The following is a 288,358-nucleotide window of genomic DNA, read 5'->3' as shown; positions in this document are numbered from 1 at the left end:
ATGTTGGGAGAGATCTTAGACCATTCCTCCATACAGATCTTTCCAGGTCCTTGATGACCTTCATCTGCGCTTATGGACTGCCCGAAAGAACAATGCATATGCTGAAAATACCCTCATCGCTACTGTAAAATATGATGGTGGATCTTTGATGTTATGGGGCTATTTTGCTTCCACTGATCCTGGGGGCCTTGTTAAGGTCAATGGCATTGTGAACTTTACTCAGTACCAGGACATTTTAGCCAAAAACCTGGTTTCCTCTGCTAGGAGGCTGAAACTTGGCCGAGTGTGGATCATCCAGCAAGACAATAACCCCAAGCACACAAAAAAATCCACAAAGAAATGGTTAATTGACCACAAAATCAACATTTTGCAATGGCCACCTCAGTCTCCGGAATTGAACCCCATTGAAAACCTGTGGTTTGAATTGAAGAGGGCAGTCCATAAGCGCAGGCGAAGGATATCAAGGATCTGGAAAGATTCTGTATGGAGGAATGGTCTAAGATCCCTCCCAAAGTGTTCTCCAATCTCATAATTCTTTTTTGAAAAAGGCTCAGTGTCATTATCCTGGTAAGGGCAGGGTGTTGGAGTACTGAAAACAGGGGATTAATAATTTTAACCCCTATATTTTTGTGATTTTTTTTATTACTTGTTAAACAGAATCTCTTTCTCTGAGCAACTGTATTAGTCTAAAATATTTTTTACAAAATGTCATATAGGTGAGTATTTTTTTTACATTTATTTATACAGTATTTTTTGCTCATCTTTATCAAGGTGTACAATAATTCCGGACCCCACTGTAATTGGGTTGGGAACATGTAATGCAGCAAGCACGTTTAAAATGCATGCTATCATTCACAATGGCTGCTTGTCCTGTTCCATTGGTGGCTGGATTGGATTGTTTAGTCACTATATTGAATGATTTATGTCCCTTAAGCATGTTTTACTGATGTTGAGCAGATGGGATGCAATGATGAGTTTAATGTTTTCAAAAGTTCATTCAATGGTTCATGTTCTCCCACCGACACAACACCTTCAGGTCCTTGCGCAAATTAAATAAATAATGTATTTCAAGTCTGATGTATTTTTATGTATTTTGCTGTGAAGAGACAGAATCATTAGATCATTTGTTTTGGTTCTGTCCATTTGTAGCTTGTTTTTGGACACAGGTCCAGGAATGGCTAAAGGATTGCAATATTTACCTGGAACTAACCTTGCAGATAGCATTACTGGGTGATCTGAAAAGTCATAGTCAATCAATCAATAATATAATAATACTTTTAGCAAAAATGTTTATTTTTAATTCACAATCTGTAGAAGCAATGAGAATAGAAAGGTTCAGAATTTTTGTAAAAAATCACAGTACGGTAGAAATATATATGGCAAATAGAAATCCTATATGGATGGTGTTAAGAGATAGATGGGAGATATTGAATAGAGTTGAAAGATGGGACTAATAACAAATAACAACAAATAATAACAAAGATAGCTAATAATGTAAGCATACTGTGTCCATAATTAGTATATAGGTTGTATGTTCGGAGCTTTTGGGAAGGAGCACAGTTAGAAAGATATGGCATATAGAAGCAAACCGGATGGACACCATGAAAATGATCGGAGAGGTTGAGAGTAGAAGAAGTTCAGGAGCAAAAAAAATAAATAATAATATATATATATAATAGAATTATTGTAAAATGAACTCTGTCCATAAGGTGTAGATAGTAAGTATAGACCGGAAGTAGAGGCCTGGGCATTGTTGTTCACTAATTTACTCCAAGTAGGGAAAGGATGGTGGGGTTGAAAAGTAATAAAGGGGAGTATATATATAAAAAATAAAAATAAACATGGGGGATTGGAAGTGATGCAGACAATTACATTGATAGAAGATACAATCTATCTGCAATATTAAGCTGATCCATTCCCCCCAAAAAAAAAAAAAAAAAAAAGTCTGATGTATTTTCATGATATATTTCGATTTTGTATTTCAGTTTCTGGGAATCACTCTTGATTCCCTGAATAAATGTGAATTATGTAACTTTTCCATGTGTAATTAATGAGGGAACACAATTACTTCAGTAAAATGTGTTATTCACTGTAAGACAAAATAAAAGTTTGTTTCAACCATTGAAACGTCTGTCACAACTGCTAGCATCCTTCTCCCACTTTGGGAGTACTAGGTCCTGGCACTCCAGGCAGGATTTTAAGAATCAGAGGGCCCTTAATTGGGAATGCCCAGCCAAGGTAATTAGAGCGTCAACTCCGACAGCATCCGAAAAAAAGAGAGAGATGACCACTGCTTGGCACTGTCAGTCAGTCAGTATTGGGTGAGGTTGTGATGGTGTAATGGTAAACCTCAACAATGAATCATATGTCTGATTTAAATCCAAAATCTTGCACAATCTTTCATTCTTAGCTCTCTATTCATAAAACTCTGTTCTCGGCCTAACATATATTGCTAGTCAAGTACTGTAGCTACTGGTGTAAGACAAGGTATTAGTTAAAGTAGCAACTTGCATGCCCCACCCAATTGAGCAAGGCACTTAACCCTAATTGCTCCTGTAAGTCGCTCTGGATAAGAGCGTCTGCTAAATAACTAAAATGTACACTACCAGTCAAAAGTTTGGACACACCTACTCATTCAAGGATTTTTCTTCATTTTTACTATTTTTTACATTGTAGAATAATAGTGAAGACATCAAAACTATGAAATAACACATATGGAATCATGTAGTAACCAAAAAAGTGTTAAACAAACACAGTCATCCGATCCGGTCCAGCTGATGCACTCATGCATGTTTCAGTGTTATTTGCCTCGAAGCGAGCATAGAAGTAATTTAGCTCGTCTGGTAGGCTCGTGTCACTGGGCAGCTCGCGGCTGTGCTTCCCTTTGTAGTCTGTAATAGTTTGCAAGCCCTGCCACATCCGACGAGCGTTGGAGCCAGTGTTGTACGATTTGATCTTAGTCCTGTATTGACGCTTTGCCTGTTTGATGATTTGTCGGAGGGCATAGCAGGATTTCTTATAAGCTTCAGGGTTAGAGTCCCGCTCCTTGAAAGCGGCAGCTCTACCCTTTAGCTCAGTGCGGATGTTGCCTGTAATCCATGGCTTCTGGTTGGGGTATGTACAGTTGAAGTCGGAAGTTTACATACACCTTAGCCAAATACATTTAAACTCAGTTTTTCACAATTCCTGACATTTACTCCTAGTAAAAATTCCCTGTTTTAGGTCAGTTAGGATCACCACTTTATTTTAAGAATGTGAAATGTCAGAATAATAGTAGAGAGAATTATTTATTTCAGTTTTTATTTCTTTCATCACATTCTCAGTAGGTCAGAAGTTTACATACACTCAATTAATATTTGGTAGCATTGCCTTTAAATTGTTTAACTTGGATAAAACGTTTCGGGTAGCCTTCCACAAGCTTCCCACAATAAGTTTGGTGAATTTTGGCCCATTCCTCCAGACAGAGCTGGTGTAACTGAGTCAGGTTTGTAGGCCTCCTTGCTCGCATACACTTTTTCAGTTCTGCCCACACATTTTCTATAGGATTGAGGTCAGGGCTTTGTGATGGCCACTCCGATACCTTGACTTTGTTGTCCTTAAGCCATTTTGCCACAACTTTGGAAGTATGTTTGGGGTCATTGTCCATTTGGAAGACCCATTTGCGACCAAGCTTTAACTTCCTGACTGATGTCTTGAGATGTTGCTTCAATATATCTACATCATTTTCCTTCCTCATGATGCCATCTATTTGTGAAGTGCACCAGTCCCTCCTGCAGCAAAGCACCCCCACACCATGATGTTACCACCCCCGTGCTTCATGGTTGGGATGGTGTTCTTCGGCTTGCAAGTTTCCCCCTTTTTCCTCCAAACATAACAATGGTCATTATGGCCAAACAGTTCTATTTTTGTTTCATCAGACCAGAGGACATTTCTCCAAAAAGTACAATCTTTGTCCCCATGTGAAGTTGTAAACCGTAGTCTGGCTTTTTTATGGCGGTTTTGGAGCAGTGGCTTCTTCCTTGCTGAGTGGCCTTTCAGGTTATGTCGATATAGGACTCGTTTTTACTGTGGATATTGATACTTTTCTACCTGTTTCCTCCAGCATCTTCACAAGGTCCTTTGCTGTTGTTCTGGGATTGATTTGCACTTTTCGCACCAAAGTACGTTCCTCTCTAGGAACAGAACGCGTCTCCTTCCTGAGCGGTATGACGGCTGCGTGGTCCCTTGGTGTTTATACTTGCGTACTATTGTTTGTACAGATGAACGTGGTACCTTCAGGCGTTTGGAAATTGCTCCCAAGGATGAACCAGACTTGTGGAGGTCTACAATCTTTTTTCTGAGGTCTTGGCTGATTTCTTTGGATTTTCCCATGATGTCAAGCAAAGAGGCACTGAGTTTTAAGGTAGGCCTTGAAATACATCCACAGGTACACCTCCAATTGACTCAAATGATGTCAATTAGCCCATCAGAAGCTTCTAAAGCCGTGACATCATTTTCTGGAATTTTCCAAGCTGTTTAAAGGTAGAGTCAACTTAGTGTATGTAAACTTCTGACCCACTGGAATTGTGATACAGTGAATTATAAGTGAAATAATCTGTATGTAAACAATTGTTGGAAAAATTACTTGTGTCATGCACAAAGTAGATGTCCTAACTGACTTGCCAAAACTATAGTTTGTTAACAAGAAATTTGTGGAGGTGTTGAAAAACAAGTTTTAATGACTCCAACCTAAGCGTATGTAAACTTCCGACTTCAACTGTACGTACAGTCACTGTGGGGACGACGTCATCGATGCACTTATTGATGAAGCCAGTGACTGATGTGGGGTACTCCTCAATGCCATCGGAAGAATCCCAGAACATATTCCAGTCTGTGCTAGCAAAACAGTCCTGTAGCTTAGCATCTGCTTCATCTGACCACTTTTTTATTGACCGAGTCACTGGTGCTTCCTGCTTTAGTTTTTGCTTGTAAGCAGGAATCAGGAGGATAGAATTATGGTCAGATTTGCCAAATGGAGGGCGAGGGAGAGCTTTGTATGCGTCTCTGTGTGTGGAGCAAAGGTGGTCTAGAGTTTTTTTTCCCTCTGGTTGCACATTTAACATGCTGGTAGAAATGAGGTAAAACTGATTTAAGTTTCCCTACATTAAAGTCCCTGGCCACTAGGAGCGCCGCCTCTGGATGGGCGTTTTCCTGTTTGCTTATGGCCGTATACAGTTCATTGAGTGCGGTCTTAGTGCCAGCATCGGTTTGTGGTGGTAAATAGACAGCTATAAAAAATATAGATGAAAACTACTCTTTACTCTTGGTAGATATTGTGGTCTACAGCTTATCATGAGATACTCTACCTCAGGCGAGCAAAACCTTGAGTCTTCCTTACATATTGTGCACCAGCTGTTGTTTACAAATATACATAGACCGCCACCCCTTGTCTTACCAGAGGCTGCCGTTCTATCCTGCCGATACAGTGTATAACCCGCCAGCTGTATGTTATTCATGTCATCGCTCAGCCACGACTCGGTGAAACATAAGATATTACCGTTTTTAATGTCCCGTTGATAGGGTATTTGTGCCTGTAGTTCGCCCATTTTATTATCAAGCGATTGTAAATTGGCCAATAGTATCGATGGCAAAGGCAGATTAGCCACTCGTCACCGGCTCCTTACCAAGCACCCCGATCTCCTTCCGCGATATCTCCTTTTCTTTCTACTGTGAATGACGGGGATGAGGGACCTTATCGGGTGTCTGGAGCAAATCCCTCTCGTCCGAGTCATAAAATAAAGATTATTTGTCAAGTTCAAGGTGAGTAATCGCTGTTCTGATGTCCAGAAGCTCTTTTCGGTCATAAGAGACGGTAGCAGCAACATTATTTACAAAATAAGTTAAAAACAATGCGAGAAAACACACAAAATAGCACAGTTGTTTAAGAGTCCATAAAACGGCAGCCATCCCCTCCGGCCCCATTTCAACATTGCTGCAAAGAAACCACTACTAAAGGACACCAATAAGAAGAAGAGACCTGCTTGGGCCAAGAAACACAAGCAATGGACATTAGACCAGTGGAAATTTGTCCTTTGGTCTGGAGTCCAAATTGGAGAGTTTTGGTTCCAACCTCCGTGTCTTTGTGAGATGCGGTGTGGGTGAGCGGATGATCTCCGCATGTGTAGTTCCCACCGTAATGCATGGAGGAGGAGGTGTTATGGTGTGGGGGTGCTTTGCTGGTGACACTGTCTGTGATTTATTTAGAATTCAAGGCACACTTCACCAGCATGGCTACCACAGCATTCTGCAGCGATACGCCATCCGATCTGGTTTGGGCTTAGTGGGACTATCATTTGTTTTTCAATAGGACAACGACCCAACACACCTCCAGGCTGTGTAAGGGCTATTTTACCAAGAAGGAGAGTGATGGAGTGCTGCATCAGATGACCTGGCCTCTACAATCCCCCAACCTCAACCCAATTGAGATGGTTTGGGATGAGTCAGATGGCAGAGTGAAGGAAAAGCAGCCAACAAGTGCTAAACATATGTGGGAACTCCTTCAAGACTGTTGGAAAAGCATTTCAGGTGAAGCTGGTTGATAGAATGCCAATAGTGTGCAAAGCTGTCATCAAGGCAAAGGGTGGCTATTTGAAGAATCTCAAATATAAAACATATTGTAAGGCAACGAAATAGGAAAAATGCCAAGGGGGGTAAATACTTTCGCCAAGCCACTGTATAAATAGCGCTTTTACTGTTGGGCAATTCCACAGTATCGGAGTTACGCTTTGACTCAGATTTGTCACTTTAAAATGTACTGTATGCCAAACAGAAAACATTTATTTCAAAGTTTAACAAATCATACAACTCTATGCATAAGGACTACTTTGAACTATTTACACAGAGAATTTCACAAAATAACATTTACTGCAAGAACTGTGCAGATGCAAAGTTTGGTAACAGTTTTTTATGCGACAACGTTTTCCAAAAACTCTGTTAAAGAATGGGTGTCAGCTATGAGTATGAAAAAATATATTTTGGTTATTGAATTACAGTAGGTGAAGTGGATTTACATCCTGTAACGGAATTACGGTAACAGAATTACATCATGGTCCCTGATCTGTACTATACAGAAATGTATAATCATTCTCTTCATGGCTATGTATCCTGAATAGATACATAACGGTAGAAATATGCAATATCATCCTTTGTATAAATGGGTATTATTCCCGAGTGGCGCAGTGGTCTAAGGCACTGCATCGCAGTGCTAGCTTTGCCACTAGAGATCCTGGTTCATATCCAGTCTCTGTCGTAGCCGGCCGCGACCGGAGACCCATGGGGTGGCGCACAATTGGCCCAGCGTCGTCCAGGCTATGGGAGGGAATGGGCGGAAGAGATGTAGCTCAGTTGGTAGAGCATGGCGTTTGCAACGCCAGGGTTGTGGGTTCGATTCCCACTGGGGGCCAGTATGAAAAAATAAAAATATTATAACGTATGCACTCACTAACTGTAAGTCACTCTGGATAAGAGCGTCTGCTAAATGACTAAAATGTAAATTCCACAGACTGGCTATTATTGTGATGACCTCCATCCCCAAACAAAACATTTGGTTGGTCCGGACCAGACCCAATCTGAAACAATCATAGACAATTTATGATTTTATTAGGATCCCCATTTGCCGACGCCAATGGCGACAACTAGTCTTCCTGGGGTCCGACACATAGTGCAAAAGACATTACAGACTTACTGTATGTATAAAACATTTAATTAAAAAAAAAGACAACTAAAGACACAAAAATTTACAAAACATAGACGTTTCAGAAAGTATTTAGACCCCTTGACTTTTTTCACATTTTGTTCCGTCACAGCCTTAAATTGTTTTTTTTTCCCCTCATCAATCTACAAACAATACCCCATAATGACGAAGCAAAAACAGGTTTTTAGACATTTTTACAAATGTACATATATATATAAAAAAAAATGAAATATCACATTTACATAAGTATTCAGACCCTTTACTCAGTACTTTGTTGAAGTACCTTTTGCAGCGATTACAGCCTTGAGTCTTCTTGGGTATCACGCTACAAGCTTGGCACACCTGTATTTGGGGAGTTTCTCCCATTCTTCTCTTCAGATCCTCTCAAGCTCTGTCAGGTTGGATGGGGAGCGTCGCTGCACAGCTATTTTCAGGTCTCTCCAGAGATGTTCGATCAGGTTCAAGTCCGGGCTTTGCCTGGGCTACTCAAGGACATTCAGAGACTTGTGCCGAAGCCACTCCTGCGTTGACTTGGCTGTGTGCTTAGGGTTGTTGTCCTATTGGAAGGTGAACCTTTGCCCCAGTCTGAGGTCCTGAGCGGTCTGGAGCAGGTTTTCATCAAGGATCTCTCTGTACTTTGCTCCATTCATCTCTCCCTCGATCCTGACTAAAGTCTCCCAGTCCCTGCCACTGAAAAACATCCCCACAGCATTATGCTTCACCGTAGGGATGGTGCCAGGTTTTTTACAGATGTGATGCTTGGCATTCAGGCCAAAGAGTTCAATCTTGGTTTCATCAGACCAGATCATCTTGTTTCTCATCCTTTAGGTGCCTTTTGGCAAGCTCCAAGCGGGCTGTCATGTGCCTTTTACTGAGGAGTGGCTTCCATCTGGTGACTCTACCATAAAGGCCTGATTGGTGGAGTGCTGCTGAGATGGTTGTCCTTCTGGAAGGTTCTCCCATCTCCACAGAGGAAAATCTGGAGCTCTGTCAGAGTGACCATCGGGTTCTTGGTCACCTCCCTGACCAAGGCCCTTCTCCCCTGATTGCTCAGTTTGGCAGGGCAGCCAGCTCTATGAAGAGTCCTGGTGGTTCCAAACTTCTTCCATGTATGAATGATGGAGGCCACTGTGTTCTTGGGGACCTTCAATGCTGCAGAAGGTACCCTTCCCCAGATCTGTGTCTCGACACAATCCTGTCTCGGAGCTCTACGGACAATTCCTTTGACCTCATGGCTTGGTTCTTGCTCTGACATGCACTGTCAACTGTGGGACCTTATATAGACAGGTGAGTGCCTTTCCAAATCATGTCCAATTAATTGAATTTACCACAGGCAGAGACTCCAATCAAGTTGTAGAAACATCTCAAGGATGATCAATGGAAACAGGATGCACCTGAGCTCAATTTCGAGTCTCATAGTAAAGCGTCTGAATACTTATTTAAATAAGGTATTTCTGTTTTTATTTTTAATACAATTGCAATAATTTATAAAAACCTGTTTTCGCATTGTCATTATGGGGTATTGTGTGTAGCTCGATGAGGATATATATTTTTTTCATCCATTTTAGAATAAGGCTGTAACGTAACCGAATGTGGAAAAAGTGAAGGGGTCTGAATACTTTCCAAATGCACAGTATGTTTCACAAGTTTGGATATCACAGTACAGCACAGTAGAGTAGACTACAGTACAGCACAGCAGAGTAGAGTTCAGTACTGTACAGTAGATTATAGTAAAGTAGAATAGTATGTTCTCTACAGTAGAGTACAGTGCAACACAGTACATTATACTGTACTCTACTTTAGTGTGCTGAATTCTAGTACTGTACTGTACTTTTCTTGACTGTACTGTTCTTTACTGTTCTCGGCTGTGCTTTACTGTACTGTACTGTGCTGTCCAAACTTGTGAAACATAGACGTCTATGATTGGTTTAGATTTGGTCCGGCCTGGGCGGACTGACCAAATTTAAACTAATTTTCAATGTCCAAGGACGTCCGGTGTCAGTCGGTGCTCAGTGGGTGAGGATGCTTGTTACAGTAAATGGAAAGAGGGTCGGTAGTAGGTGTCATGGTACAGTGGGGAAAAAAAGTATTTAGTCAGCCACCAATTGTGCAAGTTCTCCCACTTAAAAGATGAGAGAGGCCTGTAATTTTCATCATAGGTACACGTCAACTATGACAGACAAATTGAGAAAAAAAATCCAGAAAATCACATTGTAGGATTTTTAATGAATTTATTTGCAAATTATGGTGGAAAATAAGTATTTGGTCACCTACAAACACCAGAAACAAAATTGTAGACCTGCACCAGGCTGGGAAGACTGAATCTGCAATAGGTAAGCAGCTTGGTTTGAAGAAATCAACTGTGGGAGCAATTATTAGGAAATGGAAGACATACAAGACCACTGATAATCTCCCTCGATCTGGGGCTCCACGCAAGATCTCACCCCGTGGGGTCAAAATGATCACAAGAACGGTGAGCAAAAATCCCAGAACCACACGGGGGGACCTAGTGAATGACCTGCAGAGAGCTGGGACCAAAGTAACAAAGCCTACCATCAGTAACACACTACGCCGCCAGGGACTCAAATCCTGCAGTGCCAGACGTGTCCCCCTGCTTAAGCCAGTACATGTCCAGGCCTGTCTGAAGTTTGCTAGAGTGCATTTGGATGATCCAGAAGAGGATTGGGAGAATGTCATATGGTCAGATGAAACCAAAATATAACTTTTTTGGTAAAAACTCAACTCGTTGTGTTTGGAGGACAAAGAATGCTGAGTTGCATCCAAAGAACACCATACCTACTGTGAAGCATGGGGGTGGAAACATCATGCTTTGGGGCTGTTTTTCTGCAAAGGGACCAGGACGACTGATCCGTGTAAAGGAAAGAATGAATGGGGCCATGTATCGTGAGATTTTGAGTGAAAACCTCCTTCCATCAGCAAGGGCATTGAAGATGAAACGTGGCTGGGTCTTTCAGCATGACAATGATCCCAAACACACCGCCCGGGCAACGAAGGAGCGGCTTCGTAAGAAGCATTTCAAGGTCCTGGAGTGGCCTAGCCAGTCTCCAGATCTCAACCCCATAGAAAATCTTTGGAGGGAGTTGAAAGTCCGTGTTGCCCAGTGACAGCCCCAAAACATCACTGCTCTAGAGGAGATCTGCATGGAGGAATGGGCCAAAATACCAGCAACAGTGTGTGAAAACCTGCCAACAAAGGGTATATAACAAAGTATTGAGAAACTTTTGTTATTGACCAAATACTTATTTTCCACCATCATTTGCAAATAAATTCATAAAAAATCCTACAATGTGATTTTCTGGAAAAAAAATTCTCAATTTGTCTGTCATAGTTGACGTGTACCTATGAAGAAAATTACAGGCCTCTCTCATCTTTTTAAGTGGGAGAACTTGCACAATTGGTGGCTGACTAAATACTTTTTTTCCCCACTGTAGGCCTGCCTTAACAAAGAGGTTGAATACTTATTGACTCAAGCCATTTCAGCTTTTCATTTTTTTGTAATTTCAAAAATGTTCTACAAACAATATTCCACTTGGACTTTATGGGATATTGTGTAGATCAGTGACACAAAATCTCAACTTAATCTATTATAAATTCAGGCTGTAACACAACAAAATGTGGAAAAAAGTAAAGTGGTATGAATACTTTCTGAAGGCACTGTATATTATGTTATCAATAATATACATTTTGCCATGTTAGTAGGATGGATCAGAATGACCTCTGTCCCCCTCTTGATCTGGTGACTCTCCTTCAGTGAATGGAAGAGGACACCCCGGAACAAATGTCAATGGGGTTGTGGGACGTGCCACCGTGGGGAATTCTTCGCGCACTCCACCCCATTGGCGTAATCAGCCCAGAGAAAAAATAGTTGCTTTGGCCAGTGGTAGCAGATTGTATTTCTCCAGGGCCAAAAGGCACAGCCTAAACAGAGGCCTCTTTGTTGTCCCTAAGAATGGCTTTCACTTTGCAATTGTGGAGGTAATTCCAGAGCAGTGCCCCATGGGTTTTTCCTACGAATCGTGACCTGCAATCAGAAAGACCTCTCGGCCACACTTCCCTGAAGCGTCAGTCTGTGAGCACACTGCAATAATGGGTTTACATTACTGAAGAGTAAGATTTTAGATTCTAACGCAGGAAGCAAAGGGAATGAAGATTCCATGGCAAACCTGGACATTATTTATTAGCCAAGCAAATCGTAAAAACCTGTTTTTAAGAAAATATTTTTTTATCAGCAAACAAGTGTCCACAAGAAGTACAGTAACAATGCTGAAGCACTATCGAAATATAAATACCATCATGTTTTCCCATCATAATCATTGTGATGGTTACTTGACATTGAGTCAACTTCTTGTTGATTGTGGTAATTCAATGTACAAAATCATAAGTGGTAGTACAGGGATGGCTTTTGACAGTACCTTGGTGCACTGTGCACTGCAGGATAGAGTAGTGCAGGGGAGGAGATGGCTTTTTAGGAACATGTCTGAGCGTGACTGCGTAAGAGGGGAGGGATGTAGATAGGGAACGAGAGAAGGTACAGAGCTGAAACTCCCACCTTTACTTTGCTACGGTGTGCTCCCCTCCATTCAGGATACATTCCTGGCGCACCACACCCAAGATCATTGTAATGAAAATTCCTGTGCCCGTGCCAAAAGGATCCAGTTGCTGCTAATCCTTTTGCAGAGCATCACTCGATCCCAGGGGCCTGCAGAGGTTATGACTGTGGTTGGAGCTGGGGGGTTGGGGGGGGGGGGTTGGTGAGACATCTGGGTTCATGTCACTCTTCTTCACTTCTTCTTCCTTCTCTCTTCTCTCTCTGGTCCCTTGCTCAGACTTGCATTGATTGAGTGCTTTTTCTTTGAGGCATTTCCTTTCTCACCTGAAAGGCTAATGATTTGATGGCTAACACAAAACATAGAAGTGTAAACACGTCATTGGGTTTACTTATAGCCTGTAGTAATTTTTCTACGCACTCTAAATGTTATAAGTTACATGTTTTTAACCATATCTGCAACACTATGCAGCTCCAGTTACAAACCTCTTTTTTGTGTGGGAACCTTGATATAGGGAATTTGATCTGCTATTGCAGCCCAAACACTGGAGAGCTTCTAATGATTCAGTCTGACTGGGAACCTCTCTTATGATCTCTGTGTCCTCAGGAGGCGGCGATATGTGTTTCACCAAGCCACCCCAAGCCTGCTGTCATATGACAAGAGGTTGTTTGCCAATTGGTCCAAAGCTTTGGGCAGCAAGGAAGTGGCACGAGAACTGAACTGACAGGTGAGGGGGACAAGACACATGGACCTGCATCCACCATTACAACCTCCCCCACTACTAACTACTAGATCAAGAGAAACTGCCATTACTACAACTCTGGGCTTTTACCAGTTTGAGTTGGTGCCATTCGGCCTATGCATGGTTCCTGCCACCTTCCAGGACCTTGTGTTGCCTCGAGGGGAAACAAAGGATTACATTTTTGTTTATTCTCCCTGTTTTGACAGCAACCTGCAACACCTGGAGAAGGTCCTTGCTGAAGTAGTGATGGACCAGATTAGAATATTTAAACCTTAAAGAGCAAACAACTGATTCATCCATGGAGAAAGGAACTAAACCATGATAATAGCCAGTCTGTTGTATTTGGTGTATTTTATTAGTATCATGTCTGAAGGAACGCCCTTGAAAACTTGCAGAACCAGATTCACAATCTCTAATTCAAGTAAATGCATGACAGATAAGCTCCCAGATGGATGTGAAACGAGGAAATTAAAAACTGCTGCGACTTTATTTATCTTTCCATATCCGATAGCCCCGGTTGCAATGGGTTGTGTCCCAGCCCCTTTGGCACACACTCTTATCTCTGTTTAAATATCCTGTTACTTCCCCTCTTGCCGAGGCACATAGATACATGTCATTAACAGCCGTATACTATCTCCCCTCCTGGCTTCCTTCCTGTGTGCGTGGTGATGGATTGATTTTCTCCAGCAGGAGTCTCCAGTCTAGGGTCCCATCTCCGTGCTAGCCCTTGGTGCCCAGGGTCAAATCTCTCATATACCTCAGTACAACACGCCACGGCCAAGAGTCAGCAATGGTGGGTGTCAGGACCAATCAATTCCAACACTTCTTTTTTGTTGCCATCTAGACTGGCAAAAGGGGGTTATTTTTGTTTTCTAGGTTCAATGTGGTAAAACTAGTGAAGTGAACAATAAACTAGGGAACCTTGTCAATAGTGTATTGAAACAGTTAGCTAATGTCACACCTTCAATTGATCATTGTTGAAATATACAATCATTATCCGTACGTTATCCATATCACAAATGGTATGGATGGCGATAGCCAGTTTCTGAATAAATCATAAAGGGATCATAGTCCTGCGATACAGCTGTGGGGAAGGGGGCATTCTAAAATGACACATTTATCTTGAAGTATAACCTTTCCTCTCAACACCCTACTCTCCCTCGGCTTTGCATTACGATCCTATTACATTCCGACCCCATAGGAGTTTTGCTGCTTGTCTCTATTGGAGATGTTTCTCCATTGTACAGATGCCCTGGAGTTGAACTCTGGGAGAAAGTAAACAGTAGAGAATGGGCTATGCAGGCCTTTCCTTCTCTTTCAGCTGCTCTAATGATGTTGTGCTGTCCACAGCTGTTTCACAGTGACAGGTGTACAAGCGGGAGCAGACTGCAGTCCTTTCGGACCAGGGGAATGCTAAAAACAAGATGGAAAGAGAGGAGACGGGTGCACAGCAAGGGGAGAAATTAATATCTGCACGAGATATGTCTGCCCCTTAGCAATGGCCCCCAGAAGTTGCAGGATATTCCATAGAAGGTTTCCAGACACCTGGCCATCAGCGTAAATATGATATTGACGTGGTTCCCAGCCAGCCCCTCGGCTCAAATCATTTGGAATCCTTTAAACAATTTCATGTAGTATTATAGCCAAGATGCTTGGACAGAACTTGTCTGGATTGAGACAGTGACATAGCCAGCATGTCTTAGATACACACAACTGGTCAGACTCAAACTGATGGAAATGCCATAGGATAATTTCCTGTTGGGACTTCACCGTAAGCCAAAATGAAACAAATATCCTCCAAAAGCTCCAGTAGAAGGTTTTGAACATTAAAAGCATGTTGGTTTCAAACTTATTTGTATCACTTTATAACCAACATTAAAAAGCAAGTGTTGGAACCGGTTCAAGGAACAGAACCAAAATAACCAAAATTATTTGAGGAACAGAACCCGAACCGAAAACCTTGACAGAACCGTTATTTTAAAAGCATGGGAACCGGTTAATAACGTTCTTTCACGTTAAGTCATTTTTCGCAACAAAGTGCCTATGCCAAGCCCTCTGTCACTCAGAAACTTATTCCAGCTTCTGTCTGCCAGTTGGAAATATTTGCCAGTGGGTGTGCGTGTGTGTGTAGGTTACCTGCCCCTCCCCTCTGAAACATAGGTTACTGTAGCCTACTGACGACGTTACAAGCGTAATTCAGAAATTAGGCAGAGATGTTTAATTAGAGAAGAATGGATTTACTTTTTCAATGCTAGTTAAGGATACTATAGTTATCACGTTTCACAATGGTAAGACGTGTTTTTAATTATAGTGCTGCTCTGGACACACAAGCTTGTTAGCTAGCTAGCTAACGTTTGTTCTGGTCCAACGTTAAACAAACTCAGAAGTTCAAAGACATTCAAAGTTCCTCCATAGAAGCCGCTCCTCCGTAGGTATAATTCTGTGGGCCTAATTCAGATAATGCATGTCATAACAAGATGCCCAGCGCTTCAATGCAAGCTTCCTCCATACTCTCTCGCTCTGTCGTCACCCTTAAAATTTCAGGTGCATCTTGCACCCTACTGACTGGCAACACAGTGTGTGTGTTTGCCTTGCATTATGATTAAACCATGCTGTTATGGCAAAATACAATTAGCTCTTAACAACTTTCCTAAACAGATTAAACCTGCTCTATCTGCATTGATTGGTGAAGTAATTTAATGTTAAATGTAAAAATAATTATATATTTCAAAAGTAATAAAAGGGAGCAGGAAGAAACGATATAAACTGCTACTTTTTTGGGGTTCGAACAGGTTCAGAACTTTATTTATCTGTTCGGAACAGTGGAACCGAACAAAAAAAAAATAGTTCGAAACGATTGGAAAATGATTTAGGCTCCAAACCCTGTTAAAAAGGGAGTTCATTCATTTTACCCAAGAGCTGCTAGTGCTGCAAGAGCTGTGGTGTTTCTAAATTACAGGCACATTTCTTAGCCGCTCTGCCTAGCCTGGCTTGGTTTATAGAAAAGCAACCAAACACAAATGTCACATCTTTGATTCATAAAAAGATTAAACGACGGGGGAAATATGGTAGAAGTTGTACTGCAGTCATAGACTAAGCCCCAAAGTGAGGCATCTGTTCTACTGCACCCGGCACCCCTGGCTAATATTAAAGCCGGTCTGTATGTGGTAAATATTAGCTTTCCTCTGATGTTGACAGTTTGTGTTTTTCCACACAGACGGAACAAAGGTCTGTGATATCACACTCCCACCTTTTCTTCTCTCAGCTGGGATGGGGCAGACGTTCATCACCGGACTGAATAGAAGCAGATCATTCTGCTGTGTGGGACAATGATACTAAACGCCCTACAAGAAAAATCGGTAGCACTTTATTTGAAGCCAACGGGTTTAATGCATACAGTATAAGGTTTTCATAAACACATATGATCAAATAGTGCAACAGGAGGATCTGCAAACCACAATGACTATATGTTTACTTTGGTAGGCTTAACTCTTTTCACTGTAGGAATTGGCCTATAGTGCATTCGGAAAATATTCAGACACCTTGACCTTTTCCGCGTTGTTACGTAACAGGCTTATTCTAAAATGGATTAAATTAATGTTTTTCCTCATCAATCTGCACACAATACCCCATAATGACAACTCAAAATCAGGTTTTTATAAATTTTTGCAAATGTATTAAAAATAAAAACAGAAATACCTTATTTACATAAATATTCAGACCCTTTGCTATGAGACTCGAAATTGAGCTCAGGTGCATCCTGTTTCCATTGATCATCCTTGAGATGTTTCTACAACTTGATTGGAATCCACCTGTGGTAAATCCAAATGATTGGACATGATTTGGAAAGGCACACACCTGTCTATATAAGGTCCCACAGTTGACAGTGCATGTCAGGGCAAAAACCAAGTCATGAGGTCGAAGGAATTGTCCGTAGAGCTCTGAGATAGGATTGTGTCAAAGCAAAGATCTGGGGAAGGGTACCAAAAATTTCTGCAGGATTAAAGGTCCCCAAAAACACAGTGGCCACCATCATTCATAAATGGAAAAAGTTTGGAACCCCCAACACTCTTCCTAGAGCTGGCCGCCCAGCCAAACTGAGCAATCGGGGTAGAAGGACCTTGGTCAGGGAGGTGACCAAGAACCCGATGGTCACTCTGACAGAGCTCCAGAGTTCCTCTGTGGAGATGGAAGACCCTTCCAGAAGGACAACCATCTCAGCAGCACTCCACCAATCAGGCCTTTATGGTAGAGTGGCCAGACGGAAGCCACTCCTCAGTAAAATACATATGACAGCCCACTTGGAGTTTTCCAAAAGGCACCTAAAGGGCTCTCAGACAATGAGAAACAAGATTCTCTGGTCTGATGAAACCAAGATTGAACTCTTTGGCCTGAATGAAGCATGGTGGTGGCAGCATCATGCTGTGGGGATGTTTTTCAGCTGCAGGGACTGGAAGACTAGTCAGGATCGAGGGAAAGATGAACGGAGCAAAGTACAGAGAGATCCTTGATCGCCGCATTTGTTGATAACGAAATCTGAAAATACTCTGGATACATTCAGCAACATGATAAGAATATACCTGGAAAATGTGTGAGGGTGCAACATCAGATTTTTTTTTACAAAGGTTTGAGTGAGAGGACTGACTGGTGTCGCTAAGTGGCCACACACCACTCCAAAGTGGGAAAGATGGGAAAGATGAACGGACCAAAGTACAGAGACATCCTTGATGAAAACCTGCTCCAGAGCACTCAAGACCTCAGACTGGGGTGAAGGTTTACCTTCCAACAGGACAATAAGCCTAAGCACACAGCCAAGACAATGCAGGAGTGGTTTCGGGACAAGCCTCTGAATGTCCTTGAGTGGCCCAGCCAGAGCCCGGACTTGAACCTGATCAAACATCTCTGGAGAGACCTGAAAATAGTTGTGCAATGACACTCCCCATCCAACCTGACAGAGCTTGAGAGGATCTGCAGGGAAGAATGGGAGAAACTCCACAAATACAGGTGTGCCAAGCTTGTAGCGTCATACCCAAGAAGACTCGAGGCTGTAATCGCTGCCAAAGTTGCTTCAACAAAGTACAGAGTAAAGGGTCTGAATACTAATGTAAATGTAATATTTCATTTTTTTATTTGTTATAATTTAGTTTTTGCTTTGTCATTATGGGGTATTGTTTGTAGATTGATGAGGGGAAAAAACAATTTAATCCATTTTAGAATAAGGCTGTGACGTAACAAAATATGGAAGAAGTCAAGGGGTCTGAATACTTTCTGATTGCACTGTATAACCTACATGATGAGATCATTATGGACAAAAGAGCGAGATTATTTTGTCAAACAGCAGCCAAGCATCGTTGATCATGTCACCAGAATAAGACCCTCGATATTTATTGGAAAGGAGCATCAAGCTCTTCACCTTGTACTTTCACCACCCTGTGAAGTTCATCATAATATATTTCATCTGTAGCCTAATGAACTGCATGCTTTCGTGACGAGTCGTAGTGGGAGGACCACACATGTCATCGCCTGACTCCAAGTTTACTTAGATGTAATGGTTATTATATCAATATTTGTGCCTAAAAGCGTTTCCACCGACATTTCTCACGTAATTCAACACAAAAAGATCCCACCTTGTCTAACGTATTTTGTTTTGTCGACATTTGGAAAGTTTACCGAAAAATTATCTGTTTCCATCAGGCCTGTCATTAAATTTTTTATCCGACATGTACTTTACTCAAATAATTGAACACTTATGGGAGATTATGGACCGGCACCTGGGACAGCGTTTTCCATCACCATGAACAAAACACCAAATTATAGAATTTCTGGTGGAAGAAGGGTGTTGCATCCCTCCAATAGAGTTCCAGACACTTGTAGAATCTATGCCAAGGTGCATTGAAACTATTCTGGAGGCTCGTTGTGGCCCAACACCCTATTAAGGCTCTTTATGTTGGTGTTTCCTTTATTTTGGCAGTTACCTGTATATGTGAAGAATATATCACTCAGGTGTAAACATGTGACCCCTTCTGTTTGCGTTAGTTTATGGCAGGGGGAAAGGAAGGGGGAACGTTTTGTTCCTTAAAAGGCTACATAACATACTTTACAAGGGCCTAATGATAATGGCCACCGCATCTTTTAGAACAAACCAGCAGCCGTATAAATAATAAGAGCTCTCTGGCTTCTCCAATTGTCCGAGTGGCCGTGTGGTTTCTCTTGGCTGACTGATAATAACAGACACAAAAATCCTCGTATCCGTTTCTTTTTCCAATGAAATGAGTCACTTCCTTGCCAGGCCCGGTAGCTGGAATGCGGCCAAGAGATACCCTGCTATTTATTGCCCGTTTCCACCCAGAGGGAGCTTGGTAAGTATTTTAAAGGAGCCCTATACTTCTTGCTTGGCTTAGCATCCGACAGGACACAGCCAAGTTTGGATTGGACGATTGATGTTTGCAATGCCCTCGCTGCCGTTAGGTCTAGTTTTTCCATCTATCCCACAGCGGCCTGATGAGATTTATGTCCATCTCGAGCGGTTCAGATGTAAACTGCGTCGCTTTTGGCCACACGTACGTTCTCGCATACAAACACGGTCTTGTGAAACACACACAAACACGCTCTTATGGTAAAAACAGATATGCATAAACTAACAAACGAAAACACACACAGCCGTGCGATTGGGTAGGCCTACATGCTTTCATGCTGTAGGGGTAACTTGTATCATTTTAATTAGGGGATATTTTACTAACACAACTCACTAAATCCAGTTTTACTAACCCAAGTTAAGGGGAAGTTGCTTTTCACATTGTCTCAATTGACAAGAGTTTCAAACTTACTGTTTAACCTTATTAATCAGGATGTGAATGTTGCATAAGATTTATTGAGTCCTTTTTTCCCTAATCTTGACTTGGGGGTCACTGTTATCTAGCATATTCAGTAGGGATCACATCAGAAACTACACACACACAAGACCCCTTTGAATCCAAAACATTCCAGTTCAAGTTCAGGCACATCCCTCTAATAGTGGGTTTTGTACATTTATTCATGGCCCTGCATTGGAATATGGCCGCTTTATCATTCCAGGGAGCCAAATACTTGTTAGGTTTTTTGCTGCTGTGCATTGTACTTTCCGCGTCCGCTTGGAACTTCAAAATTGTAATTTAAATGGCTTTTGACTACTTCTAATCCTCTGGAGGCACATAAGTCATACAAAGGGAGCTCCAAAAGTCTCCAGGAATTCCACCGAGCAAAGAGGAAGTTTTAAATCCCAGGCTCCCCCTAAATACAGCTGAGGTGACTTATTAATGGAATGATTTTGACTTTCTATGGAGCGACCTTGATCCCCTGTGATGGACTCAGGTGGCTGGAAACAGCAATTATGCAGCACGACAAAGGGCTAAGCTTATTCTAGTAGCCATTCTATAGAGCTTTCTTATTGTTACAGAGGTAATACAGCTGCAGAAGTATTTCCAAGAAACCAGCTGGGAAAGACTGTTGAATGGCAGACTTTGCCATTACGGTATCCATATAGCATCTACCACAGTAAAGTCCGATTTGGAATGATTTCACATCCCTCTGCCATTATGCAACATGAGCTACCATGAAGATATGCATAAACATGTTGCTTCTGTTTACGACCTAATATGGGTGGTCCCTTCACCTGCAGACATGGACTCCTCTCACTTTGCATCTGCCAGGATATCAATATGATAGAGCAAATTACTTGCCAAGCAAATTAATCTCCATATCACCATAAAACTCATGTTTGAAGGCACAATCCATAATTTATTTGTCCCCTGTGGCTGTGCAATGAATTGCGCAAACAGTCAAGTCTCAAACTAAAACATGCACACATACACTAAAACAAACTTAGTTTCATGCAAGCCAATCAGTGCACAGTACATTCACAAAGATACCTCTCCCTTACTTCTGCCGGATCAAAGGACAAACTGCACTTTTAAAACAAACAATATCCACAAAAACATTACGAAAACTTCGCTCAGCCATCCAGCCACACAATAAAGACTGACATTTTGACCGGCGCGGGGTCTTCGTTATACATTTGGCTTATTGTGCGTTTCATGTGCTGAGGCAGGCCCTCCTAAGTGCCTGTGAGGACGTCTGAGTCATGGCAGAGTCTAAAGCCTTCTCCTGCACGCCAGCCTCATTAGGCCGTCATCACAGGTCTATTTGCCCTGTCAGATGTAATACCTGCTGTTGACTGCGGCGCCAATAAAACTATGGAGGTAGAGGGAGAAAGAATATCAACTTTATCTGGCATCTTCTTTCAGTTTTGGAAGTCATCAAGGCCAATTTCCTCTTGGTAGAGATAACATCGGCCAAATTAAAGCTTTCGTGGTTTGTATTATGTCAGGTTGAATGACAGTAACTCCGGCAGGCAATAACAGCCGGTCTCCACGGAAACAGAATGACGCTAAGACCGATTTCTCACTTTAAAAGTATGCCAAACAAAAACCATTGATTGCAAAGTTACAACAAATCATACAACTCTATGCACAATGACTACTTTTAACAATTTCCACGGAACATTTTACAAAAACACATTTACTCGAAGAACAGTGCAGATGTAAAGTTTGGTAACAGAATGACTGTAAAATCTTCCTCGGTTTTTTATGTGACCAAGTTTTCCAAAACCGCAGAAAGAATAGTGTGTCAGCTATGATATGACACCTTGAGTTTGAAAAACTCTATTTTGGTTATTGAACTACAGTAAGTGAAGTGGATTACAGTTTGTTTTTTGTTTTTTAGTACTATTTTCACCAGTATGTGGTGAATTTGAAAACCTTTTAGAACAAAACTCAAAACTGGTAACACGCAGCCAGTCTTGCATTCAAAATCTTTCATTGTGCATTCACTTTGTTTGTAGACATCTTTCGCCACACAACCATTGATCCAAAATATACGTTTACTGTGAAATATAATGAGAACATTGGTTTAATCACCAAAACACAACATAATGATATCTTTTCAATGTAGTTATTTTAGCAACCAGTTAATCCAATAGCAAAAAATGTAAGATACATGTTTCAAAATTATTGCCCTTTGAATGTATACTGAACAGAAATATAAACGCAACATGCAGCAATTTCTATAATAAAAAAGTGGTCAGATGACGCAGATGCTAAGCTACAGGACTGTTTTGCTAGCACAGACTGGAATATGTTCGGGGTTCTTCAGATAGAATTGAGGAGTACGCCACATCAGTCACTGGCTTCATCAATAAGTGCATCGATGACGTCGTCCCCACAGTGACCGTACGTAGATACCCCAGGCAACATCCGCACTGAGCTAAAGGCTAGAGCTGCCGCTTTCAAGGAGCGGGACTCTAACCCGGACGCTTATAAGAAATCCCGCTATGCCCTCCGACGAACCATCAAACAGGCAAAGAGTCAATACAGGACTAAGATTGAATCGTACTACACTGGCTCTGACGCTCATCGGATGTGGCAGAACTTGAAAACTATAACAGACTACAAAGGGAAGCACAGCCGCGAGCTGCCCAGTGACACAAGCCTACCAGACGAGCTAAATCACTTCTATGCTCGCTTCGAGGCAAGCAACACTGAAGCATGCATGAGAGCACCAGCTGTTCCGGATAACTATGTGATCACGCTCTCCGTAGCCGATGTAAGTAAGACTTTTAAGCAGGTCAATATTCACAAGGCCGCAGGGCCAGACGGATTACCGGGACGTGTACTCCGAGCATGTGCTGACCAACTGGCAAGTGTCTTCACTGACATTTTCAACATGTCCTTGACTGAGTCTGTAATACCAACATGTTTCAAGCAGACCACCATAGTCCCTGTGCCCAAGGACACTAAGATAACCGGCGTAAATGACTACCGACCCGGTAGTCTGTAGCCATGAAGTGCTTTGAAAGGCTGGTCATTGCTCACATCAACACCATTATCCCAGAAACCCTAGACCCACTTCAATTTGCATTCCGCCCCAACAGATCCACAGATGATGCAATCTTTATTGCACTCCACACTGCCCTTTCCCACATGGACAAGAGGAACGCCTATGTGAGAACGCTATTCATTGACTACAGCTCAGCATTCAACACCATAGTGCCCTCAAAGCTCATCACTAAGCTAAGGATCCTGGGACTAAACACCTCCCTCTGCAACTGGATCCTGGACTTCCTGACGGGCCGCCCCCAGGTGGTAAGGGTAGGTAACAACACATCTGCCACGCTGATCCTCAACACGGGGGCCCCTCAGGGGTGCGTGCTCAGTCCCCTCCTGTACTCCCTTTTCACCCATGACTGCATGGCCAGGTACGACTCCAACACCTTCATTAAGTTTGCCGACGACACAACAGTGGTAGGCCTGATCACCGACAACAATGAGACAGCCTATAGGGAGGAGGTCAGAGACCTGGCCGTGTGGTGCCAGGATAACAACCTCTCCCTCAATGTGATCAAGACAAAGGAGATGATTGTGGACTACAGGAAAAAAATGAGGACTGAGCACGCCCCCATTCTCATCGACGGGGCTGTAGTGGAACAGGTTGAGAGCTTCAAGTTCCTTGGTGTCCACATCACCAACGAACTATCATGGTCCAAACACACCAAGACAGTCGTGAAGAGGGCATGACAAAGCCTATTCCCCCTCAGGAGACTGAAAACGTTTGGCATGGGTCCTCAGATCCTCAAAAAGTTCTACAGCTGCACCATCGAGAGCATCCTGACTGGTTGCATCACCGCTTGGTATGGCAATTGCTCGGCCTCCGACCGCAAGGCATTACAGAGGGTAGTGCGTACGGCCCAGTACATCACTGGGGCCAAGCTTCCTGCCATCCAGGACCTCTATACCAGGCGGTGTCAGAGGAAGGCCCTCAAAATTGTCAAAGACTCCAGCTACCCTAGTCATAGACTGTTCTCTCTGCTACCGCACGGCAAGCGATACCGAAGCACCAGGTCTAGGTCCAAAAGGCTTCTCAACAGCTTCTACCTCCAAGCCATAAGACTCCTGAACAGCTAAACATGGCTACCCGGACAATTTGCACTGCCCCCCCCACCCCCACCCCGTCCCTCTTTCTTACTCTGCTGCTACTCTGTTTATTATTTATGCATAGTCACTTTAACTCTACCCACATGTATTACCTCAATTACCTCGACTAGCCGGTGCCCCCGCACATTGACTCTGCACTGGTACCCCCCTGTACTAGCCTTTTTTTTGCTTAACACTTTTTTTATTTGTTTTACTTTGCATTGTTGGTTAAGGGCTTGTAAGTAAGCATTTCACTGTAATGTCTACACCTGTTGTATTCGGCGCATGTGGCAAATACAATTTGATTTGATTTGATTTGAATTGAATTTCAAAAGTTTTACTGAGTTACAGTTCATAAAAGGAAATCAGTCAATTTAAATAAAGTCATATATGGATTTCACATGACTGGGCAGGGGCGCAGCCATAGGTGGGCCTGGGAGGGCATAGGCCCACCCACTTGGGAGCCAGGCCCAGCCAATTAGAATATGTTTTTCCCCACAAAAGGGCTTTATTACAGACAGAAATACTCCTCAGTTTCATCAGCTGTCCGGGTGGCTGGTCTCAGACGATCCCACAGGTGAAGAAGCCGGATGTGGAGGTCCTGGGCTGGCGCGGTTACACGTGGTCTGCGGTTGTGAGGCCGGTTGGACGTTCTGCCAAATTCTCTAAAACGATGGTAGAGAAATTAACATTCAATTATTTGGCAACAGCTCTGGTGGACATTCCTGCAGTCAGCATGCCAATTGCACGCTCCCTCAAAACTTGAGGCATCTGTGGCATTGTGTTGTGTGACAAAACGGCACATTTTAGAGTGGCCTTTTATTGGCCCCAGCACAAGATGCCCTGGGTAATGATCATGCTGTTTAATCAGCTTATTGATATGCCACACCTGTCAGGTGGATGGATTGTCTTGGCAAAGGAGAAATGCTCACTAACAGGGATGCAAACAAATTTGTGCACAACATTTGAGAGAAATAAGCTTTTTGTGCATATGGAACATTTCTGGGACCAACACTTTACATGTTGCATTTATATTTTTGTTCAGTATAGTATGCTACAGTACTGTAAATTACACTGTTTTCACGTCTCAGCCTCCAGTATCTATGCTGCAATAGTCTATGTACTGTGGGGCTAGGGCCAGTCTGTTATATCTGGTGTAATTATCCTGTCTTATCTGGTGTCCTGTGTGAATTTATGTATACTCCCTCTAATTCTCTCTCTCTCTCTCCCTCTCTCCCTACCCTCCCGGAGGACCTGAGCCCTAGGACCATGCCTCAGGACTACCTGGCCTGATGACTCCTGGCTGTCCCCAGTCCACCTGGTAGTGCTGAAATGAAATCATTGCATGCCTCATCCATGGCCTCAAGGAGGGTGGTACGCTCGTAGGGATGGCAATCATACATCTTCCGGCTGTATTGTAATTGTGTGTTGTATTTTACAGTATTGTATTGCACTTCTTTATTGTAGTAGTCCTGTACGTGGCTTACTTCATAAGAGCATGTCCCTGTACTGTTGTTTAGCCTCTTTGATTGCCTTATGGAGGTCATAGCTGGTATGTTTGTACACGTCCGTGTTCCCAGTCACCTTGCCATGGTTAAATGCTGTGTTTTGCGCGAATGCTGCCATCTATCCACGTTTTTGGTTTGGATAAGTTCTAATCGTCACAGTGGGAACAACATTCTCTATGCACATTCTGATGAACCCAGTCACAGAGTCAGTGTATTCGTCAATACTATTCTCAGAGGCGACCCGGAACATTTCCCAGTCCGCGTGATCAAAACAATCTTAAAGCATAGATTCCGATTGGTCAGACCAATGTTGAACAGTCCTTATCACAGGAGCTTCCTGCTTAAGTGTCTGCCTATAAATGGGGAGGAGCAGAATAGAGGTGTGATCTGATTTGCCAAATGGAGGGAAGGGGAGGGCCTTGTAGCCATTCCAGAAGAGAGAGTAGCAATGGTCCAGGGTCCGTGTTGCACGTGAACCACAGGAGATGTGCTTACATTTAGCAGACGCTCTTATCCAGAGCGACTTACAGGAGCAATAAGGGTTAAGTGCCTTGCTTAAGGGCACATCGACAGATTTTTCACCTAGTCGGCTCGGGGATTAGAACCAGCGACCTTTCGGTTACTGGCACAATGCTCTTACCCACTAAGCTACCTGCCGCAGATTTGCTTTATTAAAGTCCCCAGCTACAATAAATGCGGCCTCAGGATATGCGTTTTCCAGTTTGCACATAGTCCGGTGTAGTTCCTTGAGAGCCGTCACGGTGTCTGCTTGGGGGGGAATATACACTACCAGTCAAAAGTTTTAGAACATTCAAGGGTTTTTCTTTATTTTGACTATTTTCTACATTGTAGAATAATAGTAAAGACATCAAAACTATGAAATAACATATATGGAATCATGTAGTAACCAAAAAAGTGTTAAATGGCATATTATTTAAACAAATCAAAATATATTAGATTCTTCAAATAGCCACCCTTTGCCTTGATGACAGCTTTGCACACTCTTGGCATTCTTTCAACCAGCTTCACCTGGAATGCTTTTCCAACAGTCTTGAAGGAGTTCCCACATATGCTGAGCACTTGTAGTTTTGGTTACTACATGATTCCATATGTGTTATTTAAGAAAAACCCTTGAATGTGTAGGTTCTCTAAAACTTTTGACCGGTAGTGTACACAGCAGTGACAATGACCGAAGTAAATTATCTCGGGAGGTAATGCGGTCGGCATTTGATGGTGAGGTATTCCAGATCAGGAGAACAAATAAGTTTAGTTCCTGTACGTTACCACAATCATACCATGAGTTGTTAATCATGAAACAAACCCCTCCGTCTTTCTTTTTCCTGGAGAGTTCTTTATTCCTGTCCGTGCAATGGGTGGAGAACCCCGCTGGCTGAATGGAACTGGGACAATATATCCGGAGAGAACCATGATTCCGTAAAACAGAGTATGTTACAGTCCCTGATGTCTCTCTGGAAGGAGATCCTCACCCTGAGCTCGTCTACATTATTGTCCAGGGACTGAACGTTAGCGAGTAATATACTCTGAAGCTGTGGATGATATGCACACTGCCTGAGTCTGACTATGGCCCCACTTCTTCTTCCTCATCTCCGACGTCTGTTTTTTGGTGCAGTCCCCGGGATGAATAGAGTTGCCTGTGAAGTAAAATCATAGTAGTTATCATCATAGTAGTACATTCGAGTATATATCATACTTTTTAAGTTTCTACTTTAAAGACATACATTTTCATTATGTAGTTCTCAAAATCTGTAGCAAACAAACCAGTTTACAAGTCAAATCCATAGGTTTACCAAACTTTTAAGTGATCATCAATTAAGAGCAGTCGGATTAAGTAATAGTAAAATGTATTACAAAAAAGGAGAAGAGAATCATATCAAAAGTAATGTGAGCATTGCCTTTGTCACAAACGTTGAGAGACGGGTCAGACCAAGGTGCAGCGTGAAAAGCGTACATGTTTATTTACTCAATAAACATTCAACAAAACAAGAAACAACGTAACGTGAAGTCCAAAGGGCTATACACATACCAGCCTAACAGGAACAAGATCCCACAACTAAGGTAGGCAAACAGGCTACTTAAGTATGATCCCCAATCAGAGACAACGAGCGACAGCTGTCTCTGATTGGGAATCACACCCGGCCAAACATAGACACACAACCTAGAACTGCAACATAGAAATAGACTAACTAGAATGTAAACATAGAATATATAACGTAGAAACTCACGCCCTGACCAAACCAACTTAAGACAACAGGCCTTTCACGGCCAGGGCGTGACAGTACCCCCCCAAAGGTGTGTACTCTGGCCGCACCAACCTGACTCATTAGGGGAGGGTCCGGGTGGGCTTTCAGCCTCGGAGGCGGATCCGGCTCCGGGCGTGACGACCTCTTCCTCTCTGCCTCCCCGTTGCGCTCCTGGTCTGGTCTGGACCTCGGCGCGATGCTTCCCCTCTCCTTCCTCCCACGATGCACCAAGCCCTGTCTGGACCCTGGTGTGGGAGACCCCGAACCTGGAGAGGGGCTGACATCTGGGCCTGGATCGGCAATCCTCCCACGATGCACCAAGCCCTGTCTGGACCCTGGTGTGGGAGACCCCGAACCTGGAGAAAGGCTGACGTCTGGGCCTGGATCGGCAATCCCCCCACGATGTTAAAATGTTATGGGATGCATTTTCTCCATTGTTTTTGATGGTAGGCCACTTTGATAGGCCTACATTATGATCAAATAGCCACAGTAGCCTACTTGGCCACTGTTATAACTGTAACTTAAAGCGGGTACAGCCTCAGTGTTCACAGTAAACGCACGGCAGAAGTTCTACAGAATTTTCACAACATTCAAGTTTGTGCTCAGCAGATCTGATATTTGCTCAGTTGCGAAAAAGAGAACATTGCTCACAAGTGCTGTCTTGTTTGCCTGGAGTGGAAACATGCTCAGGTTGCCTTGGCTCTGACCAGTTTATGTGACCGGTGTCACCGGTTGAGTCCAGATTATTTTACAGCTGACTTCTTAGGAAGATTGGAGTTGATGGAGAAGGCCCTTTCTTTGGCTGTCAAAGGTGACATTGTGCATTTTGGTCATTTGGTGGAAGCTCTTATTAAGAGCGACTTGCATTAGTGCAGTGCTTCTACCCAAGGGCCTATGGTGTCCAAGGGTATCGAAAGTATGGCATATGTGAGCATAAATCAGTCTCTTCCACGCAGTCGGACACAAGGTTGTCGGGAGTGACGGGTGTGAGAGGAGATGACAAACTGACCACATTATCCCAGTCCTCAAGGTATTGTTCTGCCCCTTCAGATGACAATGCATGGGAGGTTCCCGTGTGCTTCACCCAGTGGCGGGCATGCGAGGTGTCACCGTGGGTGTGTCCTAGCAGCTGTTTTAAGAGAGGAGATTTCCGTTCTTCTTTGGAAGCAGGTTATTTGGGTGGTTCCCGTGTCGGAAGTACGAAGTGGTTGGTATAGCCGGTATTCCCTAGTTCCTAAGAGCAATGGAACGCCGCGTCCCTTCCTGGACTTGCGTGGTTTGGACAAGCACCTCAAAATGCTCATGCTTTGGCAGCTAACACAGTCAGTCGGTGATTGGTTCACGTCCACCGATCTGATGATGCCTATTTTCATGTGGCTATACATCCTCACCACAGAAGGTTTCTGAGATTTCATTTGGAGGGTGGGGCTTATGTGTTCCTGGTCCTGCCTTCGGGTTCTCCCTGTTGCCCTCACACCTTTTCTATGGTGCCAGGGGATCAGATTATTGGCCCATCTCGACGATTGGCTGGTGGAGCTCCACACTGCTATGCTGGTTTCTCATATTCAGTCTCTGGCGTTCATAATGAATCACAAGAATAGTTGTTTTACTCCAGCTCAGCACATTCAGTTTCTGGGTTTTGTTCTGGCCTTGGTTCTAAATCATGCGTTTTTGTCCCAACAGAGGAGGGTCGCATTCCGGCTTTGTCGGTTTCAGCTGGGGCACTTGGTGCCTTTTCGCTTGTGCCTGTGGTTATTGGGTATGATGGCTTCTATGATAGCTGTGGTGCCTCTGGGACTACTGTTCATGTGTCTGCCTCAGCGCTGGGTCTCTCTCTCTCCTAAACCTGACCAATTATCTGTTTGTATGCGCATTTCCTGTCACTCAGGGCGATGTATCTTCCCAGATCTCTCGACGTGGGTGCAGATCTACTTTCCAGGGGGGTCCTATCTCTACGGAGTGGAGACTGCACCCCTCGTTGGTGGCCTAGATATGGGACCGGTTCGGCAGGGCCAATGTAGATCGCGAGAAAACACACATTGTCTTCTGTCCGTCTCAATTGGAGATCTGGGAATGGATGCTTTGGCGTATCAGTGGCCTCGAACCCTGCTCTATGCGTTCCTCTGGTTGATCTGATTCAGGCCACCATGGAGAGGCTCCGTCAGGAGGGTCTGTTGTTGATTGTGGTGATTCCCAGTTGGCCCAGATAACCCTGGTTCCCGGAGATCATCCGCCTGTTATACAGTGAGCTCCAAAGGTATTGGGACAGTGATTTTTTGTTGTTGTTGTTTTCGCTCTGTCCTCCAGCACTTTGGATTTGAAATGATACAATGATCATGAGGTGCAGACTGTCAGCTTTAATTTTATGGTATTTTCATCCATATCAGGTGAACCGTTTAGAAATTACAGCACTTTTTGTACATAGTCCCCCCATTTTAGGGACCAAAAGTATTTGGACAAATTCACTTATGTGTATTAAAGTAGTAAACAGTTAAGTATTTGGTCCCATATTCATAGCACGCAATGACTGCAGTACATGAAGTTTGTGACTATAAATTTGTTGGAAGCATTTGCTGTTTGTTTTGGTTGTGTTTCAGATTATTTTGTGCCAATAGCAATGAATAGTAAATAATGTATTGTGTCAATTTTATTGTAAATATGAATAGAATGTGTTTCTAAACACTTCTACATTAATGTGGATGCTATCATGATTACGGATAATCCTGAATGAATCGTGAATAATGATGAGTAAGAAAGTTACAGTCGCACAAATATTAGTATAGTAGTGTTTAGATACATATTCTATTCATATTTACAATAAAAGTTACTCAAAAATGACACAATACATTATTTACCATTCATTTCTATTGGGCACAAAATAATCTGAAATGCAACCAAAACAAACAGCTAATGCATCCAACAAATTTGTAAAGTCACAAACTTGATGTAGCCTTTGCGTGCTATTAATATGGGACCAAATACTTAATTTAATACACATACACTGGATGATCAAAAGTATGTGGACACCTGCTCGTCGAACATCTCATTCCAAAATCATGGGCATTAATATGTAGTTGGTCCTTTGCTGCTATAACAGCCTCCACTCTTCTGGGAAGGCTTTCCACTAGATGTTGGAACATTGCTGAGGGGACTTGCTTCCATTCAGCCACATGAGCATTAGTGAGGTCGGGCACTGATATTGGTCGATTAGGCCTGGTTCCAATTTATCCCAAAGGTGTTTGATGTGGTTGAGGTCAGGGCTCTGTGAAGGCCAGTCAAGTTCATCCACACCAATCTCGACAAACAATTTCTGTATGGACTTCGCTTTGTGCCCAGGGGCATGGTCATGCTGAAACAGGAAAGAGCCTTCCCCAAACTGCTGCCACAAAGTTGGAAGCACAGAATCGTCTAGAATGTCATTCCCTTCACTGGAACTATGAGGCCTAGCCTGAACCATGAAAAACTGCCCCAGACTATTATGCCTCCTCCATCAAACTTTACAGTTGGCACTATGCATTGGGGCACGTAGCGTTCTCCTGGCATCTGCCAAACAGATTCATCTGTCAGACTGCCAGATGGTGAAGCGTGATTCATCACTCCAGAGAACGCGTTTCCACTGCGGCAAGCTTTACACCACTCCAGCTGACGCTTGGCATTGCGCATGGTGATTTTAGACTTGTTTGTGGCTGCTCGGCCATGGAAACCCATTTCATGAAGCTCCCGACGAACAGTTATTGTGCTGACGTTGCTTCCAGAGGCAGTTTGCAACCGAGGACAGAACATTTTTACGCGCTACGCGCTTCAGCACTCGCCGTTCCCGTTCAGAGAGCTTGTATGGCCTACCACTTCACAGCTGAGCCGTTGTTGCTCCCAGACGTTTCCACTTCACAATAATAGCACTTACAGTTGACCGGGGAAGCTCTAGCAGGGCAGAAATTTGACGAACTGACTTGTTGGAAAGGTGGCATCCTATGACGGTACCACGTTGAAAGTCACTGAGCTCTTCAGTAAGGCCATTCTACTACCATTGTTTATCTATGGAGATTACATGGCTGTGTGCTCCATTTTATACACCTGTCAGCAACGGGTGTGGCTGAAATAGCCGAATCCAATTATTTGAAGGGGTGTCCACATACTCTTGTATATATAGTGTATAAGTGAATTTGTCCCAATACTTTTGTTCCCCTAAAATGTGGGTACTAACTACAAAAAACTGTCAGTCTGCACTTTAACCTCATTGTATCATTTCAAATCCAAAGTGCTGGATTACAGAGCCAAAACAACAAAAAATGTGTCACTGTCCCAATACTTTTGGAGCTCACTGTACCTCATTCCCTCATTCAGGGAACAGTAGTTATATTCATAACTGTACGTATTAATCACTTAATAATTCAGAAACATACATTGATATCAGGAAACGGAATGCAAGGCAATGTTTCTTAAACTTACAGAGAGCAAATCATTTCTCCAAAACATAATGTAAGTGTTGATATTAGTTGACAGGGGTCTTTACTTCAAAATTGTGTTTTGATGTATTTCTAATGCCTTTTAATATTTTTTCTCCTATTTGTTTTCTAAGAACTGCCTTTGACCAAATTTGATGTGCTCTTATGAACTTCATGTTAGTGCTTATAGGGCCTTTTACATGGAAATGCCCAGGCCCAGTGTTCAGGTTGGAAGGATACACACAGGGCAACCATGGTAACGGGCCATGGTAACGGGTGTGAGACAGGGGGAGAGAATGCATGCAAATACCATTTTGCATTTAATTGGCAACTATTGCAGTTTAAAAAAAAATATATGTGTATTTCAACATACACCAACCCAACAAGATGAGGAATTTGACATCTCCAACACAACATAAGGTGAATGTTCTGGTCGAGTGTGCCCTATACAGCCAGAGAGACAGGAAATGGAACATAAACATTCATTAGTCTTCTGTGATGTTTTAAAGTGCTTAAATGCTCAATCTCTTTTAAAGTAATTATACCTGAAAGGCAGAGATCCATCATGGCTGCCTGGGCTGAAAATTGCCCTCAGATGGGCACATGGCGAGAGCCACATTTGCTAACTATTACCAGTATAGTTTTTTTCTCTGTTCCCTGCTCTCTTAATGGTAATGCAGGATGTGGCGACACCAAATAGCCCATGCATCTGTGCTGTTAAGCATCTAAAAGCACCTTGGGGAAGAACGAGAACATGCAAAAAAAGTTTGTTTGAGCTCGTGTGTTCTAATGATATGTTCAGCTGGGTGACTTCCTGTTTATAGACGTCAACATAAACAGAATTCAAATCTGCCGAAACTGTCATTACTGGTTCTCCCTCCCTTCAGGCGAGCCATTCCATCTCAGATCTGTTGCAATGTACTAGTTCAGCTTGTCATTCAGGGCAAGTTTTATTCTGGCCTATGGTCTTTGGCCTTTGTATTTAACTTTTCAATTAAAGGGTTAGTGTGAGATTCTGACAATTGTGTTTTTCTACTTACCCAGAGTCAGATGAACTCATGGATACCATTTTTATGTCTCTGCATGCAGATTGAAGGAAGTTGAAGGTAGTTTTGTGAGCCAATGCTAACTAGCGTTAGCGCAATGACTGAAAGTCATTAGTTACCACTGAGTGAAAACTCTCCATACACCATTTTGTCACCCAGTGGTTTCCTAGACCTAGTTTTCTCAACGGAAGGCAAGATCGCTAACCTGTATTTTCTCGAGGCCCACACGATACAGTGGTAGTTAATGTTTACCCAGAAATATGTAATTGCGGACTTCCCCCTAATAAACTGTTCCAGAACGCAGGCGGCCCTGGTCTCCAATGTTGTTGTTATCTAAGAGCCTGTGGGACTGATTCTAGAGTCCTCTCTCCCACACATCCTGTTCACCCTAGGCCTGGAGCACACAGAGCCACTCTCTGGAAAATGGAACACTTAACCACATGATTATCTAATAAAGTGCAGAGATTCCGAACTGAAGCTAGTTTCTGATGGTGGTTTATCTTGAGACTAGTTTGTTGTTGACCCTTGAAATGCTGAAGCTGCTGTAGACAAATGTATACCATAACATTTAAAGAACTAAACTTTACTCTAAGCTACTATTCTAAGCCCCCAAAAAAAGGTTGCTAGTGCGCTGAAAAGTAAGTAACATACAGTATCTGATAAGGAGTAAGGTTCTTGTACAATATGTCATGTTTCTTTTCTGAGCTGATTGAGCGTGGTTGCATGCTAGCTAATCAAAAGGTATTTATTGTGTTGCTGCCAATTTACAGATGGCTGAAATATAACCTCAAACCTTTCATAAATTAGCTAAAAAGTTTGTTTTACTCTTTGAAGTCAATATGAAATATGAATCTAGCCCAGCATTAGGCCCTTAATCATTGTATAATCTGTAAGAAAGTATTCTCTGGTTATCATTTTCAGATGTTCAAATACTGAGTACAAAACTTGTACCTGCATGCAACCGTGCCTTCAAAAAGGCTTCAACAGCCATGGAGAATTTCAGACATATCAGGCAAGCCACAAAAGGGGAGCAGTGGCTAAAACGGTTGCCAAGGTCAACAAGAGCCCAACTCATGTGAAGAGGTATAAATCACAAACCTGCCTCTGTAGCCTTGGAACATATGTGTTAAAAAATAGGCTTAATGTTTATGCCAAAAGCCCCGGATACATTTTTATATTTACACTACCGTTCAAAAGTTTGGGGTCACTTAGAAATGTCCTTGTTTTCAAAAGAAAAGCAATTATTTTGTCCATTAAAATAACATCAAATTGATCAGAAATACAGTGTAGACATTGTTAATGTTGTAAACGGCTATTGTAGCTGGAAACGGCTGATTTTTTATGGAATATCTACATAGGCGTACAGAGGCCCATTATCAGCAACCATCAGTCCTGTGGTCCAATGGCACTTTGTGTTTGCTAATCCAAGTTTTTCATTTTAAAAGGCTAATTGATCATTAGAAAACCCTTTTGCAATTATGTTAGCACAGCTGAAAACTGTTGTGCTGATTAAAGAAGCAATAAAACTGGCCTTCTTGAGACTAGTTGAGTATCTGGAGCATCAGCAATTGTGGGTTCGATTACAGGCTCAAAATGGCCAGAAACAAATAACTTTCTTCTGAAACTCGTCAGTCTATTCTTGTTCTGAGAAATTAAGGCTATTATATGCGAGAAATTGCCAAGAAACTGAAGATCTCGTACAACGCTGTGTACTACTCCCTTCACAGAACAGCGCAAACTGGCTCTAACCAGAATAGAAAGAGGAGTGGGTGTCACGAGTTACAAAGCCAGAACCCAGAAGCAGACCAGGACAAGGTAAGTTGAAACGAAGGTGAGTGTTTATTTACAAATTCAAGAGTGATGCTGAATAATCCAGGGAACAGAGCGGGCGGCGTTGATTAGTTGTTGGGGGTGCAGTGGTTGATCCCATCATGGCTCGGCAGCCGCCGACCACCAGGCAGAGGTTGGATGAAGGTCCCGGATGGGTGACTGCAGATGGAACAAAACGGAGGTAAGTAAACAACAAACCAACAAGGTGCAAAACAACAAAACTAACGCTAGACGCTCTAAGACTGATACTCTGATAAACCTACTGTTCATGGCTAACGATCCGGCAGGGAATGGATGTTAGGCCAGAGCCTAAGAAGGGTGATGATCAGGACCAGGTGTGCAGATTGCTGATGGGATGCAGGTGCGGAAATCAAGAGAGCTCCCCGGAGCGTTCCAGAACCCTCGGGAAACTGGAGATCACGAGCAGAAAAACTAGTCCACCGACAGGACCCGACTCAGACTGCCGGGATCGTTACAGTACCCCCCCTCCGACGAACGCCACCGGGCGGACTCCCCGGAGCGCCAGGATGGAGGCGGTAGAAGTCACGGATGAGGTCAGCATCTAGGATCTGTCGCCGCGGAATCCAACTCCTCTCTTCAGGACCATACCCCTCCCAGTCCACGAGATACTGGAAACCCCGGCCCCGCCGTCTGGAATCCATGATGCGCCGCACCGTGTAGGCAGGACCGCCTCCGATCATCCGAGGAGGAGGAGGAGGAGGCGGAGGAGGCAACAGAGGACTGAGGAAAACAGGCTTGAGGCAGGAGACATGAAAGGTGGGATGGACTCTGAGCGTCCTCGGGAGTTTGAGTCGAACTGCCACCGGATTGATCACCTTCTCCACCACAAACGGACCAATGAACTTCGGTAACAACTTCCTAGACTCAGTCCGTAGAGGAAGATCCCGTGTGGCCAACCAGACCCTATCTCCGATGGTGTAGGTGGGAGCGGGGATCCGGCGACGATTCGCCTGGAGCTGATACCGGTCCGAAACTCTAAGGAGTGCCCTTCTGGCCCGATGCCAGGTCCGGTGGCAACGACGAATATGGGCCTGAACAGAAGGCACTGAGAGCTCCTTCTCCTGAGAAGGGAACAAGGGAGGTTGGTAGCCATACAGGCACTGGAAGGGAGACATCCCAGTGGCAGATGTAGGGAGAGTATTGTGGGCATACTCAACCCAAGGCAACTGAGAGACCCAGGAGGTGGGGTTGGAAGAGGCCAGGCAGCGTAGCGTGGATTCCATCTTCTGGTTGGCTCTCTCCGCCTGACCATTAGATTGGGGGTGAAACCCAGATGTGAGACTGACTGTAGCTCCAATGGCCAAACAGAAGGACTTCCAGACAGCAGAGGTAAACTGAGGGCCACGGTCGGAAACGATATCACTGGGCAACCCATGGACCCTGAAAACCTCCCTAACCAGGATCTCGGACGTCTCCGAGGCAGAGGGAAGCTTGGCAATTGGCACAAAGTGGGCGAACTTGCTGAATCTGTCCACGATAGTCAGAACGACCGTGTTCCCCTCAGAAGCGGGCAACCCAGTGACAAAGTCCAGGGCCAGATGCGACCATGGTCGTCGGGGAATAGGAAGGGGGTGAAGTAGTCCAGAGCTGGGCCGATTGGTACTCTTATTCTGCGCACACACTGGACAGGCAGCAACATAACCCCGAGTATCCTCGGCCATGGCAGGCCACCAAAAAGCGTCTGCGAAGAAACGCCATCGTCCGAGCCACGCCAGGGTGACAAGCCATCTTGCTGGCGTGGGACCATTTGAGGACCGCAGGACGAACCGACTCAGGCACAAACAACCGACCGGGTGGACCGTTACGGGACCGGGCTGCGTCCGAAGAGCCGCCATCACCTCCTCCTCAATCTTCCACCTAACAGCTCCCACGACGCAGTTCCGGGGGAGAATTGTCTCGGTCTTGGACCCACTCTCCTCCGTCTTGGAGAACATCCGAGACAAGGCGTCCGCCTTGCCGTTCTTAGATCCAGGTCGGAACGTCAGGGAAAAATTGAATCGTCCGAAAAACAACGACCACCTGGCCTGACGGGAGTTGAGACGTCTAGCCGATTGCACGTAAGCAAGGTTCTTGTGGTCAGTCCAGACAATAAACGGCTGCTCCGCCCCTCCAACCAGTGGCGCCACTCCTCCAAGGCAAGTTTCACCGCGAGAAGCTCCCGGTTACCCACATCGTAATTCCTCTCCGCAGGCGAAAGGCGACGAGAGTAGTAGGCGCAGGGATGGAGTTTACTGTCCGTGGAGCATCGCTGCGACAGGATGGCGCCAACTCCCACATCAGACGCGTCCCACTTCAACGACGAACTGACGGGCCGTGTCCGGTTGAGAGAGAATCGGTGCGTTGGTGAATCGCCTCTTCAAATCCAGAAACGCTCGATCCGCCTCCGGATTCCACTTGAAGCTCCTGATACTGGAAGTCAAGGCCGTCAACGGAGCGGCCACACGGCTGTAATCCCGGATGAATCTGCGGTAGAAATTCGCAAACCCCCAAAAATCTCTGGAGCTGCAATCTCGTGCCGGGCTGGGCCCATTCCAGAACCGCTCTAACCTTCTCCTGGTCCATCCTAATCTCTCCCCTGGAGATGATGTACCCGAGAAAGGATGTCGTGTGGGCGTGAAACTCGCACTTCTCGGCCTTCACGAACAGGCGATTCTCCAACAATCGCTGCAGAACCTGCCGGACATGCTGGACGTGGTCGGAAGGTTCCTTCGAGAAGATCAGAATGTCATCCAGGTAAACAAACACAAAGAGACCGATCATATCTCTCAGGACGTCGTTCACCATACTCTGGAATACCGCTGGAGCATTGGTCAGTCCAAACGGCATCACCTGATACTCGAAGTGACCCATCGGTGTATTGAAACCCGTCAACCACTCGTCTCCCTCTCTGATCCGGACCATGTGATACGCATTGCGTAGGTCTAGCTTGGTGAACACCGTAGCACCCTGTAAGGAGTCGAAGGCAGAACTCATCAAGGGCAGGGGATACTATTTCTTGATCGTGATGTCATTCAAACCCCGATAATCAATACACGGTCGAAGAGAGCCATCCTTCTTACCCACAAAGAAGAATCCTGCCCCCAGGGGTGATGACGAGGGACGAACGAGACCAGCAGCTAGGGACTCCTTGATGTAGGTCTCCAAAGCCTCACGTTCAGGGCGGGAGATACTGTATAACCTTCCCTTGGGGTAGACAGCTCCAGGGAACAGGTTGATGGCACAATCATATGGTCGGTGGGGAGGGAGTGACAGAGCCTTCTGCTTACTGAACACTTCCCCCAAATCGTGATATGTCTCGGGAACCAGGGACAAATCTGGGGGTTTAGCCTCAATCACCTGACTGGGAACCGAATGGGGACAGGCAGTCTTGAGACAGTTAGCATGACAATCAAGGCTCCAACTCGTTACCTTGCCCGTCACCCAATCGAACGTGGGATTGTGTTCCTTCAGCCAGGGGTATCCAAGGACCAGAGGAACATGGGAAGACGGCAGAATGAAGAATGAAATCATCTCCGAATGATTCCCCGACAACAGCATCTTAACCGGTTCAGTCCTCATCGTGATACGTGCCAGACTACTGCCGTTCAGAGTGGTCGCTTCAATGGCTTCCGGCAATTGCTCCTTGGAAAGCCCCAGCTGTTCCACCAACTCGGCATCAAGAAAGCTTCCATCGGCACCTGAATCGATAAAAGCGTTAATCGCTAAGCTCTGATTCCTGTTCACAAGGGTAGCCGGGAAACGGGGTCTGACAGAGGTACTGAGAGGTTGAAACTGGCTCGCTAAAAGTCCTCCCAATTTTAGCGAGCCGGGCAGTTTGACGACCGCCGGGAACAAGTGGAGATGTAATGTCCCGAGCTACCACAGTAGAGGCAGCAGTTGGTCTTACGTCTATGTTGACGCTCCTCCTTGGTTAACCCGTGCCGCCCCACTTGCATGGGTTCAGAATCGGGAGAGAGGACCTCTCCACTAATCCTTTGTGGTGGAGAATGATCGACGTGTTCTGGTCCACCACCCGACCCGACTGGGAACTGAGAAGCTGATCGATTGGACGGACCCCATTGCTTCTCCCTCCTTCGCTCTCGGACTCGATTATCCACCCGAATAGACAAGGCTACCAAGCTGTCCAGGTCACTAGGCTCCGGATAGGAGATCAACTCATCCTTGAGCTGCTCCGACAGACCCTGGTAAAAGGCCGCTTGCAGAGACTCCTCATTCCACCCACTCTCCACAGCCAACGTCTTGAACTCGATCACGAAGTCGGCCACGCTAGCGAGTTCCTTGGCGAAGCGAAACAGGCGCCTAGCTGCGTCCCTCCCTCGGACGGAATGGTCGAAGAGCTTCCTCAGCTCGGCCGTGAACCCCTGGTATGAAGCCATGCAGGGATCCTGTCGTTCCCAAACGGCTGAAGCCCACTCCAGCGCTCGACCACGCAGCAACTCAATCACAAAGGCTATCCTAGCCTTGTCTGTGGCATAAGAGTAGGGCTGTAGATCGAACACTAATCCACACTGCATAAGGAAGGAACGGCATCTTCCCAGCTCCCCCTCATATTTATCCGGCGTCGGAACCTTGGGCTCACGGAAGGACACAGCTCCAGAAGCGGCAGGCGAGATGGGTGAAACCGGTAGTGGATCCTCCACCGAAACTTGCGTTGGTTCTGGACCTCCGTCAGACCGGTAGAAAGGTTCCGAACTGACAACGCGATCTCCTGTAGTACCGTGCTATGATGGCCCAACATCTTCTCCTGATGGGTAATGGCATGGCGAACAGAGTCCAGGTCCGCTGGGTTCATTACTGGCCGGATCGTTCTGTCACGAGTTACAAAGCCAGAACCCAGAAGCAGACCAGGACAAGGTAAGTTGAAACGAAGGTGAGTGTTTATTTACAAATTCAAGAGTGATGCTGAATAATCCAGGGAACAGAGCGGGCGGCGTTGATTAGTTGTTGGGGGTGCAGTGGTTGATCCCATCATGGCTCGGCAGCCGCCGACCACCAGGCAGAGGTTGGATGAAGGTCCCGGATGGGTGACTGCAGATGGAACAAAACGGAGGTAAGTAAACAACAAACCAACAAGGTGCAAAACAACAAAACTAACGCTAGACGCTCTAAGACTGATACTCTGATAAACCTACTGTTCATGGCTAACGATCCGGCAGGGAATGGATGTTAGGCCAGAGCCTAAGAAGGGTGATGATCAGGACCAGGTGTGCAGATTGCTGATGGGATGCAGGTGCGGAAATCAAGAGAGCTCCCCGGAGCGTTCCAGAACCCTCGGGAAACTGGAGATCACGAGCAGAAAAACTAGTCCACCGACAGGACCCGACTCAGACTGCCGGGATCGTTACAGTGGGAGGGCCCGGTGCACAACTGAGCAAGAGGACAAATACAATAGAGTGTCTAGTTTGAGAAACAGATGCCTCACAGGTCCTCAACTGGCAGCTTCATTAAATAGTACCTGCAAAACACCAGTCTTAACGTCAACAGTGAAGAGGCGACTCCGGGATGCTGACCTTCTAGGCAGAGTTGCAAAGAAAAAGCCATATCTCAGACTGGCCAATAAAAATGAAAGATTAATATGGGCAGTCTGAGATATGGCTTTTTCTTTGCAACTCTGCCTAGAAGGTCAGCATCCCGGAGTCGCCTCTTCACTGTCACTCCAGAGAACGCATTTCCACTGCGGCAAGCTTTACACCACTCCAGCTGACGCTTGGCATCTTAGGCTTGTGTGCAGCTGCTCGGCCATGGAAACCCATTTCATGAAGCTCCCGACAAACAGTTATTGTGCTGACGTTGCTTCCAGAGGCAGTTTGGAACTCGGTAGTGAGTGTTGCAACCGAGGACAGACAATTTTTACGCACTACGCGTTTCAGCACTCGCCGTTCCCGTTCAGAGAGCTTGTATGGCCTACCATTTCACAGCTGAGCCGTTGTTGCTCCCAGACGTTTCCACTTCACAATAATAGCACTTACAGTTGACCGGGGCAGCTCTAGCAGGGCAGAAATTTGATGAACTGACTTGTTGGAAAGGTGGCATCCTATGACGGTACCACATTGAAAGTCACTGAGCTCTTCAGTAAGGCCATTCTACTACCATTGTTTGTCTATGGAGATTGCATGGCTGTGTGCTCCATTTTATACACCTGTCAGCAACGGGTGTGGCTGAAATAGCCAAATCCAATTATTTGAAGGGGTGTCCACATACTCTTGTATATATAGTGAATTTGTCCCAATACTTTTGTTCCCCTAAAATGTGGGTACCAACTACAAAAAGCTGGCAGTCTGCACTTTAACCTCATTGTATAATTTCAAATCCAAAGTGCTGGATTAACGAGCCAAAACAACAAAAAATGTCTCACTTTCCCAATACTTTTGGAGCTCACTGTACCTCATTCCCTCATTCAGGGAACAATAGTTATATTCATAACTGTACGTATTAATCACTTAATAATTCAGAAACATAAATTGATATCAGGAAACAGAATGACAAGGCAATGTTTCTTAAACTTACAGAAGGCAAATAATTTCTCCAAAACGTAATGTAAGTGTTGATATTAGTTGACAGGGGTCTTTACTTCAAAATTGTGTTTTGATGTATTTCTAATGCCTTTTAATATTTTTTCTCCTATTTGTTTTCTAAGAACTGCTTTTGACCAAATTTGATGTGCTCTTATGAACTTCATGTTAGTGCTTATAGGGCCTTTACATGGAAATGCCCAGGCCCAGTGTTCAGGTTGGAAGGATACACACAGGGCAACCATGGTAACGGGCCATGGTAACGGGTGTGAGACAGGGGGAGAGAATGCATGCAAATACCATTTTGCATTTAATTGGCAACTATTGAAGTTTAAAAAAATATATGTTGATTTCAACATACACCAACCCAAAAAGATGAGGAATTTGACATCTCCAACACAACATGAGGTGAATGTTCTGGTCGAGTGTGCCCTATACAGCCAGAGAGACAGGAAAGGGAATATAAACATTCATTAGTCCTCTGTGATGTTTTAGAGTGCTTAAATGCTCAATCTCAGTCTGAGATGTGGCTTTTTCTTTGCAACTCTGCCTAGAAGGTCAGCATCCCGGAGTCGCCTCTTCACTGTTGACGTTGAGACTGGTGTTTAGCGGGTACTATTTAATGAAGCTGCCAGTTGAGGACCTGTGAGGTGTCTGTTTCTCAAACTAGACACTCCAATGTATTTGTCCTCTTGCTCAGTTGTGCACCGGGGCCTCTCACTCCTCTTTCTATTCTGGTTAGAGCCTGTTTGCGCTGTTCTGTGAAGGGAGTAGTACACAGCGTTGTATGAGATCTTCAGTTTCTTGGCAATTTCTCGCATATAATAGCCTTAATTTCTCCTAACAAGAATAGACTGATGAGTTTCAGAAGAAAGTTATTTGTTTCTGGCCATTTTGAGCCTGTAATCGAACCCACAATTGCTGATGCTCCAGACACTCAACTAGTCTCAAGAAGGCCAGTTTTATTGCTTCTTTAATCAGCACAACAGTTTTCAGCTGTGCTAACATAATTGCAAAAGGGTTTTCTAATGATCAATTAGCCTTTTAAAATGAAAAACTTGGATTAGCAAACACAAAGTGCCATTGGACCACAGGACTGATGGTTGCTGATAATGGGCCTCTGTACGCCTATGTAGATATTCCATTAAAAATCAGCCGTTTCCAGCTACAATAGCCATTTACAACATTAACAATGTCTACACTGTATTTCTGATCAATTTGATGTTATTTTAGTAGACAAATTTTTTTATTTTCTTTCGAAAACAAGGACATTTCTAAGTGACCCCAAACTTTTGAACAGTAGTGTATGTCAGATAAAAATGTGACCCTCAGTTTCCGACCACAACTGTAATTTTGCACCACAAAACTGGGGTAAGCAACTATGGATATCTCCGTAGAAGTAAGGCTCAGCGTACCACTAGTGTTCATGATTACTGCTTTCACAATGTCTTTAAAAGTCAATTTAGAGGAGATCAGTTAATGTTTTACTATTTTCATAGTCCGGTTGAGGATCTGGTAATTTCGGAGTACTAACACAGTATTAAGATTGTCCATTTTATTCCTATGATTTAGTGAGGAGAATTATACAATACGAATCCATCCCGTGTCACAAAGCAACGCTAAACAATGCTTGGACACACTACTGGTATCACCTCAGTACAGCAAGTAAATGACCATTGAGAGGGGACAGTGGCGAATTTTGCCCCTATTACTCAAATCAAAAGCTTTGATGGCAAAGTCAATTTCAGTCAATGAAGGAAGGGGAAGGAGGAGGTTTAGGGGACGGGGCGGTGGTGGGTTTGGGGGGAGGGTTATTTTTCTTCCTGTGGGAAAAAAGGCTTGGGATACTTTGGCATCCCACAGAACAGAAGAGGAGGGGATATTTTTTTCTTAGTCCTCTCACTTCACAGCACTTCACTGCTGGCTGGCCGGCCCTCTGACTCGGCTCCGCCCCTTCCGTGCGCGGTGAGGCAGTCGGGGGGTGGCCAGCGCTTATTGAAAGTGAACGGAGTGGAACCTCTCGTATTGTCTCCCCCCTCTTTCTCCGGGACAAAGAATGTCCTGAATGCCCGGCGTCTCCTGCAGTGTCAAATGACTGAAGGATAGGTGGAGCGCTGCCTGTGCCAAAAATCCAGTAGGCTGGAACCCCCCTGAACATAGACCTAGAAGAGGAGAGGAGGGCCGCCACACTCACAGTGGATGTTGTTGATGTTAAACTGATAGTTATCATTAAACTTAAAGGAGGTTTAAATTCTTATTATGATGGATTATTATGAGGTTTCAATAGAAATAATCTCTTTCAAACATGTCGTTTATTCGATTATCTGACGTGGCACAAACACAGACATGTTAGCCATCAGCTATTTTAATTATTTTCTTTTAGTTGTCATGTAGGTTGAATACATCTGATGTAGTCTTGCCAAACTGTCTGAGTGTGGTCATGAAAACAAAACATTTCCTGAGGTTCACCACACACAGACAGACACACACACACACACACACACACACACACACAGCTAGAGAGGCTCTATGACATGGTGCATGTAATCAATGATTGTTCTAATTAGTGTGAAGCTGTGAGAACACTGTGGTCTCCCGATCACATTCAATCATCCTGTTCCACAAGCCGCCTGTACACAACAGGCAATCCATCATTCTATCAGGATAACATCAGCCCCTCTCCAAGGTACGAGGAGATACTGTGGAAATACTGTGGCTGAAATACTGGTCTGAAAGCCATGGAGGTCAAACTGTTGCTTGTATAGTTGTACAGTTTGTGCAACACACCAATATCAAGTCAGGATTTGGCCTATAAGAGTTGTGAATCAACTGCATGACTATACTGACCATTGTCTAATTCACCAATAAATGGCCATGGATGGCACTATTTACACTGCAAACCTTGTGGAGACATTTGTCTCCAGATGGGCCTAGTTGTACAGTAGTTTAATTAATGCAACAAAACCAAAAGGTTTACATTGATTTCCTCTGCAGCCTTATAACAATCAACCTGTCCTTTCCTGAACAAGAGGTGCTTTATAAAAAAAGAATTGGGAACCATTTTGAAAGCTTTGATTAGCAATGAAATGGCAGCAATAGTGCAGCAGCAACAGAAACAGAATCCAAACAAAAAATGTAAATGATTTGCAGTAAGGCTTTCTGTAATGGTTATAGCCAGCAATCAAAGCAACGCAATAGTAAATTAAATCAGTAGTTCATCAATAGTCCACAAAAGCTCAATTAAATGCAGTCCAACCCCAAAATATTAAACATCCTTAAGTGGCAATCAGCAGTTGAAACAATAACAAAGCGTCCTCCCTGCCCGTTTCGCTAAAAAGCTCAGGGATGGGGCTGGAGAAATGTAACCATTCTCAAATTCATAGACAGAGCTATGGATGCAAGTACTGACCATCCAGGATATCAAAATGATAGTTTTAACCATGTTAGGCTATACAGTGTTTGTTTACGTTTATGTTGTTTACAAACACTGGAGTAAAACAAACTTATATTTGGTGTTTTGACAGTTGAAATAAGCTCATGAGGCATTTATAAGTTAAATTCTTCAAGAATCTTTGGGTATATATAATTCATTTATAAGTCAAAAAATGAATGTAGCAAATGTTGATTGGCCCTTTAATTTGGAGATCACCCTATGTTTCACATCTACAGGTAAATTAAATCCACAGGTGTTTTTCAGGTCCCCAACCTGCACCAAACCAGGCAGGAACCACCAGGTGGCGATCAACCGGTTCAATCACTACCTTAGGGCCATTTGACCTGGTCATCACTTGCTTCCATAGCCACAAAGTCATGAACCCCAACCATTTCTACATTTTCTCTTCTTAAAATTGTATTTTAAATCTGAACCTAACCTTAACCACACCGCTAACCCTAATGCCTAACCCTAACCTTAAATGTAGACCAAAAAGCTTTGTATTTTTATTTTTTGACTTTGTGTCTGTGGAATCTGACTTTGTGGCTATGGAAGTTAGTGGAAACCATTTGACCTGTCAACATCTACAGTGATTCACCAAAGAGGTGAGAGGGAAGAACTTGGATCACAATGATTCAGTCTGGACTGTCAAAAAATGAGGTTTTAAGGAACGGTATGTGCAAATCCAGAACAAAACTGATCCCATGTGTGGGATTTAAGAAAACAATAGTGGGTAACAATATATACAGTAGAGTAGGATTTGAGTTACATTTTGTGCAATCCATAGATCCAACAACATAACAATAATATCTTAGCAGGTGAGTTTCTGCTATAATGTCAATGAAGTATGCCTGCAATTAGCCTAATGAGGTGTGTTAAAAGTTGATGTAGGGGCTGATGGTTTGTGTGTATACTACTAAATATTTGGAAGAAAACAGGGGAAAGGGCAGATAAGTTCCTTACGCTCCTGCAGATACATAGCATTTGTACTGAGAAATAATTGGCATGCATTTTTTCAGCTCTCAGTGACATGAGATATGATCTGCAGAATGGAGAAGAAAACCAGAGGGTTTGAGTGCCAAAACATTTAATGTGTGTGCGCTCAGTGAATTTGTGTGTGAGTGTGTGGGTGAGAGAGTGTGTGAGAGAGTGTGTGTGTGAGAGAGTGTGTGAGAGAGTGAAAAATAGGAGTAGTTCGGGGGGGTTCTTGCTGATTTGTCCCGCGCTCCCCCTTTGGTGCAAGCCTCAGAGATATTATCTAAATATTACTTCAGGTCATTTGTTCTACCTTGGCCTATCAAATACACAAAGTAGTTAAATCAAGTGACTGGAAACTGCACTTTGAACTCAGCCACTGGCAGATCTCCCATTCAAACAGAAATGTAAAAAGTTCCTCTATCCTCCATGGGGCCCCCTGTTCGGGGGTGTCCCTATAAAAAGACTAGTTACAGCAGCTTGGAATGAAGCCCGTAGAACAAACAAGCCTCAACCAGTATTATTTCCTACTGGCCTCTGTTTGGTAAATGTTTTTTTTGGCAGAGTTCCTATTGTAGGCTGAACTCACCATTGAGAAAACATGCAGGCTCCTCCGTCGTCAAGCATGGCACTCATCTTTCTGCTCGACTAGCAATGAGTCCTAAGATGCCTCGGTTGCCTTGGTTTTTAGGCCCTGTTTTTCCTCAGGAAACTAGTCACAACTATTTTTCCGGCCCTAGTAATTTCTCTTGGTGTTCAAAATTAAACCTGTTGTACGTAGAGTACACACACAAATCAATCCACATTGAGGTTCCTTTAGGGCTTCCCCTCAGGTTGATAGAGGCTGTAAAATAAGTTGTAACAGCTGTTTATGACACTTGTTAATGGTTACATCACTGTTTTTGCTTATTGTTTCTGTTTTGTGATTGCTCTGTATAAGTAAAGTTCACAATTGTTTTATTGTGGGTAAATGAATGCCGGTCTGAATGTTAGGGGTGTATCACTTCCTATTTGAAATGTTGTGTAGTATTTGTTATTTTATTTCAGATTTGCCAACTATTTGAGTGTAAACAGAAGAGATCCATGGCTGACTGGAGATGCATTCGATTAACACACAGACTTCTCAGAGTGTTTGTTGTTGTCTTGACAATGTACTGTTTCAGACCCAATAATTACGTTATGCACTTAGACCCAGATGCAAGTTAGTTAGCATGACTAGTCACAGTCCAGGGACACAACACTTTGGCACCTTTTGACATTAGCCGCCTCAGTCAGCAGTGGCAAGATTACACATTACAAAGTTCTGAGCCACCCGACCGGCAGCCTTAGCTAGCACACATCCGCTCCACAATACATGCCATAATTATCCCCATCATACTCATCTCCCCTGGCAACTACACTCATACAGCCAAATAGCTCCAGCTAATTCCTTACTCGCAGAGGAAGTTGGCTGCAAGTAATGACGCCAATTGCCGACCTAAATGCTGTAATAAGACCTCTCAGTACAATGGCAAGGAAATGGCTGCAATTTAAGCTCTTCCACTTCCTAGCAACCGGGGCTTGGGCCTACAATTTTGGGGGAAATGCTTTACATTACCTGTACCCTGCAGCCTGAAACCTAGCCTAATGAAGGCAAAATTGTACGAATTAAGCGAACAAGAGCGAGAAAGCATGGAAAGTGGAACCATGTGTCAAATGGGTTTCTCGTTAATTTGGGGCCGTCTTGAAATGGGCTAGATTAGAACGAGGACGGAATTTGCATGGTCGTGCAATCAGGAATGATCAGGGGGAAACAAATGCAAACTATCCATTCAGTCAACTAGCAAGAGACACGTTTCTGCTTTTGCTCCATTAGAGACTATAGTATAGTTCATATATATACAGTTGAAGTCAGAAGTTTACATACACCTTGGCCAAATACATTTAAACTCAGTTTTTCACAATTCCTGACATTTAATCCTAGTAAAAATTCTCTGTTTTAGGTCAGTTAGGATCACCACTTTATTTTAAGAATGTGAAATGTCAGAATAATAGTCAAGATAATTATTTATTTCAGCTTTTATTTCTTTCATCACATTCCCAGTGGGTCAGAAGTTTACATACACTCAATTAGTATTTGGTAGCATTGCCTTTATGTCATGAGCACTCTCTCTCCCTGGTAGCAACATTAATTGCATTCAATTATCTTCCACTCTGCTCACCTCCCTCTCTCTACTCAGCCTAACTAGCTCCACCTGCCCTGCTCTGTTCTAATTACTCTGCCAGCTGAACTGCATTTCCCCACTACCTCTCCCAGTATATCAAGCCCTGGTTTTCAGCCAAGCCCTGTCAGATCGTCTTCAAACCCGGACCAGTAACCTGCCTGTCTGCGCTCTGACTCCTGTTTGTGATACCGATCCTTTCTTGACTGCCTCCTTGTTCTACTGCCCCGTCTATCCCAACCTGCCTTCTGGACCTCGACTACTCTCCGATCTTCAGCCCCTCCGGTAACTCGTTTCTGCCTTCTGTCTCTCACCACGATATTTGCCCAGCCCTGATCTGTACTTCTGCCTGCCATTCATATTGCTGTTGTGTGTGTGTGTTCCCCCAGGTCTCCGACCACCAGATGAGCGTGCCCAGACGTTTCACCACCCTCAGCCCGATACGCCGCTCCATCACTGGGGAACACACACACTAAGCACTTGGACTGGACACCCCCGGACATTTGGTGACCCCCGGAGCACAGGTACCCACAGGAGGACCCTGAAAGACCCCTGACACCCCTGGGACTCCTCTTCCCGCCTGTAACCTTGAATAAAGAACTCTGAATTTGAACTTGCGCTCTTGGGTCCTCTTCTGTTCGTGACAGAACGATCTGACCATCATGGACCCAGCGCACTCCCTGACCACGATGGAGGAAGAGCCAGAGAGGACTGCCCTACAGCGACTGGAACGCTCTGAGGGAGACATAAATCGGATGGCTGGCGACATCGCTTCCCTTCTCCAGCTATTCAACCAGCAGCAACAACAGTTCCAACTGCAGCAACAACAGCTAGCCCAAGCCCTGCAACTACTCTCAAGCCCGGCTACTCCACCTGCACCCCCCTGGTCCTTTTGTTCCTGTACCACCGATACTCCTTCATCCCTCCGCTGGAGGTCCCAATGCTGCAGGCCCGGCAGTGCTGCCACCAGATCCCCACGCTCCTGAACCAAGGATTGGGAACCCGGAACGTTTTGATGGCAACCAGAAGCAAGTAAGACCATTCTTGAGCAGCTGCCGAATCCAGTTTGCACTACAGCCCAGGACTTTCTCAACAGAGGGAGCCAAGGTGGGGTATGTCATCACACATCTCACCGGTCGAGCTCGGTTGTGGGGAACGGCGAATTCGACCGGCAAACCCCAGCCTGTGCCTCCTTCAGTGCCTTTGAGGAGGAGATGTTAAAGGTCTTTGACCTAGGCTCGCCAACAGCCGAAGCGTCACAAGCTCTGCTCACCATCCGTCAGGGCAATCGGACAGTGGCAGACTTCTCCATTGACTTTCGTACCCTGGCCAGTCAAAGCTCGTTTAACCCAGAGGCACTGGTGCAAGCCTTCCTCCATAGCCTGGCGGACTATATCAAGGACGAGCTTGTTTCCCATGACCCGCCCTCAACGCTTGATGCCGCCATTGACCTTGCCGTTCGCATTGACCGCCGTATACAGACCCGGAGGAGGGAGAAGGGCCGTCTCAGTCAACCTGCCATCCGTACTCGGGTCGATACCGCTTCTGTCCAGCCCCTGCCTGTCAAGTCCCATAGCCAACTCAATCAGCCTGAGCCCATGGAGATTGGCCGTGCCTCTCTGACTCCCGAGGAGCGTCGGCGCCGTCTAAGCTCCAACCTTTGCCTCTACTGTGGTGGCGAGAATCACCGTGTCGCTACTTGTCCGGCAAAAGCCGCAGCTCACCAGGTGTAGGGGAGATCCGGGTGAGCTCAACAAGCCTTCAGTCTCCCTCCATCCGAAAGACCCTGCTTCATCTCCGCCTTCAGCTTTCTGACAAGACTCATACATTGGCCGCCCTTGTGGATTCCGGAGCCGAAGCAAACATCATGGACCCTGAGCTTGCACAGCAACTGGGCGTGAACCATCATCAACTGACACAACCCATTCCTGCACGAGCCCTGGATGGGCATCATCTTGGCACTGTCACTCATATCTCCGCCCCTGTGACAATCCTGCTGTCAGGAAACCACCAGAGTCCATCCAGTTTCACCTCCTACACTCACCTGGCCAACCACTCATTCTTGGATACCCGTGGCTCCGTCAGCACAACCCCCACATCGACTGGGAGACAGGAACAGTCCGTGAGTGGGGAAGGAGTTGTCACCAGACCTGTTTAAGGGGGCCACCCTGCCCGTTCACCGGGAAGGATCTAGCGCTACCTCCGACATATCCAATGTTCCGGCCTGTTACCACAGCCTGAAAGAGGTGTTCAACAAATCCAAGGCGACATCTCTACCCCCACACAGACCCTATGACTGCGCGATTGATCTCCTGCCTGGCACAGCACCTCCCAAGGGTCGTCTGTATTCACTGTCAGCCCCGGAAAGAAAGGCCATGGAGGACTACATTAATGACTCTCTTGCCTCCGGGATAATTAGACCGTCGTCTTCCCCCGCAGGAGCGGGATTCTTCTTTGTCGGCAAGAAGGACGGTTCTCTTCGTCCATGCATAGATTACCGGGGTCTGAACGACATCACGGTTAAGAATCGCTACCCACTGCCCTTACTTTCGTCTGCCTTCGAACTGCTGCAGGGAGCCACTGTATTCACTAAGCTGGACCTTCGCAATGCCTACCATCTGGTGCGGATGAGGGAGGGAGACGAATGGAAGACAGCGTTCAACACACCAACCGGCCACTATGAATATCTCGTCATGCCCTTCGGCCTCACCAATGCCCCAGCAGTTTTTCAAGCCCTAGTGAATGATATCCTCAGGGACATGCTAAATACGTTCGTATTTGTGTACCTTGACGATATTTTAATATTCTCAAAGACTCTGTCAGAACACACGCACCACGTCCGGTTGGTCCTGCGCCGCCTGCTGGAGAACTCTCTTTTCGTGAAGGCAGAGAAGTGCGAGTTCCATGCCAAGACCGTTTCATTCCTGGGGTATGTGGTGACCGAGGGCAGCATTCAGATGGATCTCACGAAGGTGTCGGCTGTCACTTCCTGGCCAGTTCCTGAGTCTCGGAAGAAGTTGCAACAGTTCCTGGGCTTTGCCAACTTTTATAGGAGATTCATCAGAAACTATAGCACAGTGGCTGCACCCCTCACGGCGCTAACCAGCACTAAACAACCGTACCAATGGACATCAGCTGCTGATAAGGCCTTCAATATCCTCAAGACATGTTTCACTTCTGCTCCCATCCTCCAGATGCCAGATGCAGCAAGGCAGTTTGTGGTGGAGGTAGATGCTTCGGACGTGGGAGTGGGTGCAGTGCTTTCTCAAAGAGCAGCTGAGGATGGCAAGATGCACCCCTGTGCCTTCTACTCCCGTCGGCTAACCCCTGCCGAATGCAACTACGACATTGGGAACCGCGAGCTGTTGGCTGTCAAGCTCGCCCTTGAAGAATGGCGGCACTGGTTAGAGGGGTCAAAGGAACCATTCGTAGTGTGGACAGACCACAAGAACCTGGAGTATATCCAAACAGCCAGGAGGCTGAACTCCCGTCAACAGCGGTGGTCTCTGTTCTTTACGCGCTTCAATTTCACGCTCTCCTACCGCCCGGGATCTCGCAACATCAAACCTGATGCTCTTTCCCGGATGTTTCAGAAGGACGAGACCACCGCCATGACAGCTCCCATTCTTCCCAGCCACTTGGTCGTAGCGGCCCTCACCTGGGAGATCGAGAAGCAGGTCATGGAGGCTCTTCGGGACCAGCCAGGTCCAAGCACCAGCGCCCCCCAACCGTCTGTTTGTTCCAGCAAATCTCAGGTCACCTGTGATTCAGTGGGGGCACGAATCCCGTCTGGCCTGTCATCCCGGCATCACTCGCACCCTTCATCTGGTCCGCCAGCGGTTCTGGTGGCGGGGGATGAGACGGGATGTCCGAGAATTCATCCGAGCTTGTCCCACTTGTAACCGAAACAAGACTCCCAACCAGCCTCCTGCTGGGTTGCTGCAACCCCTACTCATACCCAAGAGGCCCTGGTCCCACGTTTCACTGGACTTTGTTACGGGCCTTCCGCCCTCTGACGGACACACAGTCATCCTTACCATTGTTGACCGCTTTAGTAAGATGACCCACTTCGTGCCCCTTCCCAAACTACCCTCTGCTAAAGAGACCTCCCCAGGTGGTCCTGGAACATGTGTTTCGTATCCATGGCCTACCCCAGGATATAGTGTCAGACCGGGGCCCGCAATTCTCAGCAACCTTTTGGAAGGAGTTCTGTCATCTCCTTGGGGCCACCGCCAGCCTATCGTCTGGATTCCACCCGCAGTCAAACGGCCAGACTGAACGCATGAACCAGGAGCTGGAGAAGGCACTGAGGTGTGTGGCTTCCCAAAATCCCCGGGCCTGGGCTCAACACCTGCTCTGGGTGGAATATGCCCATAATTCACTCACCAGTTCCTCCACCGGGCTCTCCCCCCTTTCAGTGTGTCTACGGGTATCAACCTCCACTGTTTGCCAGCCAGGAGGCGGATGCCACCTGTCCGTCTGCTCTTGCGTATGCCCGCCGCTGCCGCCGCACTTGGGCCCAGGCTCGCACTGTGCTCCTGAAGTCTGGAACCAGCTACGCCGTCGGTGCCAACCGACGGAGGACCCCAGCACCTACTTACCGGGTTGGTCAGAAGGTCTGGCTGTCTGCCCGGGATCTGCCGCTGCGGGTTGTATCACGAAAGCTGGCCCCTCGCTTCATTGGTCCTTTTCCTGTGCAGAAAGTCATCAGTCCAACGGCGGTCCGACTTCAGTTGCCCGCTTCCATGCGGGTCCACCCCACCTTCCACGTCTCCAAGGTCAAGCCGGTCCATGAAAGTCCCCTGGTCCCTGCAGCTCCGGCGCCACCTCCTCCGCGCCTCGTAGATGGCGGTCCTGTCTTCACCGTCCGGCGGCTGCTCCGCTCTAGGCGAAGGGGTAGGGGTCTCCAGTACCTCGTTGATTGGGAGGGATATGGTCCAGAGGAGAGGACCTGGATCCCGGCCAGGAGGATAGTGGACCGGACCCTTATCACTGACTTCCACCGACTACATCCTGATCAGCCTGCAATCCGTAGGGGGCCGTCCAAGAGGGGTTCCTAGCCGTCCGGCCCGCCCTGCTCCTGTCTCAGTGCCTGTCCTGTCTCCCGACCGTGACCCTCCAGCTCCTTCTGAGGATGAGGAGATTCACTCGGACCGCTCGGAGGAGTTCTGACCCGCCGCCTGCTCCCCTCCACCCTCCCGGCATGATGTTGTTCTTGGGACTTCTGGGGCCGTCCCTTGGAGGGGGGGTCCTGTCATGAGCACTCTCTCTCCCTGGTAGCAACATTAATTGCATTCAATTATCTTCCACTCTGCTCACCTCCCTCTCTCTACTCAGCCTAACTAGCTCCACCTGCCCTGCTCTGTTCTAATTACTCTGCCAGCTGAACTGCATTTCCCCACTACCTCTCCCAGTATATCAAGCCCTGGTTTTCAGCCAAGCCCTGTCAGATCGTCTTCAAACCCGGACCAGTAACCTGCCTGTCTGCGCTCTGACTCCTGTTTGTGATACCGATCCTTTCTTGACTGCCTCCTTGTTCTACTGCCCCGTCTATCCCAACCTGCCTTCTGGACCTCGACTACTCTCCGATCTTCAGCCCCTCCGGTAACTCGTTTCTGCCTTCTGTCTCTCACCACGATATTTGCCCAGCCCTGATCTGTACTTCTGCCTGCCATTCATATTGCTGTTGTGTGTGTGTGTTCCCCCAGGTCTCCGACCACCAGATGAGCGTGCCCAGACGTTTCACCACCCTCAGCCCGATACGCCGCTCCATCACTGGGGAACACACACACTAAGCACTTGGACTGGACACCCCCGGACATTTGGTGACCCCCGGAGCACAGGTACCCACAGGAGGACCCTGAAAGACCCCTGACACCCCTGGGACTCCTCTTCCCGCCTGTAACCTTGAATAAAGAACTCTGAATTTGAACTTGCGCTCTTGGGTCCTCTTCTGTTCGTGACACTTTAAATTGTTTAACTTGGGTCAAACGTTTTCGGGGAGCCTTCCACAAGCTTCCCACAATAAGTTGAGTGAATTTTGGCCCATTCCTCCTGACAGAGCTGGTGTAACTGAGTCAGGTTTGTAGGCCTCCTTGCTCGCACACGCTTTTTCAGTTCTGCCCACACATTTTCTATAGGATTGAGGTCAGGGCTTTGTGATGGCCACTCCAATACCTTGACTTTGTTGTCCTTAAGCCATTTTGCCACAACATTGGAAGTATGCGTGTGGTCATTGTCCATTTGGAAGACCCATTTGCAACCAAGCTTTAACTTCCTGACTGATGTCTTGAGATGTTGCTTCAATATATCCACATAATGTTCCTTCCTCATGATGCCATCTATTTTGTGAAGTGCACTAGTCCCTCCTGCAGCAAAGCACCCCCACAGCATGATGCTGCCACCCCCATGCTTTACGGTTGGGATGGTGTTCTTCGGCTTGCGAGCCTACCCCTTTTTCCTCCAAACATAACGATTGTCATTATGGCCAAACAGTTCTATTTTTGTTTCATCAGACCAGAAGATATTTCTCCAAAAAGTACGATCTTTGTCCCCATGTGCAGTTGCAAACCGTAGTCTGGCTTTTTTATGGCGATTTTGGAGCAGTGGCTTCTTCCTTGCTGAGTGGCCTTTCAGGTTATGTCGATATAGGACAAGATTTACTGTGGATATAGATACTTTTGTACCTGTTTCCTCCAGCATCTTCACAAGGTCCTTTGCTGTTGTTCTGGGATTTATTTGCACTTTTCGCACCAAAGTACGTTCATCTCTAGGAGACAGAAAGTGTCTCCTTCCTGAGCGGTATGACGGCTGTGTGGTCCCATGGTGTTTATGGTCACATGGTACCTTTAGGCGTTTGGAAATTGCTCCCAAGGATGATCCAGACTTGTGGAGGTCTACAATTTTTTTTCTGAGGTCTTGGCTGATTTATTTTGATTTTCCCATTATGTCAAGTAAAGACACACTGAGTTTGAAGGTATGCCTTGAAATACATCCACAGGTACCCCACCAATTGACTCAAATGATGTCAATTAGTCTATCAGAAGCTTCTAATGCCATGACATCATTTTCTGGAATTTTCCAAGCTGTTTAAAGGCACAGTCAACTTAGTGTATGTAAACTTCTGACCCACTGGAATTGTGATATAGTGAATTATAAGTGAAATAATCTGTCTGTAAACAGTTGTTGGAAAAATTACTTGTGTCATGCACAAAGTAGTTGTCCTAACCGACTTGCCAAAACTATAGTTTGTTAACAAGAAATTTGTGGAGTGGTTGAAAAACGAGTTTTAATGACTCCAACCTAAGTGTATGTAGACTTCCGACTTCAACTGTAACTAATACACTAACTATATAGTTAATATACATAACTAATACACTAACTATATAGTTAATATATATAACTAATACACTAGCTATATAGTTAATATATATAACTAATACACTAACTATATATATGCACCTCTATGTAACTATAGTATAATTAGTATGTACTTCATGTCAAAATGATCATACAGAACAATGTATTGGCAATGGTAGTAATAGCAACAGTGGCATTGTTAGGCCTGGGCTTAGGCCTGGGCCCCTGAAGTTTTTGGTCCAGCCTCAAACCTTTTGATAGTACGGAGAGAAAAAAAATGTTTTACACCACCATGACCCGCATAAGATTTAGTGTGTATTGACTTATTAATGAACTGCTGTTACTGTAAATGTTTAGCTGACTGATATATCCTCGTTACCTAACAATGGGATGAAACATCCAACCAATGTCTCAAGTCGTGCTGTAGGTCCACCACACACCCGGAGGGTTGTGGGGTCCTGTCCAGAAGCAACTCCAAACCCCTAGACCAGGGTTCTTCAATTCCGGTCCTGGAGGGCCGAAACACTTCTGCAGCAAGGGGGCAACTGGTAGGGAAGACGATGATTTAGGTGACCCAGACACAGGCCCAAAATAAGTTAAGCTATCCCAGTATACCCTTGACCGTTTTGGATTGCAAAAGAGTGCCTTTCAACACAAGTGGTTTAATCACCTAGCAGTTCTGTCCATTGAAAAATAATGCTGTGGTTGGCATGGAGCATGGTGCAGTGTTCAACAGATTTGCCAAACTCAAATCAAGAAGATTTAGTCTGATGCTCAGACACACCAGACAAGACACAGAGACAGCAACAGAAGAGTAGGATATGATGGAGAGAGACACACCAGACAAGACACAGAGACAGCAACAGAAGAATAGGATATGATTGAGAGAGACACCAGACAAGACACAGAGACAGCAACAGAAGAGTAGGATATGATGGAGAGAGAACCAGACAAGACATAGAGACAGCAACAGAAGAATATGATATGATGGAGAGAGACACCAGACAAGACACAGAGACAGCAACAGAAGAATAGGATATGATGGAGAGAGACACCAGACAAGACACAGAGACAGCAACAGAAGAGTAGGATATGATGGAGAGAGACACCAGACAAGACACAGAGACAGCAACAGAAGAATATGATATGATGGAGAGACACACCAGACAAGACACAGAGACAGCAGCAGAAGAGTAGGATATCATGGAGAGAGACACCAGACAAGACACAGAGACAGCAACAGAAGAATAGGATATGATGGAGAGAGAACCAGACAAGACACAGAGACAGCAACAGAAGAGTAGGATATCATGGAGAGAGACACCAGACAAGACACAGAGACAGCAACAGAAGAATAGGATATGATGGAGAGAGAACCAGACAAGACACAGAGACAGCAACAGAATAATAGGATATGATGGAGAGAGAACCAGACAAGACACAGAGACAGCAACAGAAGAGTAGGATATGATGGAGAGAGACACCAGACAAGACAGAGAGACAGCAACATAAGAATATGATATGATGGAGAGAGACACCAGACAAGACACAGAGATAGCAACAGAATAATAAGATATGATGGAGAGAGACACCAGACAAGACACAGAGAGAGCAACAGAAGAGTAGGATATGATGGAGAGAGAACCAGACAAGACATAGAGACAGCAACAGAAGAGTAGGATATGATGGAGAGAGACACCAGGCAAGACACAGAGACGGCAACAGAAAAGTAGGATATGATGGAGAGAGACTCCAGAAGAACAGAACAGAGATCTAAACTCTTCAAAACCAAGTGGGAAGGTAGTATTTACCACATATGACTGGGAAAAATCCAGTTGAACGGCCCTCCAATTTGTGAGTACTAGTGGGAAATTTAAAGCAATCTATTAATATGGTTTTTGATAGCTGTACTTTTAGTTTATGGTTGACGCAGCTTGTTTGCCATTAGCCAATTAAGTTCAAAGCACGTGAATGCATTCAACTCATTGATTACGTCATCACAACTGGTAATTACCACCTTTCCACTTGGTTCGGAATGCAGCATCTATAACCAGAGTTGAATCAAAACCACGCCCATCATGATCATATTTCTCAGTATGCTCTATTGCAGGTTGATTTTTTTGAATTGTTTGTTTCAATATTTATGTTTTTGAATGTACATTGATTAATTAATCTTATGCTACTCAAATATAAATAAATACAAATTCTAAACTAATCCAATCTGTGACTTGGATTTATTGCACCCGTTACTGAAATGGTTGTTCCAGTTTAGATGCTTTAGGAAGTCTCATATCATAGTCCTCCCAACCCTAGCAGTCATTCTGAACACAGGGTGTGGGCGAATAAACAGAAAAATAATTGCATATCCCCACTCTGGCTGCATTCCGATAGGAATTACACATCACTTTACAAACCATCATAATGTGACTTGCAGGCCTGATGTGGCCTGTAAACCATGCGTTTCAGGCCACTGTATTAGGGTAAAACTAGTCCCTCAAAATAAAGCCTTTTGAAATGTGTATTTATTGTCTTAAATAATTGTATTTTAATTATAACATATTCACTTAGGATCTCACTTGTTGAAGCCCACATGACTGAAAATGAATGAATGCAACAACCATGTCTCTGTCACTAGCAAACAGAGTCTTGAATGGTACTGGTAACTAAAACATTTACTCAAATGGCACACTGGGAAATATGCAAATAAGGCTCAACGCCCTACAGTGTTAAAGGAAAACTCCACCCAAAAACTATATTTTGGTATTTGTTTCATTAGTCCATTGTTTATATAGTCCCAAAATGTTTTGCATGTCAGCAATCAAGTCAAACTTTATTTGTCACATGCGCCGAATACAACAGGTGTAGATCTTACCATGAAATGCTTACTTACAAGCCCTTAACCAACAATGCAGTTCAAGAAAGAGTTGGCAAAATATTTACCAAATAAACTAAAGTAAAAATTAATAAAAAAAAGTAACACAATAAAATAACAATAATGAGGCTATATACAGGGGGTACCGGTACCGGGTCAATGTACAGGTTAGTCGAGGTCATTTGTACATGTAGGTAGGGGTAAAGTGACTATGCATAGACAATAGACAGCGGGTAGCAGCAGTGTAAAAACAAATGGAGGGGGGAGGGGGTCAATGTAAATAGTCCGGGTGGCCATTTGACTAATTGTTCAGCAGTCTTATGGCTTGGAGGTAGAAGCTGTTAAGGAGCCTTTTGGTCCTAGACTTGGCGCGCCGGTACCTCTTGCCGTGCGGTAGCAGAGAGAACAGTCTATGACTTGGGTGACTTGAGTCTTTGACAATTTTTTGGGCTTTCCTCTGACAACGCCTAATATATAGGTCCTGGATGGCAGGAAGCTTGGCCCCAGTGATGTACTGGGCCATACGCACTACCCTCTGTAGCGCCTTACGGTCAGATGCCGAGCAGTTGCCATACCAGGCGGTGATGCAACCGGTCACGATGCTCTTGATGGTGCAACTGTAAAACGTTTTGAGGATCTGGGGACCCATTCCAAATCTTTTCAGTCTCCTGAGGGGGAAAAGGTGTTGTCGTGCCCTCTTCACGACTGTCTTGGTGTGTTTGGACCATGATAGTTTGTTGGTGATGTGGACACCAAGGAACTTGAAACTCTCAACCCGCTCCACTACAGCCCCGTCGATGTTAATGGGGGCCTGTTCGGCCCGCCTTTTCCTGTAGTCCACGATCAGCTCCTTTGTCTTGCTCACATTGAGGGAGAGGTTGTTGTCTTGGCACCACACTGCCAGGTCTCTGACATCCTCCCTATAGCCTGTCTCATCGTTGTCGGTGATCAGGCCTACCACTGTTGTGTCGTCAGCAAACTTAATGATGGTGTTGGAGTCGTATTAGGCTACACAGTCATGGGTGAACAGGGAGCACAGGAGGGGACTAAGCACGCACCCCTGAGGGGCCCCAGATTTGCCAAATGGAGGGAGAGGGAGAGCTTTGTATGCGTCTCTGTGTGTGGAGTAAAGGTGGTCTAGAATGTTTTTTCCTCTGGTTGGACATGTGACATGCTGGTAGAAATGAGGTAAAACGGATTTAAGTTTGCCTGCATTAAAGTCCCTGGCCACTAGGTCGCCGCTTCTGGATGAGAATTTCTTGTTTGCTTATGGCCTTATACAGCTCGTAGAGTGTGGTCTTAGTGCCCGCATCGGTTTGTGGTGGTAAATTGATGGCTACGAATAATATAGATGAGAACTCTCTTGGTAGATAGTGTGGTCTACAGCTTATCATGAGGTACTCTACCTCAGGCGAGCAATACCTCAAGACTTCTTTAATATTAGACATCGCACACCAGCTGTTATTGACAAATAGACACACACCCCCGCCCCTCGTCTTACCAGACGTAGCTTCTCTGTCCTGCCGATGCATGGAAAATCCCGCCAGCTCTATATCCCGCCAGCTCTGTAGCTCAGCTGGTAGAGCATGGCGCTTGTAACGCCAAGGTAGTGGGTTCGATCCCCGGGACCACCCATACACAAAAATGTATGCACGCACGACTGTAAGTCGCTTTGGATAAAAGCGTCTGCTAAATGGCATATTATTATTATATTATCCGTGTCGTCGTTCAGACACAACTCAGTGAAACATAAGATATTACAGTTTTTAATGTCCCGTTGGTAGGATATTCTTGATCGTAGATCATCCATTTTGTTTTCCAATGATTGCATGTTGGCCAATAGAACGGATGGTAGTGGAGGTTTACTCACTCGCCTATGAATTCTCAGAAGGCAGCCCGACCTCCGACCTCCACCCCCTTTTTCTCCGTCTTTTCTTCACGCAAATGACGGGGATTTGGGCCCGTTCCCGAGAAGGCAGTATATCCTTCGCGTCGGACTCGTTAAAGAAAAAGTATTCGTCCAGTGCGAGGTGAGTAATCGCTGTTATGATGTCCAGAACTTATTTTCGGTCATAAGAGATGGTAGAACCAACATTATGTACACAATAAGTTAAAAAATATGTTACAAACAACGTGAAAAAACTAACAAAATAGCACAGTTGGTTAGGAGCCTGTAAAATGGCAGCCATCCATTCCGGCGCCATTATATATATATATAAATTGGGGGGTGTTTGTTTCATTAGTCCATTGTTGATATAGTCCCAAAATGTTTTGCATGTCAGCAATCAAGTTATCAAGCTATATAACTTTCGAAATACACAAATACAGCTGGTATGATGCATTTTGCTCTATTTCTGTATTTTGAAAGTTATGTATCTTGAGAACATGTTTGCTGACATGCAAAACGTTTTGGCACTATATCAACAATGGACTAATATATATTTTTGGGTGGAATTCTCATTTAAAACAACACCCAATTGCATTTATCAATGCAGTTCCATAACCTTATGTGATTTTTGTATGGTTCTTCAAAGAACCATCCCATTTAAAGTTCTTCAGAGAACCTAAAATGGTTCTCCAATGGCATTGTTCTGAAGAACCTTATTTGGTTCCAATAGTGTAGTCGGAATATTTTGATGGTAGAACAGTTTGTGAACTGTATAAAATGTATATTTTGACAATCTTTGTGAAGGTTATGTGAATGTCAGGCCGTCCAGGGACAGTAGAAGTAATAATGGCAATATCCCCCTCCAAGCAACCCCTCAAACACCACAGCTGTAGGTTGGCCCACTGTAGGATTGGATCATCTCTGTGACTTTTGATTGGTTGGCTTTTAATAAAAGCACTCTCTCCAGCAGCCTGTTGGAAGGCCAACCTGTGGGATGATGTAGGGATCCCAGCCTTTGATTGGTCAGCAGATATTGTTATCTGGCTGATCTTCAATCATGGAGGACACGGCCAAAAGCGTGCTGGGGGCCAGAAATGTTTTCCATAAGTGGACTGGTGTGCAGATGTAGCCTAGCTGCAGAAGTCTACAGCCTCTGTCCAGTGTTAGGGAGAAGTGAAACTACATGAAGGTGAACTAGTAATTGAACTACATTTTGCAGTAGCTTGGTGGTAGCTGAACTAATTTCAAATCTAGGTATGGGTGAAGTAGGCAATACTTTCCTTTCTTTATCAGCATCAGACCTGCCTAATTCTCACTTGAAACATAGTTTTTGTGTTTAATAGGCTAAATTACACATGCGGGTAGCATTTGATCCCAAGTGATCTGTTCTTGCAAATTGTAGTCTATGGCATTTCAGATTTACATTTGATAATTTTTCACAAAGTAGTTTGGATGTAGTGAACTACTTTTTCAAAGTAACTTTAGTTAAGTAAACTATATTTTTCTTAAGGGAAGCTTTAGTGTAGCTTAACTTATTCCAGTGTGAAGTAATTGGTAGCTTGGTAAACTTTATTTTCTAAGTAACTTCCCTAACACAAGTCAACACGGACTCTCTAAACCAGGGCTCTCCAACCCCGTTCCTGGAGAGCTACTGTCCTGTAGGTTTTTGCTCCAAACCCAATCTAGCACACCTGATTCTAATAATTAGCTGGTTGATAAGCTGAATCAGGTTAGTTACAACTGGGGTTGGAGTGAAAACCTACAGGAGGGTAGCTCTCCAGGAACAAGGTTGGAGAGCCCTGCTCTAAACAAAGCACGCCAAACCAGATCACTGAGAATATGTTGGAAATTGTAGACTAATTCAAACTGTAATAATGTTCTTCTTTTCTTATCATCTGCACTTATAAAGAGTTGCATTTTCCCCAGTGAAATGCTTGCATCTATTATTAACCTGTTATTTTCCAGAGAGCTTAAAACCTAGGAGTCTACCTAATAAACAAAATGTGAGGCATTTTGAATTCTAAACGGCATTATGAAAGAATCACAGAGACCACATCCCTCTCCAGCCTGAGAATGTTTTTTTGCCTTTATCCGCCTCTGAGGAGTGGGTCACTCCTGAAGAGGACTCCACCCATCTGAAACTGTCATGTTGTCTGCTCAAGCCATGTCACCTAAACAATGGCACTTAGGAAAGTGTTTCTTCTTCCTTCCTTCCTTCCTTCCTTCCTTCCTTCCTTCCTTCCTTCCTTCCTTCCTTCCTTCCTTCCTTCCTTCCTTCCTTCCTTCCTTCCTTCCTGACTTAGAAAACTCAATGTATCCCAGTCAATCCCCTCCTTCCCCTTCTCCTCTCATCCCCCCGACCAAGGGGCCCCCTCCTGAAAGAGCCCAGCCAACTTGATCAGAACTGAGGAGGGAAAAAGGGAAAAACAAATGAAAACAAAAAAGCTTACACTCTTATACCCAGGGGCCTCCACGGTGGTGGAGTATACCAAGTCAACGAGCAGGTTTCATTCACATGTAGATGGTGGGGGTGGGGGGGAAGTACTCATCAGCACCTACAGTGCTCTAAACTTTCAACCACACCCACGACCTCCAGGCTTTTCACCAGATTGACGATTGCTGTGCACTTCCTTTGCAAGAGCATGAACTTTGGCGAAATGAAAGTTGATTTATGTAGTTCAATTTGACTCATTAACACATAGGGATCACCCACAGTTGAGATTTTGTTTCCAGATATGCAAAGACTACTTATATAAGCATGTAAGCAGGAAATGACCTTTAGCATGAATGTAAATCATTTTCCATAATTAGGAAGCCGATTTATTGCCATTTTACAGGTCTTGACAGCTTTCTTATCTCTATGAGTATATATTGTTTCCTTTGGAAGGTAGTCAGAAAGTCCAAAGAATTTGTCCCCCATGTGTACCTAAGTTTGGCAACTTTTACATCACAGTTATACATTTCTCCACACAGTATATCTTCAAGGAGCTGTAACACAAAGTCACCTTTTAGCAGTGCAACAGTACTTTCTGAGCCCCATGATCACTCAAAGCTCAGTGCAAAGGAAAGTAAAGGAAGTAAAGGAAAAGTCTGTGGTAAAATATCACCTTTTTCTTTTAACATATAGCCAGAATTTGAACCTCCCAATCCCAAAGCCCATCCATTCAAGCACCACTGGTGATGATGTGGGGGCTGTTTTAAGTACGGGCCGGGCTCTGGGCTCGCCCACCAAAGGTCTTTTAAGTGTGCACCTGGTAGCATGGCATAGCGGAGCAGACTGGAGGATTGATGTGGGTCCAGTGTGTACTATTCCCTCAGGCAGGAAAACATTAGAGAACCCTTTGTTGTCTACAGCTATGCTACAGTACGTACATGCCATATCACGTATATATATTGGAGGGTGTAAATACACGAGAACCCCCCCGAAAAAGACCACCGCATAACTTCTGTAATATTCCGGTAAAGGCAAATGGAGCGTTTGATTGTGGCAAAACTTGGACTCAGTTATGAGCCCGCGTTGCTGCAATGTCGTAAAGACGAGGCACTTCCAAACAGCTGGTTTCACTTTTTTTCCTCACATTCTATCCCTCTCTCTTCTCCAAAGCATTGCCGTTCGATTCATCCTGAGTGATGGTGTGAGATTTGCAGGCGAGGGTGGCTGGAGTTTCCTTTCAACTTCTCACCCACACAAAACCCACCCAGCTATTCCTCAAGAGCACCCTGAAACAGATGCAGAGAAAAGGGCCTGTCTGGGAAGGCGTTTTGCTCTCCGCCATATTTGAAGCTTTCTAGATTTGAAGCCTGTTAGATTTGAAGCCTATTAGATTTGAAGCCTGTTAGATTTGAAGCCTGGCCATAAGAGCCATAGAAGACATACTGTGTTGAACTCAGATATAAAGTTATTGAAGTAAGAATTGTCCCCCCCTACATAAGAGCATGAATAATAAACTAGGAGACCTACTGGCATCTATAATCCTGTTATAACTCTGTCCTAAGTTATAACTGAAATACTGTCATAAGCATGAAGACAAACTGACTCTTCCTAAAAAAATAATATATATCTATCTTGACACAACAAAGGAAATCAGGATCAGGAGTTAGTTATTCAACGTGTCACACGTTTGTTCTACCTGCAATTTTCAGCATCTCCAACGGAGATAAACAAAACTCACAGGTTTAAAAGAATGTGTCCTGCTGGTGGGCTAACAACAGGCTGTATAGAGTCCACACACATAGTCTGAGGTGTCAATCATCCGACAGTGTACTTTGACCAAGTGGAGCCCCGGCTTTGATTGACATGACTGTTTCTATGAAGGGGATGTGATCTCTACAAGTCAAGCTGGGGCGTATTATAGAGGGGACGTAGTTAATAAGAACTTACAGCTGGAAGAAAGGCTGCCCTCCAGCTTCTGTTACCCCTCCAGCATAATGCCACTATTGAACACAATGGAGATCAAATCGAGCCTCTAGCAGAGTTCGAAATTGAAATGTTTAATGCAACTTTTACAGAAAGGGGAGCGATATGGAACTGGACCCTGGTGCATGTAGCCTACACACCAGCCACCGTATGAACTGTGCTCAATATTAAGGAATTCCAGAAGAAAAAGTTTAAAGAAACCCGGCTTCATCGAAATGTCTCTAGGTTGTGATTTTTATTTCCACTTTTTATATAGTCTGGACATTTGTTTTTGGTTAAGTCACTTCCTCGTCGCCTAGAAGAAAGGCTTTTTACTTATCGTCTCTCTGTCATTTTTTACGTACACTTTAAGGCACCGAATAGTGAACGGATCCCCCCATTTCAAAGCCCTTGAAGAACAAAAGCATAAGAAGATGAAAAGAAGGATTGTATGATCTGGCCCTGTAATTCCCAGACACATTTCTAGAACCCTGTGCTTCACTATAAGCCCAAAATCAACAACAGATAAGCCTTTTCTGTGTGCCTCGCCTTTGATCTGGGGGTCCCCTCAAGCACATAGAGAAGAGGGGGATTCAATGCTTCCTGTTCGGGGACCCCCCTCCTCCAGAAGCCCTGTAGGGGGTTAGAGGGGCTCCCCACTAGGCAAAACAATCTCTAACTTACCAGTAGGTAGATTCACATAGCAACATTTTGTCTACATTGCATTTTAAGAGATAGCTAGCTAGTTAGCCTAGCAAATGTCTATCAGTAGTTTACATTTTATATTAGGTAGGGATTTTTTGGGGGGGAGGAAACAACAACATGAGCTCAGTTCCTCCATGGAAGTAGGAGTGCTGTTTTCAGAGTGCTGTTTCTGTATTCTCACCTATTCAAATGGCTGGCCTTCATTAACAGGGTTAAACAGGAGACCAGGGGTTTTGTTATAGGTTTATAGTACCATAAGAGAAGGAGACTAACAAGGGCGTAAAATTGAATCCTGTCTGCTTGACTCATACCTCCTATGTTAAACTACCAAGTAATACTTTTCTGTCCTTGGAGTTGGTCATTTTAGGGGATTTGAATCTGGATTGGCTATCCCCGGCCTCAGATCAATTTAAGAGCACATATTTTAATCTGACTCAATTAATCTCCAAAACACACAGGGCTAAATGTGAAAAACCCTGTTAACACTTAATTGATTGATTTAATTCTTACCCCTTTAAACCCCTGTAAATATTTGTCTATTGGAGTATTTGCATATGATCTCAGTGATCATTGTCCCATAGTATGTATTAGAGATACAAAACAGCAAAGCACTAATCCTCGTTTAATTAAGAAGATACATTTTTTAAAGTTTTCTGCTCAAGGGTTTTTACATGACATGTTCTACTCTGATTTAGCCACTGTCTCCTGTATTCCTGACCCTGAGTTGGCTCTAGAAAATGTCTCCTCCATATTTATTCCTCTGGCAGATAAACATGTCCCTTTTAAACAATTCAGAGTCAAAGATAGATCGTACCCTTGGTTTTGTTCTACGTTATCTGAGCTTCTTCAGATGAGAAATCAGGCCTGGGCCAAAGCAAGGAAAACTGACCCTGTAGTGGACTGGCAATCTTTCAGACAACTGAGAAATAGATGTACTATTTTGATTAAGAAAGCTAAATCAAGCTACTTTTTAAGCTCTATCCCTGACTCTGCTAGTCCTTCAACATTTTTGAGAAGCGTACAAATTTTCGTACGAATCTTCTTCCCTGCATAAGCTCTATGTCTGACTCTAGCATCATAACAGAAGAATGGGATAAGTGATGCTTTTAATCATCATTTTATTTGAGAGAAATGGTGGTGTAGTTGACTCTGGTCAGTCAATCGACTGCTCTTCCCTCTGCCAGCCTCTAGCTGACTCAATGGTTAACCTGTCAACATTTGTTTTCATTTCAACAATTTACTATCTGTGATGTGATAGATGCCTTGCTTAAAATGTATGTAAAAACATCCACTGGAGCTGATATGCTTGTTCTATTTTTGCTGCAGCTCTCTGCCCCCCTGATGGCTGAATCATTAACCCATATTTTTAACCTGACAATTATATCTGGTACTATCCCCAAGGTTTGGAAGGTGGCCCATGTACTCCCCCTTCACAAAGGTGGTGACCGTTGTGACCTAAATAATTGTCGGGCCTATTTCTAAACTTTCTTGCCTAGCTAAAATATTAGAATCCTTGATGAATTCTCAGCTAAGATCTTTATTATCTTTGAAATGTATTCCAAATGTACATCAGTCAGGTTTTAGACCAGGTCATATAACTATCTATCTCTGCTGCATCCCTAGTTATAGATGTGGCTAACTGTATAGATAAAAGGCAACATTGAGCTGCCCTCTTCATTGACCTGTCAAAAGCTTTTGATACTGTTGATCACTCACTGCTAATTCAGAGGCTTTCTTCAATTGGCCTAGACCAGGCTGCATGTAACTGGTTTAAAAATTACTTGACAGATATAACTCAATGTATATCTACTGATGGTGTTAAATCAGGTTTCCTGGATATTTTACGAAAGGTGTGCCGCAGGGGTCGATTCTGGGTCCTGTACTTTTTACTGCTTACATTAACAATATTGACTATCCTGTAAAATATTGTAACCTGCACTTCTATGCCAATGATACTGTTGTGTATGCTATTGCCCCCTCGGTTGACCAGGCTCTATCTGAACTACAGTCTGCCTTCATTGTATTACAGAAAACTTTATTGACCTGAAATTATTACTGAATGCAGGTAAAACTAAGTATATGTTGTTCTCTAGAGCGCATCAAAATAAGTCTGATAATTTATGAATGCCGCTGCCACTTCATTAAAGCCTTTAGATGCAGTTTATCATGCCTCTAGGGCAATTCAGAAAGCTGATTGAGGACCTTATTACTGACGAATTATTACTGAATGCAGGTAAAACGAAGTATATGTTGTTCTCTAGAGCGCATCAAAATAAGTTTTTCTTTCTGCTGATAAAATAAGGGTTAAATAAAATATATGCTTTCTAACTGCCAAATACTATGTTTTGTGTCCAACTAACAGAACGAGAATACACAAAATTCCTCCAAACCTATTTTGTAGATTTTGTCAGTGTTCCTACCACTGTTGTTGTTGTTTTTTGCAATGCTACGCTGTGGTTCGGTACACATCTAGTTGCAGAGTCTCAGGTTTCATATGGTGGTTATCCATAATATTAGATATCTTTGTCATTTGAGAAACTATTGCTGTGATCTGGTTTTAGAAGGAACCTAATAAACTAATTGGTCATTTTGAACAATCAAGTGACTGACTCACTGTTTAAACCTCCATCTTGATCCTCTAAAGAAGTGCTTTGGTATTTGGAATTCCACTTCTGACAGAGCAGGGAAATGGAATTCCTGTGATCAATGCTGAAGTTTTCTGAAATGTGAGTTCTTAACAAGGCGCAAACGCAGATCAATTAAAGTAAGTAACCAAATAGGGACCCATCAAAGGCCAAATATCTGAGCAGCCATCACTGAACTGTTGCTCACCTGTTGACCACTCACAGTTGACTCAAGGGTCCTCTAATAGTTCAGATTAAAAGGGAACCTTTGAGGCCCCTATTGAGGGTCATCAAGAAGGCGGGAGGAAAGCAAGGGAGGAAGGGCAAACCAGCAACGGAGAGAGGATAACATCTCCCTCCCGACACATTTTTATTTTATTTTTATGACATTACCCCCACCCGATCCCCCCAGCCGAGAGCCGGATGGACTAAAGCCCCCCCATTGTTGTCCCTTACACAGGATCACCAAGCCTGCCAGTGAAAAGGGGGGAGGAGAGGTAGGTTGGATGGGGGGTGGGGGGGGGGACTGCCAGCTCAAATAGGACTTGGCCCTATCTAATCAAGGGCAGGAGGTCACTTCCGAACAACTGGGCAATAAAATATTATTTCCAGCCGCATAGCAGAGGAGCCATTGGGGAGGGAGGGAAGGGGGTGAGGAAGGAGAGAGAGAGAGATAGAGAGAGAGGGGGAGCAGGAGAGGGGCACAGGCTGTCTGTGAGGAGAGGAAGTGAATTGAAAAAAGTCAGCAGACGGGAACCATCTGGCTGGATGCATAGTCTAATCTTTACAAAATAGGGTGAAAACACAAACACACACACACACACACTCCGAAAGGGGCCAATGCCTCCAAAGAATGATTTAAGCTCTTTTATTTTTTGAAGTTTTGGGAGGCATTTTTTTCTTTGGTTGAGATATCAAGGAAAAAAAGAAAGGAGAGGGAGGGGGATTGAACATAGCTCTGGGGGCTGTTAAGAAAGGAGCAAGGACATGATCTTATCAGTGTGGGCCCATCCGGCCAGAAGGAAGAGCAGTATACATAGCTAATATACTGCAGGTCATCAAGTACACTGTACTGTAACTCTGTAGCCTACAAAGTTTGAGAAAATAGGTGGAGATTTTGTTGGTGTACTTTTTCAGAACACAGCCATCCAAATGTTGTTTTAAAATATCTAGATGTAATTCTCTTTTCTACACCTTCCCAGACCCAGACGAGCAATTCTTGACATAATTCTGATCAAACCGTCTTCACCTCTAGTTACATTTGTTAGATAAACGCATCGGCCACTTCACTTTGATTGAATTTGGTGATAGTAGAACACATATTTACCTTAGGTTAGGAGGCATTAGCCGTGACTTTGTGATCAGTCTGGGAAGAAGTGGCCTTCTGCATGCTGATCAATCAATCCCGGTGATGAAATAAAATTGATCTATTGATCTAGCGCAAAGCTCATCTCTCAAACGCGCCTGCCCATTAATTACAATAGGATCCCTCTGAATGATTGCCTCCTTATCCCGTACTGGGACAGACAGGAAGAGGAGCTTGGGAATAATGTGTGGTATCAGATGGCAGTAACACTGCATAGACAAATGGCACTTCGGGACAATGTGTGAAGGGTTTACACCCTGGCCCTGTGTGTGAAACCAAGGAGCAAATGCAAAGAGGCATGGTTCCAATGGAACACCTCTGCAAAAGTAGTCATAGCACCTGATAAAACATTGATTATTACTCATGTGAATTATAAAAAAGGTCACTAAAGGAAATGTGTTTTCGTTGTAACCAACCAGCCTCACAATAGAAACCAGGTGGTGAGGGTAGGCAACAACACATCCGCCACACTGACCATCAACACAGGGGCCCCTCAGGGATGTGTGCTTAGTCCCTCCTGTACTCCCTGTTCACCCACAACTGCATGGCTGCACACGACTCCAACTCCATCATCAAGTTTGCTGAGGACACAACGGTGGTAAGACTGATCACCGACGACGAGGCAGCCTATAGGGAGAAGGTCAGAGATCTGGCAGTGTGGTGCCAGGACAACAACCTCTCCCTCAATGTAAGCAAAACAAAGGAGCTGTTCGTGGACTACAGGAAACGGAGGGGCGAGCACGCCCCCATCCACATTGATGGGGCTGTAGTGGAGCGGGTCGAGAGCTTCAAGTTCCTAGGTGTTCACATCACTAAGGAATTAACATAGTCCACACACACCCACACAGTTGTGAAGAGGGCACGTCAGTGCCTCTTCCCCTCAGGAGGCTGAACAAATTTGGCATGGGCCCTCAGATCCTCAAAAAGTTATACAGCTGCACCATTGAGAGCATCTTGACTGGCTGCATCACCACTTGGTACGGCTAATGCGAGGTACCCGACCACACGGCGCTACAGAAGATAGTGAGTACGGCCCAGTACATCACTGGGGCCGAGCTCCCTGCCATTCAGGACCTCTACACAAAAAATGGTGAAAGACTCCAGCCACCCAAGCCATAGTCTGTTCTCTCTGCTACCGCACATCAAGCGGTATTAGAGCACCAAGTCTGGAACCAACAGGACCCTGAACAGCTACTACCCAAAAGCCATAAGACTGCTAAAAAAAGACTTAATGAAATGGCTACCCGGACTAGCTGCGTTTACCCTTTTTTGCACTAACTCTCTTGCACTGACTCCACCCACACACTTGCATACCAACACACACTACATACGCCCACACATAGCACGTGCACACATGCATACTGACGCCACACACACTCACCCCATATGCTGCTGCTACTGTCTACCCTGTTGCCTAGTCACTTTAACCCTACCTGTAGGTATGTTGCTACCTTACTGACCTCGTACTTCCTGTATATAGCCATGTTATTTTTACTCGCTATTATTATTATTATTATTATTATCCACTGTGTATTTATTCCTTGTGTCACTATTTTATCTTAACTCTGCATTGTTGGAAAAGGACCCGTAAGTAAGCATTTCACTGTTAGTCTACACCTGTTGTTTACAAAGCATGTGACAAATAAATGTTGATTTGATTGTAGGAGGAGTTATATGTTAGCTGTTATCTTTCACTTTTACTCCATTTAGATGATTTTCCAATGTTTTGGGAAAAATATTTCCAAAAACATTGAACCAGAAACTTATCTACATTCACCACCATATGGTTCCCTCCATCTCTCAGAAACAGTTTCACCCAACAAAGTGCAAAAACATTTCATAACTTCAGCAAACAAAACCAACAACAGGCATAAAAAAAAACATCCTGTCCAAAACCATCCCTGCAGTCAATTAATGCTAATTTCCATTTACAGTGGGGAGAACAAGTATTTGATACACTGCCAATTTTGCAGGTTTTCCTACTTACAAAGCATGTAGAGGTCTGTAATTTTTATCATAGGTACACTTCAACTGTGAGAGACGGAATCTAAAACAAAAATCCAGAAAATCACATTGTATGATTTTTAAGTAATTAATTTGCATTTTATTGCATGACATAAGTATTTGGTCAACTACCAACCAGTAAGAATTCCGTCTCTCACAGACCTGTTAGTTTTTCTTTAAGAAGACCTCCTGTTCTCCACTCATTACCTGTATTAACTGCACCTGTTTGAACTCGTTACCTGTATAAAAGACACCTGTCCACACACTCAATCAAACAGACTCCAACCTCTCCACAATGGCCAAGACCAGAGAGCTGTGTAAGGACATCAGGGATAAAATTGTAGAACTGCACAAGGCTGGGATGGGCTACAGGACAATAGGCAAGCAGCTTGGTGAGAAGGCAACAACTGTTGGTGCAATTATTAGAAAATGGAAGAAGTTCAAGATGACAGTCAATCACCCTCGGTCTGGGGCTCCATGCAAGATCTCACCTCGTGGGGCATCAATGATCATGAGGAAGGTGAGGGATCAGCCCAGAACTACATGGCAGGACCTGGTCAATGACCTGAAGAGAGCTGGGACCACAGTCTCAAAGAAAACCATTAGTAACACACTACGCCGTCATGGATTAAAATCCTGCAGCACACGCAAGGTCCCCCTGCTCAAGCCAGCGCATGTCCAGGCCCATCTGAAGTTTTCCAATGACCATCTGGATGATCCAGAGGAGGAATGGGAGAAGGTAATGTGGTCTGATGAGACAAAAATAGAGCTTTTTGGTCTAAACTCCACTCGCCGTGTTTGGAGGAAGAAGAAGGATGAGTACAACCCCAAGAACACCATCCCAACCGTGAAGCATGGAGGTGGAAACATCATTCTTTGGGGATGCTTTTCTGCAAAGGGGACAGGACGACTGCACCGTATTGAGGGGAGGATTGATGGGGCCATGTATCGCGAGATCTTGGCCAACAACCTCCTTCCCTCAGTAAGAGCATTGAAGATGGGTCGTGGCTGGGTCTTCCAGCATGACAACGACCCGAAACACACAGCCAGGGCAACTAAGGAGTGGCTCCGTAAGAAGCATCTCAAGGTCCTGGAGTGGCCTAGCCAGTCTCCAGACCTGAACCCAATAGAAAATCTTTGGAGGGAGCTGAAAGTCCATATTGCCCAGCGACAGCCCCCGAAACCTGAAGGATCTGGAGAAGGTCTGTATGGAGGAGTGGGCCAAAATCCCTGCTGCAGTGTGTGCAAACCTGGTCAAGAGCTACAGGAAACGTATGATCTCTGTAATTGCAAACAAAGGTTTCTGTACCAAATATTAAGTTCTGCTTTTCTGATGTATCAAATACTTATGTCATGCAATAAAATGCAAATTAATTACTTAAAAATCATACAATGTGATTTTCTGGATTTTTGTTTTAGATTCCGTCTCTCACAGTTGAAGTGTACCTATGATAAAAATTACAGACCTCTACATGCTTTGTAAGTAGGAAAACCTGCAAAATCGGCAGTGTATCAAATACTTGTTCTCCCCACTGTAGATGGTATTAAGAAAATAATGGAAAGGCACCGAGGTTAGGCAAACTGAAAGCTGAGCTTTGCCTTTGGTGACGAATGCTCCGGGGAGTGTTTATAGAAGACCTTCAGCGTCAGCAGCAGTGCCCTGGCTAAGGACAGCCCCGGAAGGCAGCAGAGCTTGTGGGTTGGAGGTTCCACCGTGGTGACTCACACGGTAGTCATGCATGTTTGCACTCTCAAGGCCCCAATGCTGTCAGAGGGCCCCGGGAGTAGGGCCGCCAAGCTTTACACACTCAAAAATAGCACCCAGTGGGCGTGTGGTGCTGCTAAATTTACTCTGCATCAAGTGCGAGGGAGCCAGTTCGCTTTGTGGCAACTTGTGCCATGGAATTACTTAACTGACTCAGATTGACTTTCACCCCAGCGTGGGACTTGACACGAGGATGATGAATAATAATATGGAAGCTTGTAGGGGCGATGATGACAAATAATTTCTTGGAGTGGGATCCTTGAAAAGGGAAACATATATTAAGACCCTTACATTATTTTGGCATTTACATTTTAGTCACTCTTCTCCAGAACAACTTAGGGTTAAGTACCTTGCTCAAGGGCACATTGGCAGATTTGTCACCTAGTCAGCTCAAGGATTAGAACCAGCGACCTTTTGGTTACTGGCCCAACACTCTTAACCGCTAGGCATTTCTTCTGATTGAAAAAAGGAAGGCTTTTAAGGGTCTCTTGTTAAAATCTGAGACCTGGAAATGGGGAGCGAAGATGTTTCCTTATTTGGATCAGGCTGGAAAATATCAAGTAAACATTAGCTTCCTGTTGGCCACCTCCTGAATACAGTTTTAGCTCTGTCCTCTGTCTCAGGGATCTAAAGTGAAACCTGAAAAAATATATAAGAGTTGATTGCAAATGTCCAGGAGCCATGAGAAAATGGGGCTTGAATTCCAGCTCTAAAGGGTAACAGGCAATTGACAAATCACTAATCCACTCTTAATTCAGTGTAAAAAAAAAAGGTAAATTCCAGCCACAAAATGTGAAAAGGCACATTAAATAAAAGGAGCCATTTGGAAGGGTTATTCTGTTCATGCAAACTGTTGAACCATAGTGACAGGGAATCCTACAGGTTGGGCCCAGCAAGAGCCTAGTTAGCTAAATCACAAAATGCCACTTGGTTTGACATAAATACCCCCTTCTCAATGTTTAACACACAACCTAGTTATATTACACATTTTACCTACCTGAACAACTGTGCTTGTTTTACTCAAGGTCAAGGGTTTCCTGCTCCAGCTAAACTGAAACATAGTATTTCAGACTAACCTCAAAGTTAAACCCTAATATTTCACTACATTTCCTGTTGCCGGTCTGCCATTTCAGGCCCACCAACTTTAGAAGTGATGAGCTCATCCCCTGGGGGTCAGAAAACTTCCAGAGTGATAAATTCAATGACAAAAAGGGGTGGCCAAATGGGGGCTGTATCGGCCCCATCTTTGCCTTTAGTGCAGGAACCATGCCATAAAAGCTCAGCATTGATAGCTGGTTTATTATCTTTGAACAGGTGGACTTGGGTAGTCGTAATGGTGGCTCTCATTTCTTAGACACACACTGTGGCCTCACAATATGGAGACCATTTGGGAGTTGGGAACATCCTGATCTAGCAACTTTTTAAACAAATGAATGAAGCTATGGCTTAGTTTAGTGGTGACCTCTTGGCTGAAATGGAATTTCTTAAAAGCATACCACTGAACTACTACTTTGGTATTTGTTTCATTAGTCCACTGTTGATACAGTCCCAAAATGTTTTGCATGTCAACAATCAAGTTAAGATATAGAACATTTAAAATACAGAAAGTATGATGCGTTTTGCACTTTCTACAGTTGAAGTCGGAAGTTTACATACAACTTAGCCAAATACTTTTAAACTCAGTTTTTCACAATTCCAGACATTTAATCCTAGTAAAAATTCCCTGTATTAGGTCAGTTAGGATCACCACTTTATTTTAAGAATGTGAAATGTCAGAATAATAGTAGAGAATGATTTATTTCAGCTTTTATTTATTTCATCACATTCCCAGTGGGTCAGAAGTTTACATACACTCAATTAGTATTTGATAGCATTGCCTTTAAATGGTTTAACTTGGTTCAAACGTTTCGGGTAGCCTTCCACAAGCTTCCCACAATAAGTTGGGTGAATTTTGGCCCATTCCTCCTACAGAGCTGGTGTAACTGAGTCAGGTTTGTAGGCCTCCTTGCTCGCACACACTTTTTCAGTTCTGCCCACACATTTTCTATAGGATTGAGGTCAGGGCTTTGTGATGGCCACTCCAATACCTTGACTTTGTTGTCCTTAAGCCATTTTGCCACAACTTTGGAAGTATGCTTGGGGTCATTGTCCATTTGGAAGACCCATTTGCGACCAAGCTTTAACTTCCTGACTGATGTCTTGAGATGTTGCTTCAATATATCCACATCATGTTCCTTCCTCATGATGCTATCTATTTTGTGAAGTGCACCAGTCCCTCCTGCAGCAAAGCACCCCCACAGCATGATGCTGTCACCCCCGTGCTTCAGTTGGGATGGTGTTCTTCGGCTTGCAAGCCTACCCCTTTTTCCTCCAAACATAACGATGGTCATTATGGCCAAATAGTTATATTTTAGTTTCATCAGACCAGAGGACATTTCTCCAAAAAGTACAATCTTTGTGCCCATGTGCAGTTGCAAACCATAGTCTGGCTTTGTTATGGAGGTTTTGGAGCAGTGGCTTCTTCCTTGATGAGCGGCCTTTCAGGTTATGTCGATATAGGACTTGTTTTACTGTCGATATAGATACTTTTGTACCGGTTTCCTCCAGCATCTTCACAAGGTCCTTTGCTGTTGTTCTGGGATTGATTTGCACTTTTCGCACCAAAATACGTTCATCTCTAGGAGTCAGAACGCATCTCCTTCCTGCGCGGTATGACGGCTGCGTGGTCCCATGGTGTTTATACTTACGTACTACTGTTTGTACAGATGAACGTGGTACCTTTAGGCGTTTGGAAATTGCTCCCAAGGATGAACCAGACTTGTGGAGGTCTACCTTTTTTTTTCTGAGGTCTTGGCTGATTTCTTTTGATTTTCCCATTATGTCAAGCAAAGAGGCACTGAGTTTGAAGGTAGGCCTTGAAATACATCCACAGGTACACCTCCAATTGACTCAAATGATGTCAATTAGCCTATCAGAAGCTTCTAAAGCCATGACATCATTTTCTGGAATTTTCCTAGCTGTTTAAAGGCACAGTCAAATTAGTGTATGTAAACTTCTGACCCACTGGAATTGTGATACAGTGAATTATAAGTGAAATAATCTGTCTGTAAACAACTGTTGGAAAAATTACTTGTGTCATGCACAAAGTAGATGTCCTAACCGACTTGCCAAAACTCTAGTTTGTTAACAAGACATTTGTGGAGTGGTTGAAAAACGGGTTTAAATGACTCCAACCTAAGTGTATGCAAACTTCCGACTTCAACTGTATATTTTGAAAGTTCTATATCTTGAAAACTTTTACTCACTAAGTCATTTTCCGCAGAATTCCACACGTCAACAAATGAGTAAATATCAACTTGCTGTTAACCAAAGTATTCCAAGTTATGCAAAGAAAAGCACCACTTGCTTGAAATAACTCATCAACCAAAGTTCGTTCTCAGTTTCAGAATTGTACTCTATGGATTATGCAAGAACCAAACTTGGACCCATTCACTGCTTATGAAACATCTCAATACCCTGAAAGCATTAAAACCAGTGCTAATCACTCCCAAGGGTCAATGTAATGAGGATAATCAAGACAACATTTTTTTTCCCATTATTAATATATTTTCTGCATTAAAGTTAACAGTTTTCTATTTTGTGCCACCCTTTAATTTTTCAGTAAGTATTGATATTTTGTTATATTCAGACATGAGTAAATTTAAGACTGTCTTTTGCAATAAATATCATAAAATAGAGCTTCACATAATAAATATTTTTACAACAAAAAAAATGTTTTAACAGACATTTTCTTTAAAAAAATAGCCAGAATTTCTCTTATGGATTTGAGCATACAGTTTACAAAATGGAAACAAAAACTGGGAAGAATGCCACAGAATGTGTGTGAATGATGAGTGGGGGAGAGGGACAAACATATCCAACAGAATACTATGAGATGGATGTGCTTTCCAGAATGCAACTTGAGCACAGAAAACCATGGTCTTAGTGTGGTAGCAACTGGGAATTCAAACAATCCTCATTTGCTATGAACACGTGGTAACAGCTACATATTGCCTGGCTAGATAGTCCTTCACAGATTTGGTAAGAGGCTGCTCTCACTTGAAGCTTAAAGCACCAGGGAAACTGCCTAGCTAACAGAAAATTATTAATGAGTAGCTGAAGAGAGAAAGAAACAGTTAAGACAAACACTGGTCTGTAAAAACATGGTCTTGTCGAAAAAAAGGAAATATAAAAATAGTTGAGTGGTTTTCATATTCCATGCTTTACTCCTAGCGGGATTCCCCGTTGGAGAAAGGGAAGCGGGTGGGAGGTGCTTAAAATGTTTGATTAACATCAATAGTGAATATTATTATCATCGTCAGAACCCCACGGGGGATCTTCCCACACACACACGGGATCAGGAAGGCTTTTCCAGGGCCTGTTGGGACCAGCTCTCCATTTTGCAATAGACAGTGTTGGAGTTCTTGCAGCGGCATCCGGGCCTGTTGACTTGGTCGTAGCAGCCCTGGCACGCCTTCAGGCACCCCTTGACGGGCGGGTAGCACAGCAAACAGGGGAACAGTACCGACAGTAATCCCATGCAGAGGAAGCGTGAGCAGCAGTGGGAGCGCGACAGCGAGCAGGGGTGGTCGGCACACGAGTCTCCTTCGTCATCGTTGGAACAGTGGTAGAAGATGCCCTTGACCAGGCACATGCATGTGCCATGCTCCAGGGCGCTCTCCACCGAGCACAGGCACTGGCCGTTGCAGGCCAGGCACGAGGGCAGGGTCCTTGGGGCTGTGCATTCCCCGCACTTGCACTTCCCGCAGCGTTCGCAGATGAACTGGTGGCCAGACGCCACGTCCCCTTTCCCTGAGGGCTTGAGCGGTGCCTCCAGTGGTGGCAGCGGGTGAGAGCCCTGCTGGGGGGCTAGCAGCGCTTTGGGCTGAGTCCGAACAGGCTGAGTCCTCTCGGCTCTGTGGTGGTGCTGGTGGAGGGCCACCAACCCCGGTCTAGAAGGAGGCGAGCGGGCCAGGAGTCCATGCTCAGAGGATGCACTGCTGTTGCTCCCTGAGCTGGCCGCGCTGCCCGTACTGGTGGAGCGATTAAGGCCCGGGGCCCTGGTGCTACACTGCTGGCCCCCGGCTACTACCACCACACCGCCATGGTGGCCCTGCCCTACCGGCCGGCGCTCGTAGTTGTTGTTCACATTAACGAGGATCACCTCGTGAGTCCTCTCCTGCTGCTTGTCGGGTCTGGGTGCCATGCGGGGCGCGGGGGGCCTCCGGACCACCGAGGGCCCCTCTGTGTACTCGTTGTTGGAGCGGATGGCCTTGATTTGGTCCAGGGAGAGGATGGCGGCATGCTGGAGCTCCCGCTCGTAATCCGACCTCTGCCAGCCCTCCAGGGAAGGTTGCTGGATCACCACTAATGAACCGCCAGGGCCATGTTGACTTTGGAGCGCCATCTGGGGTGATCACCACTTCCGACATTCACCGTGGACTTGGCATGCATCAGAAAACCTGCGAGGGAGCGGCAAGGGAGACACAGAGAAGGGCCATCAGTAAAGACAAGGATGTCGTTTGTAAATGTGAACTAGGATGGTGGAGGTTTTGAATACTGTTCCCATAGCATTTTAGATTCAACTCATGATGGGAAAGGCTAAAGAGCTGACAATAGATCCCTGGATGGTCTCCATATAATTCAAACATTTTTGATCAATGATCATCTGTTATAATACAGTGTAAGAGCAACGTCTATTGAGGAGATGATTAGGTTACGCTATTTTGTGCTTTTAAAACATATTTTAACACTTCAGCAGGCCTACCTTCAACATTTTCAACAATGTTAAGAACATGTTCACTTAGCCCAACTATTTTATTTGATCAACATCGCCTTTACAATGGCACATTTTAACCCTCTGGGCGAAGCAAGCCGTGGAAAAGTAGACTTAACTAGTTTTGTAGCTTCCTCAATATCCACACATCCAAACACTTCCCGGTCTAATTTACATATGTATGACTAGTTAACATTATAAAGCGCCACGGCGACGGAACGAAGCCACGATCCAAGAGGACAAAATGAGCTGCCTCACTTATTATTCTATTACTAAACGGAAGACTGAAGGAAATGTGAAGACAATAGGGTAAAAAAAAAACTAAGGTCACGACAAAATCCCACAATATCAGTGTCGACTTTATGTCCATGTAATTTCAAGCAAATGTTTAAGTTATTGTGCTTCTCAAGAATTAAACCCAATACCGTTACTCGTAGGCCTATTGGATATAAACATCTTCTGGAATTAGCCGAGGTATCAGGCCTACCTATAAACGCGTATCCGTTGAAACAGGAATGCAAATGAAATAAACACATATTGGCGCGGTCTAAAAACTGATACAATTTACAGATAGTATTCTCTACCTGAAGACAGCTTGCTTATGATCAGAGCTCTATAATTTATTGACTTCGCTTCATGAAAATCCACAGTAGCACAACAACTATGTTTAGCCACTATATAGATGGGTAGCCTAATTATTGTATTTTAAAAAAGGACATAAATACGCCGTTTATAGCCATATCATACATCAAATGTCTATGCCATCGGGTTTAGCGGTCCGAGCGACGCCCCATGTGATAGAGACGAATCGAAATAAGGGGGGAAACCTTATGAATGAAAACAACTAGGCTACCGTGGGGGAGGGGTGTTTGCGCGTGAGCTCCTCTCCTCTGACAACCATACTATGACCGTTTTGATTCCTTTCTAAATTCTAATGGCCTGTGTTAAATAGACACACCGAGTAGAGGACACAAGCATGTAGAATATTAAGCCAACTCTACAGATTGAAGCACCAGATGAGTGTTCCCAAGGACACCCATCTCGACATAAGTATGAAAAAAGTATGACAAAAGTATGCACTCACTAACTGTAAGTCGCTCTGGATAAGAGCGTCTGCTAAATGACTAAAATGTAAATGTAATAACGACACAAGCCTATTCCATGCAACTATAGTGGCAACAATTTCTAAAGCTGGAGTTCTGAACAAACACTATGCGCATAGCCTACTTGCATCCGAGGAAGGTTTGCTGTGAAATATTTTATGTATCCAGTCTACATTTTAGCAACAAAGAATCTATGAGCAAACCCGACATTTCAAATGTGTTTCACGCATTGAGGGAGAGATACGCACCCATCTGCAACCATCCATAACGTCGATTCCATCAACCAGTATACCAAAACTCCATCCAAGGAAATTGTCCAAGCGTATTTTAATTAGCTCTTAACATTCGTAACGATTGCGTTAAATCCAAATACGGATGTTGTAGCTTATCTTCTTTCGTTATTCCTTCTCAAAATCTGGTGCATTACACATCGTGTTCCAGAAAATGTAAATCCACGCTTCTTGATGCACCCAATAAACGTTGCGCACTTGAGGCCGATCTATCAGACAACCCAGTTTAGTCCTAAAGCGGAGTAACAATTGCAGGAAAAAGCTTCTTTAGGATTCTTAAAAGCACATTAATTCACAATATGAAAACAAATAATTATATATCCAATGGCTTCCGTCTTCGAATTCTAATTAGTAAATAGTAGTCAAAGTAGGTTTTTGTTGTGCGGAATGCTCAAAAGCAAGCGCTAATCGAGGACGTGCTCTTCAACACTGCATGCCTGTCTAACTCTGAATGAATGAGAATGTAGAGCTCAGTGTTTGCTCGACAAGCCAACTCCCATTGGCCATTCACTCCACTGAAAAAGGATACATCGCATCCGCTCTTAATTCATTGGGCAGATGTGAAAGGCCGGGCGATAGAGATGTGTGCAGCAGTTAAGGTGGAGCGGTTTAAAATAGCAGAGAAAGCTCATTTCTGTTCTTGTGGTTACAAACTATGGAACAGTGGCAACAAAAGTATCACTTTTTATATGAAATCAAACTCAAAACAGAAAATAATTTTAGAATGGAATACTGTTGGCGTAAGGCCTAAATCTAAAATACCATAATTAAATGGGATATATAGAAAATGAAATGACAACGCCTCCATTACTCCGTTGTTTTATAACGCCAGTGAAACAGTAGGCCTAAACATAACTTCGGAGCCACCTTAAGAAAAAGGCACCCCGCAAGCTAGGGGAAAGATTCCTCCACCCGCCGCCTCCCCCCCTCTGTTCTTGACTGTCTGGTTTGATTGGTGTCGCGGATGCGCTACATCCGGATCCATGAGAAAAGGAAGTTCAATACAAAGTCAATTTATTCTCTTCAAACGGAAAAATCAATAGATGAATGACCTCAATACCATCTCGGGTCAGACATTTCCACAATACTTCTACATTAACGGACTGATAAATGCATCTGTAGGCCTATGCCTCTGATGTTTGGGCTGGATAGGCAATATAAAAAAGTAGTTTGTAAGCTTCATGCTTGATGATAAAGCAACTGCTGCTGGATTCCCAAACGACAGATGGGAACCTCTTCATAGTGGTCGGATGTGCGGAGAGCGGTTGGAAATTTTAGGATTACAGTAATTAACAGATTTTCCATGGATGCAATGATTAATATACCATCCGTGCTTCTTTTTCTCCCCCAGGATACAGCCAATACGCAAATGCAAACCAAATGTAAAGCACATTATTAAAGGTGAATGCAAACGTTTCCTTCAAACTTTTCACCCAATGCAAAAATCAAAGGGGCAGATCCAAATGTAATGGTGGAGGGGTGGTCCAAAATAGGGAAGAGTTGTCAAACTTTTTTTATTTGCTTAGGTGGAGGTTCATGTGTTAATAGAAAATTAACGAATTACCCTCCTGTATGTTGTCTATATCTGTATAGCAGACGCAGTAGCCATCTGACATAAATAAATGCATGTAGGTGTAGTAGCATGCCACCGGTATATCTCTATCTCTACGGGGTTAGGACTAAGCTTCTCTTCCTTTATATAGGCTATATATATATATTTATATATATTAAAATATTAATTTCATGCATGCAATGACCTGATACATTTAGTGCTCAAATCTCTGACAGCTGAACCATGAGGTGGACAATTATTAGGAAAGTAGTCTAACTCTATTTGTTTTAAGGACATGTAAATGTGGCTCATTTGGCCAATATCCCTTGTTTATTGGTTGTGCTGGCTGTGCCAGGTTGGATCTGAATGCATATGGCTGTCCATTACATTTCTCAAAGGTCCGGTTCATTAAAATCTTCCCTGTCATGTTGTCTGCCGCCAAATTTTCTTCAAGGAAACTCTCAAATGGCATATTGTTTTTATGAAGATTTTACATTACTCGCATGAAAATCTGTCGCCAATTGGATGGAAACCTAGCTATAGACACCCTAAAGACTCTGGCAAGTGCGCTAGTCCAGTGGCACTTTGATTATGCCTGCACATCATGGTTCACCAGCAGCCCCAAACATCTAAAGAATAAGCTACCAGCCAAACAACCTTGTAAGAATTGAACTTAAACCCCCCTCATACTCATCTGGAGGTTGAGCATTTTTTTGTCTGTATCTCTGTAATGTGTCTGTATCTCTGTAATTGTATATGTATTTATGTAAAAACTAGAGACCACAATGGAAATAAGTCCCCAACTTTATTGTGCAATCCCGGTCACTTAAAAAAATATTTGTGTATAAACTCAGCAAAAAAAGAAACGTCCTCTCACTGTCAACTGCGTTTATTTTCATGTGTAAATATTTGTGTGAACATAACAAGATTCAACAACTGAGACAAGTTCCACAGACGTGACAAACAGAAATGGAATAATGTGTCCATGAACAAAGGGGGGGGGGTCAAAATCAAAAGTAACAGTCAGTATCTGGTGTGGCCACCAGCTGCATTAAGTACTGCAGTGCATCTCCTCCTCATGGACTGCACCAGATTTGCCAGTTCTTGCTGTGAGATGTTACCCCACTCTTCCACCAAGGCACCTGCAAGTTCCCAGACATTTCTGGGGGGAATGGCCCTAGTCCTCACCCTCCGATCCAACAGGTCCCAGATGTGCTCAATGGGATTGCGATCCGGGCTCTTCGCTGGCCATGGCAGAACATGGACATTCCTGTCTTGCAGGAAATCATGCACAGAACGAGCAGTATGGCTGGTGGCATTGTCATACTGGAGGGTCATGTCAGGATGAGCCTGCAGGAAGGGTACCACATGAGGGAGGAGGATGTCTTCCCTGTAACACACAGCGTTGAGATTGCCTGCAATGACAACAAGCTCAGTCCGATGATGCTATGACACACCGCCCCAGACCATGACGGACCCTCCACCTCCAAATCGATCCCGCTCTAGAGTACAGGCCTCGGTGTAACGCTCATTCCTTCGACGATAAACGCGAATCCAACCATCACCCCTGGTGAGACAAAACTGCGACTCGTCAGTGAAGAGCACTTTTTGCGACGGTCGGTTTGTGCCCATAGTCAACGTTGTTGCCGGTGATATCTGGTGAGGACCTGCCTTACAACAGGCCTACAAGCCCTCAGTCCAGCCTCTCTCTGGCTATTGCGGACAGTCTGAGCACTGATGGAGGGATTGTGCGTTCCTGGTGTAACTCGGGCAGTTGTTGTTGCCATCCTGTACCTGTCCCGCAGGTGTGATGTTCAGATGTACCGATCCTGTGCAGGTGTTGTTACACATGGTCTGCCACTGCGAGGACGATCAGCTGTCCGTCCTGTCTCCGTGTAGTGCTGTCTTAGGCGTCTCACAGTACGGACATTGCAATTTATTGCCCTGGCCACATCTGTAGTCCTCATGCCTCCTTGCAGCATGCCTAAGGCACGTTCACGCAGATGAGCAGGGACCCTGGGCATCTTTCTTTTGGTGTTTTTCAGAGTTAGTAGAAAGGCCTCTTTAGTGTCCTAAGTTTTCATAACTGTGACCTTAATTGCCTACCGCCTGTAAGCTGTTAGTGTCTTAATGACTGTTCCTCAGGTGCATGTTCATTCATTGTTTATGGTTAATTGAACAAGCATGGGAAACTTTTAAACCCTTTACAATGAAGATCTGTGAAGTTATTTTGATTTTTACTAATTATCTTTGAAAGACAGGGTCCTGAAAAAGGGCCGTTTCTTTTTTTGCTGAGTTATATGTATGATTTTTAACTGACAAATAAAATCAATAAAATCAATCAATCCAAACTGTGCAGCGGCCAATTCATGAATTTAAAGAGACATGTTACAAAACACCAAAACGTTTAATAACATTTGTAGATTATCAAGCCAAGCCTTTGATACTGGGTAAGCCTACACGGTAGGGAGGGATGCATTTTCTGTTTGTCCAGATTGACATAGTCTATTTATTGTGGTGTTGAAAACGCAAACCATGATATTGAAGTGCCCGTAGTCGGTATGCTTTGTTTATTGGTTGTGGGTGCAATGGCACAGAAACCTGTTGGTGGAAAATTTGTTGCATATATTTTATATAATTATAAATATGGTGTCAAAATGTTGAAAATCTGATTTCCCCTTAGCTGATAATTGTCTGCAGGGAGAGTGAGCTCGTCTGTGGTGGTCGGCGAACCCTCAACCTTCTGGCCCGTAGCCCTGCGTGGCATCAACTGTGAAACAAAAGCATGCTGAAGTGGCAAAGTCGATATCCACGTTTATAAACACATGATTTCCTAAGAGCACATTAGAGGCTGCTGCTGCCTATTGAAATCACTGGCCACTTTAAGAAATGGAACACTAGTCACTTTAATAATGTTTACAGTCACTTTAATAATGTTTACATATCTTGCACTACTCATCTCATATGTATATACTGTATTCTATTCTATAATATTCTACTGTATCTTAGTCCATGCCGCTCTGTCATTGCTTGTCCATATATGTATATTTTCTTAAATTCCATTCCTTACTAGTTTTGTGTGTATTAAGTATATGTTGTGAAATTGTTAGATATTACTCGTTAGATATTACTGCACTGTCGGAGCTAGAAGCACAAGCATTTCGCTACACCCGCTATAACATCTGCTAAACACGTGTATGTGACAAATCAAATGTTATTTTATTTTATTTAAACACAGGATTTCTACAGTTGTTATTTGCGGTCGTAAACATTATTTTGAGTTAATTCTATGAGGGGGGAGGGTGTTCAATTTATTTTACAGTACAAGGGGAGGGTCATGTGAAAATATTTGTAACTTTGGGGGGCATTTTTTTATGACACCTTGAGTTGGACCAGCCCCCCCCCCCCACCCACCCCCTAATCCAGTGTTTCCTAAACTCGGTCCTGGGGACCCCAAGTGTGCACATATTGGTTTTTGCCCTAGCACTACACAGCTGAATCAAATAATCAAAGCTTGATGATGAGTTGATTATTTGAATCAGCTGTGTAGTGCTATGGAGAAAAAAAAAAAGTGCAACCCTTGGGGTCCCCAGGACCGAGTTTGGGAAACGCTGCGGCCTATTCACTGATGTAATGTCCATTTGGAAACCCTTGCGACTCCAGTGGATAACTGCATTTATGGTAACCATATGCAGTCGGTCCGGAACTGTTTCGGTGACTGTAGGCCTAGTGCTTATTTTTTCACGCCGACGTCAGAAGAAGCGCAGGCCGCGTTGCTGTTGATAGTTGATATACAACTGGATGAGAGAGTCTGGAACTCTAGGCTTCACGGCGTTCAGGGCGCTTTCAAAGTGTCTCGCCATGATGAGCTGTGCTTTGATGTCCTCTTGCAGGGCCAGCAAGGCAGCTTCTCTGCATACTGCTGTTATCTGTGACAGGAAACAGATACAGGGCTGTCAGACGGCCAGATCTCGACTACTTAACATCATGTTAGCATCCACAGCCACTAGGCCAGTGTTTCCCAACTCCAGTCCTCGAGTATCCCCAACAGCACACATTTTTGTTGTAGCCGGGAAAACAAACCTCATTCAACTAATTTAGGGCTTGATGAGTAGTTGACAAGTTGAATCAGGCGTGCTTGTCCAGGGCTACAATACAAATGAGTACTGTTGGGGATACTTGAGGACTGGAGTTGGGAAACACCGCACTAGGCTGCGGTGAGCAGGTCAATAATGAATCTCTACAAAACGAGGTTGACCAAATCATGACCATCAGAATAAAAAATAGAGTTGAATTTACACATTTGTAACAGTTTGTATTAAGCCGTGTGTAATATTACACAACAGCTACAATGTTTTAATGCTTAGCCTACATCCTACGGTTATTACAGGGTTAAACACACACACACACACACACACACACACACACACACACACACACACACACACACACACAAACAGTAGAACAAAGTATCTGATATGCAGAACACACACACACACCAGATCATAATTTTGATTGTATTCAGGTTGCACATTTGATTGCAAGGGAAATAAATTACACCATTTGACTTGTGAGGGCCATTCATTCTGTTTAATTGCAAACAACATATAGATTCCCAATCCTGCACCTCCCTCCCTTGCAGTCACAGCAGTTTACATTCTTTACATTGCTCAGGATTCGGGTCGTTCCGTGGAGCGAACTGACGGTGCATATCCTGCAAATCTCAACACAGTGCTATCAGTCACTGGAAAAGACAGATTGGTTTCCGTTAGAGCTTTAAGGGGGGCGGATAGCATAAGCCGGCGTTGGCAGGTTGTGCCGTAGAACAGAGCGCTAGTTTTGGAAGAGAGGGTGGCATGGGTGGCAAGAACGTATCTGGCATTCATCAGCCATCGCTGGACTTTCAGAAATGACTCACTCCCATGGTGTGCAGTCTCCTCCAAAAGTCGCCAGGCCGTAGTCTTGTCACCGTTAATTCAGGGGGAAATGATAAAACAGGGTGTGGGGGATGGGGGGGGTCTGCTGACACCGCCACCTCCACCTCCCTCCAATCCAGGGGAACCCACAAAGGCCTCAATGTGTTTGGAAAACAAGACCTATATAGGGAAATCTCACTGTAGGTGAGTTAGTGCTGGGCTGGAACAAAAGCCTGCGTGCACCGTGGCCCTCCAGGACCGGAGATGCCCATCTCGATTCTAAAAACGGAGGCCCACACGGTGTCCTGGTCTCCTCCACAAACCATCTGGGTCCAGATTCATAAAGCCCACCAGTGTATGCGTGGTGAGCTAGGGTCAGTTCTGCCTTTTAGATCATAATCACACCTGCGAGGGCTGCGAATGTATTCAATCTATTTCAAGCGGAGGCAACTGAACCATTTGGAAGGTGACCTCACAAATTCCCGTGGCATATTTTCCCCATTCCAAGAAGGGCACAGCACAAATGTGTACCCTACAATGAAGGAGCGAAGAAAAGCATTCCTGAAAGGAATAACCCCCTTATTGCAATGGGAAGGGCGAAGAGGGGAGAAAATAAAAATAGTGGTTCCCCTTGAGCTCATCCATGGGACAGAGGCTGGCAACAAGATGGCAGACTGTTGACATTGACAGACATTGCCGGGTAGATGTCGGCGAAAGGTACAGATCTCAGATCCCAAATCCTAATCTTAACCATTATGGGGAAAACCACAAAACTGACCTCAGATCAGAAAAACAACATTGGAGGATGGTAGCAGCGGCCAATGAGAACATTTATTTATTTATTTATATTGTAGTTAAAGTGAATTCGTAGCAAAATAGCTCCATAGCTGCTTAAAGACATGCTCTGGAACTTTGGTGACTGTTAAGTCTTTTTTAAAACTCCCGCTTTGGGCTGAATGTGTCAATGTGTAGTTCACACATGCATAATCTATGAGCAGAATTACTGTCTTACCTCAATTAGCCAAGAAATCCCAAAACGTTTTTTTTGGGGAAGATGTGCTGCACCATTTCCCCTACATTTTCCCCCATGTGGGCCAGCCCCCTAGCAATTAGAGTTCTAGCCAATGAGCTTCAGCGCCTCACCATTTGAGTGACAGCTAGCAAGATGCATACACAGCAGAGCGAGAGAGAGAGAGCAATGATGTGGTGCATATATCTGCACAATTATGACATTGTACGCAATTTTCGGGGACCACTTTTGGCCCGTGAGCGCAACTTTCAGAACTACTGGCTAAAAAGTATACAAAAGTACCGGAGAATCTCTTTAGCCACTTTGCCTGTGTGTGTGTTGGGCCAGTAACTGAAAGGTCGCTGGTTTGAATCCCAGAGCCGACTAGGTGAAAAATATGTCGATGTGCCCTTGAACAAAGCACTTAACCCTAATTGCTACTTTAAGTCGCTCTGGATAAGAGCGTCTGCTAAATTACAAAAATATAATGTAATACATGTGTGTGTGTGTAAGAGAGAGTACTGTAAGAGTGTTTCTACTTGATTTGACAGATTAGTTGTGGTACCAGCATCCACCACGGTCACATATTAACTCAGGTATGGTAATAACCCATCAGTATCCACTTTGGCTCCCAGCCATCCTCTCCGACGACTCAATAAAGATCTGTGTGTGCACTGTTTGCCTGTTTTTGCTAGTTCAACTTCATAGTTGAGTAGAAAGAGAAGTCAAGTCTTAAGTCGCACATAGAGATACATTTAAATATCTCCTGAGAGGTTTAACAGAATTAACAAAAATGTTAAGAGTAGCTAGTACTTTCAAGTATCATACAGAAGTGATACTTGATGGGGATGGGATAGTTTGGAATCTTAAGACAGGAAGGGGTTTTTGAGATGAGTATGTACAAGGAAGTATGTCGGTTGTGTAAGGCAGGTGCTAGGCAGATGTCAGGAAGTTTGCGATTTCTTTGTTCAGGGCCAGCCGAACAACATGATTCAGACACTGTAAACAGAGTCCAGGGCTAAATGTCTTTGAGGGCTTCCCATCATTCAAATAATTTTGCTTGCTGTCAATGGTGATGTGAAACAATGAAGGTATGCAACACAGGCCTCAATTCCATTTTAGTCATTTAGCAGACGCTCTTATCCAGAGCGACTTACAGGAGCAATTAGGGTTAAGTGCCTTGCTCAAGGGCACATGGACAGATTTTTCACCTAGTCAGCTCGGGGATTAGAACCAGCGACCTTTCGGTTACTGGCACAACGCTCTTAACCACTAAGCTACCTGCTTAGTTAAAGAGGGAGAACGTTGAAAGAGGGAGAACGTTGAAACAGAGAGGGGAAAGATGGGGGGTGCAAGTGACTTCAACAACATGATTGAAGGACGTTTCCATGCAACACGTACAAACACATGGACCCAAAAACACAAACGCAATTGTCTTCAATTTATTTTTTTACTTTGTGCCGACATAAGGGCCCTGTTAAGGGCCTCTTCTCTCAATCCCATGACTCAACAACAAATCATTTGGCTATTTACGCCGGTTGCCCCCCTAGTTTGACAAACCAACAGAGCTGCTCACAAGTATATACTGTAGCAATAGCAGCACACACTGACATATTCATCTTTCTCATTTAGGAGGGGTCTCTATACGCTGCTGAACGCAGCATTTGTTTTTGCATGTGTGTTTACCATGCGCAATTTGAAAAGCCACAAAGGCAAACAGGGTGAGCAAAAAGCAGTTTGTTTGTAAACATGAAGAAATTCCAGGCTCCGAGCCAACACAACCCCTTAAAGCTGGGCCCCCCGCTCGAGAGAGTGCCCAAAAAACTGCAAACGCACAGCAATGAAATTAAGGGGGCCGTGGCAGCCCAGGCAAAATTATGGATCGGAGGGTTTTATTGCAATGCAGACTTTATTTTTCATTCCCTTCATAAATTATGTCAGCAATCACTTAAATATATGGAGGGACTAAAGTGATGCATTGCAGCAGCCATTAGTATTTTGGATACCTGGTTGGCTGGCGGTGCAGTAACAGCCATCAAAGTCAAACCAAATGAAGAAAACGGCAGTGTGTTTCACTTTGCAGTAGTGTAAAGCATAGATTTAAGACCACCTAGGACCAGGTCTATTTAGTAGCATTTTCCAAAAACAGGTTTTGACTCCAAAAACATAGACTGTAAAGAGTACTTGATACAGAGTAAGCCAAGGCATTCGTTTTAATTGTAGCCTATATACTGTATATTTCCAATCACAAGTTCTTGTTCTTCTATTAGATCACAACCTAAATATACACTTTCTGTAACAATGACGTTAATAAACCTTCGTTAAAATCACTTTCATGGAATCTGTGTTCCACACACAGATATTCATTTCTGATGAAAGATCGTTTTTTTGAGTAGTCGTGGCCTCACAACACACACCTTATGAGTGCACTCATGCACATACAATCTTAGCAGCCATGTTTGAATACCAACCATATCACACTTCTACTCGTGGAGAGTTCCAGAGTCTCCCTGTCAGTCAAAGTGGTGAAATAAGATGTCATTCGAGTGGCCTAGACCACAGTGATCTAGACAGGACACTGGAAAAGTGAAAGACACACAATTGCCTGATTGAACTCCGACCACATCCTTGTTTCCACTCGTTCAACTGCTTTTTTCGCTGCTCCCAAAACCCCTCTTGCGAACGATGCATGTCGCACGCGAAAAGAAGGAAAATGCGATCCGAAGAAGTGATTATGCAGACGATTTACCATCTGTCATCATATTTCCCGACCGTAAGAGGAGAGGGGGGGAAAAAGCCCTCTGGTAGACCATAATGATACGTTGCTGCAGGTTGGTAGTCACATTTAGTTCTGTTCTATGTTGGTCATTTCATTGGAAGGGGCAGGCAAAGCAATTTGGATCTCCAGCTTAAATGGCAGAGGGCTAAGCTTGGTCTTTTCAGCTCAGTGCAGGGAGGGAGGCTGGCCCTCAGTGCCGTTTAACACCATGACATCAGCTTTGGCATGTGCACTGGCATTTTTCCTTCAGGCTTGAGGCTTTTCTCATTTCCCTTGCTTGGAGTCAGACCGCCACAACACGAGCCCCAGATACTTCAGTGGCCTCTGGACATGCTCCTGCAACCGCGTCTCTCCTCCACTGGCTGTTGGCTGTGTGTGTTATGCCCATCCGATTCCCTGCCTTGTAATGGAAGTAACACCTGCCTAACACTCAATGCACACTTACAGACATTCAGACACACCCATATGTACACACACTACAGAGTGTATTCATTGGGATTCTGTCTGTGTTCCTTTACATAGAAAATGTAGCCTCACAGATTCTCATATTTGTCACGTGTCAGTTGTACGAAAAACTCTCTCCATTTCTCTTCATAACATTCAACAACATTTTAGTTTCTATTCTAGTGTCAGTAAAACAACTGTGCACAGAAATGTTTTCAGGATTGGATGAAGAAGCTAACCGGCAGCGCATACCAACGGGCTCAGGTCAAAAACACCTAGTATGCCGTCGCTTCCTACCTCAACAAAGCCGCTCAGTCCCGGTATCAAAAAGCCTTAATGAGGGGCTGGTTTGGTGGCTATCTGCTCCTGCAGCAGATCAACGAGGCCAGGCGGCGTGGTAACTATCGAGCCGTCCTTGTGTCCTTAGCAGCCTGCATCCAGTCCCCCCACACAACGGCTATAATAATAATAATAATAATAATAATAATATGCCATTTAGCAGACGCTTTTATCCAAAGCGACTTAAAGTCATGTGTGCATACATTTTTACGTATGGGTGGTCCCGGGGATCGAACCCACTACCCTGGCGTTACAAGCGCCATGCTCTACCAATTGAGCTACAGAGGACCACAGGCTACAGGAGCAGCGCTGGGGCTAAACCCCCTGTCACTCTGCATTACGCCAACACCTGCCCCAGCTCTCTTGCGAGCGAACACACACACACAGGGGCACGCATAGACACGCATAGCCAGTGATGATATTGGCTCATGAAGACGTTCTTAGGCCAACGGCAAAAATATTGACTCCCCCTTTTAAGAAAAATAGGCCCCACTGAATCCGACGTTCGGAGAGGAAATTAAATACTATAGAAATCAAACAGCGTCGAGCTCCGACCAGAAATAAAATGTTTAATTCTCCAAGAAGGCAAAGAGGAAGTGTCTGCAGTGACAGCAGGCTGCCAGGAGAAATATGGCCTGACCACGACCCATGTGAAACCTACAGTATTTAAAAATTAAGGCAGGGGGGGGCTGGTTAAGTTGAGGATAGGGGGGAGGAGAGCGGTGGGGAGTGTGTGTGTTGGGGGGTTATGGAGTCACGTGGGGGGGAAGGAGACGTGAATGGAAACATGCCACACGACCATAAGGGGAAGGAGAAGGGGTAGGGCCTCTTGGCATGCAGTGATTGTGTCAAGGGAATCAGATTCCATCGAAAAATGGGACGTGCGCTCGTTTCACTGGCGCTCGCTAACGTTGCCAAGACAACACAGTGTTAGTTTCTCTCTATCGCCCCCCCCCAGAATAACTTTCAAAGCAGGGGTGACTTGGCTGTTATGAAGTCCATCCCTAGTGCGTTACTACCATCATAACAACAATCGCTCTAATCCAGAACCTATAGAACTGCTGTCATAGCTAACCCATGATGCGGACCAATCAGTTGAGATGATGAAACTCTTTTAGAAGGGTCGACCCCCTCCTCACCTCTCCCCTGTTTTGGAAAGGCCCGTGTGGAATAGCACCTGTGTTCGAGGCTCTGCGACGAGGCGGCCGTGGCGTGTAAGGGGGAAAACAGGGCCTCACTTTTAAGGGCATATATGTCCTCGCCGGTTAATCAGGCGAATGAATGCGGCACATTCTCCCCAGCCCTGGGAAGGAAGAGATGGAATATTTACTAAACATGCCCACACTGAAGCGACCCGGAGATCGCTCTCTATGGCTCTGTGTGTATTCTCGTGTACTACTCTGCCCCCAAGTGTGTGTGTGTTTGTGTGTGTGCTCACGTTTGCACAGTCCTGCTCACATGATAAGCAAAATTCAGGACGTCCGTGCCCATCCTCTATTCTAAAATTGCTTTAAGTCATATGGGTAACATGGTAGCCTCACGAGCCACCTAATCCCGGGAGATTCCATTAAACGCTGCACAGATATCAGTCTGGTAGGGCTGCGAAGGCATGATTCTTAGCCCCGCCTTGTCCCATCACCGTTGCTTCCTCTGATGAACTATGGGCGTGGTTTAGTTGATGACGAACGCGAAGCTCCGTTGTTGACAGGCAGTAGACAGCAGGACAACAACACATGTAAAGTCATACTTATGAGGTGATAGCTAAATATAAAGCTTTACGTGGCAGTTTGAAAGTTGCCAAAATAAACTATGCTCCCTATCATACCTGCTCCATTCTATGCGATAGCATATAACATCAATTACAAGAAGGTTCAATAAACTGTAGGCAATCAGAGGTTCCTGTATCAAGACAATCTCTGTATTGAATCCGATGCGGTAGACTAATCTCTATCATCACTACGGTTTGGCAAAAACATTAGTACGCTACTTTATTTCTGTTAAGTCTCACGTTGACATACGTATATATATATATATATCTTTCTTGCTGCCTTTTTTGGCTCATATAGCCTATTATCCTGGCGTTCGATATACCGTTCTCTGGAAAGACGACAAGCAACGCCCATTGGCCAAAACGGCTTCAATGGTATCGCTTCCAGACTGATAGCACAGAGCTAATCAGTCTGGTAATTACAAGGCTAAACATGGGTAACATCTACTGTGGCACCAACCTCTGGATGCTGCACTGGAGTCATGGAAACCTTCATGTTGACAGATGTTTGATATTGGTTGTGTCTAGGAGTAGGGGGAATGGGGCTATTCGGCCCTTGAGAAAGACATTTGATTGTTCTGGCCAGTACAGCTGAATAAGAGTAAGGCTAAAAGGCCAAGACATAAGGGTAGACATAATGGTACAAGGACATTTTGAATGGGAACATATTGGCACACAGAGACCGAGACACAAAAATGTTCAAAGCAATGGCTAAGTGGAACACCCTCCATTTTGATTGGGCAAAAAGTAAGAGGGCTAAAGAATCAACAGTATCACCAATATTATCACAATGACACAATCTCAATAGAGTAATTCCTCACGAAACCAGGACAAAGAAAATACCATGATTTTAGGGAATTTCATGAAATGTAATGGTCCTTTGGCGGAAGGACTGTTGACATACACTGAGTGTACAAAACATGAAGGACACCTGCTCTTTCCATGACATAGACTGACCAGGTGAATCCAGGTGAAAGCTATATCAAAGCTTATTGATGTCACTTGTTAAATCCACTTCAAATCAGTGTAGATGAAGTGGATGAGACAGGTTAAAGAAGGATTTTTAAGGCAAGGCAAAGGTGTGGCCAATCCACAGTCGTTTGCGAGGTGTTAAACGAGAGACTGGCCTTCCTGTTGGGCTACTCAGTGCAGCGTTTAACTACAGACCCCTGACCTGTCGGCCCCTGTGGGCCCCTGAAACAGGCACACCTCCTCCTGACAGTGGCCTATGGGGCCTAAGGCCAGGGAAGGAGAGGAAGAGCCGGGGGCCAACTCTATAAACCTTTTTTTACTGGTTCCTGGAGTTCCTATTGCGCTGGTCTTCCCCTTGCATTCTTTTTGCTCTCTTTCTCAATCTCTCTCTCAATCTCTCTCTCAATCTCTCTCTCTCACTGTAGTTTGCCTCCTCTCGCTGCCAAAAGGCCCTAGGACTTTTTTTTTTACTGGTTTCTTAATGCTGGAGGGGTAAACATCCCTCTCTATCCTTCCTGCTCTCTCTCTCGGCCCTCTCCCTCCCTCCTGCCTCTACTCCAAGCCAAGAGAAACATTACATTGAGTACACTTGAGTGGTTCATATTTCCCAGGAAAAATTCAATTTGCGCCACGCGTGTACTTGGACCTAGACCAAAGCAAGGTCTTTATATATAAATGCTAAAAGTCTGTCCGTTTCATACTTCTAGCATTTTGACAGCCAGGACTCTGAAAGGCTGCTCACTTGAAAAGGAAAAAGATTACTTTATGATCAAAATTAGAGAGGTAAATAGCTATTAGTTCCAGAGACAATCTGACATACTTGCCGGGGTAGTAAACTGAATATTATATATACATATTTCTGGGCAATCTCCTCCCGTTTCCTATGGTTGGAAAATGTCAAAACAATAGTGGTTCACTTTGGCAAAATTATACTGTGCATTTAAAACTCATAAAAAAGCTCACCAATTTATAACACTCACCTATGTTTTGGCCTCGAACAACCGCAAAAACTGCATATTTTCTTGATCAACATTGTGTTTTTATCTATCAATCTCTGATCTGCAGAGGCCAGACGTACACTTGCGTCATTGAGTCTTTACATTGAATGTTACTGTTATTAAAATAGCAACAGCTTTGTTGATGCATTCTTCTGCGTGTCCTTGATAATAAAAAATCTTTGCAACAACAAATATGGGGTCATAAATCTTTGGCGGGGAACAGGGCCAGAGGAACAACCACAACCACAACAGGTGTTAAGAGGAAGCCATTTATCTTCCTGCTTGGAAAACAAAATATATACAGTGGGGAAAAAAAGTATTTAGTCAGCCACCAATTGTGCAAGTTCTCCCACTTAAAAAGATGAGAGAGGCCTGTAATTTTCATCATAGGTACACGTCAACTATGACAGACAAATAGAGCATTTTTTTCTCCAGAAAATCACATTGTAGGATTTTTTATGAATTTATTTGCAAATTATGGTGGAAAATAAGTATTTGGTCACCTACAAACAAGCAAGATTTCTGGCTCTCACAGACCTGTAACTTCTTCTTTAAGAGGCTCCTCTGTCCTCCACTTGTTACCTGTATTAATGGCACCTGTTTGAACTTGTTATCAGTATAAAAGACACCTGTCCACAACCTCAAACAGTCACACTCCAAACTCCACTATGGCCAAGACCAAAGAGCTGTCAAAGGACACCAGAAACAAAATTGTAGACCTGCACCAGGCTGGGAAGACTGAATCTGCAATAGGTAAGCAGCTTGGTTTGAAGAAATCAACTGTGGGAGCAATTATTAGGAAATGGAAGACATACAAGACCACTGATAATCTCCCTCGATCTGGGGCTCCACGCAAGATCTCACCCCGTGGGGTCAAAATGATCACAAGAACGGTGAGCAAAAATCCCAGAACCACACGGGGGGCCTAGTGAATGACCTGCAGAGAGCTGGGACCAAAGTAACAAAGCCTACCATCAGTAACACACTACGCCGCCAGGGACTCAAATCCTGCAGTGCCAGACGTGTCCCCCTGCTTAAGCCAGTACATGTCCAGGCCCGTCTGAAGTTTGCTAGAGTGCATTTGGATGATCCAGAAGAGGATTGGGAGAATGTCATATGGTCAGATGAAACCAAAATAGAACTTTTTGGTAAAAACTCAACTTGTCGTGTTTGGAGGACAAAGAATGCTGAGTTGCATCCAAATAACACCATACCTACTGTGAAGCATGGGGGTGGAAACATCATGCTTTGGGGCTGTTTTTCTGCAAAGGGACCAGGACGACTGATCCGTGTAAAGGAAAGAATGAATGGGGCCATGTATCGTGAGATTTTGAGTGAAAACCTCCTTCCATCAGCAAGGGCAATGAAGATGAAACGTGGCTGGGTCTTTCAGCATGACAATGATCCCAAACACACCACCCGGGCAACGAAGGAGTGGCTTCGTAAGAAGCATTTCAAGGTCCTGGAGTGGCCTAGCCAGTCTCCAGATCTCAACCCCATAGAAAATCTTTGGAGGGAGTTGAAAGTCCGTGTTGCCCAGCGACAGCCCCAAAACATCACTGCTCTAGAGGAGATCTGCATGGAGGAATGGGCCAAAATACCAGCAACAGTGTGTGAAAACCTTGTGAAGACTTACAGAAAACGTTTGACAACAAAGGGTATATAACAAAGTATTGAGAAACTTTTGTTATTGACCAAATACTTATTTTCCACCATAATTTGCAAATAAATTCATAAAAAATCCTACAATGTGATTTTCTGGATTTTTTTCCCTCATTTTGTCTGTCATAGTTGACGTGTACCTATGATGAAAATTACAGGCCTCTCTCATCTTTTTAAGTGGGAGAACTTGCACAATTGGTGGCTGACTAAATACTTTTTTTCCTCACTGTATGATGGTGTTTTCTGTGTTTTTCTTTCTCCCCCTTCATAACATCAATGTTATTTCAAAGTCTTTCCACCTACAGATTATACGAGGCCTTTTGATATTTCAGAGCCATACATTGGTTTTGGATGGCTGGTAATGTTAAGCAATCTTTACCTTTTCCTCAAATACAACACATGGTGGATATTTTGACAGCAGGGGATTTCGTGGAGAAATGACCTTCCGTAAACATGAAAACTATGAAATATGGATCCACTTAATCAACCACAATGTCCCCACAGTAGGCCTAAATGATGTTCCCACAATGTCCCCATTCTGGGCCTATATGATGTTCCCACAATGTACCTCTCCCCATTTATGAGTAAACCAAGTTCGCAGAGTCCTCTGGAAAACTGAGAGCCCTTTACTGACGTGCGTCCTCTCCGTGACACCCTGTGCAACCTTCCGCAGGCTAACAGGGGAAACAATGTTGACTCCTAGTAAAGAAGCCTCCTCTATCAAAGCTAACGGGCCAACAGGTCTCCACCAGGCTGAAGGAGCTGGCCTCTCTCTGACTCGGAACATGTGATGGGGTACATAAATCCTTGGGTTCTTCCTGTCAGGGCTTGATCATAAAAAAGAAACGCGTCACCCTTCCCTCCGGACTAGCAGCAATCCCTCTTTATGACAACACAATGCAATTACAGTATCGAATGTTACTTTGTTGGACAGCTGAATGCGGATGGTGGGGGCAGGAGCAGTGCTGATGGACGGGTGTGGTGGTGGGGGGTAGGGGGTGTAAACTTGGGGAAAACAGATGTCACTCGGGGCAGGAACCTGCCAGGTGGAAGACGTGATTCTAACAAGGCTTCTGGCTCGGAGCTGACATGACAACAACTGCCAGTCTGTCACTCTACCAGTCCATTCAACCTAACCCTATCAAGACTAGGGATGCAACAGGGTCTTTACATGAATGACACTGTTGCAACTTTATGTGAAGTGTAAGCCAAAATCATTTTCTCTCCTCACAAAGTCTGATTACTAACGCAAGACTCAATGATTAGTAATGTCCATGCTCATTTTCTTAAGAGTTCCTAGTACTTCAGTTGGCAGAGAGAGGAGAGAGAGAGAGAGAGAGAGAGAGAGAAGGCTGTGTGTGAGCAAGAGAAATCTGACTCGGCAGACCGGCCTCCAATTTCAATAAGAGCCTGGACGATTTAAGAGGGCCCCTCATCGAACTTGTTCCCCTGAAGTGTGGGCTTGATACACAACCGATGCCCATCCGCCATGGCACGCCTCACCGCCCTCTGTAGAAACGCTGCCGTGCCAAGACAAATACCCCCGCTCAGTAGCATTTCAAACAGACGCATAACACTCCGGCAGACTTTTATGACCGGGCCATGCCAGGAGTATTCACGTTCACATACCCTCAGGAGAGCTATAGTATATTTAGTATAGAGAAGATGCCTTTAAGCACTCCATTCCACCTATACATCCCACCAAGAAACACTGGACCACAAGATCTAACTATTTATTACTACATCTAACTGTTTGTTAGATTACAGTTTGTTAGTGTTCTTTATCTTAGTAAGTTAGAGCCTTGAGGGGCATGAAAATGGCTTCCAAATGTCCCCTGACATACAAAGGTACTACAAAAGCGCTGGCAACGAAAAAGCACTGGAAACAACAAAGTGTGTAACAGCTCACAGACCATTGACTTCAAGCTTGTGCATGTTGTGAGAAGCAGCACATACTTCTGGAGGGTTTCGTGGGTTACCGAGAGTGAACGGCAAACAGAGAAAGCAAACGTTCCACTGGGAGGTGGAAGCTCTATCCCAAACACCCCGATGTAGAACGCAACACCTGATACCAAGGGATCGGTTTTCAGCGCATACCTTCTCCAGGTGCCTTCTCGAAGCTGCTTTTGGTTGGGGGGAACTATGGCGGGAAGGAGGGAGGGGAAAGGAGGGTGGGGGTACATGTTTTCAACGGATCTCTTCAAATCCCAAAAGTTAAATGTAGAGAAGCAAATTCCTCGACACCTCTGTTCCTCAGATCAGATCTCCAGGAGAATAGCCAGAGAAAAATGTGTGGCTAAAAGGTCCTAGATACGGTATTGACAAATCCTCTTCATAATATCCATGTGGCCTTCCAACCACATTTTGATCGACTGTAACATTTTGGACTGGAGTTGATTTTCTAGCCACTGAAGGCTGTGTCATCATTAAACCACCAAAAACATGAAAAACATCTTGACAGCTAGGGCTTGTCAGGGCTTCAACGGCCCGCGCTGTTTCTCTGTCAAGACAACGTGATTCACACCCCAGCCCAACGTCAAGAGACGAGTCTGTCACACAATGGAGTGTTTGTGCGCTCGCTGCGAGTCCGCCAACTGTGAGATCACGAGGGCCTTGACACAGCACAGACATAAAACAGACAGTGGAAGGCGAATAACATCTCCTTGCGAACGCTGGCCACCTCTCTCTTATTTCCTGTAATCGTTAAAAGGTAGGCTTAAGACAATAACAATGAGGAGAGAGAGAGACCTTCACCTCAATATTTTATTTTCCATGTTGAACTTGACTTTCCGGGTCTCTGCGTTGAGTGTGCCATTCAATCTTTCTTTGACAGTCCGGCTTTTGCCAGGGTGGCCAACCATGATTCCGGTAGCATGCTTTCGATCAATCTCACTTGAAGGAATTGATTCAAATCCTGGACTCAATTCCTCGATCATTTGTCCAATAAAAACCAAATTGAAGCCATCCATGACTAAATGGTAGAGTTGTTCCTGGACCTTTTGATTTGATATAAAAACACATACGGGCACTAGTGCTGACATTCTTACATTCAATATCACATTCTCAATACTAATCACAATGGGTGAAATCCTAACTTGAGATCTGCATGTGCGTACCTCAGATTTTCGCGTGAACTATGCATTGATGTCAATGGGAGATTAGCCCCAAAATTCTATTACACTGGGATCTCACATTAGGGTTCGGCCCGAAATATGTATTACATCCCATATCTTCTATGTATTCTACCATAAAATGACTATTATAGTGTACGTGTTGTTTATTTGCAAACCATAATCAGTACTGCTTTCTCACCTCTGCTCCGGAGTACTTTTCCGTTCGGGTCACCAGGTCATCCAGACACATGTCCTGATCCACTGGCATGTTGCGGAGCTGCAGCATGAAGATCTCCCGTCGCGTGGGGCCGTCCGGTAGAGGGACGTACACTATCCGGTCCAGTCGACCCGGACGCATCAGGGCCTAGGCAACAGAAGAGAAGGAAATAAGCTGTTAGTCATGTCTGTGTGTTTGTCTCTGTTGCTGGGTGACAAACATCCCTTTGAGGCTGGAGTCTTCATCAATGAATCAATAAATCTTTCCATCTATCCTTCTCTCTTACTCCCTCCATCCATCTCTCTTGTTAGGAACCTTAGACTAGAAGAATTCCATGCACTGATTGCAGGTGTGGTAAACTTGCCCTGAAGCAAGGCCTGATTTGCACAATTCACCTCAGTTCATATCAAGCGTGAAGATTATTATTCCAAATGGAGGCCATGTGCAGTCTCAGGAGGACCATATTCAATCAAAGTCAACACCATACGCTGGTTTCCAAGGTACAGCAAAACAACACTGGATGAAAGAATGCACATTTGATCTATTGATTACCATGTGAAACAGAAAAAAAATCGCAACTTAATATCCGTTCTAACACGTTGTCTTGCAGTAGAGGTAAGAATACTGTTTTGGTTTATCTCTGAGAAAGAAACGGTGAAGGGAACTATTCTGAACTAGTTAGTTAGGAAGGCATTTAGTCCTTCAATATTGACTGAAGGCCAACATTGCTCTTGGACAGGATGTTAACATGGCTAAACACAGCAGGATCATCAGTCGCAGGGTCAAAAATAATAACTTCCCTCCCCACAACCTAGTGCAGGGGTAGGCAACTAGATTTAGCCGCAGGTCGATTTTTGTTGGAGCGAATGGTCGGGGGCTGGAAAATAATTATAATAATTTGTACACTGCAAATTGATCACAACTAATCCCAAACAGAGATTGTATTTGAAAATAACAAACATTTCATATCTTGATTACATTGAGACACGATCACGTCTCTTTTTTATTTGTGGGAATACTTGGGAACAGATTTTCTAAATTAAACTCAAAGCGAAATTGAAATTTTTGGACCCAAAACTAAAATCCTAAGAAAATATATATATGTATATATACAGTGGGGAAAAAAAGTATTTAGTCAGCCACCAATTGTGCAAGTTCTCCCACTTAAAAAGATGAGAGAGGCCTGTAATTTTCATCATAGGTACACGTCAACTATGACAGACAAATTGAGAAAAAAAAATCCAGAAAATCACATTGTAGGATTTTTAATGAATTTATTTGCAAATTATGGTGGAAAATAAGTATTTGGTCACCTACAAACAAGCAAGATTTCTGGCTCTCACAGACCTGTAACTTCTTCTTTAAGAGGCTCCTCTGTCCTCCACTCGTTACCTGTATTAATGGCACCTGTTTGAACTTGTTATCAGTATAAAAGACACCTGTCCACAACCTCAAACAGTCACACTCCAAACTCCACTATGGCCAAGACCAAAGAGCTGTCAAAGGACACCAGAAACAAAATTGTAGACCTGCACCAGGCTGGGAAGACTGAATCTGCAATAGGTAAGCAGCTTGGTTTGAAGAAATCAACTGTGGGAGCAATTATTAGGAAATGGAAGACATATAAGACCACTGATAATCTCCCTCGATCTGGGACTCCACACAAGATCTCACCTCGTGGGGTCAAAATGATCACAAGAACGGTGAGCAAAAATCCCAGAACCACACGGGGGGACCTAGTGAATGACCTGCAGAGAGCTGGGACCAAAGTAACAAAGTCTACCATCAGTAACACACTACGCCGCCAGGGACTCAAATCCTGCAGTGCCAGACGTGTCCCCCTGCTTAAGCCAGTACATGTCCAGGCCCGTCTGAAGTTTGCTAGAGTGCATTTGGATGATCCAAAAGAGGATTGGGAGAATGTCATATGGTCAGATGAAACCAAAATAGAACTTTTTGGTAAAAACTCAACTCGTCGTGTTTGGAGGACAAAGAATGCTGAGTTGCATCCAAAGAACACCATACCTACTGTGAAGCATGGGGGTGGAAACATCATGCTTTGGGGCTGTTTTTCTGCAAAGGGACCAGGACGACTGATCCGTGTAAAGGAAAGAATGAATGGGGCCATGTATCGTGAGATTTTGAGTGAAAACCTCCTTCCATCAGCAAGGGCATTGAAGATGAAACGTGGCTGGGTCTTTCAGCATGACAATGATCCCAAACACACCGCCCGGGCAACGAAGGAGTGGCTTCGTAAGAAGCATTTCAAGGTCCTGGAGTGGCCTAGCCAGTCTCCAGATCTCAACCCCATAGAAAATCTTTGGAGGGAGTTGAAAGTCCGTGTTGCCCAGCGACAGCCCCAAAACATCACTGCTCTAGAGGAGATCTGCATGGAGGAATGGGCCAAAATACCAGCAACAGTGTGTGAAAACCTTGTGAAGACTTACAGAAAACGTTTGACCTGTGTCATTGCCAACAAAGGGTATATAACAAAGTATTGAGAAACTTTTGTTATTGACCAAATACTTATTTTCCACCATAATTTGCAAATAAATTCATAAAAAATCCTACAATGTGATTTTCTGGATTTTTTTTCCTCATTTTGTCTATCATAGTTAATGTGTACCTATGATGAAAATTACAGGCCTCTCTCATCTTTTTAAGTGGGAGAACTTGCACAATTGGTGGCTGACTAAATACTTTTTTTCCCCACTGTATATAAAATATTTTGCAGGATGGTTTTGGCCTGCGGCCCGCCTGTTGCCGACCCCTGGCCTAGTGCATCCCAACGACCCAAAATATCCCTCCAACCACTGCGGTCTCTCTTCCCTGATGTCATAGAGGGACAGTTGGCTGCCCAGCACAGACAGACAGACGGGCCTGCAGAGGTGGAAGTCATCTCTGAGCCTCTGGTGAGCAGTGCCCTAGCCCACCGCCTTTCAACTTTTTCTTTACATCCTCGTCACATCCCCTGCTATAACCCTCTGGATATACAAAGGACTTTCAAGCCCAGAGACTTCCTTCCTATATGTACATATTTTAAATCTGTCTGCGCTTCCCTGTGCGGAACATTTGCAAATGGAAAAACAATCGACGTAACCACAACAGTCTGGCTAACAAATGAACGATGTATCACCAGAGGAAATGTTATTTTTTGGCGGTTGTCCAGATTCCTCCACTTGGATCCGCCCTGCTATGCGCTAACAACATGAATAGGAGGACAACAATGTCACCGTGATTAGGATGGGGGAGAAGAATAGGCCCAAGGGCCACTGCCAAAGGAAAATAATAAAGGTCCATGCTGGCAAGGGGACAGAGTAGCTTGACAACGTGTGTCTGGAACAAAAACACATTTGTCTCTTCTTTGTCATCGCTCTTCCCATGAGGGGGACAGAGGAGGGGGGCCTGTGGTTGTTTGTCGCCGGAGTGCGTACCTCGCTCCACTGTGGACGTGCCAGGGACACTTCCTGAGTTGCTCTCCCTGGAAGTATGTGGCGGCCGCATGCCAGCGCAAACTTGCCGACCCCTCACACACACAGGCAGGCAGACAGACACACAAACACACACACACACAACCTACAGGGCCTCCACAATACAACTACACTAACAGGACACACCGGGAAGAACCGAGAGCGTTAAGGTGATCTAGCTCAACATGCTAAATCCATTTACGTTTGTTAACCCTAGATGTTGCTCACGACAGATTATCTGGGTATGTCCTACAAGCAAAGTTGCACACTTTCTCTACCATAAAAACACACACACATTCACACGTGTACAAAACGCTACACATACACACTCCCAACTATCCAGGTGCTCACACAAACAGACCAACTCTGGGCTTTGAGACTGCTAAACTCATCTGACTTCCCTGGAGGCAAATATATTTTTTTCTGGTCCTTTCAGCGAGGGCAGGGGCCCATCCATCACTTAACAAGATACACTTCCTGTTTTCAAGGATCCGGGGGTAGGCAGGACCCCAAAAGAAAAATACTTGGCATGTTGGGCAAGCGTTGACGGGCTCTTTCGTTACGCCATCCTTCCACCTGAAGCCTTGGCTTGACGGCAGAAAGACGGGGATGGAGGGGGAGGGAGGGGGAGAGACAAAGGGAGGGAGGTATGAAAACAGCTGGAGCAGAGGACACTGACAAAACCCACTATAACCTCATGCTAACAACTCTCAAACGTTTATAAAACTTCACAGAGAAGAAACACTGCAGTTATTGGTGAATAAGGCTCCTATATTCAAAGTATGAGGTTATCACAGTAGCCCATATTCTTCTCTGAGTTAACTGTTAAGAGAAATGCTCACACTGATCATGAACCTCTGCATCTCAACATAGTGACATCAAATGGGAACTTTGCACCAAATACTTCAAAATGCGTTCCAAACTTAGAAAAAAAGTACTTCAAAATACTTTCCACCAAACATAGAAAAGAAGTCAGGATACAGTATAGTGCCTTCAGTCCGCCTGATCAAAACAGGGGGAAGAAAAAAAGCCTCGCCTGCTCTCTGCCAGCCAAGTTTCACTGCCGATAACAACAGTAATTATTCCAGGCATTGCGATCCTCCTCGAAAAGTGATTACAGACGACTTCCTATCTCCGAAGGCCAGTACCTCTCTGTAACCGGTGAAAAATGCTGGGAATCCAAGCCTCTGAACATTTCTTTAGACATACTTGGACACAACCAATCAAACCTGCTTTCAGCTATGTCTATTCACTGTCTTTGTTTACAAAATACTGCCCCCGCACAGTCACACAAGGGTCTTATTCATAGGACTGGAAGTGTATCAATGTGAGTGAGGAGTCTACATTCTGCCAATTCATTTGATTAAAAGTTACTGTGTAAATACTACAAAGCGAGTTAGAAGGAATAGAGTCCAGTACATATCAAAATCGTAGTCATTATAGCAGACTATACAAAAGACTTCACACATAATTCAGTAGGCCTATATGTGGTTCAGTAGGCCTTTATGTGGTTCAGTAGGCCTATATGTGGTTCAGTAGGCCTATATGTGGTTCAGTAGGCCTATATGTGGTTCAGTAGGCCTATATGTGGTTCAGTAGGCCTATATGTGGTTCAGTAGGCCTTTATGTGGTTCAGTAGGCCTATATGTGGTTCAGTAGGCCTATATGTGGTTCAGTAGGCCTATATGTGGTTCAGTAGGCCTATATGTTGTTCAGTAGGACTTTATGTGGTTCAGTAGGCCTTTATGTGGTTCAGTAGGCCTATATGTGGTTCAGTAGGCCTATATGTGGTTCAGTAGGCCTATATGTGGTTCAGTAGGCCTATATGTTGTTCAGTAGGACTTTATGTGGTTCAGTAGGCCTTTATGTGGTTCAGTAGGCCTATATGTGGTTCAGTAGGCCTATATGTGGTTTAGTAGGCCTATATGTGGTTCAGTAGGCCTATATGTGGTTCAGTAGGCCTATATGTGGTTCAGTAGGCCTATATGTGGTTCAGTAGGCCTATATGTGGTCCAATGCAAGAATCAAACTCACAATTCTGGTGTTACCATGCATCATGCTCCAATCAACTGAGCCATCTAATCCACATACAGGATCTTTTTTTTCATGCCACATCCTTTTTTATGCTCAATTGTTATCTTCTTTGAAAGGGACATTTCCCCATGCTGGTTGGCTGAGACATTAGTTGAGTCTGTTCCTTGCCCCAAAGGCATCCGCTCTATGTGGTTTCCTAAACCTGTCAGTCTGCAATCCGCAGAGGCCCCAGTGACTCACTCACTCACTTCACGGTGGAGATACATGGGCCTCCCTGCAACCATGCTGGCTGGGGACACTACCGAGATAGAGTGGGACCACAAGAAGGCACACTGTGCAGGGGTCCACGCCATCAGACCAGGGGGGTGCATAGGAGATGGTGTCTTCAGGGAGGGTAGAGGACAGGAGTGGGGGCAGGCAGTAGGAGTTGGTGCCACCCAATAACATTGTGGAGAGGGATACAGAGAGGCAGAGGCAGAGAGAGGCATCCGAGAATTGCCATCAGATCAAAATATGAGAGGCTTTCAGTCTGATTTTGCCCTTGAGTCAAACTTGCTTGGGACAGTCGAGGCCACGATGTCCAAGAAGCGATTGCTCTGGTCCCTGTTAACCCCTTACTGGCATCTGCTGCCCCAATAACAATCTGTTGCAGAATGTTTACATCCAGCCATTGTGATTAGATCTTGCAGGACCACAGGACCAGAACCACAGGACGCATTGGTTCACAGCTGACCACAAACATGTGATGTTCCTTGGTCTGTTTTTATTAAAGAGTGTTTGGGAATTAACGGAAGCACTACATAAACATTGCCCCTCTTTTAGGAGGTGTGTGTGTTTATGCATGTGACAGGTGGGGTTCACTGTCACATACCGGGTGCGGACAAGGTGAGCTGGTAGGATGGTAGCAGCTGCACCCCACTGTTATGGGGATGCCTCATAGGGGGGGACGGGGGAGGTCCGAGCTAACACAGCCACAGCTGCTGGGTGTGTAATTAAATTGCCAGCCTCAAAACAACCCCCTAAGCACCTCACACCCCTTGCAACCCTCACACAAAATGGCCGCTTTGGGGGTGTCTACATCTATTTGGATAGGACACAAAAGTAGCCAAAACAAACGTTAAACACACAAATAAAGGGATATGTGGGTTAAGTGGGAGTTGGGGAGTGAGCCACCCAAAAAAAAGGTGAGGAAAAGGAGAGGAAATTAGGCTGAGCCACGTTGAAATGTCAGGTCACTGGAGCCCGGAATAAAATAGCAGTAAAGCGGCTGCCATTAAAAACATGTATGTTTGCTTTACAGAGAGGTGTATCCTGTGAGCTGTCCTGTCCACAGTTCACAGTTTAATTATACGGGGCTTGCGTTAGGTGCAAACTATCAATGTCTGGTTTCCATAATCCATTCAGAGCCCATAAGTGGCCGGGCTTGACGTGGTGGCTCTTGCACCGGCCAAGTCGTTACCAGCGCCTACCGGTCTCCACTCTCAAAATGTCCGAAATATTTATCTTGTCTTTCACTACTCTGCCTTGCTTCTTTCTCTTTTCACCCGCCTCTCCCTCTATCTCTCTTGGTCTTGTCTTGGCGAACATAAAAAATGCTTTCAGTGCTCTCCCCCCTCGAAACGGTCCCCCTTTTTACAGTACCAGCATTCTTCTGGGGGGTATGGGGGATGACGGACGACAGCAAGGGCTTCCGAATTTCATTTAACAAGCGGAAGTCCAGCGACAACAAACAGAGCGGATCTGAGGGTGCTGGGTACTTGGGGTGGAGTAAATGTCTTCACAGCTGTGAATAGTTACAGCCTCCTCCCCCCTTCTCCCACTCCCTCCCTACATGTTGAGTAAGCATGCCCTTGGCCCTCTCCCTGTGGCTCTCCCCTCATGATAACCAAATGTAGAAATGTAGTACAAGTGCTGCAGGTTGCACTTCACCCTCTACTCAGCCACGGACCCCCTCATGGAAACGTACCCCCGCCTCCCCCTTACAAGTTCTAATTAGAGGGTTGACAGGCCCCTATGGTGAGTGCAGAACTGCCACTCCAGACAGACCTGTCACATAACCCTGCAGACAGACGGACAAAACCACAGATTTATTTTCCTCCGCCACCCTCCATCTCCCCCTTTTGGTACATTCAAGTTCCTCATAACTTCTGTCACACTGTGATGTCCCGTTGTATGCCTCAGCTTGTGGCCTAGTGTGTGTGTGTGTGTGTGTGTGTGGAGGGGTGTAAGTGGGGGAGTCTTCAGGGAGAAATGAACTATTAATTAAACCGACTGCTGAATAAATTAATTAAGACTGTTTTTGAGATATGCTAATAACGTGGGAAAGCTCTCAAACCAATCAACTACAGAAAATCTGACTGTCAAGATTTCAAGTTTTACGTTTTTTTCGTCATGTGCACAGCTACAGTGAAATGCCTTTCTTGCTGGCTCTTTCCCAACAATGCAGTAATCAGTAGTACTATTAAAAAAATATATATAAACACACGAGAAATAAAAATAAGAATACGAGAAAGTAAGTAAGCTAAATACATGGTCAGTTCCAGGGTCAGTGCCAGGGTCAGTGCCAATACCATATTTATAATGTGCATGGATACTGGAGTGGGAGGGTTAGATATAATTTGGCATGACAAACTGAACAAAATATAACTACGTACCTGAGGGCCCAACTGCCAAGTCAAAAGCTGCATGAGGGGCCGAGATCTAACGAGGGGGAGAGGCGAGAGTTGCTGTTCTCCGGGGTGGCCACCCCGCCAGGACTGCTAATGGGGCATGGGAAGAAGGAGGAAGTGCTGCTGTGGGGGACAAGGGGGACGGGGACCGGGCCTGGGTACAGGGGGGGGTGGCCCAGCCCCCCCAGCCCTCCCTGCTCCCCCTTCCCCTCCAGCCAGACTGCAGGTGCCAGCCCACCTCAGGGTCCCTGCCGGGCTCTCATTAAGCCTGGTGCCATTCAGCTGGCTCCTAACACGCAACCCTGAGCGCATTGTGTTTGTCTGGCGGCCCTTGTCCCCCTCCTCCTTCTCTCAGTCACGTAGGAGTGATGGAAAAAGAGGACTTTTAAGAGTAGGAGTTCAAGGGGTTTCTTTTTCTTCAGTTGGTGTTTTAATATGAAGGCTTCAGGTGTGCTGTTGTCTTGGTGGCTATCACCTTGGTTTGCATTTGGTTTTGTCTTTCACACCAGCACTCCCTCGTGCTCCCAAACACCACTATCATCACAGTCATTACCGGCATCAGACACAGGTCAGCCTGCTGGCAGGGTGCTGAAAGATTCACCTCGGCTTCCTGAATACACACACTCAAATGCGCGCGCACACACACACACAAACGTATACATGCACATTCGCGCACACACACACACACACACACGCACTCAATAGTTTCAAAAACATATGTGTAAAACACACACACAGACACGCACTTGCAGCGTCTCACCCTCTTACGTGCATACACACAGAGAGACAAACATAAACACACACATCGCTGAGTGACGAGGTTGACTCGGTCGGATCAGTTTCCACTTCCTTGAAATATAAACATTAGCTTGTTTACCCTTTACCCCATTCAAACTTTTTCAGCGGGTACTCCATTTTTTTCTGCACTAATTTCTGGGGTCCCCATTTTTTAAAGCAAGACTTTCTGGTGACCCCACCCAACACAACCTTAAAATCGGTTAATTTAGATTTGTACATTAACATATAACCTTCAATTCATTACATTTTCATCTCTTATCAAAATGAAAAGAAACCAATAAATATATTTACTGCATAAATCTTATCTTTGTTCCACTTTTTTTTTAAATACATGTATTTTATTTTGGTGACCCCACTGCAGTTCCCCCATGACCCCACCAGGGGTCGTGACCCTGACTTTGAATAACACTGCTTTATCCCAAGCTGAGACTATGGTGGGGAGGGAGGCCTGGGTGTGTGTGTGTGTTTGTGTGTGTGTGAGATTGAGAGTGCGAGAGAGAGAGAGAGAGAAATTTGAAATGTCTTTATTCTTTTGAAACTTCTGAGTGTAATGTTTACTGTTAATATTTATTGTTTATTTCACTTTTGTTTACTATCTACTTCACTTGCTTTGGCAATGTTAACACACGTTTCCCATGCCAATAAAGCCCTTAAATTGAATTGAATTGAAATTGAATTGAGAGAGAGAGAGAGAGAGAGAGAGGGAGAAGGATACAAGAGGGAGAGAGAGCACTCTTTCTCCCTGTCCATAATCTTTCCATCCTGTCCCCTTCCTTTGGTCTGGCAGGAGCCCAGGAGCACCAATTGAGTCTGCCAGGCAAGGAGTGGGGTGGAGGGGTGGACAGGGGGAGCATCCAAAGGGGTGGGTAGCTGTGGATGTGGGAGGCAGAAGGGGGTGGGTGGGGGCAACTAGACCGGGAAACCCTGTCAACAGGCTTAATTAAGAAAAAAAATATCTGGGCTATATCTGGCTCTAAACATAGCAATTAGCTGCCCCAGTGTTTGAACATCCAGAAAAAGAGAGAGAGAGAGAGAGAGAGAGAGAGAGAGAGAGAGAGAGAGAGAGAGAGAGAGAGAGAGAGAGAGAGAGAGAGAGAGAGAGAGAGAGAGAGAGAGAGAGAGAGAGAGAGAGAGAGAGAGAGAGAGAGAGAGAGAGAGAGAGAGAGAGAGAGAGAGAGAGAGAGAGAGAGAGAGAGAGAGAGAGAGAGAGAGAGAGAGAGAGAGAGAGAGAGAGAGAGAGAATGAAAGAGAGAAAAAAATCCCCCTGCATGTGAAGACCTGTGTCGGATTTCGAGGTAGACAAGGTCACCCTCTCCCAGCCCTGTTTTCGATGGATCGGCCCCGTAATCAGACCCTGCGCGGGACGGCGACAAAACTGTTTTTGTCACAACGGAGTGCCCACTTGGTTTACATGCCCATTGTGTACACAACACCTCCGCCCTTCTCCTGCACCCCCCATGCTTCTCCCAAACACACCCCACCCCCAACCGCCATCTTCCACCTGACGCCACCCTGTACCGCCCACTTACCTGTCTAGCTATTCCTCCACCACAAACCATCTCACCCCATGCCACCAACCAGAGAACCTGCCCCACTTCCCAAAGCCGAGCGTTATCATTGGGACAGCGTTGCTCCGTACATCCGTACAACACTCAGTATGTTTGTAATTGTGTACCCTATCATTCCGGCTGGTAATCCCTACCAGCTGCCTCCCTCCAGCCCATACTCCCTCCCTCCCCATTTTTTCCTGGCCCACTCCATCCTTCCCTCCCCCCGTACTGCAGAAACACTGTAGCTCCACTCCAAGTGTGTTGCACGGGCCCCGGTGGATACACCCTGTTGACAGTTCCAAGCCTTTTATGCACTGAAAACACAGTATTCCCTTTCAGACGCAGAGAGGATGGAGGGGGGTGGAGGGGGTGGAGAGTATTGTGGGGTGGGATCAAGGACAGCACCTTGACAGACTCGAAACTTCAAAATCTCTTTCCTCATCTCTTCAAGTATAGAGCAAGAAGGAGAGAGTGAAGAGAGAAAGAGAGGGAAAAAGAGAAGCATAAAAAAAATTAAAAAATAAACGCACAAAAGAGTGCGTAATTAAGACAGGATATGGTAGGAGAGGGAGCTCTGGGGTTTAAAAAAAACCCCAAACAGGCTGGCTGGGGTCGCCTTTCCAGAAAGCGAAGCTGCGATACCCGACCCGTTTGAATGGAAACCAGATAATCTGTTAACACAAGGAATGGCCCAGATCCTGCCTGCAGACTGACATAGATAGGTTAGTTCCTGTTCCAATCCGCAGCGGTAGCAGTGTGTGCTTGCAGTGTTGCCGAGGCAACCTGGTGTTTCCGCCAAACTCTTCTCCCCACAGATGGAGGGCAGGAGGCGTAAAACAACAGGTGGAACTTCCAGACAGGCACCTCGCAAACCCAACACCGTGGTGGTGAAGCAAAACATACAGCAGGCGGTATGAGTTGAAGTCCCCATCCAGCACAGTGCCTTGCTATACTAGCCATGTTACTCCTGTACTCATTTCAAGTATGGAGTACCCAAATTGATATCAATATTGGTAGAATGTGGAACTGAATCTATTTCCTCAATTTTTCACTGTGCTAAGTTCCATTGCTATTATTTTGTACAAAATAATGTTGGTTAAAGTTGTTCAAGCCTGCGATCGACTGTTCATGCATTCAGCTCCCCAACCCTTCCACATACTGACACGTTAACTGAAAAGACAACACCGATCGTAGAGTAGTAGGTTTGTCGATTTTCCTCCAGTGTGGGTGGGGTAGCATCCAAATGTCATGTCACTGTAAGGATCAAGCTTGGTTGGCCTCCATCGAGCAGCCCATGGTACCATAAAGCTGCTATTTACAATGGCCTTAACAACTTTATAGGTTCCCCCGGAGGTTAACAGGAGGCCATGCCACTAAATCAAGCCTTGCAAAGGTAGCTATTTCAGCCTCTCTCTCCCAACCACATTCATATTTTAAGAGCTGTGACTCAGAGCCGGCCTGCCCATTAGGCAGGATTAGGCGGCCGCCTAGAGCTAAACTGACAGAGAAGCACCTCCAACAACACTTCACATAAGTCTGCCCCAAAACAATGAAAACTTATCTCACCCAGTGGCATATGGGCTATTAAGGTGATCGCTGATGCCGCCCCATGATAAGAAGTGCCCAATTTGCCAAAGGCAGGAGCGCAAAATATGTTCCTTGTCTATGCCCAGCGCGCCTCTCCATGGTGCGGTTGCAGTAATGCAGGGCTGCGGCGCTCCACCAAGGCTCCGTCAAAGTCATCTAACATAAATAATGTAGCATATACGTTAGAAAGAGTATATAAACTTACTGTACAAAACATTAAGAACACCTGCTCTTTCCATGACATATGAATCCAGGTGAAAGCTATGATCCCTTTTGATGTCACTTGTTAAAGTCACTTCAATCAGTGCTGATGAAGGGGAGGAGACAGGATAAAGAAGGATTTTTAAGCCTTGAGACAATTAAGACAAGGATTGTGTATGTGTGCCATTCAGAGGGTGAATGGGCAAGACAAAAGATTTAAGTGCCTTTGAACGGAGTATGGTAGTAGGTGCCAGGCACACCGGTGTGTGTCAAGAACTGCAACAATGCTGGGCTTTTCCACGCTCAACAGTTTCCCGTGTGTATCATGAATGGTCCACCACCCAAAGGACATCCAGCCAACTTGACACAACTGTTGGAAGCATTGGAGTCAAAATGGGCCAGCATCCCTGTGGAACGCTTTCGACACCTTGTAGAGTCCATGCCCCGATGAATTGAGGCTGTTTTGAGGGCAAAAGGGGGTGCAACTCAATATTAGGAAGGTGTTCCTAATTTTTTGGTACAGTCAGTGTATAGCGTCTGTGGCCTTTTCTGTAGCCTACCGAATTTATGACAATGTCAGACACTTTTTACATCATACGTGTTTCCGATCAAATAGCCTAAAATGGTTCCATTTATATTTTTTCTCTCGCTTTGATGTGAATATGAATTAACATGTTAACAAACACACCATATCATAAAAACAGGACAGGTCAAAGTAAAATGAACAATAGCCTATGGAATTAAATTAGGCTACTCATGACTGATGTCCGGGAGTTGTACTCAGTGGGCTAAATTGTCATGATAATTAGCAATTTCAAGTTTGTAGGCCTTTTCATCCATTTCTGAGCTGATCATGGCGAAAAAGAAAATATGAACAGCATTTTCCAAGATAACGCAACACCTGATAAACTTGGGTAGGCCTATAGCTAACATAGGCGGCGCGACGTGTGAGTTTTCAAGTTTGGGGAAGCTGCGAATCTATCCAACCATTTCTACCAATCTGCATCCAGTTATGATTTTCATATTCACATTTTTGTGGAACAGTTTAATTTCAATAATAATGTTTTAGTTTCTCAAAATCACTGTCACATGGTTAATAATACAAATCTGAATTAAAATGATACAAATCTAAAAGTTACAGTGCCTTGCAAAAGTATTCATACCCCTTGGGTTTCTTAATATTTTATTGTGTTACAAAGTGGGATTGAAATGGATTTAATTGTACTTTTTTTCAACAATCTACAAAAAACACTCTGTAATGTCAAAGTAGAAGATTTTCTTAAAATTTTTTTTTAAAGAGCCTTGTGTTGTGTTGTGAATTTCTCTCCCAGTGTCTGGTGTAAAACAGACTGAAGCAGGTTTTGCTCTAGAATTTTGCCTGTGTTTAGCTCCATCCTGTTTCTTTTTATCCTGAAAAACTCCCCAGTCCTTGCCGATGTCAAGCCTACCCATAACATGATCCAGTCACCACCATGCTTGACAATATGGAAACAATTACTTAGTGATGTGTTGTGTTGGAATTGCCCCAAACATAAGGCTTTGCATTCAGGCAAAAAAGTGTATTCCTTTGCCGTGTTCTTTTTTTTTGCAGTTTTACTCTAGTGCCTTGTTGCATACAAGATGCATATTTTGGAATAGTTGTATTCTATATATACACTACCAGTCAAAAGTTTGGACACACCTACTCATTCAAGGGTTTTTCTTTATTTTTTACATTGTAGAACAAATGTGAAGACATCAAAACTATGAAATAACACATATGGAATCATGTAGTAACCAAAAGTGATAAACATATCAAAATATATGTTATATTTTAGATTCTTCAAATAGCCACCCTTTGCCTTGATGACAGCTTGGCACACTCATATATGTAACACTTATTTGGTTACTACATGATTCCATATGTGTTATTTCATCGTTTTGATGTCTTCACTATCATTCTACAATGTAGGCAATAGTAAAAATAAAGATAAACCCTTGAATAAGTAGGTGTGTCCAAACTTTTGACTGGTACTGTATGTATTCTTCTTTTCACTCCGTCATTTAAGTGATTATTGTGGAGTCACTACAATGTTGTTGATCCATCCTCAGTTTTCTCCCATCACAGCCATTGAACTCTGTAACCGTTTTAAAATCACCAATGGCCTCATGGTAACTTCCCTGAGCAGTTTAATTCCTGTCCTGCAGCTCAGTTCAGAAGGATGACTAACTTTGATGTATCTGGGGGGTTTAATACATAATCCACAGCATAATTATTCATTTGACCATGGTTAGAGATATTCAATGTCTGATTTGTTATTGTTACTCATCTACCAATCACTGCCCTTCTTTATGAGGCTTTCGCAAAGCTCCCTGGTCTTTGTAGTTAAATCTGTGCTTCAAATTAAATACTTGACTGAGGGACCTTACAGATGTTGTATGTATGGGGGACAGAGGAAGGGTTAGTCATAAATATGTTAACCCCTAATATTAGTCCATGTAACTTTTTGTGTGATTTGTTAAGCCAAATCTTACTCCTGAACTAATTTAGGCTTACCTAAACAAACGGCCTGAATACTTATGCAACTACTACATTTTATATTAATCTTTTAAAAAAGTGTTCTTCCACTTTGATATTAGAGTATTTTGAGTAGATTGTTGACAAAAAATGACAATTAAATCAATTTGAATCCCACTTTGTAATATAATAAATTGTGAAGAAATCTAGCAAAATTCAACTAATGCGAGAGCACCCACCTCTGCCATATGGACACATTGATAGGCCTACACCGTGAGCCATTGGCGGCAAAAGAAATGAGCACATGGAACTCAGAGATAGCCTATAGGCCAAATAACTTCCATTGTCAACGAAGTAAAAAATACATAAAGCCGACAAATAAAAACAGTAGACAATATCCTGATGAAAATTCCGGTTCTTTCAATGACATTCATCTACAGTGCATTCGGAAAGTATTCAGACCACTTGACTTTTTTCCACTTTGTTACATTACAGCCTTATTCCAAAATTGATCCACCCCCCAAAAAAATTTGGTACCCTTCCCCAGATCTGTGCCTTGACACAATCCTGTCTCAGAGCTCTACGGACTATTCCTTCGACCTCATGGCTTGGTTGTTGCTCTGACATGCACTGTCAACTGTGGGACCTTATATAGACAGGTGTGTGCCTTTCCAAATCATGTCCAATCAATTGAATTGACCACAGGTGGACTCCAATCAAGTTGTAGAAACATCAAGGATGATCAATGGAAACAGGATTCACCTGAGCTCAATTTTGAGTCTCATAGCAAAGGGTCTGAATACTTACGTAAATAAGGTATTTCCGTTTTATTTTTATTTTTTATAAATGTTCAAAACATTCTAAAAACCTGTTTTTGTTTTGTCATTATGGGGTATTGTGTGTAGATTGATGAGGGAAAAAAATATATTTAATCCATTTTAGAATAAGGCTGTAACATTACAAAATGTGGAAAAAGAGAAGGGGTCTGAATACTTCCCGAATGCACTGTATCTACTCTGTCTGTCTGTCTGCCTCCCTTTCGATCTGTCTTGACTTGAGCTATCCCTAGTGAAGTGCAACATTGTATCAAATCAATCAACTGGGTTAGTCCCAAAGCTGTCCCTAGCGAACTTGCATCATTGTATCAACTTGCCTATTGCTGGCCCTCAGAGTTTCCTGTGCCAGTGAGCTCGGGACAAACAGCTGTTTTTACGCGAGGGAAAAGTGTTCAGGCATTTTATGACATTTCCACTGGATATATGGGATCCTCAGAGCATGATATTTAGCTCTTTCACACCAAGGCTTGGTGATTATCGAGGGGGAGTGTGGGAAAGATTTTTCAAATACTATGAGGAACTAGTAGCCTGTCATTCGCAATACATGTTAAAAGAACAGACTTTGTTAACTTACTGGTGAAGAGGTGAAGAAAACATGACTGAGAAGCTCATCTTCTTATTAGTGGTGGTCAGAAATCAGACATCCCTTTGCGCACAGCAGGCCTGGTAGACTACTTTATGGGTGCTCAGAGATACACATCTATATCAAGCCCCGTGTAGCTCAGTTGGTAGAGCATGGCATTTGCAACGCCAGGGTTGTGGGTTCGATTCCCACGGGGGGCCAGTATGAAAATGTATGCACTCACTAACTGTAAGTCGCTCTGGATAAGAGCGTCTGCTAAATTACTAAAATATCTTCGCCACCCACCCCTCCCCTTCTTCTTGTCTCAACATTTCAAATTATACTCAAGACACATTATCTTCACACATATTTTAGATGCTTTTTACTGACAGCCGCAACTCAATAATCAGCTAGGCCTATTGCCACACATGCTCTGTCAGGTATCAGGACTATACAGCCAACGCAACTACAAACCACATGGATAGGCATTCATAAAAGTGCATTGCGGGCCGACACTGTATAGCCTATAGTTACTATTCTACTTTGTAGGGATAGGAGGACGGCAATTTTTTTGTCTCGCCTAGGGTGCCATATTGGCCAGCACCGGGCCTGCTGATCTGGGGCAATAACTTGACCCTCGCTGTTTCCCAGCCTCTCTGTGATAATCACATATCTGAGCATGTGAAAAAACCCATCTACAAAGCCCTTTTCCCTGCCTCCACCTCCGCTACCCTGCTTCAAAAGCAAGGCGGGTTCAAACATCCCTTTCCTCCAAAGGGGAAGCAATCTCATTGTGTTCTCGGAGATAATTGCCAATCATTTAAATGAAAGGGTTTTCTTGGTGCTGTGGTAATTACTAGATGTGCAGCAAGGGTCTGGTGAAGGGAGAAAAAAAGAGAAGAAAACATGACAGGCAGGTATTAAAATTCAGAGGGCGGGACAGGAAGGAAGTTGAGAGAGGGATGTGTTGAAAGAGAGAGAGGGAAGGAGGGTGAGGCGTGCTGTGCACCAGGGCTGGTCCTGTGCACCGTTTGGGGTTGAGGGAGGACATGTTTATGGTCGGAGGGTTGGGCCTTTTTTGATCCGGTGTAAGCAACCCTATGCCAAGTGCTGAAGACACATCTGCTCCCGAACCCTCCTTTGCAGTGGAACGTTATTTATGTGGTGATCATTGACCTCTTTCCTAAATCATTAATCTTTTTTTAGGAACTTCCCATGAAACATAACACAGCTAAGCTGAGCTGAGATACTTGGCTATACTTGGAGACAATTACGAGCACAAAAAGAGAATTCCCTAACAGTTTGCCTTGCACAATACAAGTTTACAGGATATTGACAGTGTTTCACTCTTGCTACTACTACACCTCTACACTACTGACTTCAAGGTCTGAAGGAAAACCCCAGCCCAAAACGTTTTGAAGTAGACTAAGAGTCAGGATACAAATGCAAACAGAAGAGGTCCCAGAACAGAGGACTGTGAAACACCTTGAAAATATGGTCTGGGATTGGTGCTAGACGGATACCACATGGAGGAGAATGGGGATTGGAACAGGAATGGGGATGGGTCCAGGAAAAGTGCGCAATGAGGAAAGGACATGGATGGTGCGGTATGATACCATGGATGTGGGGATCAGGAAGGCAATGCTGATTCACAGCTGAGGGACAGAGGGCACTAAAGGGCCTCACTGGGTGTGCAGCACCAGCTGTTGTCTAATTGTGTCCTGTCATTCAGAGTGATTTGCACCTCTGTCTCTCTTCATTTCATACCCCCTCACTCTCTACTTGCCCTCTCGCCCCTCAACTTTTCTTCCCTCGGTTTCTTTCTACCTCCCTTTCTGTCTATCATAAACAAACCGTCTGTAACCAACGTTTATTTTCATCAAGGACAACTCATTAGCATTAGATGATTTTCCTTATAACGTGGCTAGCATGACCAGCATATTCAGATACAGTGCCTTCGGAAAGTATTCAGACCACAAAGTGGATTTTTCCACTTTGTTACGTTACAGCCTTATTTTAAAATTGATTAAATAAAACATTTTCCTCAGCAATAAAAATGTAAAAATGTAAAGCAATCTACACACAATACCCCATAATGACTAAGCGAAAACAGGGTTTTAGAATTTTTTGCAAATGTATAAAAAAAAAAAAACTGAAATACGTTATTTACATAAGTATTCAGACCCTTTGCTATGACACTTGACATTGAACTCAGGTGCATCCTGTTTCCATTGATCATCCTTGAGATGTTTCTACAACTTGATTGGAGTCCACCTGTGGTAAATTCAATTGTTTGGACATGATTTGGAAAGGCACACACCTGTCTATATAAGGTCCCACAGTTGACAGTGCATGTCAGAGCAAAAACCAAGCCATGAGGTCGAAGGAATTATACGTAGAGCTCCGAGACAGGATTGTGTTGAGGCACAGATCTGGGGGAGGGTACCAAAAAAGTATTGCAGCATTGACGTTCCCTAAGAACACAGTGGCCTCCATCATTCTCAAATGGAAGAAGTTTGTAACCACCAAGACTCTTCCTAGAGCTGGCCGCCCGGCCAAACTGAGCAATCGGGGGAGAAGGGCCTTGGTCAGGGAGGTGACCAAGAATCCGATCGTCACTCTGATATTTCAGTTTATTTTTATTTCTAATACATTTGCAAAGATGTCTAAAAACCTGTTTTTGCTTTGTCATTATGGGGTATTGTGTGTAGATTGATGAGGGGGGAAAAACATCATTCCATCTAATGAAAGAACGATCAAATGAATGTTTTCATTTCATGTAGCACATTTCCTTTCTATCTCTACCTCTGTCTAGACTTAGAGACAAAGCACTTAGCAGTGTTGCCAGGGAGTTACCTGTCCAAAGACTCTGGCTTGGAGAAAGGTGTGTTTATTGTCAAGCAATGGCAAGGAGGGGCAGACAGCACAGGGAGGAGGGAGGGAGGTTAAGGCGTGAAACAATAGCCCCACTCAAGAGGAGGAGGCCCATCAGAGAAGCATTTTTCTGCAATTTGAGAAAGTGGAATCTGCTCGAATTGGTGTGCTCCCAGTTCGGATCGCATGAGTTATGTGAAGGGGAGGGGGGTGGAGGGTCACCCTAATTGATACTTTCAGATACTTTTCAGGGGTTAGGGGTGGGGTTGGGTGGCGGTAGCAAAGCCTCGCTAGTGCTGAGCTACATTCCAGGTCAGACTGGCTGTCGCCATGGTGATGACTGAGGGGGCAAGCTTGGACAACGAAGGACAGATTGGACCCGGCAACAGATAGAGTGACAGACAGCGCCACAAGCTACAAAACAGACTCCAGCCGCAAGGTCACTCATCCGAACTAGCATTAGCATTCTTTATGCCAGACATGGGAGACAGACGATATTGGATTACAACAGAGTAAAATTCATAGTGGAAATAGTGCAGATCTACAATACAAACCGAAACACTCATTTTGTGTTATTGACCTTATACCAGTACCCCCATTTACTTTGGTATTCATTACGCAATCAATATGTGCTTGTAGCACATCTCCCTTTCAGTGCTGGCCAAAGAACCTGTGGAATACCACCATTATGAACATAAGCAATGTGGTAGAGCCTACAATTGTCCATACTGTATGGTTATTTCAAGAAACACTATGTGGATTTGCATTTTATGTATTTAACCCTTATTTTACCAGGTAAGTTGACTGAGAACACATTCTCATTTACAGCAACGACCTGGGGAATAGTTACAGGATAGAGGAGAGGGGATGAATGAGCCAATTGGAAGCTGGGTATGATTAGGTGGCCATGATGGTATGAGAGCCAGATTGGGAATTTAGCCAGGTCACTGGGGTTAACACCCCTACTCTTACGATAAGTGCCATGGGATCTTTAGTGACCACATAGAGTCAGGACAGCCATTTAACGTACCACCCGAAAGACGGCACTCTACACAGGGCAATGTCCCCAATCACTGCTCTGGGGCATTGGGCAATTAGTTTTTATCATAGGAAAGAGTGCCTCCTACTGGCCCTCCAACACCACTTCCAGCAGCATCTCCCATCCGGGGACCGACAAGGTCCATCTGGATAATCTGACACTGCTTGACACTAAGGTCTTTCCAAAACACTCACTCTCCGTACACTAGACTAAAATCAGCAATAGTCGTATGTGTAGCGGGTGATGTTGGACGGAATCAGACGCAGGAGAGTAAATCACGTAAACTGGGGACCCCGGTCAGACACTATATCCTCTGGCACCCTGTAGTGCCGGAAGACGTGAGTAAACACGGCCTCCGCAGTCTGCAGGGCCGTGGGGAGACCGGGCAGAGGAAGGAGGCAGCAGGCTTTTGAAAAGCGGTCCACAACGACCAAGATGGTGGTGTTACCTTGAGAGAGGGGAAGATCAGTAAGGAAGTCAATACACAAGTAGGACCATGGCCGTTGTGGAACTGGTAAGGGCTATAACTTACCCGCTGGACATACACCCTCACGTCCTTAGCCAAGGTAGGCCACCAGTACTTTCCGGTCAGGCAGCGCACTGTACGACCGATACCTGGGTGACCAGAGGAGGGGGACGTGTGTGCCCAGTAGATCAGACGGTCACGGACAAGAGACGGCACGTACACTTTTCTGCCTTGGCATAAAAGTCATTCTCCAACCGTCGGGAAAGCACTTTGCGAACCAGGGACACATGCTCGGCACGTGTAGCGGAATACACCAGAATGTCATCAATGTAGACCACCACAAAGCGACCAAGCATGTCCCGAAGCACCTCGCGCACAAAGGACTGGAAGACTGATGGAGCATTCATCAAATCGTACGGCATCACCAGGCATTCGTAATGCCCCTGGTTGTGCTGAATGCTTTCTTCCACTCGTCCCCCTCTCGGATATGCACCAGGTTGTACGCACTCCGGAGATCTAATTTTGTGAAGAAGCGCGCCCCATGCATTGACTCGATCACAGATGGAATGAGGGGTAGAGGATAACTATAACGAATAGTCCCCTTGTTCAGTGCTCGGTAATCAATGCAAGGGCGCAGACCTCAGTCTTTCTTCTTCACAAAAAAGAAACTTGAGGAGGCGGGTGACGTGGAGGGACGTATAAACCCCTGGCCCATGGACTCGGAGACGTATGTCTCCATCGCCTCCATTTCAGCCTGCGGCAGGGGATATACATGACTTCTGGGAGGCACAGCATCTACCCGGAGGTATATCGCGCAATCCCCCGCCCGATGAGGTGGTAATTTGGTCGCCTGCATTTTGGAAAATGCGTGTGCCAAATCGAGGTATTCAGGGGGAATGCTCACGTGGAGGTAGTGTCTGGACATTCCACCGTGCTTGCACCAACGGAAACAGCCAGACACCTACCCTGACACTCTCGCGACCACCCCGTGAGAACCCTCTGCGGCCATGAAAAGGTGGGGTTGTGTAGTGCTAACCAGGGAAGACCCAACACAACAGGGAAATCAGGAGACTCAATAATAAAAAAGTGACTTGCTCTCTATGGGTCTCTTGTGTAACCATCATGACTGGTGCTGTAACCTCCCTAACGAACTGTACATAAAGTTCCCAGCTGCGCCTGAATCGACCAGCGCCTTAAACTGGGGAACCACTGTGTAATCAGGGAAGTGGATGTGTAGGGTACAGTGCGCAGCAGAGGGCTCTGAACGAGTGTGGGTGTTCGATACCTGGGGTGACATGAGAGGGCCCTGCCTGCTGCCTCCAGACCCAAAAGAACGTGCCGTACAATGTCCTCTCGTGCCACAAGAGTGCCACTGGCGCTGTCATCCTCCGCTCTCCCGGATCGCCGTACCACCCAGCTCCATCATCTCGTAATCCAGGTTGGGGGGTGAAACGGGCAGGCCCCTTCCAGTACATCCTCTAGAAGCCGGATGGCCATGTCCACCAGTTGATTGAAGGACAACGTGGTGTCCCGGCAGGCTAGCTCCCTTCGGACGTCCTCTCGCAGGTGGCACCGGAAGTGGTCGATGAGGTCCCGCTCGTTCCACCCGGACCCAGCAGCTAGAGTCCTGAACTCCAGGGAAAAGTCCTGCGCGGTCCTCGTCCCCTGCCTCAAATGGACCAGCCGCTCGCCCGCCTCTCTCCCTTTGGGAGGGTGATTGAAGACGGCCCGGAAGAGGCGAGCGAACTCCCCGTAGTTGTCCAACGCGGCTCCTCCTTCACTCCAGACCGCGTTGGCCTACTCCAGGGCTTTGCCCGAGAGGCAGGAAACGAGGGTGGACACCTTCTCCCACTCCGAGGGAGCCGGGCTGATGGTGGATAAATAGAGGTCCAGCTGCAGGAGGAAATCCTGGCAGCGGGCCGCTGTCCCATCGTACTCCCTCGGTCGGGAAAGGTGAATCCCTCTGGGTGCTGGGGTGTGGGTGGCTGGATCCGGTAGCTCAGCTGGTCCCGAAGGGTCGGGTCCTCTCCCCTCAAGGCGTTGGCCGACCTGGAGAACCCGATCCATCGCTTCGCCCAAGCTGGCTAGCATATTCGAATGCTTCCGGACCCGGTCCACGACTCCAGACATATTCCCAGTTCCTGCTGGCTCCATGTATTCAGATGTGTGATTCTGTAGCGGGTGATGTTGGACGGAGTCAGACGCAGGAGAGTAAATCATGGAATAAATGGTTTAATCAATAAACAGAGGTACGCAGCAATCCGTAATACACACCAGCGCGGACAAACGGCGCACTGGAGAAAATAAGGCACGGGTGAACAACCCAGAAATACACAATATAATCGAGCTACACCGAGCTATAATCTCCTCTACAATAAACAAATCACACACAAAGACCAGGGTGCAGAGGGAACACGTATACAGGTACTGATGAGGGGATATGAACCAGGTGTGTGTAATAAACAAGACAAAACAAATGGAATGAAGATATGAGGAGCGGCAGTGGCTAGAAGGCCGGTGACGACGAACGCCGAAGCCTGCCCGAACAAGGAGAGGAGGCAGCTTCGGAGGAAGTCGTGACAGTATGTCCTGTTTGCAGAGACTTATACCCTCTATTTTACAAGAGGACATTAGTTTACACTTTCCTGACCTTGGGCACTGTGCGTGAAATACAACACCATGCACAAGTCTATTTCTGTATTTGTCTTACTGTAAGCTCCTGGTAATTTAATTATACACTGGACTGTGACATGAATGGTGGTGTATGTAGACACAAAAGTAGATGCTTATTGAAATGTACAAGAAGGAACTGGCTTATAAACGCATTTTAGATAGGTAGCGGCTAGCTAAAAGCTACAGGCTAACTGTATATCTGTGTGGTGGCCAGCTCTGATTGCCAATGGCTGGGTTAATGGTGCAAGTGCAGCAGCGCTTGCCGTCTGACATTCTGTCATGTACGCTCATTTAAAACTCTGCCAACTAACCGCACCTCCAGTTGTGTAACACTCCGGATCTAGGTGATTCCCTTTGGTGTTAAACACCCTGCGTTTCTAAAGATAGACAAACTGGTCTATTCCCATGCTGTCAAATGCTTAATCTCAAAACAAACAAACCTAAAAGTTGGTACTTATCCAAAACAATCCTCTTCCACCTACTTCTTTGAATCTCTCTTGAGCTACACGGATAGTGTGAGCAACATTGTTATGGTACACTAATAAATGCAAAATACACTAGTGCACACAATTAAACATGTGTGAAAGATAGGATATAGTCTACGCTCCTACATGCTATTGCAGGGAGGGCTGTTATACTGTGGAATGATGATGACTTTGATAATACAGTGTTGATAATGCAGCATTGATGGGCTGTGCAAAAATGTTTTATCACCTGAGCATAACCGGCACATAACCCATGAACCTGCACAAAGTAAACAGGTAGAGACCCAGTACACACCCTTCGACACACACAAGCACACAGAAGCACACACACACACGCAAGCACACACACACAAACACTCATGCACTCGAACACACACACATCTCCTTTTCACAACACCTCACAGCACCTTTCCTGCTCCAGCAGCAGATTATTTACATTTAAGTCATTTAGCAGACGCTCTTATCCAGAGCGACTTACAGTTAGTGAGTGCATACATTTTATCTCGCTAGAAGAATGGCAGGATCTGGACCCCCCCCATCCTCCTCCCTCTCTCCCCCCACCTACCCTCTCTCCCCCCCACCTACCCTCTTCCCTCTCCCCCCGCACCTACCCTCCTCCCTCTCTCCATGCCTCGACGCAAGGTGAGGATCACAAAAGGAACACCTGGCAAACACGGATGTAGCCATCCCCCCCCCCCCCCGGCCCACTCGACTACCTTTTCAGAGGTGCTTGGCCCCACAGCCACAGGAATGGCAAACAAGGCTTTCAGGAGGGCTCCAGCTCCCCAGGCTCGCCTTTCACATGACAGGAAGTGGCATTCAGACCCAGGAGCTGCATCTACATGTCCCACTCACTCCTCCAGAAACACCTACGTCTGGGTGAATAAGTGAGTGTGTGTGTATATGTGTGTGTGTGTGTGTGTGTGTGAGTGAGAGAGAGAGAGAATTGGAGAAAGAGAGATAAAAAAAGGGGGAGGGAGGGGGATAAAAGGAAGGAAGTAGGGAGAGGAAAGAGAGAAACAAGGAATAGAGAGAGAGAGAGAGAGAAATAGAGAGAGAGAGAGAGAGAGAGAGAGAGAGAGAGAGAGAGAGAGAGAGAGAGAGAGAGAGAGAGAGAGAGAGAGAGAGAGAGAGAGAGAGAGAGAGAGAGAGAGAGAGAGAGAGAGCAATAAAGCCCTTTGAATGTAATTGAATTGAGAGAGAGAGAGGAGAGAGGAGGGAGAAATATAGATAAAAGGGGAGGGGGATAAAGAGGAGGGAGGTAGGGAGAGGGAAGAGGAGACAGAAACAGGGAGAGAGAGAGAGAGAGTGTGTGTACAGCAAGCTGTAGGCATATTAGTTAGCTATAGTTAGCTAATAGTTAGTCTAGAAAGGTTTGATTCATCAGATCTTCACACAGTGCAGAGTTCAATATCGCTATTTGAAAAATGCACAATCGAAAACAACACACTGTGTAGTACAGAGTATAAGTCAGCTTTCAACTGTTTGGTCTACTTTTTATCCTTGAGCAAAGCCAATGCATCCATGTCTACGGAACATTCATGATTCATCAACTCCTCAGACACAACATTCTAAGGACAAATGTACTATACCTTAAACTAAAATGTGCAAGAGCTTAGATACAGTGGGGAAAAAAAGTATTTAGTCAGCCACCAATTGTGCAAGTTCTCCCACTTAAAAAGATGAGAGAGGCCTGTCATTTTCATCATAGGTACACGTCAACTATGACAGACAAAATGAGGAAAAAAAATCAAGAAAATCACATTAGGATTTTTAATGAATTTATTTGCAATTTATGGTGGAAAATAAGTATTTGGTCAATAACAAAAGTTTCTCAATACTTTGTTATATACCCTTTGTTGACAATGACACAGGTCAAACGTTTTCTGTAAGTCTTCACAAGGTTTTCACACACTGTTGCTGGTATTTTGGCCCATTCCTCCATGCAGATCTCCTCCAGAGCAGTGATGTTTTGGGGCTGTCGCTGGGCAACACGGACTTTCAACTCCCTCCAAAGATTTTCTATGGGGTTGAGATCTGGAGACTGGCTAGGCCACTCCAGGACCTTGAAATGCTTCTTACGAAGCCACTCCTTCGTTGCCCGGACGGTGTGTTTGGGATCATTGTCATGCTGAAAGACCCAGCCACGTTTCATCTTCAATGCCCTTGCTGATGGAAGGAGGTTTTCACTCAAAATCTCACGATACATGGCCCCATTCATTCTTTCCTTTACACGGATCAGTCGTCCTGGTCCCTTTGCAGAAAAACAGCCCCAAAGCATGATGTTTCCACCCCCATGCTTCACAGTAGGTATGGTGTTCTTTGGATGCAACTCAGCATTCTTTGTCCTCCAAACACGACGAGTTGAGTTTTTACCAAAAAGTTCTATTTTGGTTTCATCTGACCATATGACATTCTCCCAATCCTCTTCTGGATCATCCAAATGCACTCTAGCAAACTTCAGACGGGCCTGGACATGTACTGGCTTAAGCAGGGGGACACGTCTGGCACTGCAGGATTTGAGTCCCTGGCGGGTAGTGTGTTACTGATGGTAGGCTTTGTTACTTTGGTCCCAGCTCTCTGCAGGTCATTCACTAGGTCCCCCCGTGTGGCTCTGGGATTTTTGCTCACCGTTCTTGTGATCATTTTGACCCCACGGGGTGAGATCTTGTGTGGAGCCCCAGATCGAGGGAGATTATCAGTGGTCTTGTATGTCTTCCATTTCCTAATAATTGCTCCCACAGTTGATTTCTTCAAACCAAGCTGCTTACCTATTGCAGTTTCAGTCTTCCCAGCCTGGTGCAGGTCTACAATTTTGTTTCTGGTGTCCTTTGACAGCTCTTTGGTCTTGGCCATAGTGGAGTTTGGAGTGTGACTGTTTGAGGTTGTGGACAGGTGTCTTTTATACTGATAACAAGTTCAAACAGGTGCCATTAATACAGGTAACGAGTGGAGGACAGAGCAGCCGCTTAAAGAAGAAGTTACAGGTCTGTGAGAGCCAGAAATCTTGCTTGTTTGTAGGTGACCAAATACTTATTTTCCACCATAATTTGCAAATAAATTCATTAAAAATCCTACAATGTGATTTTCTGGAGAAATAAATGCTATATTTGTCTGGCATAGTTGACGTGTACCTATGATGAAAATTACAGGCCTCTCTCATCTTTTTAAGTGGGAGAACTTGCACAATTGGTGGTTGACTAAATACTTTTTTCCCCCACTGTATTTAGTCCCTCAGAGTCAAGGAAGGCATGTCAAAGAGACTTGATGCACAAACTGGCAAAATACAGCAAATAAAGATTGCATCTACAAACTATTTCAAACCTACAGTGAGGGAAAAACGTATTTGATCCCCTGCTGATTTTGTAAGTTTGCCCACTGACAAAGAAATGATCAGTCTATCATTTTAATGGTAGGTTGATTTGAACAGTGAGAGACAGAATAACAACAACAAAAATCCAGAAAAACACATGCCAAAAATGTTATAAATTGATTTGCATTTTAATGAGGGAAATAAGTATTTGACCCCCTCTCAATCAGAAAGATTTCCTGAGCTCCCCAGGTGTCTTTTATACAGGTAACTAGCTGAGATTAGGAGCACACTCTTAAAGGAGTGCTCCTAATCTCAGTTTGTTACCTGTATAAAAGACACCTGTCCACAGAAGCAATCAGATTCCAAACTCTCCACCATGACCAAGACCAAAGAGCTCTCCAAGGATGTCAGGGACAAGATTGTAGACCTACACAAGGCTGGAATGGGCTACAAGACCATCGCCAAGCATCTTGGTGAGAAGGTGACAACAGTTGGTGCAATTATTCGCAAATGGAAGAAACACAAAATAACTGTCAATCTCCCTCGGCCTGGGGCTCCATGCAAGATCTCACCTCGTGGAGTTGCAATGATCATGAGAACGCTGAGGAATCAGCCCAGAACTACACGGGAGGATCTTGTCAATGATCTCAAGGCAGCTGGGACCATAGTCACCAAGAAAACAATTGGTAACACACTACGCTGTGAAGGACTGAAATCCTGCAGCGCCCGCAAGGCCCCCCTGCTCAAGAAAGCACATATACAGGGCCATCTGAAGTTTGCCAATGAACATCTGAATGATTCAGAGGAGAACTGGGTGAAAGTGTTGTGGTCAGATGAGACCAAAATCGAGCTCTTTGGCATCAACTCAACTCGCCGTGTTTGGAGGAGGAGGAATGCTGCCTATGACCCCAAGAACACCATCCCCACCGTCAAACATGGAGGTGGAAACATTATGCTTTGGGGGTGTTTTTCTGCTAAGGGGACAGGACAACTTCACCGCATCAAATGGACGATGGACGGGGCCATGTACCGTCAAATCTTGTGTGAGAACCTCCTTCCCTCAGCCAAGGAATTGAAAATGGGTCGTGGATGGGTATTCCAGATTGACAATGACCCAAAACACACGGCCAAGGCAACAAAGGAGTGACTCAAGAAGAAGCACATTAAGGTCCTGGAGTGGCCTAGCCAGTCTCCAGACCTTAATCCCATAGAAAATCTGTGGAGGGAGCTGAAGGTTTGAGTTGCCAAATGTCAGCCTCGAAACCTTAATGACTTGGAGAAGATCTGCAAAGAGGAGTGGAACAAAATCCCTCCTAAGATGTGTGCAAACCTGGTGGCCAACTACAAGAAAAGTCTGACCTCTGTGATTGCCAACAAGGGTTTTGCCACCAAGTACTAAGTCATGTTTTGCAGAGGGGTCAAATCCTTATTTCCCTCATTAAAATGCAAATAAATTTATAACATTTTTGACATGCGTTTTTCTGGATTTTGTTGTTGTTATTCTGTCTCTCACTGTTCAAATAAATCTACAATAAAACTTATAGCCTGATCATGTCTTTGTCAGTGGGCAAACATACAAAATTAGCAGGGGATCAAATACTGTTTTCCCTCACTGTATACTGAACAAAAACTTCAACGCAACATGCAACAATTTAAAATATTTTACTGAGTTACAGTTCATATAAGGAAATCAGCCAATTGAAATAAATTCATTAGGCCATAATCTATGGATTTCACATAACTGGGAATACAGATATGCATCTGTTGGTCACAGACACCTTAAAAGAAAAGGTAGGGGCATGTATTAGAAAACCAGTCAGTATCGGGCGTGACCACCATTTGCCTCATGCAGCACGACACATCTTCTTCGCATATAGTTGATCAGGCTGTTGATTGTGGCCTGTGGAATGTTGTCCCACTCCTCTTCAATGGCTTTGCGAAGTTGATGGATATTGGCGGGAACTGGAACAAGCTGTCGTACACGTCGATCTAGAGCATCCCAAACATGCTCAATGGGTGACATGTCTGGTGAGTTTGCAGGCCATGGAAGAACTGGGACATTTTCAGCTTCCAGGAACTGTGTACAGATCCTTGCGACATGGGGCCGTGCATTATCATGCTGAAACATGAGGTGATGGTGGCGGATGAATGGCAAGTGTGAGTGTTAGTTCACGAAAGGCAAGGTTTTATATTTTGGTGGGGGGGGGGGTCCAAAGGGGGATTATGTAAGAGACTCTTTGAAGAGGTAGGGTTTCAGATATTTTCGGAAGATGAGCAGGGACTCTGCTGTCCTAGCTTCAGGGGGAAGCTGGTTCCATCATTTGGGTGACAGGACAGAGAAGAGCTGAGCGGCAGCTGCCCTCCCGTAGGGGTGGGAGGACCAAGAGACCAGAGGTGGCAGAACATAGTACTCGGATTTGGGTGTAGGGTTTGAGCATAGGGAAGGGCAGTCCCTCTTGCTGCTTTGCAGGCAAGTACCATGGTCTTGTAGTGAATCCGAGCTTCGACTGGAAGCCAGTGGAGTGTGCGGAGGAAGAAGAAGAACTTAGGAAGGTTGAACAACAGGCTGGCTGCGGTGTTCTGGATAAGTTGCAGGGGTTTGATGGCACAAAAAAAAGATGAGATGGCGCTGCAGTGGATAGCTGCCGTCTTACGGGCTAGTGACCAATTCTGCCATTTTGTGTGTTTCTTTACGCAGATTGTAACTTTCTTTGAACATAATGTATCCGCCATCATTTCCTATGGCCGAAAACAGCTTCTGGACATCAGAACAGCGATCACTAACCTCGATTTGGATGAAGATTTCTATTTCAACGAGTCGGCATTCCTCTTTGTTGGCGAACGTACAATCACTAGAAAACTAACTGGACGACCTCCGTTCGAGACTATCCTAGAAACAGGACGTGAAGAACTGTAATATCCTATGTTTCTCGGAGTTGTGGCTGAAAAAGGATATGGATAACATACACCTCACTGGCTTTTCCATGAATCGTCAAGATCAGACGGCAGCTTCGGGTAAGATGAGAGGGGATGGGGTGGGTCTCTTTGTTAACAACAGCTGGTGCGTGATCACTAAAGTCACAAGGTTTTGCTCGCCTGAGTTTTCATCTATATTTTTCATAGCTGTCTATTTACCACCACAAACCGATGCTGGCACTAAGACCGCACACAACAAGCTGTATAGGGCCATAAGCAAACAAGAAAATGCACATCTTGGCCGGTGATTTTATGCAGGGAAACTGAAATAAGTTTTACCTCATTTTTCCCAGCATGTCACCTGTGCAACTAGAGGCAACAAAACTCTAGATCAACTTTACTCCACACACAGAAATGCATACAAGGCTCCCCCTTACCCGCCCTTTGGCAAATCTGACCATAATTCTATTCTCCTGATTCCTACTTACAAGGAAAAACTCAAACAGGAAGTAACAGCCCAATACGTAGTGGTCCAATGAAGCGGATGCAAAGCTATATGACTGTTTCACTAGCAAAGACTGGAATATGTTCCGGGGTTCATCCGATAACATTGATGAGTTTACCACATCAGTCCATTAATAGGGACAGTGACCCCCCACAGTGACCGTACGTACATATCCCAACCAAAAGCCATGGATTACAGGCAACATCCACACTGAGCTAAAGGCTAGAGCTGCTGCTTTCAAGGAGCAGGACCCTAATCTGGACGCTTATAAAACATCCCGCTACGACCTGACGAGCCATCAAACAGGCAAAGCGTCAATACAGGACTAAGATCAAATCCTACTACGCCGGCACTGACGATCGTCGGATGTGGCAGGGCTTGCAAACTATCATGGATTACAAAGGGAAACCCAGCCGCGAGCTGCCCAGTGACGCAGGCCTACCAGATGAGCTAAAAGCCTTCTATGCTCGCTCTAAGGCAAGCAATACTGAACCATGCATGAGAACACCAGCAGTTCTGGACAACTGTATGATCTTGCTCCCGTAGCAGATGTGAGTAAGACCTTTAAACCGGTAAACATTCACAAGGCTGCGGGGCCAGATGGATTACCAAGACACATACTCCGAGCATGTGCTGACCAGCTAGCAGGTGTCTTTACTGACATTTTCAACCTCTCCCTGACCCAGTCTGTAATACCTACATGTTTAAACCGGACCACCATAGTCTCTGTACCAAAGAACGCCAATGTAACCTGTTTAAACAAATATTGCCCCATAGCACTCACATCTGTAGCCATGAAATGCTTTGAAAGGCTGGTCATGGCTCACAACACCATCATCCCAGACACCCTGGACCCACTCCAATTCGCATACCGCTCCAACAGATCCCCAGATGACGCAATCTCTATGGCACTCCACATTGCCCTCTCCCACTTATGTGAGAATGCTGTTTATTGACTACAGCTCAGCGTTCAACACCATAGTGCCCTCCAAGCTCATCACTAAGCTCATGACCCTGGGACTGAACACCTCCCTCTGCAACTGGATCCTGGACTTCCTGACGGATACCCCCAGGTGGTGAGGGTAGGCAAAAACACATCCACCACGCTGACCCTCAACACGGGAGCCTTCCTGAGTGAGGTAGGGTCGTACTCTACGGATGTTGTAGAGCAGGAATCTGCAGGAGCAAGTCACTGCTTTGATGTTTTCAGAGAACGACAAGGTGTTGTCCAGGGTCATGCCAAGGTTCTTTGCACTCTGGGGAGAGGACACCGTGGAGTTGTCAACCGTGATATGGAGAGGTCTTGGAATGGGCAAGCCTTCCCCGGGAGGAAGAGCAGCTCCGACTTGTCGACGTTGAGCTTGAGGTGATGGGCGGACATCCAAGCTGAAATATATGCCAGGCACGCAGAGATGCGTACCTCAGCCATTGTTATAGCGAACTGAGGTAAAACTCAGAGGAATCAGAGACGCCAAACAGGGGAGAGCGGTAGCCTTCGGCTTTTCAAATGATAATCATAAAAGAAAGAAAACATGAGAAAACGACTAAACAGAAAGGCCTTTTGTTCTGGTGCTTTCAAAAGAGGAGGAAAGGACCAGAACCTCAGAACACGGTGAGCATTGAAGATGATGAAGCTCCTTTCACACCAATACAGGTACCTGTACTAGAAAAAAAGCAGCCCTCCTAATCCTTTGTAAAAGCCAGGATGTTGATGTAAGCTGATGCCCTCAGACCTATTGATATTAAAGCTATCAACGTGGTGCATCAAACTGTACACCGCCTGCATGTGATGACTCCCATGCAGGTCTGCTGACAAGAGACTGTGTGTGTATGTGTGTGTGTGTGTGTGAGTGAGAGAAAGAGAGGTATCAGATAACCCTAGTCACAGTTACGAGAAACGCACTTCTGTCTGTCTGTCTGTCTGTCTGTCTGTCTGTCTGTCTGTCTGTCTGTCTGTGCATCAGTTCACACGCATGCACATACACTAACACAATGCAACCTACGGAGGAGAACAGACTGACATCTGACTGGTGCGGGCCGCCAAGGGCTACAGCCTCCACCATCAAACTTCCTGTTTACCCAGTAGGAAAACTGCTGCTAGGACAAAGAGAGGGGGCAGGGGGAGAGGGGGATGAGGACAAGAAAGGATGGGGAAGAGACAGGAGGAGGTCGCAGTGGATGGGCCCTCTTCAAGGCCTGGCGTTTTGTTCTTCAGGAAGGATGTGACAGCTTTACTGCCCCGTTGAGTATTTATAACCTACAACCTTTTTAGAGCCCCTGCTTGGGCCCAACCTGCACTCTAGGCTCTTTCCGCGCTGGGCCCCGCTGTACTGTAATACTAAAGCACTTGTGGGCTTGTAAATCTCTCAAAGGGAACCCAGGGCTTCCTACGCCTGCTAAAACAACAGAGGAGCCAACATGACTTGAGAGTTGCTATTTGCCTGTCAAAATTCATCTTGGGTATCGGTTTTGACTCGAGGTGGCTTTTACTGTGTTTGAAGAAAAGGGATGAGTGCGGTGTACAGTTCTACTTTCACGGCTAACTATATAATTTTCTGTGGGAGGAACAAAATACAGAAACGGCTAGGCTATAGGAGGACCACAAACAAGTCATTTGAGCTCTTATTTCAAGCTGACTATCTCTGATGGCCTCTCAGTGGCAGATGGAACTACAATACTCACAATCCAACAAATCATCATCATCATATAAACTCCCCCATTTTATTGTTTTGTAGGTTAACATACACTGAACAAAAATATAAAACGTATGTAAAATGTAAAGTGTTGGTCCCATGTTTCATGAGCTGAAATAAAATATCCCATAAATGTTCATTTTCATGTTTACATCTCTGTTAGTGAGCATTTCTCCTTTGCCAAGATAATCCATCCAGCTGAGAGGTGTGGCATATCAAGAAGCTGATTCAACAGCATGATCAGCATCACAAGACATGTCACTGGACCCATGCTCTGGATCCATGTGTATGACAGCATGTTCCAGTTCCCGCCAATATCCAGCAACTTCGCACAGCCATTGAAGAGGAGTGGGACAACATTCCATAGGCCACAATCAACAGCCTGATCAACTCTATGCAAAGAAGATGTGCCGCGCTGCATGAGGCAAATGGTGGTCACACCCGATACTGAATGGTTTTCTGATCCATGCCCCTACCTTTTCTTTTAAGGTATCTGTGACCAACAGATGCATATCTGTATTCCCAGTCATGTGAAATCCATAGATTAGGGCCTAATGAATTTATTTCAATTGACTGATTTCCTTATATGAACTGTAACTCAGTAAAATCTTTTCAATTGTTGCATGTTGCGTTTATATTTTCGTTCAGTATACATGCGTGAGGAAAAATTATACGCAAATTTGTCGTCGCAAAGTCAACATTCACTCTCCAAACCTCTAACATCAACCACTCAGATGACTTTTTTTATTCTTTCACGACACACTAGCTACCTACAGTATAATTGTTGCAAATCTTTATGCAAAGTAGTTAGGAGAAAGAAAAACTAGAATTAAGAAACTCAATGGCCGGTTGCTGTTGGACTTTTTAAGACATTTTATGTAGCAGATATTAAGTGCAATTAAAAAAATATATATATATATATATTCCCCGGTGAGCCTTTCCTCTGGTATCTCAATAAGAATGCAAACATTTTGAGACACGCTGGAAAACGACATATGCAGATATTGACCAGAAGTTTGAAATATGGGTTTCTCTACAGTCGTCCCACGAAATTGGAAACAGTGAAAAGTGCACTTCAGTTATACGGGTATAATTTGTTTGTCTAACTGTCAATTTTGACACTGTTTAGGGATAGGCAGAGCATAATTGTACTGTTGGTAAGTGAGTGCTAAGCTGGAGTAGCACAGCGTGTCCCGGTGCCACCAGCAGAGTTGGAATGTAGAGTACATATTTACATTATATTTGCTAATATAACTGGGAAAAAACAAGGAGCCCCATTCAATCAAAACCATTATCAGGATTTCCTGGCTGCTAGTGAGGATGAAAGTTTGAATCCATATGCAGTTGTTTTGTTTTTTATTTAACAATATGCAGATATTAAAGTTGTACACCAGTGTCATTTTCAGCTCATTTACAGTATCACCTGATTTAACAAAAGGCACATCTCAATAGGTTGTCCAGGTATCCTCATGACATGGCACAAGCCTTTCCTCTTTTGCTCCCTCTATTGCTCCTCTATTGTTCCTGCAAGCAAATGGGGAGGCCAATGACAGAGGGCACTATCAGACCAACTCCTTGAATGGCCTACATCATGAAGTTAGCGCTTGTGTCAAATATACACTTTCCTCAAATCATGTTGTTTTTACCATTAAGTTTGTATATTACTGTATTTATACGTGGGATATTGTTTTTCAACAGGAAACTAAAAAAAAATAGCTGTAATGATCTTTAAGTCTTGATCAAAATAGGGCCCAAAGTAATCTTATCTTTAAAGCTGGAGTCCTTAATGGTGAAACAGCCACGTCCGTTTGCAATATTACAACAACAAAGAAGTTACTGCAAACAACAAACACCGTTTTTTCCCCTCTGACATCATTGCACGCGCGATAGAAGACCACAATATATATTGCGATTTGTTTTACCATGCTGCACAACGCTCCTCAGTGGCGCCGTTTCCCCCTACTGTGGATTCCATATTAAAAAAATTAAATCAGCAGCCTTGGGATTTCTTTCTATCAAATACATCCCGATTACGACCTGGATAAGAGCGTCTGCTAAATGACTAAAAGGTCAAAATGATAGGCTAATTGACATCATTTGAGTCAATTGGAGGTGTACCTGTGGATGCATTTCAAGGCCTACCTTCAAACTCAGTGCCTCTTTGCTTGACATCATGGGAAAATCAAAAGAAATAAGCCAAGACCTCAGAAAAAAAATTGTAGACCTCTGGTTCATCCTTGGGAGCAATTTCCAAACGCCTGAAGGTACCACGTTCATCTGTACAAACAATAGTACGCAAGTATAAACACCATGGGACCACGAAGCCGTCATACCGCTCAGGAAGGAGACGCGTTCTGTCTCCTAGAGATGAACGTACTTTGGTGCGAAAAGTACAAATCAATCCCAGAACAACAGCAAAGGACCTTGTGAAGATGCTGGAGGAAACAGGTACAAAAGTATCTATATCCACAGTAAAACAAATCCTATATCGACATAACCTGAAAGGCCGCTCAGCAAGGAAGAAGCCACTGCTCCAAAACCGCCATAAAAAAGCCAGACTACGGTTTGCAACTGCACATGGGGACAAAGATCGTACTTTTTGGAGATATGTTCTCTGGTCTGATGAAACTAAAATAGAACTGTTTGGCCATAATGACCATCGTTATGTTTGGAGGAAAAATGGTTTGCTTGCAAGCTGAAGAACACCATCCCAACCGTGAAGCACGGGCGTGGCAGCATCATGCTGTGGGGGTGCTTTGCTGCAGGAGGGACTGGTGCACTTCACAAAATAGATGGCATCATGAGGAAGGAAAATTATGTAGATATATTGAAGCAACATCTCAAGAAATCAGTCAGGAAGTTAAAGCTTGGTCGCAAATGGGTCTTCCAAATGGACAATGACCCCAAGCATACTTCCAAATTGTGGCAAAATGGCTTAAGGGCAACAAAGTCAAGGTATTGGTGTGGCCATCACAAAGCCCTGACCTCAATCCTATAGAACATTTGTGGGCAGAACTGAAAAAGCGTGTGCGAGCAAGGAGGCCTACAAACCTGACTCAGTTACACCAGCTCTGTCAGGAGGAATGAGCCAAAATTCACCCAACTTATTGTGGGAAGCTTGTGGAATGCTACCCGAAACATTTGACCCAAGTTAAACAATTTAAAGGCAATGCTACCAAATACTAATTGAGTGTATGTAAACTTCTGACCCACTGGGAATGTGATGAAAGAAATAAAAGCTGAAATAAATCATTCTCTACTATTATTCTGACATTTCACATTCTTAAAATAAAGTGGTGATCCTAAATGACCTAAAACAGGGAATTTTTACTAGGATTAAATGTCAGGAGTTGTGAAAAACTGAGTTTAAATGTATTTGGCTAAGGTGTATGTAAACTTCCGACTTCAACTGTATGCACATATAACTAGGAATAATGTGACAGATAGTAAACAGTAGCAGCAGCGTATGTGATGAGTAAAAAAAGTTAGAGAAAAAAGGGTATATGCAGATAGTCCGGGAAGCTATTTGGTTAACTATTTAACAAACAATTTAGCAGTCTTATGGCTTTGGAGTAGAAGCTGTTCAGGTTCCTGTTGGTTCCAGACTTGGTGCATCGGTACCACTGGCCATGCAGTAGCAGAGAGAACAATCTATGACTTGGGTGGATGGAGTCTGACTATTTTTAGGGCCTTCCTCTGACACCGCCTGGTATAGAGGTCCTGGATGGCAGGAAGCTTGGCCCCAGTGATGTACTGGGCTGTACGCACTACCCTCTGTAGCGCATTCCGGTCGGATGCAAAGCAGTTGCCATACCAAGCGGTGATGTAGCCAGTCAAGATGCTCGCAATGGTGCAGCTGTATAACTTTTTGAGGATCTGAGGGCCCATGCAAAATCATTTCAGCCTCCTGAGGGGGAAGAGGCGTTGTTGTGCCCTCTTCACGACTGTGTTGGTGTGTTTGGACCATGATAGATCATTAGTTATGTGGACACTTGAAGCTCTCGACCTGCTCCACTTCAGCCCTGTCGATGTGAATGGGGGCACGCTCGGCCCTCCGTTTCCTGTAGTCCACAATCAGCTCCTTTGTCTTGCTGACAATGAGGGAGACGTTGTTGTCCTAGCACCACACTGCCAGGTCTCTGACCTCCTCTCTATAGGCTGTCTCATCGTCGTCGGTGATCAGGCCTACCACCGTTGTGTCGTTGGCAAACTTAATTATGGTGTTGGAGTCATGGGTGAACAGGGAGTACAGGAGGGGACTAAGCACGCACTCCTGAGGGGCCCCAGCGTTGAGGGTCAGTGTGACAGATGTGTTGTTGCCTAGCATCACCAACTACGGGCTTCCGTCAGGAAGTTCAGGATCCAGTTGCAGAGGGAGGTGTTCAGTCCCGGGGTCCTTAGCTAAGGGATGAGCTCGGAGGGCACTACGCTGAGCTGTAGTCAGTGAACAGCATTCTCACGTAGGTGTTCCTTTTGTCCAAGTGGCAAATGGCAGTGTGGAGTGCAATAGAGATTGCGTCATCTGTGGATCTGTTGGGGCGGTATGCGAATTGAAGTGGTTCCAGGGTGTCTGGGATGATGGTGTTGATGTGAGCCATGACCAGCCTTTCAAAGCATTTCATGGCTACAGATGTGAGTGATACAGGGCGATAGTCATTTAGACAGGTTACCTTCGCGTTCTTGGACACAGGGACTATGATGGTCTGCTTGAAACGTAGGTATTACAGCCTGGGTCAGGGAGAGGTTGAAAATGTCAGTGAAAACACTTCCCATGCTCCGAGTACGTGTCCTGGTAATCCGTCTGGACCTGAAGCCTTGTGAATTTTAACCTTTTTAAAGGTCTTACTCACATCGGATACGGAGAGTGTGATTACATAGTCGTCCGGAACAGCTGGTGCTCTCACGCATGATTCAGTGTTGCTTGCCTCGAAGCGAGCAAAGGCATTTCGAACGTCTGGTAGGCTGGCATCACTGAGCAGCTCGTGGCTGGGTTTCCCTTTGTAATCCGTGATAGTTTGTAAGCCCTGCCACATCCGAATAAGTATCAGAGCCGGTGTAGTAGGATTTGATCTTAGTCCTGTATTGTCGCTTTGCCTGTTTGATGGTTCGTCGGAGGGCATAGCGGGATTTCTTATAAGCGTCCGGGTTAGTGTCCCGCTCCTTGAAAGCGGTAGCCCTAGCCTTTAGCTCAGTGGAGATGTTGCCTGTAATCTATGGTTTCTGGTTGGGATATGTACGTAAGGACACTGTGGGGACGACGTCATCGATGCACTTATTAATGAAGCCGGTGCCTGATGTGGAAAACTCCTCAATGCCATTGGATGAGTCCTGGAACATATTCCAGTCTGTGCTAGCGAAACATTCCTGTAGCTTTCCATCTGCTTCATCGGACCACTTCCATATTGAGCGTGTCACTATTACTTCCTGTTTGAGTTTTTGCTTGTAAGCAGGAATCAGGAAGATAGAGTTATGGTTAGATTTGCCAAATGGAGGGCGAGGGAGAGCTTTGTTTGTGGAGTAAAGGTGATCTAGAGTTTTTTCAACTCTAGTTGCACAGGTGACATGCTGGTAGAAATGAAGTTAGACGAGGCAGATTATTTACTTGCTGCCGCAGTTTCAACAGGGTGCCTGCACGTTGGCCTCTCATTCTCTTCTGAGTGTCGGGGATTAGGGCCTGGTCCGGGTGAGCAGTATGTCCTGCGCCGCCAACCCATTGAAGTAGAAATATTTATCCTAATTGAAGTTAGTGATCACTGTTCTGATTTCCAGAAGCTCTTTTTGGTCATAGGAAACGATGGCGGAAACATTATGTACAATAAAAGTTACGATCAGAGAAAAAACATATAAACAATAGCAGAATTTGTCAGGAGCCTGTAAAAAGGCTGCTATACATTCCAGCGTAGGGCTGGTGATATGGCCTAAAAATCATATCTCTATGTTTTCTAACTTATGGGCGATTCACAATATATCTCAATTTTTTAAAAAGGTATTCTCTAAATAAGCTTTGTTGTACAACTAAAGGTCAAATACACTGCATTCCAAACAGTCAGCAATAACCTAATGAATTCAGGGCTTGTGAAATTATGTAAATATAAACCTTCCACAACCATAAGACCCACTAATAATGTAATTATTTTATCCAAATAGTTTAACCAGATTTTTTTGCAATTATCACTGATCTGGCTTTGAAATCTATTACATTTTACCAGAACCATGCATAATGCACATTCACTAATAACGTCTAACTTCTTGTAGCAGGCATTATAGAATTTGAACACAGGTCTCATAAACAATCTCTCAAGCACAAGCCCATGTGGTAGTGAGTAGCCAGCTAATCTTTATATTTCAAGTTTAGCCAACTTGGATCTATTTTCTAGCTAATAAGGCAGACCAGTTGAATTGTTATGAACCTACACTTCTGTCCATCTCAAACTGTTTGAATAGCATGCTAGCCTGTCCACTTTGTTCAGATGTTGAAATCAAGTGACCTATCTTATTTCTCAGAATGAGAACGAGTTGACAGTTCCTTATATAATTGTGTTTTATGCTTATTGCACATTTATAAAACACAGACTAGACAGATAGTATAAGAGTCTTTGGCTAAAATGCTGCTAGCGGTACTTGGTAGCACAATGCTGCGCGCGACAAGCTGAGCATTCATTTTCCAGAATCAATGTTCATTGATACTCTCGTTTTAGTAGTGTCTGCTCTGTGCGCAATTTGAGTAGTTGAGACATAAAGGGTAACTTCTCTTTTATTACAGTAAAATAATGTCTCAATGTGTTTCAGTGTCCATTTGACTGATTCTGTTGGACCACACCTCAAATGCAAATAGCCAGTTGAAACCGCTTGTCAGAGGAAGATGTGATCTCTCATCTTTATTGTTGTGAATGGCAGGGGAGGGGCTTGGGGAGTGTGTGTAAACCATAGAGGAAGAGGCAAAGCGAGAGGTTTCAATTTCGGCAAAATCTGTCCAAAATAAGCCCAATGCGTTTCTATGGGCTTATTTTGGATCTAAGCTTGTCGCCTGCCTTCCCGCCTTTGGGATGACTCCCATTGTTAGAGCGGAGAGATGAGCATCTCGTCATTATATACAGATATCTGTTGTAAACGGGAAGGTGCACAGAAGGAGCAAAGGAAACGAGGACTCCCATTGTTAGAGCGGAGAGATGAGCATCTCGTCATTATATACAGATATCTGTTGTAAACGGGAAGGTGCACAGAAGGAGCAAAGGAAACGAGACCAAAAAGACAACATGAGAACAAGCGGCCATAAAAACTCGTAAAAAAATGACATTGATTCTTGTGATACAGGCATTTGGAATATCGCGCAAAAACATAAATTCGATATATCGCCCAGCCCTATTCCAGCACCATTTTTATAACAAAAATGTCCATGCTCAGCCAATTAAAATTGTCATATCTCACCTAGGTGTCAGCCATAGAAGTGCTTCCTGGAGTTGGCCGTGTGCAAACACCAAAGCTGTCACCTGTAAATCACACCTCACTAAATATCAATGCCACCCATTAAGCCTGGGTGCACACAAAGCTCTTTAATGACCTCATTCACACCAACCATTCATGTTAATTTTACTGAGATTTACCAGTCAAAGGCTGGAGTTTGGGGCCAAATTATTACATTTTACATTTACGTCATTTAGCAGACGCTCTTATCCAGAGCGACTTACAGTTAGTGCATACATTATTATTTTCATACTGGCCCCCCGTGGGAAATTATCCTTTTCCTCTCACTGCGCTGTTACCACTGTATAATGTAAAATGTTTCCCGCCATTCCACTAGTTTTTAATTTGTGTTCATTATGTTGCGCAAAATGGTCAATACTTGATCTTATGGTATGAGTCCAAACATGCATTCTGGCTGCATAAGGGATATGTGTCTCAGCCAGGAAAGCCTGTGACCAGTTTTGATTAAATAGCCACCCAGTGGAAACATAGGCCTACTCAGTTAAACCCTGGTGTTCTTAGCCTGGATTTCATCATCGGATGAAACCATTTACCACAGAAACTTCTAGTAATGGCTAGCACCACATAATCCAAACCAATAAAATAATGACAAGGCTCAGAGCGGGGGAGACAAATTGTACAGCGGAAATCCACAATTATCCTTTCATTTACTCATTTTCACACAAATTCTCCATTGACACGAGGGTGTGATATGATTTACAGTTTCAGTTGGAGCTCCATGCATCTTGAGTCAGAATTCAGGTCTTAGTGATTCATATTTCCAAAGTCAAAGCTGAGCATAAATCTCATTGAGCACCAGTACTTAGTTTCCCAGAAGTGGCTACCGTCTTGGAGTTTGGAAGAATAAATGGAACTAACTGTAAATGCAACAGGCAATACAGTGGCTTGCGAAAGTATTCACCCCCCTTGGCATTTTTCCTACTTTGTTGCCTTACAACCTGGAATTTAAATTGATTTTGGGGGGTTTTGTATCATTTGATTTACACAACATGCCTACCACTTTGAAGATACAAAATAAATAAAAATAGATAAAAATACAGAAAACTTGAGCGTGCATAACTATTCACCCCCCCCCTCCCCATAGTCAATACTTTGTAGAGCCACCTTTTGCAGCAATTACAGCTGCAAGTCTCTTGGGGTATGTCTCTATAAGCTTGGCACATCTAGCCACTGGGAATTTTTCCCATTATTCAAGGCAAAACTGCTCCAGCTCCTTCAAGTTTGATGGGTTCCGCTGGTGTACAGCAATCTTTAAGTCATACCACAGATTCTCAATTGGATTGAGTTCTGGGCTTTGACTAGGCCATTCCAAGACATTTAAATGTTTCCCCTTAAACCACTCGAGTGCTGCTTTAGCAGTATGTTTAGGGTCATTGTCCTGCTGGAAGGTGAACCTCTGTCCCAGTCTCAAATCTCTGGAAGACTGAAACAGGTTTCCCTCAAGAATTTACCTGTATTTACCGCCATCCATCATTCCTTCAATTCTGACCAGTTTCCCAGTCCCTGCCGATGAAAAACATCCCCACAGCATGATGCTGCCACCATGCTTCACTGTGGGATGGTGTTCTGGGGGTGATGAGAGGTGTTGGGTTTGCGCCAGACATAGCGTTTTCCTTGATGGTCCTTGATGGTCAAAAAGCTCAATTTTAGTCTCATCTGACCAAAGTACCTTCTTCCATATGTTTGGGGAACACAAAACGTTTTTGCTTATTTTTTTCTTTAAGCAATGGCTTTTTTTCTGGCCACTCTTCCGTAAAGCCCAGCTCTGTGGCGTGTATGGCTTAAAGTGGCCCTATGGACAGATACTCAAATCTCCGCTGTGGCGCTTTGCAGCTCCTTCAGGGTTATCTTTGGTCTCTTTGTTGCCTCTCTGATTAATGCCCTCCTTGCCTGGTCCATGAGTTTTGGTGGGCGGCCCTCTCTTGGCAGGTTTGCTGTGGTGCCATATTCTTTCCATTTTTTAATAATCAACGTTTCAGATATTTTTTTATAACCCAACCCTGATCTGTACTTCTCCACAACTTTGTCCCTGACCTGTTTGGAGAGCTCCTTGGTCTTCATGGTACCGCTTGCTTGGTGATGCCCCTTGCTTAGTGGTGTTGCAGACTCTGGGGCCTTTCAGAACAGGTGTATATATACTGAGATCATGTGACAGATCATGTGACACTTAGATTGCACACAGGTGAATTTTATTTAACTAATTATGTGACTTCTGAAGGTAATTGGTTGCACCAGATCTTATTTAGGGGCTTCATAGCAAAGGGGGTGAATACATATGCACGCACCACTTTAACATTAGTTATCTTTTAGAATTTTTTGAAATAAGTTATTTTTTTCATTTCACTTCACCAATTTTGACAATTTTGTGTATGTCCATTACATGAAATCCAAATAAAAATCATCAATTTAAATTACAGGTTGTAATGCAACAAAATGGAAAAACGCCAAGGGGGATGAATACTTTTGCAAGGCACTGTATATTTGTTAAAGTTTAACTTTCGAAATGGCATTCTCTCTTACAATGATGTACTACAAATACTTTTGAACTACAATACTGACTACAACTATTGCTTCATCTGTACACAGGTTGTATAACTAGTAGTTACTTGTATGTTTTGGTATACAAGTGTGACCATGGTCCTGTGTGACTCAGTTGGTAGAGCACGGCGCTTGCAACGCCAGGGTTGTGGGTTCGATTCCCATGGGGCACCAGTACAGGAAAAAAAGTATGGAAAACATATTTAGCTCTGGATAAGAGCATCTGCTAAATAAATGTAAATGTAATTCCCAGTGGGCTACTTTAAACAAGAAAGTAAAATGGGAATACAGTGTGAAAGTTGTTAGTTTAGCCAAGTACTTGATTTGAGATGGAACCTCTCAGTTTTGGAAAAATTATTCTTGCTGTTTGCAATGTAAACATTTAAATAAAAGCAATCAGAGAAGCCTATGATCAACGCGTTATCCAGAGCGACTTACAGTTAGTGAGTGCATACATTTTTTTACAGTGCATATAAGGAAATCAGTCAATTGAAATAAATTCATTAGGCCCTAATCTATGGATTTCACATGACTGGGAATACAGATATGCATCTGTTGCTTACAGATATCTTTTTTTTTTTTTAAGGCATGGGCCTCAGGATCTCGTCACAGTATCTCTGTGCATTCAAATTGCCATCGATAAAATGCAATTCTGCTCGTTGTCTGTAGCTTATGTGTGCACATACCATAACCCCACCGCCCCCATGGGGCACTCTGTTCACAACATTGACATCAGCAAACCGCTCACCCACACGACGCCATCCACGTGGTCTGCGGTTGTGACCAGGCTACAAATCAGCAGTCAAAACAGACTTTTTGCCATTTTTCATATACAATCGTGGGAAAACCACAGGTTGTAAAGAAAATGGCTCCTGCTGAAAAGAGAAGACTCTAATCTGTCTGTAGATACAATATTTTGGTATCAACTCTCGATAGTTCGATTGACGAACAGCATCGTTTTGAAAAGTAAAACACAGGTCAGTGCGCTGCGCATCATTGGGTGAGTCAGTGACACTGGAAAATGTACTCCTCATATTATAGCTACCATCTGTGTCTCCACTCTTTTCGTTGGCCTAGGCTATTGTTTGCATTCAAGATGAGGCTGTTTTTATTGATCTCTGTCAGTGTCAGAGTAGCCTGACATTTTGATCATTTGTGTGGTATTAAAATAGATTCTGCTAAAGTCTCCAGTCATGTAAAATGACGTAAGCACCTCTGCTCTACTCTATGCCACTACGCAAATGCCATGAGATACATGCAATGCGTTATTAAAAGGTGATTTTTTCCCCCAGTACATCAGAGCCCGCCAGGCCACCCCCCTCTCGCGCGCACTTTTCGTTCAGTTCGACTGGCGGTTAGCCAAAGTCGGCTAGGTGAACCGAACGAGTGTGCTCGCATACTCCCTTAAAAAACCTTCACTTGAAAAACTAGAAAAAAGCGGCAACAGTACTGTTTGTCCATTTTGAGACGCCATAGCCAGTGTACAATTCCTCAAAATAGTCTGAATTAATCTAAGATAACTCAAGAAATGTCCTTAGTTTTGATGTTATTGCAGAGGAGATCATAGTCGCGCAATTTTACATCTAATTAAGATGTTTGGTGCAGTATTTCTCAATGAAAAAAATTGCATGAAATGAGTCGTCTCTCGTTGAATGACAACAAAGACTTTATTGAAGAAGCCCTGCTGTTGACCAATCTCCGATGAAGGGGCGTAGACTTTGGCTTGCCTCCAGAAACTGTTTTGTGTGCCCGAACAACCGAAAAAACCCTCACCGAAATCCAAAACGAACATAAACATCACAAAATGTTGTCATAATATATGTACAAACTCTACCGAACTGTTTCGTCTGGGAAGCATGCGGACGCCTTTATCCACATCCCACAACAACCCAGAGCGTTTTTCCCCTATCATGTGAGCCCGCAACGTTAGCCTTGGTTGCTAATTCGTTTGTATCCTGGCCTACTTTACTGTATACAAGTGACTTTCAAGAACGCAGCAGAGCATTGCAAGTGTCATAGCATTGGTCCATTGTACTTTGGAATTTTAATTATTTGTTTATTTGTTTGCGTTCCGCTCCCCCCTTCCCCCTCCTGTTCTTCCCCGTTTGCAGGGCCTGTGAGGGGGTCTGCACAGCACAGTTGTGGGTCTGACGGACATAGCCCAAAGAGCACTAATTGGTGCTTCCCCCCTTCATGTTGTTTATGCACTAATTGGGCCACTTCCTGAAGCTGGGGCCAAATAGGGAAGGGAGGAATGCATGGCAAAAGGCCACTCAGACAGGCTAGCGTCAGGGGAGAGGGGGGAGGTGAGAGGGAGAGAAAGAAAGAGAGAGATAATACATGTCCCAGATTATCTCTAGAGCAAGGACTGTTCATGACATAACATTTAATATCTTCCAGGCTCCCACAGAATACTTAAGTTAGTCTCAACAACCCTAAATGCCAGCAAAAGCACTGTATTCTCCTAATTTTCACTCTAAACAAACAAAACTAGCATGCACCATCAGCACAATGACAGAATCCTTGTGTTATCCCTGACCTCTGCAAAACCCAACCAAACACAATGGCTTTTTTTCTACAAATGGCAATAAATCATGGTACTGACAAATGGGGGGGGGTTCGTTTTATCGTGAATTACCATCTATGCACTGGGTTGTGTTTGATGTCCAGGTCCTTTGATGTCAGCCTATGGTCTATTGGTCTTTTTCTGGGGTTAGAAGTTGAGCCCATAGCATTTATAAATTTTGCAAGACTGGCAAAGGATGCCAGATGAGTATCCAGCATCTGGGAATAAGGGAGGTGCGTGCCTGCAGTATGTGTGCATGTGTCCCTCTATAAGTAGATCTGCAGGAATTACATGTTTTGATTTGACTGGCAAGCATTTCTTTATATTTCTGTATGACGATATGAAGTCTCTCATAAACTAATCCAGGTCTCCTTCCTGGACAACATTCCCAATCACCAGCCAATGAGTTTCATAAACAAACATCTCAATGCAAACTAAAGCCTCCTCAAAACACTTCTTCATGGGCAATAACAATGATATGGCCACCATTCTGAGCCTGCATGTCCAAACCTCCAGCTTGACGTCAACAAGATATTACTCTAGGCCTGCTGTCTGTCAGAGCAAGGGATGTAGTAGTGGTCAAACCTGGGCCCTGATAACATTGTAAATCCAATAACATTATTGACTAATAGTGCGAAAATGCAATCCTGCAAAATTGAGGGGACACTCCCCTGGCAAAACATGTCGCTAATTCAGAGTGATTGATGTCCAGAGAGAGACACAGTGACAGTGTGCGGACTCCAGGGTTCACAGGTGCCCATTTGGACAACAGAACAGGCCACTCCACAAGGCTGCTTGGTGAGAACAGAAACAGACTGGGCAATCCGGAGTGGGTTGTGACAGACGCAGGCGCCCTCCTTTCCTAAATAGCAACAAACAAGGGAGCGCTATCTTCCCATGCTTCCTGTTATATCAGCTTCTCAAGAAAATCTGGCAAGTGGAGTAGGAGGAAAGAAAATAAATATACAGCACAGCATGTCACTGGCAACACTTCGGACAATAGTTAAGTATTATAATCACAGTCAAGTGAACAACAGAAGGTCAAAGTACAATGGCTATATTGGTGTGTGTATCAAAACCCCAGATGACAGAGTGAAGGGATAAAGATATTGTACAACAAAATATTATTTCTGATAGAAAACATCCTTCTCAGATACCCCTTTTTTCATTTATTTGTTTTCAGAGACTGCAAGTTCTCTGTTGCTCCACCAATACGCATTATTGCATGGTGAAACAAGATGCTCCACAGGGGGCTTGGGGAGACAATGCAACTGGGGAAGAGAGAAAGAGGCCAGCCAAGTCAAAACACTGGAGGTCCCTGACGCTGTCCCCAGCGCTGGCAGATGCGATGGCGTCGTCCGCAGGTGTCGTACGATGGCCAGCGCGGGCTGCTCCAAAACAGGATGTCTGGAGCTCCCCAGGCTTGGGACTTCATCCTGGAGTTTGGCAGACCGAGGGTTCAGCACGTTCCCAGAGTAAAGGAACACATTACAGAGCTGGCAACGTAAAACTGTCCGTCGCTCATAAGTTATTTCCCCCCCTCTCCTCCTCTTCCCCCCACTCAATCCCCTCCTAACAATTTTAAACAGAAATACTCCCCCTGGTGCTTTTCCAGAGGAAAGCAAATGTTTTTCCCTTCTCAGTTTTGCGTCAGAGGGCACGGAGAGTGAACCCACCGCACCGTTAATAAAACTGGGCCTCGGCAGCCAACAGCCAAAAACAAATCCACCGCTTACGCGTTAGGAGCAGCAAACACAAACACTGATAATCCAGCCAATGCAAGGTAGACTGTATCATCTAAGGATATAGCTTATCTTGTTTTGTTTGGGGGATTTAAGGACGCCCGATTAGGGCTGGCACAATTACCGTATAAAAGCGAATTTATGCTTGATCCGAAAATGTGGTCGGAGGCTTTGCAGGTAGGGTGTGTTGCAATTGCGGAGCCTCTGGAGGCATGCAGAGGCCAAATCAAGCGGCATGCAGAGGCCAAATCAAGCGGCATGCAGACGCCAAATCAAGCTCCGTACCGCATCGCTGTGCACCTCTCAAATTCTGTAACAATGAGGAGGGCTCCGTATAGCTCCTCATTGACATGATTTGTTGAGTGTGGGCGGTACGTCCTGTATAAACACAAACTTACTTCCTTGACAACTTCCTTCACAATAGCTCTGCTCTGCTCCGCTAAGCGCAATAAGTATGAAAGCCCTGAAGCCTGCGGAGGCTGCATCGCAGTAAATGCTTTACGGACACTTCAGACGTAGGATTGACCATGCAGAGCCTTTAACCGTGTAACCGACTACGGATGAAGACCGTCATGGAAATAAAAAAAATTAACAGCTGACTAAAAAGAACAGCTGAATGATGACGGGACGGCCGGGCATTTGTGCGATTGAGTCCGTTTCGGCCATAAAATGGACTCTTAACAACGTGATGAAAGTTTGGTCAATAACAAAAAAAATAACAAAAACTTTTGTTATTGACCAAATACTTATTTTCCACCATTATTTGCAAATAAATTCATTAAAAATCCTACAATGTGATTTTCTGGAGAAAAAAATTCTCAATTTGTCTGTCATAGTTGACGTGTACCTATGATGAAAATTACAGGCCTCTCTCATCTTTATAAGTGGGAGAACTTGCACAATTGGTGGCTGACTAAATACTTTTTTCCCCCCACTGTATATAGCCTCCCTACTGTTATTTAATTTTACTTCTGCTCTTTTTTTCTCAACACTTTTTTTGTTGTTGTTTTATTTTACTTTTTTCATTAAAAATAAATGCACTGTTGGTTAAGGGCTGTAAGTAAGCATTTCACTGTAATGTCTGCACCTGTTGTATTCGGCGCATGTGGCCAATAAAATTTGATTTGATTTGATTTGAACACCCCATTCGTTTCATATGAAGTGTGTGTGACTGCCTGGCTCAGTTAGCAAGCTAACGTTAGCAAAATAGCTAGCTAGCTAACTAATAAGCTAGTGCACATTATCAAACATAACCAAAAAGAATTATTCAAGCACAAAACTCCTAGATGTAATCGATGTAAAGACTTGCTCTAGAATTTTTTTTTATTACGCTTTATTGTTTTATTTATAACAATTCTGATGAAAAGGGTGAATTAGGCCGGATTTTTTTTTCTTCGTCACTTTTGTCGGCTCCCCACGTGGAGGTTTATGCTCTCTGATAGGCTCAAAGTCAAGTTGTTGGCCACTGCCGAGCATTGAGATACCTACAAGTAGAAACGACAGTTTCGGCAGTACCAGGTTGGTAGACAGCAGATACGTATTTTGTTCTAGCAAGAGAAGGAACGGCCTCCTACTGTGATAAGTACCTATCGGAGGTCTATCGGCAGTCAGATTCTCTGTGTGTTTCATGCTTAAGGCACTGGACCCTGCGACATTCACAGAGCACTCTGTACAACAAAATGTCAGTCGGAACCGGTCCAGAACCGCTCAAAGTCTCCTAAATCTGATGTGGCTCATGCAATGGAATATATATTTTTTGTAATTTTAGTTGAGTTGAATCAACAAATCACAGCACATATTTTACTTCCTGCTTTACTCCTATGGGTACACTCACAATGGCCGCCAGTCCGATTATGACATCATTGACTTGAATGGGGATTTCCGTTCTATTCATTTTATTTCTATGGCAGCACATGCAGTCAGGAGCAGAGAGGACAAAATGTGCTTTAAAAAAACAACATTTTTGTTATTCGAACGGTTATTACAGTGACCGTGGTCATTTGGCTGGCCAATTACCACCATCCAAAATTCCATGACTGTCACAGCCTTACGCCTGATTATCAATGCTTGATTATTTAACATTGTCTTTCCCCTGCCACTACTTAGGTGATGCCCCCCGCCTAGAACTATTGCCCCGACCATTAAATAAATGCCTTCAGTTGGTTTCAATTGGAAACATTATAACATCAGAAAAGTGGGCCTTTCTGGTAGTAATTCTCCTCTCAAACTGTTTAAGGGCTAGCAGCTGTACGGGCCGTGTTCACAAGCTCGAGCAGTGTTAATACCATTAGCAAAGATAGATGAAAGATGAATCTGCCTTTGAAGGGGTGGTGGAATAAAAGGGATGTAGGGGGCATACTGTCCGTTGGCCCTGCGGGGGCTCCTTCTCGCATTACCCACCCGGCCGGATCACAGTGATTTCATTAGGATGGCGCGCTGTTGCTAATGTGGTTCTAATCGGGGTAAACTGTAAATAAAACCCACAGGAAATGCAGCTGGGTGACAGACTGTCCAACAATAAAGAGAGAGGGGGTGGGGGGTTGGGGAGGAGGGGGGTAAGCAAAATAAAACACATGTGAGGCGACGCAAAATAGAAGGGGGGCACTGATGATTAACGATGCCGACACTTTGAAGACAGGAAGACACCTGGCGACCATCTTGTCTCTGGGGTGGATGGACGGTAATGCTTCAGCGTGTAGGAATTAGGGGCTACGCATCTCCAGGCTTTAGCATGGATCCGCTGCCCAGATGGAGGCTAAGCCAAGGATTGCAGAGGACTCAAGGAATGAGCCTACGGCTGGAGCTCGTGAACGGCCTCAAAGTAGTCTCCTTGGCAGAGCGCTTTAGAGAGTGATAGAATACTACCTAGACCCTTCCCTGATTCACTATGAATGTGTGTAATCCCGCCCACACTGCCCTGCTAGCCTTGGGAAGACCAGAGAGGTGATAGATCCAGAATCACTGTGTCATGGTTTAAACAGACTTCACAAAACGATGTTATTTTCAGGTATTGAAAATATCTGTCCCCTTTTTTGAATAATAATAGGAATAGGAATCTGAGAAAATACCAGGTTATTCTCTGATAAATTGAGAGCCATGAACTGTACTGAACTGCTTTTAGTGGTAAACCCAACTTCTATCGGTTAAGGAAAATGCATGACGGATGTTTAATGTAATGAACCATTTCCTGTCTGCAAGCAATAGCCTCCTCCAGAACCTGTACACACACTGTATGGGAAACATAAAAATTGTTCTCACAGTTCGCAGGAACAAAAAAAACCCGATGTGTTTAATTTGCTAAGTTTGACATATTGTCTAAAATCCAGTTTCCGAACCCAAAGATGGCCAGAATAGCCATGACATGAAGAGAGTTGTGGGAATCTCGATTTAGGATTTGGAATACCCCGGAGGCAACTGCTCCAGTGGATCAGGCTTTGGGGTTGGAGCCGCTCCTCACAAAGACGGGAAGCCGTGTTCCTGTGACAGCGGAGTCGAGTTTCTAGTCCCGGGGACGCTTTGTCAGACGTGGGCTGGTAGTTAGGTAGTTAGCCACTGACAGCTGTCTCTAGTGACCCAGGGGGACAGGGAGCAACAAGCTCAGCGCTGTCATTAAAACACTGCCTTTGAAGAACCAAACTTCAGTCCCACTCTCTCCTTCCCACCTCTTTGTTATTGGTAAAGGTCAATCGATATCCCATCAATATCGCTAGCTAGATAGCGTGTCTGATCCAGTTGGATCTGATCAGGTCAGAATCAAAACCAGTTCTTCAGATAAGTCCAAAACAATATTATTTCGGCACAGCAAGACAGCATGTTGTGATTGTGTTTCACACTGTAAACAATGTTTTATTGAGTAGATGGATCCAGGCGCACATTCTGGCACAGAAGAATAATGTTGGTGCTGAATGTAGTTTGATTTATTAATAGGACCCTAAGAGTACAGTGGTAAGATGTGTACACAATACAACATCACCAAAAGTACTGTGTTAAGACACTGAACATTTCCTAGAGTGGACTCTACATGTCCAGAGAACAGCCAGTCTCTGTGTAGTGTGGGCCTGGACTCTATAAATACACTCATCCAGTCCAACGGCCACAGAACATGCCAAAAGAAAGAGTGGCCTTACAGAGGCCATGGAGGAGGAGACAGGGTGCGCAGCGCGACTCAGAGCAGGTCTCCAATCAGTGCTCCGGGAGAGCAAAACATATGTTAGCTGTGTTATGGTTAGAATTAGCATCTTTGGTTTTCAACGGATGTGGGTTTGATCCCTTTGGCCTCCAGGCTCAATCAAATCAATCTAAAATTAGTGGGCTGCCTCTTTTTCTGGAAAGTAGTAATTCCCTGTTGATTGTGGAGAAGAAAAAACATTGAGAAAGCAAACATTGCAGGGCAATGTATGAGTCTCAAAAAGTAATATGGTTGGTGCACAGGGTGCAATAGCACGTGCTATGTCTTGACATGAACAACGACAGGTGCACAAGATAGTTGCACCCATCTACTTACTTTGTCACCATAGGATAATTAAATGGACTGCATTATACGTATTGTCCAACAACTAAAATATGTCATGTAGTCCTCTCCTTATGCATGACATGTAGTCCTGAGTAGACACAAAACTCACTGCATCTTCAACTTGCAAGTGCAAAAATGTACAAATAATATGTTTGGCTAATCATCTGCTCCTGACTGCTGGTCTCGGTTATGCAACTGTATGACTTTCCAAAAAAAGGCCTCTCTCTACCAAGGCAAAAAAGAGAAGAAAACATAATTAAGACCAATTTTTAAAAAAATACGTATGTAAACAACATTTGGCAGGATGGACAATGGAGAACATTAATCTCAGACTGGGCAGCCAGTCAATAGCCGCCCGTGATTGTGACTGGGACAGGAACAGAGTCACCTCTGTCTCAAGCTTCAATGGTTCCTTTAGGGCTGCACAATTAATCGAATTTGTGCAATATCCATATCGCAAGAGGCTGCAATTTATTTTCTACGCCATGAATGTAACTTTCAAATGTAATAAGGGTCCCCTGGGAAACTCTGTCCAACACTTTGGTTCCTACCCTGTTACAACAACTTCTAATGTACCTGACGTTTTCATTAGTTGTCATACCAAACAATACTAACCATAGTATCGGAAAACACATTTTATTTCTGTGATTCCAACAGTTCACCAAAGTGTTTGGATCTAAATCGCAAGTAAAAATTGGAACTGCGATAAATAATAAAATCACTATTATATTATTTGCTCATATCGTGCAGACCTAGTTCCCTTCCACAACAATGTGCAGAGGCCTGCGCCTGGCCTGTGAAGCAACAAAGAGTAGTACTATAAAAAATGTATACAAAAGTAAAGTAGAACAAAAACAGAAATAGAAATAAGAACACGAGAAAGTAAGTAAGCAATATACAGGGTCAGTTCCAGTGTCAGTGCCAATACTATATTTACAATGTGCAGGGATACTGGAGTGGTAGGGTTTAGTAATGAGCGATTAACCAACGTTTCGTTTATTTTTTAAACAACTAATTGACCAACGTAGGTTCAATTATTTTAATTTATTTTTTCTGTGAAGTCAGTGTGCACAATGCAGAGTTTCTCTGGAGATAAATCAGATCAAGTCCGAACTGTGCGATGAAGTAAGGATTTGTAGTGGCTCAATGCTGTGTGCTGTAAAACCTTGGTAGAGCATGGGTGGAGTAGGTATTGTGGTGCTCATGTGAATTTCCTTCTTTTTTTTTTTTGGCTTGAGACCAATGCCTACTTCTCACTTAAAACTTAGTTTTTCAATTTCAATGTTTTTTACAGTGGAAGGTGGTTATACAAATTATACAACATTTCCACATGCAAAATGTGATTTTCTAAAATGTAATTTGCACTTCAAATAATGTTTTTTTTTTTGTGTGCTTTTGGTCTCAAAATGTATTGTCCAGGGCCCAGTTTTCCAAAAGTATCTGAAGGCTAAGTTCATCGTTAGAACATTCGTAGGTGCATCGTTAAATCTCAGAGCTGTTTCCCAAAACCAACGTTACTAAAGCTGCACTTGAAAACACTAATAATTTACCTGCCTCAGACCACTCGGAGAACAGCTAACTGGATCATTAGATGCTTTTTTACCCTTCCGCATCACTTTATACACAGAAGATCTCTGCTAAACCTAGTATCAATATGTTTATCTGTCTCACTGTGACTGCCAATAACTTCAGAACGAAGTTGACTACAATACAAAGTTGCCAATGTCTTTGCAATTGTTAAAAACAAGCAAAGGGTAAAAACATGCTTCAAATGAAAACCGAGATGACGAATGAAAACCAAGATCAATACAGTAGGCTACATAGGCCTATATATTTAAATCATATTGAAATCAATATCATGTTCAATCAATTGAGTTCTATTTTGCTAATTGTAGGCTACTGTCTGTAATTCTTGCCTCAATTTCATGATGTGTAGGCCTAACAACATGTGCGCAATGACGTGCCAAATATTAGATTCAGTGCATAGCATTAGAATAAGCTGCCTCAATATTTGCAGCCATAGATGATCATTTCTTTCTAGGAGTTGATCCGTTGTCAGTATCTAATGTTAAGGTAAGATTTGAATGGAGAACGCTGATCCATGAGCAGCGCTGCCTTTCTTTCGATCCTATCAGTATCGACACATGCTCTAACAACGTACTTATTGAAAGTTCTTCCTACGTGGTGTTTTGGGAAGTTCTTCGGCCGTTATAGAAACAATGCATCGTTAGAACACTTGTAAGCTTAAGTTCCATCGCTATCGGGAAAACAGGCCCTGGATATTACTTCATAGACATGGCTATTTGCATGCAAAACATATGGATTCTCCCTTTAAAGAGGGGAGGGAGGTGAATATCAACATCTGCTTTACATTAGGCACATACCAGTTCCTGTAAGTGACTCAAAGTACTGAATAAGTTGGCTGAGTGAACATTTGGAAATATGATTATTATTGTATTATCGGTGGAGTCCCCCCTAAAAACATTCCACGTTGAGGTTAGGAGTGCATTTTCGTAAACCTTAACCTAATTCTCCTAACCTGCTGCATATGTTCTCCTAACCTGTCACGAAAAAGTTGTAGCTGTATCAAAGTGGCGTGTTTTTAGGGAATTTTTGTTCTGGTCCAGACCAAATCTGAACATAGACATATACAGTGCATTCGGCAAGTATTCAGACCCCTTGACTTTTTCCACATTTTGTTACGTTACAGCCTTATTCTAAAACATATTCAATATTATTTTTTTCTCAATCTACACACAATACCCATAATGACGAAGCAAAAACAGTTTTTTAAAAACATTTTTGCTAATTAATTAAAAATATAAAACAGAAATCCCTTATTTACATAAGTATTCAGACCCTTTGCTATGAGACTTGAAATTGAGCTCAGGTGCATCCTGTTTCCATTGATCATCCTTGAGATGGTTCTTCAACCTGATTAGAGTCCAACTGTGGTAAATTCAATTGATTGGACATGATTTGGAAAGGCATACACCTGTCTATATAAGGTCCCACAGTTGACAGTGCATGTCAGAGCAAAAACCAAACCATGAGGTCGAAGGAATTGTCTGTATATCTCCGAGACAGGATTGTGTCGAGGAACTGTTCTGGGGAAGGGTACCAAAACATTTCTGCAGCGTTGAAGGTCCACAAGAACACAGTAGAGCTGGCACCCCGGCCAAACTGAGCAATCGGGAGAGAAGGGTCTTGGTCAGGGAGATGACCAAGAACCCAATGGCCACTCTGACAGAGCTCCAGAGTTCTTCTGTGGAGATGGGAGAACCTTCCAGAAGGACAACCATCTCTGCAGCACTCCACCTTTATGGTAGAGTGGCCAGACGGAAGCCACTCCTCAGTAAAAGGCAAATGACAGCCCGCTTGGAGTTTGCCAAAAGGCACCTAAAGGACTCTCAGACCATTAGAAACAAGATTCTCTGGTCTGATAAAACCAAGATTGTACTCTTTCGCCTGAATGCCAAGTGTCACGTCTGGAGGAAACCTTGCACCATCCCTACGGTGAAGCATGGTGGTGGCAGCATCATGCTGTGGGGATGTTTTTCAGCGGCAGGGACTGGGAGACTAGTCAGGATCGAGGGAAAGATGAACGGAGCAAAGTACAGAGATATCCTTGATGAAAACCTGCTCCAGAGCGCTCAGGACCTCAGACTGGGGCGAAAGTTCACCTTCCAACAGGACAACGACTCTAAGAACACAGCCAAGACAACGCAGGAGTGGCTTCGGGAAAAGTGTCTGAATGTCCTTGAGTGGCCCAGCCAGACCCCAGACTTGAACCCGATCTAACATCTCTGGAGAGACCTGAAAATATCTGTGCAGCGACGCACCCCATCCAACCTGACAGAGCTTGAGAGGATCTGCAGAGAAGAATGGGAGAAACTCCCCAAATACAGGTGTGCCAAGCTTGTAGCGTCATACCCAAGAAGACTTGATGCTGTAATCGCTGCCAAAGGTGCTTCAACAAAGTACTGAGTAAAGGGTCTGAATACTTATGTAAATGTGATATTTAAGTTATTTTATTTTTAATACATTTGCATTGTCATTATGGGGTATTGTGTGTAGATTGATGAGGGAAAAAAACGATTTAACCAATTTTAGAATAAGGCTGTAACGTAACAAAATGTGGAAAAAGTCAAGGGGTCTGAATACTTTGCGAAGGCACTGTACATTTACATTTTGGTCATTTACTCAGTGCATTCAACTAACGTGTCACACCAGCCTTCGCTTTGGCTCTTCCTCCTGTCCAGCTCAGGCGTCGCCGGCCTTCTAGCTGCTGCCGAACCTGCTGCTGGCAAACGCCCTTCACTCATCAACCCCGGACTTGTCTCGTCATCATTACACACACCTGGTTCCAATCCCCACTCCAATCACTGTATATATACTCCCTCTGCCATTTGTCTTTGTCGGTCATTGTACATGTTACTTGTTTTCCTGAGAGGAATCTCTCCTACTATTTCCTGAGTACTTTATACTTTGCACTTTGGGTTCGCCCTATGCCTTTTTGTTTATGAAGATATATTTTGAGCACAACAGCGTTTGGGTTTCGTCCCGCTTTGATCTATGGTGCTTCAATAAATTCAGTACTTCTAATCCTGCAACTGCCTCCCACCTACTCCTCTCTACACTGGTGACAGAATGACCGACCCGAGAAAACAGGAAGCAGCAGGACATCCCGACCTCTCCGCTGTAGGAGCGAAGCTCCACCACCACGACTCGTGCCTGGAGCGCCTCGGGACTGCCATGGATGTGGTGCTCCGGGCCGTCCGCCAACTGCAGGCTACACCACCACCTTCCCAGCTCCCCGCGGTCGTTCCAGCCACCCCACCACCATCTACATCACCCGGTCCGATCAGCAACGTCCACCTGCCCCTCCCAGAGCGGTTGGACGGCACCCCAGCTCACTGTAGGGGGTTTCTCCTTCAGTGTGACCTCCACCTTGCCCGTCATGCAGGGACGGCCTCCGAGAGGGACAAGGTGGCCTTGGTGATCTCGGTGCTGACAGGCCGGGCTCTGGAGTGGGCGCACGCCACCCAACAGAGGGCCGAGAGGGAGGTGAGCGTCTCTTCTGCCTATGCCAGGGGTTCAGGACAGCGTCGGAGTACACTCTGGATTTACTTTGGTCCCAGCTCTCTGCAGGTCATTCACTAGTTGTGTGTGTGTGGACCATTGTAAGTCCTTAGTCATTTGGACATTTAGCTCAAGAAATATGTTGTGCTGTGCTATCCTGTTTTGTACATTTCCTGAAATCCAATGTGTACGGTACAGGAAAAATCCAGCAGGAGTGGGATGAACTGCCTTCAGCTCTCCCAGTCTGGAAAAACCATTAGGTGAAATGAGAGGGAAGTTACAAGGTCTAAGTTATTTCCTCTCTTTTTCTTTTCATCATTTGCAGGGGGAAAAACTTTATTTTTCCTCCTTGCAGTGTGGCTACTGCCATTCGTGGATAGGAAGCAATGACAAGGGCTGAGGACACACTGGTGTGCCATTCAAAACCCCAAGGCTATGTGCCTCTGGCTCCAAGGTCAGAGAGCGGATGTGAACATGTGAGTGCGTGCACGCGCATGTGTGTCTGTGTGTCCCATAACTACTCATGATAAAAACTTGATTTCATTTCATGAGTGTTGACTCGAGCAAAAAAATGCAAACAAGACTATCAAATAAACACTAAAAAGCAATCAGAACCTCCTAAGCATTAATTGAAAGTGTGTTAACGCAATAAAACAAACTAATCCACAACATAAAGACAACCTCTCAGTGATTGCAGGAATCAGACCCCTTGAATCTGCATGGGGTGCTTTACAACAAAACAAAAACTGCCAATGTCAGTCACACATTGTTGGATGATCACATTCATCCTGCACTAAACTGTTTTGGCTGGTGAGCCACTTTAAAGGGAGAGGAAGTCTGACTGTATGACAGCTTGCGGCAAAAGGTTATTTTGTTTGTTGCCAAGAGGTTAGGTAACCACCTGCGAGACAAAGAACAACAAGCTCAATCAGGAAATTGGACCATAAAAAAGGCCCTAATCCTCGAGTCGGCCCGGCAACCTGTGGTTTTCCACAGGTGCTCAGCATTCCCTGTGAGTTCTCCGAAGCAACCGTTTTGGTTAACCACCTAACCACTTGAGCATAATGCAATCTTCTATTCATAACACTCACAACGTATTGGCAGCTGTCCACAACACAAATCCAAGTCGGAGAACGAAAATACTACAACAAACTTTTGCTGAGGAATTTGGGTAAATGGTTTCTTGTCGCTTCAAAACGCTGCATATTCTCTGAGATTTGTCAAATTCTTGATTCTGTATGAGGAGAGATACTTTTTTAGTAGTGCTGGTATGCTGTTAGAGACTTTCCAAACAGAGGCAGCAGCGGTCTTGGAATGTGCACTGGTGTACAAACCAAGCTCTGAAATTATGGCCCTCGCCGTCGCTTAAGAAAATGAAATTGATGCAATCTGTAGACCATGTAGCTTTTAATTAGTGGCTTCCGCCTCCTAATTGGTTTCTCTAAGTTTCCCCCACCCTAATTCGGGATCCGACCAATTGGCTGTGCTGTATTTAGTGGGCTTTGTTGGTCTTAGGAGAAACCGTACACCGTAATCAAGGGCCGAAATGAACGTTTTAAGGGCAACACAACCAATCTGTGTTAGCACAGACAACCTCAGTCAAAGTTATTTTTTACTGTGCAGTCTCAAGGACTTCTGGTGGAAAACAGTTCTGCTACAGCACCTCAGATTTAAAATACATTTTCTACTGTAGCAATTGTAACTGATACATTACACTTAATTCATAGCTGATGGGTGCATTTAATGGACACTATTGTTGCAAAGGGAAAACAAGTAAAGCCCCATTAGTGTAAAAGCTAACTACAACAGCTATATGGAACACACTGCAAAATGGCTGCTGGAAAGTACATTACAGTGGGGAAAAAAAGTATTTAGTCAGCCACCAATTGTGCAAGTTCTCCCACTTAAAAAGATGAGAGAGGCCTGTATTTTTATCATAGGTACACGTCAACTATGACAGACAAATTGAGAAAAAAAGAATCCAGAAAATCATATTGTAGGATTTTTAATGAATTTATTTGCTTATTATGGTGGAAAATAAGTATTTGGTCACCTACAAACAAGCAAGATTTCTGGCTCTCACAGACCTGTAACTTCTTCTTTAAGAGGCTCCTCTGTCCTCCACTCGTTACCTGTATTAATGGCACCTGTTTGAACTTGTTATCAGTATAAAAGACACCTGTCCACAACCTCAAACAGTCACACTCCAAACTCCACTATGGCCAAGACCAAAGAGCTGTCAAAGGACACCAGAAACCAAATTGTAGACCTGCACCAGGCTGGGAAGACTGAATCTGCAATAGGTAAGCAGCTTGGTTTGAAGAAATCAACTGTGGGAGCAATTATTAGGAAATGGAAGACATACAAGACCACTGATAATCTCCCTCGATCTGGGGCTCCACGCAAGATCTCACCCCGTGGGGTCAAAATGATCACAAGAACGGTGAACAAAAATCCCAGAACCACACAGGGGGACCCTAGTGAATGACCTGCAGAGAGCTGGGACCAAAGTAACAAAGCCTACCATCAGTAACACACTACGCCGCCAGGGACTCAAATCCTGCAGTGCCAGACGTGTCCCCCCTGCTTAAGCCAGTACATGTCCAGGCCCGTCTGAAGTTTGCTAGAGTGCATTTGGATGATCCAGAAGAGGATTGGGAGAATGTCATATGGTCAGATGAAACCAAAATAGAACTTTTTGGTAAAAACTCAACTCGTCGTGTTTGGAGGACAAAGAATGATGAGTTGCATCCAAAGAACACCATACGTACTGTGAAGCATGGGGGTGGACACATCATAATTTGGGGCTGTTTTTCTGCAAAGGGACCAGGACGACTGATCCGTGTAAAGGAAAGAATGAATGGGGCCATGTATCGTGAGATTTTGAGTGAAAACCTCCTTCCATCAGCAAGGGCATTGAAGATGAAACGTGGCTGGGACTTTCAGCATGACAATGATCCCAAACACACCGCCCGGGCAACGAAGGAGTGGCTTCGTAAGAATCATTTCAAGGTCCTGGAGTGGCCTAGCCAGTCTCCAGATCTCAACCCCATAGAAAATCTTTGGAGGGAGTTGAAAGTCCGTGTTGCCCAGCGACAGCCCCAAAACATCACTGCTCTAGAGGAGATCTGCATGGAGGAATGGGACAAAATACCAGCAACAGTGTGTGAAAACCTTGTGAAGACTTACAGAAAACATTTGACCTGTGTCATTGCCAACAAAGTGTATATAACAAAGTATTGAGAAACTTTTGTTATTGACCAAATACTTATTTTCCACCATAATTTGCAAATAAATTCATAAAAAATCCTACAATGTGATTTTCTGGAAAACATTTTCTCATTTTGTCTGTCATAGTTGACGTGTACCTATGATGAAAATTACAGGCCTCTCTCATCTTTTTAAGTGGGAGAACTTGCACAATTGGTGGCTGACTAAATACTTTCTTCCCCCACTGTATTCAAATACAAATGTTTACAGTCCACCTTACAACCGAGCCATGTTCTTTGCATACATTAACCTTATCAAACGAGTGAAAACACAGGATGCCACAAGGCTAAGGTTTACTATGGCATGCTTATACAACGTCTTTAGTGTTTTTTCTCGTCGGAAACTCTGCAAGTAAACACTCCCATGTTGCTGTTCTGTTGGCGCTGTTTTTTCTCCATGACACAGGATGTGAGCAAACTAATGGTACACTTCTCCGGCTCTTTCCCACTAATGTTATTTGTGTTCCCTCGCTGAAGAAATAAAAACAGACCTGGATCTCATCTCCCTCTGTCTTATTGATGCTGACCAGGGGAGATAAACCATTGCTTGTGGACATGGCCAGTCGATAACTCCAATCAAATTTGTTTCAAAACAATGCAGGCTCTCCGGACCAAACATTGTGGGAAACCAAAAGTGAGAGACAGAAACAGAGACGGAGGAGGAAAGCAGAGCAGAGACGGAGGAGGAAAGCAGAGCAGAGACGGAGGAGGAAAGCAGAGCAGAGACGGAGGAGGAAAGCAGAGCAGAGACGGAGGAGGAAAGCAGAGCAGGGACGGAGGAGGAAAGCAGAGCAGAGACGGAGGAGGAAAGCAGAGCAGGGACGGAGGAGGAAAGCAGAGCAGAGACGGAGGAGGAAAGCAGAGCAGAGACGGAGGAGGAAAGCAGAGCAGAGACGGAGGAGGAAAGCAGAGCAGAGACGGAGGAGGAAAGCAGAGCAGAGACGGAGGAGGAAAGCAGAGCAGAGACGGAGGAGGAAAGCAGAGCAGAGACGGAGGAGGAAAGCAGAGCAGAGACGGAGGAGGAAAGCAGAGCAGAGACGGAGGAGGAAAGCTGAGCAGGGACGGAGGAAGAGGGAGATAAAGAGAGAGAATGAGAAAAAGTGTTGCTGAGCATAAAAGGCTGAATAAATAAATGAAGTGGCAGCTATCTATGTGGGTTGAAGCGATGCAAGAGAAGCTAGTAGATCTGTTGGGTTTTTTAAATAAGAATCACGTTTAGTACGTTGAGCGTTTGAAGAGATGGCGTCTATTTTGACAACAAGGTGCTGTCAAACTGTCACAGAGAGAGGAGGAAAGAGGGAAAGATGGCGAGAGAGAGAGAGAGAGAGAGAGAGAGAGAAACAGAGAGAGAAAAATAAACAGAGAGGCAGCTCAAGGAAGCGAGTTAGCATGCCTTTGTAGTGAGGGTTTGTGTTGACTGCAGCCTGGCTTGTGACTCCATCATAAGAAGGGCAAACCCTTTGAGGTCAGGGACAGGTCTGGTTGCCCAGTGCTGCTGGGTAACACTGGAACGTGACAACCCTTCTCCCCCCACGTCTCCCCTAGGACATCCCCCTGCCCACCTTGTTTACTGTAACTCCTAATCAACACCACGTTTTCCAGTTGCCACGGCAACTTTCGAGAAATTTTTGCAAAGACAAGATTTCAGATGACCACACAAACCTTCTTCAAATTCAACTGACTACCATTATACGTGCTATCTGTTGCTTGACATTAAACACAACAATGACTGTTCAATTTAAGAAATGTCAGCATATTATACAAGTTATGTGAATTCATTTGGAAGATTAATTAAACAAAGTGACGTGATACTATGCAAATTTACAGAGAGCCAACAGCGCGTCTAAGAGCGTACAAGCACATCTGTGACTGGGCATTGCACCATTTCAGATAAGTTGAACTTATAACGCATATATTGAGGTAGCTATGTACATATACAGTGCATTCGGAAAGTATTCAACCCTTGACTTTTTCCACTTTGTTACATTGCAGCCTTATTTTCTCATCAATCTACACACAATACCCCATAACGACAAAGCAAAAACAGGTTTTCAGAACATTTTGAAAATGTACACAAGTGTTCAGACCCTTTACTCAGTACTTTGAAGCGCCTTTGGCAGAGATTACAGCCTCAAGTCTTCTTGCGTATGAAGCTACCAGCTTGGCACACCTGTATATGCAGATCCTCTCAAGCTATTTTCAGGTCTGTCCAAAGATGTTAGATTGGGTTCAAGTCCGGGCTCTCGCTGAGCCACTCAAGGATATTCAGAGACTTGTCCCAAAGACACTCATGCGTTGTCTTGGCTGTGTGCTTAGGGTTGTTGTCCTGTTGGAAGGTGAACCGTCGCCCCAGTCTGAGGTCCTGAGCGCTCTGGAGCAGGTTTTCATCGAGGATCTCGCCGTACTTTGCTCCATTCATCTTTCCCTCAATCCTGACTAGTGTCCCAGTCTCTGCCTCTGAAAAACATCCACACAGCATGATGCTGCCACCACCACGCTTCACTGTAGGGATGGTGCCAGGTTTCCTCCAGACGTGACGCTTTGCATTCAGGCCAAAGAGTTCAATCTTGGTTTCATCAGACCAGAGAATCTTGTTTCTCATGGTCTGAGAGTACTTTAGGTGCCTTTTGGCAAACTCCAAGCGGACTGTAATGTGCCTGTTACTGGGGAGTGGCTTCCATCTGGCCACTCTACCATAAAGGCCTGATTGGTGGAGTGCTGCAGAAATGGTTGTCCTTCTGGAAGGTTATCCCATCTCCACAGAGGAATTCTGTCAGAGTGACCATCAGGTTCTTGGTCACCTACCTGACCAAGGCACTTCTCCCCCGATTGCTCAGTTTGGCCAGGCGGCCAGCTCTATGAAGAGTCTTGGTGGTCCCAAACTTCTTGCATTTAAGAATGATGGAAGCCACTGTGTTCTTGGGGACCTTCAAAGCTGCAGACTTTTTTTTGTACCCTTCACCAGATCTGTGCCTCAACACAATCCTGTCTCGGGGCTCTACGGACAATTCCTTCGACCCCATGGCATGGTTTTTGCTCTGACATGCACTGTCAACTGTGGGACCTTATATAGACAGGTGTGTGCCTTATAGACAGGTGTGAGGACTCCAATCAAGTTGCAGAAACATCTCAAGGATGATCAATGGAAACAGGATGCACCTGAGCTCAATTTCAAGTCTCATAGCAAAGGGTCTGAATACTTATGTAAATATCTTTGAATTTGTTTTTATATACAGCTCTGGAAAAAATTAAGAGACCACTGCAAAAATATACGTTTCTCTATTTATAGGTATGTGTTTGGGTGAAATTAACATTTTTGTTTTATTCTATAAACTACTGACAACATTTCTCCCAAATTCCAAATAAAAATATTGTCATTAAGAGCATTTATTTGCAGAAAATGATAACTGGTCAAAATAACAAAAAAGATGCAGTGTTGTCAGACCTCGAATAATGCAAAGAAAATAAGTTCATCTTCATTTTTAAACAACACAATACTAATGTTTTAACTTAGGAAGAGTTCAGAAATCAATATTTGGTGGAATAACCCTGATTTTCAATCACAGCTTTCATGTGTCTTGGCATGCTCTCCACCAGTCTTTCACATTGAGGTTGGGTGACTTTATGCCACTCCTGGCGCAAAAATTCAAGCAGCTCGGCTTTGTTTGATGGCTTGTGACCATCCATCTTCCTCTTGATCACATTCCAGAAGTTTTTAATGGGGTTCAGGTCTGGAGATTGGGCTGGCCATGACAGGGTCTTGATCTGGTGGTCCTCCATCCACACCTTGATTGACCTGGTTGTGTGGTATGGCACATTGTCCTGCTGGAAAAACCAATCCTCAGAGTTGGGGAACAATGTCAGAGCAGAAGGAAACAAGTTTTCTTCCAGGACAACCTTGTACGTGGCTTGATTCATGCGTCCTTCACAAAGACAAATCTGCCCGATTCCAGCCTTGCTGAAGCACCCCCAGATCATCACCGATCCTCCACCAAATTTCACAGTGGGTGCGAGACACTGTGGCTTGTAGGCCTCTCCAGGTCTCCGTCTAACCATTAGACGACCAGGTGTTGGGCAAAGCTGAAAATTGGACTCATCAGAGAAGATGACCTTACGCCAGTCCTCTACGGTCCAATCCTTACGGTATTTTGCAAATCTCAGCGTGGCTTTTCCTTGCTTCTCATTGATGAAAAGGCTTTTTTCTAGCTTTGCACGACTTCAGCCCTGCCCCAAGGAGCCTGTTTCGAACCGTCCTCGCCGTGCACTTCACCCCAGCTGCCGCTTGCTATTCTTTTTCTAGGTCACTTGATGTCATCCTACGGTTGTTGAGTGACATTCGAATGAGTTGGCGGTCATCCCGGTTAGTAGAGAGTCGTTTTCACCCTCTGCCGGTCTGTAGCTTTGTTGTCCCCAATGTCTGCTGCTTGACCTTGTTCTTAAATTTTAAGGATGGAATCAACCTGACGCTCACTGTATCCCTCTGCCAGTAAAGTCAGAATTGAACCCTTCTTTTCCTCACTCAAAACTTTCCTTTTCAACTATTTTGGCATGGTCAATAGTTATTTTTTGATTAATATTACTTCTGAGGTAGTATTAGTACTGTTTTTGCCATCCAGCTGGTCCTATTGCAAGAGGATAGTGATGAGCACAACAGTGGTTTTTATACTTTTCCTCGTTAAATAAGATTTGCTTCAGATGATCACCTAATCAGTACCTAATTCAGTAGAATGAGGTGTGCCTGTGTTGGAATTCAACAGACACTGGAATGGAATGGCTGTCATACATGTAGAGATGCTGATTTAAGAAAAATGTGCAGTGGTCTCTTAATGTTTTCCAGAGCTGTATATACACACATTTGTAAAAATGTCTAAGAACCTGTATTGCTTTGTCATTTTGGGTATTGTGTGTAGCTTGATGAGAAAAAATTTTTATTTAATCAATTTTAGAATAAGGCTGTAATGTAACCAAATGTGGAAAAAGTCAAGGGGTCTGAATACTTGCACTACCGAATGCACTGTAGGTAGGGGTAAAGTGACTAGGCAACAGGATAGAATGAATTTTGTCTCTGCGGCCAAGAAGAGGGCCTTTCAAAATGCTGGTTGGGGACTGCACAATTGGCCACCCCCCCTCACCTCGCTCTTACGCTAACTTTGCTACCGCTGCTGAAAATAATCCTAGGGGAAACACTGTGTGTGCACCAAAGCAAAGCTGCAGCAAATACTGTGGGGATGCTTCAAACAGAAATCAGACCCAATTAGCATGCATATAATGATATGTCTAGGCTTTAGCCATTAGCCTAAAGATACAACTGGGGGTTCTCCACTGCGGTACGGTTCCTGTGATGTCAGCACTGGTTTAGGAACTCTATAGCATGCAGTGTCCTTTGTCCACCATTGAAGCTCTGGATTATGTTTACTTGCATGTGATCCCTGCAGCTACAAGGGAGGGTGGGGGGCATATAGGGTTTTTTGTTTTGCTTTTTACTTTTGCAAAATAGAGAGAAACATTTTTACTTTCCTGAGTGAGTGAGTGAGTGAGTGAGTGAGTGAGTGAGTGAGAGAGAGACAGAGAGATAAAAAACTTTACAGAGGCCAATTGAAACCTTTACCTTAAAATTAAGTAACATACCAACCATATAGCAGAACTGAATTAAAGATTTGACCGAATAGCATAATTGCGTGCAACATTTATCTTTAATGACACAAAACGCCATTAAAGAGAGGGCTGAATTATTAAGAGGCAGAAAATAAGAGGGGTGTAAAAGAAAATGAGGGAAGAGAGGAGGGAGAGACAGAAAAAAGAGAAAGACAGAAAGAGAGAGGGAGGAAAGATAGAGGCTCTCTGTGTCTGCGACCACTTTGCCCTGGAGCGCGCACGCCAATGTGAGCGCGCCTCTCTTCTCGGTCTGTTCACAATTACCCAGCCGCTAATGAATCTTCCACGAATGACTGCTTAACTGGCAGCCCTGACTCCTCAGGAACAAGGGAGCTATTAGTGGAGGAATTGAGGAAGGAAGGAAAAGGGGAAAGCCAAAGGGAAGGCAGGCCAGCTCAGAGGCCCAAGGAGGGAGGGAGGGAGCAAGGGAGGGAGGGAAATGGAGGGATAGAGGGAGGAGGGTTCAGCTGCATCGCCCCGAGGTGATCTCTTTAACAGAAGAGAGATCCTGGAGGAGGGAAGTGCGCTCTCCACTTTCTCCCCTCCAGCAACCGGAGATGAAAGAGATTAGTTCTGGGTCTGGCCCGGAGGACAGTGGACTGGTGAACATCTGAAATGCTTCCATTTCTCAGGCAACAGGATTTAGGATGGGACCCTGTGTCCTTTAGAGCCGCTAAATACAGACAAATATTTTGTGGGGCAATATCCAAGTCAGGGGTTTGGTGCATGAGACAACTTCTGGTGCTTCTTGCCAACCGTAAATTACTTTGACTCGGAGTTGACATGTGTTTTGGAAAAAACTCCACCCACACCCTGTCAACATGAACACGCATGCACACGCGCATACACGCCGTCTTCGCGGATTTGTAGATGTGTGAAAAAACAGATTCAGATTTTAGTACTGACCCCAAGGAGCATTTCAAACTGTAAGCCATCTCAACCTGAAGTTTGACACGGCCTGTTTGTGACAGCTAGGTAAAACCTGCAACAGTTTAGATGAAAACTCTTTGACTAATAAGATGTTGGGGCCAAACTACACCAATTTGTGCTCATACAACTAGTGAGAAAAGTGACAAACCAATGCTTCCACAGAGACATGAAACAGTCAAATAGCATTGGGGAAAAAACACACACACGTATTTATTTTCATTTTCATTTTCAGTCATTTAGCAGACGCTCTTATCCAGAGCGACTTACAGGAGCAATTAGGGTTAAGTGCCTTGCTCAAGGGCACATCGACAGATTTTTCACCTAGTCGGCTCTGGGATTAGAACCAGCGACCTTTCGGTTACTGGCACAACGCTCTTACCCACTAAGCTACCTGCCGCCCCAGTGAACGAACTAACTAACGAACACACACACACACACACACACACACACACACACACACACACACACACACACACACACACACACACACACACACACACACACACACACACACACACACACACACACACACACACACACACACTTATACTTAAGACCCAGGCACATTTCACAGGACCATTTATCAAGTTAAAGTCCAGGTAGCAGCTAATGGACCCCAACAGATATTTATGTAGTTTAGGGCTGTCCCCGACAAAAAAATAATCTTTGTTGACCGAGAGTTGTCTGTTCTTTCGACCAATCGATTGGTCGTAATTTTAAAATGTGTATTTTTCCATATATACAGTGGGGAGAACAAGTATTTGATACACTGCCGATTTTGCAGGTTTTCCTACTTACAAAGCATGAAGAGGTCTGTAATTTTTATCATCATAGGTACACTTCAACTGTGAGAGACGGAATCTAAAACAAAAATCCAGAAAATCACATTGTATGATTTTTAAGTAATAATTTGCATTTTATTGCATGACATAAGTATTTGATCACCTACCAACCAGTAAGAATTCCGGCTCTCACAGACCTGTTAGTTTTTCTTTCAGAAGCCCTCCTGTTCTCCACTCATTACCTGTATTAACTGCACCTGTTTGAACTCGTTACCTGTATAAAAGACACCTGTCCACACACTCAATCAAACAGATTCCAACCTCTCCACAATGGCCAAGACCAGAGAGCTGTGTAAGGACATCAGGGATACAATTGTAGACCTGCACAAGGCTGGGATGGGCTACAGGACAATAGGCAAGCAGCTTGGTGAGAAGGCAACAACTGTTGCCGCAATTATTAGAAAAAGGAAGAAGTTCAAGATGACGGTCAATCACCCTCGGTCTGGGGCTTCATGCAAGATCTCACCTCGTGGGGCATCAATGATCATGAGGAAGGTGAGGGATCAGCCCAGAACTACACGGCAGGACCTGGTCAATGACCTGAAGAGAGCTGGGACCACAGTCTCAAAGAAAACCATTAGTAACACACTACGCCGTCATGGATGAAATTCCTGCAGAGCACGCAAGGTCCCCTGCTCAAGCCAGCGCATGTCCAGGCCCGTCTGAAGTTTGCCAATGACCATCTGGATGATCCAGAGGAGGAATGGGAGAAGGTCATGTGGTCTGATGAGACAAAAATATAGCTTTTTGGTCTAAACTCCACTCGCCGTGTTTGGAGGAAGAAGAAGGATGAGTACAACCCCAAGAACACCATCCCAACCGTGAAGCATGGAGGTGGAAACATCATTCTTTGGGGATGCTTTTCTGCAAAGGGGACAGGACGACTGCACCGTATTGAGGGGAGGATGGATGGGGCCATGTATCGCGAGATCTTGGCCAACAACCTCCTTCCCTCAGTAAGAGCATTGAAGATGGGTCGTGGCTGGGTCTTCCAGCATGACAACGACCCGAAACACACAGCCAGGGCAACTAAGGAGTGGCTCCGTAAGAAGCATCTCAAGGTCCTGGAGTGGCCTAGCCAGTCCCCAGACCTGAACCTAATAGAAAATCTTTGGAGGGAGCTGAAAGTCCATATTGCCCAGCGACAGCCCCGAAACCTGAAGGATCTGGAGAAGGTCTGTATGGAGGAGTGGGCCAAAATCCCTGCTGCAGTGTGTGCAAACCTGGTCAAGACCTACAGGAAACGTATGATCTCTGTAATTGCAAACAAAGGTTTCTGTAACAAATATTAAGTTCTGCTTTTCTGATGTATCAAATACTTATGTCATGCAATAAAATGCAAATTAATTACTTAAAAATCATACAATGTGATTTTCTGGATTTTTGTTTTAGATTCCGTCTCTCACAGTTGAAGTGTACCTATGATAACAATTACAGACCTCTACATGCTTTGTAAGTAGGAAAACCTGCAAAATCGGCAGTGTATCAAATACTTGTTCTCCCCACTGTAGACACACACTATGTTTGAATAAAATCAACTATATGTTGGCTACTGAGCTTGTCTGATGCTTTAAGCACTGCAATTAAAAATTAAGACACAAAAATGACTAAAGAGGGAGCCAGAGATCAATATAGCCAAACCAGAAGAAAAAAACCTGTTCCCGACCCTCCTCCTACCGCTGCTGCTGGCCTTCGCAGATTCAGCCATTATGCTCCTGAAGTTGCCGGTAATAGGCTACACCAGCAGTCGGCAACTTTTTCCATTTGGAGTGCCAAGTTATCGTACCATTTCTACTGATCTGCGTGGCTGTTATGATTTTCATATTTTCATGGAACAGTTTCATTTCATTTATAATAAAGTCTTCATATCTCAAAATCAATGTCATGTGGTTAATCAAAATTATATCTAAATTAAAATGATACAAATCTAAAAGTAACTTCTAATTGCCATTGCCAATATGTACAAATAGCCTACATAAAGCCAACAAATATAAACATTGCAGTCCGCAGTTAGAAAATATAGTGATAAAAATAAATATCCTATAAATCATATTGGCTATGCATGGCCTGTCTGCAAGGAACTTGAAACATTGTATCAATTATTAATTTGGTCCGGCCCAAAGCCAGTGCTAGCAAACTTGCAACATTGTATAAAATATTCTGGGCCCTCAGAGTTTCGCACAAGTGAGCTCCGGACAGACAGAAACAGCTGTAGGCTATTTGCACAAGGGATAAGAAGTAATCAGGTAGGCCTATTTTATTACTTTTCCACTGGATCTGAGCATGACATTTTTTTATCGAAAGGGAGAGAGCTGGAAAGATTTTTCAAATAGGCTACGTTGAGGAACTATTGTTATTCTCAATGGATGTATAAACAGACTTTGTGTACTTGTTGTTTGAGGCAAAGAAAAAATTACTTTGAGAAGCTCCACAGTGATGGTGTGTTAAGACAATCAGAAATAGTATCAGATCCCCAAATGGGCACATTTATAGGTCTACATTTGCGTGCAGGCCAGGTAGCCAAGGCCTACTTCTATGCGTAATCAAGTGCGTGTCCTTATTCAAGATTGACAGCAGCGCTCCAAACAAAATACAATTAATAAATTGGGGTTAGGGGAAAATAATAAAGGAAAATATATTGTAAAAATATATATACAGTATAGGCTAAATGTACTACTGGTGAGCCAATTGATTAGTCCACTCAGACAGGTGTCGTGTGCTACACATTTCTTTTGAACATATTTGCCACTGCTCAACAAAAAAATTATTGGATGACCAACAGCCTATGACCAAACAATCAACCTGTTGACTAAATGGGGTCAGCCCTAATGTAGTTGGTGCTGTAAATTAACTAATATACATGGGTTCTAAATTCTTTGTTAGTTTAGAATTGTACAATTTATGCCCCACGCATATAAAATCCACGAAGACTGACGGAAAGCACCGAAATCAAGATGGTAATTTCTAAGACTCACACGGTGGAGGAACATATTGCCTGTAGCCTACTGTACATGGTAAGCTGTAAGTGGAACTTCACATTTTAGTATGGGCAACGGCTGTGAGGATTCTTCTACAATATTCACAACATAGACATAATTACAATCTTTATAGAATAAAAATCTAATCTATTTCATCAATTACATGTGGAAATACGTATTTGAGTGAACATTAGCAAGCCAACAGCAAATGAAACAGAAAGTGAATTCTCTCCTCCCTCTCCCCGGTTTTAGCTTGCCATCTACCTGGCTAGGTTTAGGATATTTACTACCCCATACCAGTGACAAACTTTGCTATGTTATCGACAATTTGTGGCAGTACACTATCAAAATCTAGCTCACTTATTTTGCTAGCTAGAAAGAAATTGCCACAAATTCATTCAGAAACGGAGGAAGAGGATAGCTAGCTATAGCAAGCTATCGTTAGCAGCTGCACCTCTTCAACAAGAAGCAACTGTGACAACATTGATCCTAAGATTAAAAAAATTAAAAAACGTTGAAATAACGTTGAAAACTTGCTCTATACACTAAGTGACCTCCTTCGCGGCCAAAACTACTCCTTCTCGTAGGCTTGTACTATCTATAGTATGACAGCATCAGCAGTTAGCTACCAACAGCTGGCAGACATTTTTACATTTGGTTAGTTTTATCAGTGTTTTTAGATGGAAGACAATAGCTAAATGTGCAATAGCTAGCATAGAGGTAACAAGCTAGCTCTTTCACTTACTCGGTTAACCGCCATGCTCACTGAAGCCCATGATAATGCTCAGTCTCTGCTGGTGCTGCTGGCTGTTTGAGATGCTTTAGAAGCCACATTGATAGCAGGGACAGCATCCACTTTGAGAATAAACTTTGTGTTGAAGCACTCCTTCCATTGTTGATAGCCATGGAAGTTCTGAGGGATGAAATGTGCCCCGCAGATTGATGAGTAGATGCCTAATTCACCCACTTTCCACTAGTTACCACAGCCACAAACAAACATTTGCTTTTTTATCTTTATTTAAGGTTAGGGTTAGGCATAAGGTTAGCAGTGTGGTTAAGGGACCAATTCGCCCACCTCATTCTCACAAATGTATCTCACTTTTTACAACGTTTTTAATTCACAATGTGATGCTGACCGAGGGGCATCGTGGGATTATTTAATCCGAAATTAGAGCTGATTTTAGAACAACATTATAATATAACAATTTATTTAAGAGTTTGTAATTTGGGAATGTTTTCTTGGGGTGCTCTAAGTTTCTGGCATTGAGAAATAAGTGCTACACTCCCTTTAAGAGAGTAAATGTGTTGGCATGTGCTCTTTCCAGTGTGGCTGCAAAGTCCCAGCAACAGCATTTGGGAAAGACCTCCAACATGTTCGTACTGTGGTTTATTACCGGCCCTTGCCATGCCTGACCCCCAGGGTTCCCACTTTGAAGGTTATTTAAGGATGATTCCACGTTCACAAGCCACTGCCAAAGAAGAATAGCACCGACCTGAGGAATTTCATGGAAAGAAATGTTACTTTCAAAGAAAGTGGTTACTTATCTGAAGTTTAACATGCTCAGCTAGTCTGTTGTTTTAACACTCAAGGAAATAATTAATTCCAATGCTAAGCTACGTAAGCACCTTGCATTCAATTTGTTAGAAAGCATTTAAAGGAATGGGTTTCTTATTTGACTTGCAGAGCCTTCACCAGAATATTGAAAACTACCAGTAATCAATCTATGACCACAGGATCCAATCTTAAATTGATGTCAAATTTCACAAATTGGACTGTAGCCACATATGAAACGTTCAGGAAAATCCCCACTTGAAATAGTCACAAAGCAGTTTGTGCAATAATTGCACTACAAGAACGTCACAAGTATATCGAAAACAACCCATGTCAGAACATGGATTTAACCTCACTTCAGAAAAGCAACACAACTGTCCCCATTTCCTCTGCAGACATGTTAAAACACATAGAACCCCAATATACATATATTTTTAAAATCACATACACTCCATATGTATTTGCACAGTGCAACTAACACAAAAAATGTGGCTCTATATTCCAGCATTTTGGATTTGAGATCTAATGTTTCATACGAGGCGACAGTACAGAATGTCACCTTTTATTTGAGGGTATTTACATACATATCCATTTTATAGTTTAAAAATGAAAACACACTATGTATCTAGCCTCCTCCATGTGAAGAAGTCATAAGTATTTGAACAAATTCACTTAGGGTATCAAAGTAGCATTCCTTGCACGCAATGACTACATCAAGCTGTAAAACTGCAAATCTTTTCTCTCTGCCCCATGGGAAAACGAGTAGAATTGCAGCAAACTAGCTTTAAAACTGCTCCATTGTCTCTACGGTCCATGGCAAAATGTGTAGAATTGCAGAAAAATTACTTTAATTTCGATTCACTGTCAAGAGGGGGGCCACTAAAATGTTTTGCCGAGAAGTGGGAGCCACCCCCAACCAAATCTCGCTTAGGACCCCAAAAAGCTAGATTTTGCAGTTTGTTTGGGTTATGTTTTGCCCAATATTAACTTAATGGTGAATGATGGCTGGAGTCAATTTCTGTCTAAGTGAGTAGATAAGATGTTTCTAAACACTTCTAAATTAATCCTGATGATGCCATGATTAAGAAAAATCATGAATTATTCATGAATAATGATGAGTGAGATGCCGTTCAGAGGCTACAACAAAACATGTTAACCGCTCACCATTACCAATAACAGGGCTGGTTAGCATTTTTTGTGGGGTATGATCTTTGTGCCTCTGTATGCTTATCTATAATCATGGTAGCGTCCACATGCATGTAAAAGTGTTCAGAAACATCTTCTATTCTTACTTAAAATAAAAGTGACTCCAAAATAGCACAAGACATTATACCCCTTTCAGTTCCTATTGCGCAAAACATAATCCAAAACACGACCAAAACAAACCGCAAACGCATCCAACAAGTTACACGCTTGATTTAGGAATATGGGACCAAATACTAAGCTTTTGACTACTTTAATACACTAAGTGAATTTGTCCAAATACTTATAACTTCCTCAAATGGGGGGGACTAGATACATAAAGTGCTTTAATTTCTAAATGGTAAAAAATATTAAAACAACCTCAAATAAAAGGTGACATTCTGTACTGTCGCCTAATATTAAATTTTCTGTCTCAAATCTAAAATGCTGGAGTATAGAGCCAAATAAAGCTTCACTGTACAAATACATATGAAGGGGAGTGTAGTTAACCAGCAGTAAGATATATACAGCTCCAGAACATGGAAACATTACTCCCGCTCTGACAGCCAAATAGGACTCGCAGAAGGGGCAAGGTTTGATTTCATTTCACTTACAATGGGTAACTTAAATCTTGATGAAGATGACTGGGCTGATTGAGGATATACTTTGGGATATCGTTACCATCTCTCCGGCAGCTCCTCCAAATCATCGCTCAGATAATAGCTCATTTGTTAGTCGCCCAAACAGCACCGGCCCTTGTTGAATTAAAAAAAAACTCTTTATGAATGGACAGCAATACCCCCAGTCGCATGTTACTATACCCCGCTCCCATTTAAATCCCCCAAACGTACATCTAATCCACCTGTAAGAGCCTCTTAATGTGGTGTCAGGATCCCCCGGCCGGGGTGATCTTCTCTGGGGGGCTTTTGGAGAAACACAAAAGGGGTATTATTAGGAGGTAGCCCCTCCCAGGGCCCCTGTTGGGCTGCTGTGGACCTGGCTGTATGGCTGTATGATGAAGGTGAGGACTGATGAAGCTCCCAGCTGACTGGTTGTTAGTGTGGGGAGAACTGGGAAGTAGGGAAGAGAGGGGGTCGTTTAGGTACAGTGGGGAAAAAAAGTATTTAGTCAGCCACCAATTGTGCAAGTTCTCCCACTTAACAAGATGAGAGAGGCCTGTAATTTTCATCATACGTACACGTGAACTATGACAGACAAAATGAAAAAGAAAATCCAGAAAATCACATTGTAGGATTTTAATGAATTTATTTGCAAATTATGGTGGAAAATAAGTATTTGGTCAATAACAAAAGTTTCTCAATACTTTGTTATATACCCTTTGTTGGCAATGACAAAGGTCAAACGTTTTCTGTAAGTCTTCACTAGGTTTTCACACACTGTTGCTGGTATTTTGGCCCATTCCTCCATGCAGATCTCCTCTAGAGCAGTGATGTTTTGGGGCTGTCGCTGGGCAACACGGACTTTCAACTCCCTCCAAAGATTTTCTATGGGGTTGAGATCTGGAGACTGGCTAGGCCATTCCAGGACCTTGAAATGCTTCTTACGAAGCCTCTCCTTCGTTGCCCGGGCGGTGTGTTTGGGATCATTGTCATGCTGAAAGACCCAGCCACGTTTCATCTTCAATGCCCTTGCTGATGGAAGGAGTTTTTCACTCAAAATCTCACGATACATGGCCCCATTCATTCTTTCCTTTACACGGATCAGTCGTCCTGGTCCCTTTGCAGAAAAACAGCCCCAAAGCATGATGTTTCCACCCCCATGCTTCACAGTAGGTATGGTGTTCTTTGGATGCAACTCAGCATTCTTTGTCCCCCAAACACGACGAGTTGAGTTTTTACCAAAAAGTTATATTTTGGTTTCATCTGACCATATGACATTCTCCCAATCCTCTTCTGGATCATCCAAATGCACTCTAGCAAACTTCAGACAGGCCTGGACATGTACTGGCTTAAGCAGGGGGACAGGTCTGGCACTGCAGGATTTGAGTCCCTGGCGGCGTAGTGTGTTACTGATGATAGGCTTTGTTACTTTGGTCCCAGCTCTCTGCAGGTCATTCACTAGGTCCCCCTGTGTGGTTCTAGGATTTTTGCTCACCGTTCTTGTGATCATTTTGACCCCACGGGGTGAGATCTTGTGTGGAGCCCCAGATCGAGGGAGATTATCAGTGGTCTTGTATGTCTTCCATTTCCTAATAATTGCTCCCACAGTTGATTTCTTCAAACCAAGCTGCTTACCTATTGCAGATTCAGTCTTCCCAGCCTGGTGCAGGTCTACAATTTTGTTTCTGGTGTCCTTTGACAGCTCTTTGGTCTTGGCCATAGTGGAGTTTGGAGTGTGTCTTTTATACTGATAACAAGTTCAAACAGGTGCCATTAATACAGGTAACGAGTGGAGGACAGAGGAGCCTCTTAAAGAAGAAGTTACAGGTCTGTGAGAGCCAGAAATCTTGCTTGTTTGTAGGTGACCAAATACTTATTTTCCACCATAATTTGCAAATAAATCCATAAAAAATCCTACAATGTGATTTTCTGGATAGTTGACGTGTACCTATGATGGAAATTACAGGCCTCTCTCATCTTTTTAAGTGGGAGAACTTGCACAATTGGTGGCTGACTAAATACTTTTTTCCCCCACTGTATTTTTGTCTTTGCACATCTCAAATGTGGAGTCAAATAAGGTCCCTGCCCTCTTGAAAATATCAAGACCCAATTCGCAAGGCCAAACTTCCACTGCACTACTGAGGATTAAGCTGAAGTGAATTAAAGGGACAACAAACCGCTTTCTCTTCTATGTACAAATACACCAAATGCAAGAGAAGGAAAGGTTCGCTCAAAGTTACCACAGTCTTAGCACTAAAAGCTACACCAACATACCTTGCTCTCCACTCATTACACTTCCCCTCAAGACTTCACACCAAAAGAAGTAGGCCTTCACCTCAACATGTACAATGGTATATGTACTTTAAACCTAACAACCTCAACGCGTACATTGATATACACTGCTCAAAAAAATAAAGGGAACACTTAAACAACACATCCTAGATCTGAATGAATGAAATAATCTTATTAAATAATTTTTTCTTTACATAGTTGAATGTGCTGACAACAAAATCACACAAAAATTATCAATGGAAATCAAATTGATCAACCCATGGAGGTCTGGATTTGGAGTCACCCTCAAAATTAAAGTGGAAAACCACACTACAGGCTGATCCAACTTTGATGTAATGTCCTTAAAACAAGTTAATATGAGGCTCAGTAGTGTGTGTGGTCTCCACGTGCCTCTATGACCTCCCTACAACGCCTGGGCATGATCCTGATGAGCATCCTGAAAGCATCCGCCAACTCCTGGACAGTCTGTGGTGCAACGTGGCGTTGGTGGATGGAGCGAGATATGATGTCCCAGATGTGCTCAATTGGATTCAGGTCTGGGGAACGGGCGGGCCAGTCCATAGCATCAATGCCTTCCTCTTGCAGGAACTGCTGACACACTCCAGCCACATGAGGTCTAGCATTGTCTTGCATTAGGAGGAACCCAGGGCCAACCGCACCAGCATATGGTCTCACAAGGGGTCTGAGGATCTCATCTCGGTACCTAATGGCAGTCAGGCTACCTCTGGCGAGCACATGGAGGGCTGTGCGGCCCCCTAAAGAAATGCCACCCCACACCATGACTGACCCACCGCCAAACCGGTCATGCTGGAGGATGTTGCAGGCAGCAGAACGTTCTCCACGGCGTGTCCAGACTCTGTCACGTCTGTCACATGTGCTCAGTGTGAACCTGCTTTCATCTGTGAAGAGCATAGGGCGCCAGTGGCGAATTTGCCAATCTTAGTGTTCTCTGGCAAATGCCAAACGTCCTGCACAGTGTTGGACTGTAAGCACAATCCCCACCTGTGGACGTCGGGCCCTCATACCACCCACATGGAGTCTGTTTCTGACCGTTTGAGCAGACACATGCACATTTGTGGCCTGCTGGAGGTCATTTTGCAGGGCTCTGGCAGTGCTCCTCCTGTTCCTCCTTGCACAAAGGCGGAGGTAGCAGTCCTGCTGCTGGGTTATTGCCCTCCTACGGCCTCCTCCACGTCTCCTGATGTACTAGCCTGTCTCCTGGTAGCGCCTCCATGCTCTGGACACTACGCTGACAGACACAGCAAACCTTCTTGCCACAGCTCGCATTGATGTGCCATCCTGGATGAGCTGCACTACCTGAGCCACTTGTGTGGGTTGTAGACTCCGTCTCATGCTAAGCACCGCCAGCATTCAAAAGTGGCCAAAACATCAGCCAGGAAGCATAGGAACTGAGAAGTGGTCTGTGGTCACCACCTGCAGAACCACTTCTTTATTGGGGGTGTCTTGCTAATTGCCTATAATTTCCACCTGTTGTCTATTCCATTTGCACAACAGGATGTGATATTTATTGTCAATCAGTGTTGCTTCCTAAGTGGACAGTTTGATTTCACAGAAGTGTGATTAACTTGGAGTTACATTGTGTTGTTTAAGTGTTCCCTTTATTTTTCTGAGCAGTGCAAATACAGTGGGGAGAACAAGTATTTGATACACTGCCGATTTTGCAGGTTTTCCTACTTACAAAGCATGAAGATGTCTGTAATTATTATCATAGGTACACTTCAACTGTGAGAGACGGAATTTAAAACAAAAATCCAGAAAATCACATTGTATGATTTTTAAGTAATTAATTTGCATTTTATTGCATGACATAAGTATTTGATACATCAGAAAAGCAGAACTTAATATTTGGTACAGAAACCTTTGTTTGCAATTACAGAGATCATACGTTTCCTGTAGGTCTTGACCAGGTTTGCACACACTGCAGCAGGGATTTTGGCCCACTCCTCCATACAGACCTTCTCCAGATCCTTCAGGTTTCGGGGCTGTCGCTGGGCAATACAGACTTTCAGCTCCCTCCAAAGATTTTCTATTGGGTTCAGGTCTGGAGACTGGCTAGGCCACTCCAGGACCTTGAGATGCTTCTTACGGAGCCACTCCATAGTTGCCCTGGCTGTGTGTTTCGGGTCGTTGTCATGCTGGAAGACCCAGCCACGACCCATCTTCAATGCTCTTACTGAGGGAAGGAGGTTGTTGGCCAAGATCTCGCAATACATTGCCCCGTCCATCCTCCCCTAAATATGGTGCAGTCGTCCTGTCCCCTTTGCAGAAAAGCATCCCCAAAGAATGATGTTTCCACCTCCATGCTTCACGGTTGGGATGGTGTTCTTGGGGTTGTACTCATCCTTCTTCTTCCTCCAAACACGGCGAGTGGAGTTTAGACCAAAAAGCTCTATTTTTGTCTCATCAGACCACATGACCTTCTCCCATTCCTCCTCTGGATCATCCAGATGGTCATTGGCAAACTTCAGACGGGCCTGGACATGCGCTGGCTTGAGCAGGGGGACCTTGCGTGCGCTGCAGGATTTTCATCCATGACGGCGTAGTGTGTTACTAATGGTTTTCTTTGAGACTGTGGTCCCAGCTCTCTTCAGGTCATTGACCAGGTCCTGCCGTGTAGTTCTGGGCTGATCCCTCACCTTCCTCATGATCATTGATGCCCCACGAGGTGAGATCTTGCATGAAGCCCCAGACCGAGGGTGATTGACCGTCATCTTGAACTTCTTCCATTTTCTAATAATTGCGCCAACCAGTTATTGCCTTCTCACCAAGCTGCTTACCTATTGTCCTGTAGCCCATCCCAGCCTTGTGCAGGTCTACAATTTTATCCCTGATGTCCTTACACAGCTCTCTGGTCTTGGCCATTGTGGAGAGGTTAGAGTCTGTTTGATTGAGTGTGTGGACAGGTGTCTTTTATACAGGTAACGAGTTCAAACAGGTGCAGTTAATACAGGTAATGAGTGGAGAACAGAAGGGCTTCTTAAAGAAAAACTAACAGGTCTGTGAGAGACGGAATTCTTACTGGTTGGTAGGTGATCAAATACTTATGTCATGCAATAAAATGAAAATGAATTACTTAAAAATCATACAATGTGATTTTCTGGATTTTTGTTTTAGATTCCGTCTCTCACAGTTGAAGTGTACCTATGATAAAAATTACAGACCTCTACATGCTTTGTAAGTAGGAAAACCTGCAAAATCGGCAGTGTATGAAATTGTTCTCCCCACTGTACTTGTCGTTCAACTCGAAAAAGCCGTTAATATTACCAGGGACGCCATTCCTAGTTCTAGAGGCACAACAAAGCTCCAATGAGAGAGAGGGGACGAGAAGAGAAGCTCTCCAGTGGGATTGTGGAGGGGTTTAGGCACAGCATTTATGAGAATAAACGAGATTTCCTGAACTGAAAACATTCCGAGGACCTGGTGGTCTCTGCTCGCCAAGAGGCAAGACGACACACGCTGGAGATGTCTGCCAGGTATCAGTGCACAAAGAGCCCTCATTTCCTGCCTCTTTTCTCTCACCCTCCCTCTCTCTCACTCACCAAAACAGAGGAGCAGCCGGTGGAAGTAAAATGTGGGTATTGGTTCATCGTCATTTAGTATTTTGTATTATCTATGCATGCTCTGCTAATCCCAATGTGGAGAACACATTGTCAACGGCCTTTCAAGTTGAAAGGAAGCATGCAACGACCAGGACTATGTTTAATACACAGCCAGCGCATGAAAAGGAGCAAAAAATGTGATCAATCACAATAAACTGTCCTCATAATTATTAATTTAAACCAGTGTAATTTTGTGCATGGCGTGATCAGAGTTTTTGGTATCCTGAGGGGGGCGCTTGACTGATTTTGTCAGCTCTATTGCAGTGGAAATACACTGATTTGCTCGGGTTCTGATGATTTGCTTGATGGTATTCTAAGATGCACACTGTGTAATCTGACACTAATACAGCCCTTGAAGTTTGATACTTGCCTGGGGATCATAACCCCCCCTCCCACACCCTCCAACACACATAGACACACACACCCATCCCCTCCCAGAGCTCATCCCTCCCCTGCTGGTATCCCGTTGCCTTGGCACACACACACGCAAAATCTCCCATTTGTTTTAGTTTGCCACTGAGTCAAACAAAAACCATCTTGGTTTCTCAGAGTACATCTGTAGCTGGTGTCTTTTAACGTAACTGATTTCGACGGGCGAAAGGAGGCGAAGGAGTGAGAACTGGGGTAAACTGCTGTATCATTTACCAGTAAACAGAGATACTAATACCTTGAGATAACAAACCCTGGGACTAAACACCTCCCTCTGCAACTGGATCCTGGACTTCCTGAAGGGCCACCCCCAGGTGGTAAGGGTAGGTAACAACACATCTGCCACGCTGATCCTCAACATGCGGGCCCCTCAGGGGTGCGGGCTCAGTCCCCTCCTGTACTCCCTGTTCACCCATGACTGCATGGCCAGGCACGACTCCAACACCATCATTAAGTTTGCAGACGACACAACAGCGGTAGGCCTGATCACCGACAAGACAGCCTATAGGGAGGAGGTCAGAGACCTGGTCGTGTGGTGCCAGGATAACAACCTCTCCCTCAACATGATCAAGACAAAGGAGATGATTGTGGAATACAGGAAAACGAGGACCGAGCACGCCGCCATTCTCATCGACGGGGCTGTAGTGGAGCAGGTTGAGAGCTTCAAGTTCCTTGGTGTCCACATTGGTTAAGGGTTTGTAAGTAAGCATTTCACTGTAAGGTCTACACCTGTTGTAATACAATTTGATTTGATTTGACAGCCAAGCTTTCAGAGAGACATCCTGTGCTATGCAGCACCACCCTATTGAGAAGTGTACAGTCAGGAAAACAGTGAATGAACTCTAATCCTTTAAGACAGCACAAATAGAAATTCCATCATGGTTGGCTCACCTTGAGCGAGAGACAGAGAGAGAGTGAGATAGAGGCAGTGAGGCAGAGAAAGAGAGATAGAACAAGAAAGAGAAAGAGAAACGGAGAGAAAAGAGGCAAAGCTCGGAGATGATAACCAAAACAAAATAAATTATGGCCTGTTTTGACTGGAGGACTTATTACCACGCTCTTTTAGTGAAGATTCATTTCCTGCCAGGTCAAGGTTGGGCCCAGGTAGGCTTCTGTTGGATGAGTGGCAACACAGGAGGAGTGCATCATTCAAACTGTGAGAGTAGCCCATGACCAGTGTCTGCTAGGTGGGTATAGTTTATATTTCCCCATTATGCGGTGAAGAGCCAAAGGAGAAATATTTATAAAACATGAGAATGTTTGGTCAAAGGTCAATGAAGAGTTGAAGACACATTTTCACAGACTGTTCTTGTTTCAAAGACTAAATGCACTGCTGTCGCCCAAAACAATGGCACTTAAAAGCAAAGTCTATGATGGATGTCTGGGAATGCCATCTGTTGAATGGTGATTGGCTGTGTGGTAGGTTTACTAGGCAAAACACCATTGACGTCAGCAGGCAACTCTGTGATACAATACATTTCATAGATACACCAAAGACTACAATAAACTTTATAAAAAGGTCAAGGCACATTTTGGCTAAGGGCTTTTTATAGGCTTGGGAACCTGATGCTATAAATAAAGCTAGTATTCAGATATTTACAAACTGGCCCACAAATTACAGTCTAGGGCAATTAGACAGTGATTACGATTAGAAATGTCCAACGTTAACCATTGGCTTGAAAAATAGTGACAGATGTTCAGTGATCTCATATTCTGCAGTTGTGTGTTTGTTTGCATATACATCAACAGCTCAAGTCCAGTTCATCTAAAGCATATGCAAACACAAGGCATGACTAACATTGTGATGTGGTGGTGGAGTTTTAAAGTTAGATCAATCTTAGTTTTTATTTATGTTTTTTCCTCCCCCCTTAAAGATACTAGGAGGTATGCAATTAGTTAGAAACCTTTTTTCCACCCTACGGTTATTAACAAAGTTCTGAGAAGAAAAGGTGAGGGGGGTCAGATTCTGTAACTTTGCAATCTTGTGTGGAAAATTGTAAATTACTGGGGGGAGGAAGTTTGGTCCATTTTGGAGGTTTAAACACGGCTCTTTGGGAAGCTGCAAGTATTAGGCCACAGATTAAAACGCTGAAAAGGACTCTTTGAAGATACACTAGGGAGGCATACCAATTACCAATGGTGACATGTAGACTGTGTAAAAGTGCAGTGTTCAGAGATAACTAAACGTGTCTGAGGGTAGTATGTGCTGGGGTTGCAACCTCTAGAATAACTTTGCAATCTCCTGCATGTGTGCCTTTATTTGTGAACGCATAGGCCTTAGCCTTCACTCTTGCCATAGTAGAATGCTAAATGTCATTGTGTAGAACAACCTAATAGCCAATGGAACCAGCAAAACATTAACATGTTTAAAATAAAATACGTAAAGCAAAAGTCTACAAGACTAATACCTTGACATAATTGTTTATGGCTGAACAGTATCTGATTTGGCGCCATCTCCTGTTCACAAAATAAACTACACAAGCCCTGTGTTGAGTGGAGGGGGGGGATTTAAAAAGAAGCATGCCACACCACACATCTGTTTTCCACAGATCTGATAAGAGCCCAGCTGGTAACAAACAAACGCCATCTGGCAGCAATCACATATACTGTAACATTCCCACCTCCTGATAGAAGGGTGGGAGCTCGACACATATTATGTTAAATAAATAGGCTATTCAGTAGAACAACAAACCAACATGATCCTTCCTCAAGGAAAAAGTGTGTGTGTGTGAGGGGGGGGTGGAGGGGGGGGGCTGTTGTCGATGGACAGCTGCTACAAAAACAGAGTGACACAAGGCTAGGGGGCTCTTCCCCAAAGCAGGCTGGGTAAATATAATAGTGCCACTCATCAATCGTCACAGGAGACTCAAAATGCGTCAACGGTGGGACGGGACGATTGGTGCAATACAAAGGCCTATGGATTTGTGGGAATTTTGTATGAATATTTTCCGGTGAGAAAGTAATAGTAGTTTAATACAAACAGGTTGTGTAAAGAGTCTAAGCTGTATTTGATGGAATTATTTGTGAGAGAAAGACCTCATGCATTTTATTGGTAAAATGTTTTGCTCACTTTCCACAGTGGAGCCAGTTCTAAAAGCTGGCTTAAGGAGGTAGATAAGTAGGAAATAGACACTTGACTCTGTTAGTGGCTGAGAGACCAAAAGCAGACCCACCCAAACTATGCCATAAGTACATGCATACTCCCTGTCTTTCCATGTCCTTTTCTCTCTCTCTCTCTCTCTCTCTCTCTCACACACACACACACACACACACACACACACACACACACTCGGTCGGTCCATCAAAGCAAGAAGTCCCTGTGCTCCATCAATCTGCCGACAATGTGCCTCATTGACACCCAAACATCCCATTAATCTTCATTTGTCTCATCATATCCTGCCATTCTCATGGAAATGGCTGCCTACTCCTGCATGTTGACAGTTTGGGGTGGTGGTGGTGGGTGGGGGTGTGCAACAGTGGGTGGTGGGGATGTGGAAGTAGGGTACCAGACCAATGGAGGATGGACCCTAGAAAGTAACACCCTATTTGGCGGCTTGCCTTTCCCATCACGGCTAATGTGTTTCGCATTCAAATAGCACCACCCCCCTACTACCACCACCCCCTCGGTAGGGGGGCAGGCTAATCTGATTTCTCAGCTGTCTGGGACCCCTGCTTCCTGACAGCAGCAGCAGGGTTGGTTTGGTGGGGCTGCCTGGGGTTTCTCATGCCCCCCTCCCAGGGGCTCGGACCCCAACTGCTAACCAAGCTTGGAGTGGCAGGCCAGGCAGTAGCTGGGGTGGAGGAAGGAAGGAAATGGTCTTCAGTTGCTAGGCAGGCCAGGGATGTGTCAATTCTCCAACAGTGGCCCTGGAGGAGGCTTCCAGCTGTTCAGCTGTCTATAAGGAAGCACTGTGAGGGTTTTTCCCACCATGGGGGCTCAACAGCCACCTGGCAAAGTGGGAGTAGGAGGCACTGGACTAAAGGATATCTTCAGTTATTTTGACTTACCTCAGTTGAAAGTTTGTCCCCTCCTAATCACGTCCCAATAAGAGCATAGAGATGATTACATTTCAGAAAGCAGAGTAAGTTCATACGTAAACGGGGGAGAGAGGAAGACGGAAAACAGGGAGATGAGGGAAGGCTACAGAGAGCGAGAATGAGTAAGAGAGAGCTGTAAAACCTGTAGTGCCTGTGTAGAGCCAGGCCCTTTTTTCCTGGGTGTGTTTTGACAGGGCCCAGGCTCTGTCTTTAATCAGCACTCAGGAAGTTTCATTAGGAGATAGATGGAGGATAAGGAGGATGGGAAGCAGAAAGAAAGAGAAAGAGAAAGAGAGAAAGAGCGAGAGTGAGAGAGCAGGAACTCTGCTGGTTCTACCTTATCTATCATGTCGGGCCGGTTGGTGGCGGCCAGCACGGTGACGTCCCTGAGCTGCTCAATGCCGTCCATCTCTGTCAGGAGCTGGGCCAGGACCCGGTCCCCTACGCCACCAGACCCCGAGGAGCTGAGAGCGGGGAGAGAGAGGAGGAGGGGGAGGGGGGGTGATAGGGGGAGGAGAGATATGAAATGTGTTTCAACCAAAAATGTATCTGTTCAAGTTGTCATATCCCAGCCCCCTGCACTGAGAAATACTAAGTTGTTTATTTTCCATAGCAGTGTGTAGTGTCTTTCCCTCCTGCTTCTGCTCCCCACCTCTGTCAGACACACACTCATTTGCACACGCACACATACACAGCACGCACGCAAACACACACACACTCTCTCTCTCTCGCCCTCTCTCATTCTCTGTTCACAGGGCCAGCGGAAGTGCCACACGTCATTACCACAGACAAGGCCTCAGAGGAACACAAAAGGAGACCTGTCACTGAGTTATGACCCTGGGATGAAGAGATAAAAGAGAGAAATCTGCCATGCTGCTTCTACCTTTCTTCCAAGGCCCGTTCTCTTGCTCTTTCGTTCTCTCGCTCTCGTGCTTTCTCTATGGACCCAATGCCTCCCTTCTTTTTCCTCTCTCCACTTTCTCTTTATCCGTCTGTCTCCAACGGTCTCTTGGCCTCTCTTGCTTCTTTTCTGTCTCAGACTGTCTACTCTCTCTCTCTGTCTCTCTGTGTCTCTCTCTCACTATCAGAGAACTCATTCTGACAGACTCCCCTGCATCAAGTCATTTTGAAAGGCAGGTATCAAAGAATTGCTTAAAATCCAGTCAATTCAGTGAAATCGGACATGGATCTAAAACTAGTAAATCTCTAGTGTAAGTGGGGCATTTTGTCAGGTCGAATACCATATCCAGTCCATTCCTGAGTTGACTTAAGTTGACCGCCCAGCTCTGATACGTAGCCTGTACCCTTGGGCCATATGACACTGCAGGTCGCAGTTGAATCGCATGTATGAGTTATATGCAATGTTTAGTTTTGTGATCTCATGGACATCATAAGAGAAGTTTGGAGCTAAATCACGCTTCAAGTATTACGAGTACTTCAGCAGACACAAAATGTCACCCTCCATTTACTAAATGGCAAAATGGTTTTGGAAAGAATGGACACTGTGACCCCTCTCAGGCTATGTCCAATTAGGCTTGAGGGAAGGCCATGTTTGAATCATATCTGGAGGGCTCTTTTGTCTGTTCCTTCACCATTGACTTTCAGTGGGGGTTTACCGGGAAGTACGCCTCATATTTGGCTTCCCCCATCTGCTGTGGTGTGCACAATGAAGTGCTTGTGTGCCGCGGCCTGTGTCCTCTCTCTGTCCATTTGTTCTTCTTCCTGAAGCCACAGATGTTCCCATTGCCATCCCATTGAAGCGCCTCCGGACAGACTGGTTCTTCTGTGTGTCAGTGTGTGCGTGCATACGTGTGCGTGTGCGCGCGCTAGTGAACTGCCTCCATGGGAACTCCACAGCCGGCTTTATCAGTGTAATTATTGTACAGACTTTTGGACATTTGTGGTACTATAGACTGTCAGTCATTCAAAGAGTCATTGGTCTCATTTCTGAGAAGAAATACCTACCTTCCTCTTTCTCCAGCAAGAGCGTCAATCTCATCGAAGAACACAATGGAGGGGGCGACAGCTCTGGCCTTTCTAAACACCTGGTATTGAAATATGCCAATATATATATATATAGAGAGAGAGGCATTAATATACAGTAGACCCCGATTATTGCATATACATTATACTGTAGAACACGTGTCAAACTCATTCCACGGAGGGCCGAGTGTCTGCAGGTTTTCGCTCCACCCTTACACTTGATATATTAATTAAGGTCACTAATTAGTAAGGAACTCCCCTCACCTGGTTGTCTACCTCTTTAAGGAATACCTGGAATAGTATACAAGTAATCCTTCTACCCCTCCCTTCCCCACCCCACCATAAAAAAATAAATAAAAAAAAGTGGTTGTCCCACTGGCTATCAGAAGTTGAATGCACCAATTTGTAAGTCGCTCTGGATAAGAGTGTCTGCTAAATGATGTAAATGTAATTGAAAGGAAAGGAAAAACCCAAAACCTGTGGACACTTGGCCCTCCGTGGAATGAGTTTGACACCCCTGTTGTAGAATATTAAAGCAATTTCCATTAAATGTAAGTAGTCCATATATTCATAGTGTATTGGGTATATGATAGACAATGAAAGTTGGCCTGGTACTCACCTCTCTGACAGCTCTCTCAGACTCCCCTACATATTTACTCAGTAACTCTGGACCCTGAAAGAGAGAGAGGGAAGTTGGTTCTCCTGTCCAGTGATTCATTATAGGTAGTGTTCTGTACGAGGGAAAACTTTGGACCCTAGTTATACAGTAGGCTATAACTATTAATTAATATCAATACAACACTAATAATAAACACCTAATAACACTTTATCTAGATAGCTACAAGCTAGCCTCACCTCTCATTTCTGACAGGAACACACCTAAACAACAATGAACAAACCACTGAGAACTTATTGACAGCCCGCCAAGAAATATTTCAGAGATGAAAGGGATAGTTATTTAAGGGGAATAGGGGAAAAAATAAAAAACAATAATTGAGAAGGAAGGCAGAGAGGACAAAGGAAGAAGGGTAAGTAAAGCTGCTGTGGCCACTCTGCACCCTCCCTCCCCTCTCTGAGGCAGATAAACATCCACTCAGGCCGTCAGGACACACTTCCTTCCCCTGCAATCCCCCCTTTTCAACACCTCTGGGCTGGCAGGGAGACAACCTTTTTCCTCCTCAGAACACGACAGCGCTGTGGAGACTGACTCAGTAATCCACAGTTCCTCTGTGGTGGTGTTGCCAGGCTAGGTCTGGGCTTGATACTGTGTGAAGTGCACATTTTAAAGTGGCCTTTTATTGTCCCCAGCACAAGGTGCACCTGTGTAATGATCACGCTGTTTAATAAGCTTCTTGACATGCCACACCTGTCAGGTGGATTGGATGGATTATCTTGGCAAAGGAGAATTGCTAACTAACAGGGATGTAAACCAAGTTCTGCCCAAAATCTGAGATAAATAAGCTTTATGAGCGTATGGAAAATGTCTGTGATTTTTTTACTTCAGCTCATGAAACATGGGACCAACACTTTACATGTTGCGTTTATATCTTTGTTCAGTGTACGTACATTTCTATGTAGCTATGTACTAGGTAAATGCTTCTACTGATGTGTGTGAGACAACTTGATAATAGGGTGTTAGGGTTTTACTGTACACGACAGAAGTAGTATAAAGTATAGTAAAGCAAGGATAATGTATCAGAGTCAAAGCTACCAACACACTGGGGGAAAATACATCATGATTTTGTAATTGTAAAAGTACTAGCATGGACGTTATTCCCAAACAACATCTATGAGAAAAATTGCCCCTTTTCAGAGACTTTTACACAGGAGTCTGTAAAGGTAAGCAGTCTTTCTGTATTTTCTTCCTAATATAACAGCCTATCCACCATCTTTTACCACTGACCCCCTCTAATCAGGCTGGCTGACAGCTTCTGTCACGGCCCCATTGCACCCGGCAACAGCTTCCAAAATAAGCGGCAATCAACGATTGCTGAGCTGATCAATCAATCTCCATCAAGAGGCCTAGACAGAGCAGGGCGAGGGGTAGGGAGAAGGAAGGTGTAGGGGTGAGTGTTGAATTGGGGTGGATGGAGAGGAGGGGGTAGAGGGGATGGGGTGATGAATGAAAACTACAAACACAGGGTCGGAGGGGTCAAGTGAGGAGGCCTGTAGTTCTGCCTCCAAGGAAGCCAGAGAGTCTGAGGTCCTTGAGATAATCAAGGACATAACCTTTGTTTTTTAACTGGGTTAAAGCCAAGGGAATGGCTGCTGGTATATGTAAATAACTGGGCATTGCTAAGTATTGTTTTGACAACGGAAAGATGCAGTGATAGTGTTACTAGCTATAGTTGTAGCATCATTTACTTCAAGTTGCGGAAACGACACAAGGTCCATGCTAGGTCAGCCATAACTAAAGGCACTGTGCTTAAAGGCAATGCAACTGCAAAACTGATGCATTACAAAAGTATGCATTGCAGGGGTGGGATTTAGGGAAACTTGTAGGTGTAAAAAGCACTAAAAAGGACACCTCCCTGCCAATACATTGACCATTTGGGGGAGAATGCAGGCAACAATCAAACTTTGAATGATCATCACCTTGATGGCGAGAAAGTTGAGTCCGCTCTCATTGGCCAGAGCCTTGGCGATCATGGTCTTGGAGCAACCTGGGGGTCCGTAGAGGAGCACCCCTTTAGGGGGCTGGATGCCCATGCGGGTGAAGGCCTCAGGGTGCCTGAGGGGCCACTCCACCGCCTGTTTCAGTTTCAGCTTCACCTGCTCCATGCCTCCCACGTCCGACCATCGAACCTGCAAGTGAAACAGTCAGCAATGGAAACAGTCTTCAAGGGAAACAGTCTGCAAAGGAAACAGTCTGTAAGGGAGACAGAGAAACCATTCGGACACAGCTGGGAACTGGGAGAAGTATACGGGCTCCTAGATAAATACGTTTTATAGACAATGGAAAGAGAGACATCCCCAATAGGCTGTATAGGATGGCAGTATTAATGGAGCGTGGTATCTAGCGGTGTTATTGTAGCTTCAAGAAAACCCAGGTTTTCCAGGATAAAAAGTTTTCCAAGTCAAAAGTAATATCCTTACTGTGGGGCAAGTAAGTTGTGGGTTCAGTGTCCAGTGTTTATTTCTCTCTACAGCTGTAATTAATCAATCAATCACTGAAATACTGTTTGTATTTTTGCTCTGGGCAAATTATTTGGAATAGTACAGTACAAGAAAAAGTTGAGATTCACGACAACACAAGTATGCGACAGGAAAAGCATTGGGCCAGATCTGGGCGGAGGGTGAATCAGCAGACAACAGAGAGAGTCGGACAACAGCTGTCGCTTTGACAGATGATGGGCAGAGGCATGCGACTCCAGGAGATAAAACAGATAAGGAGAGCAGGGGTTGGCCAGAGCAATAAGCCCTCATTCCCTTCACCTTTCACTACATCAGCGTGACTTTTCCTCTCTCGCTCTCCTTCTCCCCATCTCTCTCCTTCCATCTCCACCTCACTTATCCTCTCCTCGCCCTCCCTCCTCCTTTCTCTGTCCAAAGTAACACATCCCAGGCCACTGGCGCCGTCTCCCAGGAACGGAGCACCTAATGGAAACTTGGCGTCCGGCCACATACTGTAAATACCACACGTTGAACAATTTATGGAGAGAGAGAGGAGGGAGAGGGGGAAGAGGAGATGGTGGGTGAGGAGAGAGAAAGAATGAGAGAGAGAGCGATAAAGATGGTGAGAGGGAGATGGGAAGAGAGCATGGGAGGAGAGAGCATGGGAGGAGAGAGCATGGGAGGAGAGAGCATGGGAGGAGAGAGCATGGGAGGAGAGAGCATGGGAGGAGAGAGCATGGGAGGAGAGAGCATGGGAGGAGAGAGCATGTGAGGAGAGTGCATGTGAGGAGAGAGCATGGGAGGAGAGAGCATGGGAGGAGAGAGCATGGGAGGAGAGAGCATGGGAGGAGAGAGCATGGGAGGAGAGAGCATGGGAGGAGAGAGCATGGGAGGAGAGAGCATGGGAGGAGAGTGCATGGGAGGAGAGAGCATGGGAGGAGAGAGCATGGGAGGAGAGAGCAAAAGAGACAAGAAGTGAGAGAAAGAGAGAAGCACAGCCTCCCCTTGCCAGAGTCTATGGGGTGTAAATCAATCAGGCAGCTTCAGGTGCCTCTACCCTACCAGGCTAGCAGCAGATGTGCACAGTAAAGATTTATACCCCTTTTCTACCCTCCCCCTATTTTATTTTATTCTGTTCAAGTTTTCTGCAGACAAAATGAACATGGCGATGGCGTTAATGATAGTAAAAGAAAAACACCATTAATTGCAAGATGCTTTTGTCACGAACATGGCGGATGTGGAATTAGAGGGCGCAGGCAGTTTGAGTCACACCTTGCTGTGTTGATTTTACACCCCCTGCCTCTTTCTCTCTCTCCGAGACCCAGTTATTATCTTTTACTGTTGTTGTCTGAAGTTTACAAGGGGCCTCTTACGGCCCGGGCTTTGATGGGGTTGCCTGAAATGTGGGAGAGGAGGAGGGTGGGTAAGACAGTAGTTGTGGTGGGTACTTCTCCAGACAAGAACTTGGAGAGGAGAGGAAGTTGAAAAAAGGGGAACAGAGCTCTTGGCTGCAGCTGCCAGATCAAAATATTAAAAGGTCCAGTCGTCTTTGCTCTTGCCCGGTCTGGCTCCACTGGAAGTTTCTTATATAAATGGATTAGAAACAAAATGTTTTGCACTCATGTGGATATAATCAAGTCGGAGCTCTACGGCCGACCCTTCAGCTGCAGTGCACTGAGGGAAGGAAAAAACTCAAGCCCCTCTTTTGTTTCCAGGAACTGGCCGCAAGAACTGAACGTCTCGGGGTGAGCTCAGTGCAGAGGAGCATTAGGAGGAAGGAGAAGGGCCTTTTTCAAATTTTTTTTATTTTCTCTCTCGCTCTCTGGCAGGAACCGATGTCGACCCGATCTGTTTTCAATTAGCGCTGGAGATGATGTTAGCCTCTTCCTGTCCGTTATGTCTTGCACATGCAAACTCCAAAACATCCTGGAGTCTCACAACTGTCCCCCCCACCTCCCCCTCCACTGAGTGTGTGATTCATCTCCGTTTTAGGGAGGGCAGCAGTATGGCCTGGGGGTCATTTCCATCCGACGTTTCCTTGGTTTGAACCCTCTGTGAAAACCGCACGTCAACAAAAGTCATTGGGGATCTGAAAGTATCTTCTCTAATGCACAAATTACTTAATGCCTCACTTGATTACTCACTGTCCTATTGACATAATACATTGACTGGTAGCCCAATGAGTAATTAAGCGATTTGCGCTCCTGAGAGAAGATATCTTTCGATCCCTGAGGAAGTTTGTTGACGTTTCAGAACATGAGACAAGAAGACACTTTCCGTTGTGCCGGTGACATCAGCATAATTGTTGTTCCATCTTTGGTGCTACCCGATAAATCTAATGACCGTTTATATGCAATTTATATGTCAACCTTCAAAAGAGTCCTGTTTTTAAACTAAAAAGGGAAACCAAGGGGCTATAATCCAGACATACCTTTGGGATATCGATGGCAACCTCCCTCATGGCACTTGGTTTGACCTCTGACATGGCCCACTGAAGGTCCTGGAGAGTGACCGTCACTGTCCCCATCAATTGGAAGTCAGATGGCTGGGAGCCACTGACGAGAGCACGCCTCAATGCATGCAGCCCTGTAAAAAGACCAGATTGATAAACCTATTTGTTAATGTACAGGTTTCCAAAATGTCTAGGTTTAGTTGACAATTTCCTGTAGGGTGGTATTTTGGAGAATAGTGCATGGTGGGTAATTAAGTTATAATGCCCGATAAGCCGGTGTTTGGAGGATATATTGGCACGGGTGTTGTTAGGCCCGAGACTAAGTCGAATGCCGGCAAACTGTGCCAATATATCCTCCAAACACCAGCTTCGAGGGCATTATTACATTTACATTTTAGTCATTATCACTTTTATACAACAGGTTACCAACATATTCAAATAATGATTGACATATTTTCATTAAAAACGTTATTTTGATTAATTTATTCATACTATTTCATCCTTCCACAAGTCCCGACACAAATCTAGGGTTGCTACCCAAGCCGGCTGGTCGTTCATTCTATTGGTTCGGTTGCCAGAGGCGCGACCCAGTCGTTCAGTCTTTTTGTTCTGTATCTATGGACGCGACCCAGTCGCTCTAAATGGCTGGCAACGTTCTTATCCCTTGCTTGCTAGCTAGCAAACTACGGCTAACTTATAGTCACATCAAGCATAAAAAAGAATAACAACAGTCGCTGCATTTTCATTTCTTTAAGCTGTTTTCTAGTGACATTTATTTGGAGACATCCATAACAACGAGCTAATGAGGCGCAATTTCACCTGGCATAGAAAATGTGCTCTCTCGTTAAGACACTGTTGTTCAGAGGAGCTAGCCAACAACACAGCTAACACAATCACTTCAAACACTGAAGCTGTGAAGACTGCAAACTAGATGCACTTCGTTTGTTTTACCTTTTTTCTATTTACATTTCTTTGTAGATATCCATAAAAATGATGCCAGCTGATTCATGATTTCGACTGGCCGAGAAACGCTGCCTGCCTGCGTCTCGTCCTGACTCCCGACCCCTACACGTCCCGACCCCTAATTTGCCTGGCTGGGTTGACGAGACAGTGGTTGTGCAGTCAGATGGAACAGAGTAAATAGGCATTTTAACTTGTAGAATAGACACCGGATGGAATCCGCTTTTAACCAATCAGCCTTCAGGATTAGACCCACCCGTTGTATAATAAGAGGTAGATCATTCTGATAAAGAACATTATTGTCACATTAGAGATGCTTGGGAAATGCAAAATTCTCACAGGAAGTGTAAGATGTTGTGATGATGTGTACAGTTACTAGGAGGAAAGATGCCCTAGCTGCAAAACAAGTAATGTTTTCTGAAATAATGATAGTTATGGCCTGAGGGGAAAATCAATACTTTGTTGTTCATCAATGCCACCTTTCTTCAGAGACACGACATTGTCAAAATGTCAACAATAGGCTAAGCCTCCCTTTCCTCCTTTTTTCCAACGACAAGCCATACAGTCATGGACAGTTTCCCACATAAGTCCTTGGCAGCCGCTCCACGACTCCAAACACACGCTTACTTTCACACAGTATAACTTTCACCTCACCTCTCAGGCTCCTACATGTTGTGATGACGAATCCCTAATGAATGCCTAATCTCTAAATGAAAACGAGTTCCCTTTCAATTCAACAGGGAACATTGGACACGCATAGCCAAGAAGAAAAGCTGCAGATGAACTGTAATTGACGCTTTATGTTTGAGGTTAACTCTCTCGTGACTAGAGGAGACTCCGTTACCTGCCGAGTATAAAAAAGGACTACGGTACAAATCACTTAATCTGTGCATTAATATTGGGGTTGGATGTTGAGTTCGTGTTGGACCTTGCAGAGTAGGGACGCAAAAGAATGAGCCAGAGATAGAAATAGGCCCTTGTACAATCAGCATTCCAAGGGGCCGGGGTGATGATAACTCATGAATAGGCCACATCGGCGCTGGTGACGAGACAGGGAGAACGCTAGAAGGTGTAACACAGGAGGAAGGGAGCGAGAATAGGAACTACGGCCTACATCAGCATCACCGACAGGGAAGGATTCGAACGAGGATAAAGCCTTGTTTTCCAAGAGTGTGTCTCCTGGAATACTGTGGCATTGGAATTCTAAATGAGCATTTCTTGAAGATGATTTCTGCAAAATATTTTCTAAAATCCTCACAGTGTGCGTGTTTAATACAAAGGAGAAAGGGTGCTTCCTGTGGGTTGTGAGATATTTGTCATGGGTAATTTGTCTTAAACAGTCTATGTCAATTACATCATAGAAAAGGAAATAGATACATCTCTGAGACTAGATAAACATGTAATGCGTCCAGTCAATACAAGATAAGTGAAATGATGTGCAAGGATCAAGGGCAAAGAAAATTCTGAATAAGGCTGGTTGAACTCTGTGCAATAGAAAGTAGAAACAAATATGAACTTGAAAATCCTGAATGTCTGCTAAATGACGTAAATGTAAATGAAAAGCTGCTGCTAGGAGTAAGTCAGCCTCATTTTTAAAAGAACCCTACCGCATGACAACCTGCACTCGACTAGAGTAGCCTCCACTCATAACCAGTTGTATAGATTCAAGCCATGCATGTAGGATAACAGGCATTTGATGAACAAATGATACGGTGGCTGAGCGCATGATTACTGGATGCTTCCACCTCTCCTCCGAGCTGGGGCCAGGGAATGGGGTTGGGGCTGTGGGCCAGGGCAGACAAGAGGGGATTTACAATCATACAAGACTTCATCCTGTTTATATTTTCCAGGATTCGAGGAGACTGAATAAAGGGACGGAGGAAAAAAGAAAAACACAATTAATGCAGAGAGAGCGTCCGTGAGTGGAGCAGGCCAAGGTCAGTGTGTTCCAGGTAATGGGCTCTGGTCTCGCTGCGTCCCGTCTCCTCTCCCCAGAGTCCCCCCACATCACATCAATCCAGCCTGACCTGGCCCTGCCCGATGACATGGCAGTCTCTTCTCTTCTCCATTCAAAGCTCCAGGGCTCTTCGACTAGCAGTACAAAAACATCTGCCTCAGCCTGGAGCCTGAGACCATGCACAGGATAGGAAGGAGGGAGGGGGGGCAAGCACATTTTTCTGGGGAGAGGGAGAGGGAGGAATGGGGGCTACCACATGTGCTACCAGGGGGACTCTTTACTCCTCCTCCTCTTCTCCACTCCTCAGCCTCCTCATCGCATTAAGAAGGATATAGGGATGGTCAAAGGGTAATGGAGGTTAGGCCTTGGTTCATCAAGCCACGTCTATTGTAGTGATGGGGGCAAAAAATAAATATTATAGATATTATTTTTGACGATATATCGTATCGTTTTGACAACATCGCAGCATTATTTTTGCGCTAGGTGACTGTACCTGTACCAAACCCATAGCTTGTTCTCCATCTTCTTTTTAAATAGGGCACCAATTTGTTTTCAGCACTTTTATTTCCCTGACTGAACAAAACTCGTTTTCTCATGGCTCTCTCTTGTCCCTCTGCAGCAGACATATGGTGAGCAATATGTTTGGACCACGGAATCCACTTGACAGTCAGGTGACCATGAAAGCCTTTGCATCCTCTTACCTTACTGTTCACTGTCAGATCTATTCCAGTGCATTGTAAAAAAAAACTCTACGTTTGTCTGTGGTGCGTTACCCCAAAATTGTAGACCGTATGAGAAAGACAATTCTGCACTCATAAGGCTGAAGAGCTTAAAAAGCCCAGAAATGCTGTCTTCCTGGATTGACAAACATTTCGTCCAGCTAAGGATCTTTCTCTAACCAATCGCTGGATACAACATGCTACAGTGGCTGAGGAATAACCTACTGAACAAATGAACCTAAAGAAAGTCAGACCAACTCACTACCCATTGTCAGTATGAGCAACTGATGGATGTCCACACAACCCTAGCAAATGCTTAGTTTGCAAGTACATTCATGAAGCAGATTAATGTAGTATTCAGCCTGGAATCTGGATAGCCCAAAGGCAAAAGGAAATGTAATTCAACAATGTGACTCCAGCCTTTCCGCTTCAGGGATTATATCCCCTGGCTAGGCTTGGCTCGATCCGAGCACACATTTGGTTTAGTTATGAAAACATCCGAAGCACTGTTAGGAGAGGAAAAAGAAGCAACACAACAAAGATTAATCTGAACCTTATGTGGATTCTCTTTTTTTCACTTGTTCTTTCCTGAATGCTTCAAATTTACCAGCAATCTGTGGGAAATTGAGAATGGGGGCCCCTGGCTTGGGGAAAAAGAGACAAGGTGAAAGCGGGGGACTGTGGGCTGGTAAGAAGAAGATATGTTCCCAATTATCTGTCCCCAAAACAGGGCCCTTTTTCAAGGGTCACCTCCACCAGCCCCGATCTCACCCTAGCCCTGAGTATTAAAAAGAAACAAACAGGATCCTGTAAGAGAATGTGAGCCAAGTCCTCAGACCAACATATCTAAGACATCGGTGCGTTCTACTACAACTACCTTCAAAAACGACTACCTTGGATGAATTTGGGCAGTTAAAGCATAGTTTTCAGCTTAGCTACAAAGACAGACAGAGGACACTGAGGTAACGCTAGTAGAGGTAAAGTAAAAGTTTCCCCTGCCGACTTCAAGGGCTTCTTATACAGCTCTATTGTCTTGATATGACAACAACAACAGCGGTAGGTAATTTATGTAACTACATCTGTAAGTGTCCCTCTGCACTCCTACAACATGTTCAAAACGTATTTTAGACAGGAAAAACCCCTCCAGAAGTAGTCTACGTAACACACCACCCCTTACCATCCCCGGGCACTTGTCAGCAGAGCTGTGTGGGTCTCCAACGAAGTTGTCCTCAAATGAATTGTGAAATACTTTTGGCACTACACCATAAATAAATAAAAAACTGTTTTCATTACTCTGAGGGGCTTCCGGAACACTCTTTGCACCTGTATTTACAATACCCAACATCTGTTCCAGCGCTGAAAGACTGCAATAATATATGCTCTTAAACACACACACAGGGAACGGGAGGGAGGGAAGGAGAGAGCAAGCGAGCGAGCAAGCTGCCATTAATAAAAATAAGGACCGAGGATAAAGGGTACAAGGCAAACATTTCCGGATTTTATAAACAAAGCCCCCAAATAAATGTCACATACTGATCTGGCAATATTTATGTAGCCTGTCCTGAAATTCCGAAAGTGTCTTTAAAAGGACTGTGGAGTCGGGAAAAGCGCTTTATATGGAAGGCTTCCTTTGTAAACATACATCTAGCATTTACCACTGTTTATCTCATTCATGTCTTTGCAGCAAGATTTATGTCAAACAATACTCGCCTCATTTTTCCCTGCCATTTTTTCCACTCATACCTATGCAATAAAATAATCGCCATTCCAAAAACTAAATCAAATCAAAGTTTATTGGTCGGGTACACAGATTTGCAGATGTTATCGCAAGTGCAGCAAAATACTTGTGTTTCTAGATTGAAGAATAATAGTGAAGATGTCAAAACTATGGAAAAACAAATATGGAATCATGTAGTAACCAAAAAAAGTGTTAAACAAATCAAAATATATATTTATATTTGAGATTCTTAATATAGCCACCCTTTGCCTTGATGACAGCTTTGCACACTCTTCGCATTCTCTCAACCAGCTTCATGACGTAGTCACCTGGAATGCATTTCAATTAACAGGTGTGCATTCTTAAAAGTGAATTTGTGGAATCTCTTTCCTTCTTAATGGGTTTGAGCCAATCAGTTGTATTTTGACAAGGTAGGGGGGGTATACAGAAGATAGCCCTATTTGGTAAAAAACCAAGTCCATATTATGGCAAGAACAGCTCAAATAAGCAAAGAGAAACGACAGTCCATCATTACTTTAAGACATGAAGGTCAGTCAATACGGAACATTTCAAGAACTTTGAACGTTTCTTCAAGTGCAGTCGCAGAAACCATCAAGCGCTATGATGAAACTGGCTGTAATGAGGACCGCCACAGGAATGGAAGACCCAGAGTTACCTCTGCTGCAGAGGATAAGTTCATTAGAGTTTCCAGCCTCAGAAATTGCAGCCCAAATAAAAGCTTTACAGAGTTCAAGTCACAGACACATCTCAACATGAACTGTTCAGAGGAGACTATGTGAATCAGGCCTTCATGGTCGAATTGCTGCAAAGAAACCACTACTAAAGGACACCAATAATAAGAAGAGACCTGCTTGGGCCAAGAAACACGAGCAATGGACATTAGACCGGTGGAAATTTGACCTTTGGTCTGGAGTCCAAATTTGATATTTTTGGTTCCAACCGCTGTGTCTTTGTGAGACACGTTGTGGGTGAACAGATGGTCTCCGCATGTGTAGTTCCCACCGTTAAGCATGGAGGAGGAGGTGTTATGGTGTGGGGGTGCTTTGCTGATGACACTGTCTGTGATTTATTAGAATTCAAGACACACTTAACGAGCATGGCTAAGACAGCATTCTGCAGCAATACACCATCCCATCTGGTTTGGGCTTAGTGGCACTATCATTTGTTTTTCAACAGGACAATGAACCAACACACCTCCAGGCTGTGTAAGGGCTATTTTACCAAGAAGGAGAGTGATGGAGTGCTGCATCAGATGACTGGTAGTGTACGTCTCGTGTCTGAGCCATTGAACACTTTGTCCCTGTACTGTCGCTTTGCCTCTGATTGCCTTATGAAGGTTGTAGCTGGTCTGTTTGTACACGTCCATGTTCCCAGTCACTTTGCTGTGGTTAAATGTGGTGGTTCGTACTTTCAGTTTTGCGCGAATGCTGCCATCTATCCAAATTTTTTGGTTTGAATCAGTTCTAATCGTCACAGTGGGAACAACATCCTCTATGCACTTCCTGATGAACCCAGTCAACGAGTCAGCGTATACATCGATACTATTGTGAGGGGTGACCCAGAACATTTCCCAGTCTGCGTGATCAAAACAATCTTGAAGCATAGATTCTGATTGGTCAGACTAACGTTGTACAGTCCTTCCTGTTTAAGTTTCTGCCTATAGGTGTGGAGGTGTTGAATGGATGCAGGGGGGTGCCTTTTAGCCATCCCGGAAGGGAGAGTAGCAATGAACAAGGGTCCGTCTTGCGCATGTAGCACAGGAGATGTGTTGATAGAATTTCGGTATAATTTTCTTCAGATTTCGGGGAGGTAATGCGGTCTGCATTTGATGGTGAGGTATTCCAGATCGGGAGAACAAAAGGACTTGAGTTCCTGTATGTAACTACAATCACACCATGAGTTGTTAATCATGAAACAAACCTCTCCGCCTTTCTTATTTCCGTAGAGTTCTTTCTTCCTGTCCACGTGATGGACGGAGAGCCCTGCTGGCTGAATGGACTGGGACAATATATCTGGAGAAAGCCATGATTCCGTAAAACAGAATATGTTACAGTCCCTGATATCTCTCTGGAAGGAGATCCTCGCCCTGAGCTCGTCTACTTTATTGTCCAGGGACTGAGCGTTAGATACTCTGAACCGATGGATGGTATGCACACCGCCCGAGTTTAACTAGGGCCCCACTCCTACTTCTTCTCCAGGATCAGCATTTTGGTGCTGCCCCCGGGATGAATAGAGCTGCCTTGGGAAGTTCAAACAAAGGATACAGGTCAGGGAAGTCTAATTTCTGCTTGAATTTCTGGTGAGTGACCACCGATCTAATATGCCAAAGTTATTTCCGGCTGTAGATAATAATACAAGAGACGTTCTGAGCAAATAATGTAAGAAATAACACTGGGGGGGAAAAAATACTGCAAAGTTGGCTAGGAGCTAAAACCAGGGCATCCGTGTCTGTCAGCACCATCTCTCTTTGGTCACTGTCTGACCAGCTCTCTTTGGTCAGCAAGGTTAAAATGAACTACCTTCAAAGAATGAATTCCAAAGTTTAGAACTAAAGGTCTAGAGTAAAAAAAAAGAATACTCATTATTTTGTAAGTCCAAAAATGCATGTAGCAACTGCTGATTGCCACTTTAAAGTAGACAAAAACATATTGAACTCGATGCACACACAAAAAACTCACTTGAATTTCATGCTAACCTAACACAGAAGCACACACGTGTGCAGACAGCCATCTTGGCCTTGCCATCTTTCCCTTTGTCTACAGAGTGCCCGTCTCAGGTGAAAGAAAGAAAGAAAGAAAGAAAGAAAGAAAGAAAGAAAGAAAGAAAGAAAGAAAGAAAGAAAGAAAGAAAGAAAGAAAGAAAGAAAGAAAGAAAGAAAGAAAGAAAGAAAGAAAGAAAGAAAGAAAGAAAGAAAGAAAGAAAGAAAGAAAAGAAAAAAAAGAAAAAAAAGAAAAAAAAGAAAGAAAGAGACTTGGAGAAGCTACAAATAGCCTTCTGCAGCCGGGTCTGGTCTACTCTACAGCAAGCAGGGCACCATTGTACTGCTGGGGACTGGGGGAAGGATGTCAGAAGCCCCTGACCCTGTCCTGTGGGGAGAGGGGAAAGGCCGGGGGGGGTGAGCAGCTGGTCGTGAGGTTGGTCCGGTCGTGTGAGTGACACCCTCACTGCCCCTCTATTTACAGGAAGAGAAGAAGCAGCGAGGCACGTGCCCCCTTGCAGGTTATTGTTATCTGAAGAGGACAGGGAATTGGGGGAAACAACTGGGGTTCCTTGAGAAGTCATGACTGTATGTTGTTGTCGCCGGCAGCAATGGAGGAAAAAACACACATCAACATTGTGGTGTGGGACAGGGTCTATTAGAGTTGACTGTCCCTTAACTCAACCATGCAAACACACATATGCACACAAAGACACACACAGTGTGGACAGTGGAGAAAATGTGGAATGGGTTTATGTGACCGATACTGTATGTGAACTACCATTATGTATGGATCCATAGCATTGATGTAACTGAGCCGAGATACCGTCGGGTAGAGAGATCCAATCTTCTCTGAAGACTGTTCGTTTTTCCTGTGGTGCACTTTTCCTGAGGTTCTGTGTTTGTCTTGTGCTTTGGGTTTCAGCATCGGAGAGAGGGGGGAATCTTCCCTCCAGGGGTTTTCTCTGAAAACACTGCCAGTCACGTCTGGCCTCTGCGGACAGTAAATCAAGCTCTTCGCCAGAGCGCTTCCGTGAGCCGAAGCAGCAGCCCTCCTCAACTGGAAATGCAATACGCCACGTACCCAAGACCACCCAGGAGGCTCTGAGGGTCACACACACAACAGGGCCTCTTAACCGACGGCCACAGAATCACCCCAACATCCTGTTATCCTGACACTGTTTACCGGTTAGGGGGATTGGGTTGCAGGGTTAAAGGCTATGTGGGCCATGAGGAATTTCACAACAAGTTAGTGTTTTACTTTAAAAAGGGTTTTCTCAATGGGATCCACAAGCCAAAGTAAAAGCCCACATCCTTAGGTCAGGAGAGTCTCAGAGGGTTGGTGTGGTGAGCCACTCGGTCTCAGATAAAGAGAAGCTACAATATGGAGTGGTGAGAAACATGGATTTTTCATAGCATAACCAGCTAAATGGTGATAGCTATATTAGTGGACATTAGCTTAATGAAGAAGTTACTGTATCATATACCAATCCCTCACCTCAATCCTTAGGCCCCCCCATTGGCTATAGCGGGCTAGGCGTTGCTCCTGGATTGGGCCAAGCATACAGAAACATCACGTAGCCCTTGCTTGCGGTTAGCCTAGCCTAGCGTTACTTGCCTGCCTCCTTGCAGACGGCGGCCAGGTCTGCCCCAACATATCCATGAGCGGCGTCCGCTAGCTGGTTTACCTCGTCGGGGGTCACCCTACAGGGGACAGAGGTCAGCAGCTTCCGTAGGATGTCCGCTCGCTCCGCCGCGCTTGGTACACCCACCTGTAACCATAAACTAGTTTAGCGAGTTTATAGTGCATCAGCTAGCGAATCCTGATAGAAATACAAGGAAGTGTTGTTAAGCAAGAGCAATTACAACAACTAACAGCCAGATGCGTAGTTTAAAAAATGGAGGTTGGGTTTCTCTGTCTACAGATGCTTAAATGGTGTCAGACTACTGATGAGGTTGATTCTGCTTTCAGGGGCTAAGTTAACCTCCCATTTCATGTAAGAAAGTCATGACCATCATGCTATTATTGAAGGAGGATAATTTTGTACATGTATTAAACTGCGAGTTTGACCAATTCCAGTCCCCATGCTTAGGGGGTCCGGGGTTCTCCCCGATAATTTGTAGATGGACGGAGAAGCTCAGTTCAGACTTTTTAAAAGGACATTCTACTCCAAAATGTATGAAAATAAAATGATGCTGACACCATCTAAAATATAATTTCCACCTCCAGAAATGGGCCCAATAGCATACTGGTAAAAATGATGTAATATTGGAACATGCATATGGCCTATGCATGGTCTATATTATCAGATGTGCTATTAGCAATAAGCATTATCACCTGTAGCCCAACTGATGCAGCACTGTGGCTTTAAATAAATAGGCTGAAGCATGGGGTTTGTCCATCTGCATTTACCCCATTGGACACATCATCCTGATTGTTATTATTATGAATACTTATTATTTAAAAAAAATAAAAAATATATATATATTTTGTTTCTATTACAAAGTATGTCACTGCCCTTTTAAGACGCCATTGCCCCTTTAAGAGCGCTGTTGTGCAGCTGCACCTAAACCATGCTTGAAACTCCGGTTGTAAAACTGAATTCGTAAAACGATGCCACGTGCGCAGTTGAAGGAGTAGAGAAATAAACATGGTAGCAATGGAAAACTGGGATCCCCCTCTTTTTTAACAGAGGCCAAAACTACTTTCAAAATACATTTGCCAAAACTGCTTTCAAAAGTGTTTTACCGCGATTGCATTAAGAATTGTTGACTCTGTCGCAGCCGGCCGCGACCGGGAGACTCATGGGCGGCGCACAATTGGCCCAGCGTCGTCCAGGGTAGGGGAGGGAATGGCCGGCAGGGATGTAGCTCAGTTGATAGAGCATGGCGTTTGCAACGCCAGGGTTGTGGGTTCGATTCCCACGGGGGGCCAGTATAAAAAAATATGTATTCACTAAATGTAAGTCGCTCTGGATAAGAGCGTCTGCTAAATGACTAAAATGTAAAATGTAAATGTTGTGCATTGACTGCTTGTCAGAATACGTTTCCCTCCCATGGCTCTCCCAACTTGAATGCGCCTCGAGAGGACTATTACACTCACATAGAAGCGGCTCAGCGGAGCTACAATGATCTCAAAAACGACCTCACCAGAATCCATATGACAGAAATCCGTCGCAGTGACTGAGAACTTTAACCCCTGCATAACATCTTCACTTGGCTAAGCTGAACTGCTCACCTCCAGTTCCTTGTCGAAACGTCCGGGCCGGCGGAGGGCGGGGTCCAGGGCGTGGGGCCGGTTGGTGGCCCCTAGGACCAGAAGTTGGCCTGAGTGGCCCTCCTGGAGGAAGGGACAAACCAGGACAGGGACAGTTAGGAACGTTACAGTGGTATGAGCATCAATAAACAAGGCGTTTGAATGTAGGAGAGGGATTGGAACAGTAGGGGAGTTCCTAACCGATGACCCCGACACTAAAAGGTCACCAAACATAAACAACGTTTTCAGACTGTAAATGTGTCTAAGGCTTAATAACTTACTAGTTTACATCTTCTGAAACCATCAGGCATTATCTGGCAATACAACATTCATACTTTAACAGAGTTCCTTGTGCTATATGCGAAAATGCACGTCCCTGGCTAGTTTCCACGCTGCTGTGTTTTCCGAGGGTGGTCCTGAGAGAGGAGAAGTTATGCTATTTCCACCTTCAATACCCTCCAATACCACAGGGCAATCAGAGGGGCCAAAACACAAATCAATTACAGTGAGAGCGGGGAGAGAGGAATTCCGTGTGGGTGCAGGAAGTGCTTTCACCACATTCCACAGCAGCAGGCCCATGGCGGTTGGATTATACAGCAAGCCTTAACATCGGTCTGGAAAACAGATAGCATGAGGGAGAGCAGCTGCTTCAGTACACCATCTGCACCAGGGAGCTGGGCTGGGGAGATGAAGATGTACTTGGCGATAACGTGATGCTAATTTGGCACGTCATGGCGACCGGCGGTGATGGGTTTCCCAGGCTCCCTGTGTTCTCTAAGGGGGGCGGAGGGCGGCTGTCGAGCCATCTCTGATCGTGGGCCTGAGCTCTCTTTTTCTCATTAGCCTGATTCGCCTGACAGAACACTCAAGATTCAGCAGACACTCAGGAAATACAGACAGAGAGAGAATGTCTGAAGGATGTCCAGGAGAGAGCGGGATATTTTGGATGTCAGTCTGCACTTCCAAGGTCGATGTGTTTATAAAATAAAAGTATCACTGTAGCGATCGTGTGTATACTCTGGTAATTGTACTCACTGAACCAATCCCATCCATGAGAGTGAGGAGGGAGGCCACAACGCGTTTCTCCACCTCGTTCTGAGCCCCCTCTCGTTTGGGACACAGCGCATCCAATTCATCGATGAAAATGATTGCAGGTTGCCTGTGAAAACAAGGCAAAGCCTTAGTTGTTGAACACTTCTTAGAATGCTCTACTTTTTGTGTAGTGACGTATATTGGTGATAGGATTTAGCAAAAAACATACAAAAAGGGCACAAATTTGGGACACTTGTTTTCGATATTTACCTTTGAGAGGCTTCTGTAAATATCTGTCTCAGTCTGGCCTCTGTTTCGCCATAAAACCTGTAAAGACAGGTTGAACATAAAATAAACAAAGGTCACTTGGTATGGATGTATGAGCATCAATGACCCTCAATATATAATCTTTAACTTATACTAGGTCCCCAACCACATTTCATTAGGTAGGAATAATATGACCATACTTGCTCATGATTTCTGGACCATTGATTACAGTCATGTGTGCCCCGACCTCATTGGCTATGGCTCGTCCAATCATAGTCTTTCCTGTTCCTGGAGGGCCATAAAGGAGAACTCCCCTAGGAGGTGTGATTCCTGTGTCATCAAAAGCACAAAAATGCATACAATCAGAGTTGAGTTTTCATGAATTTGAGATATAGCATATTGTTTTCAATTAATAATTTTCCAATTATACTCGGCCCAGAGTGCCAATTTGAAAGGAAAAACATTTCTTTGTGTACCGTAGTTAGAGAAGAGCTCTGGGTGTTTGAGAGGCAGTTCAATGGTCTCTCTGATGACGTTCAACTGGCTGCTAAGGCCCCCTATCATACTATATGTGACCTTTGACCTCTGGGCAGCCTTATCCTCCATCTGCTTCTCTTGAGCCTCTTTGTGTCTGTCTCTGAACTTCACCTTAGTGGAAAAGGAGAGGCAGTAGAAGGTGTCAGTGCTCAGAGCTCCACCAGGGGGAGTGGTGAACTGTATGTCTGTGTTGGTCTGCTCTGGGCTGAGGGCACTCCTATCCTCCATCTCCAGACTGAGGCTGCCCTCCTCGGGCTCAGTGGGAGTCTGGGGGTTACAGGGGGGAGTTTGGGGGACACAGGGCACACAAAAGGGCCTGCAGGGGGTACTGGCTGCAGGACCATGCTCCCCCGGTTCCTCAGCTTGCTCCTCCATGGTCAGGAGGCTGAGATGCAGGGACAGGTCCATGGAGGTGGAGGCCAGGGCGGAGGTAAAGTGCAGCGCGGAGCTCATCAGAGAGGCGTCCTCCGTGTCAGGCTCCAGTCCCGGGGTAGGCGGGGGTCTCTCCAGGGAGAGGCCGTCCACCCCCGTCACCCGCTCCACCCGCAGACTACACGCTCGCCCAAAGTACGTCAGGGATAGGGAGTTTCCAGGGAGTGGAATCTTTCCATCTGAAATATAAATATATGGACACTTACTATGAAGGTAATGCAATGCAAAGTGTTACATCGAAAAGTTACATATCCCCTGCTATATAGCCCCATGAAAAATTAACTGGCTTACCCAAAGATCGGAGGAAGAAGTTACTGAATTCCTCCGAATTGAGCGCATCATCCTTTAGTCTGCATTGATAAATTAAAAGCAAAAGACAGAATGTAATATTCATCATGCAATTAACATAACTAGGAAGGAATTTCTGAGAAATCACTGAATTGACTGTAGGTGCCTCAACAGCAGATGGCAACATTAACCTATAATATCAAACTTCATCGCCTGACAGCAAGGCAACTGTTCTACTTTGTACTGCCATGGGTGTAAGTGGGTATTTTGTAAGTGGGATTCAGACATCTATCTCCTGTAGTAAAGATATCCTTCCTCCCAATGTAGCAACACTTCTAAAGACCCAAGGGGAATACGAAAGATGAATACAGTAAGGGAAAAAAGTATTTAGTCAGCCACCAATTGTGCAAGTTCTCCCACTTAAAAAGATGAGAGAGGCCTGTCATTTTCATCATAGGTACACGTCAACTATGACAGACAAATTGAGAAAAAAAAATCCAGAAAATCACATTGTAGGATTTTTAATGAATTTATTTGCAGATTATGGTGGAAAATAAGTATTTGGTCACCTACAAACAAGCAAGATTTCTGGCTCTCACAGACCTGTAACTTCTTATTTAAGAGGCCCCTCTGTCCTCCACTCGTTACCTGTATTAATGGCACCTGTTTGAACTTGTTATCAGTATAAAAGACACCTGTCCACAACCTCAAACAGTCACACTCCAAACTCCACTATGGCCAAGACCAAAGAGCTGTCAAAGGACACCAGAAACAAAATTGTAGACCTGCACCAGGCTGGGAAGACTGAATCTGCAATAGGTAAGCAGCTTGGTTTGAAGAAATCAACTGTGAGAGCAATTATTAGGAAATGGAAGACAAACAAGACCACTGATAATCTCCCTCGATCTGGGGCTCCAAGCAAGATCTCACCCCGTGGGGTCAAAATGATCACAAGAACGGTGAGCAAAAATCCCAGAATCCCCAAAGAATGCTGAGTTGCATCCAAAGAACACCATACCTACTGTGAAGCTTGGGAGTGGAAACATCATGCTTTGGGGCTGTTTTTCTGCAAAGGGACCAGGACGACTGATCCGTGTAAAGGAAAGAATGAATGGGGCCATATATCGTGAGATTTTGAGTGAAAACCTCCTTCCATCAGCAAGGGCATTGAAGATGAAACGTGGCTGGGTCTTTCAGCATGACAATGATCCCAAACACACCGCCCGGGCAATGAAGGAGTGGCTTCGTAAGAAGCATTTCAAGGTCCTGGAGTGGCCTAGCCAGTCTCCAGATCTCAACCCCATAGAAAATCTTTGGAGGGAGTTGAAAGTCTGTGTTGCCCAGCGACAGCCCCAAAACATCACTGCTCTAGAGGAGATCTGCATGGAGGAATGGGCCAAAATACCAGCAACAGTGTGTGAAAACCCTGTGAAGACTTACAGAAAACGTTTGACCTGTGTCATTGCCAACAAAGGGTATATAACAAAGTATTGAGAAACTTTTGTTATTGACCAAATACTTATTTTCCACCATAATTTGCAAATAAATTCATTAAAAATCCTACAATGTGATTTTCTTGATTTATTTTTTCTCATTTTGTCTGTCATAGTTGACGTGTACCTATGATGAAAATTACAGGCCTCTCTCATCTTTTTAAGTGGGAGAACTTGCACAATTGGTGACTGACTAAATACTTTTTTTCCCCACTGTACATCATTGTACTTCATATTTATGGCGTATGGCTTCACAAGTAGCTTTAGCTCTACTGCTTTACCTGGTGGAGAGAACTCTTCTGCCTGTAGCACAGGTCCTGTCAGGGGATGAACAGTAACTCCATCCCCAGGCTTTTAAAAAATATTTGTATTGTATATTTATATTGAATATTTAAAACATACAATCTACTTGCAGTGAAGCCGCTCAACATCTACATCACATTAGTCATCTAACAGACTCCCATCCAGAGCGACCCACAGAAGCAACCAGGGTCAACGCCCCGCTCAAGGGCACGTCGACAGATCTCTCATAAGATCAAAAACAGGGACCCCAACCAGCGACCCATCAGCCACCGGCTCAAGCTCCCAACCGCCAGGCCACCAGCCCTCCAAGATCCCCCCACAGTTCCCCAAGAGCTGCCCCTCAACCATCCAAGATCCCCCCGAGAAAAAATAAAATAATGACATTCCCCACCCACAAGACACAACCCCCCGTCCCCCCCCCAACCCCCCGTTCCCCCCCAAGCCCACACCTCCAACCCCCCCATCCCCCAATGCACCAACTAAAATAACAAAAGAGAAAAAAGATAAAAACAAAGGAAAACAGAAAACAACAATACAAAACCAAAGGACATCAAAGAAAACAACAATCAGAACAGCAAGGCCAACTGAATATGTTTGAGTGCATGTATGGCACTATTTACAGTGCTATGAAAAAGTATTTGCCCCCTTTCTAATTTTCTCTACTTTTGCATATTTGTGATACTGAATGTTATCAGATCTTCAACCAAAACCTAATATTAGATAAAGGGAACATAAGTGAACAAATAACACAACAATTACATATTTATTTCATAAACAAAGTTATGCAACACCCAATTCCCCTCTGTGAAAAAGTAATTGCCCCCTTACACTCAATAACTGGTTGTGCCACCTTTAGCTGCAATGACTCCAACCAAATGCTTCCTGTAGTTGTTGATCAGTCTCTCACGTCGCTGTGGAGGGATTTTGGCCCACTCTTCCATGCAGAACTGCTTTAACTCAGTGACGTGTGGGTTTTCAAGCATGAACTGCTTGTTTCAAGTCCTGCCACAATATCTCAATTGGGATTAGGTCTGGACTTTGACAAGGCCATTCCAAAACTTCCAATTTGTTGCTTTTTAGCTATTTTCATGTAGACTTGATTGTGTGTTTTGGATTATTGTCTTGCTGCATGACCCAGCTGCGCTTCAGCTTCAGCTCACAGACGGATGGTCTGACATTCTCCTGTAGAATTCTCTGATACAGAGCACAATTCATGGTTCCTTCTATTAAGACAAGTCGTCCAGGTCCTGAGGCAGCAAAGCATCCCCAAACCATCACACCACCACCACCATGCTTGACCTTTGGTATGATGTTCTTACTGTGGAATGCAGTGTTTAGTTTTTGCCAGGCATAATGGGACCCATCTCATCCAAAAAGTTGACTCAAATTCGCCAAAAAGCACCTGGATGATCATCAAGACTCTTGGAAGAACGTTCTATGGACAGATGATTCAAAAGTATAACTTTTTGGACGACATGGTTCCAGTAATGCCTGACAAAACCAAACACTGCATTCCACAGTAAGAACATCATACCAAAGGTCAAGCATGGTGGTGGTGGTGTGATGGTTTGGGGATGCTTTGCTGCCTCAGGACCTGGACGACTTGCCTTAATAGAAGGAACCATGAATTGTGCTCTGTATCCGAGAATTCTACAGGAGAATGTCAGACCATCCGTCTGTGAGCTGAAGCGCAGCTGGGTCATGCAGCAAGACAATGATCCAAAACACACAATCAAGTCTACATAAAAATTGCTAAAAAGCAACAAATTGGAAGTTTTGGAATGGCCTAGTCAAAGTCCAGACCTAATCCCAATTGAGATGTTGTGGCAGGACTTGAAACGAGCAGTTCATGCTTGAAAACCCACACGTCACTGAGTTAAAGCAGTTCTGCATGGAAGAGTGGGCCAAAATTCCTCCACAGCAACGTGAGAAACTGATCAACAACTACAGGAAGCATTTGGTTGGAGTCATTGCAGCTAAAGGTGGCACAACCAGTTATTGAGTGTAAGGGGGCAATTACTTTTTCACAGAGGGGAATTGGGTGTTGCATAACTTTGTTTATGAAATAAATGAAATAAATATGTAATTGTTGTGTTATTTGTTCACTTATGTTCCCTTTATCTAATATTAGGTTTTGGTTGAAGATCTGATAACATTCAGTATCACAAATATGCAAAAGTTGAGAAAATTTGAAAGGGGGCAAATACTTTTTCATAGCACTGTACGTGTATATGTGTGTCCGTGTATGTGCACGTGTGTGCATTTGAATGAGAGTGTGTGTATATGCATGTGTACTAACACCTGCATGACATCAGCCTCAGGCAAACAGGCATTAGCTGTAACAACACTGCCCCTCAGTGTCATTCAAATGTACTTTTTGTTCTGTTTTATTTTGACTTTATTTTTGACTTTTATCTTTGACCGTCATTCTATCCCCCGCCCAGCAACTCCACTCCCACTTGTCTCCAATTCCACATCCCAACCCTCAGCTTCCCTAAGCCCATCCCACCTATCTCTACTGGCCACCCTCTTCGGATTTCTACGCACCATTTATCTTTCAACTATGCTGTGATGTTTAACATACAATTTGAATCTATCTAATCAAATAAAATCCACAGATTGTGAGTTGAAGATAAATACTTTTACTAAGGGTATTTGTATATTAGTAATTGACTGACCCGGTCTCTCCAGATCTCCCAACAATACACAATTATTTCTAGGGTCAATTTTAGATCAATGTTATGCATTTTCAGCCATTCCTGAACCTGAGACCAGAAACAGGCTACCTGAGGGCAATACCAAAACAAATGGTCTATTGATTCTGTATCCTCACAACAATATCTGCAGAGTTGCGATGATTGTATGCCCCAAATATTCAACATTTTGTTGGTGGCAAGAATTCTGCACAAGAATTTTAGCTGAAAAGCACGAAGTCTTGAATCTTGCGTCGTTTTATATATCAACTCGTACACCCTGTACCATGGAATCGGTACATCAAAAATCTCTTCCCAACTATTTTGCAATCTGTATGGCACAGCTGTCAACATCCTGGTCCTCAAATGAAACTGGTATACTTTCCCATTTATGCTATTTTTGTTCCTCCGCCAGTTTTGATCCTTTATATTGGGCAGACAGACCAGTTCCCTACCTCCTCCCGCTGCCACCTGCCTCCTCCATTTTTGGGGTAATGCTGTAATCAATTGGTTGTAATCTTGGATTGAGTTGACCTTCCCATACAATTCTGATAACTCCATGAAAGACATTCCAATTTACAATATCATTTAAAAACAAAATACCCTTTTCAAACATATTTTCCATAAATACAGGTTTTTTATCAACCAGCAAATTTGAGTTCAGCCATAATATTTGTTGTAATATTTGATCTATCTTTTCAGGGGGATGAAATTGAAATGCTTGTTTGAAAAAGAGAGATGCTTTGAAAAAAGTTTCATTTCCAATTAATCGAAAATTTTTAAACAATGGATGATCTTTTCTTAGTAATCTACTTGAAAACCATTTAGGGTTCAAGTAAAACTTTTGGATAACTGAAGCTTTTAGAGAGAGGTTTAGTACTTTTATATTTAATAATCTCAACCCACCTAGTTCATATTCATTATATAGATAGGCACACTCCATCTTGTCTGGTTTAGCATCCCAGATAAAGCTAAAAAACAATTGCTCATATGATTTGAAAAATTAATCATCAGTAGTAGGCAGAGCCACAAGTAAGTGAGTAAACTGAGATATGACTAAGGAGTTAATCAGGGCAATTTATCCATAAATAGACAGGTATTTACCTCTCCATGGTTGCAGGATCTTGTCTATTTTTACTAGTTTTCTATTGAAATGTCCAATATCCCCGTCCACGTGGATTAGATGATGATCCGATCGCATTCTGTCTCCTATTAATACTTTTTTAACCTTTGACAAAAGAGAGAAAGAGACAAGAAAGTAGTCAAGACGACTAGCTTGATTTAAGTCTCCTCCATGTATATCTCACTAGGTCGGGGGTTTTTAGTCTCCAAATATCCACTATTTCTAATGTGTCCATAATATTTGTGATTTCATTAAGGGCACAGTGATGATAGTTTGTAGTGATTTCCTTTACGGTCCATTGATGTACTTAACACTGTGTTATAGTCTCCCAACATAATGATTTGATCGTTTTTGCCTTTAAGTTCAATAAATGTGTATAAATATTTTCGAACAAGTATGGATCATCCTGATTTGGACCATATAGATTAATGAGCCAAATCTGTTTTTCATCCACTTTCATATTCAAAAAGATCTACTTTCCTTGCGAATCATTCCTGACTATTTGCAAATTCAGATCTATTTTTTTATTTATTAATATCATCACACCTTTTGAGTTCCTTTGTCCATGACAGAAAATTATTTCACCACCCCATTCCCTTTTCCATGCAACTTCATCTTATGATGTAGAGTGAGTTTCCTGTCTTTTAGCCACGTAAAGACTGATCTTTTTTTTTATCATCTGCTAAACCGTTACAATTATAACTGGCTATACTTATTTCACCCCTTTTTTTTATTTTTATTTTTATTTATTTTTTATTTCACCTTTATTTAACCAGGTAAGCCAGTTGAGAACAGGTTCTCATTTACAACTGCGACCTGGCCAAGATAAAGCAAAGCAGTGCAATAAAAACAACACAGAGTTACATATGGGGTAAAAAACATAAAGTCAAAAATACAACAGAAAATATATATACAGTGTGTGCAAATGTAGCAAGTTATGGAGGTAAGGCAATAAATAGGCTATAGTGCAAAATAATTACAATAGTATTAACACTGGAATGCTAGATGTGCAAGAGATTATGTGCAAATAGAGATACTGGGGTGCAAAAGAGCAAAATAAATAACAATATAGGGATGAGGTAGTTGGGTGGGCTAATTTCAGATGGGCTGTGTACAGGTGCAGTGATTGGTAAGGTGCTCTGACAACTGATGCTTAAAGTTATTGAGGGAGTTATTCTCAGTCTAAATTGGCCATAATTAGTGCTTGTAAAGTTACTGCCATAAGAGGTATTATGACGGTCAAAATTAGAGATTTCAAAAGTCTGATATTTAGAATTCAAGAAACAGGTTCTAGCAATATTTGTTTTACTCCCTTGCCTGTTTGTCTGTGAGACAATGCCACAGATGTTCGAAAATTGACTCAAGATATTATGTGTGTAGTAAATCGGAGTAGGTTGATGTGTATGATATTGGATGTGATTTAGTGAGTGTGTATGATGTCTGGGTAAGAGTAAGACTATAATGTGTGATGTCCAAATAAATAATAACCCAGCCAATTTGCATGGTTGAGTGTCTATGTGTTTAACATGAAGTATTTATGGTGTATGGCTTCACAAGTAGCTTTAGCTCTACTGCTTTACCTGGTGGAGAGAAGCACCTCTTCTGCCTGTAGCACAGGTCCTGTCAGGGGATGAACAGTCACTCCATCCCCAGGCTTTACTTTCAGGCTGTTCTGAGTACTTTTCAGTAGGCCAACTTTACCCCCAGGGAAAGACGCTGTCGGCCAGGCCAGACACACCTGGAAAAAGCAAAAACAGCATAGAAACTTGGCCTGGAAATTATCCTACAGCATTTGTGTCAGTCTAATATTAATCAAGATCGACTGTTTCTGGGTCAACTGCTGATATTGTCTCCCCACAGTTCAATTCATAGTCAATAAGCACATGCACATATACAATATTCCATTCTGTTGATAAACACATTGTTTACATACCTCCTGTTGCCCAGTATTGCTCGACAATAGGACTGGTCTTCCAATGCAAATGTTCGCAGACTTCATTGTATTTATGCTCAGCTGGACAAGGAATGCTCTGCATCTTTTGGAAAGCTTATCATCTGCTGTATCCAAATGTTTACATGGGGGTGACATGCATGGCAAAAGCTGTGTGATCATGACTCTTAGTTCCATCACATTACACATAAGTCATTGGACGAAGGCGTCTTTTGTATGGGGGAGTTTTGTTAAGCGCCTTGGCGCTCAGTCTGAACATTAACACGCATCACTTGCGGTACGGTTTTGGAAGCATAAGGACCTTATCTTTCATATCAGCGATAAATAATTTTCAAAAAACTAAAGGTTCAATTGATGCACACCTTTATACGGTTTGTGTTCCCACACGGCCATATCTCCATGTTACAGCGCATGTTTTACGGAACACAGACAGAAGACAATGTTGACTACATGTGCTAATGATATAGCTATCTACGTCTCCTAACACCTGTGTGTAAACGGAAGACGGACACCACAAACGTGTTGTCACTGAACAATATTGTCGGCTGCAACTGTGTTAAAACCGGATAAAACTGTGTCCTGCACAGGAGGCTGCTGAGGGGAGGATGGCTCATAATAATGGCCGGAACGGAGCAAATCCAATGGCATCAAACACATGGCAACCATGTGTGTGAGATGTATTTGATACCATTGCCCTAATTCCGTTCCAGCCATCACCACCAGCCCATCCTCCCCAATTAAGGTGCCACCAACCTCATGTGGTGTACAGGAAGTGTGTATTTTCCATTTGTTAAATTATTTTGATGTGATATGAAAGTAGAGGGATTTATGTTTCTAGAACCATCCCATAATTAAGAAACGATTTTAATTTAGATGGAGTATTTGCCTTCCAGAGCCAATTCGCCTTCAAACAGAACATGTATGGTCCTTGGACTATAAGGACTAACGTTAGGCTCCTTTAGTCCATTATTGGGCTATGTGTACCCCATATGCAACTTCACCAAATGATGGGTATGTGTATGTATATGTATATCAAGTTACACCAGGACCCTGTTCCTGGAGTGCTACCCTCCTGTAGGTTTTCGTTTCAAACCCAGTTGTAACTAACCTGTTTCCGTTTATAAACCAGCTAATTATTAGAATCAGGTGCGCTAGATTAGGGTTGGAGCGACAACATCCAGGACGTTAGCTCTCCAGGAATAGGGTTGGAGAGCCCTGACCTACACCATGCATCCAGCACAGCAGGTAAGTGCATGCGCAGTGCTTGAGCTCATGTTCATTGGCGTGTATAAATCATGAAATCTTTATGGTACATGACATTTACATTGTATTCAGTTATCAGGATAATATCATAAGTGCAGCAAAACTAGCTAACAAGATACAGTAGCTAACTACCTTTCTCAACGAATTCAATGACTGTGAATGAGTTGTAGAGATTCTTGCTGCCTCCCCCCTCGTGCCCCGAGCTTTGCAAGTTAGTTGAGTCACTGGAGCCATCTCTCAGTCCGCTTGAGTTGTCACCTTCAATGACTCTCCTAACTTTGCTTTTGTTTTTCTTTGAAGACATTTCTTTAATTCAATTTTGCAATAGCGTAGCTACATGTGAAACAGACGTCTCACCACAAGCATGGGTGAATCCGCTGATACACTTCCTGGTTAAAGTTCAGTTCCTCCTCTTTTACCGTAAAGCGGATAGCTAAATGACGTAGTAAATTCTGCTTTGCTACTCTGTTTACAATTTTGCGCGAAAACGGACAATGTATTAAAATATATATTTAGAAAATTATATAGCTTTGTATGGTATGCTTTTAGTTGTTAGCAACTTACAAAAACACAACATGTAGCAAAGATGTCCAAAATAATGCGAAGTACTAGTGTATTACGGTATTTATGCAACTTCAGTGTTGACTTTTATGTAACCAGCGAGTAAATTCATATTTCACGGACGCGTTTTTCATCTAAATATATTTCAAGGCTTTCGTAACATGGCAACACTTACTCGCAAACTATTACCTCTTGTAAGAAACGCGCTTTCAAATCAAACGCGCCGCGCATACGCGCATACAGGGTCAACGACGGCTGTTCGAGCATTCACATGCTCAGCAAACCGGTTACAACTACAGAACGAGCATGGGACAAATGCCCATGTTTTGACTGGGAAAGTGGACAGATTCGGCGGAGTGACAGTGAACCTCGGTGACAGTGATTTCCCGTCGGATATCAGCGAAGGAGTATTTAGTAATCTATTGCGAGGTTAGTGTAGACCAAAGAAAGATAGATATACATAATTGGTGTTGAATGCAGGCACCTTCTTCACTTGGACAGAAAATAAGCAAAAATGCATGACATGTAAGAACCTTGAAAATGCATGAAACGATGCATATTGCCTTATAGCCCAGCTAGTTTGAGGGCCATGCACACAAGCCAAAGAGGGCAGACTGATATCCTGGTTAATAAGTGATGATGCACAGCACCAGCAGTAGGGACACAATCAATGACTCAGTGGCACTTGTTAAAAACTAATACAAATACTTCTGACAATTAGATTCAGATTAATAAAAATGTGACTTTGATAAATCTACACGGACATTGAATGATGAATCTAGTCAGACATGCTCATTGACACCCTCCGACTATGATGTTTTGTTTGTTTTTCAGACTCTTTGGCTCAGTGGAGGACAGAGGGCCGGGTGGCAGTCTGGCTTCATGTGCCCATCTCTTTGAGCCGCTGTGCCGCAGAAGCTTCTGCTCATGGCTTCACCTACCATCACGCCAAGCAGGACCAAGCCATTCTGGCTCTGTGGCTGGGAGATGGGCAGAGCAGGCTGCCCGGGTTTGCTACCCATCAGATTGGAGTGGCAGGTACTCCAGGTCTACTGTCTTGACCTATATCACAGGTTCATACTGCTCAGGATCAGGTGTTAGGTTCAGACCTCTAGGTCAGGTCTGCTTCAGGTTTCTTGAAGCCTTCTGCACACACACTCATTACAATTTACATTTTAGTCATTTAGCAGACGCTCTTATCCAGAGCAACTTACAGTTAGTGCATACATTTTTTTTATTTTTTTTATACTGTCCCCCCGTGGGAATCGAACCCACAACCCTGGCGTTGCAAACGCCATGCTCTACCAACTGAGCTACATCCCTGCCTTGTGTAAAAACTCATGCCTTACTTGTGTAAAAATACAGGTAAGGCAAACATCAGTTATTTCCACTTGTCAGTGATGCACTACAAATCTAGTTTGTGTTTGACTTGCAAACAATGTCTGTGATAGAGAACATTTTGATGGCAGATTCTTTAAATCACCACCAGTCAACCACCAGGTGGCATGCTGTTGACTTTATCCCTCCCCAAAAGTGGATTCAAGCATGTCAGAACATGTCTGTGGAAGGAGGATGGGCAAAACCTGGTCCACATGGTCTGATGGCATGTTTCCAACAGTGACTTTGAGTACCCCACCATTGATTTCTTCCAAAAAGTGACAGTGAAGAGTTTTGGGACTGATGAAGAGTATTTGCACCAACACATCACACATGATTCCCAGTTGTGGAAAAAGTATCCAATTGTCATACTTGAGTAAAAGTAAAGATACGTTTAATAGAAAATGACTCAAGTAAAAGTGAGTCACCCAGTAAAATCCTACTTGAGTAAAAGTATTTTGGTTTTAAATATACTTAAGTATCAAAAGTAAATGTAATTGCTAAAACATACTTAAGTATCAAAAGTATGAATCATTTCAAATTCCTTATATTAAGGAAACCAGACGGCACCATTTTCTTGTTTTGTTTTATTTACTGATAGCCAGGGGCACGCTCCAACACTCAGATATCAACGAAGCATGTGTTTAGTGAGTCCACCAGATCAGAGGCAGTAGGGATGACCAGGGATGTTCTCTTGATAAGTGTGTGAATTAGACAATTTTCCTGTCCTGCTAAGCATTGAAAATGTAACGAGTACTTTTGGGTGTCAGGGAAAATGTATGGAGTAAAAAGTACATAATTTACTTTAGGAATGTAGTGAAGTAAAAGTTGTCAAAAATGTAAATTGTAAAGTACAGATACCCCAAACAACGACTTAAGTAGTACTTTCAAGTATTTTTATTGAAGTACTTTACACCACTGATGGTTCCTTCGTTACCTCACTTAAACAGCAATTGAACCGCAAGAAAATCCACCTGTCGTGTGTTTGTGTTCTCATGATACCAGAATTTTGACTTTGATACCGATACCAGGTTTACTATCACAATACGCGATACCATCATGATACTCTAGACCAAAACGATACCACGGCAAAAGAAAAGGCATATTAGCCAAAGTCACAATGGCACTTGATGCAGAGAGAAACTCCGCTACTGCTCTTTTCAATCGTTGGAAATCTTTTGAGTTCAATATCCTTAGATTTGAATTGTTTTATGTCAACATTTTTCAGAGACAGCCATGTATGCATTAATGAATCAATTATACAATCAATTTGACTTTGGTAAAAACAATCTAACTACATAACAAAATAATGGTCAACATTTACTTGAATGGTAAATCTATATTGATGAACTGGGTAAATGACCAAATGAAGCATTCAATGAAAAGAACACCATACCTTCAAAGATGGGGGAGGTTTAAAAATGCTGTGGGGTTGCTTTGCTGCCTTTGGTTCTGAGGGCCTTGAACGTGCGCAAGGCATCATCAAATCAGCAGATTATCAGCTGTTTTGGAGTCCAATGTTCAACCCAGTGTCCAAAAACTGGGTTTCCATTGAAGGCTGTGGGTCATCCAGCAGGACAACGACCTCAAACACACATCAAAAACCACCCAGGAATGGTTCAAGAAGAAACACTGGACTGTTCTGGAGTGACCAGCCAAGAGTCCAGATCTGAATCACATCCATAACCTATGGCAAGAGCTGAGAACAGCAGTTGGAGGGCACCTGACAAATTGAAGAATGAAAGCAGTTTGCTGCAGAAAAGTGGGCCAAACTTCCAGTAGAAAGGTGCAGCAAGCTCATTGATGGCTACAAGAAGCATTTGTCTGCAGTTATCTTGGCCAAAGGCTGTGCTACCAAGTACTTGCTCCAGGGTGCCAATAATTTTGTCCATGCCATGTCTTTATTTTCTCAATTAAAATTGTGAACTTAAGTTTACCAAAATAAAATTGGTTCTGCAATGTTAATAATCCAATAACACAGCAGTGACCAAAAGCTTTATTTATTTATTTTTCAATTTATTTGAGAAGAAATGGGGAATTATTCAATAAAAGGTACAAGGGTGCCCATATAATTGGTCGGAACTGTATGTCAGACCACTTGTTCATCGTAGGCGTAGCACACACACACGCCCCGCACGTGCAGTGACTCCCCACCAACCTACCCTACGGAAGAACAGTCTCACCCATAGAGTATATAAGTACCCAAGCTGCCAGCTGCAGCAGCCAATAGTTTTACATGACCCACAATTCCCCTCTGTTGATTACTTGGTTTGCTGCCTCATTCCCGAGCTAACGAACGGACCCATTCTGCCTTTGGAGGAAACTTTTTCCCCTCCACAGGCTAACCTAATGATGGCTTTTCAGTCTGGTTCCCGGGCAAACTCCTGTGATGTGCCCGGTTGTGGCTGGATGGGGATGACATCAATTTCCACACGGAAGGCCAAGTTGGGGATTAGACAACCTATCCCTCGCCACACATCTGGGGAATTCATTCAAGGACTGGATGGTGTCCTGGTGAGACGCCGGATGGAAAAAATAATGGCCCATTTCCTTCCCCCTGGAGCTGTCAACAGAAGCAAATAGTTGGCCGTCTTAGTCACAACCTGTTGAAAAAAGTGGTTTAGTTATCAAAAAAAGACTGCTCCCGCTAGGCCGACTGGGATGGCAAACATTCCACAACTATTGCTGAGTCACCCTTTCTGTTTCACTATAGACTGTACTGGTCAATTCCATGTAAAAATGCCCCATGAGCGCTAATGTGAAGTTCATAGGAGCAAATTTGGTGTCAAATGATTTTTTTTTGGGAGAAATATAGACTTGATTCCAAGATAGCATAGCAGTGCGGTCGTGTTCTCTTGTGTGTCCATGTAAATAGCCTGTTTTTTGTATTTGTTTTGTATTTTACGTATATATTTCCCTATCACACTTTTCATCCTTCTACTAAATATACTTTCCTGCAACCCGCCTCACTCAATGTAGAACGGATTCTATTATTTATTCACCTTTATCTAGAATCTCCAGTTGAAACTAGCCAGCCAGCTAACTAGCTAACTAGCTGCTTGCTATTAGCCACCGTTAGCGGTTTTCACCCAGAACATCTGATTTTCTGCCGGAATAACTGAATCACTGAACCTTAACACCGGATTGCAACTAGCTAGCCGCAACCGAATGGATGTCGAATGGATGTTGCTGTAGGCTAATCACCACTGCCCCCGAAGCAAGCATCAGTTAGCCTCGAGCTAGCCTCGGGCAGGCCCATATCCCGGCTATCTACCTCTCTGTCTACCGGACAGGAGTAGCCAGCTAACCAGCTAACTAGCTACTTGCTATTAGCCACCATTAGCGTTTTTTCACCATTGTCCGTGGCCTGCACTACCTACCAGCCAGCTCTAGCCTGGACTATTATCGGCCAGTCTGCACTGTCTGCACAGCACGTTATTGACCCAGAACCTATTGGATTTTCTGCCTGAATCACTGGATAATCGCAACTAGCTAGCTGCAACCAAATGAACGTTGTTGTTGGCTAATCAGCCTTGAGCTAGCCTTGAGTCAGGCACATCTCCTGGCTATCTACCTCTCTGTCAACCGGACGGGACCTCCTAGAGTCGTCACGGAGCCCCGCCGATCCATCACGACTGGTCTGCCGACGTAATCGTCTGTGGTTTCAACAGGCTTCCTGTTGCGATGACCACGAAGATCCATCTGCTAGCCCCGGCCCGCTAGCACACGCAAACGACAGCCGTGCTTCCTGATCGCTGTGCTGTAGTACCAATTCGAACTGCTCTTGGATTCACATATTGCTGTTCACTGGACGTTATGATCACTCAGCTGCACAGCTGATGCCTGCTGGACTGTTCCTTTACACAGTACCCAGTCCTGTTTAGCCTCAGCCCAAACATTATCGCCATTACCAGTTGTTGTCTTAGCTCTCTCTAATAACACCTGTGATTGCTTTATGCCTCTCTCCCATGTCAATATGCCTTGCCTATTGCTGTTCCAGTTAGTTCTTATTATACAATTTCACTGTAGAACCCCAAGTCCCTCTCAAACTGCCTCAAATAGTTGCTTTGTTCCACCCCCCATACACGCCGAGACCGGCTCAATCGGTGCCTCCAGTGATGCTATCTCTTTCATTGCTACCCAACGCTTAGGTTTAACTCCACTGTACTCATATCCTTCCATATCCTTGTCTGTACATAATGCCCTGAATCTTTTCTACAACGCCCGGAAATCTGCCCCCTTTATTCTCTGTACCCAACGCACTAGAAGACCAGTTCTTAAAGCCTTTAGCCGTATCCTTATTCTAGTCCTCCTCTGTTCCTCTGGTGATGTAGAGGCTAACCCCTGCAGCCCCCAGTATCACTCCTACTCCCCAGGAGCTATCATTTGTTGACTTCTGTAACCATAAAAGCCTTGGTTTTCTGCACGTTAACATCAGAAGCCTCCTTCCTAAGTTTGAGTTATTCACTGCGTTAGCACACTCCGCCAACCCTGATGTTCTAGCAGTGTCTGAATCCTGTCTGAAATTTCCATCCCCAACTACAACATTTTCCGTCTAGATAGAACTGCCAAAGGGGGTGGAGTTGCAATCTACTGTAGAGATAGTATGATAGAGCTCTGCAGGCTATCCAGGTCTGTGCCCAAACAGTTTGAGCTTCTACTTCTAAAAATCCACCTTTCCAGAAATAAGTCTCTCACTGTTGCCGCTTGCTACAGACCCCCCTCAGCCCCCAGCTGTGCCCTGGACACCATATGTGAATTGATTGCCTCCCATTTATCCTCAGAGTTCGTACTGCTTGGTGACCTAAATTGGGATATGCTGAACACCCCAGCCATCCTACAATCCAAACTAGATGTCCTCAATCTCACACAAATTATCAACGAACCTACCAGGTACAACCCTAAATCCGTAAACATGGGCACCCTTATAGATATCATCCTGACTAACTTAACCTCTAAATACACCTCCGCTGTCTTCAACCAGGATCTCAGCGATCATTGCCTTATTGCCTGCGTCCGTAACGGGTCCGCGGTCAAACGACCACCCCTCATCACTGTCAAACGCTCCCTAAAACACTTTAGCGAGCAGACCTTCCTAATTGACCTGGCCCAGGTATCCTGGATGGATATCAATCTCATTCCGTCAGTAGAGGATGCCTGGTTGTTCTTTAAAAGTAATTTCCTCTCAATCTTAAATAAACATACCCCATTCAAAAAATACAGAATTAAGAACAGATATAGCCCCTGGTTCTCCTCAGACTTGACTGCCCTTGACCAGCACAAAAACATCCTGTGGCGTACTGCATTAGCATCGAATAGCCCCCGCGATATGCAACTTTTCAGGGAAGTTAGGAACCAATATACACAAGCAGTTAGGAAAGCAAAGGCTAGCTTTTTCAAAGAGAAATTTGCATCCTGTAGCACTAACTCCAAAAAGTTTTGGGACACTGTAAAGTCCATGGAGAATAAGAGCACCTCCTCCCAACTGCCCACTGCACTGAGGCTAGGAAACACTATCACTACCGATAAATCTACAATAATCGAGAATTTCAACAAGCATTTTGCTACGGCTGGCCATTCTTTCCACCTGGCTACCACTACTCCGGCCACCAGCTCTGCACCCTCCGCTGTAACTTGCCCATGCCCCCCGCGCTTCTCCTTCACACAAATGCAGACAGCTGATGTTCTGAAAGAGCTGCAAAATCTGGACCCCTACAAATCATCTGGGCTAGACAATCTGGACCCTTTCTTTCTAAAACTAGCCGCCGAAATTGTCACAACCCCTATTACTAGCCTGTTCAACCTCTCTTTCGTAACGTCTAAGATCCCCAGAGATTGGAAAGCTGCCGCGGTCATCCCCCTCTTCAAAGGGGGTGACATTCTAGATCCAAACTGTTACAGATCTATATCCATCCTGCCTTGCCTTTCGAAAGTTTTTGAAAGCCTAGTTAACAAACAGATCACCGACCATTTCGAATCCCACCGTACCTTCTCCGCTATGCAATCCGGTTTCCGAGATGGTCATGGGTGCACCTCAGCTACGCTCAAGGTCCTAAACGATATTATAACCACGATCGATAATAGACAGTACTGTGCAGCCGTCTTCATCGACCTGGCCAAGGCTTTCGACTCTGTCAACCACCGCATTCTTATTGGCAGACTAAATAGCCTTGGTTTCTCAAATGACTGCCTCGCCTGGTTCACCAACTACTTCTCAGATAGAGTTCAATGTGTCAAATCGGAGGGCCTGTTGTCTGGACCTATGGCAGTCTCTATGGGGGTGCCACAGGGTTCAATTCTTGGGCCGACACTCTTCTCCGTGTATATCAATGATGTCTCTCTTGCTGCTGGTGACTCTCAGATCCACCTCTACGCAGACGACACCATTTTGTATACATCTGGCCCTTCATTGGACACTGTGTTAACAAACCTCCAAACGAGCTTCAATGCCATACAACACTCCTTCAGTAGCCTCCAACTGCTCTTAAACACTAGTAAAACTAAATGCATGCTCTTCAATCGAACGCTGCTGGCACCCGCCCACCCGACTAGAATCACTACTCTCGACGGGTCTGACCTAGAGTATGTGGACAACTACAAATACCTAGGTGTCTGGTTAGACTGTAAACTCTCCTTCCAGACTCACATTAAGCATCTCCAATCCAAAGTTAAATCTAGAATCGGCTTCCTATTTCGCAACAAAGCCTCCTTCACTCATGCTGCCAAACATACCCTCGTAAAACTGACTATCCTACCAATCCTTGACTTCGGCGATGTCATTTACAAAATAGCCTCCAACACTCTACTCAGCAAATTGGATGTAGTCTATCACAGTGCCATCCGTTTTGTCACCAAAGCCCCATATACTACCCACCACTGTGACCTGTACGCTCTTGTTGGTAGTCCTCACTACATATTCGTCGCCAAACCCACTGGCTCCAGGCCATCTATAAATCACTGCTAGGCAAATCCCCGCCTTATCTTAGCTCATTGGTCACCATAGCAACACCCACCTGTAGTATGCGCTCCAGCAGGTATATCTCACTGGTCATCCCCAAAGCCAACACCTCCTTTGGCCACCATTCCTTCCCGTTCTCTGCTGCCAATGACTGGAACGAATTGCAAAAATCTCTGAAGCTGGAGACTCATATCTCCCTCACTAACTTTAAGCATCAGTTGTCAGAGCACCTTACCGATCACTGCACCTGTACACAGCCCATCTGAAATTAGCCCACCCAACTACCTCATCCCCATATTGTGATTTATTTTGCTCATTTGCACCCCAGTATCTCTATTTGCACATCATCTCTTGCACATCTATCATTCCAGTGTTATTACTAATTGTAATTATTTTGCACTATGGCCTACTTATTGCCTTACTTCCATAAATTGCTACATTTGGACACAATGTATATATATTTTCTGTTGTATTTTTGACTTTATGTTTTGTTTTTCCCCATATGTAACTCTGTGTTGTTGTTTTTATCGCACTGCTTTGCTTTATCTTGGCCAGGTCGCAGTTGTAAATGAGAACTTGTTCTCAACTGGCTTTTTATTTTTATTTTTATTTTTTCTCCAACCATTTTCCATCCTAAACATTTGGAATAAGCAAAGGCTTTGATTTCTGGTCAAAGAGATCTTAGGAAAGGGGGTCTTAGAAAACATCTAGCAGCAAAAGTCTTAAAAGGTATTAGAAATACATCAAAGTAAAGACCACTGCCAACTAAACTCAACATTTATATTTAGTTTTGCAGAAATTATTTGCCTTCTGTAAATTTAAGAATTATTGCCTAGTGTCTTGCCATTCTTTTACAAAAGCACACATACAGTGACTTGCAAAATCATTTAGACCCCTTGGATTTCGTACATTTCTATTGTGTTACAAAGTGGGATTAAAATAGATTTAATTGTAATTTTATGTCAACAATCGAAACAAAATACTCATGTCTAAGTGGAATAATTGTGTATATACAGTGAGGGGAAAAAAGTATTTGATCCCCTGATGATTTTGTACGTTTGCCCACTGACAAATAAATGATCAGTCTATAATTTTAATGGTAGGTTTATTTGAACAGTGAGAGACAGAATAACAACAAAAAGATCCAGAATAACGCATGTCAAAAATGTTATAAATTGATTTGCATTTTAATGAGGGAAATAAGTATTTGACCCCCTCAATCAGAAAGATTTCTTGCTCCCAGGTGTCTTTTATACAGGTAATGAGCTGAGATTAGGAGCACACTCTTAAAGGGAGTGCTCCTAATCTCAGTTTGTTACCTGTATAAAAGACACCTGTCCACAGAAGCAATCAATCAATCAGATTCCAAACTCTCCACCATGGCCAAGACCAAAGAGCTCTCCAAGGATGTCAGGGACAAGATTGTAGACCTACACAAGGCTGGAATGGGCTACAAGACCATCGCCAAGCAGCTTGGTGAGAAGGTGACAACAGTTGGTGCGATTATTCGCAAATGGAAGAAACACAAAAGAACTGTCAATCTCCCTCGGCCTGGGACTCACCTCGTGGAGTTGCAATTATCATGAGAACGGTGAGGAATCAGCCCAGAACTACACGGGAGGATCATGTCAATGATCTCAAGGCAGCTGGGACCATAGTCACCAAGAAAACAATTGGTAACACACTACGCCGTGATGGACTGAAATCCTGCAGCGCCCGCAAGGTCCCCCTGCTCAAGAAAGCACATATACAGGCCCGTCTGAAGTTTGCCAATGAACATCTTAATGATTCAGAGGAGAACTGGGTGAAAGTGTTGTGGTCAGATGAGACCAAAATCGAGCTCTTTGGCATCAACTCAACTCGCCGTGTTTGGAGGAGGAGGAATGCTGCCTATGACCCCAAGAACACCATCCCCACCGTCAAACATGGAGGTGGAAACATTATGCTTTGGGGGAGTTTTTCTGCTAAGGGGACAGGACAACTTCACCACACCAAAGGGACGATGGACGGGGCCATGTACCGTCAAATCTTGGGTGAGAACCTCCTTCCCTCAGCCAGGGCATTGAAAATGGGTTGTGGATGGGTATTCCAGCATGACAATGACCCAAAACACACAGCCAAGGCAACAAAGGAGTGGCTCAAGAAGAAGCACATTAAGGTCCTGGAGTGGCCTAGCCAGTCTCCAGACCTTAATCCCATAGAAAATCTGTGGAGGGAGCTGAAGGTTCGAGTTGCCAAACGTCAGCCTCGAAACCTTAATGACTTGGAGAAGATCTGCAAAGAGGAGTGGGACAAAATCCCTCCTGAAGTGTGTGCTAACCTGGTGGCCAACTACAAGAAACATCTGACCTCTGTGATTGCCAACAAGGGTTTTGCCACCAAGTACTAAGTCATGTTTTGCAGAGGGGTCAAATACTTATTTCCCTAATTAAAATGCAAATCAATTTATAACATTTTTGACATTCGTTTTTCTTGATTTTTTTGTTGTTATTCTGTCTCTCACTGTTCAAATAAACCTACCATTAAAATTATAGACTGATCATGTCTTTGTCAGTGGGCAAACGTACAAAATCAGCAGGGGATCAAATACTTTTTTCCCTCACTGTATATTTTTTAAGATAAATTCATAACTAAAATATAGTCGTTGCATAAGTATTCAGACCTTTTGTTTGGGCAAGCCTAAATTAGTTCAGGAGTAAAATGTGGCTTAACAAATCACATAAGTTACATGGACTCACTCTGTGTGAAATAATAGGGGTTAGCATGATTTTGGAATGACACCATTCTTCTGTCCCCCATACATACAACAAATGTAAGGTCCCTCAGTCAAGTACTGAATTTCAAGCACAGATTCAAAGACCATGGAGCTTTTCGAAAGCCTCATAAAGAAGGGCAGTGATTGGTAGATGGTTAACAATAACAAATCAGACATTGATCATCTCTTTTAAGCATCTTCAGGTTAATAATTATGCTGTGGATTATGTATTAAACCACCCAGACACATCAAATATACAGTCGTCCTTCTGAACTGAGCTGCAGGACAGGAAGGAAACTGCTCAGGGATACGGTGGTAGGCCGATGCGCAAGTTTTCAAAAATGCAATTTGCAGGAAACACCGTTCTAAAATGCACACTGCACATGCAAGCAGATTCAGCAGGACAGAGATGGAAATATCCATTAGAAATGTAGAAAGGGGGGAGATCTAAAGATGCAACAACTATCATGGGTTGCTAATATGACTAAGATAATGCCTTTGGCTGCTAGACAATGAAAGAAAGTTGAAAACAAATAGAACAGGAGAGTGCATATGAGGAAGTCTTTATAACAGAATTACCCAAAAATCTGTAACAGAATGACTGCAACTGAATTGGCTACAATGGGAAATCATAGTAGTCACAAACCACAGTTGGGTCACCTGTTGTTACTGTCCTCCCTTCCACTGGCATAATGTTATGTTCAGCTCATAACTGTTTTCTTTCTGTCGCGTGGTGGTCAAAGCAAAGTGTGTGAAAACAGTCTGGAAACCCCTGCCTCGTTCTCTCCCTGTGTCTCTCTCTCTCGCTGTCTCTCTCTCTCCAGTTTGTCACCTTTTCTGGCTCTTACTGACACCTACCCATGAGTCCCCTCTTTCCATTTACTGTAACCAGCCCCCCTCACCGACTGAGCACTGACCGTTGAAAAGTAGTTGAAATTTGGTCAGTCCAATCATAGACGTCTATTTCATAAGTTTGGACAGCACAGTACAGTAGAGCACAGTACAGTACAATAAAGAAAAGTAGAGTATAGGTCAGTGCAATACAGTAGAGTACAGTACATGAGTACAGTATAACTTACTGTAGTGTACTGAACTGTACTGTATTGAACTCTACTGTGCTTTACTGTGCTGTATGTACTGTGATGTCCAAACTTGTGAAGCACAGAAGTCTATGATTGGCACAGATTTGGTCCGGTGCAACCAAATTTGGTATTATTTGGGGGTGGAGCTCATTTAAAATATTAAACAGTGTGTAGAATAATACATTGTTCTACCTGTACCTATTCAGGATACATCAGCATGAAGAGAATGACATTCATAATTATGCATTTATGTATAGTACAAATCAGGAACCCATGATGTCATTCTGTTACCAACATTCTGTTACTGGGTGTTAATTCACTTCACTTACTGTAATTCAATAACCAAAATAGATTTTTTTCAAACTCAAGGTGTCATATCATAGCTGATACCCCATTCTTTCTTCACACATCTTTGGATCTTAATTCAGAGTAGATGTTTAGAAAACTTGGTCACATAAACTAAGGGAGATTTTACCGTCATTCTGTTACAAAACTTTACATCTGCACTGTTCTTCGAGTAAATGTGTTTTTGTAAAATGTTCAGTTAAAATTATTAAGTAGTCCTTGTGCATAAAGTTGTATGTTTTGTTTAACTTTGCTATCAGTGGTTTTTGTTTGGCATACTTTTAAAATGAAAAATCGGAGTCTCTGCTTCTTTCTGTTACCATGGAATCACCCTACTACATAGGGAGGACCAAAATGTGTCACTCACTACCTTTACACAGTAGAGATGATTTATTATTGAGAACAAATTACAATACATTAATCATTACCTTGCCCTATGTATTTAACTTTTATTTAATCAGGAAAATCTATTTTACAAAGTAGACATTTAGTCTGTAATCGCAAGCCAAGGCGGTCTATGATGGTCCAGAATTGTCGGTGTTCTACCTCATTATAGGGGAATGAATAGTCCTCCCTGCCAAATTAGAACGAGAGTTGGGACAGCGTAACACATATTCACTGCAAGAGCAGTCATTTCATGATTATTGCATGATTTCTGTTGTCTAAATTCCTAAAAATTTAGCCTCAGAGAATAGTCAACATTTCTCTCAAGTCTCCGATGTTTTTTGAGTTGTTGTGGTGGTGGCCCCTCTCTCTGGCAGCATAGCTAAAGCCCGGCCCCAGGCCACTCACCGCTCACTCCACATGGGTCAGTTTAATAAAACCTTTCATGTTCTCTCAAACCCAATAATTACCGCTCAACTCAATGCCAACTGGTCTCTAGTCAGTTTTCTGGAAGCTGTCTTCAAAGTTATTTGGCTTATATACCAGCTATGATTAAATAATTTGCTTAATAACACTTCATTATCATGCTGTTATGTTGATAGTTAGTATTTACTGTAGTGTACTTGGCTAGTAACTTATTTTATTTTGTCTATAAAGGTGCAGTTGTTGATGAGTCAAATGGAAAGGTTCTCGTCGTTCAAGACAAAAACAAGGTATTGTACTGCTTCTCTCTATTGTATAATAAAGGGGGACTGAACTTCCTGATTTGGCCTTGTTTTTTAGCTTGCACGTTAAGAAATGCAGCAGCCATGACTGAAACCAAACAAGAGTTGTCCTGGGAGTGTGGTTTAATGTGGGTGTCTCTTGTGTGTATGTTCGCATGTGGCAAGCGTTTGTACATTCACTCTGCCAAAACAGTACACAGTTAGTCACTCACCCTTCTAAGATAACTTGAAACAGTCTAACCAGGTCTTGTGTCTTGAAGTCGCTTAGACTAGCTAGTGCTAGCCAACTTCTTTCGCCAATTTGCTTCAGTCGGCTGGTGTGCGATGGTGGCAAAGTTGGTTTGACTTTGGATAGCCTATCTCCGGGGCTAGTTGGTGACCGTCAATAAATTACACTATGTAAATGGTAAATATTTTCATGTTGAACACCTTTTAGTTGTCTCATTAAATGCTTTCAATATATATGAATTTCTACAATTTATAGTTGGTTTGAGATTTTTAAGTCATTGAAATTTAGAGCTATTGGCATTTTAAAATATTTTCCCATGTACATTGTGTAATTTATTGATGGTCCCTAACTAGCCCCATAGGGATATTGAATGTCAAACCAAATTTAATGTGGGCATTACAATTGGGTCGTGTGCAGCTGCGCTCCGAATTGATTATTACTTTGGGCAGGATTAAATAAACCCAACCCAAAGAAAACTGTTATGGTATCCCATCTTTTCCTAATTATCTCGCAAATCTCCGTTTTGGACAAGACTGACTTTATGACCAAAAATATCCTATTTACACTTTGTTGTACATTTTGACACACGTAAGCCGTTTTCTACCAGATAAGTTGTATATTGCTTTCAGTTGCTCTTTAAATGTCCATATGACAAAAGAAAGTTAAACTTGATCACAAATTATGAGTTATTTAGTTCACCATTATAAAACAAATCTACTTGCATTCTCGTGATCTAAAAGGTCTCTATCTAGGGAAGCAAAGCTAAACCATTGTAAGATATATTATGGAAAAATAAAACTTTTCAACCACAGTGATACAGTCCGACCTCTGGATCTCAATGTGCCTCATCTAACTCCCATATAATCCCCAATCAACACTGAGGAGTGAATGGCAGTAGTTGTTTCCTTCCTTCCCACTGCTATGAATGGCTGTCATTATGTGTTTATTTAGGCAGTTTTCCTAGCGTCTGCTGCCTCTCTACATGGGGAGAATTATTCTCCTCTCACAGACTTTACCTTGACTTCTGCTGCGTCACCGTCTCACTTAGCATAGCTCCTCACAACATTACGCAACCTCAAGCAAACATTCTTAACCCATGCTGGTGCATGCTTAGTACACCACACAACATTTCAAACATTACCATAATGTGTGGTCGCAAAATAATTATCCTGTATTTCTAAAGCAATTTGCAGTGTTGAAGTATCATAACATCACTCAATGGCAACTCTTTGGTTGAATATTTATGTGTACCCAATCACTGCAATAGATATCAAGAGTGGTGCATATGGTACATTGTCTTGCGTGTTAGTTATATTTTAAGCAACAGCGACGAGCAGTTAGTGTTTGGGAAGTGAGAAGTTATTTAATCTCTTCTCTCTTCTCGTCATTTACTGGAAGAGGGCCTCATGCACTCAGTCTGGCCTTTGGCCATCGGCAGAGTTTGGCAGGCTAAGCCCATCCAGAGCTGCTCTGGGGTTGTGTTTCCTGAAAGTGAACCCCTCCTGGTTCATTATCACTGACTTCTGCACCAAGACAGCAAATGAAAGGGATGCTGGGTAATTGCATTGTAGCTAGGTGATTTGTGGCTGAAACAAAAGAGACCCAATTTGCTGTGTTGAAATCTGATGAAGTAATGTGTAATGGGTTGATGTACGTTTTAGAATAATATGAGTCATTGGCTGTTTGCGATTTAAGAATGACGAGTGCAAGTTAGTCATGGTTCTTATTTGCTATTCGGACCATTTATTGTTATTCTTTTTCACTTATCTGTACATAACCAGGCTCTCCAGATGAATTCAATGCCTAGACTGTATCAGATTACCCATATCTAGAATCACAGCCATATTACCAGAGCACAATTTAGTAAACCACACAAAATATGGTGTAATATTGTTAAATTATACGTTTATTCTTTAAATTTCCTACGTTGTTGTAAAACAAGTAGCTCCAAAAATATAGCACTTTAATTACGATTAGAAAGGAAATCAAATTATGAAAGTGTAGTGCTTTACAGTTTATCAAAACATTGAACAAGATTAATCAAATCAAATACAAAAACAATAGTTTTACAATAGCAAAAGTATATTTTGAATTCAAAATTAAGCAAAAACTACAAATGTATTCAACTACATAATTTAACCAGCAGCGATCTGTCTTTAAATATATTTAAAGAGTGGTGAAAACACCAAACTTAATTGCTTTGATTTCTTCAAGAATAAAATACAATCACATCAAAATGAATATTAAACTCATAACTTATAACATCAATGCATACGTTTTACGAAAGTGTGAATAATGTGGATTTAAGTTTGGATTTGGCCCTATGCACATACAATTGTAAAATACTTATTCAGAAATAAAATCCTTGAATGCAGCACAATTTTGGATCCTAATACAAAGTGTATTGTTGTGACTTTATTTCAGACAGTAAATGCATGGAAATTCCCTGGAGGGCTCTCGGATCCAGGAGAAAACATTGGTGAGTGATGCAACCACATAACTTCATAATACTGTATAGTAACTGACCGTACACAATACATTAAGGTATACCATACACAGAGAAACTGCCACCTCAGACCTTCATGAGAGCTACACTCAAGTGTTTATACAGTAGCTAAACAATTTTACTTAAAACAACAGACTTCAAATGAACTTGTTCAACTTTTTGAAGCAGCTTTTGATACATAGACCCACCCTCTGAAGCAGCGTTTTATGTGTGACTAAAATACATAATAAAATAGATTTCCCTTTTTTTGAACCATTTCATTTTCGTGACTTAATGTTCAATTTTTGTACTCGCATGCGTATGATACAAAAATGTTGATAATGAAAAGGTCAGTTATTTTGTGAGCATTATCATACAGTCAGATAGATATACAGTACTGGAGTTTTCAAAACAAAGGTTTCTAAAGAACAGTACAAACATTAAATCCATGTTTCCTCATCTGTTTTCCTTTCTTTCATTCTCTTCAAGGCACCACTGCGGTCCGTGAGGTCTTTGAGGAGACGGGAGTCCGCTCTGAGTTCAAGTCCCTTCTGAGCGTCCGGCAGCAACACAACCACCCGGGTGCTTTTGGTATGTCCGACATGTACATCATCTGCCGCCTAAGCCCCCTCACTTATGACATCAACTTCTGCACCCAGGAGTGCCTGCGCTGTGAGTGGTTGGAGCTAACCGAGCTAGCCAAGACTAATGCCACAACACCCATCACTAGCCGCCTAGCCAGGCTCCTGCTTCATGGACTAAACCAGGGCTTCAACAAGATTGATCTGGCTATGGAGGAGCTGCCAGCTGTCTACTCAGGGAGGTTCTACCAGCTGTACCACAGGGAGCTGCCGCCGGTGCTCAAACACAACGCCTGAGGACAGGGTCCGCCTTGCCTAGCCTAGCACAGCGATGCTAATTGCACTAGCACGTCAGTGCTTGTCATATTAGCGTGTGGATGATGTTTTACCATAGTACTTGAAGTGTATATTCATGGCAGACTGGAATAGGTTTTTATGTTACAAGGGAAGGAGGGTGTAGCAAATGGTACCGATGATGATCACTGTAAAGGACATTTTGCACAAATCACAAGATGTACCTCTTGTCTGTAAAAAATCTAATAAAAATACACAATTTGAAGAAATTGACAACTCTGTTTGGGAAGACCCTCAGGGCCACTATGTTCTAAAATCAAACCACTCATTCATATTTTAAGATTGAGATGTAAAAGAGGTACTAGGTCTACTGTTTGTCTTGCAATGACTTTAGAGAGTAATGGTGTGCTCGATTTAGCTTTGCAAACCCAATGTTCTATTTAAAAGTTTTATCAAGTAAAGTTCTGGGCATGAAAAAGCTAGCCTTTACTGCCGTGCAGTAAAACTTTACTTTTTAAAGCCCAGAACTACAAAGTGGCATCTCACTTTCACTTTTGTCTAAAATGTATTTTCTAAATTGTTAAATAGAGAAAGAATATGCAGATTATCAATGTACATTACAATATTTGAAGCAGCCTTAGTCAAACTCACATTATATAGTTGAATGGCGAAGGTGCATAAAGATGGAGAAATTCATTCAGTCATTGTTTGAGCACTATCCACATAGTTTTTAAACTACGGTGCGTGACATGGTTCAATGCACCAATAAATCAGCACAATCTACTTTTTATTTGATTATTTGCCACTGTCTTGGAGCTAGAATTGGGATCATGTATACTGCACTAATGCCAATATAAAAATAGTAATGGAGAGCACTGTACAATACGGCAAACTTAACAAATGAGGCGTTTGTTGTAAGGACATGGGGGACCACCATCTTTATGCACCTTCACCATTGATTGAAATGCCTGCCGTTGAAGAACCCAACTACAGGGATGATGATGATGTTGCTGATGATGAATAAGCTCCATTGTCTTTTTCATATCTCGTTTGTTTGTTTGCACTGCAGCCAGGCTGACTTTTAAGATTGGTAAGACAAGGTGAGCTCAGCGTCTAGCTGACATGGGGAGAAAGAGAATGGCTTTTTGGCCGGGTCCAGTTTTGGATCCTGACTTGTACTGGCCAGTCCTTTTCATTGCCACATACATGTCAGGGTACTTCCGAGAGCGGTAGGTGTTGTAGTTGTTACTCTCCAGCCTCTCCATGAAGTAGCATTCATCTGTTGTCCGTCTCTGAAGAGCGAGAGAACAAAGTAAAAACATTAGATATTAAATTAGAGGTTAATTTAATACACTTGTTGACAGTTGATCCAGTTGTATTATTCTTGGATACAATTGATCCAGTTTCATATTGTAAACTGAACCAATGATAAATGTCAATGAAACACTGAAAACATGTTTGTATTATGCAATAAAACACAATGGGCTGGTTTCCCAGAACCAGATTATTAAACCTACTCCTGGACTAAAAGCAATGTTCAATAGGGAATGTCCACCAGTGCCAAGCTTTGGGCAATGATGGTTATTCATAATATTAAACAATAATAAACATTTCATGTACATGACTTAATCTAGGGTTTAGCCTAGGTCCTAGCTGCCAGGGGAAACGTAGAAATACTAATAGTTGTAATGTTAACAAAATGTTTCATGGTCCTTTATGACATTTAATCAAAATAAGCCATTTAATTTTGACAGCATTTAATATAGTTCCTTTTTACATGCTCTGTGGAGAAACGGGAAAAGCTTGTAATTTTATTGATGTTGATTCACCCTGTAAAACACCTCAGACCTCAATACCTCCATTGTTTCGGTGGAGACTCCAGAACAGTCAACTGCTGTTTAATGTCACACACTAATTAAGATATTTTTCAGTAGTTCAACAGAAATTCTGCCAAGCCAAAGAGGTGTGAATTTATTTTTTAAGTAACTTAATTTCTAGTGGACAAATCCGTATTCAGTGTTCAATAATAGACTTGCTGTATGACTGACATTTAAATGTTTTTTCATTACATGAGTATGAATGGGAAAAACAACACTGTTTCCACAATGTGGAAGACCTGATGACATCAATCACATCTGTCTCAAAGCTATGTTGCCAAATGAATTCTCTGCCCATGTCCTATCCAACAAGAGGGGGCCTGTTTTCCATTCAACCATGGCTACCTATAAAGGAGAACTGTTGTGGCCTGAACTAACCCTACATGGAAGCATTTCCTGGCACTTACAACAGGCATGGGAGAACCCAATAAGAAGTTCAATTCAGAGGTTAGCAACACAGGGAAACAGTAACTGTATTCATTTATATTTACCTCAAATCAATCCCCATTACCTAATATTTTCTAAATATATTGTGTAAATACAGTCTATCCAAACATTCTGACATGTGACGGTGATATCATGGAAACTTTACTCAGGATCAGATCTATTATTAGGGGAAAGAGATTTGAGGTGAAAAGAACTGAATGCTTGTATAGCAGCTTGTGACCCTGTACATAAGACTGGTGAGTGGGGACAAATAATAAGTAAGGACAAATAATACAATCCCAAACGCATAACAACATACTTCCAGCAGGCTACAACTAAACTGGAGCGTTCCCTCACCCTGAGAGCAGCTTCTGAGTGACTGACCACATCAGTGATGGTGCAGTGCCTGTAATGTGTCTGCCAGTGAGTGCCCAGTGGCTGGCCTGGCTACTCATTAGGAAGTGACAGGAAACACTTCCTGGGGTTTAAATACACTGTGGAGGAGCCCTCTGAACCTCAAAACCACATCATTCAGTCATCACTGCTCACACTTCTACAGTAGCCCAGAAGTACCTCTGTTCACTGCTAACACACTCTTTTAAAAAAAGGGTTCCAAAAGTTTTTCTACCAAGAAGCATTTTTGGAAAATGAGGGTTCTTTGTAAGACAAAGGGTTCTACCTAGCGCCTTTTTCATCCTAAGGACCAATTTGGGGGAAAAGGGTTATTTGATGATCATTTAGAAGGCAATAAATCTTGTTTGGAAGGCATGAAGGATTGTTTGGAAGGCAATACGTTTTTTTTTGTCCCTTTTAAATAGTGCCTGAGTATTAGTGTTAACCTCCGTGTTTAAACTTTAACAGGAGTTTGGCTAATCTGATCAATTTAAGTTGGTCCCCCTTTGCTGCTATGACAGCCTCCACTCTTCTGGGTGATGTTGGAACATTGCTGCGGGGACTTGCTTCCATTCAGCCACAAGCATTAGTCAGGTCGGGCACTGATGTTGGGAGATTAGGTCTGGCTCGCAATCGGCGTTCCAATTCATCCCAAAGGTGTTCGATAGGGTTGAGGTCAGGGCTCTGTGCAGGCCAGTCAAGTTCTTCCACACCAATCTCGACAAACCATTTCTCCATGGACCTCGCTTTGTGCATGGGGGCATTGTCATGCTGAAACAGGAAAGGGCCTTCCCCAAACTGTGTGGCCTACCACTTCACAGCTGAGCCGTTGTTGCTCCTAGATGTTTCCACTTCACAATAACAGCACTTACCATTGACTGCCGCAGCTCTAACAGGGCAGAAATGTTACGAACTGACTTGTTGGAAAGCTGGCATCCAATGAAAGTGCCACGTTGAGCTCTTCAGTAAGGCCATTCTACTGCCAATGTTTGTCTATGGAGATTGCATGGCTGTGTGCTCCATTTTATACACCTGTCAGCAATGGGTATGGCTGAAATAGCCGAATCCACTAATTTGAAGGGGTGTCCACATACTTTTGTAAATACTGTGCATTCGGAAAGTATTCAGATCCCTTAACTTTTTTCACATTCTGTTACGTTACAGCCTTATTCTAAAATGGATTATAAAAAATGAAAAATCTCATATCTACACACAATACCCCATAATGACAAAGCGAAAACAAATTTTTTGAAATGTTTGCAAACGAATGAAACCGTAAATACAGAAATACCTTATTTACGTAAGTATTCAGACCCTTTGCTATGTGACTCGAAATTGAGCTCAGGTGCATCCTGTTTCCATTGATCATCCTTGAGATGTTTCTACAACTTGATTGGAGTCCACCTGTGGTAAATCCAATTGATTGGACATGATTTGGAAAGGCACACACCTGTCTACAGTCATGGTCAAAAGTTTTGAGAATGACACAAATATTAATTTTCACAGTCTGCTGCCTCAGTTTTTATGATGGCAATTTGCATATACTCCAGAATGTTATGAAGAGTGATCAGATGAATTGCAATTCATTGCAAAGTCCCTCTTTGCCATGAAAATTAACTTAAAAAAAAACATTTCCACTGCATTTCAGCCCTGCCACAAAAGGACCAGCTGACATCATGTCAGTGATTCTCTCATTAAGACAGGTGAGAGTGTTGACGAGGACAAGGCTGGAGATCACTCTGTCATGCTGATTGAGTTAGAATAAAAGACTGGAAGCTTTAAAAGGAGGGTGGTGCTTGAAATCATTGTTCTTCCTCTGTTAACCATGGTTACCTGCAAGGAAACACGTGCCGTCATCATTGCTTTGCACAAAAAGGGCTTCACAGCCAAGGATATTGCTGCTAGTAAGATTACACCTAAATCAACCATTTATTGGATCATCAAGAACTTCAAGGAGAGAGGTTCAATTGTTGTGAAGAAGGCTTCAGGGCGCCCAAGAAAGTCCAGCAAGCACCAGGACCGTCTCCTAAAGTTGATTCAGCTGCGGGATCGGGGCACCACCAGTGCAGAGCTTGCTCAGGAATGGTAGCAGGCAGGTGTGAGTGCATGAGCACACACAGTGAGGCGAAGACTTTTGGAGGATGGCCTGGTGTCAAGACGGGCAGCGAGGAAGACACTTCTCTCCAGGAAAAACATCAGGGATAGACTGACATTGTGCAAAAGGTACAGGGATTGGACTGCTGAGGACTGGGGTAAAGTCATTTTCTCGGATGAATCCCCTTTCCGATTGTTTGGGCCATCCGGAAAAAAGCTTGTCCGGAGAAGACAAGGTGAGCGCTACCATCAGTCCTGTGTCATGCCAATAATAAAGGATCCTGAGACCATTCATGTGTGGGGTTGCTTCTCAGCCAAGGGAGTGGGCTCACTCACAATTTTGCCTAAGAACACAGCCATGAATAAAGAATGGTACCAACACATCCTCCGAGAGCAACTTCTCCCAACCATCCAAGAACAGTTTGGTAACGAACAATGCCTTTTCCAGCATAATGGAGCACCTTGCCATAGGGCAAAAGTGATAACTAAGTAGCTCGGGGAACAAAACATTGACATTTTGGGTCCAAGGCCAGGAAACTCCCCAGACCTTAATCCCATTAAGAACTTGTGGTCAATCCTCAAGAGGCGGGTGGACAAACAAAACAAAAAAAAATTCTGCTTGGAGCATTGATTATGCAAGAATGGGCTGCCATCAGTCAGGATGTGGCCCAGAAGTTAATTGACAGCATGCCAGGGCAGATTGCAGAGGTCTTGAAAAAGAAGTGCCAACACTGCAAATATTGACTCTTTGCATAAACTTAATGTAATTGTCAATAAAAGCCTTTGACACTTATGGAATGCTTGTAATTATACTTCAGTATACCATAGTAACATCTGACAAAAATATCTAAAAACACTGAAGCGGCAAACTTTGTGAAGACCATTCTCAAAACTTTTGACCATAACTATATGTAAGGTTGCAGAGTTGACAGTGCATGTCAGAGTAAAAACCAAGCCATGAGGTTGAAGGAATTGTCCGTAGAGCTCAGAGACAGGATTGTGTCGAGGCACAGATCTGGGGAAGGGTACCAAAAAATGTCTGCAGCATTGAAGGTCCCCAAGAACACAGTGGCCTCAATCATTCTTAAATTGAAGAAGTTTGGAACCACCAAGACTCTTCCTAGAGCTGGCCGCCCGGCCAACCTGAGCAATCGGGGGAGAAGGGCCTTGGTCAGGGAGGTGACCAAGAACCCGATGGTCACTCTGACAGAGCTCCAGAGTTCCTCTGCAGAGATGGGAGAACCTTCCAGAAGAACAACCATCTCTGCAGCACTCCACCAATCAGGCCTTTATGGTAGAGTGGCGAAACAGACTCCACTCCTCAGTAAAAGGCACATGACAGCCCGCTTGGAGTTTGCCAAAAGGCACCTAAAGGACTCTCATACCATTAGAAACAAAATGCTCTTGTCTGATGAAACCAAGATTGAACTCTTTGGCCTGAATGCAAAGCGTCATGTCTGAAGGAAACCTGGCACCATCCCTACGGTGAAGCATGGTGGTGGCAGCATCATGCTGTGGGGATATTTTTCAGCGGCAGGGACTGGGAGGCTTGTCAGGATCGAGGGAAAGATGAACGGAGCAAAGTACAGAGAGATCCTTGATGAAAACCTGCTCCAGAACGCTCAGGTCCTCAGACTGGAGCGACGGTTCACCTTCCAACAGGACAATGACCCTAAGCACACAGCCAAGACAACGCAGCAGTGGCTTCGGGACAAGTCTCTGAATGTCCTTGAGTGGCCCAGCCAGAGCCCGGATTTGAACCCAGTCAAACATCTCTGGAGAGACCTGAAAATAGCTGTGCAGCGACACTCGCCATCCAACCTGACAGAGCTTGAGAGGATCTGCAGAGAAGAATGGGAGAAACTCCCCAAATACAGGTGTGCCAAGCTTGTAGTGTCATACTCAAGAAGACTTGAGGCTGTAATCGCTGCCAAAAGGTGCTTCAACAAAGTACTGAGTGAAGGGTCTGAATACTTATGTAAATGTGATATTTCCGTTTTCTATTTGTAATACATTTTTGCTTTGTCATTATGGGGGTATTGTGTGTAGATTGATGAGAGAAAAAAACGATTTAATCCATTTTAGAATAAGGCTGTAACGTAACAAAATGTGGAAAAAGTAAAGGGCTCTGAATACTTTCCGAATGCACTCTGGTATTCTCTTAATCAATTTACATACAGTACAGACATAGTTTATCTTTGCCATGATTTCTGTCTTTCAAATTAGTATTTTCTTTGATTTTATTGAGCAGAGAGTTGGAGAAGGGAGTGAGTGAACCAGCAATGTATTGTATGGTACACAGCCAATTGGCCAGTGTTACCTAGTTTCTTTCAGTGTAACATTTCTAGTGATTCGGGAGTTAAATTAACACTCAGTGGTGTTAAATAACCCCAGTGTTGGTTTTAGTAACCAGAGTTGAGTGTGATTGTGTCATTTTTACTCTAAATAGAGTAAAACACTGAAAACCATGCCCATCATTATCATATTTCCCAACATGCTCTATTGCAGGTTGATTTTCAGAATAATTTTTTTCAATATCTGTGTTTTTGCATTGATTGGTTGATTGTTATTCTACACAAAGATAAATAATATTTTCAGGAAAACAAGAGGGTTATGATTGGTATAGGCCAGAGGTGCAGAGACCAATACATAAACCTCAAAGTGCTGGAGAGCCAGTACCAAAGTGAGCGTCTCCTTCTCGATAGTCATGTAGTGTTTTTGGTTTGAGGCCAATTTCTTTGAAAAGTAACCCACTGGGAGCTCAACATTGTTATCGTCTTTCTGTAGGAGCACAGCCCCTGCGCCTACATCGCTGGCATCGGTGTACAGAGCGAACGGACGATTGTCTTTGTCTTCTCAAAAGACTCCTGACATTCCGGGCTCCAAAGGAAAAACCGACTTTCGGACTGGTCAAATTTGTAAGTGCCGCAACAACCTTGGCAAAGTTCTTGCAAAAAGCCCTGTCGTAGCCAGCCATTCCCACGAATCAGCGCAGTTCGTGGCAAGAAGCTGGCGCAGGAAAGTTATTGATGGCCTCCACTTTTACCAGGACCGGTTGGACTTTCCCTTGCTCCACCACATTTGACAGATTAACTTTCAGGTTGGCAGCTGCAAAACGCCCGAACAGACTCCCAATATCCTGAAGGTGTTGGCGCCAAGTCGTGCTAAATACGACCACATAATCTAAATATGCCTCAGCATTTTCTAGGCCACGTAGCACGAGGTGCATAGCTCTGGCATTTCGTAACCCGAACGGGAGACCAAGGTAGGAGAACAAACCATCAGCAGTGACAAAAGCAGACAACTTTGGCGCACTGAGTTAGAGGAACCTGACAATATTCCTTCAGCAGATCCAACTTGCTAATGTACTTAGCAGCGCCAACACGGTCCACACAATCGTCGACCCTGAGCAAACGATGCGAGTCCAACTTTGTAACGGAATAGAGTTTCCGAAAATCTGAACAAAACCGCGGAGACCCATCCGCCTTAGGTACTAATATACAGGGCGAACTCCACTGACTTTTGCCATATTGTGCAATGCCGTGCTCAAGAATGAACTCTACCTCACTGCAGAGTTTCTCTCTCTTTTCAGGGTTCACTCGATAGGCATGTTGTTTGATTGGGGGAAGAGTCCCCAAAGTCAATGTCATGTTCTAGTACATTTGTCTGAGTTTGCACATTGAGAATAAACCCTGAAATTCTAAAAGCAGTGCAACAATGTCGCCTTTTTTCTCCGGAGGCAAGTGTGCCAAAAAGACATCAAGGTTTTCTAGAATCTCTAAATTACTCAGCCATCCCACAGGCACAGGGTGTCTAGGGGTATGATTCTCGCTTCGGGTGCGAGAGGTCCCGGGTACAAATCCCAGACTAGCCTCCATTTTGTTACGTTCCCCAGCAAGAAAACCAAAAATTGTACCTCAAACAGAAAGGAGAAGTAACAAAGAGTCACTGACAAAAACTAAAACAAAAGAGGTGGGGTTTGAGGAGAGGTTCTGAAAGACACTCATGGGGGTGTCCACTGAAAGTTGACTAGCAACAACAACAGGGACCTAAAAGACCCATTGTGGGCGCCCACAAAATTTGCCCAAGAACAGGCAAATATTAAAACCCACACCAAGCTTAAAGACAGGAAGCAAACCAAAAAGTAGAGCAAAATGAAAACAGTGAAGATCAGATAAATGATTGTTTGTCTAGAACTCAAATAGGGAGAGCCAACTAAAGGTGTTGACCCTCCACATCTCTCAAGACAACTGGAGCACTGGGCCAGCCACTCTTAAAGGCCAGCACAGGTGAAACACCTTCCCTCTAACGAGATGGACAAGCCAGTACAGGTGTAACACATACTGACTAGTGAGGTGAGACCAATCGGTGCACCCTATGTGCTAACATGCTATACCTGCTAAAAGTCCAACCTCGTAACATAAATGGAAAAACCAAAACCTGTAATAGTATGACAACATAATATTTGCTTTCAGCATAACTTAATTAAAACCCTTTATCTTAGGCATTATACTGTCCCTGTTAGAGTAAATAATGAGTTGTTGACCATGACAATATCATAGCGGTGCTGCTTAAAGGAAGGAGAGGCTCACTCACCGCTCCAAACAGTCTTCCATCTCCATTCATAGCCAGATAACGGTTGGCTGAGACACCTTTGATCACTACCTCCCCCACCGAGGTCGCCTGGAGTTGAAGCTTGACTATGGAGGGGGAAATGTTTTAGTGTCACAGTGATCTCCATTAGATTCTGTACAAAAATATAAACGCAACATGGAAATATTTCAACGATTTTACAGTTCATATAAGGAAATCAGTCAATTGAAATAAATTCATTAGTCCCTAATCTACGGATTTCACATGACTGGGCAGGGGCCTGGGAGAGAATAGGCCCACCCACTTGGGAGCCAGGACCTGCCAATCAGAATGAGTTTTTCCCCACAAAAGGGCTTTATTACAGACAGAAATACTCCTCAGTTTCATCAGCTGTCCGGGTGGCTGGTCTCAGACGATCCCGCAGATGAAGAAGCCGGATGTGGAGGTCCTGGGCTGGCGTGGTTGGATGGATTATCTTGGCAAAGGATAAATGCTCACTAACAGGGATGTAAAGAAATGTGTGCACAAAATTTGAGAGAAATAAGCTTTTTGTGCATATGGAGCATTTCTGGGATCTTTTATTTCAGTTCATGAAACATGGGACCAACACTTTACATGTTGCGTTTATATTTTTTTTCAGTATAGATGTTAGGAAGGTGTTCTTAATGTTTTGTACACTCAGTGTATGTTATTAGTGGTGTTGAAAAGGGATGGATATAGCAGACTTATATATTATATCAGAGGCAAAAAAAAGTATCTTGATAAATATTTTTATAAAACAAGCAAGATACATCGTTCTTTAGTTTTCATATTTTGAGTAACAATATTTGTATATTGCTGTAATGGTTTATTGTAAGTTACGTATTTGGTTGAGTAGAAGCACCCAGATTATAATACTTCAAACTTTTTGTAGAGTCAGATAAGCCTTCATGTGCTGTGCCAACTAAGCATATTTCAATAGTATATTTATAGCATAGTTCAAAAAACTAAACAAAAAGAGTTCCTATTAAACAGGCCTCATAAGGCAAAATGGCAAGATAGTGGCCTAAACTATGATACAGTACATTGTAAACGTATATATCAGAGGCATCTGTATGCACTTAGGGTTTGTGTAATGACTAATGTCATCAAGATCCATTCCTCTCTGAATGAATACATAATTAGTAGTTGTTGTGTGCAAGGGAGCATCCCGTGTTTACTGAACATCTGTGCAATAGGTCTTGTGATCACATCTCTAAGTGAAACGTTCTCTTTCAGCCATGGTTAATTTCATCATCCCTTGCTTTAATCATATTGAAGACGCAAATGAATGGTCATAACAGAAAATGAGTTCTCTTCCAGTTTAGTGTATTTGTTATTACATACACTTATAGAATATATGCCTTATTGATTAAAGATAAATGGTGCTGTAAAGCACATGAGATGCCAATTTTTTGGCAGTAATTGAAATGGCCAATGTCTGTCTCTTTTCTCCACTCTTACTAGTTAATTGCTTGTGATAGATTTTGGACAGCTGTTTGAGTGCACCTGTTCCACTGAGCAGTGCTTCCTGTGATGAAAACCCCGTCTTCGACATGGGTCCCTTCTCCTCCTACCAATTACTGATGCAATCTGAGATACATACATTGAAGAAAAAACAACTAGATAGTGAGTGATGAGATGGTTTCAATGTGTCAAGGGAAAACCCTACATATTTCTTGTTGTTGCATGTTACATTTAAAGCTAATCAATGACACTCAAATATTATACTGAAATGATTAGAACACAAACCTAGATCCTCAATTACTATCAATGGCCTTTACTTATGTGAACTATAGAGTTGGTCTATGTGTTAATACACATTTCACACGAAAGCTAAGTCATATTTTAATTCTGGACATTTCAATTACAAGTGACGCAATCGCAGTGCCATTTTAATGTATGGCAGTGTTACACACCAAGGTGACTTGAATGAGATCAAAATATACACACACCACATTCATGAATGCACTTGCAAAGGCTAATATACAACAACTAGACAAACTTCTTTGATTTGAATGTTGGAGAAGCCATAAACGCACGTGGTTACTTCCCTGTCGCCCTTTAAAAGCATAAAGAAGCTTTGTCTGCCGTGCAATGGACTGGAACTACTTACTGTGGGGGTCGTTCTTCTCTCTGATCCCGTCCACACTTCCATTAGAGTTTATCCTCAAGAAGTAGCCCCCGTTTTTACAGTACAGCCTCTTGGGCTCCTTAAAGTTTCCTGGAGGGAAGCCACCACTGCCTCCATCTTCAGGTGTGGCGGGTAGAGTGGTGATTTCTCCTGTGGCCATCTCCTCTTCCCTCTTCCCTGCTGCTGTGTGTTAGCAGCGCAGCAGCCCCACGGTGGCCTCACGCTAACTGCTGTTCCCTCCCTCCTCCAGCGAGCCTCACAGAGCCTGACTTTAGTTAACCACCAGGGTCAGATAGTTTGTTTGAGAACCCCCCCTCTGGTGCAGCATGCCCTCTATTCCCAAGCCGAGAGGAAACGAAGCGCGTACAACACTTCGAAAGGTGCTTGTTAGCCTCGACGGCAAGGTCCACTCTCTCTGGCCTCTACTAGTTTCTTTAAGAAAGCGCTAAGAGTTGATATTCGAGGGTAGTTTGGATGGGGATTCGTGTGTTCCCCCCTCCATAGTCTTCTTCCTCCACTCTGAAATGTTTATAGCAAGGCAGCTGGCAGAAATCTGGAGAGGCTTCCCGTGTGGGCCTCAGTTCGCATGCGCCCTCCAATGCGAGCACACACACACACACACTTGCACAAGCCCACTTTGACGTTCTAACTGAACCAGCCAACCCTACACAGCACTAGCAGAGAAAAGACTGGGGCTTACTGACAGACCTGCGTCATAAGAGACCCTGGGCTGGTGCAACCTGAGACCAGTGGAGGCTTCAGCTTAGCTTGGTAGAACTTTTGAGCAGAATCAGTGATTCGGTGCTATGCTATTGAAGAACAACCAAATAATGCAGCAGAAAGTACAACAGAGTAAATTACAATGGCTTGTCTAATTTAATGAAAGGAAATGGACTATTTGAATGGCCCCTTCAAACAGAAACTCTGCGTTGACGTGAATTGTATGAATGCTGTTTCTATAAAGTATGCCATTTAGATATTTTGTCTTTAATCATTTTTAACCTGAGTCAAAGCCATGAATGTCTGTTTTCACATGGACACACATCTGAAACTCAGATTATGGTTGATAATATCATTGTGATTGGATGCATGCATATCAATGAAAAATGTAACCACAGGCAGACCACAATGACTAAGCACAAAATAATACTTCCTATTCACTTGACTATCCTCACACGGACTGATAATAATTTCAGAATCATACTGAGTTGAAACAGTAGGTATTGTGTGGGCTTTGTGTTCCATGGGCATAATTTTCAGACAGTACTTCAAATACAACACATTCATCTAATTCCAGGTACACTGTCTCACTCTGTTTGCCATGACGAAGTATTAGGCATTGGATTCCTCCAGACACTCCTCCAACATAAATTGGGTTGTGAGCAGACATAAAAAAACAAAATGTGTCTAGTTTGACCTTCCAAATGTGTCCCTAGTTTGACCTTCCAAATGTGTCACTAGTTTAACCTTCCAAATGTGTTCCTAGTTTGACCTTCCAAATGTGTCACTACTTTGGTCTTACCCATTTACTTCTCAGTTGTCATGTTTTCATTGGTCATCATCACACCCCAACCCATTCACAGCAACACCACCATTGAGTGATGCTAGAGTTAAAATAGCTTGGATTCCAAAGTACAGCCATCACAGTCTCTGTTATGATCCCTGTGGAGCTCCTTTGTTAGAATATGACCAATGGAAATACATATGGTAAGTTCAAGTTGATAATTAAAGTTCACCGTTACATAAAAACAAGACAGCTTCTGGGACCTAGTGAGAAATGTTGATATTTTTTAAAAACGTTTTACATTAGCAGGGTTTTGGATTAGTCAGACCTGAGAGACATTCACTTTGTCTAGGAAAGTTCCTTTTCTGCAAACTCTTCCTATGTTATGACAAACAGGACCAAGCCAGTCATGAAACCATGTCTTGTTGGCTGGGACTTAGGCAGTGTCCAAAGTGGAGGTTGTAAGTCTAAGTGCAGACACATAGGAAGCAAATAGAGACTCAGGAAAACACTGACCAAAAAAATTACATTTTCCTTGGGCCCATCAGTGACACTTCAACAGTGCATTATTCATTGGGTTTTAGAAGATGAGCTCATCTTTGAAGTAGACTGTTACATGTCATTGGTGGCAAGATGTTAAAGGGTCAACACTGGACCCTCGTGTTTAATCTTTCATTTTGAATACTGTTAGCAACTCCTCAATAGCCTATAATGCTTACTTTGTAGTCAGTGATGAGGTTGATTAAATATGTCACACATTCTATGCTTGTTCTGTAACTTTGGCTGTGGGTGGAATGTATCATATAAATTGTGCATGAGGTGTGATGTGAGATGATCAACATGTAATTCTAGGATGGGGATAATCATGAAAACATTTACTGAGCTCAAAACACACAAGAAAACCATGATGTGACATAGCGCAATGTTCATATCCTTTGTCTCCCCCATGTGGTCAAATGTTGCCAGGCCACTGCAATTTACTATTGGCTGACAAGCTCTAATAACTGAATAATACCTCTGAATTTACAACCCTTTATTAATTTTTCAGCATATTTGGATTCATAGAATAAAACACATTAGATATGCATTACATGACAATGTTTTCAATATGCAAAATTATAGTACACAAAACTGTGTTCACTTAAAAACCATCATAGCACCATAACATTTGATTGCCCCTCCACTTGTTTAGGATCTATACCAATAATGATCTCAGTGTCTGTCTGCAACACAAGGAAGACAAGATCCAGGGCTTTCCTCCATGCTTCCAACTTCACCGTCACATTGTCATAGACTTTCCCAGCACTGTGCTTCATATCTGGGGACATCAAACCATCCTCGGTGTCATCTCTCAAAAGCAGTCTTGAGAAATTAGCATCTAGAAATAATCTTCCATTCAAATCTTTCAGCTGCTGATTGATTGTAGTCCAAGCATCCACTTTTGAGCATGTTCCACTGTTCAACATCAGAGTGGAAATGTAGTCCATCCAACCATCTGCCATGAGTTGAAGCACATCAGCCCTGTGTGGGTTTCCTGTTCTTCCTTGTTTATCTTGTGGGACAGAGGCTGCATCTTTCCCTGTTGTTTGCTCACCCTTATCGTCAATGTGCTTTTGAAGGTGATGGACGCAAAACAATGTATTTGTTCCAGCACTGGGGAGCAGATTCCTGTCTTTCAGTGTGTGGTGTAGACGATAGGCACAGCCCCAGAACCAGTCCTCCAAGGCCTGCAGCTTGCCGTGCACAGAGCTCGTGAGGACCACTGTGACCAGTGCAATGCAATCAGCCACAATGTACACAGCCATTGATGCTCTGCTTCCATTGCCACTGCAGTCTCTCCATATGGAGACTTTTACCCCGGTGCCGACGCAGTGCTTACTCAGTTGTGTGGCATAGGTGACAGGGACAACTGCTGTTGTTTCTGCAAAGTCCTTAAAAATGGCGGCCTTCACCCTGTCAACCACGAGTATACAGTTTCTTAAGCAGTGCTGTGTTAGTCTTTCACTTTCCTCACCATTGACTAAAACTAGATTCACATTGTTTTCCAACAGAGTTGTTAAAACGTTGTTTTGCCAATCATCTTCTTTGCTGAGACTGTTCAAGTCCAACTTGTCGGTCACATGGCTGATGTCAGTTTTATTATTGAAACGAAGATGGCGGTATTTTTCACTGAGATCTCTGTTAATGAGAAGAACTTGCCACCTCTGTTCTTTCATGTGATGAACAAGGGAAGACTGCTCTGCAGAAAGCAGAATAACGCAACCTGGTTAAAACATGAATGGTCCTCTGACAAGCCTGATATGAGTGCATGTTACCAGCTTTTTTACATCAAATATTCTAAAGCTGTCACCACTTCCATTGTTTTTTGACTGTATCCTGCTGACCTCAATCACTAAGCTTATTGCATCCACACATCCATGGCTCACGGCTTCAGCGAGGTGAGGAATATCAACTCCTTTAGAATTCACTGCTTGTGAAAATAACCCTGGTGTGGCGTTATCATCAGCAAAAATGTCTGCTATGAGTGAGTTTTATTCTGCTTTGTCTCTTGTTTTTGAAGGCCTCATGGCTAGAGCTTGTCACTATTCTATGATGACTGGACAACGGTGAAGGGACCATGACAAGTTTCAGTAACACTGTGTGTGGAGAACCCTGAAGTACTGATGTGCCACTATAAGAAGCAACCGGTCAAACATCTTCAATCGACACACTGTTTGACCTGCAGACATCCCAACATACAGTGCATTCGGAAAGTATTCAGACCCCTTGACTTTTTCCACATTTTGTTATGTTACAGCCTTATTCTAAAATGGATGAAATTGTTTTCCCCCCTCATAAATGGCCCTCTGTAGCTCAGTTGGTAGAGCATGGCGTTTGCAAAGCCAGGGTTGTGGGTTCGATCCCCACGGGGGTCCAGAATGAAAAAAAAGTATGAAAATGTATGCACTCACAAACTGTAAGTCGCTCTGGATGATGGCAACAATTTATTTATGCTTGTTTTGCAGACGTTTACTGACACCGGTCATGTTCAACGATTGTTGAGCATTCGTAAATTCATCAGTTATTCTGCGCTCTGGCACACAGACGAGAGTGCTCTGAAATCGGAGTAGATAGCGAAAACCAGAGAAAATTTACGAATGTACCCTGTATGAGCGCGTGCGCAAACAAGCGCTGGTTTGCATTTTGTTGCTAGGAGACAGGAAAAGAGCCATACGATACGGTCCAACGTTTATGTCCCACCCACGTACTTCACTATTGGTCAAGACAAGCCATTTCGTAATTTCTTGAAGATTTACAATTTTTTATTGGACTGTTCCCTTGTCATTTAAAATAATATCCTACTGTAGTTTCAGGCAATCTTTGTTTACCTGCCGCCTGATACTGTTTTAGCTTTACCTTGTTGAATTCAAATTGAAATAAATCTATTTTGTTCGTCGCAGGGTTGATATTTGGAGATGGTATGTAACTCTTCTTTACTAACTAATATCTATAGCTTTCTAGTCAGTTAGTTTAATATTTTGTTATTTGAGCTAGCTACACAGATGGATTTCAAGGTAGCTAACTAGCTAACGTTAGCTAGCTACAGTACTTATTTTAGTAAACAGCTAACGTTACTGTAACTACGTTACTAACGTCATCTAGCAACTCATCTGTCTAGCTAGGTAACGTAGCTGGAATATAGCTATAGCTTTTCAAAATCACATTCACATGGTTTAGCTGGGTCGTTCCACGAAATGAGTGACTTTTGCGTCCCTTTGATATTTTAAGTAGAAATTGTGCACGTATTGAATTTTATATTAAATGAAGTGCCCTGTAATTATGACGTTAGACCACATGGACAATTCAATACATCTGATTGAATAAAGACTTGCTAAAGCAGTGCCAAAATTCAGCATTTTGATATGTCCCTCTGTGCATCCTCTGACTTCTAGGAAGATTTTAACTCTTTTAAACCCAGCATTTCTCTAAGTTTTCACCATCATTGTAAAGTTATTTTGTTGCTTTGACAAAGTAATTTTTGAAGATTATTCATTTCATGTGATTAATTGTAATTTTTTTGTACCTGTCCCTCATTTTAAGGTCAACCCTGTTACATGAACTGCACTCTCCTTTAATTATGGTGAAACTATTCCCTTATTAAATATATTTTTTTCAAAAGAAACATTGAACATCTAATAGTCAAATCATAGTGTAAAAGCAGGTGAGCTGGTTCTACAGTTTTTGTACAATTTTCTGGTGTTTTGTGGTGGAAAACTGAGCTGGTCGAAATGTTTTCACAAATATATTTTTTGTGAAGTTTGCATTCAGTGGCAAACATGCATAAGGATGGCAGAATTTAGATATGACAATTGTTTTAGCACTATCCACTGAGATTTTAAACTACGGCGCGCGATATGGTTCAATGTGCCAATAAATCAGCACAATCTACTTTTTCGTTTTTTCAAATTGCCGGAGTCTTTTAGCTAAAATTGGGATCATGTATACTTTGCTAATGACCATACATAAAAAAGGATAACGGAGAGCAATGTACAATATGGTGATCTTAGCAAAACAAGGAATATCTGGTAAGTGCAGGGGGCCGCCATCTTTATGCACCTCCGCTATTGCCCCTTCCTGTTTCACACAACAAGCTTCCATTCCCCCTGTTGCAAGGGGATTTATGGCTGATTTAAGATTAAATCGTCAAACCTGTTACTTTATTCGGCACTTATTAGGCACTTACTATAGTATTATTTTGAGATGGGAAAACATGTTTTTTATTATGTTGAACATGTGCTCTTTGTGACAGAATGTTAAAATTAGGTGAACGTTTTTTCCCCCACCAAGTTACACTACTCAAAAGGCACCTAATTGGTGGAATGACCCAGCTACAACATATCTGCTTGCTTAACTTTTTTATGTATCTAAGTTGACTTATATTGTGTTAGATTAATTGACTTGGGCTAGGTCATGCTCTTATTTCCTTGATATTTCCAGGTTTTTTTCTGGATCAAAAAGGGGCTTAAGTGTGGTAGGGGGCGTGGCAATGTGTGCGGTCGGCACGGCTACATTTTAGAGAACATTTTAGAGGCCCCCATCTTGGCGCGCTGTAGAGAAATTGTAGCATTTTAAAGCCAATTTCCTGAAATTCTACAAATTTCTCCATGGAGCTGAGAATATATATATATTTTTTTGTTTTAAAGCTAATTTTCTACAATTCTACACATTTTGCCATGCAGCTAAGAGAAAATGTTGCAGTTTTAAAGCGAATTATCTGCAATTCTACAAATTCTGCCATGGAACTGAGATACTTTTGTAGTTTTAAAGCTAGTTTCCTGCAATTCTATACATTTTGTAATGGATAATGGCGTGTTCTTTTGCTTAAACATAATAACAAAATGAGTACTACTAAATTCATTGTTTTTGTAATTTTCAATTCTCCCTGACTGTCTAGCTTTTATTCTGGTGATTGTTAGTTCTCAAAGATTATATAATAAAAAAATATAATAATAATATAATAATATGCCATTTAGCAGACGCTTTTATCCAAAGCGAATTACAGTCAATATATAGGTCCATTATCTTTTCTGCATACTTTATCTGGTTTTAGTTGTTTAAGTTTACACTTAACGTGTTTTTCCCTCCCGGAAATTAATACAATTAATTAAAAAAATAAAATACAGAAATAAAATAAAGATGTATATACAGTACCATTCAAAAGTTTGGACACACCTACTCATTCAAGGGTTTTTCTTTATATATATATATATTTTTACAATGTTTTACATTGTAGAATAATAGTGAAGACATCAAAACTATGAAATAACACATATGGAATCATGTAGTAACCAAAAAAGTGTTAAACAAATCAAAATATATTTCATATTTGAGATTCTTCAAATAGCCACAAAATAGCCTTGATGACAGCTTTGCACACTCTTGGCATTCTCTCAACCAGCTTCATGAGGTAGTCACCTGGAATGCATTTCAATTAACAGGTGTGCCTTCTTAAAAGTTAATTTGTGGAATTGCTTTCCTTCTTAATGCGTTTGAGCCAATCAGTTGTGTTGTGACAAGGTATACAGAAGATAGCCCTATTTGGTAAAAGACCAAGTCCATATTATGGCAAGAACAGCTCAAATAAGCAAAGAGAATTTACAGTCCATCATTACTTTAAGACATGAAGGTCAGTCAATACGGAACATTTCAAGAACTTAGAAAGTTTCTTCAAGTGCAGTAGCAAAACCCATCAAGCGCCTTGATGAAAATGGCTCTCATGAGGACCGCCACTGGAATGGAAGACCCAGAGTTACCTGTTTAACACTTGTTTGGTTACTACATTATTCCATATGTGTTCTTTCATGGTTTTGATGTCTTCACTATTATTCTACAATGTAAAAGGTAGTAAAAATAAAGAAAAACCCTTGAATGAGTAGGTGTGTCCAAACTTTTGACTGTACTGTGTGTATATATATACATATTTATACATACATTCGGAAAGTATTCAGACCCCTTGACCTTTTCCACATTTTTTTATGTTACAGCCTTATTCTAAAATTGATTAAATTGTCCCCCCCCCCCATCAATCTACACACAATACCCCATAATGACGAAGTGAAAACAGGTTTTTAGAAATCTTTTGAAATGTATTCCAAAAAAAAAAAAAAAAAATATCTTATTTACATAAGTATTCAGACCCTTTGCGATGAGACTCGAAATTGAGCTCAGGTGCATCCCGTTTCCATTGATCATCCTTGAGATGTTTCTACAACTTGATCGGAGTCCACCTGTGTTAAATTCAATTGATTGGACATGATTTGGAAAGGCACACACCTTTCTATATAAGGTCCCACAGTTGACAGAGCAAAAACCCAGCCATGAGGTCGAAGAAATTGTCCGTAGAGCTTCGAGACAGGATTGTGTTGAGGCACAGATCTGGGGAAGGGTACCAAAACATTTCTGCAGCATTGAAGGTCCCCAAGAACACAGTGGCCTCCGTCATTCTTAAATGGAAGAAGTTTGGAACCACCAAGACTCTTCCTAGAGCTGGCCGCCCTGCCAAAGTAAGCAATCAGGGGAGAAGGGTCTTGGTCAGGGAGGTGTCCAAGAACCAGATGGTCACTCTGACAGAGCTCCAGAGTTCCTCTGTGGAGATGGCAGAACCTTCCAGAAGGACAACCATCTCTGCAGCACTCCACCAATCAGGCCTTTAGGGTAGAGTGGCCAGACGGAATCCACTCCTCAGTAAAAGGCACATGACAGCCTGCTTGGAGTTTGCCAAAAGGCACCTAAAGGACTCTCTGACCATGAGAAACAAGATTATCTGGTCCGATGAAACCAAGATTGAACTCTTTCGCCATAATGGTGCCGGAGGAGATGGCTGCCGTTTTTCGGGCTCCTAACCAATTGTGCTATTGTGTGTGTTTTTTCACGTTATTTGTAACTTATTTTCTACATAATGTTTATGCCACCGTCTCTTATGACCGAAAAGAGCTTCCGGATATCAGGACAGCGATTACTCACCTCGTACTAGACAAATATTTTTTCCTCAATGAGTTGGATGCGAAAGATTTACTTCAGACACCCAACAAGGCCCAAATCCCCGTCATTCGCATTAAGAAGAGACTGAGATATCGAGGACGTAGGTCGGGGTGCCTTTTAAGGATCTGACGGCGAGTGGGTAATCTGCCTCCACCATCAGTCCTATTAGCCAACGTACAATCATTGGATAATGAAATGGATCAGCTCCGATCAAGAATATCCTACCAACGGGACATTAAAAACTGTAATATCTTATGTTTCACCGAATCCTGGCTGAATGATGACATGGATAACATACAGCTGCCGGGGTTTTCAGTGCATCGGCAAGATAGAACAGCTGCCTCCGGTAAGACAAGGGGTGGCGGTCTGTGTATATTTGTAAATAACAGCTGGTGCACAAAATCTAATTTAAGGAAGTCTCGAGGTTTTGCTCGCCTGAGGTAGATTATCTCATGATAAGCTGTAGACCACACTATTTACCAAGAGAGTTTTCATCTATATTTTTTGTAGCTGTCTATTTACCACCACAAACCGATGCTGGCACTAAGACCGCACTCAACGAGCTGTATAAGGCCATAAGCAAACAAGAAAATGCTCATCCAGAGGCGGTGCTCCTAGTTGCCGGGGACTTTCATGCAGGGAAACTTACATCTGTTTTACCTAATTTCTACCAGCATGTTAAATGTGCAACCAGAGGAAAAAAAACTCTAGACCACCTTTACTCCACACACAGAGATGCGTACAAAGCTCTCCCTCGCCCTCCATTTGGCAAATCTGACCATAACTCTATCCTCCTGATTCCTGCTTACAAGCAGCTAGCACAGACTGGAATATATTCCGGGATTCTTCCGATGGCATTGAGGAGTACACCACATCAGTCACTGGCTTCATCAATAAGTGCATCGACGACGTCGTACCCACAGGTGACCATACGTTAATACCCCAACCAGAAGCCATGGATTACAGGCAACATCCGCACTGAGCTAAAGGGTAGAGCTGCCGCTTTCAAGGAGCGGGACTCTAATCTGGACGCTTATAAGAAATCACGCTATGCCCTCCAACGAACCATCAAACAGGCAAAGCGTCAATACAGGACTAAGATTGAATCGTACTACACTGGCTCCGACACTCGTCGGATGTGGCAGGGATTACAAACTATTATGGACTACAAATGGAAGCACAGCCGCGAGCTGCCCAGTGACACGAGCCTACCAGACAAGCTAAATTACTTCTATGCACGCTTCGAGGCAAGCAACACTGAAGCATGCATGAGAGCACCAGCTGTTCCAGATGACTGTGATCACACTCTCCGTAGCCGATGTGAGTAAGACCTTTTAAACAGGTCAACATTCACAAGGCGCAGGGCCAGACGGATTACCAGGACGTGTACTCCGAGCATGCGCTAACCAAATGGCAAGTGTCTTCACTGACATTTTCAACCTGTCCCTGACTGAGTCTGTAATACCAACATGTTTCAAGCAGACCACCATAGTCCCTGTGCCCAATAACACTAAGTTAACCTGCCTAAATGACTACAGACCCGTAGCACTCACGTCTGTAGCCATGAAGTGCTTCGAAAGGCTGGTCATGGCTCACATCAAAACCATTATCCCAGAAACCCTAGACCCACTCCATTTTGCATACCGCCCCAACAGATCCACAGATGATGCAATCTCTATTGCGCTCCACACTGCCCTTTCCCACCTGGACAAAAAGAACACCTACGTGAGAATGCTATTCATTGACTACAGCTTAGCGTTCAACACCATAGTGCCCTCAAAGCTCATCACTAAGCTAAGGACCCTGGGACTAAACACCTCCGCAACTGGATCCTGGACTTCCTGACGGGCTGCCCCCAGGTGGTAAGGGTAGGCAACAACCCATCTGCCACGCTGATCTTCAACACGGGGGCTCCTCAGGGGTGCGTGCTCAGTCCCCTCCTGTACTCCCTGTTCACCCATGACTGCATGGCCAGGTACGACTCCAACACCATCATTTAGTTTGCCGACGACACAACAGTGGTAGGCCTGATCACCGACAACGATGAGACAGCCTATAGGGAGGAGGTCAGAGACCTGGCCGTGTGGTTCCAGGATAACAACCTCTCCCTCAATGTGATGAAGACAAAGGCGATGATTGTGGACTACAGGAGAAGGAGGACCGAGCACGCCCCCATTCTCAACGACGGGGATGCAGTGGAGCAGGTTGAGAGCTTCAAGATCCTTGGTGTCCACATCACCAACAAACTATCATGGTCCAAACACAGCAAGACAGTCGTGAAGAGGGCACGACAAAGCCTGTTTCCCCTCAGGACACTGAAAAGATTTGGCATGGGTCCTCAGATCCTCAAAAAGTTCTACAGCTGCACCATCGAGAGCATCCTGACTGGTTGCATCACAGCCTGTTATGGCAACTGCTCGGCTTCCGACCGCAAGGCACTACAGAGAGTAGTGCGTACGGTCCAGTACATCACTGGGGCCAAGCTTCCTGCCATCCAGGACCTCTATACCAGGCGGTGCCAGTGGAAGGACCTAAAAATTGCCAAAGACTCCAGCCACCCTAGTCATAGAATGTTCTCTCTGCTACCGCATGGCAAGCGGTACCGGAGCGCCAATTTTAAGTCCAAAAGGCTTCTTAACAGCTTCTACCCCAAGCCATAAGACTCCTGAACAGCTAATCAAAATGGCTACCCGGACTATTTGCATTATCTCTCCCCCTCCCCCCCCCTCCCCTCTTTTTACGCTGCTGCTACTCTCTGTTTATTATCTAGCATAGTCACTTTATCTCTACCCACATATACATATTACATCAATTACCTCAACTAACCTGTGCTCCCGCACATTGACTCTGTACCGGTACCTCCTGTATAAAGCCTCGCTACTGTTATTTTACTGCTGCGCTTTAACTATTTTTTTTTTTTTTTTTTTACTTATCTATTTTTTTTACTTAACATTTATTTTTCTTAACTGCATTGTTGGTTAAGGGCTTGTAATTAAGCATTTCACTGTAATGTCTACACCTGTTGTATTCGGCGCATGTGACAAATATAATCTGATTTGATTTGAAATGCCAAGCGTCACATCTGAAGGAAACCTGGCACCATCCCTACGGTGAAGAATGGTGGTGGCGGCATCATGCTGTGGGGATGTATTTCAGCGGCAGGGACTGGGAGTCAGGATCGAGGGAAAGATGAACGGAGCAAATTACAGAGAGATTCTTGATGAAAATCTGCTCCAGAGCGCTCAGGACCTCAGACTGGGGCAAAGTTTCACCTTCCAACAGGACATCAACCATAAGCACACAGCCAAGACAACACAGTAGTGCCTTCGGGACAAGTCTCTGAATGTCCTTGAGTGGCCCAGCCAGAGCCCGGACTTGAACCCGATCGAACATCTCTGGAGAGACCTGAAAATAGCTGTGCAGCAACGCTCCCCATCCAACCTGACAGAGCTTGAGAGGATCTGCAGAGAAGAATGGGAGAAACTCCCCAAATACAGGTGTGCCAAGCTTGTAGCGTCATACCCAATAAGACTCGAGGCTGTAATCGCTGCCAAAGGTGCTTCAACAAAGTACTGAGTAAAGGGTCTGAATACTTATGTAAATGTGATATTTCCATTATTATTATTTTATACATTGCAAACATCTCTAAAAAACAGTATTTGCGTTGACATTATGGGGTATTGTGTGTAGATTGATGAGGGGAAAAAAAAATATATATTAAATTACAGTGCCTTGCGAAAGTATTCACCCCCCTTGGCATTTTTCCTATTTTGTTGCCTTACAACCTGGAATTAAAATAGATTTTTGGGGGGTTTGTATAATTTGATTTACACAACATGCCTACCACTTTGAAGATGCAAAATATTTTTTGGGGTGAAACAAACAAGAAATAAGACAAAAAAACAGAACTTGAGCGTGCTTAACTATTCACCCCCCCAAAGTCAATACTTTGTAGAGCCACCTTTTGCATCAATTACAGCTGCAAGTCTTTTGGGGTATGTCTCTATAAGCTTGGCACATCTAGCCACTGGGATTTTTGCCCATTCTTCAAGGCAAAACTGCTCCAGCTCCTTCAAGTTGGATGGGTTCTTCTGGTGTACAGCAATCTGTAAGTCATACCACAGATTCTCAATTGGATTGAGGTCTGGGCTTTGACTAGGCCATTCCAAGACATTTAAATGTTTCCCCTTAAACCACTCAAGTGTTGCTTTAGCAGTATGCTTAGGGTCATTGTCCTGCTGGAAGGTGAACCTCCGTCCCAGTCTCAAATCTCTGGAAGACTGAAACAGGTTTCCCTCAAGAATTTACCTGTATTTAGCGCCATCCATCATTCCTTCAATTCTGACCAGTTTCCCAGTCCCTGCCGATAAAAAAAACAACAACCCCACAGCATGATGCTGCCACCACCATGTGGGGATGGTGGATTTGCGCCAGACATAGGGTTTTCCTTGATTGCCAAAAAGCTTAATTTTAGTCTCATCTGATCAGAGTACCTTCCTCCATATGTTTGGGGAGTCTCCCACATGCCTTTTGGCGAACACCAAACGTGTTTGCTTATTATTTTCTTTAAGCAATGGCTTTTTTCTGGCCACTCTTCTGTAAAGCCCAGCTCTGTGGAGTGTACGGCTTAAAGTCGTCCTATGGACAGATACTCCAATCTCTGCTGTGGAGTTTTGCAGCTCCTTCAGGGTTATCTTTGGTCTCTTTGTTGCCTCTCTGATTAATGCCCTCCTTGCTTGGTCCGTGAGTTTTGGTGGGCGGCCCTCTCTTGGCAGGTTTGTTGTGGTTCCATATTCTTTAAATTTTTTAATAATGGATTTAATGGTGCTCCGTGGGATGTTCAAAGTTTCTGATATTTTTTAATAACCCAACCCTGATCTGTACTTCTCCACAACTTTGTCCCTGACGTGTTTGGAGAGCTACTTGGTCTTCATGGTGCCACTTGCTTGGTGGTGCCCCTTGCTTAGTGGTGTAGCAGACTCTGGGGTCTTTCAGAACAGGTGTATATACAGTGGGGAGAACAAGTATTTGATACACTGCCGATTTTGCAGGTTTTCCTACTTACAAAGCATGTAGAGGTCTGTAATTTTTATCATAGGTACACTTCAACTGTGAGAGACGGAATCTAAAACAAAAATCCAGAAAATCACATTGTATGATTTTTAAGTAATTAATTTGCATTTTATTGCATGACATAAGTATTTGATCACCTACCAACCAGTAAGAATTCCGGCTCTCACAGACCTGTTAGTTTTTCTTTAAGAAGCCCTCCTGTTCTCCACTCATTACCTGTATTAACTGCACCTGTTTGAACTCGTTACCTGTATAAAAGACACCTGTCCACACACTCAATCAAACAGACTCCAACCTCTCCACAATGGCCAAGACCAGAGAGCTGTGTAAGGACATCAGGGATACAATTGTAGACCTGCACAAGGCTGGGATGGGCTACAGGACAATAGGCAAGCAGCTTGGTGAGAAGGCAACAACTGTTGGCGCAATTATTAGAAAATGGAAGAAGTTCAAGATGACGGTCAATCTCCCTCGGTCTGGGGCTCCATGCAAGATCTCACCTCGTGGGGCATCAATGATCATGAGGAAGGTGAGGGATCAGCCCAGAACTACACGGCAGGACCTGGTCAATGACCTGAAGAGAGCTGGGACCACAGTCTCAAAGAAAACCATTAGCAACACACTACGCCGTCATGGATTAAAATCCTGCAGCGCACGCAAGGTCCCCCTGCTCAAGCCAGCGCATGTCCAGGCCCGTCTGAAGTTTGCCAATGACCATCTGGATGATCCAGAGGAGGAATGGGAGAAGGTCATGTGGTCTGATGAGACAAAAATAGAGCTTTTTGGTCTAAACTCCACTCGCCGTGTTTGGAGGAAGAAGAAGGATGAGTACAACCCCAAGAACACCATCCCAACCTTGAAGAATGGAGGTGGAAACATCATTCTTTGGGGATGCTTTTCTGCAAAGGGGACAGGACGACTGCACCGTATTGAGGGGAGGATGGATGGGGCCATGTATTGCGAGATCTTGGCCAACAACCTCCTTCCCTCAGTAAGAGCATTGAAGATGGGTTGTGGCTGGGTCTTCCAGCATGACAACGACCCGAAACACACAGCCAGGGCAACTAAGGAGTGGCTCCGTAAGAAGCATCTAAAGGTGCTGGAGTGGCCTAGCCAGTCTCCAGACCTGAACCCAATAGAAAATCTTTGGAGGGAGCTGAAAGTCCGTATTGCCCAGTGACAGCCCCGAAACCTGAAGGATCTGGAGAAGGTCTGTATGGAGGAGTGGGCCAAAATCCCTGCTGCAGTGTGTGCAAACCTGGTCAAGACCTACAGGAAACGTATGATCTCTGTAATTGCAAATAAAGGTTTCTGTACCAAATATTAAGTTCTGCTTTTCTGATGTATCAAATACTTATGTCATGCAATAAAATGCAAATTAATTACTTAAAAATCATACAATGTGATTTTCTGGATTTCTGTTTTAGATTCCGTCTCTCACAGTTGAAGTGTACCTATGATAAAAATTACAGACCTCTACATGTTTTGTAAGTAGGAAAACCTGCGAAATCGGCAGTGTATCAAATACTTGTTCTCCCCACTGTATACTGAGATCATTTGATACTTAGATTGCACACAGGTGGACTTTATTTAACTAATTATGTGACTTTTGAAGGTAATTGGTTGCACCAGATCTTATTTAGTGGCTTCATAGCAAAGGGGGTGAATACATATGCACGCACATCTTTTCCGTTGTTTTTATTTATTTATTAATTGAAACAATTTTTACTTTTTCATTTCACTTCACCAATTTGGACTATTTTGTGTATGTCCATTACATGAAATCCAAATAAAAATCAATTTAAATTACAGGTTTTAATGCAACAAAATAGGAAAAACGCCAAGGGGGATGAATACTTTTGCGAGGCACTGTATATATACACTGTTTGGACTTAGGCAACCCGAAAAATAGCCATCTGCAATGAACTGTGTAGGTTATAGCGATTCTAGTTAATGTTTGTCTCATGTTCAGCTTTACAAAGTTAAACTGTCGGCTTGTTATGTTACAGGCTTCAGGCTACAGAAAACCCAACACCACTTCCAACCAGAGGAAAAAGGCAGGTCCTAAACCAGACTTGACAGAGGAACAAAAGCAGGAGATCAGAGAGGCCTTTGACTTGTTTGATACAGATGGCTCGGGCACAATTGACGTGAAGGAACTCAAGGTAGGTTATACCATAGAATATGAACAGCGCACTCAGCTAGTCACCATAATGCCGTCCACTGTTTCAGAGTATGCTCTTTCTTGTATTGAATATAAACAATTACTTTATTTCTCCAGGTTGCCATGCGTGCCCTTGGCTTTGAACCAAAGAAAGAAGAGATCAAGAAGATGATTGCAGACATTGACAAGGAGGGCTCTGGGACCATTGATTTTAATGACTTTCTCTGTATGATGACACAGAAAATGGTATGTATTTTCTTAGTCGAGAAGAGATTACATATTTTGCAGATCTTTGGTTGAATTGGTCTCCCCTACATAATCTTCATAGACTTCGTTCGATTTTTTTACTCTTTTTTTGTTGTTGTTAAGAGTGAAAAAGACTCAAAAGAAGAAATTCTGAAGGCGTTCCGCTTATTTGATGATGACGGCACGGGCAAAATCTCCTTCAAAAATCTCAAGAGAGTTGCCAAGGAGCTAGGTGAAAACCTGACAGATGAGGAATTGCAGGTATGTTATATCCTAACTTGTAACCTGTTGATCTTCTGTTTCACCTCTAAACATATTCAATGCAGCAATCCTACTGTTAAAACAATGTATCTTTCAAAGGAAATGATTGACGAAGCAGACCGAGATGGAGATGGAGAGATCAATGAGCAGGAGTTTCTAAGGATAATGAAGAAGACAAGTCTATATTGAATGTCTTATGTTTCCCAACATTTTTTTTCCACTGCTGGAACGCTCTCGCTTATATGGCTTTGATCCTTTTAAGGGTACTTTATGATATAGCATTTAGTGGCCTTTCATATGGGTTGTAAATTATTTTAACAGCTCTAAACACAGATTGTATGATATTTGAGAAAGAATAAAACATATTGAATCATTTCAAATTTATCTTGACTTTTTCAATTAAATCATAGCTTTTATCTAAGTTATAGTCTCCTATTTACCATGGAAGTGAAATTATCATGTTTATTCAAGGACCCTTGCACCTAACAGTACTGTATGGCTATTTGGTTCCCTCTTGTGACACATAAAATGAAGTGCAGCTATAATTGTCTTGACTTACAGACTTACATGATTTTGCCTTTTTCTCAAGTTCAGTATATTTTTTGGTTACACCCTTCACATTATCTAGAGACAAACTCACTGCTCTGAACCAAATAAATCTAATGAATATATGCTAAGACTGGCTGAATGTGTTATGAGTCACTCTCAGATAACTCAATGCATGGTATAAGAAATGACTGGGTTGAATTTAAGATGACTAACTGTCAGTAAAAGTGATCACTTGGTGAGTCAGTAACCATAACTCATTTGATCTGGCTTATTCTGCCAATGCCATCCTGCTTCCTCATGTATTGACCGCATAACATCACATTGACTTTAACATTTACAGGGTCTTGGCCTTTTGACTTATGTAAACATTCAAGTCAAAAACACGGCAATAATATGAAACCCGAAACATGGACAACAAAGTTTGTATGACATGAATACAAGTATGGTAACACAGAGACGAGAGATGAGATGATCAGGAACGCAGATAAAGCATGACACGTAGGAGTCTAAGAAAATTTACCTTTCTGCTCTGCCCTAATAAACAGGATATAATGCTGACGTATATTTCCGAGCCTCGTAGAACTGTATTATTTTGAAGATGCTTCTTATCGTCAAACTTCTGATAACCTGATTGAGAGAGGGAGTCAGATGGAAAACATGAATCAAAGCAATTTATATTAAATGTGCCTAACATGGAATTGAATTAGAAAACATACAGTGCCTTCAGAAAGTATTCACACCCCTTGCCTTTTTCCACATTTTGTTGTGTTATAGCCTGAATATAACATTTATTAAATCAAGATTTTTTGGTCACTGGCCTACACACAATATGGGAAAAGGCTGTGATAGGAGAAAACTAAGGATGGATCAACAACATTGTAGTTACTCCACAATATTAACCTAACTGACAGAGTGAAAATAACAAAGTCTGTACAGAATAAAAATATTCATAAACATGCATCCTGTTTATAACAAGGCACTAAAGTAATACTGCAAAAAATGTGGCAAAGTAATACATGTTTTGGTCCTGAATAGAAAGTGTTATGTTTGGGGCAAATCCAATACAACACAATACTGAGTCCCACTCTCCATATTTTCAAGCATAGTGGTGGCTGCATCATGTTATGCGTATGCTTGTAATCGTTAAGGACCGGGGAGTTTTTCAGGATAAAAAAGAAACAGAATGGAGCTAAGCACAGGCAAAATCCTAGAGTAAAACCTGGTTCAGTCTGCTTTCCACTAGACACTGGGAGATGAATTCACCTTTCAGCAGGACAATAACCTAAAACACTGGAGTTGCTTAGTTACAGTTTTGACTGAAATCTACTTGAAAATCTATGGCAAGACGTGACAATGATTGTCTATCAATGATGAACAACCAATTTAACAGAGCTTGAATAATCTTGAAAATAATAATGGGCAAATGTTGCACAATCCAGGTGTGGAAAGCTCTTAGAGACTTACCCAGAAAGACTCACAGCTGTAATTGCTGCCAAAGATGCTTCCACAAAGTGAGATATTTATGTATTTCATATTTAATAAATTTGTAAAACTTTATAAAAATATGTTTTCACTTTGTCATTATGGAGTATTGTGTGTAGATGGGTGAGAAAATATATATATTTCATCCATTTTGAATTCAGGCTGTAACACAACAAAATTTGGAATAAGTTGAGGGGTATGAATACTTTCTGAAGGCACTGTAGTATATCTGAGAAAATGTACCTAGCATCTAATTATATTTGTAATTACAGATGTGTATTAATCAAGTAACCTAAATGAATAACAAACCAGCAGAGAATATCACATTTTGAGAATAGGTCCATGAGTCAAATTAGTCAGTCCACTTTCTCAACTTGACCAAGGTGAGATTGAGAAAGGAAGCATCACTGTCTAGTGTTTAGTGAACAGTCACCATGCCCTCAGCCATATCTTGTTGTTATCCCATAAAAATGTCTAGTTAGTGGATAAATGGAGATATAGGTGTACTAGCCAGTATTAGACGGTAAAAATCTTGAAGCCAGCCTTTTAATGCCCCTGACAAGAAGCATTATAATGTCGATACACAAGACTGGTTGAATTCAGCCCCCCATTGAGCGTTATTCCCCTATTCTTGTGGTTGAAGATCTGTTCAGATCACTTGTCTTCATTTGTTGAAATACTCCCACACCTAGGCTGCTTTTGCTCTATTCCCATAAATCGACCAATTACCAAAGCTCTAATGCCCTTTCATCTTTGCTTGTAAAAGATGGTAGCCGTTGACTCCAAAGGTCAAGTATGTGTCATTGTTATGACTATTTAGAAGGTACCATTATTTAAACAGTGGTCTAAGCATAAGTTAAAATAAAAGAGATCACATTGGTCTTGGTAGAGGTTTACAAAGGTTGATTACGTTAATGGTATGTACGTCTTTATTATTGAAGTCTCTCATCCTGTTGAACCTCCTAGAGTAGCTGAATTAAGTATTTAAATAGAAAGTACTGAATGTGACATTCTTGAAGGCCACCAGGTCATTTTAATTTTAATGGCCACTTACAAGATCTGTATTAAGACATTGGAAATGTATCATTATTGGAAAATATTACATTTGCTGAATTAAAGTATTTAGAAACAGACCAGATTTGAAATTGTAAATCAGTAGAATTCAGTGTAGTTTGAGGTGTTTATCAAACCACTTTTGCAAGAGGTTTTACAATTATGAAATATTTTATTAATATTCATCTTTAATCAGTAAACGTTTATTTATCGGAGTATCATGTTTTATTTATTATTTATTTAACCTTTATTTAACCAGGAAAAGCCCACTGAGACCCAGACTCTCTTTTCCAAGGGAGACCTGGCCAAGAAGGCAGCAACAATCAATACATTACAGAATTAAAACATACAACAATACAATTCAACAACATGATCCAGCTTAAAAAAAGAATTTACACTCTGTAAACGAGTCTCCTATTATGGATTTATGATGGATGTTGTTGCATCATGTTTTTTTTTACACTGTGTATGATGTTGTTTAAACAGTGTGAAGTTCACCCTTTCCTTTCATAATAAAAGGAAAGGAAAATCAGATTATAGTAAGTAAAGTGAAGCATAACAATTTTAGGACACACATGTTCATATGAAGAATCAATTAAACAGAAATATTCTATACATGTAATTTATGAATGTTCAATTTAGGGTGAAAAGAAGTTGATCCTGTTGAGCATAAAGGAAAATAACAACATGTAAATAAAGTAAGCTGTAGTAGACTGTGTTACTTCTACTTATTCAAAGTAATACAATTTGTTTCAGGTCCCCAAAAAAATAACTTGATATGTTTGCCTTTTAGATTTGATCTAAGTCAAGCAAGCCTTCATCTTGATAACCTTTTTTGGGGCACTCATATGTACCTATTATGTCAATAAATGTTCCTGAGTATAATTTTACAGCAACAGATTGACAGTGTTACAACAATGGGTTGAACCAATGGTTCCCTTTTGATGTGGAGGACCAACAGAGGCGATCCCCCACCCACGGCATTTGTTCTTCCTGTATGAATACTTACCGTAATATTGTCAATTTGTTGTTCTGTTTTCTCATTTTGAATCATCCTAAAAGCAGGTACACCACCTTTAACCAACACAGTTCCAGATTGCATAGTCATATTATTTCATTTATCCAAATGTTTCAAACTGTGACCATGTTTTCTCTTTTCAGAATATTCATAACAAAATAAACAAATAAACAATTATGAGCCATCAATTTGGCTACATGCCCAGTATGTTGAGCGTTAACGTCAGCCCCTCCGGAAATGCTCATTAACACTTTACAGCGAGGAGACCACAGTGTAGGAAATATCAACACTTTAGGTGGGTGTACAGAGTATATCTGTCACAATCGAGTGTTTGTATTTCATATATGATCATTATTTATAACATAATGAAACAGCCTGTCGTTGTCCAATGATGATATGATTAGCCAATATAACCGATATACATAAAAAAAAGTACAATTGCAGTGAATTCCATTTAAACTTCAAATTTGGAAAGTTCGATTTTAGCTGTTTGATTTTACTCTGTTAAAGGTTGCTTAAATCTACCACAAACTCCTTTACTTAGTCTTTAGTTGATATAAAACTCTAACAATAAATTACATTTATTTACCATCGAAGGGTTGATTGTCAGGAAAGTGGTACGTAATATTTCTCAGTAGTAGGTCACTTATTTTATACCCTCCCTTCAGGGATAAAATTGTATACGTTTATTTGGACAGGGACATTGCACAACAAAATCATATGTCTCAGAAAACTGAGAAATGATGTGTTGCACCAGATCTAGCTAACTGCTCATTTCCATCTGTAGTCCCCAGGCAGATTACATCAAAGCATCTGATAATAACAGATTACAAAACATGTTCTCCCTTGAGCTAAAACCATACAGTCGTATTTTGAATTCATTTGTCATTTGTCAATGCACAGACATTATGATATTCTTTCGGTATTCATTTCAATAGAAATGGTACAGTGCATTCGGAAAGTATTCAGACCCCTTGACTTTTTCCACATTTTGTTACGTTAGAGCCTTATTCTAAAATGTATTACATATATTTTTTCCCCTCATCACTCTACACACAATACCCCATAATGACAGAGCAAAGACGTTTTTTAAGAAAAAAAAAACATAAATATTACATTTACATAAGTATTCAGACCCTTTACTCAGTATTTTGTTGATGCACCTTTGGCAGCGATTACAGCCTTGAGTCTTCTTGGGTATGACGCTACAAGCTTGGCACATCTGTATTTGGGGAGTTGGATGGGGAGCGTCGCAGCACAGATACTTTCAGGTCTCTAGAGATGTTAGATCGGGTTTAAATCCAGGCTCTGGCTGGGCCACTCAAGGACATTCAGAGACTTGTCCCGAAGCCACTCCTGTGTTGTCTTCGCTGTGTGGAAGGTGAACCTTCACCCCCGTCTGAGGTCCTGAGCACTCTGGAGCAGGTTTTCATCAAGGATCTCTCTGTACTTTGCTCCGTTCATCTTTCCCTCAATCCCGACTAGTCTCCCAGTACATGCCGCTGCAAAATATCCCCACAGCATGATGCTGCCACCACCATGCTTCACCGTAGGGATGGTGCCAGGATGCCTCCAGAAGTGACGCTTGGCATTCAGGCAAAAGAGTTCAATCTTGGTTTCATCAGACCAGAGAATCTTGTTTCTCATGGTCTGAGAGTCCTTGATGTGCCTTTTACTGTGGAGTGGCTTCTGTCTTGTCACTCTACCATAAAGGCCTGATTGCTAGAGTGCTGCAGAGATAGTTGTCCTTCTGGAAGGTTCTCCCATCTCCACAGAGGAACTCTGGAGCTCTGTCAGAGTGACCATGGGGTTCTTCATAGGGTCACCTCCCTGATCAAGGCCCTTCTTTCCTGATTGCTCAGTTTAGCCAGGCGACCAGCTCTAGGAAGAGTCTTGGTGGTTCCAAACTTCTTCCATTTAAGAATGATGGAGGCCACTGTGTTCTTGGGGACCTTCAATGCTGCTACTCTTCCCCAGATCTGTGCCTCGACACAATCCTGTCTCGGACTCAACACAATCCTGTCTACGACAATTCCTTCAACCTCATGGCTTGGTTTTTGATCTGACATGCACTGTCAACTGTGGGACCATATTTAGACAGGTGTGCCTTTCCAAATCATGTCCAATCAATTGAAATTACCACAGGTGGAATCCAATCAAGTTGTAGAAACATCTCAAGGATAATCAATGGAAACAGGATGCACCTGAGCTAAAATTCAAGTCTCATAGCAAAGGGTCTCAATACTTATGTAAATAAGGTACAGTTGAAGTCGGAAGTTTACATATACCTTAGCCAAATACATTTAAACTCAGTTTTTCACAATTCCTGACATTTAATCCTCGTAAAAATTCCCTGTCTTAGGTCAGTTAGGATCAGCACTTTATTTTAAGAATGTGAAATGTCAGAATAATAGTAGAGAGAATGATTTATTTAAGCTTTTATTTATTTAATCACATTCCCAGTGGGTCAGAAGTTTACATACACTCAATAAGTATTTGGTAGCATTGCCTTTAAATTGTGTAACTTGGGTCAAACATTTCGGGTAGCCGTCCACAAGCTTCCCACCATAAGTTGGGTGAATTTTGGCCCATTCCTCCTGACAGAGCTGGTGTAACTGAATCAGGTTTGTAGGCCTCCTTGCTCGCACACGCTTTTTCAGTTCTGCCCACAAATGTTCTATAGGATTGAGGTCAGGGATTTGTTATGGCCACTCCAATACCTTGACTTTGTTGTCCTTAAGCCATTTTGCCACAACATTGGAAGTATGCTTGGGGTCATTGTCCATTTGGAAGACCCATTTGCGACCAAGCTTTAACTTCCTGACTGATGTCTTGAGATGTTGCTTCAATATATCTACATCATTTTCCTTCATCATGATGCCATCTATTTTGTGAAGTGCACCAGTTCCTCCTGCAGCAAAGCACCCCCAAAGCATGACGCTGCCACCCCCGTGCTTCACGGTTGGGATGGTGTTCTTCGGCTTGCAAGCCACTCCCTTTTTCCTCCAAACATAACGATGGTCATTATGGCCAAACAGTTCTATTTTTGTTTCATCAGACCAGAGGACATTTCTCCAAAAAGTACGATCTTTGTCCCCATGTGCAGTTGCAAACTGTAGTCTGTTTTTTTTATGGCGGTTTTGAAGTGGCTTCTTCCTTGCTGAGCGGTTACGTCGATATAGGACTCGTTTTTAGTGTGGATATAGATACTTTTGTACCTGTTTCCTCCAGCATCTTCACAAGGCCCTTTGCTGTTGTTCTGGGATTGATTTGCACTTTTCGCACCAAAGTATGTTCATCTCTAGGAGACAGAACGCGTCTCCTTCCTGAGCGGTATGACGGCTGCGTGGTCCCATGGTGTTTATACTTGCGTACTATTGTTTGTACAGATGAACGTGGTACCTTCAGGCATTTGGAAATTGCTCCCAAGGATGAACCAGACTTGTGGAGGTCTACAAATATTTTTTCTAAGTTGTTGGCTGATTTCTTTTGATTTTCCCACGATGTCCTGATTTCTTTTGATTTTCCTCCGCCCCATAGGGGAGCTCTGCTCCTATTGGTTTACCCCGCTGCCTAGGCAGCGAATAGCCTGAGACAAAATTATGCTCACACCTGCAGCCAATAGGAGTACAGGTGTCCCTATATAAGGGGACGCTTCCCCTCAATCAGCATCCCTTTATCTTCAGCGACTGGACTAGACTGAAGAAGCCAAGAAGAGACGAAGAGAAGACTCAGGACTAGATTACGCCGTCGATTTTCCAGTTCATCGACGTCGTCCTAATGAGCACAGCAGGACACTCCCAAAGCTCTTTTCAGAGCTCAATGCCGCTGTTCCTCCATGGCGGCTGCGGACTCCGACGACCTTTGTTTTGTTTGTTTGGGTTCGCAGCACGCCAAGGACGGAATCAGCGATCCCCCTATTTGCGCCACCTGCGCCCTCCTTCCATTGAAGGAGAGAAAGTAGCGTTGGGCGTTTTTCAGGGAGGATATCCCCTTAGAGGACGTGCTATCAGTGTTATCCTCAGCTTCTGAGGCATCATCTGAGGGCGCTGACTCTGAGGATGATAGGGACGATGGGGAAGAGATGGATATTCCGATGGAACAATGCCCACTATTCCCCCCCACCCTTCTGTTGAGGGTATGGAGGAGACTGTATGTTTTGATGTGTGCAATAAAGAGTTGGCTCCAATTGACGTTGTCACAAGAGAGCCCCTTTTCCATGACACGTCTGAGAACGTTCAGAACACTTCACGCCCTATGTCTCTCCCCCACCACTCTGAGTGTAGCTCAGCCCACCCAAGGTGCGTTGCTGAGCACACACACGAGGCGAGTGTAATAAAGGTGACAAGGCGCCGCCTTAGTTTACCTCATAAAGACCTCACACCACAGACTCCTAGGAGTGCTGTGGGGAAGGTCTCTCATAGCAGAATGCAGTCACAGCCAGGTAATGGAATGATGACGCAATCGCTATTCGGGGATGGCGCTCTGTCTCAGGCTAACGCCTCAGTAAGTGCAGTTCAGACCCGTGCTGCGTTCACGGAGGGCCGGAATACTACGGTTACGAGTTTAACCAACGTATTGGCGCCCCCGTTTCTCTCAGAACGCGCTGATGTTTCCTCTCCCTTTCTTGGGAGGCCCACTTGGGCTGTTCGACCACCTCAGTGCTGGGGAACAGCGGCAGCGAGGGCCATCGAGGAATACAGGTCCTTCCTACTGAATGTACCACAGCTTCGCGCTCTTCCGCTTTCTCTGCATTGCTGGGAGTGGCGGCGAAGCTGTACCCTCTCACGCTGGCTAGACCAGACGTTGCAGAAGGGTTATGCCATATAATTCCATCAGACCCCTCCCCCATTCAGGGGGGTGGTGGAGACGGTGATGAAAACGTCCGAAAAAGTGGCCGCTCTGGTTTTAGAGATTACGGAACTTTTGGCGAAGGAAGCGGTCACAGTAGTTCCCCGGAAGCAAAGGCACAAAGGGCTATATATCCTATTTCCTGGTGCCCAAAAAGATGGGGGGAATGAGGCCGATATTGGATTTACGCATTCTCAACGAGAGCGTAGCCAAACGGCCCTTCCGAATGCTCACGACAAAACGTCTACTGGAATGTGTCCAGAAAGGAGACTTTTGTACGAGCATACACCTAAAGGACGCGTACTTTCATGTGCCGGTGCAGCAGCGTCACAGAAAGTTTCTGCGATTCGCTTTTCAAGGGGTGGCGTACGAGTTCACGAGGATGCCATTCGGGTACGCCCTGGCACCTCGCACGTTTTCCAAGTGTGTGGAGGCGGCATTGGAACCGTTGCGTCGTCAGGGAATAAGGCTACTAGCCTACCTAGACGACCTACTGGTTCTCGCCCCGTCAGCAGAGCTGGCGTTCACTCACATGACACAGACAGTAATTCATCTCACGCGTCTGGGGTTCGCTGTGATTTGGAAAAAGAGCGCGCCTTGGCCCAGTCATCAGATTGTCTAACTGGGGATACAGCTAGACACTGTAATGATGAGGGCTCGAATTTCGGACCCTCGAAGGGTAGCCCTGTTGCTAGCCCTGAGAAGGTTTCGTCCAAATCACACGGTAACGGCGCTGTCAGTCATGTCACTCTTGGGTCTCATGTCGTCAGCCCATTTCGTGGTCCTGCTGGGACTCCTGCACATGCGCAGGATGCAGCGATGGTTCGCCCAACTAAGACTAGACCCAGTGTGTCAACGTCATCGGTTGGTGGTGGTTCCTCTCTCGCTCAGTGCAGATCTGAACTATTGGAGAGACCCGCGCGTTCTCACGCACGGAGTCCCGATAGGCAAAGTGTCCTCCTACATTCCAGTGTTTACAGATGCCTCTCTGACTGGATGGGGAGGGACATGTCAGACACAAGCGATAGGAGGGGTGTGGCCTCTTTCAAGTCGCAACATCAACCTCTTGGAGTTGGAAACAGTTTGACTGGTTCTGACCCACTTTGTGTCTACCCTTCGGGGTCGCGATGTGTTGGTCTGGTCAGACAACCGGACCACAGTAGCCTACATAAATCGCCAGGGAGGAGTCAGGTCTCCTGCACTACACCGGTCGGCGGGGGAATTGTGGCTGTGGGCTCACGAGCACCTTCGCTCGTTGAGAGCAGCACACATTCCGGGCTACTTGAACGTGGGGGCAGACCTCATGTCTCGAGGGGGTCCTCGAGACGACGAGTGGCGTCTGCACCCGGACATTGTTCTCCAAATTTGGGAACAGTTCGGGAGAGCCGAGGTGGACTTATTCGCGTCACGTGTGAACGCGCATTGTCCTCTATGGTTCTCTCTGAGGGAACAGGACGAACCGCCACTGGGAAGGGACGCGTTTGCGCACCAACCGTGGCCGAGAGTTCTCCTGTATGCATTCCCACCGCTGTCCTGCATTCTCCCACTGTTAGCCAGGGTGAGATCAGGCAGGCTGTCAATAATATTGGTGGCCCCCGATCGCTCAGGGGCTCCATGGTTCGCGGAGATGAGTCAGATGTTGATTGCGCCACCTTGGCCAAAATCCACATCGACGGGACGCGTTGTCTCAGGTGGGAGGCTCGATAGGGCGATTGCCTATAATCGGCCAACAACTGAAGGCTTGGCTCCTGAGAGGGACAGGCTAGAGCGCCGTGGGTTATCTGATTCAGTAATCAGGACCATACAGGGTTCACGTGCCGGTTCCACTTCCAGGGTGTATGCCAGTAAATGGAAAGTTTTTTCACAATGGTGTGTCACAGAGAATGTAAACCCCATGAACTGTCAGGTTGAGAGTGTACTCTCCTTCCTGCAGTTTATGTTTGATAAGCAGCGATCGCCCGCCACCATTAAGGTGTTTGCAGCGGCGATTTCAGCTTGTCACAAGGAGTTTGGCAGAGACACTGTCTTCAGCCACCCTCTAGTGAAATGTTTCTTATTAGGCCAATGCATAGAGCCACGCTTTGGCTTTGGTACTCGAAGCGCTCTGTGAGTCACCGTTCGAGCCATTGAATCAAATACCCCTCAAGATGCTGTCTATGAAGACGGCACTGTTGCTCGCTTTGACTACTGCTAAGCGTGTCAGTGATTTGTGTGCTCTTTCGACGAGACCCGACTGCCTTGCTATTAATGGCGATTTGAGCAGAGCGGTGTTGCGTCCTAACCCGGCATTTATGCTGAAGGTTATTAAGAGCTCATATAGATCACAGACCGTGGAGCTGTGGGCTTTTTCTCCCCCTCCCCATGGTGAGAGGAGAGAGGAAAGGCTCCATCGCCTGTGCACAGTGTGCGCTTTGGCGTGTTACATTGAGCGCACAGCAGCGATTAGGTCATCGCCTCAGCTGTTGGTGTGTCATGGTGCGGCTGCACTAGGTAGACCACTTTCGAAACAGCGTCTGTCTCATTGGCTTTGCGAAGGCATTGAGACAGCTTATGAGGCAGCGGGGCGACAATTGCCTCAGGGTATAAGAGCCCACTCCACTTGTGGAGTAGCGGCTTCTACTGCCCTTTTCAGAGGAACAGGGGTAGAGGATATCGGTGCAGCGGCGTCGTGGTCGTCACCGTCTCCATTTATCCGGTTCTATCTCTTGGATATGTCTTCTAACTCTTTGGCTCAGTCTGTACTCAGCCTGGCTGAGGGGAGGACTTGAGCTAAGAGAGAGGAATGCAGGACCGAAAAGAGAGGTCTCTTTCAGGTCCGCTTCTGATAGAAGGGCATATTCTAGCATGACTCCTGACTGACATGTTCAGTACAGTAGAATGCATGTATTGATCTGCCCACCAGTGAATAACTGGGTTGAGGCGGAATGATGAGGGATAATAGTAGTAACCTTGGTTACGGTACTATTAGACCGGTCATGACAATGTTGATGGAATGTGACGTCATCTATCTGCTTGTTCAGATTAGTATGAATCATGTTCTGGGATCTGCCCACTAATCATTGGGGTTCCATTGATTGAGTGGGGCGGGCTACCGTGTACACAATGTAGAGTGACACTTTGTGTCATTCCATTAGTGGTCGGTATTGTTGTAACAGGATATTGAGGTACCATCTATCTGCTAGTACAGATTAGTATGGCCCGTGTTGTGGTGATCTGCCCACTAGACATTGGTGTTGCCATTGGACTAGGTGGGGCGGATTTGGACCGATGACGCAGTATATTGTGACACAATGTGTTACAGTACTGCGGGACTTGGTCGCAGCCATTGCTAGGCACGACCTTTTTCATTTCGATGGGAAAGTTTGGGCTCGGCAGGGAGTACATTTTGGAGCGTTGCGCTCCGCCTTAAACCAATAGGAGCAGAGCTCCCCTATGGGGCGGAGCTCCACGATATAGAACGATAGTTACCGGAGTGTAACTCCAGTTCTATGAGTGGAGCGGAGCCCCATAGGATTTAAGGCCCTGCCGACTCTCTCTAGTCTCACTGAAGATGATATTTGGGATGCTGATTGAGGGGAAGCGTCCCCTTATATAGGGACACCTGTACTCCTATTGGCTGCAGGTGTGTGCATAATTTTGTCTCAGGCTATTCGCTGCCTAGGCAGCAGGGTAAACCAATAGGAGCAGAGCTCCCCTATGGGGCTCCACTCCACTCATAGAATTGGAGTTACACTCCGGTAACTATCGTTTAAAGGCACAGTCAACTTAGTGTATGTAAACTTCTGACCCACTGTGTGGTGTATTGAGAAATGTATTATGTGTTAATGAGTTTAGATTTAAAATGAGATGCAAGGGCGGTAAAAGTTCAATGATGTAAAGGAGAGTTGGGCTGAAGACACTGTAGAGAGTAGTTGATTGGAATGTGTTAAGGTGAACATGAAATAAATCAGTTCTGGTTATTATAAGTACGCTTCGGAGTCATCAGTAAAATAACCCAGCATCTTACGATGCAACACACTGGAATTGTGATACAGTGATTTATAAGTGAAATAATCTGTCTGTAAACTATTGTTGGAAAAATTACTTGTGTCATGCACAAAACTATAGTTTGTTAACAAGAAATGTGTTGAGTGGTTGAAAAATGAGTTTGAATGACTCCAACCTAAGTGTATGTAAACTTCCGACTTCAACTGTATTTCTGTTTTTTATGTCTAAAAACCTGTTTTCGCTTTGTCATTATGGGGTATTGTGTGTAGATTGATGAAGAAAATGTTTTATTTAATCCATTTTAGAATAAGGCTGTAAAAAGTCAAGGAGTCTGAATACTTTCCGAATGCACTGTACACTAGCCCCCTAATTTTGATTGTTTATTGAACGTGAACTATCACAAAATATAATGTTACAAAATTAAAGTAGATCATTATCTAGTTCTTTATCACAGTTAATGAACATTATCTGTACAGCTGTAATTTAGCCACGTCTTGCACTGCGTTTAACACCACAGAAAACAACTCTCACTTTCTCACTTCACAGTGACAGGGTTCTCCCCGTCAACAACCTTTACTCAATGCCAAATGGCTCACACAGGCATATGCCACACTATCAAACCAGGTGGTATTGGTATATGACTGGACAAGGAAAGTTCTGATTCATCTCACATCTACCTGAGGACACAAATCCCTTCCATGTGTCACAACCAACTCTCAGACAACTAAAGGGACTCCTGTAGTAATGGAATAGCCAGTTCCACAGAGATGCACCTTACCGCAGGATTTTAAGGGGGGCTTCGTGAGGGCCTTTCCCCTATACGTTGACAATATGTGTAGTATTAGTGTTCGTTGCTTCACAGCTCGTAGGCCCAATCCCCACCCACTTTTTCCTTTATGCTGAAACAAAGACCAGGGCGACAGAGAAGGAGGGGTTATCTCAAATCTATCACAAGCTCACTTCCTCCTCTCAAGATAAAGCCAGTAGTACAGCTTCCGCTCTGTGAGGTAAACTAAGAACGCTGACGCTGCAGAAACCGGGTTAAGCACACTTGGACACCACTGCTTCCTGTCTGATTAACACGAGAGGTTATCTCAATTGAAATCATGGGGATTATTATTTTCCCCCAACAGGGAATTATTATGACACTGTTTGGAATAAAATAATTAAAAAAGATGACACAGAGGTTAAAAATAACACATGAAGTGTTAAAGGTAACACTAAGATAATGGCAAACAGTGTTAATTAAAATAACATTTCCCCAGTAAAAAAACACTGCTTTTTTCCCCCATTTTGATTATCAAATGAATAACAACATTGGGTAAATTGAAAAGTTATGATTTGTGACCAGACAATATTTTTTATATTTTTTCACGTACAAAACATTAGGAACACCTTCCTTATATTAAGTTGCACCCCCTTTTGCCCTCAGAACAGCCTCAATTCGTCGGGGCATGGACTCTACAAAGTGTTCCACAGGGATGCTGGCCCATGTTGACTCCAATGCTTCCCACAGTTGTGTCAAGTTGGCTGGATGTCCTTTGGGTGGTGGACCATTCTTGATACACACCGGAAACTGTTGAGCGTGAAAAACCCAGCAGCGTTGCAGTTCTTGACACACCCAAACCGGTGCGCCTGGCACCTACTACCATACCCCGTTCAAAGGCACTTAAATATTTTGTCTTGCCCATTCACCCTCTAAATGGCACACATACACAATCCATGTCTCAATCGTCTCAAATCTTAAAAATTATTATTTAACCTGTCTCCTCGCCTTCATCTACACTGATTAAAGTGGATTTAACAAGTGACATCAATAAGGGATCATAGCTTTCACCTGGATTCACCTGGTCAATCTATGTCATGGAAAGAGTGCCAGAGATAGTGCCAGAGATAGATACATTATAATTAGAGTTTTGACATACACTCAGCCACCGCAGATGTTTTAAGACTACTTTCATTACTTGCTATTCATCTTCATTGACTAGTGAGTCTATGATTCATCTGCCCCCACAGCAACCTAAAGATGCAATCATAACACATGACAATACATAGCAAAAATACTGTGCTGCTGAACTTCAGCCAGGGACCTACACACGCTGGTAACATCACCCACTAGCTCTTGTCTTTATTTGAAATCAACGGTCTCCTGCAAAGCTCTGTCTCCAGTTTTGACTGGTACCTATTCAATTGTTTGTTTGAGACTGATGCGGAATTTCCCCACAATTACCAATACTATACATTTCCCAAAATGAGCAATACTATAAGGACAGAAACTGAGTTTATATACGTTTAATTTTATTGAGGTTTCAGGAATAATAAACAGCAGGCCTCAGTCTTGGTATAGGTTTCAGGTGGGAGCCACCAGAATTTGGTTTCAAGGGTTCCTTTCTGTTTTGGTACAAAAGGATATCCTCCCAGAAGGGGGAAATATTGCAGAATGCCCTTGGCCTTTGTACTGTCATTGCTGTAGTCCTTCAAATAATTTCCTGTTGTTCTTACAGGTTATGTTCATGTAGGCGGCCAACCACACACACACACAAATATCTCTTTGGTGTGTCTGTAGATACACTGAGTGTACAAAACATTAAGGACACCTAATATTGAGTTGCAACAACCCCCCCGGCACCTACTACCATACCCCTTTCAAAGACACTTAAATATTTTGTCTTGCCCACTCACCCTCTGAATGGCACACATACACAATCCATGTCTCAATTGTCTCAAATCTTAAAATTATTATTTAACCTGTCTCCTCCCCTTCATCTACACTGATTGAAGTGGATTTAACAAGTGACATCAATAAGGGATAATAGCTTTCACCTGGATTCACCTGGTCAGTCATGGAAAGTGCAGGTGTTCATAATGTTTTGTACACTGTGTACATTCAGGTTGTCACCAATGACACATACTGTATAGCTAGCTATAGGTCCTCTGATTCAAAGTGAAAATGGGAACTAACGGTGCTCTGTAGTTTCCTGCCTTGTGTGCAGAAAGTATGTTTTCGTTCACGCACTTGCATCCCTACGCCCCACGCATGCACAACTCTGAGCTCACGTAGTGGCCAGTGGAAAAGAAAAAGTCATTACTCATTCATTCATACTTTCAGCAGTTTTCCAATCTCTCAAACGTGGTTTTCCTGTGTCCTGATGGATAAATATATAGGTAAGTTAGACACCTGTCCACATTACCAGTAAATGTTTTGAACAGCCTCCTTTGGGTAATTTGTGCCATCGTTAAAGCAGGTTAAGAAAAGATGAAGCTGCTTGTTTGTTGTCTTCTAGCCGTCACCTGTTGTGTTTTGGCGAATGCAGACAAGGTTGAGAGATCACTGAAGCTGACTGAAGTAATAAAGGATGTAGGAGCGCTAAAGAAAAGTGTGGAGGTAGGTCAATCTGCAATTTATTGAACACTTTTTCAAAGCTTATGCATTGTAAGCACTTATGTATTTCATGGGTTCTTCCAAGAAACCATGAGATTTTACTAATGATTATAGCATGTTTCATTATGCATTATACTAACATTGTGATGCAATACGTCTATTGCCTTTTTACATTTATAAAGGCTGTAAATGGTTCCATATTTTCTCACCCCTCTAATTTTTGGGGGCTGATTTGTATAACATTTTACATTTTAGTCATTTAGCAGACGCTCTTATCCAGAGCGACTTACATTATTATTTTAATTAATTTTTTCATACTGGCCCCCCGTGGGAATCGAACCCACAACCCTGGCGTTTATAAAAAACGCCATGCTCTACCAACTGAGCTACATCCCTGCCTATAAAATGCAACCTCAGTACCAACACCTCTGTTTTTTGTTGTTCTTGCAGCACAACGGCGTGATGTTGAACACTCCTTCACTGGATATAGAAGTAAGTGATTTTTCAAAAGAAAATCTACTATACTTTGTTTACTTTACAAACAAAAGGATAATTGTCAGAAATCTCACAAACAAGGAATGACCTCTGTTATTGTGGTTGCTATTAGCCTTGCTCTCCCACCTACTGTATATCGCATAATGTAGCACGCTAGTACTAGAGCAGGCAAATGTGGTCTTGTGAGGTCATAAAATAATGATCTGATACATTATGGTAAAAATGACAATCATCAATAGTATAAAGCAATAAACAGTACAATTACATTTGTAATATAGTTGCATACATTATGTGTATAGTTAATTGTTTATATCACCAATAATTAGTAAATACTTAGTTTAATGTAGTCTAATTTGTATTGATATGTTTACTAATCCTTTAGTCATTATAACATGATGTGGAAACAGTGGAAAGGTGCACAGTATTACTTATTTTCACGCGAAATTAATTTGTTGAACTACAAATAACTTCAGCTAAATTACTAGCATGGGTAGGGACAATTGATTTTTCCAATATGTGAATTACTTGAAACTAAACCAAATAAACTAACTGACGGTATTAAAGTAACCGTCTGGTGAACATTTTATTTTTAAAAGTTCATATTCTATTAACTCATACCCAAATAATGTTGTTGACTCGTCCTATACTCGAATTTGTGGCCAAAGCTTGAATTAGAGAAAAAACACTAAAGAAAAAACACGTCAAACTTGTATCTCAAACAGACCGTTTAAATGCTTGCCATTTCCTCATAGAACATGATGTCGGATGAGCTGGCCAATCAGCGATCTACTCGCATGAATATTTGTAATGACATGTATACACCATTCTGTTGTTGGGGTACACCCATACCATTCCAACACAGAAAAGCTGCTTTTAGCATACATAATTAAAAAAATGGGGGGAAGGAAAACTATTTCACTCATTACAATTAATTATAGGTAATATTTCATAGAAATCTAGAAACACTGGACAGTTACTTTAATGGACAGTCTACCTAATTAAAAATGTTTGTTTTATCTTAGTAGGTGGAGTACATTTACAGTGTTAACATAAGATGATTGTAGCGAGTAGGGGCCACACACTCGTCAGCATCACTCTTTCGTCAAAAAAAGAACACTATAGATGTAACTTAAGAAAACATCCACTGGATAAGAGAATAGTGTTTCTTTCAGCTATTTATCAGTTGCACTAACAGTCAATCCAGTTTGGCATGTGTTTTAGTCAGAGTTTTGTGCATGAATGAGTCAATGTGAAAGTGAGCTCCATGTCTCTTGGAGTTACTTGTGCACATTTAGGAGAATTGTGATGAGTAATCGCACTCACGTCTCTGTGGCTTTTACCCCAGAGACAAACTGTGCTACTGTTTGACTATATCTTGAAGTTAGTTGAACATCCTTGTCTTAAACTGCACCAAATATTTCATTATTATACCATGGAACCAGTCTGTTACCAATATTCCACGGGTGAGCGCTTGATCAATGGTTGCCATGTTCTCGTTTTTACACTAAATATAAAGTTATGTCTGTAGCCGTCTAACTAACATTTGTCCGTTATTGTTTGAGAACTCAAAGGTTTGAGGCCCACAGCATGGGGAAAATATAATTGCCTAATGGTTAGAGACAAACGAAAGCCTCAACCTGGAAAATGTGTTGTCACGTCAGCAAAGAGAGAGCTATTTTCTATCTATTCTGTGAAACGCCCAGTCAAAGTGGGGAAACTGGAAACAGACAGCAAATAAAAACAGTGAAAACGTCTCTACTTAATCTCAGTGAAGGGGGGAAAGATATTTTTCTGTATTACATTTACATTTACATTTTAGTCATTTAGCAGACGCTCTTACCAGAGCGACTTACAGTTAGTGAGTGCATACATTTTCATACTAGGTATTAGATACGTTGGTGGAAACATTGTTTCTTGATCGCTCTCAGCTTTGTCGGGATTGGACGTGCAAGTGTAAAGAATGGGAAAGTCTTACTCTGATAAACAGAATATGACTTGTGTGTCACGGTTTTGTAGGAAATGATAAGACCATCAATATAGGGCGGCAGGTAGCCTAGCGATTAAGAGTGTTGGGTCAGTAACTGAATGGTCGCTGGGTCGAATCCCTGGGCCGACTAGGTGAAAAATCTGTCTGTGCCCTTGAGCAAGGCATTTAACCCTAATTGCTCCTGCAAGTCACTCTGGATAAGAGCGTCTGCTAACTGACTAAAATGTTTTTTAAAAATGTCATGCTATTTATTATATGGGCATCAGGTGTTGTATGTGGCTCAGTAGAATATATTTGGCTGGTTTGAACTGAAAATATTGTATGTATTCTGGTTGAGGTTCAGGTTAATGAAAGATGCTCAAATGTAGCAGTGTGGCAAATGGCTAACTCATCGTGAAGATAGTATGTGGGTTCAATTACTATACAGCAGCTCTCTCCTGTGGTTCTTATTCCACATTACAATGTTTTCATGTGAGTGTAAAAGAGAATCAAAATAAATAAAAATGATTTGCCTCAACTAGTTTCATTAGTGGAAAATAAGCAGTCTTGTTTCCTCAAACATCCATAATTTAGTGTATTTTGCTTTTTACAGGAGTGCTGTGCCGTATCTGCCTTGGAGTGCTTTCGGAAGATGGTACTAAATCTCACGGCCAGAGAAAAGAAATTTCAGCAGAAAGTTTTCAGAAACCTCAGGAGTCCACTGATTGTGAGTCACTTCAGAAAAAAAGAATAATGTTCACTTAGTTGACAAAACATTAAGAACACCTTCCTAATATCATTTTTCCCTCAGAACAGCTTCAATTCACAATTCATGCGGGCATGGACTCTACAAGGTGTCGAAAGCATTCTACAGGGATGCTGGCCCATGTTGACTCCAATGCTTCCCACAGTTGTGTGAAGTTGGCTGGATGTCCTTTGGGTGCTGGACCATTCTTGATACACATGGGAAACTGTTGAGCGTGAAAAACCCAGCAGCGTTGCAGTTCTTGACACAAACCGGTGCACCTGGCACGTACTACCATACCCTGTTCAAAGGCACTTAAATCTTGTCTTGCCCATTCACCCTCTGAATGGCACACATACACAATCCATGTCAAACTTTTCTCAAGGCTTAAAAATCCTTATTTAACTTATTTCCTCCCTTCATCTACACTGACTGAAGTGGATTTTAACCAGTGACATCAATAAGGGATCATAGCTTTCACCTGGATTCACCTGTCTATGTCATGTAAAGAGCCGGTGTTCTTAATGTTTTGAACACTCAGTGTACATCTATATAAAAATGTACATAGCAAGATTGTGGTAAAATATGAACATGTTGCATTGTTTTTTGTTTTTAGTTGGAAAGTGTGGACTCCTGCAGTCAGAAGGAGAGAGAGGTGAGCCTTGTCGTTATTTTCCAAATTACATTATTAGCATTATTATTATTGAACGTAATCACATAAGAATTCTGTGAGGGAATGTGGAAAGTATATTAGGGGTTGTAGTTACTTTACTAGGCCTATGTTCAGTCCAAATCTAAGAGTAACTTCAAATTTGTATTTTAACTTTTAAAAGTTAAATTGTGTGGGCCAACTAAGTTAACATTTTCGGTGTTCCTTTATTCCCTCAGAAAACAGTCTGCCAAATATGTAATTCCTATCCAATGAAGGACAGCAGGGAATTTTTACAACAGTTGGAATCTCTCCTTCAAAAGGTAACAGGTTATTATGAATAAGTCAGACTTTTAACAACAATATCTACACTTCAATGAGAGTAAATGGTTGTAGTGTGCAGTGTGCTAACTACAAAAATATGATTTTCAGGCTATGAATAGACTGGTGTGAAGAAATGACTGGAACAAACCGTGGAAAAAGACATGGGAATGTGTAGAAGACACTACTCTGTGAACACATCAGAGACATGGCTATGGCCATTACGGCTATCCTACCATTCTATTAATTTTGTTATTTTATTTTTGTGACCAAGATTTTATTTGTTTTGTCATTATTTTGTTGGTGGGGTTACAGGTACAATATTCATATCAAATCATATATTAATTTCATATCACATGTACCCGTGGACTGCCACTCAAATGAGAAACAAAAGTAAGAAATACATACAGAGAAATGATCATATTGATTAAGTAATAAGTATATTTAATAATAATATTTATTTAATATTTATTTATGAAATGGTGTTATCCTACTCAAGCTAAATAATTATTTCATTGCCACAAGAAAGCTGCTTTGGTGCCACCTAGCTTAAAAAAGATGTCCATGCAGTTTATAATTGATGTATTAATATTTCTTTATTTATTCACATGAACATATTTGTATGTTTGTATACTATATATTTAAAATGGTTAGTTCTCAAAGCTATATATTATCCATTATGCCAAACCATGCATCTTATTAAATCAAAAATAAGTATCTCAGAATGAGATTAAATCGCTTGAAAAGGTAATGAAATTACTGTTGCTTTTTGTATTTTGTATTTTATCAAAAACATTTAATTGAATGTGAGAATATTAAATAACTAATACTGTATTTGTGTTCGGACACTGATTATTTTGAGTACATTTGAATAACAAAGACAATTTAGGCCAGGGGTGTCCAAAAATGTTTCCCTGCAGGCATATTCGGTCTTCACCAAGGTCTGGAGTGTCGCACTTAAAATGTATTATATTTCCTTGCTGTCAACATTAGCAAAAACTGACTGTCTAGCTTTCGTTTCAATGACTGTTAGCAAGTTGAAGACTATAAATGCAAGAGTGAAAAGACTATAAATATATGTCCATTATCATTTCTACATAGTTTCGATTTGGTTTTAGTGATTTCAAAATAATTCTTAAATATATATATTGGTACCCTTGCAATTTTCTTAAATCATTCCCCATTTCTTCTAAAATAAGTTGAAATTGGAAAAAAAATGCTGGTCTCCGCACCTTGCCATTGGATTTTCAACATTGCAGAACCAACTTTATTTTTGTTAAGTTAAGGGTGTTTTTTATGTTTGTTCCGGGTTGTTGTCCTGCTGGAAGACCCACAACCTTCAACAGACACACTGGGTTGAACATTGCACTCCAAAACACCTTGTTAATCTGCTGATTTCACAATGTCTTGCACACGTTGAAGGCCCCCAGTACCAGAGGCAGCAAAGCAACCCCACAGCATTATCAAACCTCCCCAATGTTTGATTGCAGGGAGGGTGTTCTTTATTTGAATGCTTAATTTGGTCGTTGGTAAACATAGGAAGAACCCACTGCTGAAGGAGACACAAGAAAGCCTGATTTAACATCACAAAAACCCACCTAAACAAACCTACATCCTGGGGAAAATGTTCTGTGGACCAATTAAACAAAATTAGAGATCTTTGGCAATACAGATCAGGGCTGTGTTTACAGAAGACCAAATGAAGCATTCAATGAAAAGAACACCACACCTACAATCAAATATGGGTGAGGTTTGATAATGTTGTGGGGTTGCTTTGCTGCCTCTGGTACTGGGGGCCTTACATGTCTGGAAGGCATCATGAAATCGAGTGTTTTGGAGTCCAATGTTCAATCCAGTGTCAAAAACTTCATTGAAGGTTGTGGGTCTTCCAGCAGGACAACAACCCCAAACACAAATCAAAAAGCACCCAGGAATGGTTCAAGAAGAAACGTGGGACTGTTCTGGAGTGGCCAGCAAAGAGTCCAGATCTGAATCACATCCAAAACCTATGGCGAGATCTAAAAACAGCAGTTGGTGGAGGGCACCCCTCAAACATTGAAGAATTAGAACAGTGTGCTGCTGAAGAGTGCTGAAGGCTGTGCAACCAAATGCTAGCTTCGGGGTGCCAATTCTTTTGTCCATGCCATTTGTCTTTATTTTCTAGATAAAAATTCAAAACGTACATTTACAAAAATAAAATTGGTTCTGCAATGTTGAAAATCCAATGACAAGGTGTGGAGACCAAAAGTTGTTTTCAATTTCAACTTATTTTAAGAGAAATAGGGAATTATCTAAGAAAAGTGCAAGGGTGCCAATATGTTTGGCTGCAACTGTATATACTGTATATATGCATGTTTGACACCCCTGATTTAGGCCATTCATTCCCCAGCAACAGCTAAGGGGTAAAACTCGTTCTACCAGTGGCGTGTATTCATGGATGCCAAGGGAAGCCAGGTTTCCCCAAAAAATTGACCAAGAAAACATTTCCTTCAATTACAAGAGGCTGAATGTATCTCATTAAAGCATCCGAGCGAACGGTTAAAGCATCCGAGCGAACGAAACAGCGTTCCTTTGTCTCAGTATGTGTCGCCTGTCTATCTGATGCTGTCTGGTCAGAAAGAGCATGACATTGTTACCTCCCGTAGCATTGAATGCAAGGGAAGCCAGCGAGCATTTGGCCTCCCTTGATAATAAAAAATATAATAATAATAGCCAATCAGCGTTGAGCTGAACAGAGCGAGTTCAACTGTGAATGGTCCTGGCGCACCAAAAAAAAGTGTCAAGGGAAACCAGCTTGGATTTGGCTTCAGACCAATTACATCACAAGCCAAACGTCATTATTGACAGAAAAAAACTTGAATTGTTGCATCTCGTTGCGTTGTTGTCCTCCGGTTGCTAGCTAGCTAGCTAAAATCGTCCCTTTGGAGATAGGGATTTGGACTTATGGATTTACTTCATTCTCCGTACTGGCCAATGATTATAAACGGCGATTCTAATCTAACCATAAATTCATATATTGTGCCCCTGGCCTAAGAGGATGGAAGTTCAGCATAGGATGTATGCTAATGTTAACTAGCTGGCCTGGCGTATCATTGCCCATGAAAGGAAGTTAGGCTAGTGAGCAAGTATTTTAGCCAGGTAGCCTAGGACAACAAAAACTAAAAGCGTGTACTGTATGACAGAGTCATACACCGTTTAGGCAACATGAAAGAGGAGGATGGCATTGGCGTTTCTTTACAAGTAGGGTGAGTCAACACACAGAAATCAGTGCCATGGACAGCCACATCATATTTAGCTTCCGTTGATTGGACTAAATTTGTTTTGTTAGCTTTTAATTATCACTGTATTAAACTAAGCATAGATGATTAGATGATGTTGAAATGTTAAAGTTGAAATGGTGCAGGAATAGTGGAGGCAGCTCCTGTTTTCTTTGCGACTTGCAGTAACTCTCCGTGGTTCTAAATCAATAGCTGTTTAGTAGTCCGAAAATGTCGGAAACATTACCTTGCTTGACCATGCTGTAGGTCATGTAACTGTTTGTTACATGCAATATGTTTTGTGGACTTCACCGGACAGATGTTTCTCTCCAGTTTTGTAATGAAACAAATGTATGATTGAATTTATTCTGCCACTGTGTCTTCTTATTGTCTCGGCTGTAAGGTTCTGTATTTATTTTACAGAATAGTTCACCTTGTGTTCTTGAACGTAGCCCTGTTTCTTTGTGTTCTTGAACGTAGCCCTGTCTTTCATTTTTGTTCATTGATTTCACCTGTGTTAGTTACTCACTTGGTCTCATCAGCTCCTTATTTAGTTCATTCTGTTTGTGCCTTGTTCGTTTTGTCTCTATTAAGCCTTTTCCTAGCTTGTTTGTGAGAACCAGTTTTAGCCTTCAGTCATAGTTTTGTTTCACCTGCCTGTTTGCCTACCTGTGTATGACCATTGCCTGCCTGTGACCACAATTCCTGCCTTCTGCGAAGGCGTAATAAACACCTGCCGCGCTCTGCGCGTGAATCTACACCTTTTTCTCCCTGAGTATTCATTACATCGGCCTTAGGCCTATATATCATGGTGTCAAGGCATATGAACTAACAGGTTATAGAGCAAACAACGCAATTATCACAACACATAGGTTGTAAAAAAAATATATACATCTGGATTGGCTGCCCCAGTGATTTTACCCACGCACCGCTACTGCGTTCTACATTCCTAAATTAGAGTGAAAATAGGTATATACTCTAACTGTGCTTCTGAAATAGCCCAAGTCGCCTATGGAAATCAAGCATTGAATTGCCTAAATTACGGTTGTTTCTCTTTTTAGCATTAGGTGGAGTTCTAATTTCTAAAACCAGTGAAGTGGAAACTGTTGCGCTGAGAGGAGAGGTAGACAGACCAGGGTGTGGGTGTTCAACAGGGTTCAAATCTCCAACAGCATGGGGCCCAAAAGGCAGAGGCCACAGGAGCTCCTCCTGTAAATTAATATGAAGAAAAAAAATCATGAAAATAACAATAATAAAATGTCTCAAATAATTTGACAGAATAATGCACTGAGCGCAGAGATTTCAAGATGACTGGAATCTTTGACAACAGTGACATCTGAGTGGCAGCTGCTCCTTATTTAGCCAATGTACCTTAAATCCATTGACTGTCATACATCTCTTTGTATTTGGCTATTCACATTTTTACTATTTTAAACATGCTACTAAGGTTTCCATTGTATGCATTTACACATGACATGGGAGTAAACATGACTTTTCTTTGCAAAATCATGCAACGAGGTTAACCCAGATCGCCTTGTCAGTTCTCAAGCTAACAGGTGCAGCATGTTTTTGAGCTACGATGACAACGACAGCACGGTGGACTTCCCAGCCATTGAGGGGATTTCCGGTTTCATGTTTTCAAGACAGCCAAAACATATTCAACCTCTATGAGGTGTGCACCACACATCTGCTAGCTCAAATACTTGAAACACTTAGACCAAGGTGGCTTTTCAAACATACTACTGTCATCAAACTATAGTGGTCAATAGAAGGGGATCTTTAGTAGCAACTGAGGGTCCTGTGATGAGCAGAAGCAGGTCAACTTGTCTCATTTTCCTGTCCCATCACAGTGCACGTGACTGAACCAATAGTTTCAGTTTACATCAATGAAAACAATCCATTCAACCACAGAAGTATACCTGAGCCCGACATGCCACAACATGTTGCAAGTGGTTTTGGTAAACCCCTAGCAGTCTCTCCAGGATGGTTGGAGATGGTGGGTTTTCCCTTGTTGGTTGGTGCAGAATTCCCACTGTGGTCAGATATCACTACATACTTAAAGGACAATTCCACCACATTATAACCATATATGAACTACTGTAATGCACCTTTCAAACCAATACATTATCCGCCAACTTTAGCATCCCGCCAACGACTTTTCTTTATATCTGAAAGGTATTGACGGCAACAAAGCCTGTACTTTTATTTCTTGCAACCGACCTAGTCATGGTTGCGGTAATGCAGGGGTTCTTAAACTTTTTCAGCCTGGGACCCAAATGAGAAATTCTGTGTTTTCCAGGGACCCAAGCTTATGAAAACATGCAACTACACGTAAATATCGATACATTTCATTGCCCTTATGCCTAAAACAAATGCAATATAGACCAAAACAAATAACAATGAAATACCCATATTAAAAACTGATTGATCACATCACACAGATGCACACACATACACACACACAGGCTCTGTTTTTGATAGTGCAACCCTAAGTAGCAGTACAGATGAAAAATGATCAGGCCTACTCTACAGTCGTGGTCAGAAGTTTTGAGAATTACATTTACATTTTAGTCATTTAACAGACGCTCTTATCCTGAGCGACTTACAGTTAGTGAGTGCATACATTATTATAATTTTTTGACACAAGTATTGGTCTCCACAAAGTCTGCTGCCTCAGTGTTGATGATGGCAATTAGTATATACTCCAGAATGTCATGAAGAGTGATCAGATGAATTTAAATTAATTGCAAAGTCCTTCTTTGCCATGAAAATTAACTTAATCCCAAAAAATAATTTCCACTGCATTTCAGCCCTGCCACTAAAGGACCAGCTGCCATCATGTCAGTGATGGCAGCTGGAGTACTTCTGGAGTACTTCTCCTGTCTTATCCAGTGTCCTGTGTGAATTTAAGTATGCTCTCTCTAATTCTCTCGTTCTCTCTTTCTCTCTGAGAACCTGAGCCCTAGGACCATACGTCAGGACTACCGGGCATGATGACACCTTGCTGTCCCCAGTCCGCCTGGCCTTGCTGCTATTCCAGTTTCAACTGTTCTGCCTGCGGCTACGAAACCCCTACCTGTCCCAGACCTGCTGTTTTCAACTCTAAATGATCGGCTATGAAAAGCCAACTGAGAGACCTGAGCCCTAGGACCATACGTCGGGACTACCGGCCGTGGTGACTCCTTGCTGTCCCCAGTCCGCCTGGCCTTGCTGCTATTCCAGTTTAAACTGTTCTGCCTGCGGTTATGGAACCCCTACCTGTCCCAGACCTGCTGTTTTAAACTCTAATGATCGGCTATGAAAAGCCAACTGAGATTTATTCCTGATTATTATTTGACCATGCTTGTCACTTATGAACATTTTTGAACATCTTGGCATGGTTCTGTTATAATCTCCACCCGGCACAGCCAGAAGAGGACTGGCCACCCCTCATAGCCTGGTTCCTCTCTAGGTTTCTTCCTAGGTTTTGCCTTTCTAGGGAGTTTTTCCTAGCCACCGTGCTTCTACACCTGCATTACTAGCTGTTT

General features: G+C 43.6%; 5 protein-coding genes and 1 long non-coding RNA gene across 9 annotated transcripts; 2 read left to right on the top strand and 4 right to left on the bottom strand.

The window, feature by feature from the left end:
• Window positions 1–76,852: 76,852 nt before the first annotated feature.
• LOC121534192 (protein sprouty homolog 1) lies at window positions 76,853–80,963 on the bottom strand. The gene is made up of 2 exons (XM_041840746.2): window positions 80,426–80,963; window positions 76,853–78,760 (listed from the first exon to the last, which is right to left on the bottom strand). Exon 2 carries the CDS (start codon window positions 78,703–78,705, stop codon window positions 77,656–77,658), a length of 1,050 nt encoding a protein of 349 aa, XP_041696680.1. The 5' UTR covers window positions 78,706–78,760; window positions 80,426–80,963; the 3' UTR covers window positions 76,853–77,655.
• Window positions 80,964–85,566: 4,603 nt separating this feature from the next.
• spata5 (spermatogenesis associated 5) lies at window positions 85,567–215,369 on the bottom strand. Of its 3 annotated transcripts, none has more exons than XM_041840759.2 (17): window positions 215,129–215,369; window positions 213,716–213,840; window positions 213,363–213,520; window positions 206,174–206,232; window positions 205,390–206,061; window positions 205,114–205,243; window positions 204,917–204,973; window positions 204,650–204,773; window positions 203,597–203,698; window positions 201,977–202,130; window positions 192,266–192,420; window positions 189,316–189,525; window positions 187,340–187,393; window positions 186,703–186,782; window positions 185,075–185,201; window positions 100,219–100,383; window positions 85,567–85,948 (listed from the first exon to the last, which is right to left on the bottom strand). In XM_041840759.2, exons 1-17 carry the CDS (start codon window positions 215,298–215,300, stop codon window positions 85,772–85,774), a joined length of 2,721 nt encoding a protein of 906 aa, XP_041696693.2. In that variant the 5' UTR covers window positions 215,301–215,369; the 3' UTR covers window positions 85,567–85,771. The 3 variants fall into 3 exon arrangements, with proteins under 3 accessions (XP_041696693.2, XP_041696702.2, XP_041696710.2); XM_041840768.2 differs by having other exon boundaries at window positions 213,716–213,837; XM_041840776.2 differs by lacking the exons at window positions 213,363–213,520; window positions 213,716–213,840; window positions 215,129–215,369 and adding an exon at window positions 211,764–211,863.
• A 59-nt stretch (window positions 215,370–215,428) lies between these two features.
• nudt6 (nudix (nucleoside diphosphate linked moiety X)-type motif 6) lies at window positions 215,429–233,041 on the top strand. Of its 2 annotated transcripts, none has more exons than XM_041840787.1 (5): window positions 215,429–215,986; window positions 216,392–216,595; window positions 229,116–229,171; window positions 231,837–231,891; window positions 232,387–233,041. In XM_041840787.1, the coding sequence occupies exons 1-5, from the start codon at window positions 215,719–215,721 to the stop codon at window positions 232,773–232,775; spliced, it is 972 nt and encodes a 323-aa protein (XP_041696721.1). In that variant the 5' UTR covers window positions 215,429–215,718; the 3' UTR covers window positions 232,776–233,041. The 2 variants fall into 2 exon arrangements, with proteins under 2 accessions (XP_041696721.1, XP_041696730.1); XM_041840796.1 differs by lacking the exon at window positions 215,429–215,986 and adding an exon at window positions 216,029–216,082.
• On the bottom strand, window positions 218,919–229,595 carry LOC121534229. The gene is made up of 2 exons (XR_005994571.1): window positions 229,396–229,595; window positions 218,919–219,537 (listed from the first exon to the last, which is right to left on the bottom strand). It is a non-coding gene; the product is annotated as an uncharacterized LOC121534229 (long non-coding RNA).
• Window positions 233,042–233,128: 87 nt separating the features above from the next.
• On the bottom strand, window positions 233,129–244,961 carry fgf2 (fibroblast growth factor 2). The gene is made up of 3 exons (XM_041840812.2): window positions 244,290–244,961; window positions 242,159–242,262; window positions 233,129–234,064 (listed from the first exon to the last, which is right to left on the bottom strand). Exons 1-3 carry the CDS (start codon window positions 244,465–244,467, stop codon window positions 233,879–233,881), a joined length of 468 nt encoding a protein of 155 aa, XP_041696746.1. The 5' UTR covers window positions 244,468–244,961; the 3' UTR covers window positions 233,129–233,878.
• A 4,154-nt stretch (window positions 244,962–249,115) lies between these two features.
• LOC121536972 (caltractin) lies at window positions 249,116–261,460 on the top strand. Its single transcript, XM_041844671.2, has 5 exons — window positions 249,116–249,269; window positions 260,415–260,570; window positions 260,687–260,815; window positions 260,939–261,076; window positions 261,176–261,460. Exons 1-5 carry the CDS (start codon window positions 249,267–249,269, stop codon window positions 261,263–261,265), a joined length of 516 nt encoding a protein of 171 aa, XP_041700605.1. The 5' UTR covers window positions 249,116–249,266; the 3' UTR covers window positions 261,266–261,460.
• Window positions 261,461–288,358: the final 26,898 nt, after the last annotated feature.

This window comes from Coregonus clupeaformis, chromosome 2, assembly GCF_020615455.1.
Source record: "Coregonus clupeaformis isolate EN_2021a chromosome 2, ASM2061545v1, whole genome shotgun sequence".
Classification (NCBI taxonomy): Eukaryota; Metazoa; Chordata; class Actinopteri; order Salmoniformes; family Salmonidae; genus Coregonus; species Coregonus clupeaformis.
Note: the sequence above shows the minus strand (reverse complement) of the source record. Positions and strands in the feature narration are given on the sequence as shown.

Excerpts from the sequence above, each read along its gene's own strand:
- spata5 (XM_041840759.2), bottom strand. The coding sequence starts at position 215,300 with ATGTCTTCAAAGAAAAACAAAAGCAAAGTTAGGAGAGTCATTGAAGGT. Across the intron at positions 206,062-206,173 it reads CTTCTTCCTCCGATCTTTGG|ATGGAAAGATTCCACTCCCT; the intron begins GTAAGCCAGTTA and ends TTTATATTTCAG. Across the intron at positions 202,131-203,596 it reads GTTTCGACAAGGAACTGGAG|GTGGGTGTACCAAGCGCGGC; the intron begins GTGAGCAGTTCA and ends TTATGGTTACAG.
- fgf2 (XM_041840812.2), bottom strand. The coding sequence starts at position 244,467 with ATGGCCACAGGAGAAATCACCACTCTACCCGCCACACCTGAAGATGGA. Across the intron at positions 242,263-244,289 it reads AGAGAAGAACGACCCCCACA|TCAAGCTTCAACTCCAGGCG; the intron begins GTAAGTAGTTCC and ends CCCCCTCCATAG. Across the intron at positions 234,065-242,158 it reads ATGGAAGACTGTTTGGAGCG|AGACGGACAACAGATGAATG; the intron begins GTGAGTGAGCCT and ends CTCGCTCTTCAG.
- LOC121534192 (XM_041840746.2), bottom strand. The coding sequence starts at position 78,705 with ATGGCGCTCCAAAGTCAACATGGCCCTGGCGGTTCATTAGTGGTGATC.
- nudt6 (XM_041840787.1), top strand. The coding sequence starts at position 215,719 with ATGGCAACACTTACTCGCAAACTATTACCTCTTGTAAGAAACGCGCTT. Across the intron at positions 215,987-216,391 it reads ATTTAGTAATCTATTGCGAG|ACTCTTTGGCTCAGTGGAGG; the intron begins GTTAGTGTAGAC and ends TTTGTTTTTCAG. Across the intron at positions 231,892-232,386 it reads GGATCCAGGAGAAAACATTG|GCACCACTGCGGTCCGTGAG; the intron begins GTGAGTGATGCA and ends ATTCTCTTCAAG.
- LOC121536972 (XM_041844671.2), top strand. Across the intron at positions 260,816-260,938 it reads GTATGATGACACAGAAAATG|AGTGAAAAAGACTCAAAAGA; the intron begins GTATGTATTTTC and ends GTTGTTGTTAAG. Across the intron at positions 261,077-261,175 it reads TGACAGATGAGGAATTGCAG|GAAATGATTGACGAAGCAGA; the intron begins GTATGTTATATC and ends TATCTTTCAAAG.